The sequence below is a fragment of the Chlorocebus sabaeus genome, chromosome X (genome assembly GCF_047675955.1).
Source record: "Chlorocebus sabaeus isolate Y175 chromosome X, mChlSab1.0.hap1, whole genome shotgun sequence".
NCBI classification, from domain to species: Eukaryota; Metazoa; Chordata; class Mammalia; order Primates; family Cercopithecidae; genus Chlorocebus; species Chlorocebus sabaeus.
This window is the reverse complement of record NC_132933.1, coordinates 95,609,503-95,881,390: the sequence shown is the minus strand read 5'-3', so window position 1 is coordinate 95,881,390 and position 271,888 is coordinate 95,609,503. Positions and strand designations below refer to the sequence as shown.

Sequence of the window (271,888 nt, the reverse complement as noted above, 5' to 3'; positions counted from 1 at the left end):
TTGAGAGTTTTTTTCATGAAACGATGTTAAATTTCATTGAATTTTTTTGGCATCTATTGAAATGCCCTTATGGTTTTGGTACTTTATTCTATTTATGTGATATATCGCATTTATTAATTTGTGTATGTTGAGCCATCATTGCATCCCTAACATTAATCCTACTTGATCATACGAATGATCTTTTAAATTTGTTGTTGGAGTCAGTTTGCTAGCATTTTGTTGAGGATTTTGCATGTATGTTTATTGGTAATATTGGCCTACAATTTTCTCTTTTGGGTTATCTTTGGTTATGGCATCTGAATAAGGCTAGCCTTCCAGGATGAGTTTTGGAAGCATTCCCTCCTATTTGATATTTTGGAATGATTTGAGTAGGATTTGTATTAGTTCTTCCTTAAATTTTTGGTAGAGTTCAGCAGTGTAGCCACAAGATCCTGGGCTTTTCATTGATGGGAGACATTTTATTACCATTGTTATCTCATTACCTATTATTGGTCTGTTCAGGTTTTCTATTTCTTTATGGTTCAATCTTGGTAGATTGTATGTGTCTAGGAATTTACCGATTTCTTCTAGGTTTTAAAATTTATTGGCACTGCTCGTAATCGTCTGTAATAATCTTTTTATTTTCTGTGGTATTGTAATGTCTCATTTTTCTTCTTCTTCTTTTTTTTAATGTTACTTTAAGTTCCAGGATACAACTGCAGAATGTGTAGGTTTGTTACATAGTTATATGTGTGTCATGGTGGTTTGCTGCAACTGTCAACCTGTCATCTAGGTTTTAAGTTCCACATGCATTAGCTATTTGTCCTAATGCTCTCCCTCCACTTGCCCCCAATACCCCGGTCTAATTTTTCATCTGTCATTTTATTTGAGTCTTCGCTTAGTCTGGCTGAAGGTTTGTAGATTTTTGTCATGTTTTCAAAGAGCCAACTTTTTGTTTAATTGATCTTTTGTATTGTCTTTCAGTTTCAATTTTATTTCTGCTCCAATTTTTATTATTTATTCTACTAATTCAAGATTTGATTTGTTCTTGATTTTCTTCTTCTTCTTCTTCTTCTTCTTCTTCTTCTTCTTCTTCTTCTTCTTCTTCTTCTTCTTCTTCTTCTTCTTCTTCTTCTTCTTCTTCTTCTTCTTCTTCTCCTTCTTATACTTTAAGTTCTAGGTTGTTTATTTGAAGTTTTTATGCTTCTCTTGACTTAGGTATTTATTGCTACAATGTTTCTTCTTAGTATTGCTTTTGCTGTGTCCTCTAGGTTTTGGTATGTTGTGCTTTAATTTTCATTTGTTTCAGGAAACTTTAAAAATTTCCGTCTTAAGTTGTTCAATATTCATGTATTTGTATAGTTTTCAAATTCTAGTTATTTATTTCTATTGTTTTATTCCATTGTATTTAGAAAAGATACTTGATATAATTTTAATATTTTAAAAATTTGTTGAGATTTATTCTGTGGCCTAACATATGGTCTTTCTTAGATAATGTTCCATGTGCTGAGGAGAAGAATGTGTATTCTGCACCTTTTGGATGAAATGTTTCCTAAGTGTGTAATAGGTCCTCTGAGTTTATAGTGCAGATTAAGTCTGACATTTCTTTGTTAGTTTTTTTGTCTAGATGATCTTTACCATGTTGAAAGTGGGGTGTTATAGTACACACCTGTTATTGGTTTGGGATCTACCTCTCTCTTTAGTTGTACTAATATTTTTAAATATATCTCTGTGCACTGGTGCTGGGTTCATATATATTTACAATTATTATATCCTCTGCTGAATTGACCCTTTTATCATTGTATAATGACCTTCTTTGTTTCTTTTCACAGTTTTTGGCTTGACATCTACTTTATCTGATATAAGTATAGTTATTCCTGCTCTGTTTTGGTTTCCATTTGCATAGAATATCTTTTTTCCATTCCTTAAGTTTCAGTCTGTTGTATGTCTTTATCAGTAAAATTAGTTTCTTATACACAGAATCTACTTTGGGTCTTATTTTTTGATTCATTCAGCCACTCTAGGTCTTTTGATTAGATAATTTATTCCATTTACTGCCAATATTATTATGGATAGGTAAGGACTTACAATTTTCATTGTGTTATTTGCTTCCTGCTTGTTTTCTAAGTCCTTTTTTTCTTTATTTCTGTCCTTCCTTGTGTATAAGTGATTTTTTTCTGGTAGTATATCTTAATTTCTTGCTTTATATTTTTTGTATATTTGTTACAGACTTCTGCTTCATGGATACAAGGAGACTTGCAAGACTATTCTAAAGAATTGTTTTAAAATAAAGACAACTCTGACGATGATGGAGAAAAAAAGAGAAAATTGGAAAAGTGCTACACTTTAACTCCATCCCCCCTTATGACTTTTTGTTGTTTCTGTATATCTTTTTATATTGTCTGTCTCTTAAAATTGCTTGTATTATTATTATTATTGAGATAGGATCTCACTGTGTCACGCAAGTTGGAGTACAGTGACATAATCTTGGCTCACTGCAACCTCTGTCCCCAAGGCTCAAGTGATCCTTTTACCTCAGCCTCCTTAGTAGCTAGAACCACAGGAGTGCACGACCATGCTCAGCTAATTTTTTGTATTTTTGGTAGAGAGGGGTTCCGCCATATTGCCTGGGCTGGTCTTGAACTCCTGACTTCAGGTGATTGACCCATCTTGGTTTCCCAAAATGCTGGGATTATAGGCATGAGCTACCATGCCTAGCCTGTTATTATTTTTGATAGCTTTGTCTTTTAGTCTTCGCAGTAAAGATATAAGTGATTTATATACAGGTACAGTACTATAATATTCTAAATTTGTCTATGTATCTACATTTATCAGTGAGTTTTAGATCTCTAGATGATTTCTTGCCTTTTTGTGTCATTTCCTTTCATATTGAAGAACTCAGTATTACTTGAAAGACAGGTCTAGTAATGAATTTCATCAGCTTTCCTCTGTGAAAGTCTATCTGTCCTTCATGTTTTAAGGATAACTTTGTGGATATTCTCAAGTTAAAGATAACTTTGCTGGCAGTATTCTCAGCTTTCAGTTTTTTCCTTTTGCACTTTCAATATGTCATCCTATTCTTTACTGGCTTGTAAGATTTCTGCTAAGAAGTCTGCTGATAGACGTATCAGAGGTCCTTTACATGTTATTTGTTTTTTTCTCTTGCCGACTTTAGGATTCTTTATTTGTCCTTGACTTTTGTGAGCTCGATTATTATATGCCTTGCAGTCATCTTATTTAGATTGAGTCTTCTTGGTGTTCTTTAACATTCTTGTATTTGGATATTTATATTTTTCTCGAGGTTTGAAAAATGTTTTGTTATTATTTATTTGAATAAACATTCTACCCTGATCTCTCTACATCCTCTTTAAAGCAAGTAATTCTGTGTTTTTTTTTTCCCCACTTGAGACAATTTTCTGGATCTCATAAGCACACTTCATTCTTTCTTTTTTTATTAGATTTTAAAATTTCCATTGGTTTTTGGTGGAACAGGTGGTATTTGGTTACATGAGTAAGTTCTTTAGTGGTGATTTGTGAGATTTTGGTGCACCTATCACCCAAGCAGTATACACTGAACCCAATTTTCAGTCGTTTATCCCTCAGCCCTCCCTCCTATCCTTTCCAAGCATTCCCAGATTCCATTGTATCATTCTTGTGCCTTTGCATTCTCAGAGCTTAGCTCCCACTTATGAGTGAGAACATACAATGTTTGGTTTTTTATTCCCGAGTTACTTCACTTAGAATGATAGTCTCCAATTCCATCCAGGTTGCTGCAAATGCCGTTAATTCCTTCCTTTTTATGACTGAGTAGTGTATATATATACACACACACACATATATATGTATATATTCCACTATATATATCCCACTATATATATATATTCCACTATATATATATTCCACTATATATACATATTCCACTATATATATGTATGTATATGTATGTGTGTGTGTATACACACACACACATCCCACAGTTTCTTTATCCACTCATTGATGAACATTTGGGCTGGTTCCACATTTTTGCAATTGCGAATTGTGCTGCTATTAACATGCATGTGCAAATATCTTTTTTTGTATAATGACTTTTTCTCTGGGTTGGTACCCAGTAGTGGGATTGCTGGATCAAATGTTAGTTCTACTTTTAGTTCCCTAAGGAGTCTCCACACTGTTTTTTTCTAGTGGTTGTACTAGTTTACATTCCCACCAGCAGTGTAGAAGTGTTCCCTTTTCACCACATCCATGCCAACATCTATTAGTTTTTGATTTTTTTTATTATGACCATTCTTTGGGGGTAAGGTGGTATTGAATTGTGGTTTTGATTAGCATTTCTCTGATCATTGGTGACATTGATCATTTTTTATATGTTTGTTGGCCATTTGTATATCTTCTTTTGAGAATTGTGTATTTATGTCCTTACCCCACTTTTTGATGAGATTATTTGCTTTTTCTTGCTAATTTGTTTGAGTTCCCAGGAGATTCTGGATATTAGTCCTCCGTTGGATGGATAGATTGTGAAGATTTTCTCTCAATCTGTGCATTGTCTGTTTACTCTGATGACTGTTCCTTTTGCTGTGCAGAAGCATTTTAGTTTAATTAAGTCCCACTTATTTATCTTTGTTTTAGTTGCATTCGCTTTTGGGTTCTTGGTCATGAAGTCTTTGCCTAAGCCAATGTCTAGAAGGATTTCTCCAATGTTATCTTCTATAATTTTTACAGTTTCAGGTCTTGGATTTAAGTCCTCAATACACCTTGAGTTGATTTTTGTATAAGGTGAGAGATGAGGATCTAGTTTCATTCTCCTACATGTGGCTTGCCAATTATGCCAGCACCATTTGTCGAATAGGCTGTCCTTTCCCCACTTTATGTTTTTGTTTGCTTTGTTGAAGATCAGTTGGCTATAAGCATTTGGGTTTATTTCTGGGTTCTCTATTCTGTTCCATTGGTCTATGTGCCTGTTTTTATACCAGTATCATGCTGTTTTGGTGACTATGGCCTTATAGTGTAGTTTGAATTCGGGTAATGTGATGCCTCCAGATTTCTTTTTTCTTTCTTTTTTTTTTTTTGCTTAGTCTTCCTTTGGTTATGCAGGCTCCTTTTTTGGTTCTATATGAATTTTAGGATTGTTTTTTCTAGTTCTGTGAAGAATGATGGTATCATTTTGTTGAAAATTGCATTACATTTGTAGGTTGCTTTTGACAGTATGGTCTTTTTCACAATATTGATTTTACCCATCCATGAGGATGGGATGTTTTTCCATTTGTCTGTGTTGTCTGTGATTTCTTTCAGCAGTGTTTTGCAGTTTTCCTTGTAGAGGTCTTTCACCCCCTTGGTTATGTATATTTGTAAGTATTTTATTTACTTTGTGGCTATTGTGAAAGGCATTGAGTTTTGATTTGATTCTCAGCTTGGTCACTGTTGGTGTATAGCAGAGCTACTGATTTTTGTACATTAATTTTGTATCCTGAAACTTTGCAGAATTCATTTATCAGTTCTTGGAGCTTTTTGGAAGTCTTTAGGGTTTTCTAGGTATCCGATCATATCATCAGCAAATAGTGGCAGTTTGACTTCTTCTTTACCAATTTGGATGACATTTATTTCTTTGTCTTGTCTGATTGCTCTTGCTAGGACTTCCAGTACTATGTTGAACAGAAGTGGTGAGAGTGGGCATCCTTGTCTTGTTCCAGTTCTCAGAGGAAATGCTTTCAACTTTTCCCCATTCAGTATAATGTTGGCTGTGTGTTTGCCATAGATGGCTGTGATTACATTCAAGTACGTCAGGCTTTCATTACATTCAGGTATGCTGATTCTGCTGAGGATTTTAATCATAGAGCACTGCTGGCTTTTGTCAAATGCTTTTACTTCGTCTGTTGAGATAATCATGTGATTTTTGTTTTTAATTCTGTTTATGGGGTGTATCACATTTATTGACTTGCTTATATTAAACAATCTCTGCTTCCTTGGTATGAAGCCCACTTGATCATGGTGGATTATGTTTTTGATACGCTGTTGGACTTGTTTAGCTAGCATTTTGTTAATTATTTTTTGTATCTATATTAATCGGGGATATTGGTCTGTAGTTTCCTTTTTTGGTTATGTCTTTTCCTGGTTTTGGTGGTAGGGTGATACTCGCTTCACAGAATGATTTAGGAAGGATTCTCTCTTTATCTTGTGTAATAATGTCAATAGGATTGGTACCTATGTTCTTTCAATGTCTGATAGAATTCTGCTGTGAATTTGTCCCATCCTGAACTTTTCTTCTTGTTGGTAATTTTTAAATTGCCATTTCAGTCTTGCTGCTTGTTATTGGTCTGTTCAGGGTTTCTAAGTCTTCCTGATTTAAGCTATAAGGATTGTATATTTTCAGGCATTTATTCATCTCCTCTAGGTTTTCTAGTTTATGCGTGTGTTCACAGCAGCCTTGAATGATCTTTTGTATTTCTGTGGTGTCAGTTGTAATATCCCCCATATCATTTCTAATTGAGCTTATTTGGATATTCTCTCTTCTTTTCTGGGTTAATGTTGCCAATGGTTTATCAATTTTATTTATCTTTTAAAATAACCAGCTTTTTGTTTCATTTTTCTTTTGTAATGTTTTGTTTAATTCAATTACATTTTGTTCTGCTCTGATCTTGGTGGTTTCTTTTCTTCTGCTGTGTTTGGTTTTGGTTTGTTTTGGTTTCTCTAGTTCCTTGAGGTGTGACCTTACATTGTCTATTTGTGCTATTTCATACTTTTTGTTGTAGCTTAACACTATCAGCTTTCCTCTTTGCACCACTTTTGCTGTATACCAGAAATTTATAGGTTGTTTCACTATTATCATTCGGTTCACAGAATATTTTAATTTTCATCTTGATTTCATTGTTTACCCAATGATCATTCAGGAGCAGGTTATTTAATTTCCATGTATTTTCATGGTTTTGAAGGTTTCTTTTGGAGTTGATTTCTAGTTTTATTCCAGTGTGGTCTGAGAGAGTACTTGATGTAATTTCAATTTTTAAAAATTTATGGAGACTTCTTTTGTGGCCTATCATATAGCCTATTATGTAGAATTTTCCATGTGCTGATAAATAGAATGTATATTCTGCAGTTGTTGGGTAGAATATTTCATAAATATTTGTTAAGTCCATTTGTTCTAGGGTATAGTTTAAGTCCATTGTTTCTCTGTTGACCTCTGTCTTGATGACCTGTCTAGTGCTGTCTGTGAACTTTTGAAATCCCTCACTATTATCGTCTTGCTGTCTATCGCATTTTTAAGGTCTGGTAGTAATTGTTTTATAAATATGGAAGCTCCAGTGTTAGGTGCATATATATTTAGGATTGTGATATTTCCCTGTTGGTCAAGGCCTTTTATTATTATATAATGTCCTTCTTTGTCTTTTTAAACTGCTCTTGACTTAAAGTTTGTTTTGCCTGATATACGAATAGCTACACCTGCTTGCTTTTGGTGTCTATTTGCATAGAATATCTTTTTCCATGCCTTTACCTTAAGTTTATGTGAGTCCTTATATATTAGGCGAATCTCTTGAAGGCAGCAGATATTTGCTTGGTGAATTCTTATTCATTCTGCAATTCTGTATCTTTGAAGTGGAACATTTAGACCATTTATATTCAATGTTAGTATTGAGATGTGAGGTACTATTCCATTCATTGCATTATTTGTTGCCTGTATACCTTTTTAAAATTGTATTTTAATTTTATGGGTTCTGTGACATTTGTGCTTTAAAGTGGTTTTGTTTTGATGCATTTCCAGGATTGTTTCAAGATTTCAATCTCCCCTTAGTAGTTCTTGTAGTACTGTCTTGGTATTGGCAAATTCTCTCAGCATTTGTTTGTCTAAAAAACACTGTATCTTTTCTTCATTTATGAATCTTAGTTTTGCTGGATACAAAATTCTTGGCTTATAATTGTTTTGTTTAATGAGGCTGAAGATAGGGCCCCAATTACTTCTAGCTTGTAGGGTTTCTGCTGAGAAGTTTTCTGTTAATCTGTTTTCCTTTATAGGTTACCTTGTACTTTTGCCTTGCAACTCTTAAGATTCTTCCCTTTGTCTTGACCTCAGATAACCTGATGACAATGTGCCTAGGCAATGATATTTTGCAATGAATTTCCCAGGTGTTCTTTGAGCTTCTTGTATTTGAATGTCTAGGTCTCTAGCAATGCCAGGGATGTTTTACTCGAATATTCCCCCAAATATATTTTCCAAACTTTTAGATTTCTCTTCTTCCTGAGGAACTCCAATTATTCTTGGGTTGGGTTGTTTAAGATAATCCCAAACTTCTTGGAAGCTTTGTTCATTAAAAACATTTTTCTTCTTTGTCCTTGTTGGATTGATTAAAGCAAAATCTTGTCTTTGAGCTCTGAAGTTCCTCCTTCTGCTTGTTCTATTTTATTGCTGACACTTGCTAGTACATTTTGCATTTCCCTAAGTGTGCCCTTTATTTCCTGCATTTGTCATGATTTTTATTTATGCTATCTATTTCACTGAAGATTTCTCCCCTCATATGTTGTATCTTTTTTTTTTTTTGACACAGACTCGCTCTGTCACCCAGGCTAGTGTGCAGTGACATGATCTCGGCTCATTGCAATCTCTGCCCCCTGGTTCAAGCAATTCTCTTGCCTCAGCCTCCTGAGTAGCTGGGACTACATGTGCCCACGACCATGCCCGGGGAATTTTTTTTTTTTTTTTTTTTTTGTAGTTTTAGTAGAGACAGGGTCTCACCATGTTGGCCAGGCTGGTCTCGAACTCCTGACCTCAGGTGATCTGCTCACCTCGGCCTCCCAAAGTGTTGGGATTATAGTTATAAGCTACCATGCCTGGCCTTGTTGTATCTTTTTATTTTTATTTTTTTAAGTTGGACATCACCTTTCTCATTGATTAGCTTAATAATCAGCTGTCTTAAATTTTTTTCGGGCAATTCAGGGATTTCTTGGTTTGGATCCATTGCTGGTGAATTAGTGTGATGTTTTTGGGGGTGTTAAACAACGTTGTTTTGTTATATTTCTAGATTTTTAAAAAAATTTCTTCTAATTTGGTTAAGGCTATGTCTGAGGGAAGAACTGAGACTCAAGGTTGCTGTTCAGATTTTTTTTTGTCTCACGTGGTGTTCCTTTTATGTAGTACTCTCCTCTTTTTCCTAGGGATGTGGCTTCCCGAGAGCTGAACTGTAGTGATGGTTATTTCTCTTCTGGGTCTAGCCAGCCAGCAGAGCTACGAGGCTCCAGGCTGGTACTGGGGGTTGTCTGCCCAGAGTCCTGTGATGTATACTATCTTTACTATCTTCAGGTCTTTCATCCATGGATACCAGCACCTGCTCCTGTGGGGATGGCAGGAGAGTTAAATGGACTCTGTGAGGGTCTTTAGTTGTGGTTGTTTGATGCACTAGTTTTGTGCTGGTTGGCCTTCTGCCACGAGGTGACACTTTAAAGAGATATGGAGGATCAGGCGGTAGGTGGGGCCCTAGTACTCCCAAGATAATATGCCCTTTGTCTTTAGCTACCAAGGTGGGTAGGGAAGGACCATCTAGTGGGGCAGGGTTAGGTGTGTATGAGGTGAGACTCTCCTTGGGTGGAGCTTTCTGTGGCTGCTGTGGCAGATGGGAGTGTGATTCCCAGTCAATGGAGTTATTTTCCCAGGAGGATTATGGCTGCCTCTGCTGTGTCATGCAGGGTATCAAGGAAGTTGGGGAAGCTAGCAGTTAGAGGCCTCACCCAGCCCCCACACAACAAAAAATGCTAGTCTCACTCCCACCATGCCCCAACAGCACTGAGTTTGTTTCCAGGCAGTGGGGCCTGCTGGGCTAACTTGCTCCAGGCTACTACCAGCCTCCAGGCTGAGAATAAAGCAGGGCTCCCTGCCTGGGAGTCTGCGCACCAGATTCACATCATCCCCCGAGTTCTGGTCAGGAGACTTTGGGTTCGGTTGGAATTGTTACAAAGTTCAGCTGGAGGTTTCCTTCTACTGTGATCTTTTCCCAGTTCCTCTGGCAGCCCTCCCCAAGGAACCCTGTGAGACAAGTCAGACATAACTGCCCTGGGGACCCAGAGAGCCCACGGGGCTTTTCCTGCTTCTCCTCTACCCCTGTATTTCACTCAGCACTATAGATTTACTCAGCTCCAGGCAAGGTCAAATCCTTCTCCCGTGATCTACACCTTTAGGTTCCCCTGTAAGGGTGTGTGTTCAGGGGTGCATGATCCACCTTTCTCACTTTCGCAATTTGGGTACTCACAGTATTTGAGCTGTCTCTTGGGTCTTGCAGGAGCAATTCACTTCCTTCTCATATTTCATTCTTTTTCATCCTCTGATAGTGTGTTTTGACGTATCACATCTTTGAGCTTACTAATTCTTTCTTCTGTTTGATCAACTCCGTTGTTGACACACATGCATTTTTCATTCTGTCAATTTAATTTTTCAACTCTAAGATATCTGTTTGATGTTTTTAAATGATTTCAGCTTCTATGGTAAAATCTCTGATGGAATTCTGAATATCTTCTCTGTTTTGTCTTGCAGTTCATTGAGCTTCCACAAAATAGCTATTTTGAATTCTGCCTCTGAGAGGTTCTATATCTCTGCCACTTCAGGATTGGTTACTAGTGTCTTATTTAGTTCATTTAGTGATATCATGTCTCCTGGATATTCTTAATGCTTATGGATATTCTTCAATATCTGGACATTGAAGATTTATGTATTTATTTCAGTCTTTGCAGTCTGGCCTTGTTCATACTCAACCTTTTTGAAATGGTTTTCCAAGAATTCAGAGGATACAGTATTAAGTTACCTAAACCTGTGGTGACTGCAGCCATTTCAGCACTAGGTGGCACCCTGAGCCCTGGTATGCTACAACTCTTGCAGTCTAGATACACAGCCTTTGTGGACTTGGAAAAGATAAGAGAGAATTCCCTGACTTTCCAAGCAAAGTCTCTTGCTCTGTTACCTCTCTTTCTGCTAATCAGATGGAATCTCTCTGTGCTGGGCTGCCTGGAGTTGCGGGAGAGGTGACACAGGCACTCCCATAGCCACTGCGGCTGTCACTATGCTGGGTTGCACTTGAAGCCCAGGGCTTTCCAGACCAACATTAGTACTGGGCCTCACCAAAGGCCCACAGCTGCCCCTGTTTGGCTACTGCTGATGTTTATTCAGTGTCCAAATACGCTTTAGTCTGTAGATGGTGAATCCAGCCAGAACTTGGTCTACTCACCAGGGCAGCAGATTGCCTTCTTCCTCAGGGTGGGTCTAATAATGATGTACAGGAACAAAATCCTGGAATTGGAAGCTTCAGTATTTGACCTGGTGCTTTATTTAACTGTGGTTGAGCTTATATCCAGTTGCAAGACCAAGTCCCTTGTACTTTTATCTCTCCTTTGCGCAAGTGGAAAGAGTCTCTCTCTGAGCTGCACTACCTGGAATTGGGAGAGGGATCACACAGGTCCTCCACACCAACTGCAGCTGGTGTCCTACTGAATCTCACTTCCATTCCACGGCATCTGAGACCAGCAGGACTCACCCAATGACTGTAGTCACTATGGCCTGGTTACCACTCAAATTTTCGAGGCCCTGAGCTACTTTAGTCAGCCCATGGCAAAGTGGGCCAGGACGTGGTTTCTCCCACTGGAGTATCAGATTCCCTTCTGGTCCAGGGCTGGTCTAAATGCTCCCTCCATGGGTACCAGTAGAAGTCGACCTGGTGTTGTGTTCCACTGTGACAGGGTGGCACACAATGTCCTAATGAGTTCTAATGCAATGTCCACACTCATTTCACTTTTTCTCTCCCGACACATAGATTCTTCTAGCTGCCCTGTTTTGGATTGGGAGGGGGTCATGTAGACAATGTGAGACTCTCCTTTCTATCCTCTTGAATGCATTTTTTTTTCTTATATTTATGTTAAAACCAAGTACTGTGATCAATCACCTGATGTTTTGGTTTTCATAAAGGTACTTTTTTGCATGAATACTTGTTTATTTTGGTGTTCTGCAGAGGGTAGGAGGATAATTGTTGGAGGGTTCTATTAAGCCATCTTGCTCAGTTTTTTTTAAAGCAACTTTCAATCAAAATTATTTTGCTTTTTTTAAATTGGACCATCATAAGTTATTTGCCTGCCCTCATAATATGGCCAAAGAAAATGCTATGCCCAATTATTTTATTTCCATTTTATATACACATTTCAGAATCAATCACATAGACAGAGTAGAGCCATATGGCTATTATGCTTATGATAGCAAAGGCCCAACCTGAATTTGGGGATGGTGTTAATTCCACCAAAATGGTATGAGTACTATAAAATGAAAAAGGATTAAAATGGAAACTAGTGAGGTAATCTATAATGTCCACAACAATTTCAGCTTATTATTTTGAAAGACAATCTAAGAGTTGTTATTTTTACAACGTGTGTTTCTTTAATACATTCCCAGAAATGCCACTGCAAAATGCAGATTTGCTAAAATTTCTTTGACTAGGCTATAACAATGTACCTCTTTCAAACTTGTTTATTTCTAAATTATTTCAAATTGTTGGTGTATTTGCATCATTTCCTGTGGCATATTCTGTTTGGGGTCCATTTATGAAGACCTTTTCCAGGGAATTGGACTAGCCTCCTTTACAATTATCATTTCATATTCACAATTTTAAATGGTATCATCCCATAATGGTAACTACCAGGGCTATACTAACACATTGAGTGTCCAACACATCAAAGTTCATATTGTACTTACAAACCCACACAGATCTTCTCTACTAAAACAGCTTTCTGAATACATTTTGTTGAAGATCACTGTCTCCAACTGGAATCTGGAATGACTGGTGAGGCCTAATATATGCACCTTTTTTGGGAATTAAGGTGATGCAGAAATAATTTTATAATAGGCCCATTGGGCAACTACAGGAAGGACTTTAATGTGGTCTTACAAAGTTTATCTCCTAGTACCATGACATCTAGAAACTATGCAGTGTCCACAGAATGTCCCTTAAACACTGATCACTGAGGAACTATTTTTCCCAACTGTTTTTACTGATTCCACCTTGTGCCTTCTCCAAATCATAAATGTTTTAAGGTCAGGTATATTGTTCAGATTCTGTTTTCTTCTGGCCTTATTTAGCCTTAAATTGACAATCACATCTTGCCATTACTGTCCTTTGAGCCTCTATTGCCCACAAATTTCAGGCTAAAATAGTTATTGTATCTAATATTTACCAGGAAATCATCAGAATTCCACAACATTCATTTTCCATTTGTTAATTTGACCATACATCTGTTAAGAAATTAATATTAAGTTCTTCAAGCTGAGCATGTATGATGGTAATATGGGAGGGGGACAGGGAAGGGCTGGGTAGAAAAATGTGGGGTCCCTGTCAAGGGCTCCACCTTTGGGCCTGTGCCTGCAGACCTAGGTGAGGACAGGCACTTCTGTTCTGTTTTCACACCCAAATGTTGCATTTTCCAAGACCACCTTGGCCTGCCGTGCCCCCCATCCTGTGCCTATGAAAAACCCCAAGACTCTAGCATACACAAGTGGCTGGATGTTGAGAGGAACACACAAGTGGAAGAACACACAGGTGGCTGGATGTTGAGAGAAGCACAGTAATAGAAGAGCACACCAACAGGCACCAGCAACCACTGACAGGCCATCAACAGTGGGATGATGTGGAATTCAGCTGGGGGTGGTCAGAGAAGAGTACAGCCTCTGAGCGGCCTGACCCCAGAGAAACACCACCTTCCCACTCCATCTCACCTCTGGCTTTCCATCCTTCTGCTGAGAGCTACCTTCACTCAATAAAACCATGCACTCCTTCTCCAAGCCCATGTGGGATCCGATTTTCCTGGTACACTAAGACAAGAACCTGGGATACAGAAAGCCCTCTGTCCTTGTGATAAAGCAGACAGTCTAATTGAGCTGATGAACACAAGCACCTGCAGACAGAAAAACTGAAAGAGTGCACTGTAACACACACCCACCCTAGATGCTGCCATGGGATTGGCGATCCCCATGACCTGCCCATAGGCATGCTCCCCCTAAGTGTTTGAGCACTAGGGCACCAAAGAAGTGAGACACACCCCCATTACATGCCTTGAGATGGGGTTAAGGGAGCTTTTCCTGTTTCAATGGCATTATGTGAAGCTGTGGTACAAATTCAATCTGGAAGAAAGCACAGAATTATTCCACACCCATGGTTTTGGTCATTGGGCTAGCACTCCATTAATAAAGCACATATTACTATTAGGAGACACAGTTACAGTGATCTTTAAGAAAGGGGAGAGGTCGCCCCACCCATCCTTATCATCACCCTATCATATCGTATTGAGTTCCTCACTATCTTTGGTTTGTTGCACTGGGAAATAAGAGCAGGTCCTCACCATGCTTGATACTTGGTGGAATTGCCTAGATAAAAACTGACTTGATCTTGAATTACTGGGCTGTATGTGGTAATTGTGCAACCAGTTCAGAAGCCCTATTGGTGGAATGTGTAGACAGTTGTTACACTTTGGTGGAGCTTCATCACACGTTTATAGTTCCTTACAAGACTACTTCTCACCAAGAAGCTTTTATGACCGACTACCCAAGATAGTATCCAAGTACTTTTTATTTACAAATGGTATAGGAGCTATATAGATATCTGATGCCACAGCTTTATGTTGGGATGGGTGCCCTAATGTCTGGAAGTCACAGGGTCACAAAGATGGGAGCATTCTGGAGCTGTGCTTTGCAAATGTCTCTAGTTTTAACTATGAAGAGAAAGTTAGATTTCTCTGACCACACTTCTTTAACTGTAATACATAAACAAAACTGGTTGATTGGCCCCATTTTCCTAGCTGTATATATCACCTCTTCTCCCACACTAACTCACATGGGACCATCCCAGTGTGTCTTGAATCATTGATTATGACCTTATCAATGAACCTTTTTTTTTTTTTTCGTTTCTCTAGTTTTTCTTTTACTTACTTTTTTTTCTTTTTTCTTTCTTTCTTTCTTTTTTTTAATTATTATACTTTGAGTTCTAGGGTACATGTGCATAACGTGCAGGTTTGTTACATATGTATACTTGTGCCATGTTGGTGTGCTGCACCCATCAACTCGTCAGCACCCATCAACTCGTCATTTACATCAGGTATAACTCCCAATGCAATCCCTCCCCCCTCCCCCCTCCCCATGATAGGCCCTGGTGTGTGATGTTCCCCTTCCCGAGTCCAAGTGATCTCATTGTTCAGTTCCCACCTATGAGTGAGAACATGCGGTGTTTGGTTTTCTGTTCTTGCGATAGTTTGCTAAGAATGATGGTTTCCAGCTGCATCCATGTCCCTACAAAGGACACAAACTAAAAGCAATGAATCTTAAACAGTTGTCCCTCTAGGCCAGCACCTGTCCCTTTACCAGATCTTACTCCCTTCCAAACAGTAATTTTAATTTAATCTTGCACAATCTATTGTAATTATTTGCTAATCTCTAAGGATACTTGACATTCACAGTTGTAACTACTGAGGATGACAGTCTCAGTGTATTAAACCCTTTTTTCTCCTCAATTAACCGCTTCTTAACTTATATTGTGAGAATAATTACTTTTGATTTTTTTTTGTCTTTTCAGCAGAGAAAGGTGTTAGCCCAGTAAAAATCCAGGCATCATTCTTATGCATTTAAATGATTCCTTCTGCCAGTGTTAAGAATGTGAAGTGGTGAGCTTTGTACAAATGCATTTCAATTCTTCAGATACTTCAGAGATGGGCTCAGTAAGGGCTTTGAGATCCATTTATTCTCCAGCAGAAAAAAATATATATACTAGGTATTGTATAGTGGTAGGAGCGTCTACCTACTTGGGCAAGCTTTGGCCCAGTGACACCAACTTGTCAGAAAAACAAACTCAGAAGTATTTGCAACAGACCAGAGTGAGCCTCCTGTCTTTAGAGTCACAGACATCAAGGATGTTCCAGGAAGACCTTTTTAAGATCTTTATGTGATGTTTTAAAAGGTCATTTTATTTGGCCTGATAATTATAAAGCAAATTGTTCAAAATAAGTTAAACTACAAATTGACAGAAATATAATTATAATGAGTTTAAATGATTATTTTTAGTAATTTCTTTTTTTAATGTTTGCAAATGCTTAAAAACATAGACTAGATTTTGACATCTTATGATCAGATTTATTTACTTGCTTTTTAAATTTTTAGTAATTTCTTACTTTCTGACACTTACAAGATGCTCCAGTCTCATCTTGTATATTCTCTGCCCTAGTTCTGGAATCATCAGTTTTTCCAAAGATCCCTGGTTTCTTTTATTATATAATCATACTAGAAACAAAATTTGGCCACTAGTGTGCTCATCACTACTGGAGCATCATTTGTTCTAGGTCCTCTCTGCTAATAGAGCAAGGATATATATGTGTATTACACACACACACACACACACACACACACACACACACATACATTTCTTTATGCAACCATCTGTACTTAAGTAAAGCTAAATATGACTTTATATTGATATCTTCAAATCAAATAAATTACCACATGCATTATTCTAGCCTTCTCCTTTGGCTTAAAAGAGAAGGCTAGAATAATATAGCCTGTAACCTCCAACTCAAACAGTGAGAAACCTGGCTCCTAACACCTGCCCATCCATTTATTAATTGTTCAATTTCAATATACATGTATAGTGACTTTGCAAACCTGAAACTATGAGGAAACAACTTCATCAACTGCAGTACAGTGCTAGTACAGTGCTTATGTATATTTCTATTTGCCTTTAGTCTTGCAGGCTCCACTCATCTTCAAAGGTAATTAGGTCAGTAACTTATCCACCCCCTTATGTGTATTATTACATGCATTTATAATACATTTACATTATTTTGTTACAGCCTACATCATATTTTGGGATCCACTACCTCTTAAATTATTTTTTTAAAACTTGTAAATACTAAAGTTTAATCTTTCTAATTGATAAAACTCTGTGGATTTTGACAAATGCATAGTGTCATATATCCATCCATATTACTCTTCTTGATCTACCATAACAAAATACCATAGATTGAGTAGCTTAAATAACAGAAACTTATTTTCTCAGATCTCTGGCAGCTAGAAGTCCAAAATCAAGATGCCATCAGGGTTGGTTTCTGGTGGGGCTCCTTCCTGACCTGTAGACGGCCACCTTCTCACTGTGTTTTCACATGGCTTTGCTTCTGTGCATCTGTGGAGAAAGAGGGAGAAAAGGGGAGCTCTGTTGTCTCTTCCTCTTTTTATGATGACGTCAGTACTGTTGGACTAGGGACTTATCCTTACAACGTAATTTAAATTTAATTACATCCTTAAAGGCCCTATCTCCAAATGCAGTCATATCAGGAGACTTAACATACGATTTTTTATGGCCTTCAACATATGATTTTTTGTTGAAGGCTTCAACATATGATTTTTTAGGAGAAGCACAATTTAGTTCTTACCGCTGTCATCACATATGTGTGTGTGTGTGTATGTGATTTCATCACCCTAAAAATTGCCTTATGATTCACCTATATAACAATCCTTCCTCTCTTTTCAAACTTCCTTCCAAAACCACTGTTCCGTTTACTCACTATGGGAGTAAATTTTATGTGTCAACTTCTTAGGCTATAATTTCCAGTTATTTGGTCAAACACCAGTATGTGTATGTGTGTGCGCACGCGTGTGTATATATATATATATTTGTGAAGGTGTTTTTTAGATGTGACTAAAATATAAATCAGTAGACTTTGAGTAAAGCAGATTACTCTCAATAACGTGGGTTTGCCTAATCCAATCAAAAGTTGTAGGAGAAAAGATTGAGGTCCCCAGAAGAGGAAGGGATTTTACGTATTGACTGTTTTCAACACTTAAGACTGCAACATTGACTTCTATGGGAACTTTTATCCAACTGACCTGTCCAGCAAATTTCAGACTTACCAGTCCAACAATAGTGTGAGTTAATTCCTTCACATTAGCATCTGTCTCTGTCTTTCTAAACACACACACACACCCTTTTCCAGAATGTCATGTAAATAGATTCATGAGGGGGGCGGAGCAAGATGGCTGAATAGGAACACCTCCAGTCTCCAACTCCCAGCGCGAGCGACACAGAAGACCGGTGATTTCTGCATTTTCAACTGAGGTACTGGGTTCATCTCACTGGGGAGTGCCAGACGATCGGTGCTGGTCAGCTGCTGCAGCCCGACCAGCGAGAGCTGAAGCAGGGCGAGGCATTGCCTCACCTGGAAAGCGCAAGGGGGAAGGGAATCCCTTTTCCTAGCCAGGGGAACTGAGACACACAACACCTGGAAAATCGGGTAACTCCCACCCCAATACTGCGCTTTAAGCAAACAGGCACACCAGGAGATCATATCCCACACCTGGCCGGGAGTGTCCCACACCCACGGAGCCTACCTCATTGCTAGCACAGCAGTCTGTGATCTACCAGCAAGGCAGCAGCGAGGCTGGGGGAGGGGCGCCCGCCATTGCTGAGGCTTAAGTAGGTAAACAAAGCTGCTGGGAAGCTCGAACTGGGTGGAGCTCACAGCAGCTCAAGGAAACCTGCCTGTCTCTGTAGACTCCACCTCTGGGGACAGGGCACAGTAAACAATAACAAACGCAGCAGCTCTGCAGACGCAAATGACTCTGTCTGACAGCTTTGAAGAGAGCAGTGGATCTCCCAACACGGAGGTTGAGATCTGAGAAGGGACAGACTCCCTGCTCAAGTGGGTCCCTGACCCCTGAGTAGCCTAACTGGGAGACATCCCCCACTAGGGGCAGTCTGACACCCCACACCTCACAGGGTGGAGTACACCCCTGAGAGGAAGCTTCCAAGCAAGAATCAGACAGGTACACTCGCTGTTCAGAAATATTCTATCTTCTGCAGCCTCTGCTGCTGATACCCAGGCAAACAGGGTCTGGAGTGGACCTCAAGCAATCTCCTAGAGCTACAACCTACAGCTGAGGATCCTGACTGTTAGAAGGAAAGCTATCAAACAGGAAGGACACCTACACCAAAACCCCATCAGTACATCACCATCATCAAAGACCAGAGGCAGATAAAACCACAAAGATGGGGAAAAAGCAGGGCAGAAAAGCTGGAAATTCAAAAAATAAGAGCGCATCTCCCCCGGCAAAGGAGCGCAGCTCATCGCCAGCAACGGATCAAAGCTGGACGGAGAATGACTTCGACAAGATGAGAGAAGAAGGCTTCAGTCCATCAAATTTCTCAGAGCTAAAGGAGGAATTATGTACCCAGTGCAAAGAAACTAAAAATCTTGAAAAAAAGAAGGCTAGAGTAATTAATGCAGAGAAGCTCACAAACGAAATGAAAGAGACGAAAACCATGGCACGAGAAATACGTGACAAATGCACAAGCTTCAGTAACCGACTCGATCAACTGGAAGAAAGAATGTCAGCGATTGAGGATCAAATGAATGAAATGAAGCAAGAAGAGAAACCAAAAGAAAAAAGAAGAAAAAGAAATGAACAAAGCCTGCAAGAAGTATGGGATTATGTAAAAAGACCAAATCTACATCTGATTGGGGTGCCTGAAAGTGAGGGGGAAAATGGAACCAAGTTGGAAAACACTCTTCAGGATATCATCCAGGAGAACTTCCCCAACCTAGTAGGGCAGGCCAACATTCAAATCCAGGAAATACAGAGAATGCCACAAAGATACTCCTCGAGAAGAGCAACTCCAAGACACATAATTGCCAGATTCACCAAAGTTGAAATGAAGGAAAAAATCTTAAGGGCAGCCAGAGAGAAAGGTTGGGTTACCCACAAAGGGAAGCCCATCAGACTAACAGCAGATCTTTCGGCAGAAACTCTTCAAGCCAGAAGAGAGTGGGGGCCAATATTCAACATTCTTAAAGAAAAGAATTTTCAACCCAGAATTTCATATCCAGCCAAACTAAGTTTCATAAGTGAAGGAGAAATAAAATCCTTTAGAGATAAGCAAATGCTTAGAGATTTTGTCACCACTAGGCCTGCCTTACAAGAGACCCTGAAGGAAGCACTAAACATGGAAAGGAACAACCGGTACCAGCCATTACAAAAACATGCCAAAATGTAAAGACCATCAAGGCTAGGAAGAAACTGCATCAACTAATGAGCAAAATAACCAGTTAATATCATAATGGCAGGATCAAGTTCACACATAACAATCTTAACCTTAAATGTAAATGGATTAAATGCTCCAATTAAAAGACACAGACTGGCAAACTGGATAAAGAGTCAAGATCCATCAGTCTGCTGTACTCAGGAGACACATCTCACATGCAGAGACATACATAGGCTCAAAATAAAGGGATGGAGGAAGATTTACCAAGCAAATGGAGAACAAAAAAAAGCGGGGGTTGCAACACTAGTCTCTGATAAAACAGACTTTAAACCATCAAAGATCAAAAGAGACAAAGAAGGCCATTACATAATGGTAAAGGGATCAATTCAACAGGGAGAGCTAACTATCCTAAATATATATGCACCCAATACAGGAGCACCCAGATTCATAAAGCAAGTCCTTAGAGACTTACAAAGAGACTTAGACTCCCATAAAATAATAATGGGAGACTTCAACACTCCACTGTCAACATTAGACAGATCAACGAGACAGAAAGTTAACAAGGATATCCAGGAATTGAACTCATCTCTGCAGCAAGCAGACCTAATAGACATCTATAGAACTCTCCACCCCAAATCAACAGAATATACATTCTTCTCAGCACCACATCGTACTTACTCCAAAATTGACCACGTAATTGGAAGTAAAGCACTCCTCAGCAAATGTACAAGAACAGAAATTATAACAAACTGTCTCTCAGACCACAGTGCAATCAAATTAGAACTCAGGACTAAGAAACTCAATCAAAACCACTCAACTACATGGAAACTGAACAACCTGCTCCTGAATGACTACTGGGTACATAACGAAATGAAGGCAGAAATAAAGATGTTCTTTGAAACCAATGAGAACAAAGATACAACATACCAGAATCTCTGGGACACATTTAAAACAGTGTGTAGAGGGAAATTTATAACACTAAATGCCCACAAGAGAAAGCTGGAAAGATCTAAAATTGACACTCTAACATCACAATTAAAAGAACTACAGAAGCAAGAGCAAACACAGTCGAAAGCTAGCAGAAGGCAAGAAATAACTAAGATCAGAGCAGAACTGAAGGAGATAGAGACACAAAAAACCCTCCAAAAAATCAATGAATCCAGGAGTTGGTTTTTTGAAAAGATCAACAAAATTGACAGACCACTAGCAAGACTAATAAGGAAGAAAAGAGAGAAGAATCAAATCGACGCAATTAAAAATGATAAAGGGGATATCACCACCGACCCCACAGAAATACAAACTACCATCAGAGAATACTATAAACACCTCTACGCAAATAAACTGGAAAATCTAGAAGAAATGGATAATTTCCTGAACACTTACACTCTTCCAAGACTAAACCAGGAAGAAGTTGAATCCCTGAATAGACCAATAGTAGGCTCTGAAATTGAGGCAATAATTAATAGCCTACCAACCAAGAAAAGTCCAGGACCAGATGGATTCACAGCTGAATTCTACCAGAGGTACAAGGAGGAGCTGGTACCATTCCTTCTGAAACTATTCCAATCAATAGAAAAAGAGGGAATCCTCCCTAACTCATTTTATGAGGCCAACATCATCCTGATACCAAAGCCTGGCAGAGACACAACAAAAAAAGAGAATTTTAGACCAATATCCCTGATGAACATCGATGCAAAAATCCTCAATAAAATACTGGCAAACCGGATTCAGCAACACATCAAAAAGCTTATCCACCATGATCAAGTGGGCTTCATCCCTGGGATGCAAGGCTGGTTCAACATTCGCAAATCAATAAACATAATCCAGCATATAAACAGAACCAAAGACAAGAACCACATCATTATCTCAATAGATGCAGAAAAGGATTTTTGACAAAATTCAACAGCCCTTCATGCTAAAAACGCTCAATAAATTCGGTATTGATGGAACGTACCTCAAAATAATAAGAGCTATTTATGACAAACCCACAGCAAAATGGGCAAAATTTTGATTGGGCAAAAACTGGAAAAATTCCCTTTGAAAACTGGCACAAGACAGGGATGCCCTCTCTCACCACTCCTATTCAACATAGTGTTGGAAGTTCTGGCTAGGGCAATCAGGCAAGAGAAAGAAATCAAGGGGATTCAGTTAGGAAAAGAAGAAGTCAAATTGTCCCTGTTTGCAGACGACATGATTGTATATTTAGAAAACCCCATTGTCTCAGCCCAAAATCTCCTTAAGCTGATAAGCAACTTCAGCAAAGTCTCAGGATACAAAATTAATGTGCAAAAATCAAAAGCATTCTTATACACCAGTGACAGTCAAACAGAGAGCCAAATCAGGAATGAACTTCCATTCACAATTGCTTCAAAGAGAATAAAATACCTAGGAATCCAACTTACAAGGGATGTAAAGGACCTCTTCAAGGAGAACTACAAATCACTGCTCAGTGAAATAAAAGAGGACACAAACAAATGGAAGAACATACCATGCTCATGGATAGGAAGAATCAATATCGTGAAAATGGCCATACTGCCCAAGGTAATTTAGATTCAATGCCATCCCCATCAAGCTACCAATGAGTTTCTTCACAGAATTGGAAAAACTGCTTTAAAGTTCATATGGTACCAAAAAAGAGCCCGCATCTCCAAGACAATCCTAAGTCAAAAGAACAAAGCTGGAGGCATCACGCTACCTGACTTCAAACTATACTACAAGGCTACAGTAACCAAAACAGCATGGTACTGGTACCAAAACAGAGATATAGACCAATGGAACAGAACAGAGTCCTCAGAAATAATACCACACATCTACAGCCATCTGATCTTTGACAAACCTGAGAGAAACAAGAAATGGGGAAAGGATTCCCTATTTAATAAATGGTGCTGGGAAAATTGGCTGGCCATAAGTAGAAAGCTGAAACTGGATCCTTTCCTTACTCCTTATACGAAAATTAATTCAAGATGGATTAGAGACTTAAATGTTAGACCTAATACCATAAAAATCCTAGAGGAAAACCTAGGTAGTACCATTCAGGACATAGGCATGGGCAAAGACTTCATGTCTAAAACACCAAAAGCAACGGCAACGAAAGCCAAAATTGACAAATGGGATCTCATTAAATTAAAGAGCTTCTGCACAGCAAAAGAAACTACCATCAGAGTGAACAGGCAACCTACAGAATGGGAGAAAATTTTTGCAATCTACTCATCTGACAAAGGGCTAATATCCAGAACCTACAAAGAACTCAAACAAATTTACAAGAAAAAACCAAACAACCCCATCAAAAAGTGGGTAAAGGATATGAACAGACATTTCTCAAAAGAAGACATTCATACAGCCAACAGACACATGAAAAAATGCTCATCATCACTGGCCATCAGAGAAATGCAAATCAAAACCACAATGAGATACCATCTCACACCAGTTAGAATGGCGATCATTAAAAAGTCAGGAAACAACAGGTGCTGGAGAGGATGTGGAGAAATAAGAACACTTTTACACTGTTGGTGGGATTGTAAACTAGTTCAACCATTATGGAAAACAGTATGGTGATTCCTCAAGGATCTAGAACTAGATGTACCATATGACCCAGCCATCCCATTACTGGGTATATACCCAAAGGATTATAAATTATGCTGCTATAAAGACACATGCACACGTGTGTTTATTGCAGCACTATTCACAATAGCAAAGACTTGGAATCAACCCAAATGTCCATCAGTGACAGATTGGATTAAGAAAATGTGGCACATATACACCATGGAATACTATGCAGCCATAAAAAAGGATGAGTTTGTGTCCTTTGTAGGGACATGGATGCAGCTGGAAACCATCATTCTCAGCAAACTATCACAAGAACAGAAAACCAAACACCGCATGTTCTCACTCATAGGCGGGAAATGAACAATGACATCACTTGGACTCGGGAAGGGGAACATCACACACCAGGGCCTATCATGGGGAGGGGGGAGGGGGAAGGGAATGCATTGGGAGTTATACCTGATGTAAATGACGAGTTGATGGGTGCAGCACACCAACATGGCACAAGTATACATATGTAGCAAACCTGCACGTTGTGCACATGTACCCTACAACTTGAAGTTTAATAATAATAAATAAATTAAAAGAAAAAAAAAGATAGGAAGACACACACACACACACACAAAAATCCTAGAGGAAAACCTAGGTAATACCATCCAGGACATAGGCATGGGCAAAGACTTCATGTCTAAAACACCAAAAGCAACGGCAGCAAAAGCCAAAATTGACAAATGGGATCTCATTAAAGTAAAGAGCTTCTTCACAGCAAAAGAAACTACGATCAGAGTGAACAGGCAACCTACAGAATGGGAGAAAATTTTTGCAATCTACTCATCTGACAAAGGGCTAATATCCAGAACCTACAAAGAACTCAAACAAATTTACAAGAAAAAAAAAAACAACCCCATCAAAAAGTGGGCAAAGGATATGAACAGACATATCTCAAAAGAAGACATTCATACAGCCAACAGACACATGAAAAAATGCTCATCATCACTGGCCATCAGAGAAATGCAAATCAAAACCACAATGAGATACCGTCTCACACCAGTTAGAATGGCGATCATTAAAAAGTCAGGAAACAACAGGTGCTGGAGAGGATGTGGAGAAATAGGAACACTTTTACACTGTTGGTGGGATTGTAAACTAGTTCAACCATTATGGAAAACAGTATGGCGATTCCTCAAAGATCTAGAACTAGATGTACCACATGACCCAGCCATCCCATTACTGGGGATATACCCAAAGGAGTATAAATCATGCTGCTATAAAGACACATGCACACGTATGTTTATTGCAGCACTATTCACAATAGCAAAGACTTGGAATCAACCCAAATGTCCATCAGTGACAGACTGGATTAAGACAATGTGGCACATATACAACCATGGAATACTAAGCAGCCATAAAAAAGGATGAGTTTGTGTCCTTTGTAGGGACATGGATGCAGCTGGAAACCATCATTCTTAGCAAACTATTACAAGAACAGAAAACCAAACACCTCATGTTCTCACTCATAGGTGGGAACTGAACAATGAGATCACTTGGACTCGGGAAGGGGAACATCACACACCGGGGCCTATCATGGGGAGGTGGTAGGGGGGAAGGATTGCATTAGAAGTTATACCTGATATAAATGACGAGTTGATTGGTGCTGACGAGTTGATGGGTGCAGCACACCAACATGGCGCAAGTATACATATGTAACAAACCTGCATTTTATGCACATGTACCCTAGAACTTAAAGTATAATAATAATAATAAAAAAAAGATACGAAAAATAAAATAAAAATAAATATGGCTAAAAAAAAGTATGGTAGACATGAATAGGCAATATACAATAAAACAGATATAAATGTCCTATATGCATATGAAAAATGTTTTCATTATTACTCTAAATCAAATAAATATAAAAATAATGAAGATCACTTTTTTACCTATGAAATTGGTAAACAGGATAATACCTAGTTTCATGAGGGTATGAAAGAGAGGTCAAATACATACAATATGAGTGGGAGCATAAATTACTTTACCAGAAAAAGTAAAATTGAATTTTAGTGAGTGATTTTGAAAGAGGGTGGATTGAAGGCAGCATAGTACCAATTGGGCAAGTACTACATAATAATAGCAGTGATAATAATAATAGTGGTAATGATAATGGAGATTAGAGAACAGGTTTCAGACATAGTAAGGATGTAAGATCTATAGTGTTAACTGAGGTTTGGGAAGAAGTCAAGGATAACTCCTGAGAATCCACCTTTGATTTTTAAATAGATGGTGATTTACATAAATGCTCCCTGACTTTGTTAAAGAGATTGCGTGTACACACACACACATAGTTATTACATAGTATTTCACTTTTGTTTTTTCCCTTTTGGGATAAAAGGTGATTTCTCCTGTCTCTTTTATTTGTAGTCAGAAAAATGGACAGTGTCCCGTTTCTTTGCCCAGTGCAAATGAATATAAAACACTATGATGTACTAGAAAGGAACTGTCAAAAGTTTTACACACACACTTGGTACTGGCATAAAGCCAGACTATTACACCGATGAAACAGAATACAGCACAGGTAAAAACTCTTGCATGCACAGTCAAAGTTATTTTTACACCATTTATTGCAGCATTATTCACAAAAGCCAATAGGTGAAAGCAACCCAAACTTCCCTCACCAAACAAATGGATAAATATAAATTGGAATACAAAAATAACAGAATAAGCTTAGGCACGGTGACTCATGCCTGTAATCCCAGCACTTTGGGAGGCCAGGACAGGAGGATCACCTGAGGTCAGGAGCTCAAGACCAGCCTGGCCAACATGGCAAAACCTCTACTAAAAATACAAAAATTAGCGGCGTGTTGGTGGGTGCTTATAATCCCAGTTACTTGGAAGGCTGAGGCAGGAGAATCGCTGGAACCCAGGAGGCAAAAGTTGCAGTGAGCCAGGATGGTGCCACTGCACTCCAGTGGCACTCCTGCCTGGGTGACAGAATGAGACACCGTCTCAAACAAAACAAAACAAAACAAGACAAAAAAAAAAAAAAAAAAAAAAAAAAAAAAAACAACCAGAATATTACTCCGCTTTTTAAAAGCAGGAAATTTAACATCTATTTTAAAGATAAATCTTGATGGTCTTATAAGTGTAATTAAGTCCATCACAAAAAGTATGAATCCACTTATACGAGTTATCTAAAGTAGTTACACTTTTAAAAAGAGAATATAGAATGGCATTTGTAAAGGGCCTGTCGATGGGGAAAACAAGTAGTCGATTCATATATAGTATGTATTCATTTTGCAAGATAAAAATGTTCTGGTGATATGTTGCCAACAATGTCAGTATACTTAACATGATCTAACTATTAATATAAAATTAAAATATTTAAGATTGTAAGAAAACCCAGAAGCTTTACATCCACATGTGATTTAATCTTCATAACACCATATGACAGCTGTTATTCTACTTTACAGATGAGAAAACACACTCAGGGACATTAAGTGATTTGTACAAGGTCAAAAATATAATGAGTGCTGGATCTAGTATTTGGATTCAGGTCTGTCTGTTCAATGCCCAATCAGTGAGCATTCTTTGTACCTCAGGCTCACATATTGGTCATTTACAACTTAAATAAAGTAAGAAAACTTAGGCAAAGGAAATATTTTCATTTTGACAAAACCTTTCTCTGGTAAAGAAGCTTCACTCAACTACAGGTTTTGCTCAGAACTGTAATGGAGCCTAGATTATGACAACCTGCTTTATCAGCTTTGTTTACTGGATCTGCTAGATGTACCTGTCATGATTAACCTGCTTTCTACCAGGTGCTTGAATTAGGCTAGAAGTGTTGTGATGACACTGTCAGTATCAACGTAAGTTTTGAAGGTGAAAAGACAGTGACCTGGATGACTTCGTCATGTCACCTGCCCAAGACCTTAAATGCCAAGCTCGAATCTCTATCTTCAACACTCATTTCATAATCACATGCCTTCAACCAACAAACCTGTATCGATTTCACATCAAGCCCTATGTTATGCTCTGGCAATACAAAGAGGAATTAGAATGAACCTGTTCTTCAAGGAGTTTATATCTAGATGGGGCATAGACACAAAAACCTAACACATAACAAAGGGTTATAAGTGCTATGATTTTGTTAATCTATGGAGTGCAGAGTTACAAAAGAGTGGCATCACACTCAGTTGTAAGTTCAGGGAAGACTTCCTGGAGGAGGTGGTACTTGTCCTGAACTAGATGAAGAGCTTGGGAAAGCAGATGCAAAGATAAGGAGAGAGATATTTCAGATAGTTGTTTGTCAGGAGGGATGGAAGGGGTTAGGGATGAAGCATAGAGTTTTTCAGACACCAGTCATGAGACTCGAATGCCAGACAAAGTAGATGGGTCTTGAACCTGTGGAAAATGGATAATTATTGCGGAGTTATTGGCAGGGGAATAATATTGTCAGATTTACATATTAGAAAGAACACACTATAAATAAAGACAGGGTGATCAGCTAGATTATTTGTAGAAGTTCATGTAAATGTCAGTGAGATCTGAGCCAGACTGAGCTGAGAGGGAAGGGCTGGATTCTCTCATGAGAATGAGAGAAATGGAAGAATCTGAGGTGATTCTACATTTTTGGCATGGCTGACTGGGTGGATGAAAATTCCATTTGTAAACCTGTAGGGGCAGCAGTTTGGGGGAGAAAAGGATGAGTTTTGGATTTGTTGAATTTGAACGATCTGGAAGACGTTCCCATGGAGATGTCAAAAAGGCATTTCAAGTGTCCAGTTTAGGAGACAGATGGGCTGGAGATTTGATGTTCATCAGTACTACCTGTTAGTGATCTTATAAAGATTAAATAATATGCATATGGAAAATATGTATATGCTTGCCATTTAGTTGTTTGTTGAGCATACTGAATATTTGCATACAAAGGTATACTTACAACACTTTTTAAATAAGCACAACTGAAACAAACTATAACAACTACCACTTATACTATTTACCATACATTGTGCTAAATGTTTTATTTATTATCTAGTGTTTGTGGTAACCCTTTGATATAGAAGTAGTTATTCCCATTTTTTTCTTATGAGTAAACTGACTAGGAGATATAGTGTAAGTTGGCCAGGGCTACGCAGTAGCAGAACTGGGGAATTCCAAGGCCAGTGTTCTTTCTTATGATTCATTTTCTGTCTTGGGTTACAACAGCACTAACAACAGGTAGCATTGCACACAGGCAGTTGCTGGGAAGGCTCCGCCCCCATCTCTGGCTAGGAGCCCTGCAGGTGATGATAAACAAGCTCCTGTGGAATTGTGGGTAGACATTGGACTTGTAAACGAAAGGCTTCATAAGTACCTCTTTGCTTAGTATTTTGCTCGTCCTTTCCCTAGGGTGCACGTAACCCTCAAGCACTAGGACCGTGCGGAATCCAGGCTACGATGGCACCTTCATTTACCGCCCGCATTCAATTGTTCCTTTTGCGGGCGCTAGGCTTTCTCATAGGCTTAGTAGGTCGAGCAGCTTTAGTCTTAAGGGGCCCAAAGTTTGCCTCAAAGACCCCTCCGCCTGTGACTGAACCATTGCTTCTGCTTTCGGGGATGCAGCTGGCCAAGCTGATCCGACAGAGAAAGGTGAGAGTGCAATTCAGAAGAGGCTGGAGGGACAGGTATTTTAGCGGGATCCAGGAAGCTTAGTGGTGGCGGTGGTTGCGGTTTCCTTTCCATTCTCTACTAGGGCGACTTGACTTAGGAGAGGCATTTGTTGGGAATGAAGGGAGACTTCTGGGTGTTGTAGTACGTTTATTTTTACCAAGGACGTTTACTGTGGGCATAGGTTGGTACCCTCATAGTCCTTCCTATCCATTTGTCCTATTTGTGCATAATTACTGTGTGTGTGGGGTAAACCAGGTGTGAGTTCTCAGTCACGGAAAGTCAGTCTTTCTCTTTCTCTCTCCCTCCCCCTTTCTCTCTCTGTATTCCTCCCTCTCTCACAGGCCCCAGACCTACCTGCTGCTTACGATTCAACCAATTCTTTTTAAAATTGATTTAAAATGAAAGTAGTACTTGGTCTAGGATAGTAAAAGGTGTGTCTACCAAATATTTAGTGCATAGTATATGTGAAATACTCTGCCTGGGTACTTAAACATATTCTATTTCACGGATGCAGTTATATAGGTAATATTCATATTTTATGCATAAGAAAACTGAAGTAAAATGATTTGCACAAAAATTATTGAAAGTTCTAAATTAAAAAAATTTAAGCAGCTCATTCGTTTTCTCTAGAGTTGTGCGGGTAGGACTATTCATCTCTGTCGTATAAATGATTGCTTACCTAGAGATCTTGAGCTACAGTCTAGTATTGTTTATTTATACTCCGCTTGTTTTCATCTCTCTGCTGTTTCATTTGTTTTTCGTCATTGTTTTATTTCTGGAATCTACAATACTACTTAACAAAGAAGAGGCATGCAGCAAATACTTCCTGAGTATCTCAGTATGTGTTCCTGACTGTATGAATTAATAATGTTTGTATTACACTCCTGGTTACCTTTCAAAGACCTATCCTATCTTCTTGCCGTATCCCCTCCCCAGCCTCTACCCACCCATGCGTGCTTTTCTAACTTTCTAACAGTTAGGGAGGCAATGGGATGTATTAGGTTGGTGCAAAAGTAATTGCGATTTTTGTAATTGAGATTTTGACATTAATTTTAATGGCAAAAATCACGATTACTTTTGCACCAACCTAATAGAAGAAAGATGATCTATTTCAAATTTTGGACTGTCTGTCCATGGCTGTGTGACCTTGTGCCACAACAATTGCAGATAATACATATCAAGCACCTGGCACATAGGAGATTGTGTAACATAACGATTAGAAGGATGGACTCTAGAGTCAGACTGCCTGGGTTCAGAAATCCTAGCTTTTCTACAATCTAGCTCTGTGATCTTAAAAACTTTTTTTTTTTTTTTTTTTTTTCTGAGATGGAGTCTCGCTCTGTCGCCCAGGCTGGAGTGCAGTGGTGCGATCTCGGCTCACTGCAACCTCTGCCTCCTGGGTTCACACCATTCTCCTGCCTCAGCCTCCCAAGTAGCTGGGACTATAGGCACCCACCACCACGACCAGCTAATTTTTTGTATTTTTAATAGAGACAGGTTTTCACCGTGTTAGCCAGGATGGTATCAATCTCCTGACTTCATGATCCACCCGCCTCGACCTCCCAAAGTGTTGGGATGACAGGCGTGAGCCAACGCGCCCGGCCTTAAAAACATTTCTTAACTTTTTGTGTATCTGATATCCTTTAAGAAAAATGAATTTGATAATAGAATCTACCTTTTAGAGTTGTTGTGATGAATTAAATGAATTCATATATGTAAAACTTATAGAACATTGTCTGGCATACTAGTCCTATGTAAATATTAACTATTACTATTATTACTATCATCAGGTTTTTGGTAACTGGCCATTTTTTATTCATGATTGTCCATGAGAAGAGATAATCTAGATATAGTTTATCTACATTTATAAAAATGTTCTGAAGGGGAGAAGTGGAGTGGATACAAAGTTTTGTTTATCCGTTAGTTTCTGCCTTTTTTACACATGGAAATATTATTACTGCAAAACAACTAAATTTATTAAACACCTACCATGTGCCACTTGATAAGGCAAATATTTTACTTAGATTTTTGTAAATTGAATCTTCATAATGACATTTTGAGGTACATGTAATTATCATCATCTTACAGAAAAGGAAAATAAAGTTTAGAGCATTCTAATAGCTTGTTCGATGCCACACAGCTAGAAAGTGGTAGAGCCAGGTGAATCTTACTCAATTTTTGTTGACACTTTATGGAAGAGTATGCTTCCTGATAACGAACTCTGATTGAACAGTCAGTTTCCTGTGAGTCAGTGTCTACTGTCTTTATGCTTGCTTTTGTATCTCTATATGGTTACTCTTCTATTATTCAGAATTCAGGCTACCACTATGTCATCTGAACCTCCACAGCCTCAGTTGGTATCCAAGGTTGGGCCTTACCAAAAATATATCAACTTATGGCCACCACCATACATAGCCTGGTCATTGTTTTCGCACATTTGGATATTTGATTTTGTTGATGATCTGAAAGTCAATAAAGTTTTGAAACCATAAGTCCCACTCTTTATTCATCTCCTTTGTTAGGAGACAAGGGTGGAAAGAGGCTTCATTGCATGATCTTTTTTACTTTCAGATTTTTGAAACGTGTTCATGTTACCTATTTATAATAAATATAATCAATACTTTAGAAAATTAGAAAAAAAGTATTTTCAGTGTTTAGATAAGTAATAAAAAATATCACTAGTTCTTCCTTTAGTCTGTCCATACAGAGAAATATGGTACAGCCATTAATAAGCATGAAGTTGATCTAAAGGAACAGATATGTAAATAGTTCTGAATTATGTTAAGTGGTAAAAATATAAGGTACTGAACAATGAATATAATATGATTCCTTTTGTGTGAAGGAGGGAGACAGCTGAAGAGAGGGGAGAAGGGAATAAGAGAGTGAGGGAGGGAAAGAGAGAGAGAGTGAGAAGCTTTCACTTTTCATTTGTACTTTTCTGTAGTGAGTGAATTTTCTAACCATGTACCTAGTCTTCATTTCTCTTATGACAGCAAGGTTCATTTGGAAAAAGCAAACAAAAATACCCAGGCTCAGCTATGTGGCTTTGGTTAGGTCACTTAACCTCAGTGAGCCTCAATTGCTTCATCTGTAAAATGGGGATATTACATGTGTTGCTAGGAGGAGTTAATGACATAATGTACATAAAGTTCTTGGCATATAATAAGTATTCAGCAAATGGCAATTATGGTCATGTTAACTTCTACTTCTAATCCCTGCTTTTTTTAAAAAAAAATTTATTTTATTTTATTTTATTTTTTTTGTCACGTTCTGCATACTACAAACTCAATTAGGGTAGCAGTGGCAGTTGAAGATCTTTGGGGTTGTGTACGTTGATGGAGTGACCAGGTGCTAGACATCAGCTTGACAATCCAGGCTCTTAATGTATATAACCAGCTGTGTATACACTAGACTATTGAGTTATGGTGGTTGAAATCTCTGTCTGTAGATGCATTTAACAAACATTTACTGAAAGCCTACTAGATGCATAATTCTAAAGGACAAGTAGAGTTAACCCAAATGAAAAAATACATATAACTTTCTTTTATAATTTTGTAAATCTCCCCTGTATCTATGGTTGTATCTTTTTTTTTTCATTCTTAATATTAACCATTTTTCTGCACACACTCTTTCTCTATCATGCTTGTTGCAGTTTATCCGTTTGATAGGTATTTAAAAGGTAGTTCATCTTTTTATACTGGTTTTGTTGTTACTGTTCCTATTTTATTTGTTATTAAATTTTATCTTGATTTTGTTATTCTTTAAAAAATTGCTTTATTTTTCTGTTATTTTAAGTTGAATACCTTATATGTTGTCTTACTTTTCATTTTTATAAATAAAAATATATTAGGACAATTTTAGCCATATTCAATAGATTTGATAAAAAATGTTCTTCTTTTTGCGAATTTACTGATAATTTGCCATTTTAGTTTTGTTTACCTCTTAGATCCATTGATTATATGGAAAAATGTTTTTGAAATAGTTAAGCCTTCTAAATATCACCGTTTAATTTTGGGTTTCTAATATTCCTGGATAATTTGTCAAATTGACTAAGAAATTCTCTAAAACCTTTTGGGATTTAAGATCTGCTTTGTGTGACATGATTATTTTTTGTTAATGATTGATGAATAAAGAGCATATTCTTGATGGAGTAAAAATTCTCCCTCACTATGCATTTGAGCATGTTGGTTGTATTATTAAATTCTCAGATATATCCTCACTTTTTACTCCTTGGTCTGTCAGTCTCTGAGAGAGCTATATTGTTTGCTACTGTACTTATACATCTGGTCAACTTCTCTTTGTATTTGTAGTATATGCTTCACGTATTTGCCTGCTTTATTAATTCAGAAAAGTATACAACTGTTATAGCATCCTCATATATCATACCGTTTTAGGATTTAGTTTTAAAATTTGCTTTCTCTGATATTAATGATACCACCTCTGCTTTCTTGTTGTTTGTTTTCACCTAGTATATCTTTGCCTAACTCTTTGTTTTCAATCTTTCATTTTCTTTTTGTTCCAGATGAATTTCATATAAACATTGTATAGCTGAGCTTTTTTTTTAAAACCAAATTTAATGTTTTTGCCCTCTGGCAGGGGAATTCAGTCCTTCACACTTATTATGTAATTGGTTTAATCCTTTTCACTTGATATAATGTTTATAATTTATCAAACTTGCTTTTTTCTTTCCTTTCCTTCTTTTTTTCTGTCTTGATCTGATTTCTTTTTAATTATTTTTCTCTCCTCATTACTTGGGGGTTCTGTTTGGCTTTGCAGTTTTCTAATGTTTATTGTGTCATGTCTAAGAATTAACATTAAAACTACAATTGCATATAATAATTAAATAATAATCTTGTAGCACCCACCCAGGATGTTTTCCTTGTCTTATCCCTCCTCACATGCTTAACTTAAGACCTTTGGTTTAGGGTTGGTAAATTTAGCAAACAAAAGTACAGTATGCTTAGCTAAATTTAAATTTAAGATAAATAGCATATAGATTTCAGTATAATCATCCCCATGCAATAATTGGGACATACTTATACTAAAAATTACTCTCTATTCATTTGAAATTCAAATTTAACTTGATTTCCTGTGTTTTATCTCGAAACCCTACATTTACGTCCTTTTATGTCTCCACTCCCCAACTCTTGGTTTTGCAGTGATGATGTTAAACTGTTAAGTTTTAGGGTATTACTGAAACGATATCTATTTTTTCATTGATTATTTACTAGAACAAAATATTTGCTAGTTTAGTATATATACATAATATCTCAGAACTCCAATTTATATTTATTTCAGCAGAGTTTATTCCTTTTGTCCCTACTTATTGTTTGGAACTTTCTTATACTGGTATATTTCTGACTTCTTACCTCCAAAATAGACATCTTATACCTCCTCAGCCTCATATTTTGCCTCATGGGAGACTACACTGGATAATTCACTCAAAGTGTCTCAAAAAATGATTAATGTACGCAGGAATCTTTCAGGAAATACTTGTTGAATGAATTGTTTAGTGAATAAATGGCTGCTAACTAAAGTATTGTATTTTGCAGGTGAAATGTATAGATGTTGTTCAGGCTTATATCAACAGAATCAAGGACGTGAACCCAATGATCAATGGAATTGTCAAGTACAGGTGAGCATTTCCACTCTCTCAAGGAGTCATTTATGGTCGTTTTTGTTCTACTTCTGTGGTCATGCTACCTTAGCATATTTCCTAGATTCTTCTTTCTCTGTTTCCTTCCCTTGTTCTCACTGGGAACTTCTCTGACTTCTAATTTCAGTATTTTGTCCTTTGTTGAGAGTTTATGATTATTTGTCTGCATCCTCCTCCTATTAACTGTAAGATCCTTGACGGAAAGGACTAAAAGTTATTGATTTTGCATATCCAACATCCAGAACAAGGCCTAAAGTTTGGTAGACATCATTGAACGTTTACTGAATAGATTAATATTTGGTAGTGAGTCTCATAGGAGAACCCCCCCCCCCCACACACGCATACTTTTTCCAATGTGTATTTAGCATAGTAGATAGTATTTTATATAGTTATCATATATGTTACTTCTGTGTCTCTATTGCTAAGTAAACACTTCTCAGCAACTGTGAGGTATTAGAGGGCCTAAAACTTGGATTATTCTCTTTGTAATATTCTGTTTAACGGGTACCACAGTTCTTCTTAGCACACTGTGACATAGGGTGCCATTGTGTAGATCTCAGCCATTCATGTACCATCTTTAGGATTTTTGTCTTGTTTGCACATCAGCTCTGTTGTTGTTAATATACTTATTAAAATTGAGTCACTTATTCTAACTTAATCGTTTTAAAATGAAACTTTGTATCACTACGCATATTAAAAACCTATCATTTAACATGGATGGCTAATGTAAATAAAATGAAAACTAGCTAATATTATGAAATTATAGACCTTCAAAATATTTTAATGAAATATAATTTCATTAAAAACTGCATCAAATGAATTTGTATCATAAGAGATACTTTATACATGTTTTCTCATTTGATCATCTCAACAGCATTTCGAAAAAAGTATGTGACAGAGTCATGATTCAAGAATATAGATATGTGACTCCAAGCTTATATAACAGAACTACGGGGTGTTTCTATGTTTCAGGGGGTCCTGGTTTGTCTCTTCTATGAACCAACTTTTACCTGAAATGTAATTTGGGGGTACTTTTTGGGCAGAGTGTGTCTTTAAACATTTGAGAGATATTCGATTATTTAAATTTTCTGTTGCCTTTTAAAAAGGAGTTCCGAGGAAGGGGGTCAGTTGTTGCAGAGCTTGTTTTTGTGTATGAGGACATAGATAAAAATCTGAGAGAAAATCAGATTTGTGACCTTGTTGAAAATAATGAGTTTGGGCTACTACTAGGAGACTGGAGAGGGTGCTTGTGGTAAATGGGGGGAGCATGGCAGGACAGTGACTGTCAGGGGATTGGAGATTTGAAGAGAGAGAAAATGTGACTGCTTTGAAGAGAGAGACCTTAGGTAAAATAAAAAAATGTTCAGAAATAATTTTATGAAGTTCATGCATGCTCTGTGTGACATCTGTGCTTTTTTCCTCCCTCCTGTAAAGGGCCCCCAAATGGTCTTACTGTCCTGATAATAGTGTTTTTATTTTACTAGAAGTTTAAAACATTGGCATTAAGATGAAAAGTATGTGTACAGCACCTAGTATAGAACCTTACATCAATCCCTCAGTGTTAGCTCTTTTATTGTTATGGTTGTTATTACAACATGAGCTCAATAAATAGAGCTGTCCTTATGGTTATACACAGTTCTATTGCATTGTTATTCCTGTTTGCTTGGCACTAAAACTGACTGTCAAGGCAGTTCAATGATTAAAATCACACAGCTATGAAATAGTAGGAGGATATGTGAACTTTAATTATGCTGGCTTCTAGCTTTGTCTTTCTTTGGCTTCCAGCTTTGTGTCTGTGATAGACTGATGAGAAAATATTCACTGCTTTTTTATCTTATTCCCAAACCTGTTCTGCCATCCAGTCACACAAGCAAGATACCCCTAGACTCTACCTTCTTCCTTCCTTTCCCAAATCTATCTTCTAACTCTAATTAGTCAACAAATTTTACTGGCTCTTCTTTATTTATCATCATGTCAAACTTGTTTTGCTTCATATCCTATCCTAATCATACAGAACTACTCTATTTCTCCTGATCCATTTATGCTCTCTATCATCTGCATAACTTTGCACATGTTATTACTTTTGCCTGGAACATTTTCTCTTTCCCCACCTCTCCTTTATTTGGCTTAGTTAATTTTTTTAGGACTCAGTCCGGTTCTCAATTTTATATTATCTAATCAACTCAGTCTCTGTAAGACTTCTACTCTGATCTCCCAGAGCACATTGTGCTCATGTCACTTTTGTATCATGCAGGGCCCAGAAACCACACTATTTTAACAAAGAATTTAATATAGGGAACTGGTAGAATGTTTAAGGACTGAAAAAACAAACAAAAAAAGTAACACTGAAGTAACACCGAGATGATGACTGCAGGAAACAGTAAAGTGAGGAAACACCCTAGGTATGAGGGAACAAGGGGAAGAAATTGGGATTATCATAATCTAGGCTCTCAAAGGAAATGCCTGCAGAGCTGGGACCAAGACATCTGTGAAAAGGGTGTTACCTGGCTGCTGCTTCTACCTCAGAAACTTTGAAAAGGGGCCTCATATTCAGAGCTGTAGTTCAGAATTCTGAGAAGCAGCTGCCAGCTGACTGGCGCCAGTATTTCTGAGGGAGTGTGATGAGACTGATTCTAGAGTGTGGGAATAAATAGGAAACTGGAATCAACTACTGTGGCTTGGATGAAAAGCTATTGTTGAAACAATGGTGTCAGGAACAGCAAGCAAACTGGAAGAAACAAACCTCTTCACCTCTTTTCTTTCCTCCTAGTCTTTATCTAGCACCCATATTTGAAGGATCCAAGAGGGCACAAATTATCAAAGGAAAGTTTAGTTTTCTGAGTCCCATCATAAAGTGGCATATAGAATACTTGTTTGAGGGCTGAGAGATAATAGTATAAAAACTGGTTCAACATTGCATAGTCATTGTGGTCTTGATTGTCTCACCCACCAGATTGTGAGTTCCTCAGTGGCATGGACCGTGTCTTTTTCATCTTATTGTCTTCAGTGTCTAGAACATGAACTGATATTTAGCATTTCTTCAGTAAGTAATGACTTAATATACCTGTGTTTAGACAATGTTTGTTTTGGAGGTCCTGAATGCAGTTTCGTCTTATGCTCCGCAACCTGTTGGCTTCTTATATCTTCCTGGATTATGATTTATTGTTCACTGTTTTTCTTGCTTGCCTGGAAAAGTACAAATTTGTTACTACTTTTAGACTTTGCTCCCTGGAGCATCTATTGTCATGCATTTAATGCAATAGATATATTCTTCCCAATCTTTGAATGACATAGAAAATGGTCAAGGCAAACTTTCTGGGAGCCCTAGAGTCCATAGATGTCAAGACGCAAAATACACACTTACAGAGTCACATAGACCTGGGACACAATTCTTCCTCTGTTAGTTATTGTATGAACTTAGGCATGTTTTTGAATCTCTCTGAATCTTTGTTTTGTTCTTTCTAAAGGGGAAAATAATATGGACACTCAAAATTTATAGTTTTACTAATTTAAATGCTTGAAAACACTTTCATTCATTTATCCCACAAATGGTTATTGAATGTTTACTATATGCCTGGTAGTGTGCTAGGTGTTGAAGATATAAAGATAAACCCAACAGTCCCTGACTTCTTTCAGCTCCCAGTCTGGTGGTTGAAGCATGCGAATAACCATTATTTACTGCACAGTGGAATTAGTGCTCTGATAGGGGAAGAAAAGAGTACTGTGGGAGCATGGAGAAAGTTACTGATCCAAGACTGGAGAGGTGTCAGAAAAGGCTTTCTGGAGAAAGTGATATTATGTGTTGCTTTCCACTGAAAAGCTATCCAAGGGGTAGAATCCTCCTTGGATTTCACTCCCCTACCACTGGCTGTACTCGAATCACTGAGCAAGTGCAGAATTTCAAGATATATAGATTTTTTTTAAAACCCTCTCAGACCTCAATAAGTCTTTCACTCAACCCACATTGGCCAACCTATGTATCATCTGGTGTCACAGCCACCCTTAGGCCTCATCCTCTGTTTGTCTCCATAGAAGCAAGGGTAAGGATTTTTGGCTGAGGTGCCTTGTTTCAGCTTGGCTGAAACTATGGGGATTTCCTTGGTCTCAGGAGTCCAGTGCTGCCTTGTGGCACTGAGGCCACGTATAAGGATATCCAATTTCCTTTATGCCTTTATCAACCTTCCCTTGGAAGTTCTCTGCTTGTGCTGATTGTGTGTGGCTGAAGTTTGGGCAATGCTAACGAAGGGGATTTCAAGACCTTAGGAAAGTGTACATAGTTAAGGCACTACCTTTTCTCCATCCTTGGAAAGAACAGGACTGGGGAGCCTGACTGCCCTGCCCCACCTGGTTGGGAAACTCCTGTGAGGCAAGTGTTGCAGGACCCCTGTCTTACATCAACAAATATTGTGCCAGTAAGTGGTGCTGATAACATCAGTATTGGTAGGACTTGTTGAAGAAATAGCTGCTGCAGTTCTTCTCATTTTTTTTTCTGATATAGAGACTTGTAACCCATTTCCTAAATTTCATCTTGCCACTTCCCTAAGCTCTGTGGTTTGGGTGACATGGCTTTGGCTTAATCTTCTGTAATTCTAATGCTTTGATTTTCCTGACAGGAATTTTGTTGACTGTCAGGAGAACCGGATGATATTAGTAATGATGATAGTGATAGCGGCCATTTACTGAGTGGCTCTTCTGTGCTAGGTACTGTGTGTATGCATTGTCACATTTAAATAACAAAGCATGTAGATGCTATTGTTACCATCATTTTATAGCTGGAGAAACAGTTTAGTAAGTTGTCACTTGCAGGGTTATATAACCACCTCAGATCAGTCTTTCTCCAAAGCCTGGAATTTGACCATTCTGCTACACTGCTTTTTGGATAGCCAGGTTCTTTGCATTTGTAAGAGACCAGATTGCAACATTCTCAGATTAATACTTTGCTGTGCCTAATTCGCTACCAAAACTGTCTCATTTTTTTTTTTAACATAAGTAAGCTTCTAAAAAATGTAGTCAATACTTATTTTTCTGAATCCTTACCTCTTATTTACACCTACACTCACTGAAATCTAGCTTCTATTCCTACCACTCAGTTAAAAATAACCTGCTGGCTGGGTGCGGTGGCTCACACCTGTAATTCCGGCACTTTGGGAGGCTGAGGAGGGCAGATTACCTGAGGTCAGGAGTTCAAGACCAGCTTGGCCAACATGGTGAAACTCCATCTCTACTAAAAATACAAAAATTAGCCGGGTATGGTGGCACATGCCTGTAATCCCAGCTACTCAGGAGGCCAAGGAAGGAGAATTGCTTGAGCCCGGGAGGCGGAGGTTGCAGTGAGTCGAGATCGTGCCACTGCACTCCAGCCTGGCCGACAGAGAAAGACTCTGTCTGAAAAACAAAACAAAACAAAACAAAACAAAAAACAAAACAAAACAAACAATCAAACAAAATAGCCTGCTAACTCTATCAGTTTGGGTTGTTTTTACTGCAAATAACAGAAAACCCAATTCAAAATGACTGAAAGCAATAGGGAAAATATACTATCGCACAAACCAGTAAGTCTTTCGGTAGGTTAGCTCTAGAATTGATTGACTCAGCAGCTGAAAAATGTCATCATTAACCTGTTTTCAGTCTTTTGCCTTGGACTCCTAGTTTGTCAGCCTTATTAGACTAGGTCTTCTCATTGTCATAAGATGGATGTTATGTCTTATGTCTCAAGAGCCAAAATTGTGACCAGATACCACTGGCAAACCAATTTTTGGCAAGGTGAATAACATCACTGTGATAGCACTAAACAAATAAATCACACACTTAAGGTTGGGCCTATTTCCTGTGAGGCATATGGCAGTACAATAAAGAAAGTTGCCTGAAAAATTGAAGTTATGTTTATAAAGGGAAAAGGTTTTGTTTATAAAAGGAAAAAGTGAATTTTGGATAGGCAGCCAACAATGTCTGCAACTCTTGACAATATGACTTTGGGTGAGTCCTTAACCTCTCTTTATCTCAGTTTCCTCATAATCATAATGAAGCAATTGTTATGTACCTAATGTTATTATTGTGAGAATGGAGCAACTTAATAAATTTAAAACACAATGATTGGCACATAAAACGGACTCGGTATTGGTACATGTTGCTCTTATTATCAAAATGATAATTGCCCTGTTCTTGAAGTCATTGCTACCTTTTGCTTCTAGACAGTGCTCTTCTATTATTTTATTATTTAACTCTTACACATCTAAATACATTTTATTCTTCCTTAAGGTATGATTCTGTAATTTTTTTTGTGTGTGTGTATGTGTATAATAGTTCATGTATATAGTTATAAATATTTTTAGCCTTGGTCTTCTATGACTTCAAATATCATTTGAACACTGATAATTCCTGGAACTTTGTCTGCAGCCCAGACACTTCCTCTAAGCTCAATTCCTATATATGTGTATCTACCTACTTGACACCTCTACTAGGAAGTCCCATGGGCACCAAAAGTCAAAATAATTAAAATCAAACTCATGAAATGACATTACCATCTACCATAAGCCAGAAAAACTGGAAAAAAATTCCTTCATCCCCCCACATTGTAATCTTCTAATATTTTATATGAGTTCTATCTTCTAAATAGCTCTCTCAAGATCTCATCTCTAAATAACTCTACTATTCTCTATCTCAACAGATGTCTCTTTAGTCCCAATCACCATCATCTTTGCCTACTGCAGTAATCTTTATGTTTCTAGTTTTGCCCTCCCTTCCCCATACTTTTTATTTCGCAAAAGCCAAAGGATATCTGTAAATCACTAAAGAGATTATGCCCCTTTCCTGCTTTAAACATTTCAATATCCAGGCTCCTTAGAACGCCACGTAAGGGCCCTTTGTAATCTGGCACACTTTAGTTTTTCAGCTTTATCTTGTGCCATTCTCCCACATGTAACTTCCTTTTTACTCCACTTGGGTATTTTTGCTATTCATCTGAAGGGTCCCTTCTAGTTCAGTCCAACTTTTTGAGTTATTTTCACCTCCTAATCACAGACTTTCTCCTTCAGCTGCTACCCCATCTGATATCTATCTCTCTGAGTTCTCTTTTCCTCAGACGGGTTGCAGACAGGGACACTGTGTCTCAAGGTTTTCTTTCCTGATGTTTCCTAAACACAAGGCTACAGGCCCTTTTGCCTTGGATGAGGCTCACATCCAGAGAAGCTTTCAGTAACTAGCAGTCTTAGGCATGTGAGTGTTTTACTGAGGTTCCAAGTTTGTACCTATTGGAAATATTGGTCTTAGGTTCCCAATTCCTTCTGAATTGGCAACTGAAAGCTTTTTTATTTCCGGAAAGTGGGTAACCTCAACCTCACACCCTTCTGCTGTTTTTTGTGCAGCCAAGGTGTGAGGGATGGGATATAAGCAAAGCAAAAAGTGTCCTTTTCCCCAGGTAGACAGTATGTACCTGCAAGGCCCCCAGAATGTGTAACACATAGAGTGCTGGCCTTTGCTCTACAAATGGTAATGACACTACCTTGTAACTAGCTATAGACACACAGAAATGTTTATAGTTTCTAAATGGCTCTGCTTACAGTGATTCTTTTCATTGCTATAGAATTGTACTTTTACTGGCTTATGGGTGTAAAAAGGTAGTAGTGTGGCCAATAATCATAAAGATCCTCACAATTTTACAAATTATGAAACATTTGAACAGCTAGATCCTGGGAAGTTCAGGGACTGATGTAACTCTGGACTCTCAAAAGTGGGAGATTTGTGGGCCTTCATTTTAGAGCCCTGCCATTAATGTGTTCTAACCAACCCCAGTCCTCCTTTCTTTTGGTTGAACCTCTAGGGAAAGAGATAATTTTATTTGTTTCACTCGGCTCAGGTGTCCAATATACCGAGACTAGCAGCATCTTGTGTGTATATGCATATATATACACACACACATATTTTATATGTATATATACACACACACACAGTATATATATATACTACATATATATACTATATATATGTACTATATATGTGTGTGTGTGTATATATATATAGCCTTTGTTCTCTGAGTACCGCTGGCCCACCAATAGGGATATATGCATGACAGTTAAGTTTTTATGACAGCAGAGTTTTTACCCCTATCGGTGGGGCAGTAGTACTCAGACAACAAAGGCTATACAAATAGTAATATCAGTGATAGTTAGCACTTGCGTGCTTACAGTGTTCCAGGTACTGTTGTAGTGCTTTACAAATGCAGTAATTAATTGAATAATATCAGCAATTCTATGAGGTAATTATGTTTAGCTCCATTATACAGATGAGGAAACTGAAATACAGAAAGGTTAAGTAATTTTCCACAGAAGACACAGTAAATAGTGGAGCTGAGATACAAGACTATGCATTCTCTCTCTAGATTAATATTGTTCAATAGAAATAAATTATGAGGCAAATATGCAATTTTACATATTCTAGCAGCTGTATTTTAAAAAGGGAAAAGAAAAAGGTGGAATTCATTTTAATAGTACATATTATTTAACTAAATATGTCAAAATACTTTAAACATATTGCATTAGCCACATTTTAAAAATATAATTTCAACTTTTATTTTAAATTCAAGGGGCGCATGTGCAGGTTTGTTATATGAATCTATTGTGTGATACTGAGGTTTGGGATACAAATGATCCCATCACCCAGATAGTGAGCATAGTATCCAACAGTTTTTCAAAACTTTCCTTCGCTCACACCGTTCCCCATCTGTTAGTCCCCAGTGTCTATTGTTGCTATCTTTATGGTCATGAGTAGCCAGTATTTAGCTCCCACTGAGAAATGAGAACAATGTGATATTTGGTTTTTGTTCCTGTGTTAATTAGCTTAGCATAATGACTTCTGGGTGCATCCATGTTGCTGCAAAGGACATGATTTCATTCTTTCTATGGCTGTGTAGTATTCCGTGATGCATACACAACAAATTTTCTTTATCCAGTCCACCATTGATGGGCATCTAGATTTATTCCATGTCTTTGCTATGGTGATAGCATAGTGATGAACATACAAATGCATGTGTCTTTTTGGTAAAACTATTTATTTTCTTTTGGGTATATACCCAGTAATGGGATTGCTGGGTCAAATGGTAGTTCTGTTTTAAGTTATTTGAGAAATCTTCAAACTGTTTTCCACTATGGCTGAACTAATTTACATTCTCATCAGCATTCTCTTTTCTCTGCAGCTTCAGCACTATCTGTTGTTTCTTTACTTTTTAATCATAGCCATTCTGACTGGTGTGAGAGGATATCTAATTGTGGTTTTTATTTGTATTTCTCTGATGATTAGTGATGATGAGCATTTTTTCATATATTTCTTGGCTGCTTGTCTATCTTCTTTGGAGAAGTGTCTGTTCATGTCTTTTGCCCACTTTTAAATGGGGTTATTTGTTTTTTGCTTGTTTAATTGTTTAAGTTCCTTATAGATTCTGGATCTTAGATCTCTGTTGGATGCATAGTTTGTAAATACTTTCTCCCATTCTGTAGGTTGTTTATGACATCACATGAGTGTCAGGATTAACTGACTGTACAATATTTAAAGTACTGACCAATACCTGACATATATCATTAATTGTTAAATATCATTATCATCATTATGCTGGCATGCTCTCTAGCTCCTGTCTCCTCCATTTCTAGCATATTGTCATATACACATTACAGTAAAAAATCCTTCTTTTTAGGAACTTCCAACAGTTCTTTATATTCATTTTCCCAATGCATCCTCGCTACCGCCATGGTAGGTAGATATTATTGTCCCCAATTTACAATTGAAGCAACTAAAATGTAGTGAAATAAAAGAGCTTGCATAGTTCACAAAACTAGGAAATGAGAGTTCCTTAATTTTCATTCATCTTAAAAGCATAGACATTATCATATTCTTTTTTTATACTTTGTATATTTTTTGAAGTAATAAACATAATTACTATTACTATTGAGCCCAAATATATTTTATTAAAGTTATTTTAAGTCACATGAAAGGTTATGTAGAGGATTTTAAATTTCATTTTCAAGAATTAATATTTGAGATACTGAGAAATTACACTGGAATTGCATACTTTAGTGATTGTATTACCACATACATTAAAACTGTGTTCTTTTGGACATATTGACTTACTGTATTTCATTCTGGAAATTGCTGTAATTATGTCCGTTATAGAACATTTGCAAAAAACAACAAAAAATTACCTGTAATCATAGCACCAAAAGAGTAGTTATTCACTGTTAATGTTTTGCCTACGATTTTCACATGATTGAGGTTATACTAGGAATATACTGCTATAACCTTCTCTTTTCACTTACATTAAATGACATTACATTATAAGAATTTCCAAAGGGCAGTAAAACTTTTAGGAAACACCACTTTATTTTATTTTATTTTACTTTAAGTACTGGGGTACATGTGCAGGATGTGCAGGTTTGTTACAAAGGTAAACTTTTACCATAGTGGTTTTCTGCACCTATCAACCCATCACCTAAGTGTTAAGTCCAGCATGCATTAGCTATTTTTTCTGACGCTCTTTTCACCCCTGAGAGGCCCCAGTGTGAGTTGTTTCCCTCCCTGTGTCCATGTGTCCTCATTATTCAGCTCCCACTTATGAGTGAGAACATACAGTGTTTGGTTTTCTATTCCTGCATTAGTTTGCTGAGGATAATGGCTTCCAGCTCCATCCATGTCCCTGCAAAGAATATGATCTCATTTCTTTTTATGGCTGCATAGCATTCCATGGTGTAGATGTACCACATTTTCTTTATCCAGTCTATCATTTATGGGAATTTGGGTTGATTCCATATCTTTACTATCGTGAATAGTGGCGCAATGAACATATATGTGCACGTATCTTTATAATGGAATGATTTATATTCCTTTGGGTATATACCCAGTAATGGGATTGCTGGATCAAATGGAATTTCTGGTTCTAGGTCTTTGAAGAATTGTCACACTGTCTTTCACAATGGTTGAACTAATTTGCATTCTCAACAACAGTATAAAAGCATTCCTTTACCTCTGTAGCCTCGGCAGCATCTGTTGTTTCTTGATTTTTAATAATTGCCATTCTGACTGGTGAGAGATGGTATCTCATTTAGGTTTTTATTTGAATTTCTCTAATGATCAGTGATGTTGAGCTTTTTTTCATGATTGTTGGCTGCATAAATTACTTCTTTTGAGAAGTGTCTGTTTATGGCCTTTATGCAACACCACCTTTATTTGCCATACAGTTGTCTGTTGTAGATATCTATAATTATTTATTTGGAGACAGGGAGATTTTATGTGTTTTTCTAATATAAATAATGATGCAATGACCAGCTTTCTGTATGGATAATTCTTACTAGGTTGGATTACTGTTCTTATGATGGATTCTTAAAAGGAGAATCACTGGCTCAAATGGTCAACTTTATAAGGCTCTTGACAAGTACATTAACTTTAATATGTTGATTACATATTAACATGTTGATATGGGTATTCTTTTAATAAAGTTGGTCGGATGACTTGTTTATGTAGTTAAAGTTTGCATTGTTTTATTTCTTCTTAGGTTTGAGGAAGCAATGAAAGAGGCTCATGCTGTAGATCAAAAGCTTGCAGAGAAGCAGGAAGATGAAGCCACCCTGGAAAATAAATGGCCCTTCCTTGGGGTTCCTTTGACAGTCAAGGAAGCTTTCCAGCTACAAGGTACTATTCTTTTATTTTTGGCTACATGAGTTTAATTCACAAGTTGCTACATTTTCTAAACTTATAAACTAAAAAGGATGTTATAAAAGTGAAGGACTAATTTATGCTGTTTCCTCAGTTTTGAAATGAGAGGAAATATTCAGCAAGTTCCATTGGGAAAAATGATAATGGTCATCCTCTGTTAGCTCTGTATGGCATATGGGGGCACTATGCTCAGTATCCATTAATCCTCACAGCAAACTTATAAGAATAGTATTATTGATCTCATTTTTCAGATAAGAAAATTGAGGCTCATGACCCTAAAGTAGTTTGGCTAAAGCCAAACTTGGATTCTGATAAAGACCTGTGCTTTCTCTGTCATACAGTTCTTATTTTGTAACTTCCTGCTAGCCTCAAAAGTAAATGAAAATCCCAAATATTTGGAAAGTAAACGACATATTTTTAAATAACCCATAGGTCAAAGAAATGAATCACAAGGAAACATTTAAACTGAAAGAAAAAATATAATAATATAACAAAATTTATGGGATATAACTAAATTAATATTTAGAGGGAAATGTATGGCTTTCAGTGAATATATATTTAAAAAAAGATTTAAAATCAATAACTGAAACCTGGCCTTAAGTGGCTCCTGTGAAAGGGGTCAGTGAAGGAACTGAGGCCTCACCTTCACCGGAAATCTCTGGGATCCTAGCTATAGGGGACCCCTTGTCGCCCATGGGTATATGAGCTGGCAGGAAGATCTGACGGAGAGGAGGCGGAGACAGGCCTTCAGAGGGCTTGGAGCCTGGAAGCTTTTGGTACTCTGGGCAGCTCCAGCTGAGAGTAACCATAGGCACCAATACCCAGGGCTTCCCATTCCTCCGAGGAGGTGCAGGCCAGGTGACCTCTGACCCAGGAGAGAGCAGAGCCAGCTTCTTCACGGGACTGAGGTGCATCTGCTCTGCAAGCTTTACTGCCTGTCAGCCTCTCCCAGCATCCATGCCTAGCTGCTTTGCAGGAGCAGGTGCACATAACAGCCCTTGCAGCCCAGCCTCAGTGTATTGATGCACCTGAGTACTTTCCTAGCTAGCCTGGAGCATATTGGATTCCCTAGCACAGGCAGAACCGAACACCAGCTAAGGGACAGTCAGGTGCACCCAGAGCTATAGCGTGATACTTGAGAGTAAGGAGCAGAGATCTGTGGACAGTAATGAAGTTGGAGAGGAGTTCCCAACCCCAGAACACTGAGAGGTGAGAGATGAATGGGTTCCTGGGCCAGATGAGACTCCACAGGGTGGGTCCATAGAGTGTGGCATATCTCTCTGCTGCAACCCCTGCCCGAGAGGGCTGGTGGTACAGAATAGCTAACAAAAGAAATGCTAGTGCAGCACCACTGATAACAGGGGGCACTCCCAAATCCCAGGAGCAGATCTGGTGAGGGAGGTGCTATCTCTTTCTGCTCTCTCAACTCAATAGCATGCCCACATGCTAAAGGAAATACAAAAGAGCTGCACAGCTTGGTATTAACCTAGCTACCGGCCATTACTCTTAAACGCTTCATCTACTGGATTGCAGCCCAAACTACAACACCAGTCAGTCATCCGGCTAATATATACACCTGTGAAACCAAGTGCAAGAATTCAAACACACATAAAGATCCTACAGAGGCCAGGTGCGGTGTCTCATGCCTGTAATCCCAGCATTTTGGGGGGCTGAGGAGGGTGGATCACTTGAGGTCAGGAGTTTGAGACCAGCCTAGCCAACATGATGAAACCACGTCTCTACTAAAATTACCAAAAAAAAAAAAAAAAAAAAAAAAAAATTAGGTGGGCATGGTGGCGAGCGTCTGTAGTCCCAGCTACTTGGGAGGCTGAGGCAGGAGAAACACTTGAACCCAGGAGGTGGAAGTTGCAGTGATCTGTGCCATTGCACTCCAGCCTGGGTAAGAAGCGCAAAACTCCATACAAAAAAAAAAAAAAAAATCCTATACAGAACACTGGCCTTCTGAAAGGATCCACAAACATAGCCAACTAACTATACTGAACTTACACCACAGTTACAGAAATACCAATCCTCAAATATTAGAATAAATCAGTGCAAGAACTCTGGAAATCCAAAAAGCCAAGTGTCCCTGTTGACCTCAAAATAAGTCCAGTAGCTCCCCAGAAATGGTTTTTAACCAGTCTGAAATGACTCAGATGGCACAATCTTCAGGATGTGGGTGTCAATGAAACTTACTGAGATTCAGGAGAAAGTTGAAATCCAATTCAAGGAATCCAAAGAATCCAGTAAAATGACCCAAGAGATGGGAGACAAAATGGACATTTTAGAAAACAACAAAACAGAGCTTCTAGAACTTAAAGACTCACTACAAGAATTTCATAATACAATTGGAAGTATTAACAGCAGAATAGACCAAGCTGAGGAAAGAATCCCAGAGCTTGAATACTGTTTTCACAGATCTCACCTTAGTCAGACAAAAATAAAGAAAAAAGAAATTATAAAATTAAAGAAAACTCCAAGAAATATGGAATAATATAAGAAAACCAAGCCTATGACTCATCAGCATTCTCAAGAGAGAAGGAGCGAGAATAATCAACTTGGAAAATATATCGGAGGTGAAGAAGTTGACACCAGTCTTGGTGAAGAGGTTGACATGCAAATCAAAGTGGTACAGATAATGGTGGCCACATACTATGTAAGATGACCATTCCCAAGGAACATAGTAATCAGATTCATCAAGGTCAATGCAAAAATAAATAAATAAATAAATCTTAAAGGCAGCTAGAGAGAAGGGTTAAGTCACATGCAGAGAGAACTCCATCAGGCAAGCAGTAGATCTGTCAGCAGAAACCTTAACAATGAGAAGATATTAGGGGTCTATTTTAAGCATCACTAAAGACAAGAAATTCCAGCCAAAAATTTCATATCCTCGCAAATAAACTTCATAAATGAAGGATAAATAAAATTCTTCTCAGACACGAAAATGCTGAGAGAATATTTTTCAACTAGACCAACTTTACATGAGGCCCTTAAGGAAGTGCTAAACATGGATTCAAAAGAATGACACCGGCTGTCACAGAAACACTCAAGCTGATAGCTTGCATGCACTATAAAACAACTATGCAATCAAGTCTATATAACAAACAGCTAATAGCATGACTTGAATAAAATCACACGTATTTGAATGTAAATGAGCTACATGCCCCAGTTAAAATAGAGTGTCAGGCTGGATGAAAAAACAAGACCCAACCATCTGTTTTCTCTAAGAGGCCCATCTCACATGTAATGGTACCCACATGCTCAAAGTGAAAGGATGTAGGAAGATCTATCATGCAAACAGGAAACAAGAGCAGGAGTTGCTATTCTTTTTATCAGATAAAACAAATCTTAAAACAACAACAATCAGGAAATTCAAAGAAGGGCATTATATAATGATAAAGGTTTTAATTCAACGAGAAGACTGAACCATCTTAAATATGTATGCACCCAACATTGGAGTGCTCAGATTCACAGAAAAATCTTCATGATCTAAGAAAAATCTTAGATAGCTACACAATAATAGTAGGAGATTTCAAAACCCCACTGACAGTGTTAGACAGATCATCAAGGCAGAAAACTAACAAAAGAAACTCAGGACTTTACCTCAACACTTGACCAATTGTACTTAATAGACATCTACAAAATACTACACCCAAAAACCATGGAATATACATTCAACTCACCTGTACATGGAGCATACTCTACATGGTCAGTCATACTTCAAGTCTCAATAAATTAAAATATTAAATCTTACCATGCACACTCTTGGACCAAAGTGAAATAAAAATAGAAATTAATATCAAGATCTCCCAAAACTACACAAATACATGGATATTAAACAATTTTCTCATGAAAAACTCCTAGGTGGACTTTGAAATTAAGGCATAAATCAAAGACAGTGATTAATAACTCTTAGGTGAACATCAAAATTAAGGCAGAAATAAAAGAAAACAAAAAAACCCTCTAAAATTAATGAAAATAGTGACACATCTTACCAAAGTCATTAAGGTGCCACTCAAGCATTGTTACCAGGAAAGTTTATAGAACTAAATCCTTTTTCAAGAATTTGGAAAGATCTCAAATTAACAATATAACGTCACACCAAGGGGAACTATAATAATAAGAAAAAATCAATTCCAAAGCAAGCAGAAGAAAAGAAATAACTAAAATTAAAGAAGTTAGTAAAATATAGACGTAAAATTCTATACAAAAGATAAATGAAATTAAGAGTGTGTTTTTCAAAAATAAGTTAGACTGAGGGAGTGTGAGCAAGATGGCCGAATAGGAACAGCTCCAGCCTCCAGCTCCCAGCACAAGCGACACAGAAGACAGGTGATTTCTGCATTTTCAACTAGGGTACTGGGTTCATCTCACTGGGGAGTGCCGGACAATTGGTGCTGGTCAGCTAGTGCAGCCCAACCAGTGAGAGCTGAAGCAGGACGAGGTACTGCCTCACCTGGGAAGCGCAAGGGAGAAGGGAATCCCTTTAGAAACTGAGACATACAACACCTGGGAAATCAGGTAACTCCCACCCTAATACTGTGCTTTACCAAGGGTCTTAGCAAATGGCACACCAGGAGATTATATCCCACACCTGGCCAGGAGGGTCCCACGCACATGGAGCCTCCATCATTGCTAGCACAGCAGTCTGAGATCTAACCGCAAGTCAGCAGCGAGGCTGGGGGAGGGTTGCCTGCCATTGCTGATACTTAAGTAGGTAAACAAAGCCTCTGGGAAGCTCGAACTGAGTGGAGCCCACAGAAGCTCAAGGAGGCCTGCCTGTCTCTGTAGACTCCACCTCTGGGGGCAGTCTGCCTGCTCAAGTGGGTACCTGACCCTGAGTAGCCTAACTGGGGGGATCCCCCACTAGGTGCAGACTGACACCTCACACCTCAATGGCGGGGTACACCACTGAGATGAAGCTTCCAGAGCAAGAATCCGACAGCAGCACTCGCTGTTCAGCAATATTCTATCTTCTGCAGCCTCTGCTGCTGATACCCAGGCAATCAGGGTCTGGAGAGGACCTCAAGCAATCTCCAACAGACTTACAGCTAAGGGTCCTGACTGTTAGAAGGAAAACAGAAAGGACACCCACACCAAAACCCCATCAGTACGTCACCAGCATCAAAGACAAAAAGCAGATAAAACCACAAAGTGGGGAAAAAGCAGGGCAGAAAAGCTGGGAGTTCAAAAAATTCAAAAAATCAGAGCACATTTCCCCCTCCAAAGGAATGCAGCTCATCACCAGCAATGGATCAAAACTGGACGGAGAATGACGAGTTGAGAGAAGAAGGCTTCAGTTGATCAAACTTCTCAGAGCTAAAGGAGGAACTACGTACCCAATGCAAAGAAACCAAAAATCTTGAAAAAAGAACGGAAGAATGGATAAGTAGAATAATCAATGTAGAGAAGGCCACAAATGAACAGACAGAGATAAAAACCATGACACGAGAAATACATGACAAATGCACAAGCTTCAGTAATTGACTCGATCAACTGGAAGAAAGAGTATCAATGATTGCAGATCAAATGAATGAAATGAAGTGAGAAGTGAAGTCTAGAGGAAAAAAAGGAATAAGAAATGAACAAAGCCTCCAAGAAATATGGGATTATGTGAAAAGACCAAATCTACATCTGATTGGTGTGCCTGAAAGTGAGGGGGAAAATGGAACCAAGTTGGAAAACACTCTTCAGGATATCATCCAGGAGAACTTCCCTAACCTAGTAAGGCAGGCCAACATTCAAATTCAGGAAATACAAAGAACGGCACAAAGATACTCCTCGAGAAGAGCAACTCCAAGACACATAATTGTCAGATTCACCAACGTTGAAATGAAGGAAAAACTGTTAAGGGCAGCCAGAGAGAAAGGTCGGGTTACCCACAAAGGGAAGCCCATCAGACTGACAGCAGATCTCTCGGCAGAAACTCTACAAGCCAGAAGAGAGTGGGGGCCAATATTCAACATTCTTAAAGAAAAGAATTTTCAACCCAGAATTTCATATCCAGCCAAACTAATTTTCATAAGTGAAGGAGAAATAAAATCCTTTACAGACAAGCAAATGCTTCGAGATTTTGTCACCACCAGGCCTGCCCTACAAGAGACCCTGAAGGAAGCACTAAACATGGAAAGGAACAACCAGTACCAGCCATTGCAAAAACATGCCAAAATGCAAAGACCATCGATACTAGGAAGAAACTGCATCAACTAATGAGCAAAATAACCAGTTAATATCATAATGACAGGATCAATTTCACACATAACAATATTAACCTTAAATATAAATGGACTAAATGGTCCAATTAAAAGACACAGACTGGCAAATTGAATAAAGAGTCAAGACCCATCAGTTTGCTGTATTCAGGAGACCCATCTCACATGCAGAGACACACATAGGCTCAAAATAAAGGGATGGAGGAGAATGTACCAAGCAAATGGAGAACAAAAAAAGCAGGGGTTACAATACTAGTCTCTGATAAAACAGACTTTAAACCAACAAAGATCAAAAGAGACAAAGAAGGCCATTACATAATGGTAAAGGGATCAATTCAACAGGAAGAGCTAACTATCCTAAATATATATGCACCCAATACAGGAGCACCCAGATTCATAAAGCAAGTCCTTAGAGACTTACAAAGAGACTTAGACTCCCATACAATAATAATGGGAGACTTCAACACTCCACTGTCAACATTAGACAGGTCAACGAGACAGAAAGTTAACAAGAACTCAACTCTGCACCAAGTGGACCGAAGAGACATCTACAGAACTCTCCACCCCAAATCAACAGAATATACGTTCTTCTCAGCACCACATTGCACTTATTCGAAAATTGATCACATAGTTGGAAGTAAAGCACCCCTCAGCAAATGTGAAAGAACAGAAATTATAACAAACTGTCTCTCAGACCACAGTGCAATGAAACAGAACTCAGGACTAAGAAATTCACTCAAAACTGCTCAACTACATGGAAACTGAACAACCTGCTCCTGAATGACTACTGGGTACATAATAAAATGAAGGCAGAAATAAAGATGTTCTTTGAAATCAGTGAGAACAAAGATACAACATACCAGAATCTCTGGGACACATTTAAAGCAGTGTGTAGAGGGACATTTATAACACTAAATGCCCACAAGAGAAAGCTGGAAAGATCTAAAATGGACACTCTAACATCACAATTAAAAGAACTAGAGAAGCAAGAGCAAACACATTCAACAGCTAGCAGAAGGCAAGAAATAACTAAGATCAGAGCAGAACTGAAGGAGATAGAGACACAAAAAACCCTCCAAAAAAATCAATGAATCCAGGAACTGTTTTTTTGAAAAGATCAACAAAATTGATAGACTGCTAGCAAGACTAATAAAGAAGAAAAGAGAGAAGAATCAAATAGATGCAATAAAAAATGATAAAGGGGATATCACCACCGACCCCACAGAAATACAAACTACCATGAGAGAATACTATAAATACCTCTATGCAAATAAACTAGAAAACCTAAAAGAAATGGATAATTTCCTGGAGACTTACACTCTCCCAAGACTAAACTAGGAAGAAGTGGAATCCCTGAAGAGACCAATAGAAGGCTCTGAAATTGAGGCAATAATTAATAGCCTACCAACCAAAAAGAATCCAGGACCAGATGGATCCACAGCCGAATTCTAACAGAGGTACAAGGAGGAGCTGGTACCATTTCTTCTGAAACTATTCCAATGAAGAGAAAAAGAGGGAATCCTCCCTAACTCATTTTATGAGGTCAACATCATCCTGATACCAAAGCCTGGCAGAGACACAACAAAAAAAGAGAATTTTAGACCAATATCCCTGATGAACATCGATGCAAAAATCCTCAATAAAATGCTGACAAACCGGATCCAGCAGCACGTCAAAAAGTTTATCCACCATAATCAAGTGGGCTTCATCCCTGGGATGCAAGGTTGGTTCAACATACGCATGTCAATAAACGTAATCCAGCGTATAAACAGAACCAAAGACAAAAACCACATGATTATCTCAATAGATGCAGAAAAGGCCTTTGACAAAATTCAACAGCGCTTCATGCTAAAAACTCTCAATGAATTCGGTATTGATGGAACATATCTCAAAATAATAAGAGCTATTTATGACAAACCCACAGCCAATATCGTACTGACTGGGCAAAAACTAGAAGCATTCCTTTGAAAACTGGCACAAGACAGGGATGCCCTCTCTCACCACTCCTATTCAGCACTCTTTTGGAAGTTCTAGCTAGGGTAATCAGGCAAGAGAAAAAATTAAAGATTAGTCATTTAGGAAAAGAAGAAGTCAAGTTGTCCCTGTTTGCAGATGACATCATTGTATATTTAGAAAACCCCATCATCTCAGCCCAAAATCTCCTTAAGCTGATAAGCAACTTCAGCAAAGTCTCAGGATACAAAATCAATGTGCAAAAATCACAAGCATTTTTATACACCAGTAACAAACAGAGAGACAAATCATGAATAAACTTCCATTCACAGTTGCTCCAAAGAGAATAAAATACCTAGGAATCCAACTTACAAGGGATGTAAAGGACCTCTTCTAGGAGAATGACAAACCACTGCTCAGTGAAATAAAAGAGGACACAAACAAATGGAAGAACATACCATGCTCATGGATAGGAAGAATCAATATCGTGAAAATGGCCATTCTGCCCAAGGTAATCTATAGATTCAATGCCATCCCCATTAAGCTACCAATGACTTTCTTCACAGAATTGGAAAAAACTGCTTTAAAGTTCATATGGAACCAAAAAAGAGCCCGCATCTCCAAGACAATCCTAAGCCAAAAGAACAAAGCTGGAGGCATCACGCTACCTAACTTCAAACTGTACTACAAGGCTATAGTAACCAACACAGCGTGGTACTGGTACCGAAACAGAGATATAGACCAATGGAACAGAACAGAGCCCTCGGAAATAATACCACACATCTACAGCCATCTGAGCTTTGGTAAACCTTACAAAAAAAGAATTGGGGAAAGGATTCCCTATTTAATAAATGGTGCTGGGAAAATTTTCTTGCCATAAGTGGAAAGCTGAAACTGGATCCATTCCTTACTCCTTATACGTAAATTAATTCAAGGTGGATTGGAGACTTAAATGTTAGACCTAATACCATAAAAACCCTAGAAGAAAACCTAGGTAATACCATTCAGGACATAGGCATGGGCAAGGACTTCATGTCTAAAACACCAAAAGCAGCGGCAACAAAAGCCATTATTGATAACTGGGATCTAATGAAACTAAAGAGCTTCTGCACAGCAAAAGAAACTACCATCAGAGTGAACAGGCAACCTACAGAATGGGAGAAAATTTTTGCAATGTACTCATCTGACAAAGGACTAATATCAAGAACCTACAATGAACTGAAACAAATTTATGAGAAAAAAACAAACAACCCCATCAAAAAGTGGGCAATGGATATGAATAGACATTTCTCAAAAGAAGACATGCATACAGCCAACAGGCACATGAAAAAATGCTTGTCATCACTGGTCATCAGAGAAATGCAAATCAAAACCACAATGAGATACCATCTCACACCAGTTAGAATGGCAATCATTAAAAAGTCAGGAAACAACAGGTGCTGGAGAGTGTGTGGAGAAACAGGAATACTTTTACACTGTTGGTGAGATTGTAAACTGGTTCAACCATTGTGGAAAACAGTATGGTGATTCCTCAAGGATCTAGAACTAGAAATACCATGTGACCCAGCCATCTCATTACTGGGTATATACCCAAAGGATTATCAATCATGCTGCTGTAAAACACATGCACACGTATGTTTATTGTGGCACTATTCACAATAGCAAAGACTTGGAATCAACCCAAATGTCCATCAGTGACAGACTGGATTAAGAAAATGTGGCACATATACACCATGGAATACCATGCAGCCATAAAAAAAAGGATGAGTTCGTGTCCTTTGTGGGGACATGGATGAAGCTGGAAACCATCATTCTAGCAAACTATCGCAAGAACAGAAAATCAAACACCGCATGTTCTCACTCATAGGTGGGAATTGAACAATGAGATCACTTGGACTCTGGAAGGGGAACATCACACACTGGGGCCTCTTATGGGGAAGGGGGAGAGGGGAGGGATTGCATTGGGAGTTATACCTGATGTAAGTGACGAGTTGATTGGTTCTGACGAGTTGATGGGTGCAGCACACCAACATGGCACAATTATACATATGTAACAAACCTGCACGTTGTGCACATGTACTGTAGAACTTAAAGTATAATAATAACAATAAAAAAAGTTAGAGTGCTACCTAGGTTAAAAAAGAAAGAGAAGATTCAAATAAGTACAATCAGAAAAGACAAACATAACATTACAACTTATTTAATGGATATATGAAAGATTTTCGGATACTATGAAGAATTCTATGCACACAAATTAAAAAAAATATAGAAAATGGAAGTATTCCTGGAAACACACCATCTCCCAAGATTGAATCAGGAAGAGAGTGAAACCTCAAACAGCCCAATATTGAGCTCTGAGATGGAATTGGTAATAAGAAACCTACCAATCAAAAAATGTCCTGGAGTAGATGGATTCACAGCCAAATTCTACCAGATATACAAAAAAGAGATGGTACCAATACTACTGAAACTATTTTAAAAAATGGAGGAGGAAGGACTCCTCTCTAACTCATTCTATGAAGGTTTCATCACTGTAATACAAAAATCTGGCAGAGACACGACAGAAAATAAAAACTTCAGACCAATATCCCTGATTAACATAAACTCAAAAATCCTCAATAAAATTCTAGCAAACCAAATTCAGCAGCACAATAAAAAGTTAACTCATTGTGATCAAGTAGGGTTTATTCCTGGGATGCAAGATTAGATCAACATATGCAATTCATTTAATGTGATTCACCACATAAACAATTAAAAGTAAAAACCATGTGATCATCTCAATAGATGCAGAAAAATAACTTTTGGTATAATTCAACACCCTTTCGTTATACTAACTCCCAACAGACTAGGCATCAAAGGAACATACGTCAAAATAATAAGAGCCATCTATACCGAACACACAGGCAATGTCACACTAAATGGGCAAAAGCTGGAAGCATTCTTCCTGAGATCTGAAACAAGGAAAGGGTGCCCAGTCCTGTTTGACATAGTACTGGAAGTCCTAGCCAGAGCAATCAGACAAGAGAAAGAAAAGGCTTCTAAATAGGAAAAGAAGTCAAGCTGTCTCTCTGTTGATGATATGATCTTATGCTTAGAAAACACTAAAGACTTCACCAAAATCCTACTAAAACTGATAAACGATTTTAGCAAGGTTTCAGAATACAAAATCAATGTAGTAAATCGGTAGCATAATAATGTCCTGGTTGAGATTCACACAATCCCATTTACAATAGTCACAAATAAAATGGACTACTTAGGAATACAGATAAACAAGGAGGTGAAAGATCTCTACGAGAACTGCAAAACACTGCTGAAAGAAACCAGAAATCATACAAATAGATGAAAAAAATTCTGTGTTCGTGGATTGGAAAAATCAGTATTGATAAAATTGCCATGCATCCAAAAGCAGTTTACAGATTTAACACTATTCCTACCAAACTACCAAAGACATTTTTCAAAGAATTGGAAAAAAAAAAACTATTTTAAAATTCATATGTAACCTAAAAAGAACCTGAATAGCCAAAGCAATGCTAAGCAAATAGCATCCAGAGATATCACAGTATCCCACTTAAAACTATATTAAAAAGCTACAGTCTTTGCCCATGCCTATGTCCTGAATGGTACTACCTAGGTTTTCTTCTAGGATTTTTATGGTATTAGGTCTAACATTTAAGTCCCTAATCCATCTTGAATTAATTTTCGTATAAGGAGTAAGGAAAGGATCCAGTTTCAGCTTTCGACTTATGGCTAGCCAATTTTCCCAGCACCATTTATTAAATAGGTAATCCTTTCCCCATTTCTTGTTTCTCTCAGGTTTGTCAAAGATCAGATGGCTGTAGATGTGTGGTATTATTTCTGAGGACTCTGTTCTGTTCCATTGGTCTATATCTCTGTTTTGGTACCAGTACCATGCTGTTTTGGTTACTGTAGCCTTGTAGTATAGTTTGAAGTCAGGTAGCGTGATGCCTCCAGCTTTGTTCTTTTGACTTAGGATTGTCTTGGAGATGCGGGCTCTTTTTTGGTTCCATATGAACTTTAAAGCAGTTTTTTCCAATTCTGTGAAGAAGCTCATTGGTAGCTTGATGGGGATGGCATTGAATCTCGAAATTACCTTGGGCAGTATGGCCATTTTCACGATATTGATTCTTCCTATCCATGAGCATGGTATGTTCTTCCATTTGTTTGTGTCCTCTTTTATTTCACTGAGCAGTGGTTTGTAGTTCTCCTTGAAGAGGTCCTTTACATCCCAGACTTCATGTCTAAAACACCAAAAGCAACGGCAGCAAAAGCCAAAATTGACAAATGGGATCTCATTAAACTAAAGAGCTTCTGCACAGCAAAAGAAACTACCATCAGAATGAACAGGCAACCTACAGAATGGGAGAAAATTTTTGCAATCTACTCATCTGACAAAGGGCTAATATCCAGAACCTACAAAGAACTCAAACAAATTTACAAGAAAAAAACAAACAACCCCATCAAAAAGTGGGCAAAGGATATGAACAGACATTTCTCAAAAGAAGACATTCATACAGCCAACAGACACATGAAAAAATGCTCATCATCACTGGCCATCAGAGAAATGCAAATCAAAACCACAATGAGATACCATCTCACACCAGTTAGAATGGCGATCATTAAAAAGTCAGGAAACAACAGGTGCTGGAGAGGATGTGGAGAAATAGGAACACTTTTACACTGTTGGTGGGATTGTAAACTAGTTCAACCATTATGGAAAACAGTATGGCGATTCCTCAAGGATCTAGAACTAGATGTACCATATGACCCAGCCATCCCATTACTGGGTATATACCCAAAGGATTATAAATTATGCTGCTATAAAGACACATGCACACGTATGTTTATTGCAGCACCATTCACAATAGCAAAGACTTGGAATCAACCCAAATGTCCATCAGTGACAGATTGGATTAAGAAAATGTGGCACATATACACCATGGAATACTATGCAGCCATAAAAAAGGATGAGTTTGTGTCCTTTGTAGGGACATGGATGCAGCTGGAAACCATCATTCTTAGCAAACTATCACAAGAACAGAAAACCAAACACCGCATGTTCTCACTCATAGGTGGGAACTGAACAATGAGATCACTTGGACTCGGGAAGGGGAACATCACACACCGGGGCCTATCATGGGGAGGGGGGAGGGGGGAGGGATTGCATTGGGAGTTATACCTGATGTAAATGACGAGTTGATGGGTGCAGCACACCAACATGGCACAAGTATACATATGTAGCAAACCTGCACGTTGTGCACATGTACCCTACAACTTAAAGTTTAATAATAATAAATAAATAAATAAATAAATAAAAAAAAAATAAAAAGCTACAGTCACCAAAACAGCATGGTACTGGTACAAAAACAGACACATAGACCAATGGAACAGATCAGAAAACTCAGAAATAAAGCCACACACATATAGCCATCTAATCTTTTTCAAGACCAACAAAAATATGCAATGGGGGAAGGACTCCCTATTTAATACATGGTGCTGGGATAACTCACTAGCCATGTTTGTAAGACAGAATCTATACACTTATATTTCACCATAGGCAAAACCTAACTCAAAATAGATAAATATTTAAAATGTAAGACCTCAAACTATAAAACATTCGAGATGAAAACCTAAGAAATACCCTTCTCTATATTGACCTTGTCCCCCCACCCAAAAAAAAAAAAAAAAAAAAAAACATGGTCAACACCCTAAAGCTATTGCAACTAAATGAAAAATTGACAAGTGGGACTTAATTAAACTAAAGACCTTTTGCAAAGCAAAATAAACCATCAATAGAATAAACAAGCAACCTACAGATTGGGAGGAAATATTCATAAACCATGCATGCAATAAAGGTATAATATCCAGAATCTATAAGGAACTTAAGCAAATCAACAACTAATAAACAAATAACCCATTTAGAAGTGACCAAGAGACATGATCAGACATTACTCAAAAGAAGATAGAGAAGTGGCCAACAAATATTTGAAAAAATGCTCATCAGGATCAAGTTCACAAATAGCAATATTAGCCGTAAATGTAAACGGGCTAAATGCCCCAATTAAAAGACACAGACTGGCAAATTAAATAAAGAGCCAAGACCCATTGGTGTGCTGTATTCAGGAGACTCATCGTACATGCAGAGACACACATAGGCTCAAAATAAAGGGATGGAAGAATATTTATCAAGCTCATGTAGAGCAAAAAAGAGCAGGAGTTGCAATTCTAGTCACTGATAAGACAGACTTTAAGCCAACAAAGATGAAAAAAGACAAAGAAGGGCATTACATAATTATAAAGGGACCTTTGTACCAAGAAGAGCTAACTATCCTAAATATATATGTACCCAATACGGGAGCACCCAGATTAATAAAGCAAGTTCTTAGAGACATACAAAGAGACTTAGAGTCCTATACCATAATAGTGGGAGACTTTAACACCCCACTGTCAATATTTGACAGATCAACAAGACAGAAAATTAACAAGAATATTTAGGACTTGAACTCAGCTCTGGACCAAGTAGACCTAATAGATAGCTACAGAATTCCCCACCCCAAATCAACAGAATATACATTCTTCTCAGCATCACAAAATTGACCAAATAATATGAAGTAAAACACTCCTCAGAAAATGCGAAAGAATGGAAATTATAACCAACAGTCTCTTAGACCACAGTGCAATCAAATTACAACTCAGGATTAAGAAACTCACTCAAAACTGCACAACTACATGGAAAGTGAACAACCTGCTCCTGAATGAGTACTGGGCAAAGAAATTAAGGCAGAAATAAATATAATATTTGAAACCAGTGAGAAAAAAGACACAATGTACCAGGATCTCTGGGACACAGCTAAAGCAGTGTTTAGAGGGAAATTTATAGCACTAAATGCCCAAAGGAGAAAGTAGGAAAGATCTAAAATTGACACCCTAACATCACAATTAAAAGAACTAGAGAAGCAAGAGCAAAGTAATTCTAAAGCTAGCAGAAGACATGAAATAACTAAGATCAGAGCAGAACTAAATGGAATAGAGACACACAAAAAGCCCTTCAAAAAAATAAATGAATCCAGGAGCTGTTTTTTTGAAAAGAGTAACAAAATAGGTAGACTGCTAGCCAGACTAATAAAGAAGAAAAGAGAAGAATTGAATAGACACAATAAGAAATGATAAAGGGGATATCACTACTGATCCCACAGAAATACAAACTACCATCAGAGAATACTTATAAACACCTTTACGTAAATAAACTAGGAAGTGTAGAAAAAATGGAAAAATTCCTGGACACATAAACCCACCCAAGTCTAAACCAAACCTGGAAGAAGTTGAATCCCTGAATAGGCCAAGAAGAAGTTCTGAAATTGAGGCAGTAAATAATAGCCTACCAACAAAAGAAAAGCCCAGAACTAGATGGATTCACAGCCAAATTCTACCAGAGGTACAAAGAGGAGCTGGTACCATTCCTTCTGAAACTATTCCAAACAATAGAGAAAGAGGAACTCCTCTCTAATCCATTTTATGAGGCCAGCATCATCCTGATACCACACCCTGGCACAGACACAACAAAAAAAGAAAATTTCAAGTCAATATCCTTGATGAACATTGTTGTGAAAATCCTCAATAAAATACTGGCAAACTGAATCCAGCAGTACATCAAAAAGCTCATCTACCACAATAAAGTCGGCTTCATCCCTGGGATGCAAGGCTGATTCATCATACACAATTCAATAAATGTAATCCATCACTTAAACAGAACCAATGACAAAAACCACATGATTATCTCAATAGATGCAGAAAAGGCCTTCAATAAAATTCAACACCCTTTCATGCTAAAAACTCTGAATAAAGTAGGTGTTAATGGAACATATCTCAAAATAATAAGAGCTATTTATGACAAACCCACAGCCAATATCATACTGAATGGGCAAAAGCTGAAAGCATTCCCTTGGAAAACTGGCACAAAGATAAGGATGCCCTCTCTCACCACTCCTATTCAACATGGTGTTGGAAGTTCTGACCAGGGCGATCAGGCAAGAGAAAGAAATAAAGGGTATTCAATTAGGAAAAGAGGATGTCAAATTGTCTATGTTTGTAGATGACATGACTGTATACTTAGAAAACCCCATTGTCTTAGCCCAAAATCTCCTTAAGCTGATAAGCAACTTCAGCAAAGTCTCAGGATACAAAATCAATGTGCAAAAATCACAAGCATTCTTATACACCAATAATAGACAAAAAGAGAGCCAAATCATGAGTGAACTCCCGTTCACAATTGCTACAAAGAGAATAAAATACGTAGGAATACAGCTTACAAGGGATGTAAAGGACCTCTTCAAGGAGAGGTACAAACCACTGCTCCAGGAAATAAGAGAGGACACAAACAAATGGAAAAACATTTCATGCTCATGGATAGAAAGAATCAATATTGTGAAAATGGCCATAATGCCCAAGTAATTTATAGATTCAATGCTATCCCCATCGAGCTACCATTGACTTTCTTCACAGAATTGGGAAAAAACTACTTTAAATTCCATATGGAACCAAAAAAGACCTCCGATAGCCAAGACAATCCTAAGCAAAATGACCAAAGCTGGAGGCATCACGTTACCTGACTGCAAAGTATACTACAAGCCTACGGTAACCAAAACAGCATGGTACTGGAACCAAAATAGATATATAGACCAATGGAACAGAACAGAGGCCTCAGAAATAATGCCCCACGTCTACAGCAATCTGATCTTTGACAAACCTGGCAAAAACAAGCAATGGGGAAAGGATTCCCTATTTAATAAATGGTGCTGGGAGAAATGGTTAGCCATATGCAGAAAACTGAAACCGGACCCCTTTCTTACACCTTATACAAAAATTAACTCAAGATGCATTAAAGACTTAAACATATGACTTAAAACCATAAAAACCCTAGAAGGAAACCTAGGCAATACCATTCAGGACATAGGCATGGGCAAAGACTTCATGACTAAAACATAAAAAAAAAAAATGGCAACAAAAGCCAACATTGACAAATGGGATCTAATTAAACTAAAGAGCTTCTGAACAGCAAAAGAAACTATCATCAGAATGAACGGGCAATCTATAGAATGGGAGAACATTTTTGCAATCTATCCATCTGACAAAGGGCTAATATACAGAATCTACAAGAAACTTAAACAAATTTACAAGAAAAAAACAAACATCCACATCAAAAAGTGGGTGAGGGATATGAATAGACATTTCTCAAAAGAAGACATTTATGCGGCCAACAAACATATGAAAAAAAGCTCATCATCCCTGGTCTTCAGAGAAATACAAATCAAAACCACAAAGAGATACCATCACATGCTAGTTAGGATGGTGATCATTAAAAAGTCAGGAAACAACAGATGCTGGAGAGGATGTAGAGAAATAAAGATGGTTTTACACTGTTGGTGTGAGTATAAATTAGTTCAACCATTGTTGAAGACAATGTGGCGATTCCTCAAGGATCTAGAACTAGAAATACCATTTGATCCAGCAATCCCACTACTAGGTATATACCCAAAAGATTATATATCATTCTACTATAAAGCCACATGCACATATATGTTTCTTGTGGCACTGTTCATAAAAGCAGACTTGGAACCAACCCAAATGCCAATCAGTGATGAACTGGATAAAGAAAATGCGGCATATATACACTGTGCAATACTATATAGCTATAAAAAAGGATGAGTTCATGTCCTTTGCAGGGACATGGATGAAGCTGGAAACCATCATTCTTAGTAAACTAACACAAATCAGAAAACACTGCATGTTGTCACTCACAAGTGGAAGTTGAGTAATGAGAACACATGGACACAGGGAGGGGACCATCACACACTAGGGCCTGTTGGGGGTTCGGGACCTAGGGGAAGGATAGCATTAGGAGAAATACCTAATGTAGATGACGTATTGATGGGTGCAGCAAACCACCATTGCACATTTATACCTATGTAACAAACCTGCACGTTCTGCATATGTATCCCAGAACTTATAGTATAATAATAATAATAAATTCCAATTGAAACCTCTCCTTTTTTTCTGGTTTCCATTTACTCGGTAGATTTTTCTCAATTTTTAAAATTTTGAGCGTATGGATGTCATTGCATGTAACATGGGTGTGTTGAAGACAGCATACCAATGAGTCTCACTTCTTTATCTGGCTTGCCACTCTGTGCCTTTTAATTGGGGCATTTAACCTGTTTACATTCAAGGTTAGTATTGATATGTTGGATTTGTTGCTGTCATCATGTTGTTACTTGGTTATTATGCATATCTGTTTGTGTTATTGCTTGTTAGTATCAACAGTCTGTGTACTTGTGTGTTTTTGTAGTGGTTTGTAATTACCTATTATTTCCACATTTAGTGCTTCTTCCAGAGGCTCTTATAAGGCACATCTGGTGGCAACAAATTTTCTTAGCATTTGCTTGCCTGAAAAGGATCTTATTTCTCTTTTGTTTATGAAGCTTAGTTTGGCTGGATATGAAATTCCAGGTTGCATTTTTTGTCTTTAAAGAATATTCGATATAGGTCCCCAATCTCTTCTTCCATGTAGGATTTGTGCTGAGAGGTCTGTTGTTAGTTTGCTGGGCTTCCTTTTATAAGTGACCTACCGTTTCTCTCTAGCCTTTAACATTTTTTTCTTTCATTTCGGCTGCGGAGAATCTGATGATTATGTGTCTTGGGGATAACCTTCTCATGAAGCATTTTGTGTGGGTTCTCAGTATTTTCTGAATTTAAATGTTGAACTCTCTATCTAGGTTGGAGAACTTTCTCCTTGGTGGTATCCTGAAATATATTTTCTAATGTGCCTTTTTTCTCTTTTTCTTTTTCTGGAATGTCAATGAGTTCTAGATTTGGCCTCTTTATGTTATTCCATAATTCATGGAGGTTTTGTTCATTAAAAAATTCTTTTTTCTATTTAATTGTTTCACTATTTTATTTTTAAAAGCCAATCTTCAAGCTTCAATATTCTTTTCTGAGCTTGGGTATTCTGCTGCTAATGCTTGTGATTTCATTATGAAATTTTTGTAGTGTGTTTTTCTGCTCTATCAGGTTCACTGTTTTTTTTTTTTTTTTTTTTTTTTCTATATTGACTATTTTGTCTTTCAGCTCCCGTATGTTTTTATTGTAAATTCTACCTTCCTTAGATTGGGTTTTAATATTTTCTGGGATCTCAGTGATCTTTCTTTCTATCTATGTTCTGAATTTTATTTATCTCATTTCAGATATCTCAGCCTGGTTAAGAATGCTTGCTTGAGAATTAGTGTGGTTGTTTGGAGGAAAGAAAACACTGGTTTTTTGAATTGTCAGAGTTGTTGCTATTTTTGTTGGTCTGTTGTTTCTTCAATATTTAAAGTTGTTTTCTGGATGAGTTTTTTTTTTCTTTTATTCTACTTGATGTCCTTGGGTGATTTGATTGTGGTATAAGGTGGGTTCAGTTGACTGGCTTCATTTCTGGAATATTTAAGGTGACCAAGACTCAGCTCAGTACTCCTGGATTGCATGCTCTGACTCTGGGGGACTGGTATCAGGTCCCCACTTTCTTCTCTGACTTTTCAAGGTTAGGAACTTTCTGGGAGGGCTGAGGTGCTCCTGGACCACTATAAGGGGCAAGGTGCTGCCAGATCACTGGTCACAATACTTCAATGGATAGTACCAACCAAAGCACTTCATAGGGCTGTGGCAGCAGTATCTGCCCTTATTCTTTTTTTTTTTTTTTTTTTTTTTTTTTGAGACGGAGTCTCGCTCAGTCGCCCAGGCTGGAGTGCAGTGGTACGATCTCGGCTCACTGCAAGCTCCACCTCCCAGGTTCACGCCATTCTCCTGCCTCAGCCTCCTGAGTAGCTGGGACTACAGGCGCCTGCCACCACGCCCGGCTAATTTTTTTTTTTTTTTTTTTTTTTTTGCGTTTTTAATAGAGACAGGGTTTCACCGTGTTAGCCAGGATGGTCTTGATCTCCTGACCTCGTGATCCGCCCACTTCGGCCTCCTAAAGTGCTGGGATTACAGGCGTGAGCCACCGCGCCCAGCCTTATCTGCCCTTATTCTTATGTGCCAGTTGCAACTCCCACTGCAGTATGTATGGGTTTATGCTCGTCAGCTGCAGCACAGTGCTAGCAGGTGCCAGGGTGCTGACCTTTGTGAGAGCATTCGCAGCAATTGCCAGTATTGACAGCATTGCCTTTTGTGGGCCAGTGGCTGGCCGTCATGCAGGTATTTGCAGTAGTTGGTTGCATTGACAGCACGACTAGGGGGCATAGGGCTTCCCAGCAGCAACTGTGGGTACATTCACACTGGTGGCAGTGTTATCATGGGGTTAGGGTGCTCTGGTTGGCACAGGTCTGTGTGGGCCCTTTATGCATGTTCCTGCAGGTAGCGGTCGCTACTCAGGGTGCGGGTGGGTCCATTTTTTCTATGCCTAGTTTCTGCCGGCAGCTGTTTCAGCACAGAAAGGGGGGTACTGGTGGGGGCAGTGCTGGCATGCCTTCTGCTTGCCAATGATCTGATAACAATGGTGGTGCAGTGGGGGGAAGAGGTGCTGTGCACTCATGCCAGGAGTAGTGGCATGGCAGGGTGCACACAATTATGTGTCCTGGTAGAGAAGGGAAGACAAGATTCCCCCCCCTCCCCACACACATGAGTACCAGTAAAGCAATGTTGGAGGTCGTCATGGGTGAGTGCATGTAGGCAAAGTGGCACAGGGGAGGCTGCCGTAGTGGGAGGATATGGGCTAGTTGGGCTTGTCTTCTCGGGCAGCTCTGTTCTAGGACTTTGCAGGTCAGATGCTGTCCACCAGCACAGGAACTGTGATGCAGGACCCCAGGAGGTACTTAGGGGCTGCACTGCAAGCAGGCATGGCCAGACTGGGGCCCTGGGAGAAGCCAGCAGAATGAGGGGTGCTCAGATTGGACTGGCCCTGTCTCATGGGCAAAATCACCCTGCAGAGTTCAGGTCTGACAGTTCCCCTAGGGCTTAAGTCTCCTGTGGGAGGCAGTCGAGCCTAGGGGCATGGGAAACCTTTGTTGTGCGCCTCCAGATGTTCTGGCATCAAGTCTTCCAGCTCTGCTCCAGCTTGAATTCTGCCCCTACCACTTCTCTGAGCACCTCTCCCTGCTAATCCAAGTGTCCGTGGTGGTCAAGGGTATTTTTCTTGCTATGATTCTAGAGGCCCATGTTGAAAGTTGGTTGCTCCTTGACTGTTCAACTCACCTTTTCCCCCAGGTGTTTCTGGGAGCCAGGAGCAAGTCCCAGTGAACAGTAGCCCTGTGCAGGGTTCCCAACTTCCTCCCCATTCAGCCCAGCATCTGTGTCTTCCCTCCATCCACCCTCAATGCCTTCTCTCTGAAGATCTGCTAGGATTGTGTCCTACCAATGCCCCAACCAGTCTTCCCAATGCCCCAACCCTTTGTGGGAGATGTTCCTTCTGGCTACATCTAGTTGGCCATCTTGCCCCTCAGGAGAAAACAATTATTTTTATTTAATAACTTTTAAACATTTTCTGTGGCTCTTTTAGGAATGCCCAATTCTTCTGGACTCATGAACCGCCGTGATGCCATTTCCAAAACAGATGCCACTGTGGTGGCATTACTGAAGGAAGCTGGTGCCATTCCCCTTGGCATAACCAACTGTAGTGAGTTGTGTATGTGGTATGAATCCAGTAACAAGATCTATGGCCGATCAAACAACCCATATGATTTACAGCATATTGTAGGTGGAAGTTCTGGTGAGTTGGACATTTTAGTAGGGCATCAAGAGCTGTGTTAACAATAATAATTATGAATTGTATTAATAAACCTGATACAGTATAGCATCTCTAACCTATAAGAATGGATGCAAAAACCCAGGATATGTTTGTGTTGATGGAGAAGAAATGGGAGTCATGTGAGAGCCTTGGTTAACTCTGATATTTTGAAGATAGATAGAGGAGAAGTAGCCAGCAAAGGGAATTGAGAACGAACTACAAGTGATGTAGATAGGAAACATCATAAAGTGTATAGAGACTAGAAAAAAAAGTGTATGGAGACTAGAATTGACAAGACTTTTATTAAGCCTGAATGGATGCATACGTGGGTTAGCAAAATATGATGTTTAAACTTGTGGGTGCTAAAGCTACATAGACATTTGAGACTTCTTTTACTATATGACCTTAGTCACATGAAGTAGGTGCTTATTAAGTCAGTTTCCTTTGCTTGTAAGATGGCCATATTAAAGAAATCAGACTTGTAAGGTTACTGTGATGATTAAAACTTTAAGTGTGACTTCAGGTTTCCGGTCTAGCATATATGGGGTTTAGAAGTTTTTACTCCAATTCACACAATAAGAACAAAAGCTGAACAAACTAAAAATTAACAACCATTATTAGATTTATCAATATGCCGAGGTAATGGGAAAACCACTCTTCCCAAAACTGAATGAAAGACAGGCAGATACAAAGAATCGGAACTTGCCTAGGAGCAAAAATTTCAGGGGAACCAGCACAGCAGTAGAAAAACCTAAACTATAATTGATCACTTGCTGGAGGTTCATTTTGAAAAAGTTTAAGAGTCAAAATGTATGTGGTAGTTGGGTGGGGGGATCTTGGGGGCCTCACAGAATTTCAAAAGTTTTACCTTCAGGAGCCCTACTGTGTTCCCAGGTGAAGATCGGAGAGAAATCTTCTCTTGCTTCTTGCACAGGGAGGGAAAAAGTAGCCATTTTGAAATACTACTTCCAAAGCCTACTGTTCTGCTAACAAGGAATTTCCTCAGAGAAACTATTTTTATCAGAACCTAACTTAGTAACGTTTTACAAGAAACTAATGGACTTGACCTAGGGGAAAGAAAATATCCAACTCCAGTCCTGTCTAGGTTTCCTGTCCTACTGAAGGGGTCAAAGCAGAATAAAATTGAGAAGCACATGTTAGGGTCACAGAACAGGGGCATATGCTAACTAAATGACTGAGACCTAATCATATGAGTATAAAATACTTCCTCTCCTTGCCTCCACACACCTTATCACTACACCAATAGGGATTTTCTATAATGGGGGTTCTATATAAACCAGAAGAACTGTACATCATAGGTGTTATTTAAGAAGTCTCTAGGGAAACTCAAAGACAACAGAGGAGGTGGAAACAATGAAACCAGTTGAAAATTTTACACCTGATACCTATGGCTACAGCAGACAGTAAACACAGACTAACCCCTAGTCAGGGAAACATAAAACCTCACATTAAAGGCCAAATACCCCCAGTTCTTTTATCTCAGTACATCATGTTTGGCTTTCAACAAAACAATTATAAGGCATACTAAAAGACAAAATCACAGTTTGAAAAGACAAAGCAAGCATCAAGATTAGCAATATGGCAGAGATATTGAGATTATCAGACTGAAAATTGAAACCATTTGTGATTAATATGTTAAGGGCCATAATGGAAAAAAATGGTCAACATGCAAGCACAGATCTGTAATGTAAGAAGACAGATGGGAACTTCAAGAATCAAAAGCAAACGCTAGAAATAAAAAAGTTATAACAGAAATGAAGAACATCTTTGATGGGCTCATCAATATGTTGTATACAAAATAGGAAACCTTCAGTGATATGGAAGATCTGTCAACAAGAACTTCCAAAACTGAAAGTAAAGAGGAAGAAAAAGAATGAAAAAGACAGAACAGACTATCTAATAACTGTGTGATTACAAATGCATATAATACACATATATAATTGGAACACTAGGAAGAGAAGAAAGAGATTTTAAGAAACAACAATAAATGTTTGAGAAAAACTACACCTAGCATACTGTTTCATCCTTAGAAGATTAAAGACAAAGAAAAAAAAATATTTAAAGAAGAAGGAAAAACATACCTTATCTATACAGGAGCAAAGATAGAATTATATTGGTATTTTCTTCAGAAACCATGCAAACAATAAGAGATGGGCATCCACTTTGGGAGGCCAAGGCAGGTGGATCACTTGAGGTTAGAAGCTCGATACCAGCTTGGCCAACATGTTGAATCCCCATCTCTACTAAAAATACAAAAATTAGCCAGGCCTGGCAGCAGGCGCCTGTAATACCAGCTACTTGGGAGGCTGGGGCAGGAGAATTGCTTGAACTCGAGAGGTGGAGGTTGCAGTGAGCTGAGATCATGCCACTGCACTCCAGCCTGGGTGACAGAAGGAGATTCCATCTCACACACACACACACACACACACAGGAGTCAAATATTTAAACCATTGAAAGAACCATCAACTTAAAATTCTGTCTAGCAGATCTATTCTTCAGAAATGAAAAAGAAATAACGATGCTCTGAGACAAAGGAATATTGACAGAGCAATAGAGCAAGAATGTTAAAAGATGTTCTTCAGAGAGAGAGAAAAAAAAGAATACAGGCCAAAAACCTGAATTCTTGTAAAAAAAAAAAAAAAAAAAAAAAGAAAGAAAAGAAAATTATTAGAGAAAGATTGAACAAAAGTAAAATAAAGTATTTTTAAATTATTGATTGATCTAACATGTAATTGTTCAAAATAATAATGCCAAAAATGTATTGGGTGATTATAGCTTGTGTATGAGTGAAATGAATGACAACAATGTTATATGGGATGGGATAAAGGAATTGGGAATGTTCCTTTATAAGATAACTACACTACTTGGGAGGTGGCAGAGTATCATTTGAAGGAGACTTGAGTTAGTTCTAAATGTATATTGCAAACTCAAGGGCAAATATTAAAGAAAAAAAAAGTATACTTTAAGTGGCAAGAGAGAAGAATAAATGGAAACATACAATATAGTCAGTTAAAATCAGAGACTTAGCCTCCCACAGAGTAATAGTGGGAGAACTTAACACCCCACTGAAAATATTAGATAGACATTGAGACAGAAAATTAACAAAGATAATCAACACCTGAACTTAGCTCTGGATCAAGTGGACCTGATAGATATCTACAGAACTCTCCACCCCCAAACAATGGAAAACAGATTTTTTTCATCATCACATAGCACTTACTCTAAAATTTATCACATAATTTGAAGTAAAACATTCCTCATTAAATGCAAAAGAACTTAAATCGTAACAATTTCTCAGATTACAGCACAATCAAATTAGAACTCGAGATTAAGAAAGTCACCCCAAACAAAACCACACAACTACGTGGAAATCGAGCAACCTGCTCCAGAGTGACTTCTGGGTAAATAATGAAATTAACAAAGAAATCAAGAAGTTTTTTGAAACTAATGAGAACAAAGACACAATATATCCGAATCTGGGCCACAGCTAAAGCACTGTTGAGAGAGAAATTTATAGCACTAAATCCCCACATCAAAAAGCTAGAAAGGTGTAAAACTGACAACCTAACATCACAACTAAAAGAAGTAGAGAAACAAGAGCAAACAAATCCCAAAGCTAGGAGAAGACAAGAAATAACCAAGATTAGCGCAGAACTGAAGGAGATAGAGACACAAAAAATCCTTCAAAAATCCATGAATTCAGGAGCTCTTCTTTTGAAAAAAAAAATAAATAAATAAAATAGACCACTACCTAGACTAATAAAGAAGAAAAGAGAGAAGAATTAAATAGACAAAATCAGAATGATATTACCACTGACCCCACAGAAATAAAAACAACCATCAGAGATTACTATATACACCTGTATGGACAAAACTAGAAAATTTAGAAGAAATGGAAAAAAATTTCTGGATGCATACTCCTTCCCAAGACTGAACCAAGAAAAAGTTGAATCTCTAAATAGAACGACAATGAGTTCTAAAATTGAAGCAGTAATAAATAGCCTACCAACTGAAGAAAAAAAAAAAAAAAAGGCCCAGGACTAGATGGATTTACAGCTGAATTCTACCAAAGGTACAAAGAGGAGCTGGTACCATTTCTACTGAAATTATTCCAAAAAATTGAAAAGGAGGGATTTTTTTTTTGTAACTAATTCTATGAGGCCAGCATCATCCTAATAAGAAAACCTAGAGACATACATAGGCTCAAAACAAAGGGATGGAGGAAGATCTACCAAGCAAATGGAGAACAAAAAAAAGCAGGGGTTGCAATACTAGTCTCTGTTAAAACAGACTTTAAACTATCAAAGATCAAAAGAGACAAGGCCATTACATAATGGTAAAGGGATCAATTCAACAGGAAGAGCTAACTATCCTAAATATATATGCACCCAATACAGGAGCACCCACATTCATAAAGCAAGTCCTTAGAGACTTACAAAGAGACTTAGACTCCCATACAATAATAATGGGAGACTTCAACAACCCACTGTCAACATTAGACAGATCAACGAGACAGAAAGTTAACAAGGATATCCAGGAATTGAACTCATCTCTGCAGCAAGCAGACCTAATAGACATCTACAGAACTTTCCACCCCAAATCAACAGAATATACATTCTTCTCAGCAGCACATCACACTTATTCCAAAATTGATCACATAATTGGAAGTAAAGCACTCCTCAGAAAATGTACAAGAACAGAAATTATAACAAACTCTCAGACCACAGTGCAATCAAACTAGAACTCAGGACTAAGAAACTCAATCAAAACCGCTCAACTACATGGAAACTGAATAACCTGCTTCTGAATGACTACTGGGTACGTAATAAAATGAAGGCAGAAATAAAGACGTTCTTTGAAACCAATGAGAACAAAGATACAACATACCAGAATCTCTGGGACGCATTTAAAGCAGTGTGTAGAGGGAAATTTATAACACTAAATGCCCACAAGAGAAAGCTGGAAAGATCTAAAATTGACACTCTAAAATCACAATTAGAAGAACTAGAGAAGCAAGAGCAAACACATTCAGAAGCTAGCAGAAGGCAAGAAATAACTAAGATCAGAGCAGAACTGAAGGAGATAGAGAAACAAAAAACCCTCCAAAAAATCAATGAATCCAGGAGTTGGTTTTTTGAAAAGATCAACAAAATTGATAGATTGCTAGCAAGACTAATAAAGAAGAAAGAGAGAAGAATCAAATAGACGCAATAAAAAATGATAAAGGGGATATCACCACCGACCACACAGAAATACAAACTGCCATCACAGAATACTATAAACACCTCTGTGCAAATAAACTAGAAAATCTAGAAGAAATGGATAATTTCCTGGACACTTACACTCTCCCAAGACTAAACTAGGAAGAAGTTGAATCCCTGAATAGACCAATAGCAGGCTCTGAAATTGAGGCAATAATTAATAGCCTACCAACGAAAAAAAGTCCAGGACCAGATGGATTCACAGCTGAATTCTACCAGAGGTACAAGGAGGAGATGGTACCATTCCTTCTGAAACTATTCCAAACAATAGAAAAAGAGGGAATCCTCCCTAACTCATTTTATGAGGCCAATATCATCCTGATACCAAAGGCTGGCAGAGAAACAACAAAAAAAGAGAATTTTAGACCAATATCCCTGATGAACATCGATGCAAAAATCCTCAATAAAATACTGGCAAATCATATCCAGCAGTACATCAAAAAGCTTATCCACCATGATCAAATGGGCTTCATCCCTGGGATGCAAGGCTGGTTCAACATTCGCAAATCAATAAACATAATCCAGCATATAAACAGAACCAAACACAAAAACCACATGATTATCTCAATAGATGCAGAAAAGGCCTTTGACAAAATTCAACAGCCCTTCATGGTAAAAGCACTCAATAAATTCGGTATTGATGGAACGTATCTCAAAATCATAAGAGCTATTTATGACAAACCCACAGCCAATATCATATGGAATGGGCAAAAACTGGAAAAATTCCCTTTGAAAACTGGCACAAGACAGGGATGCCCTCTCTCACCACTCCTGATCAACATAGTGTTGGAAGTTCTGGCTAGGGCAATCAGGCAAGAGAAAGAAATCAAGGGTATTCAGTTAGGAAAAGAAGAAGTCAAATTGTCCCTGTTTGCAGATGACATGATTGTATATTTAGAAAACCCCATTGTCTCAGCCCAAAATCTCCTTAAGCTGATAAGAAACTTCAGCAAAGTCTCAGGATACAAAATTAATGTGCAAAAATCACAAGCATTCTTATACACCAGTAACAGACAAACAGAGAGCCAAATCATGAATGAACTTCCATTCACAATTGCTTCAAAGAGAATAAAATACCTAGAAATCCAACTTACAAGGGATGTAAAGGACCTCTTCAAGGAGAACTACAAACCACTCCTCAGTGAAATAAAAGAGGACAGAAACAAATGGAAGAACATACCTCATGGATAGGAAGAATCAATATCGTGAAAATGGCCATATTGCCCAAGGTAATTTATAGATTCAATGCCATCCCCATTAAGCTACCAATGAGTTTCTTCGCAAAATTGGAAAAAACTGCTTTAAAGTTCATAGGGAACCAAAAAAGAGCCCGTATCTCCAAGACAATCCTAAGTCAAAAGAACAAAGCTGGAGGCATCATGCTACCTGACTTCAAACTATACTACAAGGCTACAGTAACCAAAACAGCATGGTACTGGTACCAAAACAGAGATATAGACCAATGGAACAGAACAGAGTCCTCAGAAATAATATCACACATCTATAGCCATCTGATCTTTGACAAACCTGAGAGAAACAAGAAATGGGAAAGGATTCCCTATTTAATAAATGGTGCTGGGAAAATTGGCTAGCCATAAGTAGAAAGCTGAAACTGGATCCTTTCCTTACTCCTTATATGAAAATTAATTCAAGATGGATTAGAAACTTAAATGTTAGACCTAATACCATAAAAACCGTAGAGGAAAACCTAGGTAGTACCATTCAGGACATAGGCATGGGCAAAGACTTCATGTCTAAAACACCAAAAGCAACGGTTGTGAAAGCCAAAATTGACTAATGGGATCTCATTAAACGAAGAAGCTTCTGCACAGCAAAAGAAACTACCATCAGAGTGAACAGGCAACCTATAGAATGGGAGAAAATTTTTGCAATCTACTCATCTGACAAAGGGCTAATATCCAGAACCTACAAAGAGCTCAAACAAATTTACAAGAAAAAAACAAACAATGCCATCAAAAAGTGGGCAAAGTATATGAACAGACATTTCTCAAAAGAAGACATTCATACAGCCAACAGACATATGAAAAAATGCTCATCATCACTGGCCATCAGAGAAATGTAAATCAAAACCACAATGAGATACCATCTCACACCAGTTAGAATGGCGATCATTAAAAAGTCAGGAAACAACAGGCACTGGAGAGGATGTGGAGAAATAGGAACACTTTTACACTGTTGGTGGGATTGTAAACTAGTTCAACCATTATGGAAAACAGTATGGCGATTCCTCAAGGATCTAGAACTAGAAGTACCATATGACCCAGCCATCCCATTACTGGGTATATACCCAAAGGGTTATAAATCATGCTGCTATAAAGTCACATGCACACGGATGTTTATTGCGGCACCATTCACAATAGCAAAGACTTGGAATCAACCCAAATGTCCATCAGTGACAGACTGGATTAAGAAAATGTGGCACATATCCACCATGGAATACTATGCAGCCATAAAAAAGGATGAGTTTGTGTCCTTTGTAGGGACATGGATGCAGCTGGAAACCATCATTCTTAGCAAACTATCACAAGAACAGAAAACGAAACACCGCATGTTCTCACTCATAGGTGGGAACTGAACAATGAGATCACTTGGACTCGGGAAGTGGGACATCACACACCGGGTCCTATGATGGGGAGGGGGGAGGGGGGAAGGATTGCATTGGGAGTTATACCTGATGTAAATGACGAGTTGATAGGTGCTGATGAGTTGATGGGTGCAGTACACCAACATGGCACAAGTATACATATGTAACATACCTGCACGTTATGCACATGTACCGTAGAACTTAAAGTATTAAAAAAAAAAAAAAAAGGCTGGAAACAACAGGTGCTGGAGAGGATGTGGAGAAATTGGAACACTTTTACACTGTTAGTGGGATTGTAAACTAGTTCAGCCATTATGGAAAACAGTATGGCGATTCCTCAAGGATCTAGAACTGGAAGTACCATACGACCCAGCCATCCCATTACTGGGTATATACCCAAAGGATTATAAATCATGCTGCTATAAAGACACATGCACACGTATGTTTATTGTGGCACTATTCACAATAGCAAAGACTTGGAATCAACCCAAATGTCCATCAGTGACAGACTGGATTAAGAAAATGTGGCACATATACACCATGGAATACTATGCAGCCATAAAAAAGGATGAGTTTGTGTCCTTTGTAGGGACATGGATCCAGCTGGAGACCATCATTCTCAGCAAACTATTGCAAGAACAGAAAACTAAACACCGCATGTTCTTACTCATAGGTCGGAACTGAACAATGAGATCACTTGGACTCGGGAAGGGGAACATGACACACTGGGGCCTATCATGCGGAGAGGGAAGGGGGGGAGGGATTGTATTAGGAGTTATACCTGATGTAAATGACGAGTTGATGGGTGCTGACAAGTTGATGGGTGCAGCACAGCAACATGGCACAAGTATACATATGTAACAAACCTACATGTTCTACACATGTACCCTAGAACTTAAAGTATAATTATAATAATTTAAAAAAGTTTTTTTTAAAAAAGACAACCTCTCAGAGTAACAATAAAAATAGAAAACTTTAGGCCAACATTCTTGATGAACATCAATGCGAAAACCCTCAATAAAATACTGGCAAACAGAATTTAGCAGCACATCAAATAGCTTATACACCATGAACAAGTTGGTTTCATCCCTGCAATGCAAGTTTGGCTCAACATATGCAAATCGATAAATGTAATTTTTTGCACAAACAGAACTAAAGATAAAAAAACATGATTATTTCAATAGATGCAGAAAAGGCCTTCACTAAAATTCGGCATCCCTTTATGTTAAAAGCTTTTAATAAACTAATTATTGAAGGAACATACTTCAAAATAATAAGATCTATATACGACAAACTCACAGCCAATATCACACCAAATGGGCAAATGCTGGAAGCATTCTCCTTGAAAACAGGCACAAGACAAGGATGCCCTCTCTCATCACTCCTATACAACATAGTATTGGTTGTTCTGGCTGGGCAATTAGGCAAGAAAAAGAAATATAGCATATTCAAATAGGAAGAGAGGAAGTCAAACTACCTTTGCTTGCCGATTATATGATCATATATCTAGAAAACCCCATCATCTCAGCCCAAAAGCTTCTTAAACTGATAAGCAACTTCAACCAAGTCTCAGGATACAAAATCAATGTGCAAAAATTGCTAGCATTTCTATTCACCAATAACAGGCAAGTAGAGACAAATCATGAATGAACTCCAAATCACAATTGCTGCAAAAGAATATGATACCTAAGAATACAGCTAACAAGGAAAGTGAAGGACTTCTTCAAGGAAAGCTACAAACTACTCAAAGAAATGAAACAGGACACAAACAAATGGAAAAAAAATCCATGCGCATGGATAGGAAGAAACTTTATCGTGAAAATGACCATACTGCCTGAAGTAATTTATAGAAATTAGAAGGGTTTTGAAGGTTTTGAACACTTCAGATGAAAACACTAAAAGCAACTGCAATAAAAGCAAGAATTGACCAGTGGAATATAGTTAACTAACAAGCCTCTGCACAGCAAAAGAAACTATCATCAGAGTGAACAGACAACGTACACAATGGGAGATAATTTTTGCAATCTATCCATCTGACAAAGGTCTAATATCCAGTGTACAAGGAACTTAAACAAATTTACAAGAAAAAAAAATTAAAAAGTGGGCAAAGGACATGACCAGAGACGTCTCAAAAGAAAAACATTCATACAGTCAACAAACATATTAAAAATAGCTCAACATCACTGATCAATAGAGAAATACACATCAAAACCACCATGAGATACCATCTCACGCCAGTCAGAATGGCAATTATTAAAAAGTCAAGGAACAACAGATGCTAGCTAGCTTGCAGAGAAAAAGGAATGCTTTCACACAGTTGGTAGGAATGTAAATTAGTTCAACCTTTGTGGAAGACAGTGTAGCAACTCCTCAAAAACCTAGCGGAAATACCATTTGACACAGCAATCCCATTACTGGGTGTGTTAGTCAGGGTTCTCTAGAGGGACAGAATAGGATAGATTTATACATGAAGGGGAGTTTATTAAAGAGTATTGGCTCGCAGGATCACAAGGTGAAGTCCCACAATAGGCCATCTGTAAGCTGAGGAGCAAGGAAGCCAATCTCAGTCCCAAAACCTCAAAAGTAGGAAAGCTGACAATGCAGCCTTCAATCCGTGGCCAAAGGCCTGAGAGTCCCTGGCAAACCATTTGTGTGAGTCTAAGCATCCAAAAGCTGAAGAACTTGGAGTCTGATGTTTGAGGACAGGAAGCATGCAGCATGGAAGAAAGATGAATGTTGGAAGACACAGCAACTCTGCTCTTTCCAATTTCTACCTGCTTTATTCTAGTCACACTGACTAGATGGTGCCTGTTATGATTGGGGTGGGCCTGCCTCTCCCAGTCCACTGACTCAAATGCTAATCTCCTTTGCAATACTCTCACAGACACACCCAGGAATAATACTTTGCATTTTTCGATTCAATCAAGTTGCCACTCAGTATTAACCATCAAACTGGGTATATACCCAAAGGAATATAAAGCATTTTATTATAAAGATACATGCACGCATATGTTCATTGCAGCACTATTCACAATAGCAAAGACATGGAATCCACCCAAATGCCCATCAATGATAGATTGAATAAATAAAATGTGGTATATATACACCATAGAATGCTATTCGGCCACGAAAAGAACAATATCATGTCCTTTGCAGGGACATGCATGGAGCTGGAAACCATTATTCTCAGTAAACGAATGCAGGGATAGAAAACCAAACACAGCATGTTCTCACTTAAAAGTGGGAGCTGAATGATTAGAACACATAGACACGTGGTAGGGAACAACACACACTTGGGCCTATTGGGGGATGTTGGGGGAAAGGAAAGCATCAAGAAAAATAATTAATGGGTGCTGGGCTTAATACCTAGGTGATGTGTTGATCTGTGGTGCCAACCACCATGGCACACATATACCTATGTAGCAAACCTGTACATCCTGCACATGAACCCCAGGACTTAAAAGTTGATGGGAAAAAAAATAAGAGCTCTTTTCTATATGAGAGAATTAAGAAAAAACAGAAACACAAACACAGACCCAGAGGAGAAATATCCTCAGGGAAGACCTTATCAGTAATTACTTTGAAATGTAAACGGTTTAATATACTCAAATAACATAGATGAGAAGAATAGATTAAAATTATGATCTAAATATATGCTGTGAGCAAAAGACTCACTTTGGATCTAAAGACACAAAAAGGTTGAAAGTGAAAAGATGGAAAAAGATATTCTATGCAAATAGTATGTTAGATGATTTATTTGCAAGTATTTTGTGTTTCCTTTAGGTGGTGAGGGCTGCACACTGGCAGCTGCCTGCTCAGTGATTGGTGTGGGCTCTGATATTGGTGGTAGCATTCGAATGCCTGCTTTCTTCAATGGTATATTTGGACACAAGCCTTCTCCAGGTAATGTTAATATGATTGGAAGGGGGGTTCTACTTTTATAATTCAGAACAATTCAGAAATTTTGTTCCTAGCAGGATTATCTTACTTATCAGGGTGATTATTATATATTTCTCAATGTTCTTAAATAAAACTAGGTACTGCTTATTGAGCACCAACTCTGGGATTGGTGCACAAAATTGTGCAAGAGTCTCCTATAACTAATTTCATTTAATACTTATAGTAGTTTTTTTTTTTCAGAAAGATATCCCCAGTTTACAAATGACAAATTCAAAGCTCAGAAAGATTAAATAAACCTGCCCCAAATTAAATAGTTAAACAAGTAAATCATAGTGCTAGGATTCAAACCTACTTGGATTACAGGAGACTGTTTTCTATCCACTGTACTAAAATGACTTATCAGGTAAATTTGATTTTCTCTCAGTTAAAGGGTAAAACAACACAATTTCAGAAACAGTGGAAAGAAAAAGTAAAATTCTGTCACCTAGAAACTCCAGTTATTGGCATTTACTGTTTTTTCAATGAATTCAAGGAGTATTTATTTTGTATTATTTATGATGGTAAGAATGTTAAAGCAGAGTCCCTTCATTCAAGGAACTTAAAATCTTCTAGACTTACAAAAAGTGATTTAAAGGTAGTATAAGGTAGTCTAATAAATAGAATTGTGGTATAGTAAAGCAGAATATTTTGAAATTTAGATTAATCATAAAAATATGCTAAGAATAAATCCTCATTTGGTCATGGTTTTTAGGAATCAGCATTATAATAATGGTCCATATACACCATGGAATACTATGTAGCCATGGAAAAGAACAAGATAATTTCCATTGCAGGAACATAGATGGAGCTGGAGGCCATTATCCTTAGCAAACTAACACAGGAACAGAAAACCAAATGTGATGTATTTTCACTCATAAGTGGGAGCTAAATGGTGAGAACATGGGAATACATAGAGGAGAACAACAAGCACTGGGGACCTTTCAGAGGACAGAGGGTGGGAGGATGGATAGGATAAGGAAAAATAACTAATGGGTACTAGGCTTAATACCTGGGTGATGAAATAATCTGTAGAACAAACCCCCATGACACAAGTTTACCTATGTAACAAACCTGCACATCCTGCACATGTACCCCTAAACTTAAAAGTTAAAAAGAAAGATAAATCCTGGCTCTTCATGACTTTAAAGAATTATGCACAAAAAGAGTACTGAAAATTGGCCTGCTAGGAGTTGACCTATTTTTTATCCCTTCCATATTTTATTCTAGGTTCAGGAGGTACATATGCAGGCTTATTACATGGGTAAATTGTGTGTCCATGTGGTTTGGTGTACAAATGATTTCATCATTCAGGTAGTGAGCACAGTCCCTGATAGGTAGTTTTTTGATCCTTGCCCTCCTCCCATCCTCCACCTTTAAGTAGGCTCTGGTTTCTATTGTTTTCTTCTTTCTGTCCATGTGTACTCAAGGTTTAGTTCCACTTACGAGTGAGAAGATGCGGTAGTTTGTTTTCTGTTCCTGTGTTAATTAGCTTAGGATAATGGCCTCCAACTGTATTCATATGGTTGCAAAGGAATATTTTATTCCATTTTATGGCTGCATAGTATTTCATGGTGTAAATGTACTTCATAATCTTTATTCAATCCACTGTTGATGGGAAGCTGGATTGATTCCATATCTCTGCTATTGTGAATACTGCTGTGATAAACATATGAGTTCATGTGTCTTTTTGGTAGAACAATTAATTTTCCTTGGAGTATATATCTGGTTATGGGATTACTGGTTTAAATGGCAGTTCTAAGTTATTTGAGATATCTCCAAACTCCTTTCCAAAGGGCTGAACTAATTTACATTCTTACCAACAGTATATAAGCATTCTCTTTTCTCTGCAGTCTCATCAGCATCACTTATTTTTCGATTTTTTCAATGATTGCCATTCTGACTTGTGTGAGACAGTATCTTATTGTGGTCTTTATATGCATTTCTCTGATGATTAGTAATATTGAGCATTTTTATAGGTTTGTTAGCTGCTTGTACATCTTCTTTTGAGAAGTGCCTGTTCATGTCATTTGCTCACTCTTTAATTGATTATTTACTTTTTGCTGGTTGATTAAGTGTCTTATAGATTCTGGATATTAGACTTATGTTGGATGCATGGTTTCCAAATATTTTCTCCCATTCTGTAGATTGTATGTTTACTCTTTTGATAATTTCTTTTGCTATGCTGTAGCTCTTTAGCTTAATTAGGTGCCACTTGTCAAATTTTCTTTGAAATTGCTTTTGGAGACTTAGCCATAAATTCTTTGCTAATCCAGTGACGAGAAGGGTATCTCCCAGGCTTTCCTCTAGTGTTTTCATAGGTTGGGATCTTATGTTTAAATCTTTAATTTATATTTGGTTAATTTTTGCATATGGTGAAATGTAGGGATCCAGTCATATTTTTCTGCATATGGCTGGCCAGATATCCCAGCACTATTTATTGCATAGGAAGTTCTGTTCCCCTTGCTTTTGTAAATTTTGTCTAAGATCAGATCGTTGTAGGTTTGTAGCTTTATTTCTGGGATCTCTATTCTGTTTCATCGGCCTATGTATCTGTTTTTATACCAGTTTCATGCTGTTTTGGTTATGTTAGTCGTATAATACAGTTTTAAGTTGGGTAAAGTGATTTATTTGCCTTTGTTTTTCCTTAGGATTCCATTGGCTATTCAGATGTTTTATTGGTTCCATATGAGTTTTAGAATAGCTTTTTAAAAAAAAATTCCATGAAAAATAACAGTATTTTGATAGGGATAACATTGAATATGTAAATTACTTTGGAAAGTATGGCAATTTTAATGATATTTATTCTTCTAATCCATGATAATGGAATATTTTTCTGTTTGTTTCATCTCTAATAATTTTTCAGCAGTATTTTGTTGTTCTTTTTGTAAAGATGTTTCACCTCTTTGGTTAGTGGTATTTCTAGATATTGTAGTTTTGGTGTGGCTATTGCAAATAGGATTACATTTTTTTATTTGGCTCACCAAGAATATTACTGTAGTGTAGAAATGCTACCGATTTCTGTACATGAATTTTGTATTCTGAAACTTTACTAAAGTCATTTATCAATTCCGGGAGCCTTTTGGGAGAGTCTTTTTGAATCATATTGTCAGCAGAGAGAGATTGACTTTGTCTTTTTCCTATTTGAATGTCCTTTATTTCTTTCTCATGCCTAAATGCTCTGGCTGGGACTTCCAGTATTATGTTGAATAGGAGTGATGAGACTGGACACCTTTGTCTTATTGCAGATCTCAAGGGGAATTATTCTGTCTTTTGCCCATTCAATATGATGTTGGCTGTGGGTTTGTCATAATTAGCTCTTATTATTTTGATGTATGCTCTTTTGATGACTAGCCTTATAGGGTTTTTATCATGAAGGAATGTTGGATTTTATTGAAGTCTCTTTCTGAATCTATTGAGATGATTATATCTTTTTTGTTTTAAATTCTGTGTATGTGGTAAATCACTTTTTTTTTAATTTGCTTATGTTGAATTAACATTGCATTCCAGGAGTAAAGCTTACTCAACTGTTGTGAATTAACATTTTGATGTGCTGCTGAAATAAGTTTGCTAGTATTTTGTTGAATTTTTTTCTGTCTGTATTTGTCAGTCCTGACTTTTGTTGTTGTTGTTGTGTCTTTGCCAGATTTTGGCATCAGGATGATGCTTGATTTCTAGAATGAGTTAAGGAGCATCCTTTCCTCAATATTTTTTTTTTTTTTTTTTTGAGAGAGAGAGTCTCGCTCTGTTGCCCAGGTTGGAGTGCAGTGGCACGATCTCGGCTCACGGCAACCTCCACCTCTCGGGTTCACGCCATTCTCCTGCCTCAGCCTCGTGAGTAGCTGGGACTACAGGCGCCGACCACCATGCCCAGCTAATTTTTTTGTATTTTTAGTAGAGACGGGGTTTCACCATGTTAGCTAGGATGGTCTCAATCTCCCGAACTCGTGATCCGCCAACCTCGGCCTCCCAAAGTGCTGGGATTACAGGCGTGAGCCACCGTGCCCGGCTTCAATTTTTCTTTTTTTTCGGGGCGTGGGGGGATAGTTTCAGTAGTATTGGTACCAGGTTTTCCTTTCTTTCTCTTTCTTTCTTTCCTTTCTTCCTTTCTTTCTCTCTCTCTTTCTCTCTCTCTCTCTCTTCTTTTCTTTTCTTTTCTCTCTTTCTTTCTTTCTTTCTTTCTTTCTTTCTTTCTTTCTTTCTTTCTTTCTTTCTTTCTTGTCTCTCTTTCTTTCTTTCTTTCTCTCTCTCTCTCTCTCTCTCTCTTTCCTTCCTTCCTTCCTTCCTTCCTTCCTTCCTTCCTTCCTTCCTTCCTTCCTTCCTTCCTTCCTTCCTTCCTTCCTTCCTTCTTTCTTTCTTTCTTTCTTTCTTTCTTTCTTTCTTTCTTTCTTTCTTTCTTTCTTTCTTTCTTTCTTTCTTTCTTTCTTGCACTTCTGGTAAACTTCAGCTGCGAATCCATCTGGTCGATGGCTTTTTTGCATTGGTAGGTTTTTTTTAAATTATTGAATTAATTTCAAAGCTTTTTTGTCTTTTCGAGGTTTCTCTTTTTTCCTGGTTCAATCTTCAGAGGTTGTGTGTTTTCAGAAATGTATCTATTTTATCTAGATTTTCTAATTTTGTGTCCATACAGGTGTTCATAATAACCACTGAGGATCTTTTGTATTTCTGTAGGATCAGTTGTAATTTCACCTTTGTCATTTCTGATTGCATTTATTTGGACTTATTTTTTTTTCTTTGTGAATCTAGCCAGCAGTCTATCTTATTTATTCTTTCAAAAAAGAAACTCTTGGTTAAATTGATATTTTGTACGAACTTTTGCATGTCAATTTCATTTGTTCTACCCAATTATAGTTATATATTTTCTACTGCAAGCTTTGAGTTTGGATTGTAATTTACTTTCTAGTTCCTTTGGGTGTGATCAGATCATTAATTTTAGATCTTTCTAACTTTCTGATTCAGGCTTTTAACATTTTAAACTTTACTCTTAACAGTGCATTACCTGAATCACAAAGATTTTGCTAAGTTATTTTTTATTTTCATTAACTTATAATAATATTTTGATATATGCCTTAATTTCATCGTTAACCCAAAAGTTATTCAGGAAGACATTATTTAATTTCCACATATTTGTGAATTTTTGAAATATTTTATTTATATTGGTTTCTATATTTTTTGTACTCTGATCCAAGAGTGTGTTTGGTATGATTTAAATTTTTTTAAATTTATTGAGACTTGCTGTAATACCAAACTTGTGGTCAATCTTAGAATACGTTCCATGTGTGGATGAGAGAAATGTATATTCCATGATTGTTGGGTGGACTATTTTGCAGATGTCTATTAGGTACAATTGTTCAAATGTTAACGTTATATCCTTCATTTCTTTGTTAGTTTTCTGCCTCAAAGATCTGTCTAAGGCTGTCAGTGGGGTTTTGAAATCTCCAACTATTATTGTGTGGCTAAGTTTTTTTCTTAGGTCAAAAAGAACTTGTTTTGTGAATTTGAGTGCTACAAATTGGGTACATGTATATATAAGATAATTCAGTCTACTTGGTAAATTAAATCCTCTGTCATTATATAATGCCCTTCTTTATCTTTCCTGATTGTTGTTGGTTTAAAATCTGTTTTATCTTATAAAAAGATAGCAACTCCTGCTTTTCTTGTTTGCTATTTGCATGGTAAGTTTTTCTCCATCTCTTTACTTTGAGCCGAAAGTGTTGTTACATGTGAGAGAAATTCCTTGAAGACAGCAGATGGTTGCCTTTTTAGTTTGGCATTTAGACCATTTACATTTAGGGTTAGTATTGATGGATGAGATTTTGATTCTGTACTCATGTTGTTAGCTAGTTGTTTTGTAGTATTCATTGTGTAATTGCTTTATATCATCTGTGGGCTGTTTGCTTGAATTGTTTGTGGTAGCAGGTATCATTCTTTTGTTTGTATGTTTGGCACTCCTTTAAGGACCCCTTTTAAGGTTGGTCTGGTGGTAACACATTTCATCTGGGAAGGACTTTATTTTTTGTTTATGAAGCTTAGTTTGCCAGGACATGAAATTCTTAGTTGGAATTTCTTTTCTTTGAGGATGCTGAAAATATACCCCTGTGTCTTCTGCCTTTAAAGGTTTCTGCTGAGAGGTGTGCTGCTATCCTGATGGAGTTCTCTTTCAAAGTGACATGACCTTTTTCCTTAGCTGCCTTTAAGGGTTTTACTTTTGCCATTGACCTTGGTGAATCTGATGGCTCCATTCCTTGTGGATAGTCATCTTGTATAGTACCCAGCCGGAGATCTGCGTATTTCTTTGATTTGCCTGTCAAACTCTCCAACAAGATTAGGAAAATTTTTATGGACTATGTTTTCAAATATATTTTCCAAGTTAATTATTCTCTTTCCTCTCTCAGGCATGCCACTGATGCATAGATTTTGTTGCTTTACATAATCTCATATTTCTTGGAGGTTTTGTATATTGTTCTTATTTGTTTTTCTTTATTTTTGCCTGACTGAGTTGATTTGAAAAACTAGTCTTTGAGCTCTAAGAATCTTTCCTCAGCTTGGTCTATTCTGCTCTCAATACTTCCTACTGTATTATGAACTTTTTGTAGTGAAATGTTTAATTCCAGGAGCTCTGTTTGGTTCTTTCTTTAAATGGCTATTTCATCTCTCAGCTCTTAGATCATTTTAATGAGTTCCCTGGATTCCTGGGATTGGGTTTCAACTTTCTCCTGACTCTCGATGAGTTTTCTTTCCATTCAGATAATGAGTTCTGTATCTGTCAAAAAGGCTAGTTTGTTCATTTGGAGATAAGGGGATGTTCTGTGGGTTTTTTTTTTTCATTTTCATAATTCTTGCACTTATTCGTTCTCCTCTGAGGGGGCTGGTGTTCCTTTAACTGTGTTGAAACCTGATTATAGTCAGTTGGCTTTAATTCTGTGTGCTTTCAGAAGACCAGGGCTCTTTTCAGGATCTTTATTAGTGATTGGATTTTTGCCTTGGATTTCTCAGGCACTGTATACTGGCAAAAAAAATTTTTTTTTTTGATGTTGTAATTTAGGCTGTAATCTAGCAAATGGCGTATAAGGTTAATGACTGGTAGAGAGGCCGTTACTCAACAACTTGACTCTTTTGCATTTCTGAATGTTCATAGTTGTTATCTGTGGTTGGTTGGAGAGAAATGACCTCATTGGGTCTGATTCTAGGCCTTGGTGGAACATCCTCTGATAACTAGTGTAGTACCTACATTTCCTATTTTAGGTGCTCCAGGCTGCAGAGGTCACAGCTGGCAGGCAGGCCATACCCTTCCCAGATTGGACCTGCAGAGGGAAGCATGCCCCACTGCCTCATTCACTCACAAACCCAGATGTTTTACTCTTTTCAGTGTTCTGAAAGTAAAGGCTCTTCCCCTGTTTAGTCACTACCAAAGGTGGAATTTCTTGTCTGGCTTAGAGCACCATGTGGGGGCGGTCATATGACCTGCTGTCTGGTTGTTTTCTGAGAGAAAGAGAGCTGTGTTCATCCACAGCGTTCAATCAGTGGTAGGACTGCTGGAAGTCCAGACGGTGCTATGCTGGAAGCCCAAGCCAGTGAGTCTTGCCTGGGTAGGAGCATCAGGGGTGGGGAGAGTCACAATGAGTACTATCCAGGTATTTCCCAAGGGAACACAGATCTGTGTTCACTGGCAGATTTCAGGCAGTGGCGAGGCTGCTGTGTTTGACGTGCAAGGTAGCAAGTCCTGCCTGGCTAGGAACAGCAGGGGTGGGTATAGTTACCTGGTTCACCATCTTGATGTTTCCTGAAGGAGTACAGAGCTGTGTCCACCCACAGAGTTCAGGCTGGGGTGGGGCTATTGTGCTGGAAGCCCAAGACAACAAGTTCCATCTTGCCAGGAGCAGTGGGAGTGGGAGCATTCACCCAGTTTACTGTCTAGGTATTTTCTGAGGGAACACAGTGATGTGCCTTCCCACAGATTTAAGCCAGGGTCAAGGATACTATGCTAGAAGCAGGAGCTGAACCTTGTCTGGCAAGGAGGAGTGGAGCAGTCTTACTGCTTTCTGGCACTTTGATGGAAGCTTCTGCCTCTCTTATGGCAGCTGGTGCTGGGCTGCTTAGGGATTCAAGGCATGTGGGGCTCCACATGGTCTTGAGTAGTGCTTCTGAAAAAACTCCCCTTGGCTCTCTGTATCAGTTTAGATGTCAAGGGGACGGGGTCAGGAACGTTCTCTTACTCCCAGGATAGTGCAAGTCTCTGTGGGAAGTATAGATCCCTCAAAGGCTCTTACTCTCTCACCCTTTCACAGTGTAAGGGAGCTCCTTCTGGCTGTGAGTCAAACCCAGGTATGTGCAGTGCCCCAGGTTTACTCTTCTCTGTCCTCTTTGTGTCCCCTTGATCCTTTGATGGTTCTTGAAATGGTTTCTTATAAGATTTACTTGAAGAGTCAATTTTTACTCACCATTTGTTTTCTCTTCAAGAGAGCAGCACACTCTTACTGCTTATTGTCAGCCACCCTGAACCTATACATTTGCATGTAGTCTTTCTGAAGTATAATAAGGTTTTTTGACTTTATTGTAGCTACTTCATGAAATTCCTGCAACTTGAGTCACATAGAGTCCTCTGAGTACTAGCAGGCTTCCATGTGCCTCTTTGCTCATTTGCAACAGTCGTGCTCTTAAGTTTTTTTTTTTTTTCAAGATGGCTGACTAGAAACATTTTTATGTATGTGAAATCCATTTTGAAGAACAAAAATAGTATGTAGACAATCACACTTTGAATACACTGTCCAAGAGAGAACACGGGGGTTGAGTAAAAAAGTAAAAGGAAACACCATAAACTAGAAAGGAGTTGGAAAAGAGACAGTTTTCTTAAGCAGGACTGGCCAGGAGCTGGGTGTGACTTCCCCATGCAAGGAGAGGGTGAGTGAGAGCCTTTCTGTGGCCCACTTTCTCCCTGGAGAATCATACAGTCCAGACCATGACAATGCACTTTTACTTTAACAAATCCTGAATCTAACTTGAGGAACTCCTCTAGAGAAAGAGCTCATCTAGGGCCCCTTACCTTTTCTGAAACATAAGTGGCAATAGCAAGATATCGTTTTTGATCTTAGGTTTTAATGGACTAAAAATTGTCCTGGTACACAGCAGCATCACCCCTAGGCATTAAGAAAACTCAGGCTGTTGCTTGGGGAACTGGCATGCAAGCATGCAGTGGGCTCCCATACCCAGGACTGAGAAGATGCTGTGTTCACTGGTGTTGGGAAGAGAGAACTACTCTTGGGACTTGAGCAGCTTGCAATTTGCCATGAAGCCTTGATCTCAAGTTTGGCAGGAGTTCCTATGGTCCAGGGCTGAGTTGCAGGCTAGTTATGGACTTCCAGGTCTGATGGGTCAGTTGAATCTTCTGCCACAGCCAGAAATGGGGAGCAAGCCTGGGTGGGACTGAGGCATGATAGGGATGCACATCCTTCTTCCACTGATCAGGGCTGCAGCTTCTGGAACGAGACCCACTCTCTCTGTTGCAGGACATCGATGTGACAGGTGCTGTCTCTCACCTGAGCACTCTTCCAGGGACCTGAGCATCTCCCCACCCTAGCTGGTCAAAGTTGGTACCTACACTCACCATTGACAGACATAAGTGCAAGCCCACAGGTCCAGCTTTGCCTTTGCCTCAGAGAATGCATGGTTTGGGATCCTGCAGATTGCACCACCCCATCTACCACTTGAGGCACCTGAGCACTCTTCCTAGGGAGCTGAGATTTGGCCTAAAATCCCTGAAACTACCACTTCGACTGGTTTCTACTTGCAAGCATTGGTTGCTGGCCCAAAAAGCCCATCACGACCGCTGCCAACATGAACACATAGTGCTTGGGGACCAGAAGGACATCTCACACTGCTATTGCTATTGCCTATACTATGTTGACTGCACGGGGCTTAAGAGCCCACTTTCCTACTTAGTTCACTGATAACACAATTGCCATTCAAGAAAGACACCCAGAGGCCCAAGAATTGGCCCACCTGGAACCACCAATGTGGGTACCAGTGTACACCACTCCTTGGCACGAGGATGGATACTCTTAGCTACCACTGCTACCACTGGAGCCTGAAGACAGGCCCATCTGGTGTCAGTCCCTAGCACAACTTTACTAAAGCCTTCACTAACAAGCATACCCTAACACACAGAGGGAATCCACAGATACCACAAATGCTCTTTACAACCAAAAATACTATACAGAGATTTAACTGCTGCATGCATCTTGAGGCAAAGCCAAAGGGCTCAACACAACCAACATTATAGAAACATCTTCAGGAAAAAGTCTCCCCTAAGGAAAGTAAATTTAAAAATAGAAAGAAGTGATTGTTATACCAGATGCACAGATGTCAACATAAAGACACAGAAACATGAAAAAGCATGGAAATATGACACCCCTAAAGGAACACAATACTTCACCAGCAAGAGCTTCAAACAACAGAAAAAAAAATCTCAAAATTCCATGTAAAGAATCCAAAATAAAGAAGCTCAGTGTGATGCAAAAGAAGTCTGAATACCAATACGAAGGACTCAGAAAAACAAATCAGGATATAACTGAGAAATTTACCAAAATGTTGTGTATATATATATAAGATATGTATTTTTTAAATGTTTTATATATATATAATATATCTATTTTAAATGTTGTTATATATATATTTTAAATGTTTTGTATATATATATTTTAAAACAGGAATTCTAGAACTGAAGAATTAATTTAAGGAAATACAAAATACATTCAAAAGCTTCAAGAATAAGACTATACAAAATAAAAGAAAACAATTTTACAACTTAAAGAAAGGTCTTTTGAAATAATTCTGTCAGACAGAAATAAGAGAACAAAGAATTAAAAAAAAAAAAAAAAAAAAAAACAAGGCCTTCAGGATCTTTGGGACAACAGAAAACAACCGAATGTAAATGTTATTAATATTCCTAAGTGTGAAGATAGATCAAAGTTTAGAAAACATATTTAATGAAATAATAGATGAAAACTTCCCAAGTCTACCAAGAAGTTTAGACATCCAAACACAAGAGGCTCAGTGATCCAAAGAAACAGATTACAAAAAATCTTCATCACAGCACATTAATATAACTGTCCAAAGTCAATGTGAACAATTATTTTTAAAAACAGCAAGAGAAAGTCATCTAGTTACCTATTAAAAAAAAAACCCATTAGACTAACAATGACCCTCTCAGCAGAAACTTCAAAGGCCCCAAAATAAATGGATGATATATTCAAAGTATAAAGAGAAAAACAACCCTGCTGACTGTGAATACTATATTCAGCAATACTTGCCTTCATAAATGAAGGAGAAATAAAATCTTTCCCGTACAAATGCTGAGGGAATTTGTCACGATTAGATTGGCCCTACAAGAAATGCTCAAGAAGTCCTAAACATGAAAGCAAAAGGACATTAACCATTATGAAAACACGTGAAGGCAAAAGGACATTTACCATTATGAAAACACACAAAAACGAACTCACTAGAAAAGCAATCACACAAAAATGGAAGAGAAAGGAATCGAATGGCACTACTACAGAATTCCATCAAACCACAATGACAAACAATGTGAGAAAAAAATAACTTATGAAACAAACAGGAAACAATTGACAATATGGCAGGAAGAAAACCTCAATTGTCAATAATAATTATGAACATAAACATACTAAAATCTCAACTTAAATGACACAGATTGATGAAATGGTAAAAAATGATCTAACCAAATTCTTCTTACAAGAAAGGTACTTTATTTTAAAAGAGCTATTAACTGAAAGAAAAAGGGTAGAAAAAAATGGTCCTTCCAAATGAACATCAAAATTGGGTAGGAGTAGCTACATTTTTATAAAATCAAACAGACATTAGGTCAAAAACAATTAAAAAGGTAATAATATAATGATAAAGAAATCAATTCAGCAAGATAATATAACAATTCTAATTATATATTTACCCAACATTGGAGCATCCAGATTGATAAATATCACTAGATATCTAAAGAGGAGATAGATTGCAATACAATAATAATTAGGGATTTAATTCCCCACTCACATTAGGCAGATCGTGAAGACAGAAATTCAATAAAGAATGTTTGACTGTAACTGGGTTATAAATCTAAATGGATGTAATAGACATTTACAGAACATCCTTCCTGACAACTGAAGAATACACATTCATCTTATCAACACATCGAATATTCTCCAGTATAAACCACAGGATAGGCCACAAGAAAAAGCTTCAACACAATTTTAAAAAATTGAAATTATATCAAGTATCTTCTCGGACCACAGTGAACACTACTAGAAATTAATACCAACAGGAACTTTAGAAAGTATGCAATTATTTGGAAAGAAAACAACATGTTTGTGAATGACCATTGGGTCAATAAAGAATTTAAGATGGAAAGCAAAATATATTTGAAACAGAAATTGAAATGCAACATAGCAAAACTTTTTGGTTACAGCAAAAGGAGTGTTAAGAGAGAAGTATATGGCAATAAAGGCCTACATCCAAAAAAGGTACAAAGATTACAAAGTAACAATTTAATGATGCATATTAATCAACTAGAAAAGCCTGAACAAATCAAGATTACATTTAGCAGAAGAAAAGAAATAGCAAAGATTAAAACAGCTAAATGAAGTTGAAGCTAAAAACATAATACAAAGAATCAATGAAATTAGAAGTTGGGCAGATAAACAAAATTGATCAACTGTGAACTAGGCTAACAAAAAAGGAGGAAGACCCAAATAAACACTGAAATGACAAAGGAAACATTAAAATTTATACCATAGATATTAAAAAAAATTGTCAGAGACTATTATGAAAACTGTATGCTTAGAATCTAGAAAACCTATAGGAAACAGATACATTCCTGGAAACATAAAATCTACTGAAATTGAATCAGGAAGAAATAGAAAATCTGAGAAGACAACTAATGAGTGATGAGCCTGAAGCTGCTATAGAGTCTCAAAACAAAAACAAGCTAAGAATGGATGTATTCACAGCTGAATTCTACCAAATAAATAAAGAACTATACCAATCATACTGAAATTATTACAAAAACTTGAGAAGGAGTGAATTAATGCCAGCGTCACCAAAGTCAGGATCACCCTGATACCAAAACAAAATAAGGAAATATATATATATATATATATATATATAAATTTATAATGCCAATATTTTTTAATATACCTAGACACAAATATCTTCAACAAAATACTAGCAAAGTTGAATCTAACAGCATGTCAAATAGACCACATACTATGATTAAGTGGGTGCTATACCAGGGATGTAAAGATGGTTCAACATAGGCAAATAAGTAAATGTGATATATCACATCAACAGATTCGAGAGCAAAAACCTTGTTATCATTTCAATTGTCAAAGAACAAATGTTTATCATTTCAATTGATAAAATTTATCATGCCTTCATGGTAAAAAATTCAAAAAACTAGCCACAGAAGCAACATACCTAAAAATAGTAAAGGCCACATATGACAAACCTCCAGGTAACATCGTACTAACTGGGGAAATGCTGAAAGCACTTCCTCTAACAATGGGAACAAAACGAGAATACCCATGTTTGCTACTTTTCAATGTAGTACTGGAAGTGATAACTAGAACAACCAGGCAACAGCAATAAATAAAAAGCATCCAATTAGAAAAAGAGGACGTTAAATAATCTCTGTTTGCCAAAGATATAATCTTACATGTAGAAAAACCAAAGAACTTCACCAAAAATATTTAAATTTGATAAATGAATTCAGTAAAATTTCAAGATACAAGAATCAACTTACAAAATCAGTATAATTTCTATATACTAATTATGATCTGAGAAAGCATAAAGGCAATCTCATTTATAATAGTTACAGAAACAAACAAAATACCTGTTTATAAATTTAGCCAAGGAGGAGAAAGATTACTACAAAGAAAACTACAAAACACAGATAAAAGAAATTGAAGATTTCAAAAATAAATGGAAGAACATTCTATGCTCATACATCAGAAGAATTAATATCATTAAAATGACCATATCACACAAAGAAATCTACAGATTCAGTGCAATTACTATCAAAATACCAACATCATTTTCACAGTATTATAAAAAATTAAAATTTATAAGGAACCAAAAAAGAGCCCTAATAACTAAAGTGTTCCTAAGCAAAAATAAAAAAGCTAGAATAGTTTCATTACTTCACTTCAATAATATTATGAGGTGATAGTAATCAAAACAGCATGGTGCTGGTAAAAAAAAAAAAAAAAAAAAAAAAAAAAAAAAAAAAAAAAAAAAGACGTGTAGGTCAATGGTACAGAATAGAGAACCCAGAAATAAAGCCACATAAATACAGCCAAGTGATCTTTGACAAAGGCAGCAATAATATACATTGTGGAAGTGAATCACTTTTCAATAAATGGTGCTGGGAAAATTGGATAGTCATATACAAAAAAATGAAACTGGACTACCTTATTTTACCATATACAAAAATCAACTCAAGATTAATTAAAAACCTAGACAGAAGACCTCAAATTATAAAAAACAAAACAAAACAAAACAAAAAACTAAAAGAAAACCAAGGGGAAATTATTTTGGACATCTATCTATGCAAATAATTTATGACTAAGACCACAAAAGCACAGTCAATAGAAACAAAAATGGACAAATGTGACTTAATTAAATTTAAAACCTTTGCACAGCAAAGATGTAATCAACAGAGTGATGAAACAACCTATTGAATGGAAGAAAGTATTTGCAAATTATTCATTAAACTGAAGACTTACATTCAGAATATATAACAAGCTCAAACAACTCAACAATGATAAAACATTTCATTTACAACTGGGCAGAGGACATAAACAGACATTTTTCAAATAAAAGACATACAAATGGCCAATATGTATATGAAAACTAGCTCAACATCACTAGCTATCAGAGAAATGCAAGTCAAAACCAATGTGAGATTTTTATACTACTCCAGTCAGAATGGGCATTATTACAAATACAAAAAGTAACATATGTTCACGAGGATTTGGAGAAAAGGAAATCTTACACATTGTGCCAATATAAACTAGTGTAGTCTGTGTGAAAAACAGTATGGAGGTTTATCAGAGGGGTAATAATAGAATTACTGTTTCATCTGGCAGTCTCTCTACTGGATATCTACCCAAAGGGAAAGCAATTATATAAAAGATACCTGCACTTGTATGTTTATACAGAATTATTCACAATAGCAGAGATATGGAATCAACCTAAGTGTTCATCAACATATGATTGGATAAATAATGTTAACAGTGGGGTGTTAAAGTCTCCCATTATTGTTGTATGGGAGTCTAAGTCTCTTTGTAAGTCTCTAAGGACCTGCTTTATGAATCTGGGTGCTCCTGTATTGGGTATATATTTAGGATAGTTAGCTCTTCTTGTTGAATTGATCCCTTCAGCATTATGTAATGGCCTTCTTTGTCTCTTTTGATCTTTGTTGGTTTAAAGTCTGTTTTATCAGAGACTAGGATTGCAACCCCTGACTTTTTTTTGTTTTCCATTTGCTTGGCAGATCTTCCTCCATCCCTTTATTTTGAGCCTATGTGTGTCTCGGCATGTGAGATGGGTCTCCTGAATACAGCAAAGTGATGGGTCTTGACTCTTTGTCCGATTTGCCAGTCTGTGTCTTTTAATTGGACCTTTTCATACATTTACATTTAAGGTTAATATTGTTATGTGTGAACTTGATCCTGTCATTGTGATATTAGCTGGTTATTTTGCTCATTAGTTGATGCAGTTTCTTCCTAGCATCGATGGTCTTTACATTTTTGCATGTTTTTGCAATGGCTAGTAATGGTTGTTCCTTTCCATGTTTAGTGCTTCCTTCAGGGTATCTTGTAGGGGAGGCCTGGTAGTGACAAAATCTCTAAGCATTTGCTTGTCTGTAAAGGATTTTATTTCTTCTTCACTTATGAAACTTAGTTTGGCTGGATATGAAATTCTGGGTTTAAAATTCTTTTCTTTAAGAATGTTGAATATTGGCCTCCACTCTCTTCTGGCTTGTAGAGTTTCTGCCGAGAGATCTACTATTAGTCTGATGGCTTCCCTTTGTGGGTAACCCGACCTTTCCCTCTGGCTGCCCTTGTCTTTTCTCCTTCATTTCAACTTTGGTGAATCTGACAATTATGTGTCTTGGAGTTGCTCTTCTGGAGGAATATCTTTGTGGCGTTCTCTGCATTTCCTGAATTTTAATGTTGGCCTGCCTTGCTAGGTTGGGGAAGTTCTCCTGGATAATATCCTGCAGAGTGTTTTCCAACTGGGTTCCATTCTCCCCATCACTTTCAGGCACACCAATCAGACGTAGATTTGATCTTTTCACATAATCCCATATTTCTTGGAGGCTTTGTTCATTTCTTTTTACTCTTTTTTCTCTAAACTTCTCTTGGCACCTCATTTTATTCATTTGATCTTCAATCACTGATACTCTTTATTCCAGTTGATCGAGATGGTTACTGAAGCTTGTGCATTTGTCATGTAGTTCTCATGTCATGGTTTTCATCTCTATCCGTTCATTTATGGACTTCTCTGCATTGGTTATTCTAGTTATCCATTCTTCCTTCAAGGTTTTTAGTTTCTTTGCCCTGGGTATGTAGTTCCTCCTTTAGCTCTGAGAAGTTTGATCCACTAAAGCCTTCTTCTCACATCTCATCAAAGTCATTCTCTGTCCAGCTTTGTTCCATTGCCTGCAATGAGCTGAATTCCTTTGCAGGGGGAGATGTGCTCTGATTTTTTGAATTTCCAGCTTTTCTGCCCTGCTTTTTCCCCATCTTTGTGGTTTTATCTGTCTTTGGTCTTTGCTGATGGTGATATACTGATGGGGTTTTGGAGTGGGTGTCCTTTCTGTTAGTTTTCCTTCTAACCACCAGGACCCTCAACTGCAGGTCTGTTGGAGTTTTTTTGAGGTCTACTTCAGACCCTGTTTGCCTGGGTATCAGCAGTGGAGGCTGCTGAAGATAGAATATTGCTGAACAGCTAGTGTTGTTGTCTGATTCTTGCTCTGGAAGCTTCATCTCAGAGGTGTACCCAGCCATGTGAGGTGTGAGGTGTCGGTCTGCACCTAGTGGGGTATGTCTCCCAGTTAGGCTACCCGGGGGTCAGGGACCCACTTGAGCAGGCAGTCTGTCTGTTCTCAGATCTCATCCTCCATGCTGGGAGAACCACTGCTCTCTTCAAAGCTGTCAGGCAGGGATATTTACATCTGCAGAGGTTTCTGCTGCTTTTTGGTTAGCTATGCCCTGTCCTCAGAGGTGGAGTCTACAGAGGCAGGCAGATCTCCTTGAGCTGTGGTGGGCACCACACAGTTTGAGCTTCCAGGTGACTTTGTTTACCTACTTAAGCCTCAGGGATGGTGGGAGCCCCTCCCCCAGCCTCACTGCCACCTTGCACTTAGATCTCAGACTCCTGTGCTAGCAATAATGGAGGCTCCGTGGGCCTGGGACCCTCTGGGCCAGGCGTGGGATTTAATCTCCTGGTGTGCCGTTTGCTAAGACCCTTGGTAAAGTGCAGTATTGGGTTGTGGGTTACCCAATTTTTCAGGTGTTGTGTGTCTTAGTTTCCCTTGGCTAGGAAGAGGAATTCCCTTCCCCCTTGTGCTTCCCAGGTGAGGTGATGCTTCGCAGTGTTTCAGCTCTCACTGGTTGGGTTGCACCCACTGAGCAGCACAGACTGTCCTACATGCCCCGGTGAGATGAACCTGGTATGTCAGTTGAAAATGCAGAAATCACCCATCTTCTATGTTGCTCACGCTGGGAGCTGGAGGCTGGAGCTATTCCTATTCTTCCATCTGGGGTGCCCCCCTCCCCTGAGATATTTTGATACAGGTATAAAATGCACAGTAATCATATCAGGGTAAATGGGATTTTCATTACCTGAAGGATTTATCCCCCTCTTGTATTACAAACAACCCAATTATACTCTTTCAGTTATGTTTAAAAGTTCAACAAATTATTGTTGACTGACTGTAGTCACACTGTTGTGCTATCATACACTAGATCTTATTTATTCTATCTAACTATGTATTTGTACCCACTAACAATCCTCCCTCCCATCATCATTCACTACCCTTACTAGCCTCTGGTAACCACGATTTTACTCCCAAGGAATCCTACTTCTTCTTTAATGTAAATGCTTACTGCTACATACCAACCTGTTTATATAGCTTTTGCTGCATCCCATATGTTTAGGTATGTTGTAATTTAATTCGTCTTAAGGTATTTTCTAATTTTCATTCTGATTTCTTCTTTCACCTGTTGGCTGTTTTGAGAATATTGTTAAATTTCCAGTCTTCATGGATTTTCCAGTTTCCCTTCTGCTGTTGATTTCTAATTTTATTGGAAAACATGTTTTATACATTATTTGGGCCTGACAACCATACCTGACCCAAATAATATATATTTTAGCTGGCAACAAATTAACTTCAACCACATATGAAAACGTTATTCTTGTACATATATGCCCCTCTTTATGTTATTGATGTCAAAATTATATTGTGTATCTAGTATCATAGATTCATAGTTATTTTCATGTTTTTGTCCTTTCATTTCATGCCAGAATTAGAAGTGATTTATACACCAATATTATAGTATCACAGGAGTTAATATCTGTCTGCATATTTACGTCTGCCTGAGATCTTTGTTGGTTATTTATGGTTTTATGTTGCTAACAAGTGTCTTTTGATTTCAACTTGAAGGACTCCCTTTGGCAATTCTTGATGACAAGTGTAAAGGGAATGAAAAACCTCAGTTTATGTTTATCTTGGAAAATCTTAATTTTTTCTTCAGTTTTGAAGAACTGTTTCGCTGAACCTAGTGTTGTTATTTCTCAGGGTTTTTTTTTCCTCTGCCCTTTGAATATATCATTCCAGTCCCTTCTGTACTGTAAGTTTTCTGCTGGGAAATATGGTTATAGTCTTATGGAAACTTCTTTCTGCACAGTGAGTAGCTTTTCTCCTGCTACCTATAAGATTCTCTCTTTATCTGTGATCTTTGACTATTTGATTATAATTTGTCTTGGTATGAGTCTGCTTGGGTTTATCTTAGTTGGAGTTTTATTTTTTAGCTTTTCCCATTTTTATGTAACTTTCCTCAAAATTGAGAAGTTTTTGGCCTTCTTTCTTCAAATAATTCCTCTTCCCTTTCACTCTTTTATGGGTGCTTCATATGCATACATTTGTCCAGTTGATGGTGTCACATGAGTCTCTTAGACTCTCTTCACTTTCTTTCATTTGTTTCTTTTTTGCCACTCTGAGATGAAAATTTTAAATGACCTATTTTCAGGTTTGCTAATTATTTGTTCTGCTTGATCTAGTCTGCTTTTGTACCCCTCTACCAAATTTTGTAATTCCGTTATTCTATTCTTCAGCCTCAGAACTTAGTTTTTTAAAATAGGTTTTTTTTTTCTGTTTGTTTGTTTTTTACTTTGAGTTCTAGGGTACATGTGCATAACATGCAGGTTTGTTACATATATATACTTGTGCCATGTTGGTGTGCTGCAGCCATCAACTCGTCAGCACCCATCAACTCGTCATTTACATCAGGTATAACTCCTGGTGCAATCCCTCCCCCCTCCCCCCTCCCCATGATAGGCCCCGGTGTGTGATGTTCCCCTTCCCAAGTCCAAGTGATCTCATCTTTGTTGATATTCTCATTTTGTCTGTTTTCTCTTTTAGTTACTGAGCATTTTTAAGATGGCTATTTTGAATTCTTTATCAGATAATTTATAAACTATTTCTAAAAATTGTTTTCTTGTTTTTAAATTTTCTTAATTTTATTTTAAGTTCCAGGATACAAGTGCAGAATTTATAGGTTTATTACATAGGTATAGGTGTGCCATGGTGGTTTGCTGCACCTATCAACCTGTCTTCTAGGTTTTGAGACCCACTTGCATTAGCTATTTTTCCTAATGCTCTTCCTCTCCTCACCCCCACCCACCGAGTAGCCCCAGTGTGTGTTGTTCCCCTCCCTGTGTCCATGTGTTCTCATTGTTCAACTCCCACTTATGAGTAAGAACATGCAGTGCTTGGTTTTCTGTCCCTGTGTAAGTTTGCTGAGGATGATGGCTTCCAGCTTCATCCATGTTCCTGCAACGGACATGATCTTGTTCCTTTTTATGGGTGCATAGTATTCCATGGTGTATATGTACCACATTTTCTTTATCCAGTCTCTCCCTCCCTTCTGCATAATTTTTTGGATAATTTGAGTAGTATTATAATTAGTTCTTTCTTAAATATTTGATAGAATTCAGCAGTGAAATCATCAGGTTACTGCTTCTGTCTCATTACTCATAATTAGTTTGCTAAGATTTTTTATTTTTCCATGGCTCACTCATGTTAGGTTATATATGTAAATAATTTTTTTTTTTAGTTTTTCAAAATTACTGGCATATAGTTGTTCATAATAACTTCTTTCTTTCTTTCTATTAATTTAAGGTTTGGCATGTTGTTGCTTTTCTAGTTCTCAAAGGTGCAGAATGTGTTTATAAAGTCTTTCTACTTTTTTGATGTATACATTTATTGCTATAAACTTTCCTCTTAGTACAACTACTAATGTATCCCATAGGTTTTGATATGTTTCCATTTTATTTTTGTCAAGAAATTAAGATTTTTTCCTTAACTTCTTTATTTACTTATTGTTTGCTCCACATTGTTTGCTCCACAGCATGCTATTTAATTTTCATGTATTTGCTTAGTCTCCAAAATTCTGCTTGTTATCAATTGCCAGTATTATTTAATTGAGGTAGAAGAAGACACTTGTTATTATATTTATTTTTTTAAAAAAATTGTAAGACTTGCTTTGTAGCCCAATATGTGTTCTCTCTTGGAGAATGTTCCATGAAACGATGAGAAGGTTGTGTATTTTGCAGCCATTGGATAAAATGCATCCTTTTCTCTCAGATTGCACAATTCCCTTTAGTGTTTCTTATACGACAGTTCTAGTGGTTATGAAATCCCTCATCTTTTGTTTGTCTGGAAAACTCATTTTTTTTTTTTTTTCATGTTTGAAGGAATCTCTGGTAGGCACAATATTCTAAGTTCAAAGCTTTTTTTCCCTTCATTATTTTGAAGATAGAATCCCACTCTCCCCTTGTCTGTAAGGTTTCCTTTGAGAAGTTTGCTTCCAGACTATCAGAGCTCTTCATAAGTTATTTGCTTCATCTTACTGATTTTATGGTCCTTTCTTTGTTCTTGACCCTAGAGTTTGATATTTTTTTTCAAATTTTATTTTAAGAACAGGGGATAAAGAAAATGTGGCACATATACACCATGGAATACTATGCAGCCACAAAAAAGATGAGTTCTTGTCTTTTGCAGGGACATGGATGAAGCTGGAAACCATCATTCTCAGCAAAATAACACAAAAACAGAAAACTAAACACTGCATGTTCTCACTCATAAGTGGGAATTGAACAATGAGAACACATGGACACAGGGAGAGGAACATCACACACCGGGGCCTGTTGGTGGGTGGGAGGCTAGGGGAGGGATAGGATTAGGAGAAATACCTAATGTAGATGATGGGTTGATGGGTGCAGCAAACCACCAGGGCACGTGTATACCTATGTAACAAACCTGCATGTTCTGCATATGTATCCCAGAACTGTATATTAGGCCTTTGTCAGATACAGAGTTTGCAAATATTTTCTCTCATTCTAGAAGTTTTCTATTTACACTGTTGATGGTTTCTTTTTCTGTGCAAAAGCTCTTTCACTTAAATATATCTTACTTGTCAAATTTTGTTTTTGTTGCAATTGCTTTTGGGTACTTAGTTATAAATTCCTTCCAAAGGATGATGTCCAGATGTTGTTTTCTAGATTTTCTTCTAGGATGTTTATAAGTTTAATCTTACATATGTCTTTAATCAATCTTGAGTTAAGTTTTGAATATGGTGAAATGTATTTTGCACATGACTAGCCAGTTATCTAAACGCCATTTATTGATAGGCACCTCATTCCCCATTACTTGTTATTGTCAATTTTGTGGAAGAACAGGTTATTTGTAGATTTGAAGCTTTATTTCTGGGTTCTCTATCCAGTTCCATTGGTCTAGGTGTCTGGTTTTGTAACAATATGATAGTGCTTGGTTACTGCAGCCTTATAGTGTAATTTGAAGTTGAATAATGTGATGCCTCCAGCTTTGTTGTCTTTGCTTAAAATTGCTTTGGCTATTTGGACTTTTCTTGGTTCCATATGAATTTTAGAATAGATTCTTCTAATTCTGCAATAAATCACGTTGATAGTTTGATGGGGATAGCAAGGAATCTGTAAATGGCTTTGGGAAGTATGGCCATTTTAACAATATTAATTCTTCAAATTCATGGGCATAGAATGTTTTACTTTGTTGTCATCTCTGATTTATTTTAGCAAAGTTTTATAATTCTCAAACTCAAAAACTTTCAACTCCCTGGTTAGCTATATTCCTAGGTATTTTATTCTCTTTGTGGCTATCATAAATATATTACTCTTCATTTGACTGTCAGCATGAATGTTATTGGCGTCTAAAAGTGCTACTGATTTTTGTGCATTGATTTTGTATCCTGAAACTCTAATGAAGGAGTTTATCAATTCTAGGAGTCTTTTGGCACAGTGTTTAGGACTTTCTATATATAAGACTATATAATCTGTAAAGATAAATATAATGACTTCCTTTCTTTTATTGGGGTTCCTTTTTTTCTTATTCTTGCCTAATTGCTCTGGCTAGGACTTCCTAGCACTATGTTGAATAGGAGTGATGAGGGTGGGCACCCTTGTCTTTTTCCAGTTCTCTAGGGGAACACTTCAAGGTTTAGTCAATTTAGGATAATGTTGGCTGTTACTTTTTCAATGATGGTTCTTATTATTTTGAGGTATGTTCCATGGTGCCTAGTTTTTAGAGGATTTTTAACATTGGAGGTATGATGAATTTTATGAAAAGTCTTTTCTGCATTCATTGAGATAGCATTATATATATATATATATATATATATATATATATATATATAGATAGATAGATAGATGATAGATAGATAGATAGGAGGTATGATGAATTTTATGAAAAGTCTTTTCTGCATTCATTGAGATAGCATTATAGATAGATAGATAGATAGATAGATAGATAGATAGATAGATAGATGTATGTACGTATGTTTTTTATCTAACATGGAATTTTATGTCACTACTGCTAAGGCAAAATATCCTGTTCACTGGGTAAAAGACCTGCTTTATGTGTATACGCTTCAGTGCAATTTTAAAAAACACTGTAATTTCAGAACTTCCAAATTTCAACAGATGCCAGCGTTCTCTCCTTTTTCATATGGTAAAAATCCATTTGAAGCTTGGACAAGAATTCCACAGCTGTATTCCTCAGGATCACTTTGCAGAGTCTTCAAGACTCAGATACAGAGGAAGCTTCAATTCAACCTTTCAGAGAAGACATTCCAGCTCTCATGATCTCATCAACCAAGAGAATGTTGGTGGCGATCACAGTGCAGGAGTGAAGAAGCTGCTTCTTTACAAAATAGTTATCCCATACGCATACTTCTGCTGCTACTATTGGCTCACCTGTGTTCAGGTCCACACCCACAAGCTGACCTGATTCTGAATGTTCTGCTTGAATTTTAGCTAATGTTTCCTGAAGGTCAAAACGAGAGTTCTGAGCAAGAAACTTGGGAATAATGAGCAACGCATCAGCAAATGCTTGGACTCCAAGCTGTGCCCTGCCATTTACACTGGGCTTATATTTAATCAGGGCTTCTGCCATAGCCACTTCCACAGCACCAGCAACTGCAACCACACAGCCATCATCAATAGCATTTTTGACAGCCCTCAAGCCATCCCTCACTGCGTCTTTGATCTGAGTGAGTGTGTGCTTATTTGGTCCTTTGATCAATAAAGTGACAGAACGAGGGTTGTTACATTTCTCAATAAAGGCGAACTTCTCTTCTTCCAATGTATACTTATATACAAGTCCTGCATGTCCCAAGCAGCCAGGACTTAGGTTGTCAAAATAATTCAGGGCTACCCCACCACAAGCAAGAGTCAGCCTCTCCATATTTCTCCTTTTAGCTCTACACAGAGCAAGTATGCCATCTTTATTTTATTTTATTTTTTTATTATACTTTAAGATCTAGGGTACATGTGGATAATGTGCAGATTTGTTACATATGTATACCTGTGCCATGTTGGCGTGCCGCACCTATCAACTCGTCAGCACCCATCAACTCGTCATTTACATCAGGTATAACTCCCAATGCAATCCCTCCCCCCTCTCCCCTCCCCGTGATAGGCCCCGGTGTGTGATGTTCCCCTTCCCAAGTCCAAGTGATCTCATTGTTTAGTTCCCACCTATGAGTGAGAACATGCGGTGTTTGGTTTTCTGTTCTTGTGATAGTTTGTTAAGAATGATGGTTTCCAGCTGCATCCATGTCCCTACAAAGGACACAAACTCATCCTTTTTTTTATGGCTGCATGGTATTCCATGGTGTATATGTGCCACATTTTCTTAATCCAATCTGTCACTGATGGACATTTGGGTTGATTCCAAGTCTTTGCTATTGTGAATAGTGCCACAATAAACATCCGTGTGCATGTGACTTTATAGCAGCATAATTTATAATCCTTTGGGTATATACCCAGTAATGGGATGGCTGGGTCATATGGTACTTCTGGTTCTAGACCCTTGAGGAATCCCCATACTGTTTTCCATAATGGTTGAACTAGTTTACAATCCCACCAACAGTGTAAAAGTGTTCCTATTTCTCCACATCCTCTCCAGCACCTGTTGTTTCCTGACTTTTTCATGATCACCATTCTAACTGGTGTGAGATGGTATCTCATTGTGGTTTTGATTTGCATTTCTCTGATGGCCAGTGATGATGAGGATTTTTTCATGTGTCTGTTGGCTGTATGAATGTCTTCTTTTGAGAACTGTCTGTTCATATCCTTTGCCCACTTTTTGATGGGGTTGTTTGTTTTTTTCTTGTAAATTTGTTTGAGTTCTTTGTAGGTTGTGGATATTAGCCCTTTGTCTGATGAGTAGATTGCAAAAATTTTCTCCCATTCTGTAGGTTGCCTCTTCACTCTAATGGTAGTTTCTTTTGCTGTGCAGAAGCTCTTTAGTTTAATGAGATCCCATTTGTCAATTTTGGCTTTTGTTGCCGTTGCTTTTGGTGTTTTAGACTTGAAGTCCTTGCACATGCCTATGTCCTGAATGGTATTACCTAGGTTTTCTTCTAGAGTTTTTATGGTATTAGGTCTAACATTTAAGTCTCTAATCCATCTTGAATTAATTTTCATATAAGGAGTAAGGAAAGGATCCAGTTTCAGCTTTCTACTTATGGCTAGCCAATTTTCCCAGCACCATTTATTAAATAGGAAATCCTTTCCCCATTTCTTGTTTTTCTCAGGTTTGTCAAAGATCAGATGGCTGTAGATGTGTGGTATTATTTCTGAGGACTCTGTTCTGTTCCATTGGTCTATATCTCTGTTTTGGTACCAGTACCATGCTGTTTTGGTTACTGTAGCCTTGTAGTATAGTTTGAAGTCAGGTAGCGTGATGCCTCCAGCTTTGTTCTTTTGACTTAGGATTGTCTTGGCAATACGGGCTCTTTTTTGGTTCCATATGAACTTTAAAGCAGTTTTTTCCAATTCTGTGAAGAAACTCATTGGTAGCTTGATGGGGATGGCATTGAATCTATAAATTACCTTGGGCAGTATGGCCACTTTCATGATATTGATGCTTCCTATCCATGAGCATGGTATGTTCTTCCATTTGTTTGTGTCCTCTTTTATTTCACTGAGCAGTGGTTTGTAGTTCTCCTTGAAGAGGTCCTTTACATCCATTGTAAGTTGGATTCCTAGGTATTTCATTCTCTTTGAAGCAATTGTGAATGGAAGTTCATTCATGATTTGGCTCTCTGTTTGTCTGTTACTGATGTATAAGAATGCTTGTGATTTTTACACATTAATTTTGTATCCTGAGACTTTGCTGAAGTTGCTTATCAGCTTAAGGAGATTTTGGGCTGAGACAATGGGGTTTTCTAAATATACAATCATGTCATCTGCAAACAGGGACAATTTGACTTCTTCTTTTTCTAACTGAATACCCATGATTTCTTTCTCTTGCCTGATTGCCCTAGCCAGAACTTCCAACACTATGTTGAACAGGATTGGTGAGAGAGGGCATCCCTGTCTTGTGCCAGTTTTCAAAGGGAATTTTTCCAGTTTTTGCCCATTCAGTATGATATTGGCTGTGGGTTTGTCATAAATAGCTCTTATTATTTTGAGGTACGTTCCATCAATACCGAATTTATTGAGAGTTTTTAGCATGAAGGGCTGTTGAATTTTGTCAAAAGCCTTTTCTGCCTCTATTGAGATAATGATGTGGTTCTTGTCTTTGGTTCTGTTTATATGCTGGATTATGTTTATTGATTTGCGAATGTTGAACCAGCCTTGCATCCCAGGGATGAAGCCCACTTGATCATGGTGGATAAGCTTTTTGATGTGCTGCTGGATCCGATTTGCCAGTATTTTATTGAGGATTTTTGCATTGATGTTCATCAGGGATATTGGTCTAAAATTCTCTTTTTTTGTTGTGTCTCTGCCAGGCTTTGGTATCAGGATGATGTTGGCCTCATAAAATGAGTTAGGGAGGATTCCCTCTTTTTCTATTGACTGCAATAGTTTCAGAAGGAATGGTACTAGCTACTCCTTGTACCTCTGGTAGAATTCAGCTGTGAATCCATCTGGTCCTGGACTTTTTTTGGTTGGTAGGCTATTAATTATTGCCTCAATTTCAGAGCTTGCTATTGGTCTCTTCAGGAATTCAGGTTCTTCCTGGTTTAGTCTTGGGAGAGTGTAAGTGTTCAGGAAATTATCCATTTCTTCTAGATTTTCCAGTTTATTTGCGTAGAGGTGTTTATAGTATTCTCTGATGGTAGTTTGTTTTTCTGTGGGGTTGGTGGTGATATCCCCTTTATCATTTTTTATTGCATCTATTTCATTCTTCTCTCTTTTCTTTTTTATTAGTCTTGCTAGCAGTCTATCAATTTTGTTGATGTTTTCAAAAAACCAACTCCTGGATTCATTGATATTTTGGAGAGTGTTTTGTGTCTCTGTCTCCTTCAGTTCTGCTCTGATCTTAGTTATTTCTTGCCTCCTGCTAGCTTTTTAATGTGTTGTTCTTGCTTCTCTAGTTCTTTTAATTGCGATGTTAGAGTGTCAATTTTAGATCTTTCCAGCTTTCTCTTGTGGGCATTTGGTGCTCTAAATGTCTCTCTACACACTGCTTTAAATGTGTCCCAGAAATTCTCGTATGTTGTATCTTTGTTCTCATTGGTTTCAAAGAACATCTTTATTTCTGCCTTCATTTCGTTATGTACCCAGTAGTCACTCAGGAGCAGGTTGTTCAGTTTCCATGTAGTTAAGCGGTTTTGCTTGAGTTTCTTAGTCCTGAGTTCTAGTTTGATTGCACTGTTTTCTGAGAGACAGTTTGTTATAATTTCTGTTCTTGTACATTTGCTGAGGAGTGCTTTACTTCCAATTATGTGGTCAATTTTGGAATAAGTGTGATGTGGTGCTGAGTAGAATGTATATTCTATTGATTTGGGGTGGAGAATTCTGTAGATGTCTATTAGATCTGCTTGCTGCAGAGTTGAGTTCAATTCCTGGATATCCTTGTTAACTTTCTGTCTCGTTGATCTGTCTAATGTTGACAGTGGAGTGTTGAAGTCTCCCATTATTGTTGTATGGGAGTCTAAGTCTCTTTGTAAGTCTCTAAGGACTTGCTTTATGAATCTGTGTGCTCCTGTATTGGGTGCATATATATTTAGGATAGTTAGCTCTTCCTGTTGAATTGATCCCTTTACCATTATGTAATGGCCTTCTTTGTCTCTTTTGATCTTTGATGGTTTAAAGTCTGTTTTATCAGAGACTAGTATTGCAACCCCTGCTTTTTTTTGTTCTCCATTTGCTTGGCAGACCTTCCTCCATCCCTTTATTTTGAGCCTATGTATGTCTCTGCATGTGAGATGGGTCTCCTGAATACAGCAAACTGATGGGTCTTGACTCTTTATCCAGTTTGCCAGTCAGTGTCTTTTAATTGGAGCATTTAGTCCATTTACATTTAAGGTTAATATTGTTATGTGTGAACTTGATCCTGTCATTATGATATTAACTGGTTATTTTGCTCATTAGTTTATGCAGTTTCTTCCTAGCCTCGATGGTCTTTACATTTTGGCATGTTTTTGCAATGGCTGGTACCGTTTGTTCCTTTCCATGTTTAGTGCTTCCTTCAGGGTCTCTTGTAAGGCAGGCCTAGTGGTGACAAAATCTCTAAGCATTTGCTTATCTGTAAAGGATTTTATTTCTCCTTCACTTACAAAACTTAGTTTGGCTGGATATGAAATTCTGGGTTTAAAATTCTTTTCTTTAAGAATGTTGAATATTGGCCCCCACTCTCTTCTGGCTTGTAGAGTTTCTGCCGAGAGATCTGCTGTTAGTCTGATGGGCTTCCCTTTGTGGGTAACCTGACCTTTTTCTCTGGCTGCCCTTAAGATTTTTTCCTTCATTTCAACTTTGGTGTATCTGGCATTTATGTGTCTTGGAGTTGCTCTTCTTCAGGAGTATCTTTGTGGCATTCTCTGTATTTCCTGAATTTGAATGTTTGCCTTCCCTACTAGGTTGGGGAAGTTCTCCTGGATGATATCCTGCAGAGTGTTTTCCAACTTGGTTCCAATTTCCCCCTCACTTTCAGGCACCCCAATCAGACGTAGATTTGGTCTTTTTACATAATCCCATACTTCTTGCAGTCTTTGTTCATTTCTTTTTCTTCTTTTTTCTTTAGGTTTCTCTTCTCGCTTCATTTCTTTCATTTGATCCTCTATCGCTGATACTCTTTCTTCCAGTTGATCGAGTCAGTTACTGAAGCTTGTGCATTTGTCACTTATTTCTTGTGTCATGGTTTTCATCTCTGTCCATTCGTTTATGGCCTTCTCTGCATTAATTATTCTAGTTATCAATTCTTCCACTTTTTTTTTTCAAGATTTTTAGTTTCTTTGTGGTGGGTATGTAATTCCTCCTTTAGCTCTGAGAATTTTGATGGACTGAAGCCTTCTTCTCTCATCTCGTCAAAGTCATTCTCCGTCTAGCTTTGATCTGTTGCTGGCGATGAGCTGCATTTCTTTGCAGGGGGCGATGCACTCTTAGTTTTTGAGTTTCCAGCTTTTCTGCCCTGCTTTTTCCCCATATTTGTGGTTTTATCTGCCTCTGGTCTTTGATGATGGTGATGTACTGATGGGGTTTTGGTGTGGGTGTCCTTCTTGTTTGATAGTTTTCCTTCTAACAGGACCCTCAGCTGTAGGTCTGTTGGAGATTGCTTTAGGTCCACTCCAGACCCTGTTTGCCTGGGTGTCAGTAGCAGAGGCTGCAGAAGATAGAATATTGCTGAACAGCGAGTGTACCTGTCTGGTTCTTGCTATGGAAACTTCCTCTCAGGGGTGTACTGCACAGTGTGAGGTATAGGGTGTTGGTCTGCCCCTAGTGGGGGATGTCTCCCAGTTAGGCTACTCAGGGGTCAGGGACCCACTTGAGCAGGTAGTCTGTCCGTTCTCAGATCTCAGCCTCTGTGTTGGGAGATCCACTGCTCTCTTCAAAGCTGTCAGACAGAATCGTTTATGTCTGCAGAGGTTTCAGCTGCTTTTTGTTTTTATTGTTGTTGTTTAGCTGTGCCCTGTCCCCAGAGGTGGAGTCTACAGAGAGAGGTAGGACTCCTTGAGCTGCTGTGAGCTCCACCCAGTTCGAGCTTCCTAGCAGCTTTGTTTATCTACTTAAGCCTCAGCAATGGCGGGCGCGCCTCCCCCAGCCTTGCTGCTGCCTTGTGGTTAGATGGCAGACTGCTGTGCTAGCAATGAGGGAGGCTCCGTGGGCGTGGGACCCTCCTGGCCAGGTGTGGGATATAGTCTCCTGGTGTGCCCGTTTGCTAAGATCCTTGGTAGAGCGCAGTATTGGGGTGGGAGTTACCCGATTTTCCAGGTGTTGTGTGTCTCAGTTCCCCTGGCTAGGAAAAGGGATTCCCTTCCCCCTTGCGCTTCCTAGGTGAGGCGATGCCTCCCCCTGCTTCAGCGTTCGCTGGTCCAGCTGCAGCAGCTTACCAGCTTGATTGTCAGGCACTCCCTAGTGAGATAAACCCAGTACCTCAGTTGAAAATGCAGAAATCACCTCTCTTCTGTGTCACTCACGCTGGGAGTTGGAGACTGGAGCTGTTCCTATTCAGCCATCTTGCTCCGCCCCCCTATGCCTTCTTTTGAAAGAGCATCTAAAGAAAAGAGGTCAATCTCCTTTTGATTAATAACAACAAATCCTTTATCTGAATCACCACAGACTTTCCTTTTCAGTTCTTTTTTTTTTTTTAACTCTATCTTCAATGAATTTTCTTTAAGCTTTCTTGAGTTTTTCTCTCTCTTCTGCACTTTTGTAAAAAAAAGAGCCATAATTCACTTCTGTTTTTTCATACTCTAATGATACGTTACAGGTGAGGACGTATTCATCTTCCACCCTTTTCTTCATATGAGGATGCCGTGCTCCGTGGTCCAAAACAAGCCCTCTGATTAAGCTTGTATCAGTTTCAGATTTATGTTTCATCTCCATGATCTCAATCATGAAGAGATCAATAGGTTCATCTTATTTTTTAATGGGCAAAATGGAGTCCACTACAGCCTCTGTTAAGACATCTACAAGTTCAGCATGAACTTTAGTAGGAAGAGATGTTCTGGCCATATCTGTAAGTGCTTCCCTGTCCATCTCTCTGCTTACTTGACTTCTTCCAAAAACTGAAGGGCCTTTTCCTTTGCAGCTTCAAATTCTTCAGCGATTATTCAGGCATGAAGGCCTTCAGAAATGTAGAGATCCGCCTGTTTCAGTAGCTCTCCAATGATTAGCACATTGGAAGTCGTAGCATCACCAGTTATATCATCCTGGCCTGTTGCTACCTTTGCTATTAAGGAAGCTGTTGGATGTTGAACTTGCATTTCGTGAAGCAGCACATTGCCATCTTTAGTAAGTTCGATGTCTCCAGCGCCAGAAACGAGCATCTTCACGGTGCCCTTGGGTCCTAGGTTGGTCCTTAGCACGTCCTGCAGACCCCGCGCAGCACTGATGTTGACCGCCAACGCCGCCTGCGCTCGGGCCACCTTGGTCTTGGCGTTCAGGGTTTTCACCGCCACCATAGCTGCTCCAGCGGAGGAAAAGGAAACGATGCTGAGAGCCCATCGCTGGTGCGCAGATAGTCATATATTTTTTAAAGGAAAACTGTTTATGTGATTAATCACATTCATTGATTTGCATATGTTGAGCAATTTCTGCACCACAGAAATAAAACATTAATTTTTTTATATGCTTCAGAATTTCATTTGCTAGTATGTTGTTGAGGATTTTTGCATTTATGTTCATCATAGATGTCGGCCTGTAGGTTTTTTTTGTTTTGTTTTGTTTTGTTTTGTTTGTATTGGTGGGCTTCGGTGTCAGAATGATTCATGCTTCACAGAATGAGTTAACGAAGAGTCCCTCCTTCTTGACTTTTTGGAATAATTTAAGTAGTATGGGTATCAGATTTTCTTTGTACATCTGGCAGAATTTGGCTATGAATCCGTTTGGTGCAGGGCTTTTTTCTTGGTAGTTTTTAAATTACTGATTTAATTTTGGAATGCATTATTTGTCTTTTCAGGGTTTTGGTTTCTTTCTGGTTCAATCTTGGGAGATTGTGAGTTTCCAGGAATGTATTCATTTCTTCTAGGTTTTCTAGGTTGTGTGCAGAGAGGTGTTTGTAATAGTCTCTGCGGATTTTTTGTGTTTCTGTGTGGTCACATGCAACATAATCTTCATCACTTCTACTTGTGCTTATTTGGATCCTCTCTCTCTCTTTTTTTTTTTTTTTTTTGCTAATATATCCCCTAGTATTTTAGCCTTGTTGATTCTTCCAATGATTCACCTTTTGTGTGTTTTTTTTTTTTTTTTTTGGTTTTTGTATGGATTTTGCAATCTAGATTTTGTTCAGCTCTTCTTTAATTTTAGTTATTTCTTTTTAAATAGTAACTTTAGAGTCTCTCTTGCTTCTCTGTTCCACCAGGTGTAATGTTAGGGTATTAATTTGAGATTTTTCTAATTTCTTGATGTAGGTGTTCATCACTCCCCACTTTCCTCTTAACAGGTTTTCCCTGTGTCCCAAGATTCTGGTATGTATTGACTCTGATTTCACTAATTTCAAAAAGTTTTTTTGATTACTGCTTTACTTTCCATCTTAACCAAAAAGTCATTCAGGAGCATGTTGTTTAATTTCCATGTAATTATGTGGTTTTGAGAGATTGTCTTGGTATTGATTTTTATTTTTATTGCACTGTGGTCTATGAGTATAGTTGTTATTATACATTTTTAAAAATTAGTTTAGATGTGTTTTATGGTGGAGCATGTGATTGAGCTTAGAATATATGCTATATACAGATGAGAAAAATGTATATTTGACTGTTGGTTGGAGTATTCTGTAGATATCTATTAGGTCCAATTGATCAAGTATCAAGATTTAGTCCAGAATACCTTGGTTAGTTTTTTGCTTTGATTATCTGTTTAACTTGTCAATGGAATGTTGAAGTCTCTCACTTTTACTGTGTGGTTGTTTCTGTATGTTTTTGCGGCTGTAGGTACTCGTCTTTCATTTCCATATTTAGCACTCACTTAAGGACCCCTTGCAAGGCAGGTCTGATATTAACAAATTTTGTTAGCATTTGCTTGTCTGAAAAAGATTTTATTTCTCTTTCATTTATGAAGTTAGTTTGGCAGAATATGACATGCATGGTTGGAATTTCTTTTGTATAGGGATGCTGATTATAGGTCTCCACTCTCTTCTGGCTTATAAGGCTTCTGCTGAAAGTTCTGCTGTTAGCCTTAATGAGTTCCCTTTGTAGGTGACATGCTCCCTCTCTCTAGCTGCCGTTAAAATTTTTTCTTTCACATTGACTTTGAAGAATCTGATGACTCTGTGCTTTTGGCATGGTTGTCTCATGTAGTGTCTTGCAGGAGTTCTCCACATTTCCTATATTTGCATGCTGATCTCTCTAGCAACACTGGGGATATTTTTATGCACAGTATACTCCAATATTTCTTCCACATTGCTTGCTCTCTCTATCTCTTTCAGGAATGCCATTGAGTCTGAGGTTCTGTCTTTTTACAGAATCCTGCATTTTTTGGAGCTTTTGTTCATTTTTTTCTCTATTATTTACCATTGTTCTCCTATGTTGAATCAAAGGAGAAGTTTCTGAGTGCCGATATTTTTTCCTCAGGTTGGTCTGTTCTGTTATTTTATTATTTTATTTTATTATTTTATTTTTTTTTATTATTATACTTTGAGTTCTAGGGTACATGTGCATAACGTGCAGGTTTGTTACATATGTATACTTGTGCCATGTTGGTGTTTTGTTATTAATGCTTCCAATTGCACTTTGAATTTCCTGTAGTGAATTTTTGATTTTCAGATCAGTTTGTATTTTTCTTAAAATGGCAGCTATCTATCAACTCTTGAACTATTTTACTGTGTCCCTTTTATGTTTTTCAACCTTCTCTTGTATGTTGATGAACTTCCTTGCCATCCGGATTCTAATTTCTACGTGTGTAATTTCAGCCATTACAGTTTGATTAAGAACCATTGGTGCCGTTGTTTGGAGGTAAGAAGACACTGTAACTTCTAATGTTGCCAGAGTTCTTGCACTATTTCTTTCTTTCTTTTTTTTCTTCATCTGTGTGGACTAATGTTCCTTTAGTCTTTGAAGTTGCTCCCTTTTGGATGAGGCTTTTGCTTTTCTTTTTCTTTGATATTCTTGAAGGTTTGACTGGTATAAGTTAGGTTTAGTTGACTGGCATCATTTTCAGATGCTTTCAGGGGCTAAGGCTCAGCTCAGCACTCCTGGGCTACATGCTCTAGCCCTAGTGAACTGGGACCTAGTCCATAGCTTTATTCTCTTGCCCCTTGGGGGTTAAATATCTGTTGCCCTGGAGGGGCCAATGTGTTCCCAGCCCATTGGCAACAACACTGACAGACACTGCTAGCAAAGGTACTCCAGTGGGCTGACGGTCATCCCCCACATGGGTGCACATCAGTGGAGCAGCAGGGGTCCCAAAGCTTGCTCATGCCAGCAGGGTGGTGTTTTTTCCATACGCATGTGCATGCTGGCAGGGTGATGAGGGGAGGCTGTGGGCAAGCATACACCCACAAGGGAAAGCTGTGGGTGGTCATGTGCTGCTGGAAGTCTGTCTGCAAAAGCACTCCAACAGTTAAGCAGGGCTTGCCACTGAGGGATCGATGGCAGTGGATGCTGGTAAACAGTGGAGGCTGCACTGCAAGTGGGTGTAGCTAGGCAGGACCCTGGCAGAGGCTGGCAGATAAGGGGGAGCTCAGATCAGACTGGCCCTGTCCCACAGGCAACACAGCCATGTTCTTTTCAGTTCCAACAAAGGCTAGAGCAGCCTGGAGGAATATGGCAATCTTTGGGGAGTTGGCAGCCATGACTGTGCTCCATTGCAGTCATTTCTACACAAAACCCCTGGACTCCATACAGGCTGGAGTTCTGTGTCTGCTAACTCTCCAGGCAGTTCTCTTTGCTAGTTCAGATGTTCATGGGGTTGTGTGTTAAATGACTTTTTCCTATATTTATCTGTGTGTTGTATAAACTCATACACAGTGACCTTGCATTACATTTTAAATGTTGAAATATATCATACACAGCATATATAAGTAATAATATATTCAGTTAAGATGTTGATTATTATAAAGGAAAGTGAAAATATCAACATCTAAGGTTAACTTAGAATCTGTCCAAGGGTCCATGAAGTCAAAATTATTTTACAATAATGCTAAGATATAATTGACACTTTTCATTATGTTGACATTTGTAGTCATGTTTCAAAAGCAATGTTATCCAAAGTGGCTGCACATTAGCATGAACAAGACAGTAACACTAAATTGCACTGCTAGTCATTGTATTCTTTACTGCTACACACACTTAGTAAAGAATAAATAAAAAGTTAAATTTTTAAAAAAATTTATTTATTATTATTATACTTTAAGTTGTAGGGTACATGTGCATAACGTGCAGGTTTGTTACATATGTATACTTGTGCCATGTTGGTGTGCTGCACCCATCAACTCGTCATTTACATCAGGTATAACTCCCAGTGCAATCCCTCCCCCCTCCCCCCTCCCCATGATAGGCCCCGGTGTGTGATGTTCCCCTTCCCGAGTCCAAGTGATCTCATTGTTCAGTTCCCACCTATGAGTGAGAACATGCGGTGTTTGGTTTTCTGTTCTTGTGATAGTTTGTTAAGAATGATGGTTTCCGGCTGCATCCATGTCCCTACAAAGGACACAAACTCATCCTTTTTTATGGCTGCATAGTATTCCATGGTGTATATGTGCCACATTTTCTTAATCCAATCTGTCACTGATGGACATTTGGGTTGATTCCAAGTCTTTGCTATTGTGAATAGTGCTGCAATAAACATACGTGTGCATGTGTCTTTATAGCAGCATAATTTATAATCCTTTGGGTATATACCCAGTAATGGGATGGCTGGGTCATATGGTACATCTAGTTCTAGATCCTTGAGGAATCGCCATACTGTTTTCCATAATGGTTGAACTAGTTTACAATCCCACCAACAGTGTAAAAGTGTTCCTATTTCTCCACATCCTCTCCAGCACCTGTTGTTTCCTGACATTTTCATGATCGCCATTCTACCTGGTGTGAGATGGTATCTCATTGTGGTTTTGATTTGCATTTCTCTGATGGCCAGTGATGATGAGCATTTTTTCATATGTCTGTTGGCTGTATGAATGTCTTCTTCTGAGAAATGTCTGTTCATATCCTTTGCCCAATTTTTGATGGGGTTGTTTGTTTTTTTCTCATAAATTTGTTTGAGTTCTTTGTAGGTTCTGGATATTAGCCTTTTGTCAGATGAGTAGATTGCAAAAATTTTCTCCCATTCTGTAGGTTGCCTGTTCACTCTGATAGTAGTTTCTTTTGCTGTGCAGAAGCTCTTTAGTTTCATTAGATCTCATTTGTCAATTTTGGCTTTTGCTGCTGTTGCTTTTGGTGTTTTAGACATGAAGTCTTTGCCCATGCCTATGTCCTGAATGGTACTACCTGGGTTTTCCTCTAGAATTTTTATGGTATTAAGTCTAACATTTAAGTCTCTAATCCATCTTGAATTAATTTTCGTATAAGGAGTAAGGAAAGGATCCAGTTTCAGCTTTCTACTTATGGCTAGCCAATTTTCCCAGCACCATTTATTAAATAGGGAATCCTTTCCCCATTTCTTGTTTCTCTCAGGTTTGTCAAAGATCAGATGGCTGTAGATGTGTGGTATTATTTCTGAGGACTCTGTTCTGTTCCATTGGTCTATATCTCTGTTTTGGTACCAGTACCATGCTGTTTTGGTTACTGTAGCCTTGTAGTATAGTTTGAAGTCAGGTAGCGTGATGCCTCCAGCTTTGTTCTTTTGACTTAGGATTGTCTTGGAGATGCGGGCTCTTTTTTGGTTCCATATGAACTTTAAAGCAGTTTTTTCCAATTCTGTGAAGAAGCTCATTGGTAGCTTGATGGGGATGGCATTGAATCTATAAATTACCTTGGGCAGTATGGCCATTTTCACGATACTGATTCTTCCTATCCATGAGCATGGTATGTTCTTTCATTTGTTTGTGTCCTCTTTTATTTCACTGAGCAGTGGTTTGTAGTTCTCCTTGAAGATGTCCTTTACATCCCTTGTAAGTTGGATTCCTAGGTATTTTATTCTCTTTGAAGCAATTGTGAATGGAAGTTCATTCCTGATTTGGCTCTCTGTTTGTCTGTTACTGGTGTATAAGAATGCTTGTGATTTTTGCACATTAATTTTGTATCCTGAGACTTTGCTGAAGTTGCTTATCAGCTTAAGGAGATTTTGGGCTGAGACAATGGGGTTTTCTAAATATACAATCATGTCATCTGCAAACAGGGACAATTTAACTTCTTCTTTTCCTAACTGAATCCCCTTGATTTCTTTCTCTTGCCTGATTGCCTAGCCAGAAATTCCAACACTATGTTGAACAGGAGTGGTGAGAGAGGGCATCCCTGTCTTGTGCCAGTTTTTAAAGGGAATTTTTCCAGTTTTTGCCCATTCAGTATGATATTGGCTGTGGGTTTGTCATAAATAGCTCTTATTATTTTGAGGTACGTTCCATCAATACCAAATTTATTGAGCGTTTTTAGCATGAAAGGCTGTTGAATTTTGTCAAAAGCCTTTTCTGCCTCTATTGAGATAATGATGTGGTTCTTGTCTTTGGTTCTGTTTATATGCTGGATTATGTTTATTGATTTGCGAATGTTGAACCAGCCTTGCATCCCAGGGATGAAGCCCACTTGATCATGGTGGATAAGCTTTTTGATGTGCTGCTGGATCCGATTTGCCAGTATTTTATTGAGGATTTTTGCATCGATGTTCATCAGGGATATTGGTCTAAAATTCTCTTTTTTTGTTGTGTCTCTGCCAGGCTTTGGTATCAGGATGATGTTGGCCTCATAAAGTGAGTTAGGGAGGATTCCCTCTTTTTCTATTGATTGGAATAGTTTCAGAAGGAATGATACCAACTCCTCCTTGTACCTCTGGTAGAATTCAGCTGTGAATCCATCTGGTCCTGGACTTTTTTTGGTTAGTAGGCTATTAATTATTGCCTCAATTTCAGAGCCTGCTATTGGTCTATTCAGGGATTCAACTTCTTCCTGGTTTAGTCTTGGAAGAGTGTAAGTGTCCAGGAAATTATCCATTTCTTCTAGATTTTCCAGTTTATTCGCGTAGAGGTGTTTATAGTATTCTCTGATGGTAGTTTGTATTTCTGTGGGGTTGGTGGTGATATCCCATTTATCATTTTTAATTGCGTCGATTTGATTCTTCTCTCTTTTCTTCTTTATTAGTCTTGCTAGTGGTCTGTCAATTTTGTTGATCTTTTCAAAAAACCAACTCCTGGATTCATTGATTTTTTGGAGGGTTTTTTGTGTCTCTATCTCCTTCAGTTCTGCTCTGATCTTAGTTATTTCTTGCCTTCTGCTAGCTTTTGAATGTCTTTGCTCTTGCTTCTCTAGTTCTTTTAATTGCGATGTTAGAGTGTCAATTTTAGATCTTTCCTGCTTTCTCTTGTGGGCATTTAGTGCTCTAAATTTCCCTCTACACACTGCTTTAAATGTGTCCTAGAGATTCTGGTATGTTGTATCTTTGTTCTCATTGGTTTCAAAGAACATCTTTATTTCTGCCTTCATTTTGTTATGTACCCAGTAGTCATTCAGGAGCAGGTTGTTCAGTTTCCATGTAGTTGAGCGGTTTTGATTGAGTTTCTTAGTCTTGTGTTCTAGTTTGATTGCACTGTGGTCTGAGAGACAGTTTGTTATAATTTCTGTTCTTGTATATTTGCTGAGGAGTGCTTTACTTTCGATTACGTTGTCAATTTTGGAGTAAGTACGATGTGGTGCTGAGAAGAATGTATATTCTGTTGATTTGGGGTGGAGAGTTCTATAGATGTCTATTAGGTCTGCTTGCTGCAGAGATGAGTTCAATTCCTGGATATCCTTGTTAACTTTCTGTCTCGTTGATCTGTCTAATGTTGACAGTGGAGTGTTGAAGTCTCCCATTATTATTGTATGGGAGTCTAAGTCTCTTTGTAAGTCTCTAACGACTTGCTTTATGAATCTGGGTGCTCCTGTATTGGGTGCATATATATTTAGGATAGTTAGCTCTCCCTGTTGAATTGATCCCTTTACCATTATGTAATGGCCTTCTTTGTCTCTTTTGATCTTTGATGGTTTAAAGTCTGTTTTATCAGAGACTAGTATTGCAACCCCCGCTTTTTTTTGTTCTCCATTTGCTTGGTAAATCTTCCTCCATCCCTTTATTTTGAGCCTATGTATGTCTCTGCGTGTGAGATGGGTCTCCTGAATACAGCAGACTGATGGGTCTTTATTCTTTATCCAGTTTACCAGTCTGTGTCTTTTAATTGGAGCATTTAGTCGATTTACATTTAAGGTTAAGATTGTTATGTGTGAACTTGATCCTGCCATTATGATATTAACTGGTTATTTTGCTCATTAGTTGATGCAGTTTCTTCCTAGCCTTGATGGTCTTTACATTTTGGCATGTTTTTGCAATGGCTGGTACCGGTTGTTCCTTTCCATGTTTAGTGCTTCCTTCAGGGTCTCTTGTAAGGCAGGCCTAGTGGTGACAAAATCTCTAAGCATTTGCTTATCTGTAAAGGATTTTATTTCTCCTTCACTTATGAAACTTAGTTTGGCTGGATATAAAATTCTGGGTTTAAAATTCTTTTCTTTAAGAATGTTGAATATTGGCCGCCACTCTCTTCTGGCTTGAAGAGTTTCTGCCGAGAGATCTGCTGTTAGTCTGATGGGCTTCCCTTTGTGGGTAACCTGACCTTTCTCTCTGGCTGCCCTTAATATTTTTTCCTTCATTTCAACTTTGGTGAATCTGGCAATTATGTGTCTTGGCGTTGCTCTTCTCGAGGAGTATCTTTGTGGCGTTCTCTGTATTTCCTGGATTTGAATGTTGGCCTGCCCTACTAGGTTGGGGAAGTTCTCCTGGATGATATCCTGAAGAGTGTTTCCCAACTTGGTTCCATTTTCCCCCTCACTTTCAGGCACCCCAATCAGACGTAGATTTGGTCTTTTTACATAATCCCGTACTTCTTGCAGGCTTTGTTCATTTCTTTTTCTTCTTTTTTCTTTTGGTTTCTCTTCTCGCTTCATTTCATTCGTTTGATCCTCAATCGCTGACATTCTTTCTTCCAGTTGATCGAGTCGGTTACTGAAGCTTGTGCATTTGTCACGTATTTCTCGTGTCATGGTTTTCGTCTCTTTCATTTCGTTTATGACCTTCTCTGCATTAATTACTCTAGCCATCAATTCTTCCACTTTTTTTTCAAGATTTTTAGTTTCTTTGCCCTGGGTACGTAATTCCTCCTTTAGCTCTGAGAAATTTGATGGACTGAAGCCTTCTTCTCTCATGTCGTCGAAGTCATTCTCCGTCCAGCTTTGATCCGTTGCTGGCGATGAGCTGCGCTCCTTTGCCAGGGGAGATGCGCTCTTATTTTTTGAATTTCCAGCTTTTCTACCCTGCTTTTTCCCCATCTTTGTGGTTTTATCTGCCTCTGGTCTTTGATTATGGTGATGTACTGATGGGGTTTTGGTGTAGGTGTCCTTCCTGTTTGATAGCTTTCCTTCTAACAGTCAGGACCCTCAGCTGTAGGTCTGTTGGAGATTGCTTGAGGTCCACTCCAGACCCTGTTTGCCTGGGTATCAGCAGCAGAGGCTGCAAAAGATAGAATATTTCTGAACAGCGAGTGTACCTGTCTGATTCTTGCTTTGGAAACTTCCTCTCAGGGGTGTACTCTACCCTGTGAGGTGTGGGGTGTCAGACTGCCCCTAGTGGGGGATGTCTCCCAGTTAGGCTACTCCGGGGTCAGGGACCCACTTGAGCAGGGAGTCTGTCCCTTCTCAGATCTCAACCTCCATGTTGGGAGATCCACTGCTCTCTTCAAAGCTGTCAGACAGAGTCGTTTGCGTCTGCAGAGCTTTCTGCTGTGTTTGTTATTGTTTACTGTGCCCTGTCCCCAGAGGTGGAGTCTACAGAGACAGGCAGGTTTCCTTGAGCTGCTGTGAGCTCCACCCAGTTCGAGCTTCCCAGCAGCTTTGTTTACCTACTTAAGCCTCAGCAATGGCGGGCGCCCCTCCCCCAGCCTCGCTGCTGCCTTGCCGGTAGATCACAGACTGCTGTGCTAGCAATGAGGGAGGCTCCGTGGGTGTGGGACCCTCCCGGCCAGGTGTGGGATATGATCTCCTGGTGTGCCTGTTTGCTTAAAGCCAGTATTGGGGTGGGAGTTACCCGATTTTCCAGGTGTTGTGTGTCTCAGTTCCCCTGGCTAGGAAAAGGGATTCCCTTCCCCCTTGCGCTTCCCAGGTGAGGCAATGCCTCGCCCTGCTTCAGCTCTTGCTGGTCGGGCTGCAGCAGCTGACCAGCACCGATCATCTGGCACTCCCCAGTGAGATGAACCCAGTACCTCAGTTGAAAATGCAGAAATCTCCGGTCTTCTGTGTGGCTCGCGCTGGGAGTTGGAGACTGGAGCTGTTCCTATTCGGCTGTCTTGCTCCGCCCCCCTAAAATTTTTTAGAAAAGGATTGATGTCAGCAAGACTGTTTAGAAGCTCTTTATACTTGTCCCTTTCATAAAATAAGGACAAAAACAATGAATAAACAGCTACATTTTAACTCTATTACTTTAAAATGAATGCTAGAGCACAGCAAAGGAGTAGCAGAGACTCTGTGGAACATGTAGGCTTAGGATGGCTTCATCGACAAGGAAGCAAAGCACTCTGCTGCTGCTACCTTATCTCCTCAAATGGGATTCACTCAGAACTAAGGGGGACTTCCCTCTGCATCATAAAGGGAGAAGGAGGTTTCTAATAGCCCCTATGAAGATCATGGGCATCTGCAGTTCTTCCTGCTGAGGAATCCTGCAGTCCTCACAGATGCTGAGCCAAGTTTGGGAATATGCCAGGATTTTACACAACTGCTTTGTTAAAGGAAGAGCTGACATTTGCCCCCTTTCTTATTTGACCTAAGCTGCTGCTGCACAGTGCCGTCTTATAACTGGAGTCACTGCTATATTGTGTCTTGCTCATGAGGGCAGTAGCCACTGCATCCCTCCATCCCTGAGGTTTTGCATCATTACAGCATGCTCATGCCTGGTAGTGCACCATTACTCAGCCAAACTGTTATGGCTCATTCCCCTTGGGAACAAGCTGCCTAGGAGGTCTTCCTTCTACCCCATTCCAGTGTCTACCATACCCCAACCCTGGCTACTCAAAGCCTGGTTCCAGCAAAACAGCTGCAAATCTAGCAGCCAAATACACAATTGAACCCACTCCTTCCCCCAAATCCAGAGAATAGTTAGTGTTGTGCACGGTACAGAAGCTGAGTACAAAGAGCTAGGCCAGCTCCATGCACCCTCATGCTTTGCCTATGTGGGAGCAGTACACAAGCTGGTGGGCCAGCTCAGCACTCTCTTGATGTGAGAACCAGCCTGGTGTCCTGCCCTAAGGGGAACAGCAGACAAGCAGAAGACCAGCTGTATGCTCTCTTGGCACACAAAAGAGCTTGGTGGCATGCCCCATGGAACAACACACAGATGAATGCACATGCCGTGATCGCCCTCTGTATGTGGAACAGCTTATGTCCCACCCACAGTGGAGCAGCACCAGAGACATTGATGCTCACAAAGACATTGCTGGTGTTGACTACAGCTGAAGGAACTGCATAGAGACTATGCCATTCCACTCACTGGAATCAAAGCCAGCACACCCTACCCAACCAAGCCCTAGGAAACATCAGCAGGCACAAGTATCTCCACATGAAAGACACTTGATAATAGTGGAAATGGTAACCATTCCACCTTATGCATGGGTATTAATATAGGGACACAAGACACTTGAAAAGTCAAGGAAATATGACATTACCAATGAAACACAATAATTTTGTGGTAACTGATGCCCCCCAAAATGGAAATTTCTCACTTTTTTAAAAAAGTAATTCAAAATAATGACTCAAGAAAACTCAGAAATATGCAAGAGTACAGAGACACACAATGCAACAAAATCAGAAAAACAAGTCTTAGTATGAATGAGAAATTGATAAAAGAGATAGATACAATGGAAAAGAAACAAACGTAAATCGTGGAGCTGAAGAATTCAGCCAACGAAATAAATAAGACTGAGAGCTTCAACAGTATACTAGATCCAGCAGAAGAAAGAAGTTTTAAACTTGAGGAATGTGTTTTGAAATAGCCCAGTCAAAAGGAATAAAAATAAAATAATGTAAAAGAGCAAAGAAAACCTACGAAATAGGTGGTACATTATTAATCAAACTTCTGCATTCTAGAGATTTCAGTAGAAGAGATGGAGAAAAGCACAGAAAGTTTATTTAACAAAATAATAGCTGAAATTTTCCCAAATTTTGGAAGAGATATGGATATCCAGATCCATGAAGCTCAAAGGACTCCAAATAGATTCAACCCAAAGAGGTCATCTCTGAGGCCTGTTATGATCAAACTGTTAAGACAAAAAGAATTACAAAAGAAACATCAGAAAATTGTCAAGTCACATATAAAAGAATCTCCATCTGACTAACAGCAGACTTGTCAGCAGAACGCTTGCAGGGCTAAGGAGAATGGGATGGTATATTCCAAGTGCTGGGGAATAAATTGAGATAAAAATGCCATACCCAACAAAACTATTCTTCCAAAATGAAGGAGAAATAAAGTCTTTACCAGACAAACAAAAGTTGAGGAAACTCACCATCAATTATATTTACATTAAATGCTTAAGGGGGTGATTCAGCTGGAAGTAAAAATATAATTACTAACATGAAACCATAAGAAACTATAATAAAGGTAAATTTATTATTAAATTCAGAACACTCCATTATCATAATGTAATATAATTTTTCAAAATCTCTATGAAGGTTAACATCACGAGGTTAAATAGTACCTATAGCTACAATAAGTTGTAAGTAGACACAAAATATTAAAACATGCAAATGGAGATACAAAGTTATGAATTTTAAGAAATCTAGAATGTTTGTATGTGACCAAACTTATTATCAACTTAAAATAATTTATTATAACCATAGGCTTTTCATGTAAGTCTCATAGTAGCCACTAAAAGCAAATTACAGCACATAAACATATAAGAAAGGGGAAGGAATACAAAGTTTATTACTATGGAAAATCCCCAAATGATAAATGTAAAAAAAAAATGAGAAGTGAAGAAAGGAACAAAGGATACAAATAATTTAACAAAATTGCCAAAGCTAGTCCTTAGCAACCAATAATAACCTTAAATGTGAATGAATCAAATTCTACAATTGAAAAATATAAAGTGGATGAATAGATTAAAAAAAAAACATAACCCACCTGTATGCTGCCCACGAGAGACTCATATTACCTGTAAGAGTTCATATAGACTGAAAATGAAGGGATCAAAAATGATATTGTATGCAAATGGAACCAAAAGTGAGAAGTATTTATACTCAGGTAAAATGCACTTTAGATCAACAACTGGGAAAAGAGGTTAAGAAGATCATTATATAATGAAAAGAAGTTGATTCAACAAAAGGATATAACAATTGCTAATATATATGTACGCAACACTGGAGCACACAAATATGTAAAGCAAATATTAGATATAAATGGAGAGGTAGCCTGCAATATAATAATAGTTGGGGACTTCATTCACTTTCAGCAATGGAGTGATTATCTAGGCACAAAATTAATGAAAAATCAGATATAAACTATACTCTAGACCAGGGATCCCCAACCCCCAGGCCATGGACCGATACCAGTCCATGGCCTGTTAGAAATTGGCTGCACAGCAGAAGGTGAGTAGTAGGTGAGTAAGCATTACCACATAAGTTTTGCCTCCTGTCAGATCAGCAGCAGCATTAGATTGTCATAGGAGTGTGAACCCTTTTGTGAACTGAATATGCAAGGGATCTAGGTTGTGTGCTTCTTATGAGACTCTAACTAATGCCTGATGGTGTAAGGTGGAACAGCTTCATCTCAAAACCATCTTACCACACACTGCATGTAAAAATTGTCTCACATGAAACCACTCCCTGGTGCCAAAATGTTTGGGGATCACTGCTCTAGACCAAATGGAACTAATAGACATTTACAGAACATTCCACTCAACAGCTGCACAATACACATTCTTGTCAACAGCACTTGGAAGTTACTCCAGGATACATCATATGTTTGGCCACAAATAAGTATCAAAATTTGTTGGTTTTTAATTTTATTTTATTTTCAACTTTTATTTTAGATTGAGGGAGTACATTTGCAGGTATGCTACAAAGGTCTACTGCATGATGCTAAGATTTGGCATATAATTGAACCTGTCACCCAGTTAAGTGAGCATAGCTCCCAATAGGTACGTTTTTGAACATTGCCCACTTCAAACTCTCCCCAAGCTTATAGTCTCCTGTGTCTATTTTTCTAAACTCTATGTCCATGTGTACACAATGTTTAGCTCCCACTTATAAGTGAGAACATGCAGTATTTGGTTTTCTGTTTCTGTGTTAGTTTGCTTAGGATATTGGCCTCCAGCTCCATCCATGTTGCTGCAAATGAATTCATTCTTTTTTATGGCTGCATAGTACTCTGTGATGTATAAATACCACATTTTCTTTATCCAATCCACCATTGATGGGCACCTAGTTTGATTCCATGTCTTTCCTATTATGAATAGTGCTGCTGTGGACATGCAGGTGCTTGTGTCTTTTAGGTAGAACAATATTTTGCTTTCAATATATACCCACTAATGGGATAATTGGGTTAGATCACAGTTCTAATTTTATTTTTTTTTAGGTTACTTTCAACTTTTACTTTAGAATCAGGGGATACATGTGCAGGGTTTTTAAAAAGGTATATTACATGATGCTGAAGTTTGGGGTATGATTGAATCTGTTACCCAAGTAGTGAGCATAGTATCTGATAGGTTTTCTACCATTAACACTTTCCCTTTTATCCTCACCTTGTAGCCCCCAGTGTCTACTGTTCCTATCATTATGTCAGTGTTTACCCAATGTTTAATTTACACTTATAAGTAAGAAGATGTGGTCTTTGGTTTTTTTAATTTCTGCATTAATCCACTTACAATAATTGCCTCAGGCTGCATTAATGTTGCTGCAAAGATCATAATTTTCTTCTTTTTTGGCTGCATAATATTCCATTGTGTATATGTACCACATTTTTTATACAGTCCACAGGTGATGGATACCTAGCTTGAATCTATGTCTTTCTTATTGTGAATAGTGCTGTGATGAACATATGGATCCATGTATCTTCTTGGTAGAATGATTTATATTGCATTGTGTATATATACCCAGTAATAGGATTGATAGGTGGAATAGTAGTTCATTTTTTAGTTCTTTTGAGAAATCACCAAACTGCCTTCCAAAGAACTGAACCAACTGATATTCCCACCAAATATGTATAAGCATTCCCTTTCCTCTGCAGTCCTGCCAGCATCTGTAATTTTTTAACTTTTTAGTAATAGTCATTCTGACTGGTGTGAGATGGTATCTCTTGGTGGTTTTAATTTTTGTTTCTCCAATAATTACAGTGACGATGAGCATTGTTTTTGTATGTTAGTTGGATACTTCTATGTCTTCTTCTGAGAAGCATCTGTTCATGTGTCTTGCTCACTTTTTGATGGGGTTATTTGTTTATTGATTGTTTTTTTCCAAGTTCCCAAATTGAATATTTTTATTTTTATATTCCAGATCATTTGAAAAATTCTTTTATTAATGGTGACATTTCTTGTTTAATGATTACTTCTCTTCCTAAAGAAAAGTAGTGATAGAATTTTTAACTAATTAATTAATTAGTCTTATTGTGGTAAAATATACTCACCATAAAACTTACTATATTAACCACTTTTAATTTTTTAAACTATTTTTATTACAATAGGTTTTTGGGTAACAAATGGTGTTTGGTTGCATAAATAAGTTTTTTAGTGGTGATTTCTGAGATATTGGTGCAACCATCACCCGAGCAGTATACACTGTACCCAATATATAGACTTTTATCCCTCACCCTCCTTTCACCCTTTCCCTCGAGTCCCAAGAGTCCATTATATCATTCTTATGCATTTTCATCCTCATAGCTTAGCTTCTACGTATGAGTGTAAACTTACGATGTTTGGTTTTTCATTCCTGAGTTACTTCACTTAGAATAATGGTCTCCAATTCCATCCAGGTAGCTGCAAATGCCAATATTTCAATCTTCTTTGTGGCTGAGTAGTAGTATTCCATGGTATATCATGGTATATCATATTTTCTTTACCCACTCATTGACTGATGGGCATTTGGGCTGGTTCCATATTTTTGCAATTGTAAACCATGCTGCTATAAACGTGTGTGCAAGTATCTGTTTCTTATAATGACTTCTTTTCATCTGGGTAGATACGAAGGGGTGGGATTGCTGGATCAAATGGTAAATCTACTTTTAGATCTTTAAGGAATCTCCACACTGTTTTCCATAGTGGTTGTACTAGTTTATATTCCCACCAGCAGCGTAGAAGTGTTTCTTTTCCAATGCATCCATGCCAACATCTATTTTTTTTTTTTAATTTTTTGATTATGGCCATTCTTGCAGGAGTAAGGTGGTATCACATTGTGGCTTTGATTTGCATTTCCCTGCTTATTAGTGATATTGAGCATTTTTTCATGTATTTGTTGGCCATTTGTATATCTGCTTTTGACAATTGTCTATTCATGTCCTTACCCCATTTGTTGATGGCATTATTTTCTTCTTGCTAATTTGTTTGAGTCCTTTCTAGATTTGGGGTATTAGTCCTTTGGCAGATGTATAGATTGTGGAGCTTTTCTCCTGCCCTGTGGGTTGTCTGTTTACTCTGCTGACTGTTTCTTTTGCCATGCAAAAGCTCTTTAGTTTAATTAAGTCTCACCTCTTTATCTTTGTTTTTATTGTATTTGCTTTTGGGTTATTGGTTATGAAATCATTGCCTCAGCCAATGTCTAAAAGAGTCTTTCCGATATTATTTTCTAGAATTTTCATAGTATCAAGTCTTAGATTTAAGTAGGTGATCCATCTTGAGTTGATATTTGTGTAAAATGAGAGATGATGATCCAGTTTCATTATCCTAGATGTGGCTAGCCAATTATTCTAGCACTATTTGTTGAATAGGGTGTCCTTTTCCCACTTTAGGTTTTTGTTTGCTTTGTTGAAGATCAGTTAGCTGTAAATATTTGGGTTTATTTGTGGGTTCTCTATTCTGTTCCATTGGTATATGTGCCCATTTTTAAAGCAGTATCATGTTGTTTTGGTGACTATGGCCTTTTAGTATAGTTTGAAATTAAGTGATGTGTTGTCTCCAGGTTTATTATTTTTTGCTTAGCTTTGCTTTGGCTATGCAGACAGTTTTTTGGTTCCACATAAATTTTACCATTTTTTTTTTTTCTAGTTCTGTGAAGAATGATTGTGGTATTTTGATGGGGATTGCATTGTATTTGTAGATTGCTTTTGGCAGTATGGCCATTTTCACAATATTGATTCTATCCATCCATCAGAATGGGATGTGTTTCCATTTGTTTGTTTCATCTATGATTTCTTTCAGCAGTATTTTGTAGTTTTCCTTGTAGAAATCTTTCACTTCCCTGGTTGAGTACATTCCTAAGTATTTTATTTATTTTGCAGCTATTTTAAAAGGGGTTGAGTTCTTGATTTGATTCTCAGCTTGGTAGCTATTGGTGTATAGCAGAGCTACTGATTTGTGTACATTAATTTTGTATCCTGAAACTTTTCTGAACTCATTTGTCAGTTCTAGGAGCTTTTTGCAGGAGTTTTTAGGGTTTTCCAGGTATACAATCATATCTTCAGCAAACAGTGACAATTTGACTTCCTCTTTACCAATTTGGATGCCTTTTATTTCCTCCTTTTTATCTTAAGCAAACAGTGACAATTTGATTTCCTCTTTACCGATTTGGATGCCCTTTATTTCCTCCTTTTGTCTGATTGCTGTGGCTAGGACTTCCAGTACTATGTTGAATAGAGCGGGTGAGAGTGGGCATCCTTGTCTTTTTCCAGTTTTCAGAGGTAATGCTTTCTATTTTTCCCCATTCAGTATTATGTTGGCTGTGGGTTTCCCATAGATGATGTTTATTACACTGAGGTATGTCTCTTGTATGCCGATTTTGCTGAGGGTTTTAATCATGAAAGGAGGCTGAATTTTGTTAAATGTTTTTCTGCGTCTATTGAGAAGATCATGTGATTTTTATTTTTAATTCTGTTTTTGTGGTGTATTACATTAATGACGCAAGTCATTAACCTGTTTCTATTAAATGATCCTTGCATCCCTGGTATGAAACCCACTTGTTTATGGTAGATTATGTTTTTGATATGCTGTTGGATTCAGTTATCTAGTATTTAGTTGTGGATTTTTGCATCCATGTTCATCAAGGATATTGGTCTGTAGTTGTTTTTCTGTTGTTGTTATGTCCTTTCTGGTTTTGGTATTAGGTGACACTGGCTTCCTAAAATGATTTAGAGAGGATTCCTTCTTTCACTATTTTGTGGAATAGCATCAATAGGATTGGTATCAATTCTTTGAATTTCTGGTATAATTCAGCTGTGAATCCATCTGGTATTGCACTTTTTTTTGGTAATTTTTTTTTTTTATTACCATTTCAATCTCTTTCCTTGTTATTAGTCTGTTTAGGGTTTCTAATTCTTCCTCATTTAAGCTGGGGGAGTTGTATCTTTTCAGGAACTTTTCCATCTCCTCTATGTTTTCCAGTTTATGCTAATAAAGGTGTTCATACTAGCCTTGTGTGATCTTTTGTCTTTCTCTGGTGTTGGTTGTAATGTCTCTTGTTTCATTTCTAATTGAGCTTCTTTGGATCTTCTCTCTTCTTTTCTTGGGTAATCTTGCAACTTGTTGTAATATCATAGAAAATGGTTTGGAAGAATTACTATCTTTTTATATATCTCTTGGCCATTTGGATTTCTGTTTGCAGAAAGCCTTGATAAAATATTTGGCCCTTTTTTATTGGGTAGTTTGTTTTATCATTGGTTAATGCTTTGTTTGTCCTATTTAAGAAACATTTGCCCATCCAAAGCCATAAAGATATTCTCTTATTTTTTTAAAGATGCTTTATTCATTTTCCTTTGGAACTTAGGTTTTCAATCTATTAGATACATGTTTTTGTGTATTGTATGAGTTAAGATTGACAGTTACTATTTTTCTATGTGTACATTGAGTTGTGTCAAAAGTTTATGTGGTAAAGGTTATACTTTCCCAACTGCATTGCAGTGTCATCTTTATTTTAATTCAGGTAACAGCAACAAGAGCAAGTGGGCTGGATATTATTCTGTTTCATTATGTTAATCCTTGTGTCTATATCTACTATAACTATAGTATAACTACAGGCTGTACTATATCTGTACAATCTGTAATAGTATCCCTTTTTCATTCCTGATACTGATCATTTTTGTATTTTTCTCTTTTTGTCTTGATAAGTGTTGTTACGCGTTCATCGATATTATTAATCTTCTCCACAAATAATCATTTAAATATGTGCAGAACATGCAGGTTTGTTACATAGGTATATACGTGCCATGGTGGTTTGCTGCACCCATCAACCAGTAACCTACATTAGGTATTTCTCCTAATGCTATCCCTCCACTAGCCCTTCACCCCCTGACAGGCCCCGGAGTGTGATGTTCCACTCTCTGTGCCAATATGTTCTCATTGTTCAACTCCCACTTATGAGTGAGAACATGTGGTGTTTGGTTTTCTGTTCTTGTGATAGCTCACTGAGAATGATGGTTTCCAGCTTCATCCATGTCCCTACAAAGGACATGGATGTCACATTTTCTTCATCATTGATAGAGAAAATCATCACATCTTTCTATATATCATTGATGGGCATTTGGGTTGGTTCCAAGTCTTTGCTATTGTGAATAGTGCTGCAATTAACATATGTGTGCATGTGTCTTTATAGTAGAATGATTTATAATCCTTTGGGTATATACCCAGTAATGGGATTGCTTTAAATGGTATTTCTGGTTCTAGATCCTTGAGGAATCACCACACTGTCTTCTGCAATGCTTGAACTAATTTACACTCCAACCAACAATGTAAAAGCGTTTTTATTTCTGCACATCCTCTCCAGCATCTGTTGTTTCCTGACTTTTTAATGATTGCCATTCTAACTGGCGTGAGATGGTATCTCATTGTGGATTTGATTTGCATTTCTCTAATGACCAGTGATGATGAGCTTTTTTTTTTTTTCATATGTTTGTTGGCTACATAAATGTCTTCTTGTAAGAAGTGTCTGTTCATATCCTTCGCCCACTTTTTGATGTTTTTGTTTTTTTGTAACTTTGTTTAAGTTTCTTGTGGATTCTGGATACCAGATCTTTGTCAGATGAATAGATTGCAAAAATGTCCTCCTATTCTGTAGGTTGCCTGTTCAATATGATGATAGTTTCTTTTGCTGTGCAGACACTCTTTAATTAGATCCCATTTGTCAATTTTGGCTTTTGTTGCCATTGCTTTTGGTGTTTTAGTCATGAAGTCTTTGCACATGCCTATGTCCTGAATGGTATTGCCCAGGTTTTTTTCTAGGATTTTTATTGTTTTAGGTCTTACATTTAAGTCCTTAATCCATATTGATTTAATTTTTGTATAAAGTGTAGGAGGTGATCCACTTTCAGTTTTCCACATATGGCTAGCCAGTTTTCCCAGCACCATTTATTAAATAGGGAATCCTTTTTCTATTGCCTGTTTTTGTCGGGTTTGTCAAAGACTAGATTGTAGTAGATGTGTGGCATTATATCTGAGGCCTCTGTTCTGCTCCATTGGTCTATATATCTTTTTTGGTACCAGTACCATGCTGTTTTGGTTACTGTAGCCTTGTAATATTGTTTGAAGTCAGGTAGCATGATGCCTCCAGCTTGTTCTTTTTGCTTAGGATTGTCTTGGCTAAATGGGCTCTTTTTGTTCCATATGAAATTTAAAGTAGTTTTTTCTAATTCTGTGAAGAAAGTCAATGGTACCTTGATAGGGATAGCATTGAATCTATAAATTACTTTGGGTAGTATGGCCATTTTTACAATTTGATTCTTGTTATCCATGAGCATGAAATGTTCTTCCATTTGTTTGTGTTCTCTCTTGTATCCTTGAGTAGTGGTTTGTACGTCAAGAGGTCCTTCACATCCCATGTAAGTTCTATTCCTGATATTTTATTTTCATTTTAGCAATTGTGAATGAGAGCTCATTCATGATTTGGATCTCTATTATTGGTATATAGGAATGCTTGTGATTTTTGCACAGTAGTTTTGTATCCTGAGACTTTGCTAAAGTTGCTTATCAGCTTAAGAAGATTTTGGGCTGAGAGATTGTAGGTGATCAAGAAAGGCCTTATAGTTTCACTTAAGTCTTGAAATCTGGTTATCCATCTAGCATATTAAATTGTGAAATATATTATAGGCAGCGGAAATGGCATAAACAAAGTTATAAATGAGCATTAAAATAGCCTGTTCTTTGTGGAAAATTGCAAACAATTTGTTATGGCTTCTGTTTAGGTATCAGGTTGCAGAGAGCTTTGTATACAAGTTAAAGGAATGCTGACTTTATCCTCTAGACCAGTAGATTTGTTAATCTGTATTCTAACTCATCCTCATCCATATAGGCTCTGCAGGCTGTTAGAACCATCGCAGAAAGAGAGAATAGTCTAATAAGTAGGGACCATTTCTCCATCAGAGTAGCTCTGGTTTGGCTGTTTTATATTGAAGTTCTTCGTTGTACTCTATTAGGAAAAAAAATTCACTGCTTTTAAGAAAGCTAATAAAATTGTAAAACTACCACAATGAGATATAAGAAGACCTGAAAAGTTTTAACCAGGAGAAAAAATATTTAAGATAGATTAAACACCATAATGAAATACAACATGCAGATATCATGTCTTATTTTGGGCAGCTAACCTGAGTGTCTAACTTTTCAGGTGTGGTTCCCAACAAAGGTCAGTTTCCCATGGCTGTGGGAGGCCAGGAGTTGTTTCAGTGCACTGGTCCGATGTGCCGCTATGCTGAAGACCTGGCCCCCATGTTGAAGGTCATGGCAGGACCTGGGATCAAAAGGTATGTTCATTTATTTTTATTTCCTCAGACTCTTATCCTGACATTCATTCTCTCTTTGTTTATTAATGTCATAGAGGTAGACTTTCAGTCCTCAAGCAAAGAATTATTGCGGATATTTATGAGAGAGCCTTTATATACTTATATAAGTGGATACCATGATTCACAAGTTGGGAAGATGCCATGTAAAAGTATTTTACTGAGAAAATACAAAGAGAGGCCTTATTTTGGGATGGAAACAGTGAATCTTTTTGTTGTTTATTTGTGAATTTGAGTATAAGGACTATGTGCACTTCAAGTTCAGCCTTTCTGATTCTTCTGCCATCTGTCACCATATACATACTTTCCAATCTCACCTAGGCATCAATGCTGCTTGGAAATCGGTTTCCATAGACAGCATTTTTTTTTTTTTTTTACGTTTTCTATAGCAGTGATTTCAAATTATTTCCATTTCCAGCAAACCTGTGATCTTCTCCTTTCCTTTACCCTCAAGTAAATACTCCCACATTTTATCTCATAAAAAAAAAAAAATGCAATCTATATGTAACTTACTTCAGTTTCTTACCATCACATTTTTCTAGGTCTCCAGCATTCATTCTTTTCTCCTTTTAGAGTGGAGAAAATATCTTTCCATTTTGCTTTAGCATACAAGTAGTTTCAGTTATGCTCTTGATCTTATGTTCTCTTATTCTCTCAGGTCTTTGTTCCACTACTTATCTCACCTTAGTATAACTTTAACCTCTCTCTGTCTCTCTCTGTCTCTCTCTGTCTCTCTCTCTCTCTCTCTCTCTCTCACACACACACACACACACACACTTATGCACCCTTGTCATTATAATTAAACATCCTAAGTGTCTCTCATCTTAAAATGAGACAAAATTTTTTTAGCCGCTTATTCCCCTTAAGCCACTACTCTATGCCGCTTTTTGCCCCATTGCCAGACCCTTTGTGTGAATTATTTATACTCATTGACTCTAAATTCTCACATTGCCATCTCATAAATGAATTCACTACAAACTGGTTTTTACCACCAAAATTATTCTTGCCAAGGTCCCTGAATTTTTTTTTTTTTTTTTTGCATTTTTGCTAAGAATAATGACTGCTTCTCAATACTTACCATTCATTACCTCATTATAACTGGTGGCAGTATTGATTTTACTCCATCATTATTGAAACAAACTCTGCCCTTGGCTCTTGTGATACAATCCTTTTTAAAATTATTGCTAATTTTTGTGGGTACATAGCAGGTATATATATTTATGGGCTACATGAGATATTTTGAAGCAGTCATGTAATGCATAATAGTTGCTTCATGGAAAATGGGGTAGGTATTCATCCCCTTAAGCATTTATGCTTTGTGTTATGGACAGTCCACCCTTTTGATATTGCTCCTTTTCCTTTCATCTGCCTTACTGGCTCTTCCTTCCTTTGTTCATCCCTTATATATTGGTATTCTAGAAGGACCTGGTTTACTTCTCTGTCTTCTTTCTACTTACCCTTTCAGAATGACTCCATCTACCCTTGCCGCTTCAACCATTTTCCATACACAGATGATGCTGAAATCTACCTCTTCAGCTCACTCTTTTCACTTAAGCTAGAGGACTGTCTATTTACTACTACAGGAAGACTGGCCATTTCAGATAACTGAAACTCAATATATCTGAAACTGATATTATTTTTCTTCCAAGCTCCAGAAACCTGATCCACTACTTCAATTCTTGCCCAATCCCAGTGATTGGATGACCAAAATCAACCCAGTTGCTAAAGCCTCATATCCAATTTTTCTCAGTCATTACATCTAAGCAATGCTGAGTCATATTGAAACTACTTACTAATGATTTCTTACATCTTTATATATCTCTCCATCACCATGGTTACAGTTCTAGTTCAGTTTACAATCATTTCTACCATTAACTGCTACCAAAGCATTTTGATTTGTCACGATGTCTACAATTTTGATGCATTTCAAACCATTCTCTCCCCTGAAGCTCAAGTACATTTCTTAAATGCAAATCTAAATTCTAAAGGTATAACACTGTTTCTGGCACACAGTGCTCAGGAAAAAATACTACATTAGAGCTGAAGCTCAGATGTCAGGATTGAACTAGTAAGGATATCTAAATAATTTGTTGACGTCAGTTTCCTTTTAATGCTCCACAGGTTAAAACTAGACACAAAGGTACATTTAAAAGACTTAAAATTTTACTGGATGGAACATGATGGAGGCTCATTTTTAATGTCCAAAGTGGACCAAGATCTCATTTTGGCTCAGAAAAAGGTAATTTTAAATAAAATTTGTTTAAGAATTATTTTTAGTCAAGGAGATGCCATTCTGAACCCTTTGCTTCACTTTCTGCCAAATATTTCTGTGTCAGCATACGGAATTAAGGTTTTCAGAACAGTTGTACTAAGCAATTTTGTGTGTAATTTTTCATGGTTATTTTAGATATTTTATTTTTTAGTAATGAAACGAGTACTTTGAAAATAAAGTATGATAAATCAAATAAATAAATTGCTCAGAGGTAACTGTTATTAATAATTTGGTATGTATCTATCCAGAGATTCTTCTATGCTCATGTGTAGATGTACATTTTAGGTAATTGAGACAACATTATATATGCAATCATTTTAGCCTGAGCTTTATTTTAAAATGATTTTATAATCAGATGAAATAATAAAACAAATTTGTCTTTTTAAAAGCAAAGGTTCATTTGGGAAAGAAGAATAATAAGGGGAACAGCTCTATCAAATTTTAAAAGTAATTTTTAAACTACTACTTAATAATAATACAGATTATTACTTGGAAGCAATGGAATTGTATATCTCAATCCTCAAGGGAATCAGTATAACAACTCACAGTAAGAATCAGGAAAGTGTCTTAGTGAAAGTCGAATAATCTCTAAATTAGAATCATCTAAATAGACCAAAAACCACTAATCAAAATTGTTTTGCAATACTTACGAATTATGAAACATATGTGTAAAAACTAGAAGAAACTTAAGTGTGGTGGAAGATGGCTTTTATATTCTGTCTTTGTTTTGTGCCACCATGAAAAAAATGCCTGTGACTCGATAACTTACAAAGAACGAAAATTTATTTCTCACACATCTGAAGACAGGAAAGTCTAAGATCAAGGTGCTGGCAGGTTCAGTGTCTGGTGAGGGCCATCTTGCTGCATTCTCCAGAAGGGAGAAACATGGCAGAAGGGTGGAAGAGACAGCTGCTAAGGCTGCATGAAGCCTTTTAAGAAATGGCTGTAATTGCATTAACTAGGGGCAGCCCTCATGGCCTAATCACCTCTTAAGGGCCCTACCTCTTAATACTAACGCATTGGCAACACCTGAATTTTGGAGGCGATGCATTCAAACCATAGGTCAGGAGATCGAAGCCATCCTGACTAACACGGTGAAACCCCGTCTCTACTAAACAAAATACAAAAAATTAGCCGGGCCTGGTGGCGGGAGCCTGTAGTCCCAGCTACTCGGGAGGCTGAGGCAGGAGAATGGCGTGAACCCAGGAGGCGGAGGTTGCAATGAGCTGAGATCGCGCCACTGTACTCCAGCCTGAGAGACAGAGCGAGACTCTGCCGAAAAAAAACAAACAAACAAACAAACAAAAACAACAGCAACAAAAACCAAAACGTAAACACAGCATATGTGAATACATTACTGTGTTACTAGATTTGAAAATCATGTTATAAAATTATGCATTTTTTAAAATCTATAGGTACAATGTAATTCATATAAAAACTCAGTGGATTTTTAAATTTCTTTTTGTAATGCTATGGTTTTTGATATTTTCATCATATATCCTATTTTAGGTTGAACTCATTTATTCTGTGAGTTTTTAAATAGCACTCTTTGCATTAGTATTAAAAGAGGAAAAGAGAAAAGTGAGATCTTCATAAGTTATAAACCCAGAAACAGAATTTCTTCCTATATTAACTTTTTACATGTATTAAGATAGCTTCACATATATGAAATAATAATATCTAAAAGAGAGAAATCATAGAAAATACTGTCAATAAAAATGATAGAGGATTATTAACCTTATACAGGCTATAACCCATTATAAGAGAAATGCCACCAGGGACACAGGAAAAGGAGAAAGGTAAATTATAAAAGAAGATATGTAAGTGAATAGTAAAAACACAAGAAATGTTAAGACTTACAAGTAATTAAAGGACGAACTATAGAAAAATTAAGATACTATTCCTCGGTTGCTTGGGTTGATAAACCATAGAATGCTAGTGGCAAAGCAAATTGGTACCTTTCTGGGGAGCTGGAGGATAAATGCAAAATTATGAAGCCAGGTTCAGGAAGACAAAAGTAAGTGAATGGAAGTAAATTACTCACATTGAACTTTTAGTCCATATGAGTTGCTCTCACAGTAGAATTACCTCACTTCCTGTTCTGTAACTTAAGCAAAAATGTTAATAACTTAATGTACAGACTCTTCATTACCAAATTCTCCAGCCAATTTAATATTCTGACCCCAAACCCTTCCCTTTACAATATTAAAATGATATTTTTGCTGGCCTGAAATTCATGCGTATGAAAAGCCAATTTTCCTAAATGGGGTTTTCACTTGTGATACTAACCAAGAGTGTCACTGTTACTGAAACTTTCTCTGCAGTCTCAAAAGTGACAATGTTGCAGACCTCATCACCTGTTGGCATCAAGTAGCAGGGAGAGCTATCATAGAATAGTTTAGCTTGAAATAATACTTTAAAATAGTCACCTGCTAAAAAAAGAGACAGATTGAAATACATGTGAATTCATTTAGGAGTTTCATTTCATATTGGATAATTTTAGAACAGGCTCTAGTGAAGGTTGGTGTATGGAATACAGGGATCTATAATACTGTTGTATGCTTTACCAGTTGATTCAATAAGATAAATTTTATAACCTCAATATTTTTCCAGAAACCATTTTATAAAATTCAGATGTCTATTTCTGATTAAAAATTAATTTTTGCCATACTATGTTCTTTTTTTATATTATCTATATGAAATCCAGGGCAATCTCTTTAAAATATAAAATAAGGTAAGCATGCTAACCATCACCATTATTATTTATAGAAAGTATGCCAAAGAGAAATTAGAAATAAGAGGTGTGACTATGAAAAAAAGACAAATCAATAATTATTTATAGAATAAGATGTGAGTATATTCTTGTAAAATGCAAAGAGTGCTATTTAAAAACTCATAGAATAAATGAGTTCAACCTAAATTAGGATGTACAATGAAAATATCAAAAACCATAGCTAACATATCTATCAGCAATAACCAGATAAAAAGTAGAATGAGGAAAACAGAGAAGGCAAACAGAAAATCCTACAAAATGCCTACAGACTCTAAAAATAAGGATGTAGAACCTACCAGAGAAAAATTACAGAACTTTACTAGGAGTCCTTAAATGAGTTTTGAATAAAAAGAGAAACTTAGTTTTATAGCTTGAGTTGTTGGTGGATAGATCCCATAGCCTATATAATCCATGTCACTGGGATTACAATTATCATTCCTTTTTATAATGTTCCTAGTCACACTACAAAATTCCATCACAGCGATAAAGGCATTTCTGAAACATCAACAGGCCTGCTGTTCTGTAATCTGTCATTGAATAAATTAGTTTATGTCTCTTTGTTTCTGTATATTTTCTGAAAAGGAGGAAGTGAAGGAACATGAGAATGAGTGATGTGTGTATCTGAGGAGGGAGGAGATAAATAGAGAAAGACATTGTTACATCATTGGAGGTGGGGTAAGTATGTGTGCCACCTCCACCGTTCCCAAGCTATTGTCAGAAAAACACCATGTTTTAGGACAGGATGGCTATATTTTATAGCAACTAAAATCAAATTAGCAATTTTTATTATGGAAGTTGAGAAAATGATGTTAAGCTTCTCCCATCAGAATAAATAGCCAAGAAGAAACGAAAATTTTGATTCAGGAGAATAAAAATATTAAGGATTTAATATTCCAGAATTTTAATATGGCATAATATATTTAAATATTTCTCTAAAGTTAGTAACTTTATATAGCAATTTGAACTTTATCCAGTTTCAGGTTCAATATAAAGAGAGAACTTTTTTGATTTTGTAGCAGAAACTCAATAGTTGTTAACTGATGTTGGTCTGTAATTGTTTCTAAATCAGAATAAAAGGAAAGGAGTTACGGCATCACACTTTGTTGAGGATATTTTATAATCCAGGGCCTTTTATCATTTCTATATTTCCTAGCAACACCTTACTTTTACCTATTTTGTAGAAAAAGATACCAAGGCCTTGTGTGCTGTTGAATTTTTTTATTAGCAGATTTTATTTTTAGAACAGTTATATATTTACCAAAAGATTGAGCAGATAGTACAGAGAGTCCATGGGTAGCCCCTCTTTCTTTCACTAGTAGTGTACATATTTCATGACTGATGAAACAATATTGATATATTTTTGGCTAAAGTCCACAGTTTACATTAGTGTTTATATAGTACAGTTTTACAGCATTTGACAAATGCATAATGGCATGTAACTATCATTACAATATCATATAGATTTTTTTTTTACCACTCAAAAAACTTCTGTGCATCACTTATTTATTCATACATTCTCCCCACTCCTACTGGAAACCACAGATTTTTTACTATCTTTATGCTTTTGCCTTTCACCTAATATCATATATTTAGAATCTAAATTATGTAACCTTTTTATACTTGCTTCTTTCACATTGAAATATGCATTTAAGTTTCCTCTATGTCTTTTTGTGGCTTGGTAACTAATTTCTTTTTATCTCTGAATAATATTTCATTGTAAGGATGTACCACCATTTTTTACGCACTTACCTACTAAAGGACATCTTAGTTGTTTCAAAATATTGTAATCTTTGAACAAAAACTGTTATAATCATTTATGTGCACCTTTTCCATAGACATAAGTTTTCTATTCAATTAGGTAGTACCAAGGAACACAATATACTTTGCTTTGTTAGAAACCTTGAGATTGTCTTCCAAAGTGGCTTTATTCTGGTACTTCAGAAAAGGAGAAGGAATTTCTTCTGCTTCTCTGGAGTACTCTAATATTAGTACCCTTACACACACACACACACACACACACACACATATAATATATAATGATTAATATAAATGAAAGTTTGTACCCTCTGACCAACATAGCTTTATTTCATCCCCTCACACCACCCCAATTCCTGGCAACTACCGTCCTACTCTCTACTTCTAAGAATTTGACTTTTTTAGATTACATAAATAAATGATATTATAAAACTTTTTTTTTTTCTGTATCTGGTTTATTTCGCTTAACATAATGCCCTTCAGTTCCATCTATATTGTTGAAAATTGCAAAATTTTCTACATTTTTAAGGCTGAATAATATTTCTTTCTTTTTTAATATTTTATGTATTATTATTATTATTATTATTATTATACTTTAAGTTCTAGGGTACATGTGCATAACGTGCAGGTTCGTTACATATGTATACTTGTGCCATGTTGGTGTGCTGCACCCAACAACTCGTCAGCACCCATCAACTCGTCATTTACATCAGGTATAACTCCCAATGCAACCTCCCCCCTCCCCATGATAGGCCCCGGTGTATGATGTTCCCCTTCCTGAGTCCAAGTGATCTTATTGTTCAGTTCCCACCTATGAGTGAGAACATGCGGTGTTTAGTTTTCTGTTCTTGTGATAGTTTGCTGAGAATAATGGTTTTCAGCTGCATCCATGTCCCTACAAAGGACACAAACTCATCCATTTTTATGGCTGCATAGTATTCCATGGTGTATATGTGCCACATTTTCTTAATCCAGTCTGTCACTGATGGACATTTGGGTTGATTCCAAGTCTTTGCTATTGTGAATAGTGCTGCAATAAACATACGTGTGCATGTGTCTTTATAGCAGCATGATTTATAATGCTTTGGGTATATACCCAGAAATGGGATGGCTGGGTCATATGGTACTTCTAGTTCTAGATCCTTGAGGAATCGCCATACTGTTTTCCATAATGGTTGAACTAGTTTACAATCCCACCAACAGTGTAAAAGTGTTCCTATTTCTCCACATCCTCTCCAGCACCTGTTGTTTCCTGACTTTTTAATGATTGCCATTCTAACTGGTGTGAGATGGTATCTCATTGTGGTTTTGATTTGCATTTCTCTGATGGCCAGTGATGATGAGCATTTTTTCATGTGTCTGTTGGCTGTATGAATGTCTTCTTTTGAGAAATGTCTGTTCATATCCTTTACCCACTTTTTGATGGGGTTGTTTGTTTTTTTCTTGTAAATTTGTTTGAGTTCTTTGTAGGTTCTGGATATTAGCCCTTTGTCAGATGAGTAGATTGCAAAAATTTTCTCCCATTCTGTAGGTTGCCTGTTCACTCTGATGGTAGTTTCTTTTGCTGTTCAGAAGTTCTTTAGTTTAATTAGATCTCATTTGTCAATTTTGGCTTTTGTTGCCATTGCTTTTGGTGTTTTAGACATGAAGTCCTTGCACATGCCTATGTCCTGAATGGTATTACCTAGGTTTTCTTCTAGGGTTTTTATGGTATTAGGTCTAACATTTAAGTCTCCAATCCATCTTGAATTAATTTTCGTACAAGGAGTAAGGAAAGGATCCAGTTTCAGCTTTCTACTTATGGCTAGCCAATTTTCCCAGCACCATTTATTAAATAGGGAATCCTTTCCCCATTTCTTGTTTTTTTCTGAGGTTTGTCAAAGATCAGATGGCTGTAGATGTGTGGTATAATTTCTGAGGACTCTGTTCTGTTCCATTGGTCTATATCTCTGTTTTGGTACCAGTACCATGCTGTTTTGGTTACTGTAGCCTTGTAGTATAGTTTGAAGTCAGGTAGCGTGATGCCTCCAGCTTTGTTCTTTTGACTTTGGATTGTCTTAGCAATGCGGGGTCTTTTTTGGTTCCATATGAACTTTAAAGCAGTTTTTTGCAATTCTGTGAAGAAAGTCATTGGTAGCTTGATGGGGATGGCATTGAATCTCGAAATTACCTTGGGCAGTATGGCCATTTTCACGATATTGATTCTTCCTATCCATGAGCATGGTATTTTCTTCCATTTGTTTGTGTCCTCTTTTATTTCACTGAGCAGTGGTTTGTAGTTCTCCTTGAAGAGGTCCTTTACATCCCTTGTAAGTTGGATTCCTAGGTATTTTATTCTCTTTGAAGCAATTGTGAATGGAAGTTCATTCATGATTTGGTTCTCTGTTTGTCTGTTACTGGTGTATAAGAATGCTTGTGATTTTTGCACATTAATTTTGTATCCTGAGACTTTGCTGAAGTTTCTTATCAGCTTAAGGAGATTTTGGGCTGAGATAATGCGGTTTTCTAAATATACAATCATGTCATCTGCAAACAGGGACAATTTGACTTCTTCTTTTCCTAACTGAATCCCCTTGATTTCTTTCTCTTGCCTGATTGCCCTAGCCAGAACTTCCAACACTATGTTGAAAAGGAGTGGTGAGAGAGGGCATCCCTGTCTTGTGCCAGTTGTCAAAGGGAGCTATTCTTATAGGAGTATTACTCTTTTAAAATTTTCTTTATTTTAACAGGTACATACTAGTTGTACCTATTTATGGGGTACATGTAATATTTTGATACAAGAATACAGTGTGTAATAATCAAATCTAGTAATTGGGATATCCATTACCTAAAATATTTATCATTACTTTGTGTTAGTAATATTCCCAGTCGACTCTTCTAGTTATTTTGAAATATAGAATACATCGTTGATAACTATAGTCACCCTATTGTTATACCAAACACTAGATTTTATTCTTTCTTTTTTAAAAAGTGTATTTTAAGTTCTGAGATACATGTGCAGAACATGTAGGTTTGTTACATTGGTATACACGTACCATGGGGGTTTGCTGCACTCATCAACCCGTCATCTAAATTAGGTGTTTCTTCTAATGCTATCCCTCCCCTAGCACCCCATGCCGTGACAGGCCCCAGCATGTGATGTTCCCCTCCCTGTGTTCATGTGTTCTCGTTGTTCAACTCCCAGTTATGAGTGAGAACATGCGGTGTTTGGTTCTCTGTTCTTGTGTTAGTTTTCTGAGGATGATGGTTTCCAGCTACATCCATCTCCCAGCAAAGGACGTGAACTCATCCTTCTGTTCTGGCTGCATAGTATTCCATGGTGTATATGTGCCACATTTTCTTTATCCAGTCTATTATTGATGGGTATTTGCCTTGGATCCAAGTCTTTGCTATTGTGAACAGTGCTGCAATAAACATATGTGTGCATGTGTCTTTATAGTATAATAATTTATAATCCTTTGGTTATGTACCTAGTAATGAGATTGCTGGGTCAAATGGTATTTCTGGTTCTAGATCCTCGAGGAATCACCACACTGTCTTCCACAATGGTTGAACTAATTGACACTCCAATCAACAGTGTAGAAGCATTCCTATTTCTCTACATCCTTTCCAGCATCTTTTGTTTCCTGACTTGTTAATGATCACCATTCTAACTAACGTGAGATGGTATCTCATTGTGGTTTTGATTTGCATTTCTGTAATGACCAGTAATGATGATCTTTTTATTTCATATGTTTGTTGGCTGCATATATGTCTTCTTTTGAGAAGTGTCTGTTTATATCCTTTGCCCACTTTTTGATTTTTTTTTTTTTTCTTGTAAAGCTTTTTAGGTTCCCTGTAGATTCTGGACATTAGCCCTTTGTCAGATGGATAGATTGAAAAAATTTTATCCTATTCTATAGGTTGCCTGTTCACTCTGATGATAGTTTCTTTTGCTGTGCTGAAGCTTTTTAGTTTAATTAGATTCCATTTGTCAATTTTGGCTTTTGTTGCCATTGCTTTTGTTGTTTTAGTCATAAAGTCTTTGCCCATGCCTATGTCCTGATTGGTATTGCCTAGCTTTTCTTCCAGAATTTTTATAGTTTTAGGTCTTACATTTAAGTCTTTAATCCATCGTGAGGTAATTTTTGTATAAGGTGTAAGTATGGGGTCCAGTTTTAGTTTTCTACATATGGCTAGCCAGTTTTCCCAACACCATTTATTAAATAAAGCATCCTTTCCCCGTTGCTTGTGTCAGGTTTGTCAAAGATCAGATGGTTGTAGATGTGTGCTGTTATTTCTGAGACCTGTGTTCTGTTCCATTGGTCTATATATCTGTTTTGGTACCATGCTCTTTTGGTTACTGTAGCCTTGTAGTATAGTTTCAAGTCAGGTAGTGTGATGCCTCCAGCTATGCTCATTTTACTTAGTATTGTCTTGGCTCTACAGGCTCTTTTTTGTTTCCATATAAAATGTAAAATATTTTCCAACTCTGTGAATAAAGTCAATGGTAGCTTGATGGGGATAGAATTGAATTTATAAGTTACTTTGGGCAGTATGACCATTTTCGTGATATTGATTCTTTCTATCCATGAGCATGGGATGTTTTTCGATTTGTTTCTGTCCTCTCTTACTTCCTTGAGCAGTGATTTGTAGTTCTCCTTGAAGAGATCTTTCACATCCCTTGTAAGTTGTATTTCTAGGTATTTTATTCTCTTTGTACAAATTGTGAATGGGAGTTCACTCCTGACTTGGCTCTCTGTTTGTCTATTATTGGTGTATAGGAATGTTTGTAATTTTTGCACACTGATTTTGTATCCTGAGACTTTGCTGAAGCTGCTTATAAGCTTAAGGAGATTTTGGGCTGAGATGATGGGTTTTTCTAAATATACAATCCTGTCATCCACAAACCTAGACAATTTGACTTCCTCTCTTCCTATTTGAATACCCTGCATTTCTTTCTCTTGCCCGATTGCCCTGTCCAGAAGTTTTGATACTATTTTACATAAGAGTGGTGAGGGAGGGCCTCTTTGTCTTGTGCCCATTCAAAAGAAATGCTTCCAGCTTTTGCCCCTTCAGTATGATATTGGCTGTGGCTTTGTCATAAATAGCTCTTATTATTTTGAGATGTGTTCAATCAATACGTAGTTTATTGAGAGCTTTCTGCATGAAACAGTGTTGAATTTTATCGAAGGCTTTTTCTGCATTGATTCAGGTAATCATGTGGTTTTTGTCATTGGTTCTGTTTATGTGATGGATTACATGTATAGATTTGTGTATGTTGGACAAGCCTTGCATCCCAGGTATGAAGCTGACTTGATTGTGGTGGATAAGCTTTTTGATTTGCTACTAGATTCAGTTTGCCAGTATTTTATTGAGGATTTTTGCATTGATATTCATCAGGGATTTTTGCCTGAAATATTCTTCTTTTGTTGTCCCTCCGCCAGGTTTGGTATCAGGATGATGCTGGCCTCATAAAATCAGTTAGGGAGGATTCCCTCTGTTTCTATTGTTTGGAATAGTTACAGAAGAAATGGTACCAACTCTTTTTTGTACCTTTGGTAGAATTTGACTGTAAATTCAACTTGTCCTGGGCTTTTTTTTTTTTTTTGGTTGGTAGGCTATTAATTACTGCCTCAATTTCAGAACTTGTTATTGGTCTATTCAGGGATGTGACTTCTTTTTGGTTTATTCTTGGGAGGATGTATGTGTCCAGGAATTTATCCATTTCTTCTAGATTTTCTAGTTTATTTGCATAGAGGTGTTTATAGTATTCTCTGATGGTAGCTTGTATTTTTATGGGATCAGTGGTGATATTCCCTTCATCATTTTTTATTGCATCTACTTGATTCTTCTCTCTTTTCTTCTCTATTACTAGTCTGGCTAGCAGTCTATGTATTTTGTAGATCTTTACAAAAAAAAAAAAAAAAAAACAGCTCCTGGATTCGTTGATTTTTTGAAGAGTTTTTCATGTCTCTCTCTCCTTCAGTTCTGCTTTGATCTTAGTTATTTCTTGTCTTCTGCTAGCTTTTGAATTTGTTTGCTCTTGCTTTTCTCGTTCTTTTAATTGTGATGTTAGGGTGTCAATTTTAGATCTTTCCTGCTTTCTCCTTTGAGCATTTAGTGCTATAAATTTTCCTCTAAACACTGCTTTAGCTGTGTCCCAGAGATTCTGGTACATTGTGTCTTTGTTCTCATTGCTTTCAAATAACTTATTTATTTCTGCCTTAATTTTGTTATGTATCCATAGTCATTCAGGGGTAGGTTGTTCAGTTTCCATGTACTTTTGCGGTTTTGAGTGAGCTTCTTAATCCTGACTTCTAATTTGATTGCACTGTGGTCTGAGAGATTGTTATGATTTTCATTCTTTTTCATTTGCTGAGGAGTGTTTTACTTTCAATTATGTGGTCATTTTTAGAATAAGTGTGATGTAGTGTTGAGAAGAATGTATATTCTGTTTATCTGGGGTGGAGAGTTCTGTAGATGTCTGTTAGGTTCGCTTGGTCTAGAGCTGAGTTCAAGTCTTGAATATCCTTGTTAATTTTCTGTCTTGTTGATCTGTCTAATATTGAGAGTGGGGTGTTATAGTCTCCCACTATTATTTTGTGGGAGTCTAAGTCTCTTTGTAGGTCTCTGTGAACTTGCTTTATGAATCTGGATGCTCCTGTATTGGGTGCATGTATATTTAGGATAGTTAGCTTTTCTTGTTGCATTTATCACTTTACCATTATGTAATGCCCTTCTTTGTCTTTTTTTAATCATTGTTGGTTTAAAGTCTGTTTTATTAGAGACTAGGATTGCAATCCCTGCTTGTTTTTGCTTTCCATTTGCTAGGTAAATATTTCTTCATCCCTTTATTTTGAGCCTATGTGTGTCTTTGCAAGTGAGGTGGGTCTCCTGAATACAGCACACTGATGGGTCTTGACTCTTTATCCAATTTGCCAGTCTGTGTCTTTTAATTGGGACATTTAGCCCATTTACATTTAAGGTTAATGTTATTATGTGTGAATTTGATGTTGTCATTATGGTGCTAGCTGGTTATTTTGCTCCTTAGTTGATGCAGTTTCTTCATAGTGTTGATGGTCTTTACAATTTTGCATTTTTTTTGCATTGGCTGGTCTAGTTTTTTCCTTTCCATGTTTAGTGCTTTCTTCAGGAGCTTTTGTAAGGCAAGCCTGGTGGTGCCAAAATCTCTCAGTATTTGCTTCTCTATAAAGAATTTTATTTCTCCTTTGCTCACAAAGCTTTGTTTAGCTGGATGTGAAATTCTGGGTTAAAAATTCTTTTCTTTAAGAATGTTGAATATTGGCCACCACTCTCTTCTGGCTTGCTGGGTTTCTGTGGAGTTCTGCAGTTTGTGTGATTGGCTTCTTTTTGTGGATAACCCAACCTTTCTCTCTGGCTGCTCTTAACATTTTTTTCCTTCATTTCAACCTTGGTGAATTTGAAGATTTTGTGTCTTGTGGTTGCTCTTTTTGAGGAGTATCTTTGTGTGTTCTCTGTATTTCCTGAATTTAAATGTTGGCCTGGCTTGCTACATTGGGGAAGTCCTTCTTGTAATATTCTGAAGAGTGTTTTTCAACTTGGTTCCATTCTCTCTGTCACTTTCTGGTACACCAATCAAACGTAGATTTGATCTTTTCACATAGTTTCACATATTTCTTGGAGACTTTGTTCACTTTTTTTCATTTTTTTCTAATATTGTCTTCACACTTTATTTTATTAAGTTGATCTTCAATCTCTGATATCCTTTTTCTGCTTAATTGATTTGGTTATTGATACTTGTGTATGCTTCACATAGTTCTCATGCTGTGTTTTTCAGCTCCATCAGGTCATTTAAGTTATTCTCTAACCTGGTTTTTCTAGTTAGCAATTCCTCTTACTTAACATGCTCCTTTAGCTTGGAGGAGTTTGTTATTACCCACCTTCTGAAGCCTTCTTCCATCAATTCATCAAAATCTTTCTCTGTCCAGTTTTGTTCCCCTGCTGGCAAGGAGTTGTAACCTTTTGGAGAAGAGGTGTTCTGGTTTTTGGAATTTTCAGCCTTTTTGTGCTGTTTTTTCCTCATTGTCGTGCATTTATCTACCTTTGGTCTTTGATGCTGGTGATCTTTGGATGGGATTTCTGTGTGGATGTTCTTTTTGTTGATGTTGATGCTATCCCTTTCGGTTTGTTAGTGTTTTTTCTAACAGGCTGCTCTGCTGTAGGTCTGCTGGCATTTGCTGGAAATTCACTCCAGACCGTTTGCCTGGTTATCATCAGTGGAGGCTGCACAACAGCAAAAATTGCTGCCTGTTTCTTTCTCTGGAAGCTTTTTCCCAGAGAGGCAACCTCCAGCTGCCAGCCAGAGGTGTCCTGTGTGAGATGTCTGTCCACCCCTGCTGGGAGCTGTCTCCCAGTCAGTCACAGCAGTCAGGGATCCACTTGAGAAGGCAGTCTGTCTCTTAGCAGAGCTCTAGCACTGTGCTGGGAGTTCTGCTGCTCTCTTCAGAGTCAGCAGGCAGCAACTTTTAAGTCTACTGAAACTGGGCCCACAGCCACCCCTTCCCCTAGGTTCTCTGTCTCAGGGAGATGGGAATTTTATCTGTAAGCCCCTGACTGGGGCTGCTGTCTTTCTTTAAGAGATGCCCTTCTAAGAGAGGAGGAATCTAAAGAGGCAGTCTGGCTACAGTGGTTTTGCTGAGCTGCGGTGGGCTCCACCCAGTTGAACTTCCTGAGGGCTTTGTTTACACTGTGAGGGGAAAACTGCACAGTAATGGTGGACTCCCCTTCCCCGACCATGCCAGAGCATCCCTGGTTGACTTCAGACTGCTGTACTCACAGGGAGAATTTCAAGCCAGTGGATCTTCACTTGCTGGGTTCCAAAGGGGTGGAATCTGGTGAGCTAGACCAGTTGTCTCCCTGGCTTCAGCCCTTTTTCCAGGGGAGTGAGCAGTTCTATTTTGCCGGTGTTCCAGGTGCCACTGGGCTTTGAGAAAAAACTTCTGCTGCTAGCTCAGTGTCTGCCCAAGCTGCCGCCCAGATTTTTTGCTTGAACCCCAGGACCCTGGTGGTGTAGGCACCTGAGGGAATCTCCTGGTCTGTGGGTTTTGAAGACCATGGGAAAAGCATGTTATCTGGGGCCGTATTGCACCATCCCTCATGGCACAGTCCCTTGTTTCCTCCCTTGGCTAAGTGAGGGAGTTCCCTGACCCCTTGTGCTTCCCAGGTGAGGCGATACTCCACCCTTCTTTGGCTCATCCTCCATGGACTTCACCCACTGTCTAACCAGTCCCAATGAGATGAGCCAGGTACCTCAGTTGGAAATGCAGAAATCACCCACCTTCTGCACTGATCTCGCTGGAAGCTGCAGACCGGAGATGTTCCTATTCGGCCATCTTGCCTGCCACCCTTTATTCTTTCAAACTGTATTTTTGTATACCGTAATCAACCTGCCTTATTTCCCCTTCCCAGTACTCTTCCCAGCCTCTGGTAATAACCATTCTATTAATAACCTTCATAAGATTAACATTTTAGCTCCAACACATGAGTGAGAACTATTAACAAGAAGCCACAAAGGTGTTTTTGGCCAGGCGCAGTGGCTCACGCCTTTAATCCCAGCACTTTGGGAGGCTGAGGCAGGTGGGTCACAAGGTCAGGAGTGTGAGACCAGCCTAACCAACATGGTGATACCCCGTCTCTACTAAAAATACAAAAATTAGCCAGATGTGGTGGTGCATGCCTGTAATCCCAGTTACTCAGGTGGGTGAGACGGGAGAATTGCTTGAACCCAGGAGATGCAGGTTGCAGTGACCCATAACTTAATACCATAGACTGGGTTATGTAAACAACAGAAATTTATTTTTTCACAGTTCTAGAGGCTAGGAATCTGATATCATGGTGCCAGTATGGTCAGGTTTTGGTGAAGGCTCTCTTCCTGGCTTACATATGGCCACCTTCTTACAAGGCTCAGGGAGACAGAATATAAGGCCACAGTCCTATCATATTAAAGCCTCAATCTTATGATCTCATTAAATCTTAAAGTCTATCTCTAGATAGAGTCACCTTAGGGGTTAGGGCTTCAACATATAAATTTGTTGAAAGAAGGGACACAATTCAGTCCATAGGAGTGAAAATATGGTAATAGTGAATTTGTTGAGCATGGGTCCATTTACGCACTTCATTTGCTGTGAAATGAGTTCCTTGATTAGAAGAGACATTATGATGGGGAAATAAAGCAATGTTTTCCCAATAAGTCTAGAGTAGTTACTACTTCTGGCCTACTAAATTTAATGAGAATTATGTTGCTGATTTAATGGACCAGTGCAATGCCTTGTGTAAAGAGAAGGCAACGTCCTACAAACTAAATTACTGCAAGGAGCTGAAGAATCCTGCTCCTGAGGTACAATATTGTATTACTTGCTTTGTTGGCTGAAACAAACTGCTTCTGGCTGTCTTTACTAACAGACATAGAGAAGAAACATTCTTTTAGTCAATAGCTCTATACCAGATACCAGGGGATGTGTTAATTTGCTCAAGCAGTGAACTCACATCTGGCATAACAGCTGTGTGGAGTTATCATCTGGTCAAGCTCACAATAATCCATTGTCATTCTCCAGGATCTATCTGTTTTCTGCACAGGTCAAATAGGAGATAGGTGAGTTAGATGGGGATGATGGGAATTACCACCCCTGCATCTTTTAAGTTATTGATGGAACTAGTCTTTGCAATCCCTCCAGGAATGCAGTACTGATTTTGGTTTACTATTTTCCTAGATAGGAGCAGTTTTAGTTCCTTCTATTTATCCTCTACCATGACAACAGCACTCACTCCATAGGTCAGGGAAGTGATGTGGGAATTCTGACAGTTACCAAGTATATCTATTCAAATTATGCATTGCAGAGCTGAGGAAATAATCGCAAGATGGTTTCGTGGACTCACTGTACATACTGTGAAATAAATGTCAGCTAAACCTATGATCTGATTATCTGACAGAGATTTTGTCTCTTCTGCCTGTCCACTGAGCTCAGGTTCGCTCCAATGTTCCTTCTATTCTGTTCGAGGAGGCCCAGGTGTCTGTGCCATGGCCTCTGTCCCTCTGTGGCCTATAGGTGATAAAAGATTTGTAGGGAGGACACAAGGACACTCTGGAAGCCTGGAAATGATTATGGATTAGAGGCTTTGTTATCACACCACACCCATCTGAAAATAGCAAAATAGCACTCAGAGAGTCACACTGTAAAATTTTATCCAAGAAGGAACATGGACATAAAAGTGAAATAAACTTCAGAAACTTTAAAAATTTTAGCCAGCAGCAGCCCATGCTGTGAGTCCATGGAAATTTGTGAGTGAGTCACTAGTGTGTAAGAGGGGAAGAGAGTTTCTCTCCAACACATATTTTCATTGGGAAATCTAGGCCACAAGGGAGCTCCTTGATCCTATCAAGCACAGGATCTGACTTGGTGAGCAGTGGGGAGACTATGAGAAGGAGTGGCATTGGGAAGTGCTTTGTGTGCACTTCTATACGCTACCACCAATAGAAGGAGGACATTTCTAATCCTAACTCATAGAGAACTGCACGGAAATCTACTATCCAGAATGGGTGAAAGTCTCTGGTTTGGCAAGTCTCTGGACTGAGATTTTCAATCTAGTCTCATGTAGGGAAGGAGATTTCATGGCCAGAACTGAGAGGTGAGTGTGGAATTGGCATGAGCTGCAGGTGCAGAAATTGGGAGCTCTCCCCTTGGCAGGACTGGGCCAGCAAGGATGTGACCTAGGAGACTCAATTTTCTTTCAACTAGGGAGTTTGGCAGCCTGGGACAGTTTAATGATCTAAAGGCAAACTGCTTGTGTCTTGTCTGGCTGTTTTAGCTTGCTGCCAATGGTAGGTTGCAGGAGAGAGCTCCATCAGGTTGAGAGTGTGGAAGCAAAGTGGATCCCACTGCCACATGCTAGGTTTTGAATTCAAAGCTACCCCTTTCTTCATGCATGCTCTTTGGCACAGCAGAGGTTCCTTTGCTCCTTCCTGGAGTATTGCCCCAATGATGTTAGAATTGCTATCTGTCTCCTGTCCAGGCTGGTGCTTGTGCCTTCCACTGGGGAGCCTAAACATGGACTTGCCTAGCCCAGTCCAACTCAGCTTTGCCCCTTTCATCTGCCTTGGATATAGACAACAGGATCAGGTACCCAGGAAACTCTATAGCCTAGCCCATTTTCTAAGATATCTGAGTATTTATCCTGGTAAACAAAGCTCAAGCTTGAACCCCACAGCCATGACCACAGCTGACTCTCACCTGAAAGTACCATCTAATGAACAGGAGGTCAAACTGGATAGTCCATTACAACATCTGCCGACACAATAGCATAGCACTCAGAAAGGAGATACGATTTGTGTGACATCTGCTGCCTTCATTACCCACACAACCCCAGCTACTCATTAGGTCTTGAACCCACTTACGCACCGGGTACATTATGACTACAACTGGCATTTGAGAAAGCCACCACACTGAGGCTATTTATAGCTAAGGAAATTATACAAATTCTACACTACTCCCCTGCTACTCCAGTCAGTCCTTTTTATGGTGTCCACCATTGGGGGACCTGAGGACAGGCTTGCCTCTTCAAATTCTGTATAGCATTACCCCATTGCTGGGGCTGAGCATAGAACCTAGGCCACTGGGCATTTCACAGACTAGTCCATTGCTTGAGGCACAGGAGATCTTCTCCATGTAAACAAAGACCCCTACTACTACTGCCACACCTCGCTGGCTCTTACCTGTAAGCAACACGTACAGCCCTGAAGTTTGAACTAAGCAATCCAATATAAAATCCGCTGACACAAGCTTGAGGTATACAGAAAAATATCTGGGAACCAGTCCCAGATAAGCTTCCCAAGACTTCTGTCACCCCAGAGACACAGGAGAACATAAGCCTATTCACATTTTCAGTATACTGCTACTATAACCAGCATTTGAGAAACACATATTAAAGCTGTCTATAACCAAGGAATTATTATAGAGTGCTTGCCACTAAAAACACTTAGAAGCAAAGCCAAACAACCTTACTCAACAAACATTATAGTCATATCTCCAAAGGGAAAAAAATGGACTCTATAAGCAAAAGTAAATTTAAAAATAACAAGTGAAAATATTATTTCACTCCTCCTCTCCAGATGAGGAGAAGACAGTGTAACAATTCTGGAAATATGAAAACATGTGGGTGTTATGACATTCCCAAACAATCATACTAACTTGGTAGCAATGGATCCTAATCGAAATGAAATTTTTGAAATACCACATAAAGAATTCAAAACATTAATTTTAAAGACATTCAATGAAATCAAAGAGAAAGCTGAAAAGCAATAAGAAGAAATAAAAAAAATCAATTCAGGATATGAGTGAGAAATTTACCAAAGAGATAGATATTAAAAAACAAAAAAATCTGAAAATAAAAAATTATGAAAGGAATTACAACATATAATTAAAAGCTTCAACAGTAGACTAGGCCAAGTAGAATACAGAATCTCAGAACTTGAAGGTAGGTCTTTCAAATTAATCCGATCTGACAAAAAATTAAATAATTAAAAAAACCCAAAACCTTCAAAACGTTTGGAACTATGTAAAATGTCCAAACCTATGAATCATAGGTATTCTCAAGAGAGAATAACAAAAAAAACAAGATTGAAAAATCTATTGAGAAAATAGTTGAGAAAATCTTCCCTAGTCTAGTAAAAGATCTAGATATCCAGATACAAGAGACTCAAATAATTATGGAAAAATTATTGCAAGAAAGTACTCACCATAACATATAATAACAAGACTACAATCGAAGTGAAGGACAAAATCCTAAAATTAGCAAGAGAAACGCTTTGAGTCACTTATGAAGGAAAGCCCATCACATAAACAGCAGACTTCTCAGCAGAAACCTTACAAGCCTGAAGAGAATGAGGTTCTGTTTCTAGAGTTATTCATGAAACAAAAAAGAACACTTTCAACTCTGAATTTTGAATCCTGCTATAATGTTTATCAATGAAGAAATAAAGTGTTTTCTAGATGAACAAATCCTGAGCGAATTTATCATGACTATACTCGTTCTACAAGAAAGGCTAACAGAAGTTCTAAATATGGATAAAAAGGTCAATACTCTCCATCATAAGCACACACAATAGTATAAAACTCACAGGCCAAAGAATTTACAAAAAAACTAGATAACAATTAAAATTATGACAGGAACAAAACATTACACATCAGTATTAGCCTCGAATATAAATGAATTAAATACTGCACTTAAAGATACAATTGGCAGAATAGATGTTAAAGATATGATCTATTATTTTATTCTTGAAAAAGACTCACCTTACTCATAAATACAATTATAGACTGAAGGTAAAGGGGTGAAGACAGATGTTCTGTGCAAACAGAAACCAAAAGTAAGCAAGAGTAGTTATACCTATGACAGTTAAAACTGACTTTAAATAAAGAACAGTAAAAAAAGGTCAGTATATAATGATAAATGGCTTAATTCAACAAGAAGATATAATAATCCTAAATATCTATGCACCCAGAATCACAAAACAAATATTACTAGAACTAAGGGAAGATATAGCGATACAATAATAGCTGGAGACTTCAACATTCCAATGACAGCACTACACAGATTATCAAGCCAGAAAAAGGAAAAACAAATGCAAGACTTTAAACGGGACTTTAGACCAAGTAGACCTAATAGACATTTAAAGAGCATTCTCAACAAATTCAGAATTCTTCCAATTGGCCCATGGAAAATTCTCCAGGATAGACCATATTTTAGGCCGCCAAGCAAGCCTCAGTAAGTTTTAAGAAATTAAACTTATATCAAATATCTTCTCAGTCCACAGTGGAATAAAACTAGAAATCAATTCCAAAAGGAGCTCTTCAACTGTAAAAATACATAGAAACTAAACAATATGTTCCGGGGGGGCACCCAAGATGGCCAAATAGGAACAGCTCCAGCCTCCAGCTCCCAGCGTGAATGACACAGAAGATGGGTGATTTCTGCATTTTCAACAGAGGTATCAGCATCATCTCACTGGGGCATGTCGGACAGTCAGTGCTGGTCAGTGGGTGCAGCCCAACCAGCTAGAGCTGAAGCAGGGTGAGGCATGGCCACACCTGGGAAGTGCAAGGGGGAAGGGAATTCCTTTTCCTAGCCAAGGGAAACTGAGACACACAACACCTGGAAAATCAGGTAACTCCCACCCTAATACTATGCTTTACCAAGTGTCTTAGCAAACAGCACACCAGGAGATGATATCCCACACCTGGCCCACAGGGTCCCACGCCCACAGAGCCTACCTCATTGCTAGCACAGCAGTCTGAGATCTAAATGCAAGGCAGCAGTGAGGCTTGGGGAGGGGTGCCCACCATTCCTGAGGCTTAAGTACGTAAACAAAGTCACTGGGAAGCTTGAACTGGGTGGAGCCCACAGCAGCTCAAGGAGGACTGCCTGCCTCTGTAGACTCCACCTCTGGGGACAGGGCATAGCTAAACAAAAAGCAACAGAAACCTCTGCAGGTGTAATTGTCCCTGTCTGACAGCTTTGAAGAGAGCAGTGGTTCTCCCAGAATGAAGGTTGAGATCTGAGAACAGACAGACTGCCTGCTCAAGTGGGTCCCTGACCCTGAGTAGCCTAACTGGGAAACATCTCCCACTAGGTGCAGACTGACACCTCACACCTCACACAGGTGAGTACACCCCTGAGACGAAGTTTCCAGAGCAAGACTCACATAGCAACACTTGCTGTTCAGCAATATTCTATCTTCTGCAGCCTCTGCTGCTAATACCCAGGCAAACAGGATCTGGAGTGGATCTCAAGAAAACACCAACAGACCCGCAACTGAGGGTCCTGACTGTTAGAAGGAAAACTAAAAAACAGAAAGGACACCCACAGCAAAACCACATGAGTTCATCACCATCATCAAAGACCAAAGGCAGTTAAAACCACAAAGATGGGGAAAAAGCAGGGCAGAACAGCTGGAAATTCAAAAAATCAGAGTGCATCTCCCCCTCCAAAGGAACGTAGCACATCACCAGCAAAGGAACAAAGCTGGACAGAGAATGACTTTGACGAGTTGAGAGAAGAAGGCTTCAGTCAATCAAACTTCTCAGAGCTAAAGGAGGAACCACGTGACCAGCGTGAAGAAACTAAAAACCTTGAAAAAAGAATGGAAGAATGGATAACTAGACTAACCAATGCAGAAAAGTTCATAAACGAACTGAATAGAGATGAAAACCATCACATGAGAGCTACGTGACAAATGCACAACTTCAGTAACTGACTCGATCAACTGGAAGAAATAGTATCAGTGATTGAAGAACAAATGAATGAAATGAAGTGAGAAGACAAGTTTAGAGAAAAAAGAGTAAAAAGAAATGAACAAAGCCTCCAAGAAATATGGGATTACATGAAAACACCAAATCTACGTCTGATTGGTGTGCCTGAAAGTGACGGGGAGAATGGACCCCAATTGGAACACACTCTGCAGGGTATCATCCAGGAGAAATTCCCCAACCTAGTAAGGCAGACCAACATTCAAATTCAGGAAATACAGAGAATGCCACAAAGATACTCTTCGAGAAGAGCAACTCCACCACACAATTGTCAGATTCACCAAAGTCAAAATGAAAGAAAAAATTTTAAGGGCAGCCAGAGAGAAAGGTCGGGTTACCCACAAAGGGAAGCCCATCAGTCTAACAGCAGATCTCTCAGCAGAAACTCTGCAAGACAGAAGAGTTGGGGTCAATATTCAACATTATTAAACAAAAGAATTTTCAACCCAGAATTTCATATCCAGCCAAACTAAGTTTCATAAGTGAAGGAGAAATAAAATCCTTTACAGACAAACAAATGCTTAGAGATTTTGTCACCACCAGGCCTGCCCTACAAGAGATCCTGAAGGAAGCACTAAACATGGAAAGGATCAACCAGTACCGGCCATTGCAAAAACATGCAAAAATGTAAAGTCCATCGATGCTAGGAAGAAACTGCATCCACTAACGAGCAAAATAACCAGTTAATATCATAATGACAGGATCAAGTTCACAAGTTCACACATAACAATATTAACCTTAAATGTAAATGGACTAAATGGTCCAATTTAAAGACAGAGACTGGCAAACTGGATAAAGAGTCAACACTCATCAGTTTGCTGTATTCTGGAGAACCATCTAACATGCAGAGGCACACATTGGCTCAAAATAAAGGAATGGAGGAAAATCTACATAGCAAATGGAAAACAAAAAAAGGCAGGGGTTGCAATCCTAGTCTCTGATAATACAGACTTTAAACCATCAAAGATCAAAAGAGACAAAGAAGGCCATTACATAATGGTGATGGGATCAATTCAACAAGAAGAGCTAACTATCCTTAAGAGCAAACACATTCGAAAGCTAACAGAAGGCAAGAAATAACTAAGATCAGAGCAGAACTGAAGGAGATAAAGACACAAAACACCCTCCAAAAAATCAATGAATCCAGGAGCTGGTTTTTGGAAAAGATAAACAAAATAGATAGACTGCTAGCAAGACTAATAAAGAAGAAAAGAGAGAAGAATCAAATAGACGCAATAAAAAAATGATAAAGGGGATATCACCACCGACCCCACAGAAATACAAGCTACCATCAGAGAATACTATAAATACTATAAATACCTCTCTGCAAATAAACTAGAAAGCCTAGAAGAAATGGATAATTTCCTGGACACATACACTCTCCCAAAACTAAACCAGTAAGAAGTTGAATCCCTGAAGAGTCCAGTAGAAGGCTCTGAAATTGAGGCAATAATTACTAGCCTACCAACCAAAAAAGTACAGGACCAGACAGATGAAAAAAAGTCCAGGACCAGAAGGATTCACAGCTGAATTCTAGCAGAGGTAAAAGGAGGAGCTGGTACCATTCCTTCTGAAACTATTCTAATCAATAGAAAAAGAGGGAATCCTCCCTAACTCATTTTATGAGGCCAACATCATCCTGATACCAAAGTCTGGCAGAGACACACCAAAAATGAGAATTTTAAACCAATATCCCTGATGATCATCAGTGCACATATCCTCAATAAAATACTGGCAAACCGAATCCAGTAGCACATGAAAAAGTTTATCCACCATGATCAAGTGGGCTTCATCCCTCGGAGGCAAGACTGGTTCAACATACGCAAATCGATAAATGTAATCCAGCATATAAACAGAAACAAAGACAAAAACCACATGATTATCTCAATAGATGCAGAAAAGGCCTTTGACAAAATTCAACAGCCCTTCATGCTAAAAACTCTAAATAAATTCGGTATTGATGGAACATATCTGAAAATAATAAGAGTTATTTATGAAAAACTCACAGCCAATATCATACTGAATGGGCAAAAGCTGGAAGCATTCCCTTTGAAAACGGGCACAAGACAGAGATGCCCTCTCTCACCACTCCTATTCAACATAGTGTTGGAAGTTCTGGCTAGGGCAATCAGGCAAGAGAAAGAAATCAAGGGTATTCAGTTAGGAAAAGAAGAAGTCATATTGTCCCTGTTTGCAGATGACATGATTGTATATTTAGAAAACCGCATTGTCTCAGCCCAAAATCTCCTTAAGATGATAAGCAACTTCAGCAAAGTCTCAGGATACAAAATTAATGTACAAAAATCACAAGCATTCTTATACACCAGTAACAGACAAACAGAGAGCCAAATCATGAATGAACTTCCATTTACAATTGCTTCAAAGAGAATAAAATACCTAGGAATCCAACTTACTAGGGATGTAAAGGACCTCTTCAAGGAGAACTACAAAGCACTGCTCAGTGAAATAAAAGAGGACACAAACAAATGGAAGAAGATACCTTGCTCATGGATAAGAAGAATCAATATTGTGAAAATGGCCATACTGCCCAAGGTAATTTATAGATTCAATGTCATCCCCATCAAGCTACCTATGACTTTCTTCACAGAATTGGAAAAAACTGCTTTAAAGTTCATGTGGAATCAAAAAACACCGCACATTGCCAAGACATTCCTAAGCCAAAAGAACAAAGCTGGAGGCATCTTGCTACCTGACTTCAAACTATACTACAAGGCTACAGTAACCAAAACAGCATGGTACTGGTACCAAAACAGAGATATAGACCAATGGAACAGAACAGAGTCCTCAGAAATAATACCACACATCTACAGCCATCTGATATTTGACAAACCTGACAAAAACAAGAAATGGGGAAAGGATTCCCTATTTAATAAATGGTGCTGGGAATGTTGACTAGCCATAAGTAGAAAGTTGAAACTGGATCCTTTCCTTACTCCTTATAAGGAAATTAATTCAAGATGGATTAGAGACTTAAATATTAGAGCTAATGCCATAAAAACCCTAGAAGAAAACGTAGGTAGTACCATTCAGGACATAGGCATGGGCAAGGACTTCATGTCTAAAACACCAAAAACAACGGCAACAAAAGCCAAAATTGACAAATGGGATCTCATTAAACTAAAGAGCTTCTGCACAGCAGAAGAAGCTACCATCAGAGTGAACAGGCAACCTACAGAATGGGAGAAAATTTTTACAATCTACTAATCTGACAAAGGGCTAATATCCAGAACCTATAAAGAACTCAAACAAATTTACAAGAAAAAAACAACCCCATCAAAAAGTGGGCAAAGGATATGAACAGACACTTCTCAAAAGAAGACATTTATGCAGCCGACAGACACATGAAAACATGCTCATCGTCACTCGCCATCACAGAAATGCAAATCCAAACCACAATGAGATACCATCTTACACCAGTTAGAATGGCAATCATTAAAAAGTCAGGAAACAACAGATGCTGGAGATGATGTGGAGAAATAATAACACTTTTACACTGTTGGTGGGACTGTAAACTAGTTCAACCATTGTGGAAAACAGTGTGGCAATTCCTCAAGGATCTAGAACTAGAAATACCATTTGACCCAGCCATCCTATTTCTGGGTATATATCCAAAGCATTATAAATCATGCTGCTAAAATGACACATGCACACATACGTTTATTATGGCACTATTCACAATAGCAAAGACTTGGAATCAACCCAAATGTCCATCAATGACAGACTGGTTGAAGAAAACGTGGTACATACACACCATGTAATACTGTGCAGCCATAAAAAAGGATGAGTTTGTGTCCTTTGCAGGGACATAGATGCAGCTGGAAACCATCATTCTCAGCAAACTATTGCAAGAACAGAAAACCAAACACCGCATGTTCTCACTCATAGGTGGGAATTGAACAATGAGATCACTTGGACTTGGGAAGGGGAACATCACACACTGGGGCCTATTGTGGGATGCAGGGGGGCGAAGGGATACACCTAATGTAAATGATGGACATAATGTAGGACATACATCTAATGTAAATGATGAGTTTATGTGTGCAGCACACCAACATGGCACATATATACGTATGTGGCAAACCTGCACGTTTTGCGCATGTACCCTAGAAGTTAAATATAATAAAAATATTAATAAAAACATTTCCTGTATTATCTTTGAGTCAATGATAAAATGTAGACATAAATTAAATAATATTTGAAACAAATCAAAATGGAAATAAAACATACCTAAACCTTTGTAATACAGCAGAAGTGGTATTAACATGGAAGTTTATAATGTTAAATGCCTACATCAAAGTAATAAAAAGTCTACAAATTAACAACCTACCATCACTACTCAATGAACTAGAAAATGTGAACAAACCAAACCCAAATCTAGTAGAAGGAAATTAACAAACATGAGAGCAAAAGCACATGAAATTTAGAGCAAATAAACAATATTAAAAAGCAATGAAATAAAGTTTGTTATTTAAAAAAAAATGAAGATTGACAGAACTCTCTAGAATAACCATGAGAAGAAGAGAGTTGATTCAGATAAACACACTGGAAATGAAAAATGAGTCATTATAACTGATATCACAGAAATAAGATAACTGGAGAGTACCATGAACAACTCTATGCTAATAAACTAGAAAAAGTAGAGGAAATGGATAAATTTCTGGAAACATACAACCTCCTAAGATTGAAACAGAAAAAAATAGAAATCATGAACAGATCAAATATGACTAGTGAGAATGAGTAATAATAATACTTTAAAAATCCCAACAAAGAAAGGCCCAGAACCAGATGGATTTATAGCTCAGTTCTAACCGACGTACAAAGCAGAACTTATTCCAGGCCTACTGAAACAATTTTTTTTAAAAAAAAATCAATATGGAAAGGATTATTTCTATCTCAGTCTATGATGCCAATATCAACTAATTACCAATGCCAGTTATAAACATATGAAAATAAAAGAGAAAAAAATCTACAAACCAATATCCCAGATAAACATAGATGTGAAAATACTCAACAAAATTTTAACTAACTGAATCCAACACCACATCAGAAAGATTATATATCATGATCAAGTTAGTTTTATCCTGGAGATGAAAGGATGGTTCAACATACACAAATCAATAAAAGTAATTCACCACGTAAACAGAATTAAAAGCAAAAGCCATACGAGCATCTCTGTAGAAGCAGAAAAAATTAATAAAATTCAGCATAACTTTATTATAAAAAGTCTTTTAAAATTAGGCATAGAAGAAACATACCTCAAAGTGATAAAAAACATATATAACAAGCCCATAGTCAACCTTATACTGAATGGGGAAAAGTTGAAAGCATTCTTTCTAAGAACTGAAACAAGACAAAAATGCCCATTTTCAATACTCCTTTTCAATGTAATACTGGCAGTTGTAGCCAGGGACGTCAGGCAAGAGAAAGAAATAAAATGCATCTAAATTGAAAAAGAAGTCAAATTATTTCTGTTTGCTGATGATATGAGCTTATACACAGAAAATTTTAAAGATTCTACCCAAAAGACTCCTAGATTTGATAAGTGAATTCAGTAAAGTTTCAGGATACAAAATCAATGTACAAAAATTAGTAGCATTTCTATTTACCAGTAATAATCAAGCTTAGAGTCAAATCAAGTAGTCAGTTTGTTAGCATTTACAGTAGCTATAAAAATGAAATACCTGGAATGCATTTAACCAAGGAAGTGAAAAATACCTACAAGGAAAACTATCAAACATTGATTAAAGGAATTTGAGATGACACAAATAAATTGAAAATCATGTTATGCTCTTGAGACAGAGGAATGAACATCATTAAAATGGCTATATTATCTAAAGCAATCTACAGATTCATTTCAATTCTCATCAAAATACCAATGTAATTTTTCACAGAATTAGAAAAAAATCATAAAATTCATATGGAACCACCAAAGAGCTTGCATAGCCAAAGCAATCCTGTGCAAAAGGAACTAAGTTGGGTGCATCACATTATCTAATTTCAAATTATACTACAAAGCTATAGAAACTACAACAGCGTGGTATTAGCATAAAAATAGACACATAGATCAAAAGAACAGAAGAGAGAACACAGAAATTAAGCCACATACCTGCAGCGAACTGGTCTTTGATAAAGTCAACAAAAGATAGACTCTGAAAAGGACATCGTAATCAAAAAGGGTTCTTGGAAAATTGGGAGGCCATACACAGAAGAATAAATCTGGACCTGTATCTCTCACCATAAACAGAAATTTTCATAAATGTATTAAAGGCTTAAATGTAAGACCAAAACTACAAAAATACAGGAAGAAAACAAGAAACAGTATTCTGAACATCAGTTTTGGCTAAGATATCATGATAAAGACCTTAAAAACAAATGCACAATACCAAAAATAGACAAATGGGACTTAATTAAAGTGCTTCTTTACAACAAGAGAAATAATCAACAAAATAAACAGACAACGTACAGAATGGGATAAAATATTTACAAACAATACATCCAATAAAATATTAATAACTAGATTCCACAAAGAACTTAGACATCTCAACAACAAAAAATAATTCTGCTAAAATGTAGGCAAATGGCATAAACAGGCTTTTTCAAAAGAAGACATACAAATGGCCAACAAACGTATAAAAAACTGCTTAACATTGCTAATCAATGAAATGCAAATTAAAATTTTGATTAGCTATTATATTACACCACAGCAGCTATTATTCAAAAGTCAAAAAATAACAGATATGGGAGAGTGTTGAGAAAAAAGGAAGCACTCACAAGCTTTAGTAGGAATATTAACGAGTATAACTTGTAATGAATACAGTAGGTAGAATTCTCAAAGAATTAAAAATAGAATTACCATTCTATGCAACAATTCCACTACTGGTTATCTACCCAAAAGGAAATAAATTTTATACAAAAGGGTACCTACACTCATGTGTTTATAGCAGCATTGTTCACAACAGAAAATATATAGAATCAACTAAAGTGTCAATCAATGGATTATTGGATAAAGAAAATGTGGTGTATATATACAATGGATTGCACTCAGCCGTTAAAAAAGAGAATAAAGTCATTTTTCTTTTCCAGTAACATCGATGAAACTAGAGGCCATTGTCTTGAGTGAATGGTTCGGAAACAGAAATGCAAATACCACATGTTTTCACTTATAAGTGAAAGCTAAATAATGTATAGAACTGGACATAAGGAGTAAAATAATGGACATTGGAGACTCAAAAGGATGCGAGGGATCAGAGGGGATGAAGGATGAACAATTACTTAGTGGATACAACATACATTATTAGGCTGATGGCTACACTGAAACCCTAGACTTCACCATTATGCAATATATCCATGTAACAAAACTACTTCCTCCTAAATTATAAATATTAAAACAAAAACACAAACACCTCTTTTGTTCACCTGACCTCCATAAGCCACTATTCTAACTGTAGACTATAGTGTCACTTTAGGTCTCCTGGCATTAGTATCAGTTCAGAACCTATATACAATATTCTCCAAAACTTCTGATTATTTTTTCCCTAATTCTTCCATGCCAAAGATTGACATTATAGGTTGTTGGGCATGTGGTGAGACCCATTCTTCCCTTCATTCAAGGGGTGTGAGTCTGTAAACTGGCTCAAGCCTGGGAATTGATTGAAGGGCCATGACTCTGTTTTATGTTACAAGCTAGAATTTTGATCAATTGACCTAGGACTCCTCTGCTTATACAGATTTAGTAAGAATATAATGGACTTATTGTCTGTCTCACTACTAGAAACGTGCTTAACTAACCAATGTCATAGGTCTGTATCAGTCAGATTATTCTGATTGCTGCTTTGACTCTTCTGCTTACCTAGTTTTTGTCAGTTAAGTGCTGTCACTTGGCCCCTGCCACTTGGGAATCCAATTATTTCTATTAAATTTATTTTATTACTTCAATGGTATCAATCCTTCTTGTAATTTCTGACCTACAGAGAAAAGTGATCTTCAAAGATGATAGGGTTCCCACAAAAATTTATTTCTCATAATTGTGGCTAAGAATTGTTCCTAGTACCCTCCCAAGGTGGGGGAGAAGGTCTTAAATGATAAATATCCCTAAGAATTTGGATTCTTTCCTCTACAGTAGGTCAAGGCAAGACTGGAATTTCAACTTCATTTAGTGTAGGACACCTTTTCATCTATGTTTTTCTAAACTTTTTTAGAGTTTTTCTGACACGCTGAGCTACAACACTAAATCCAGACTCTCTCCTTTGTGGGCCTATATCAATACATTTGGCCTGTTTCAGGTTTGTGTTTCTTCCACGATTATCCATACTTTTAATATCCATTGTCATGCATATTCCCTGGATTTATGTCTATATAAATTAGAAAAAAAAAACATGACCTGATGAGACTTGAGTCTAGTTATAGGTCTAGAAGCAAAGAAGGGTGGTCTGGTGGGTCCTAACAATGATCAGCAGTGTCTTACTTCTGCTTCTTCTCAGAGCTTAAGTTGTATTTTATTTCCATGCATATAATCTCTTGCTCACAGGTACCCAGATATCTGCAGTAACCCAGCAATTCATTTGTGCAATAGCTTTCACCATTGCTTTAAGCATTTTCCAACCTACAGTTTACACTATACTGGATTCTAGTCAGTATTCCAAGTCAGAAAAGACAAACCAGTTCCTCAGACTGTCCCCAGAGAGGCTAGAACTTTACAAGCAAGTTCCATTCATATTCTTTCATTCCAATGGAGGAACAAATAATATGATGGATTCTTTCAGACACTCAGTGCTGTGTCAGAGAGGCAGTGGGACAAGGACAAGCAGAAATGACATGAAATTTTCTAGCATTTTGAGTGTAGTTTTTTGTGTTTTTTTTTTTGTTTTGTTTTGTTTGTTTGTTTTTGGCATTTCCGTGGTTGCTTCTTAGCTTGTTTCTAGAGTTCTCACAAAACTACTTTGCTCTTTATATTGTGGGGTATTTTTGTTTGTTTGTTTTTGTTTTGTTTTGTTTTGTTTTGTTTTTGGTGTTTCCATGGGGCAATGAGGGCCTGGAGCTTTCTGGTCTGCTATCTTGCTGATGTCACTCTTCAGTAGTATCTCCTCTTCTCATCATGCTTGTCTATTTTTATATCTTTCTTTTATAAGGTTGTGGTTCACCTTGAAACTATTCTAGGAGCCTCAGTTCAACATGTTAAACTGAAGAAAATGAAGTACTCTTTTCAGTTGTGGATCACAATGATGTCAGCAAAGGGACATGATGGGAAGGTATGTTTGCCTCTTCCTTTCCTTACTTTATTCTTTGTGTAAACATTTATTGAGCTTCTATTGTGGGCCATATGTTAGAGGTGTAGGGAAAAGAAACTCCTGAAAAAATAAGTAAAATAGTAAAATATTTAAAGAAAGCACAGTTTGGTGAATGCTTTGCTAGCATAAGCATATATGGTTGTGTGATCACAGAGTGTGTGCCAATTCCTATATGGAAGTCAATGAAGGCTTCTTGATGGAGGAGTTGCAGTCTCCCAAATCTTGAATGATTTGGAAACCTTAGCCAGGTAGAGAAGAGATAAAGATTATGCCAGGCAGAGAGGAAACCACAGCATGAACAAGGATATAGGGGAATGAGGTATGTTGTGTTCTGGGTACTGAGAACATGTAAGTTTCAATAAAGCATAAAGTGATTAGGTAACTTCAGTTGTCAAGTTCCAGACTGATACAGGTACTTGTGAAAGTAGCTTTCCTTATGCCAGGTTTTTTTCAGGCTTGCTGAAGCCTTTAAATATGAACACTTTGAGAAATATAAGATAAATTCAACATTCTGGAGAATTTAACTTTTGTGAATATAGGAATGTTTTCTGCCAATGGGAATATTTGTGTTAGAGCATGACACATCCAAATTTGAAGTGTAGGCTACCTCCTAGTTTTGTTATCTTGGGCAAGTTACTTAACTATTCTGCAGTTTACTCATACATAAAGTTAAGCTATTGATACCTATGTTACAGATTTATTTTGTGGATTAACAATATTTTTTATAAGGTATCTCACATAGAGTAGCCCTTCCATAAGGCAGAACTCACACGAGCCCCTCTACCTTAAAAAAATAGTTACTTTTTAAATTTTTTAAAATAGCCAGTTTTCTTTGTAGAAACACTTTGGAAATCTCTCAGAACAAAACGTTTATAAAAATTCACAAGGTGAGGATGTTTGGCTCTGAGATGAAAGTTTATAATCAGAACTTTAGATCAAAACTAAAGCTGAAATCAAAAGCAAAAAGTTTATTTTGAGTTCACTTCCAGAAGACACTGTCTTATAATTTGGATAAACTGTTAACATACATGCTGACTGTCAAAACTGGTCCTGTAATTACAAATCTGGAAAAAAAAGAGAAGGGAAAAATCTGTTCTCCTCTTACTTTGAATCATGATGCCAGATTTGGAGCTGGTGGTCATAACCACTTTACCACGTTGCTCATTAATAATCACTTAAAATAGGTAGAAAAGAGATGTGGCCATTTTCTAAACCATACTTTTTAATGTTAATGTAGCTCTTTTTTATTACAGACCTAATTTAAAATTTTTAAGTTGTATGTATTTATGGGGTATAGATGTTTTGACACATACATACAATGTGTGGTTATGAAATCAGTGTAACTGGAGTATCTGTCAGTTTAAACATTTATTATTTCTTTGTGTTGTAACATTCCAATTCCACTCTCTTAGTTGTTTTATAATATACAACAAAGTACTTTAAACTGTAGTCACCCAATTGTACTATCAAATACTAGACTTTATTCCTTCTCTTTTTATACTCAATAATCATCCCAACTTCTCTTGCAGTTTCTTTTGCATTTGCACTATAACATTTATTTCTTTCTATACTATTTCTTAAAAATGATTGTAGTTATTATCATAGTCATATCTTCAAAAACAAAATTCAACACTCAACAAAAGTAAATTCAAAAATAAGAAGAATCCCCTATTCCCATGGTTGCTCAGAAATCAGTGTATAGATGCAGAAAGCCTGAAAAAGAAATGTACTATAACACCCTCATATTAACACAAAAATTCTTCAGCAATAGACTCTGAGCAAAAGAAATCTTCACAATGCCAGATAAGGAAATCAAAATATTGACTTTAAAGAGGCTTAAAGAAATTAAATTGATTGTTCTTTTTTTTTTTTTTTTTTTTTTTTTTTTGGTGACAGAGTCTTACTCTGTTGCCTAGGCTAGACTGCAGTGGTGCAATCTTGGCTAACTGCAACCTCTGCTTCCCTTGTTTAAATGATTCTCTTGCCTCAAACTCCTGAGTAGCTGGGGCTACAAGCACACACCACTACGCTTGACTAATTTTTGTATTTTTAGTGGAGATAGGGTTTCACCATTTTGTCCAGGCTAATCTCAAACTCCTGACCTCAGGTGATCCAATCACGCTGGCCCCCTAAAGTGCTGGGATTACAGGCATGAGCCACCACACCTGGCCCTTAAATGGAAATTTGTAAAGCAATACAAAGAAATTAGAATATCAATTTAGGCTGTTAATATGAAATTACTAAGAGGATAGATTTTCTTAAAAAAAAAAAAAGTAATAATAACAGACATTTTGGAACTTATAAACTCATTGAAGGGGTTACAGAAACATTCCAAAGACCAAGCAGAAGGAAGACTCTCAAAATGTGAAGACACATCTTTTGAAGTAATCTAGTCAAACAAAAATAAAGACAAATGAACAAAGCCCTTAAGATGAGTGTGCAAAAATAACAATACTTACAATTTGTTGGTATTACTGGCGTAGAAAGATTTTTAAAAAAGTTTAGAAATCCTATTTAAGAAAATTATTTATAGAAGCATCTCAAGTGCAGCAAGAGATTTAGACATCCAGATATAGTAATCCCAACAATCCCAAGGCAAATACATTGCAAAAAGGCATATTAAATCAGAATACCTAAAGTCATTATAAAAGAAATACTTTTATGATCAGCAAGAAAAATGGATCTAGTCACCTATGAAAGAAACCCATCAGACTAAGAATGAACTTCTTAGCAGAAACTTCACAGGTCAGAAGAAAATGGAATGGGATTTATAAATTGCTGAAAGAAAAAATATAATTAAAAATTTTATATCCAGCATGATTAACCTTCATAAATGAAGGAGAAATAAAGTCTTTTCCAGACAAGCAATTGTTGAAGGAATTTATCACCACTAGACCAGACCTAAAACAAATGCTCAAAAATGTCCTTGACATGGAAATAAAAGGTATATGTTAATGATTATGATAACTCATTAACATATAAAACTCATTGGTCTTATAAAACAATCACACAAAGGAGGAAGAAAAGTCAAATTGTGAATACAACAAAATTTCACCAAACCATAAAGACAAACAGAGAAAAAGAAACAAACAATGTATAAAACAACTAGAAAATATTTAATGACCTTACAGAAAATAAACCTCATATATAAATATTAACCTTGACCTCAAATGGATTAAATATTCTACTAAAGAGAGATAGATTGGCAGAAAATATAAGAAACATGATCCATCTAAACGCTGCTTCCAAGAAACTCACCTTCTCTGTAAATACATACATAGACTGAGAGGAAAGGATTGAAAAAAGATATTTTATGGAAGTAGAAACCAAAAGGGAGTAGGAGTAGCTAAATCTATACTAGATATAACAGATATTAAATTAAAACGTTAAAAAAAATTAGGTCAATGCATAATGATAAAAGGATTAATTCAACAGGAGGATATAACATTACTCAGTGTATATGCACTCAATACTGGAGCACCCAGATTCATAAAACAAATATTACTATATCTAATAAGAGAGGTGGAAAATAATATGATAATAGTGTGGGGCTTCAACAGCCCACTCACAGCATTAGACATCATTTAGATGGGAAATCAACAAAGAAATATTGAACTTATTTGGACTTTAGGTGCAATAGACCTAACACACCTTGACAGAAAAATCTACTCAACAACTGTGAAATGTACATTTTTTTTCACATAAGCACATGGAACATTCTCCAACATAGACCATGTATGACCTTGTATAGACCTTGTATTTTAGGCCACAAAACGAGTCTAAGTGAATTTTTTAACATTAAAAACATATCAAGAATCTTCTCAGGTCACGCTTGAATAAAACTGAATATCACTACCTTTAGAAACTTTGGAAACTATACAAATACGTGGAAATCAAACATGTTTCTTAATGATTATTGTGTCAATGAATAAATTAAGGTGGACATTATAACAATTTTTGAAACAAATGAAAAGGAAAACACAACCCATCAAATTCTGTGGGATACAGAAAAAGGAGTTCCAAGAGTCCAAGAGGGATGTTCATAGCATTAAATGCCTATACTAAAAAAGTAGGAACATTACAAATTAACAACCTAACGATGGACTGCCAAGAACTAGAAACACAGAACAAACTAAACCAAAAAACCAAAAATTGACAGAAGAAAATGAGTAAAAAAAAAAAAAAAAAAAAAAAAAAAATCCTAGTAGAACTAAATAAAATAGAGACCAAAAAGGAAAGGTAAAAATACAAAAGGTCACTGAAACAAGAAGTCTTGGTTCTTAAGAAAGATAAACAAAATAATCCACTCTCCAGATTAATCATGAAAAAAAAAAAAGAGAGAGATTACAACAAAATCAGAAATGAAAAAAGAGAGATTACAACAAAACCAGAAATGCAAAAGAAGACATTATAAATGACATCACAAAAATACAAAGATTCTTTTTTTTCATATTTTTCTTTTCCATTTACCTTTTTAACTTGAAGTGTATGCTTTTTTTTTATCTGTAGGATCCATTTATTAGGAAATTTAATCATAATTGAATCTTTTAATTTAATTAAAATGTTTTTTTCTTTTTCTTTTTTTTACTTTTTTATTTTTCTTTTTTATTTTTTAAATTATTATTATATTTTAAGTTCTAGGGTACATGTGCATAACGTGCAGGTTTGTTACATATGTATACTTGTGCCATGTTGCTGTGCTGCACCCATCAACTCGTCAGCACCCATCAACTCGTCATTTACATCAGGTATAACTCCCAATGCAATCCCTCCCCCCTGCCCCCTCCCCGCGATAGGCCCCGGTGTGTGATGTTCCTTAAAAATTATTATTAGAAGCTCTATTTCCACAAACAAGAAAACCTAGAGGAAATAAATAAATTAATTTCTGGAAACATGCAACCTCCCAAGTTTGAATCAGGAAGGAATAGAAAACCTGTGCAGACCTACAATGAATAGCAACATTGAATCAGTAATAAATAATTTTTAACAAAGTAATCTCAGAACTAAATGGACTTGCAGATGAATTATTCCATACACACAAAGAAGAATAAACAATTCTTTTGAAATTGTTCCAGAAGTTAAAAGAGCAGAGAATTCTTCATAACTCATTCCATGACACCACTATCACCCTGATACCAAAACCAGACAAAAACACAACCACCACAGAAAATCTATAGATCAGTATTCCTGAAGGGCATAGATGCAAAAATCCTCAGCAAAATACTAGAAAGCCAAATTCAACAGCATATCAAAAAGATAATATGCCATAAACAAGTGGGTTTTATATTAGGAATATAAGGATGGTTTAACATACAAATCAATAAAGATGATATATTACATAAACAAAAATAAAAAAACACATAATTATCTCAATAGATGCAGGAAAAGCATTTAATAAAATTTAGAAACTTTTTATTATAAACAGTCTCAACAATCTAGGCATAAAATGAACATATCTCAATGTAATAAAGGCCACATACAACAAACCCAAATCTAATATCACACTGAATGGAGAAAAGTTGAAGGCATTTCCTCTAAGAACTAGAACAAGACAAGGATGCCCACTTTCACCACTCCTATTCAACATAGTACTGAAAGTCCCAGCCAGAGCAATCTGGCAAAAGAAAGAAATAAAAGATATCCAAATTGGAAAACAGGAAGTCAAAATTTTTCCTGTTATCTGATTATATAATCTTATATCTAGAAAAACCTAAAGACTCCAAAAAAAAAAAAATTCAGTAAAGTTTCAGGATACAAAATCCATGTATAAAAATAAGTAGCATTTTTATATGTGAAAATGTGATTGTTGTATATAGAACAATGAAAGTGGACGCCTGTCTTTCACCATATACAAAAATTGACTCAAGATGTATTAAAATCTTTCATCATATACAAAAATCAACTCAAGATCTCAGCTACCAATAACAATGTAGCTGAGAATAAAATCAAGAATGCAATTCCATTTGCAATAGCTATGAAAAGTAAATTAAGTAGAACTCCTTATTAATTAACAAGAAGATGAAATATATATAATTTATGTATAGTATTTATTTATTTATGTACATTATTTATGTTTATATTTATATTATAATTAAATATAGTATATTACACTATATTAATATAATATAATTATATTTATATTATTTATATTATATGATATATACATATAATATATTATGTGATATATAAATGTAATGTATATTATATATTATGTATAATAATAAATATATATTATATATAATAAATATATAATATATGTTATATATTATAAATATATAAATATACATAATTTTTAGTTTTACCGATGTATATATCAGTAAATACATTAACTCTGTAATTGCTGTAATACTGTAATATATATATGAGTAAAACTAGACAATACTGATGAAAGAAAAAATAGATGACACAAATAAATGGAGAAACATCCCATGCTGGTGGATTGGAAGAATTACTGTAAAGAAAATTACCATATGGATCTAAGCAATCTACAGATTCAATACTATTCCTAACATCAGTGTCATTTTTTCAAAGAATTAGAAAACACTCATAATTTATGTGGAACCAAAATAGACCCTGAATCGCCAGAGCCCCAATAGTTTTAAGCAAAAAGAAAAAAGCTGGATGCATCACATTACCTGCCTTCAAACTACACTACAAGGTATAGTAACTAAGATATCATGGTGCCGCTATTAAAAAATAGGCCGGGCGCAGTGACTCACACCTGTAATCCCAGAACTTTGGGAGTCCGAGGTGGGTGGATCATCTGAGGTCAGGAGTTCGAGACCACCCTGGGAAACATGGTGAAACCCATTTCCACTAAAATACAAAAAATTAGCCAGGCGCTACTACAGGTGTGGTGGTGCACACCTGTAGTACCAGCTACTCAAGAGGCTGAGGCAGGAGAATCGCTTGAACCCGGGAGGTGGGTTGCAATGGGCTGAGATCGTTCCATTGCACATAGGCACATAAACCAAAGGAATAGAATAGAGAACCCAGAAACAGAGCCACATATTGACAACCAATATGACATTGACAAAGTCGAGAATACACAGTGGGGAGAGGATACACCGTTCAATAATTGGTGCTGTGAAAATTCGATTGTTGTATATAGAACAATGAAAATGGACCCCTGTCTTTCACCATATACAAAAATCAACTCAAGATGTATTAAATTCTTAAATATATGACCTGACAATATAAAAATAGTAGAATAAAATCTAGGGGAAGCTCCTGTGAACATTGGTCTAGCAAAGAATTTAGAACTGAAACCTCAAAAACACAGGTAACAGAAACAAAAATGGACAAATAGGGCTTAAACTAAAAATCTCCTGTATAGTGAAATAAATAATCCACAGAGTGAACAGACAACCTGTAGAATGGGAGAAAATATTTGCAAGCTATGAATTTGACAGTGAATAATATCCAAAATTTACAAGGAGCTCAGAAAAACTCAGTAACAACAGAAACCCCAAATAATCCCATTGAAAAGTGGGTGAAGAACATGAATAGACATTTTTCAAAAGAAGGCATACAAATGGCTAACAAGCAACTGAAAAACTGCTCAACAATCACTAATCATCAGAGAAATGCAAAATTAAAACCACAATGAGATTGTCTTCTTACACCAGTCAGAGTGGCTACTATTAAAGTGACAATGTCAGTTGTTGGCAGTGATGTGGAGAAAATGAAATTCTTACACACTTTTGGCAAAAATGTAAATTAGACCAACCCTTGCTGAAAACGGTATAGAGATTTCTCAAAGAACTAAAATAGAACTACTGTTCAATCCAGCAGTTTCACTACTGGGTATCTTTTCGAAGGAAAGTAAATCATTATGTCAAAAAGGCACTGAACTTTATGTTTACTAGAGGACTACTCACAATAGCAAAATTATAAAATCCACTGAAGTGTTAATCAACAGATGATTGCATAAAGAAAATGTGGTAGTTATGCAAAAGAATACACATTCAGTCATAAAAAAATAATAAAATCTTGTCATTTGCAACAACCTGGATGGAACTGGAGGCCGTTATCTTACATTAAATAAGCCAGACACAGAAAGACAAGAACAACATGTTCTAAATAATTGTGTACATATGGATGTAGCATGCACAGTAATAATCATTGCAGACTCAGAAGGGTGAGGTGTTTGGGAGGAGACTGGATTATGAGAAATTATTTAATGGATATGATATACTTCATTCAGGTAATAGATACCCTGAAAGCTCTGACTACACCATTATGCAATTTATACATGTAACAAAATTACTCGTGTACCCCATAAGTTTATGCAAACAAAATATGTTGTTGTAGTTATTAATTTTGATAGATTTGTCTTTTAGTCTTCCTATTAAACACATGTGTGATTTACACATTGCAATTACAGTGTTAATGCATTTTGTGTTGGTCAGAGTATCAAATATTACCAGTGAGTTTTATACTTTCACATGATTTCCTGTTGTTTATTAATTTCCTTTTCTCAAGATTGAGGAACTTTCTTTAGCATTTTTTTGTAAGACATGTCTGGTGGTTATGAAATGCCACAGATTTTCTCTATCTGAGAGCATCTTTACTTCTCCTTCATGGTTGATGGATAATTTTGTTTGATATAATAATCTAGGTTGGAAGGTTTTGTTTCTTCAGCACGTTGTCTTCTCACTTTCTCCTGACCTCTGAGGTTTCCACTGAGAAGCCTGCTGCCATATGTCTTACAGCATCTTTATTTGTTACTTGCTACATTTTTTGCTGCTTTTAGCATCCTTTCTTTATCCTTGATCTTTGAGAGTTTGATTAATACATTCCTTGAGGTAGTCTTATTTGGGATGAACCTTCTTGGTGTTTTGTGACCTTCTTTTACATGGGTAGTCTTGTTTTTCTCTAGGTTTGAAAGTTTATGGTTATTATTTTCTTGAATAAAATTTTTACCCTCATCTCTTTCTCTACATCATCTTTAAGACCAATAACGCTTAGATTTGCCTTTTTGAGACTATTTTCTAGATACTGTAGGCGTGTTACATTCTCCTTTCTTCTTTTTACTCTTCTGATGGTGTAATTTCTTTTGTTATTTGTGTAAATATAAGGAGTACAGTTTTGTTACATGAATATATTGCTTCGTGGTGAAGTCTGGACTTTCAGTGTAACCATCACCCGGATAATGTACATCATATCCATTAAGTAATTTCTCATTTCTCACCCCTCTTTAACCCTCCAACTCTTCCAATCAGATGTCTATTATTTCACTATGTGTGCACATTATTTAGTTCCCACTCATAACTGAGGACATGCAGTAATCGAGTTCCTGTTTTTCAGTTATTTCCCTCAAGATACTGGCCTGCAGGCCATACACGTTGCTGAAAATACATGATTTCTTTCTTTTTTGACTAAATATTATTCGATTGAATAATTTTTAATGCCACCCATCTTGTTTTTATACTTTAAGTTTAGGGTACCTGTGCACAGCATGCAGGTTTGTTACATATGTATACATGTGCCATGTTGGTGTGCTGCATCAGTTAACTCGTCATTTATATTAGGTATATATCCTAATGCTATCCCTCCCCCATTCCCCCACCCCATGACAGTCACTGGTGTGTGATGTTCCCCACTCTGTGTCCAAGTGCTCTCATTGTTTAATTCTCACCTATGAGTGAGAACGTGTGGTGTTTGGTTTTCTGTCCCTGGGATAATTTGCTCAGAATAATGGTTTCTAGCTTCAGCCATGTCCCTACAAAGGACATTAACTCATCCTTTTTTATGGCTGCATAGTATTCCATTCTGTGTATGTGCCAAATTTTCTTAATCCAGTCTATCATTAATGGACATTTGGGTTGGTTCCAAGTCTTTGCTATTGTGAATGGTGCAGCAATAAACGTAAGTGTGCATGTGTCTTTACAGTAGCATGATTTATAATATTTTGGGTATATGCCCAGAAATGGGATGGCTGAGTCAAACGGTATTTCTGGTTCTAGATCCTTGAGGAATCCCCACACTGTCTTCCACAATGGTTGAACTAGTTTTAAAGTCCCACCAACAGTGTAAAAGCATTCCTATTTCTCCACATCCTCTACAGCACCTGTTTCCTGACTTTGTAATCATTGCCATTCTAACTGGCATGAGATGGTATCTCATTTTGGTTTTGATTTGCATTTCTCTGATGGTCAGTGATGATGAGCATTTTTTCATGTGTCTGTTGGCTGCATAAATGTTTTATTTTGGAAAGTGCCTATTTATATCCTTTGCCCACTTTTAGATGGGGTTGTTTGATTTTTTCTTGTAAATTTGTTCTTTGTGGATTCTGAATATTAGCCCTTTGTCAGATGGGTAGATTGTAAAAATTTTCTCCCATTCTGTAGGTGGCCTGTTCACTCTGATGGTAGTTTCTCTGTGCAGAAACTCTTTAGTTTGATTGGATCTCCTTTGTCAATTTTGGCTTTTGTTGCCATTGTTTTTGGTGTTTTAGTCATAAAGTCCTTGCTTATGCCTATGTCTTGAATGGTATTGCCTAGGTTTTCTTCTAGGGTTTTTATGGTTTAAGGTCGAACATTTAAGTCTTTAATTCATCTTGAATTGATTTTTGTATAAGGTGTAAGGAAGGGATTCAATTTCAGCTTTCTATATATGACTAGGCAATTTTCCCAGCACCATTTATTAAATAGGGAATCCTTTTCCCATTTTTTGTTTCTGTCAGGTTTGTCAAAGATCACATGGTTGTAGATGTGTGGTATTATTTCCAAGGGCTCTATTCTGTTGCATTGGTCTATATCTCTGTTTTTGTAACAGTACCATGCTGTTTTGGTTACTGTTGCCTTGTAATATAGTTTGAAGTCAGGTAGCAAGATGCCTCCAGCTTTGTTCTTTTGGCTTAACATAGTCTTGTCAATGCGGGCTCTTTTTTGGTTTCATATGAACTTTAAAGTAGTTGTTTTTTTGTTTTGTTTTTTTCCAATTCTGTGAAGAAATTCATTGGTAACTTGATGGAGATGTCATTGAATCTATAAATTACCTTGGGTAGTATGGCCATTTTCACAATATTGATTCTTCCTGTCCATGAGCATGGAATGTTCTTACATTTGTTTGTGTCCTCTTTTATTTCATTGAGAGGTGGTTTGTAGTTCTCCTTGAAGAGGTCCTTCAAATCCCCTGTAAGCTGGATTCCTAGGTATTTTATTCTCTTTGAAACAATTGTGAATGGGTGTTCACACATGATTTGGCTTTAGTCTGTTATTGTTGTATAGGAATGCTTGTGATTTTTGCACATTGATTTTGTATCCTGAGACTTTGCTGAAGTTGCTTATCAGCTTAAGGAGATTTTGGGTGGAGATGATGGGGTTTTCTAAATATACAATCATGTCATCTGCAAACAGGGACAATTTGACTGCCTCTTTTCCTAACTGAATACCATTTATTACTTTCTCCCGCCTGATTGCCCTGGCCAGAACTTCCAACACTATGGTGAATAGGAGTAGTGAGAGAGGGCATCCCTGTCTTTTGCCAGTTTTCATAGGGAATGCATCCAGTTTTTGCCCATTCAGTATGATATTGACTGTGGGTTTGTCATAAATAGCTCTTATGATTTTGAGATACGTCCCATCAATACCTAGTTTACTGAGAGTTTTTAGCATGAAGGGCTGTGGAATTTTTTCAAAGGGCTTTTCTACATCTATTGAGATAATCATGTGTTTTTGTCTTTGGTTCTGTTTATATGCTGGATTACGTTTTTTGATTTGCATATGTTGAACCAGCCTTGCATTCCAGGGATGAAGCCAACTTCGTCATGGTAGATAAGCTTTTTGTTGTGCTCCTGGATTCAGTTTACCAGTATTTTATTGAGGATTTTGACATTGATGTTCATCAGGGATGTTGATCTAAAATTCTCTTTTATTGTTGTGTCTCTGCCAGGCTTTGGTATCAGGATGATGTTGGCCTCATAAAATGAGTTCGGGAGGATTCCCTCTTTTTCTATTGATTGGAATAGTTTCAGAAGGAATGGTACCAGTTCCTCCTTGTACCTCTGGTAGAATTCGGCTGTGAATCCATCTGGCCCTGGAGTTTTTTTGGTTAATAGGCTGTTAATTATTACCTCATTTTCAGAACCTGTTATTGGTCTCTTCAGGGATTCAACTTCTTACTGCTTTAGTCTTGGGAGAGTGTATGTGTCCAGGAATTTATCCATTTCTTCTAGATTTTCTAGTTTATTTGTGTAGAGGAGTTTATAGTATTCTCTGATGGTAGTTTGTATTTCTGTGAGATTGGTGGTGATATCTCCTTTATCATTTTTCATTGTGTCTATTTGATTCTTGTCTCTTTTCTTCTTTATTAGTCTTGCTAGCAGCATATAGATTTTGTTGATCTTTTCCAAAAACCAACTCCTGGATTCATTGATTTTTTGAAGGGTTTTTTTATGTCTCTATTTCCTACAGTTCTGCTCTGATCTTAGTTATTTCTTGCCTTCTGCTAGCTTTTGAATGTGTTTGCTCTCCCTTCTCTAGTTCTTTTAATTGTGATGTTAGATTTTCAATTTTAGATCTTTCCTGCTTTCTCTTATCGGCATTTAGTGCTATAAATGTGCCTCTACACATTGCTTTAAATGTGTCCCAGAGATTCTGGTATATTGTGTCTTTGTTCCCGTTGGTTTCAAAGAACATCTTTATTTCTGTCTTCATTTCCTTATGTACTTTTAATCATTCTGGATGAGATTGTTCAGTTTCCATGTAGTTGAGCTCTTTTGAGTGAGTTTCTTAATCCTGAGTTCTAGTTTGATTGCACTGTGGTTGGAGAGACAGTTCATTAAAATTTCTGTTCTTTACATTTCCTGAGGAGTGCTTAACTTCCCACTATGTTGTCAATTTTGGAATAAATATGATGTGGTGCTGAGAAGTATGTAAATTCTGTTGATTTTAGGTGGAGAGTTCTGTAGATGTCTATTAGGTCCACTTGGTGCAGAGCTGAGTTCAATTCCTGGATATCCTTCTTAACTTTTTGTCTTGTTGATCTGTCTTATATTGACAGTTGGATGTTAAAGTCTCCCATTATTATTGTTTGGGAGTCTAAGTCTCTTTGTAGGTCTCTCAGGACTTGCTTTATGAATCTGGGTGCTTTTGTATTGGGTGCATATATATTTAGGATACTTACCTCTCTTTGTTGAATTGATCCCTTTAGCTTTATGTAATGTCCTTCTTTGTCTCTTTTGATCTTTGTTGGTTTAAAGTCTGTTTTATCAGAGACTAGGATTGCAACCCCTGCTTTTTTTTTTCCATTTGCTTGGTAGATCTTCCTTCATGCCTTTATTTTGAGCCTATGTATGTCTCTGCATGTGAGATGGGTCTCCTGAATACAGCACAGTGATGGGTCTTAAGTCTTTATCCAAATTTCCAGTCTGGGTCTTCTAATTGAAGCATTTAGCCCATTTACATTTAAGGTTAATGTTGTTATGTGTGAATTTGATCCTGTCATTATGATGTTAGCTGGTTATTTTGCTCTTTAGTTGATGCAGTTTCCTGCTAGAATCGATGGTCTTTACAATTTGGCATGCTTTTGCTGTGGCTGGTACCAGTTGTTCCTTTCCACGTTTAGTGCTTCCTTCAGGGTCTCTTGTAAGGCAGGCCTGGTGGTGACAAAATCTCTCAGCATTTGTTTGTCTGTAAAGGATTTTATTTCTCCTTCACTTATGAAACATAGTTTGGCTGGATATGAAACTCTGGGTTGAAAATTCTTTTCTTTAAGAATGTTGAATATTGGTCCCCATTCTCTTCTGACTTGTAGAGTTTCTGCTGAGAGATCTGCTCTTAGTCTGATGGGCTTCCCTTTGTGGGTAACCCAAACTTTCTCTCTGGCTGCCCTTAACATATTTTCCTTCATTTCAACTTTGTTGAATCTGACAATTATGTGTCTTGGAGTTGCTCTTCTCAAGGAGTATCTTTGTGGCGTTCTCTGTATTTCTTTAATTTGAATGTTGACCTGCTTCGCTAGGTTTGGGAAGTTCTCCTGGATAATATCCTGAGGAGTGTTTTCCAACTTGGTTCCATTCTCCCATCACTTTCAGGTACATCAGTCAGATGTAGATTTGGTTTTTTCACATAATCCCATATTTCTTGGAGGCTTTGTTTGTTTCTTTTTATTCTTTTTCACTAAACTTCTCTTCTCACTTCATTTCATTCATTTGATCTTCAATCACTGATACCCTTTCTTCCACTTGATCAAATCAGCTACTGAAGCTTGTGCATGCATCATATAGTTCTTGTGCCATGGTTCTCAGCTCCATCAGGTCATTTAAGGACCTCTCTACACTGTTTATTCTAGTTATCCATTCATCTAATCTTTTTTCAAGGTTTTTGTCTTATTTGCAAAGGGTTCGAACATCCATCTTTAGCTTGGAGAAGTTTGTTATTACCAATGATCTGAAACCTTCTTCTCTCAAATAGTCAAAATCATTCTCCATCCAGCTTTGTTCTGTTGCTGACAAGGAGCTGTGTTCTTTTGGAGGAGAAAGGTGCTCTGATTTTTAGAATTTTCAGCTTTTCTGCTCTGGTTTCTCCCCATCTGTGCTTTTATCTACCTTTGGTCTTTGATGATTGTGACATACAGATGTGGTTTTGGTGTGGATGTCCTTTCTGTTTGTTAGTTTTCCTTCTAACAGTCAGGACCCTCAGTTGCAGGTCTGTTGGAGTTTGTTGGAGGTCCACTCCAGACCCTGTTTGCATGGGTATCAGCAGCAGAGGCTGCATAACAGGAAATATTGCAGAATGGCAGATGTTGCTGCCTGATCCTTCCTTTGGAAGCTTTGTCTCAGAGGGGCACCTGGCTGCATGAGGTGTCAGTCAGCCCCTACTGGGAGGTGTCTCCCACTTAGGCTACTCAGGGTTCTGGGACCCACTTGAGGAGGCAGTCTGTCCATTCCCAGATCTCAAACTCCATGCTTGGAGAACCACTGCTCTCTTCAAAGCTGTCAGACAGGACGTTTATGTTTGCAGAAGTTCCTACTGCCCTTTGTTCAGCTATGCCCTGCCTCAGAGGTCAAGTCTACAGAGGCAGGCAGGCCTCTTTGAGCTGTGGTTGGCTCTACCCAGTTTGAGCTTACAGGCTGCTTTGTTTAGCTACTCAAGCCTCAGTAATGGTGGGCGCCCCTCCCCCAGTCTCACTGCCACTTTGCAGTTTGATCTCAGACTGCTGTGCTAGCAGTGAGTGAGGTTCTGTGGGTGTGGGACCCTCCAAGAGAGGTGCAGGATGAAATCTCCTGGTGTGCCATTTGCTAAGGCTGTGGATAAGCACAGTATTGGGGGGAGTGTCCTGAAGTTCCAGGTACCATCTGTCATGGCTTCCTTTGGCTAGGAAAGGGAATTCTCTGACCCCTTGTGCTTCCTGGGTGAGGTGATGCCCCCCTCCCCCACTCCATGGACTGCACCCACTGTCTGACAAGCCACAGTGAGATGAACCTGGTACCTCAGTTGGAAATGCAGAAATAACCTGTCTTCTGTGTCGTTCATCCTGGGAGCTGCAGACTAGAGCTGTTCCCATTCGGCCATATTGGAACCTCGAGCCTACAACCTGTCTTCCAGCTTACTAATTACTTTTTCTATTTGATTAATAATGCATTTGAGAGATCCTCATTCATTTTCAGTTTGTCAACTGAATTTTTCTTCTTTTTAAATTTGAATCTTTAAAAAATGTATCTGACAGAATTTGGAATTCTTTCTCTGCATTGTCTTTAAGTTCATTAAGCTTCCTCAAGACACCTATTTTCAATTCTCTGCCTGAAAATTCACATATCTCTGTCACTCCTACATTGGTCACTGGTGCCTTATTTAGTTCATTTGGTTAGGTTATGTTTTCCTGGATGTTTTTGATGCTTATGAACATTTATTAATATCTTAACATTGAAGAGTTAGGTGTTTTTTCCTATATTCACAGCTTGTGCTTGGTTTGGCCCATCCTTATTGAAAAGACTTTCCATGTATTCAAAGAGGATTGAGTGTTGTCCTGTAAGTGTGTTTTCACTGAATCCATAACAGCACTAGGTGGTGTCTTAAGCTCAGGAATGCTGTGACTCTTGCCAACTCCTAGAGGCACTGCTTTGGTGGTGTTGAGTAACATAAGGGAAAGTTTCCTGGGTCACAAGGTAAAGTATGTCACTCTCTTCTCTCTCTTTCCCCCAATATGAAGGAGTCTGTTTTTATGCTGAATTGTCTAGAATTGGGAAAGGGGTGACATGTGTACTCCTATGGCCACTACAGCTGGGAAAGTGCGAGATTAAACGTTAAGCTAGCACAGTACTGGGTCTCATCCAAGGCTCATGGCAACTACTGCCTGACTTATGTTTATAGGAGACTCAAGTGCTCTTCAGTCTGAAGGTGGGGAATCCTCCTGGTACTGGGTTCTTCCCTTCAGTACAGTCAATTCCCTTCTGACTAGAGTGGGTCTAGAAAGACCATACAGGAGTTAAGGCCTGTTATTGGGGGCTTCAGGGATCTCCTTGTTGCTTCATTTTACTATAGCTAAGCTGGTACCCAAGTTGCAAGACAAAATCCTCTGTACTCTTCCCACTCCTTTCCCAAAGCCACAGAAGTCTCTTCACCAGCTACATTGCCTGGAGTTAAAGGAAGTGTGATGTATGCACTCTTTTGGCCACCACAGCTGGTGTTGCACTAGGTTGGGTGCATCCAAAATCAATTGCCTCTGAGAGAACAGTGTAGCTCCAGGGTTTTTCCAAGGACTATTAGTCCTTGTGGCCTGATGGTCACTCAAATTTGCTTCAGGCCTAGGGCCATGTTAGTCAGCTAGTGGTAGAGCCAGCCAGGACTCCTTCCACTGGAGCTTAGAATTTTCCTTATTCAGAACCACTATAAATGTTCCCTGCTTTGGTGCTAGCATAATTTTTCACTATGTTGCATACCAGTGGGACAGGGCAAAACTGGGTTCCAATGCAAAGTAGCCCATTCACTTAACTCACAGTCCTGTAAGCAAACAAATTGTCTTACAATGAGGTGCTGATGGACAATGGGGGAGGGTTGATGTAGGCAATACAAGACCATCTTTCCTACAGTCTTCAATGACCCTTTTATTGATATTTTGTTAAAACCAGTGATTGTGATTGCTGACTTTATTGGTTATTATGAATGTGCTTTATTGCATGAATAGTTGTTTAATTTGGTGTTCTTTCAAGGAGACTGATTGCTGAAGCATTCTATTAGGCCATCCTGCTCTGCCTCCACTTCCCTATAACAGGTTTATTGAGTTATAATTCATTTTTATTTTATTTTATTTTATTTATTTATTATTTATTTATTTATTATTATTATTATACTTTAAGTTCTAGGGTACATGTGCATAACGTGCAGGTTTGTTACATATGTATACTTGTGCCAAGTTGCTGTGCTACACCCATCAACTCGTCATTTACATCAGGTATAACTCCCAATGCAATCCCTACCCCCTACCCCCTCCCCATGATAGGCCCCGGTGTGTGATTTTCCCCTTCCTGAGTCCAAGTGATCTCATTGTTCAGTTCCCACCTATGAGTGAGAACATGCGGTGTTTGGTTTTCTGTTCTTGTGATAGTTTGCTAAGAATGATGGATTCCAGCTGCATCCATGTCCCTACAAAGGACACAAACTCATCCTTTTTTATGGCTGCATAGTATTCCATGGTGTATATGTGCCACATTTTCTTAATCCAGTCTGTCACTGATGGACATTTGGGTTGATTCCAAGTCTTTGCTATTGTGAATAGTGCTGCAATAAACATACGTGTGCATGTGTCCTTATAGCAGCATAATTTATAATCCTTTGGGTATATACCCAGTAATGGGATGGCTGGGTCATATGGTACATCTAGTTCTAGATCCTTGAGGAATCGCCATACTGTTTTCCATAATGGTTGAACTAGTTTACACTCCCACCAACAGTGTAAAAGTGTACCTATTTCTCCACATCCTCTCCAGCACCTGTTGTTTCCTGACTTTTGAATGATCGCCATTCTAACTGGTGTGAGATGGTATCTCATTGTGGTTTTGATTTGCATTTCTCTGATGGCCAGTGATGATGAGCATTTTTTCATGTGTCTGTTGGCTGTATGAATGTCTTCTTTTGAGAAATGTCTGTTCATATCCTTTGCCCACTTTTGGATGGGGTTGTTTGTTTTTTTCTTGTAAATTTGTTTGAGTTCTTTGTAGGTTCTGGATATTAGCCCTTTGTCAGATGAGTAGATTGCAAAAATTTTCTCCCATTCTGTAGGTTGCCTGCTCACTCTGATGGTAGTTTCTTTTGCTGTGCAGAAGCTCTTTAGTTTGATGAGATCCCATTTGTCAATTTTGGCTTTTGCTGCCATTGCTTTTGGTGTTTTAGACATGAAGTCTTCGCCCATGCCTATGTCTTGAATGGTACTACCTAGGTTTTCCTCTAGGATTTTTATGGTATTAGGTCTAACATTTAAGTCTCTAATCCATCTTGAATTAATTTTCGTATAAGGAGTAAGGAAAGGATCCAGTTTCAGCTTTCTACTTATGGCTAGCCAGTTTTCCCAGCACCATTTATTAAATAGGGAATCCTTTCCCCATTTCTTGTTTCTCTCAGGTTTGTCAAAGATCAGATGGCTGTAGATGTGTGGTATTATTTCTGAGGACTCTGTTCTGTTCCATTGGTCTATATCTCTGTTTTGGTACCAGTACCATGCTGTTTTGGTTACTGTAGCCTTGTAGTATAGTTTGAAGTCAGGTAGCGTGATGCCTCCAGCTTTGTTCTTTTTACTTAGGATTGTCTTGGAGATGCGGGCTCTTTTTTGGTTCCATATGAACTTTAAAGCAGTTTTTTCCAATTCTGTGAAGAAGCTCATTGGTAGCTTGATGGGGATGGCATTGAATCTATAAATTACCTTGGGCAGTATGGCCATTTTCACGATATTGATTCTTCCTATCCATGAGCATGGTATGTTCTTTCATTTGTTTGTGTCCTCTTTGATTTCACTGAGCAGTGGTTTTTAGTTCTCCTTGAAGAGGTCCTTTACATCCCTTGTAAGTTGGATTCCTAGGTATTTTATTCTCTTTGAAGCAATTGTGAATGGAAGTTCATTCCTGATTTGGCTCTCTGTTTGACTGTCACTGGTGTATAAGAATGCTTGTGATTTTTGCACATTAATTTTGTATCCTGAGACTTTGCTGAAGTTGCTTATCAGCTTAAGGAGATTTTGGGCTGAGACAATGGGGTTTTCTAAATATACAATCATGTCGTCTGCAAACAGGGACAATTTGACTTCTTCTTTTCCTAACTGAATCCCCTTGATTTCTTTCTCTTGCCTGATTGCCCTAGCCAGAACTTCCAACACTATGTTGAATAGGAGTGGTGAGAGAGGGCATCCCTGTCTTGTGCCAGTTTTCAAAGGGAATTTTTCCAGTTTTTGCCCATTCAGTATGATATTGGTTGTGGGTTTGTCATAAATAGCTCTTATGATTTTGAGGTACGTTCCATCAATACCGAAATTGTTGAGCATTTTTAGCATGAAGGCCTGTTGAATTTTGTCAAAAGCCTTTTCTGCCTCTATTGAGATAATGATGTGGTTCTTGTCTTTGGTTCTGTTTATATGCTGGATTATGTTTATTGATTTGCGAATGTTGAACCAGCCTTGCATCCCAGGGATGAAGCCCACTTGATCATGGTGGATAAGCTTTTTGATGTGTTGCTGAATCCGGTTTGCCAGTATTTTATTGAGGATTTTTGCATCGATGTTCATCAGGGATATTGGTCTAAAATTCTCTTTTTTTGTTGTATCTCTCTCAGGCTTCGGTATCAGGAGGATGTTGGCCTCATAAAATGAGTTAGGGAGGATTCCCTCTTTTTCAATTTATTGGAATAGTTTCAGAAGGAATGGTACCAGCTCCTCCTTGTACCTCTGGTAGAATTCAGCTGTGAATCCATCTGGTCCTGGACTTTTCTTGGTTGGTAGTCTATTAATTATTGCCTCAATTTCAGAGCCTGCTATTGGTCTATTCAGGGATTCAACTTCTTCCTGGTTTAGTCTTGGAAGAGCATAAGTGTCCAGGAAATTATCCATTTCTTCTAGATTTTCTAGTTTATTTGCATGGAAGTGTTTATATTATTCTCTCATGGTAGTTTGTATTTCTGTGGGGTTGGTGGTGATATCCCCTTTAACCTTTTTTTATTGTGTCTATTTGATTCCTCTCTCTTTTCTTCTTTATTAGTCTTGCTAGTGGTCTGTCAATTTTGTTGATCTTTTCAAAAAACCAACTCCTGGATTTATTGATTTTTTGGAGGTTTTTTTGTGTCTCTATCTCCTTCAGTTCTTCTCTGATCTTAGTTATTTCTTGCCTTCTGGTAGCTTTCGAATGTGTTTGCTCTTGCTTCTCTAGTTCTTTTAATTGCGATGTTAGAGTGTCAATTTTAGATCTTTCCTGCTTTCTCTTGTGGGCATTTAGTGCTATAAATTTCACTCTACACACTTCTTTAAATGTGTCCCAAAGATTCTGGTATGTTGTATCTTTGTTCTCATTGGTTTCAAAGAACATCTTTATTTCTGCCTTCATTTCGTTATGTACCCAGTAGTCATTCAGGAGCAGATTGTTCAGTTTCCATGTAGTTGAGCGGTTTTGATGGAGTTTCTTAATCCTGAGTTCCAGTTTGATTGCACTGTGGTCTGAGAGACAGTTTCTTATAATTTCTGTTCTTGTACATTTGCTGAGGAGTGCTTTACTTCCAATTATGTGGTCAATTTTGGAATAAGTGCGATGTGGTGCTGAGAAGAATGTATATTCTGTTGATTTGGGGTGGAGAGTTCTATAGATGTCTATTAGGTCTGCTTGCTGCAGAGATGAGTTCAATTCCTGGATATCCTTGTTAACTTTCTGTCTCGTTGATCTGTCTAATGTTGACAGTGTGGTGTTTATGTCTCCCATTATTATTGTATGGGAGTCTAAGTCTGTTTTTAAGTCTCTAAGGACTTGCTTTATGAATGTGGGCGCTCCTGTATTGGGTGCATATATATTTAGGATAGTTAGCTCTTCCTGTTGAATTGATCCCTTTACCATTATGTAATGGCCTTCTTTGTCTCTTTTGATCTTTGATGGTTTAAAATCTGTTTTATCAGAGACTAGTATTGCAACCCCTGCTTTTTTTTGTTCTCCATTTGCTTGGTAGATCTTCCTCCATCCCTTTATTTTGAGCCTATGTGTGTCTTTGCGTGTGAGATGGGTCTCCTGAATACAGCAGACTGATGCGTCTTGACTCTTTATCCAGTTTGCCAGTCTGTGTCTTTTAATTGGAGCATTTAGTCCATTTAGATTTAAGGTTAATATTGTTATGTGTGAACTTGATCTTGCCATTATGATATTAACTGGTTATTTTGCTCATTAATTGATGCAGTTTTTTCCTAGCCTTGATGGTCTTTACATTTTGGCATGTTTTTGCAACGGCTGGTACCGGTTGTTCCTTTCCATGTTTAGTGCTTCCTTCAGGGTCTCTTGTAAGGCAGGCCTAGTGGTGACAAAATCTCTAAGCATTTGCTTATCTGTAAAGGATTTTATTTCTTCTTCATTTATGAAACTTAGTTTGGCTGTATATGAAATTCTGGGTTTAAAATTCTTTTCTTTAAGAATGTTGAATATTGGCCCCCACTCTCTTCTGGCTTGAAGAGTTTCTGCCGAGAGATCTGCTGTTAGTCTGATGGGCTTCCCTTTGTGGGTAACCTGACCTTTCTCTCTGGCTGCCCTTAAGATTTTTTCCTTCATTTCAACTTTGGTGAATCTGGCAATTATGTGTCTTGGAGTTGCTCTTCTCGAGGAGTATCTTTGTGGCGTTCCCTGTATTTCCTGGATTTGAATGTTGGCCTGCCCTACTAGGTTGGTGAAGTTCTCCTGGATGATATCCTGAAGAGTGTTTTCCAACTTGATTCCATTTTCCTCCTCACTTTCAGGCACCCCAATCAGACGTAGATTTGGTCTTTTTACATAATCCCATACTTCTTGCAAGCTTTGTTCTTTTCTTTTTCTTCTTTTTTCTTTAGGTTTCTCTTCTCGCTTCACTTCACTCATTTGATCCTCAGTCGCTGATATTCTTTCTTCCAGTTGATCGAGTCGGTTACTGAAGCTTGTGCATTTGTCACGTATTTCTCGTGTCATGGTTTTCATCTCTTTCATTTCGTTTATGACCTACTCTGCATTAATTACTCTAGCCATCAATTCTTCCACTTTTTTTCAAGATTTTTAATTTCTTTGCGCTGGGTACATAATTCCTCCTTTAGCTCTGAGAAGTTTGATGGACTGAAGCCTTCTTCTCTCATCTCGTCAAAGTCATTCTCTGTCAAGCTTTGATCCGTTGCTGGCGATGAGCTGCGCTCCTTTGCCGGGGGAGATGCGCTCTTATTTTTTGAATTTCCAGCTTTTCTGCCCTGCTTTTTCCCCATATTTGTGGTTTTATCTGCCTCTGGTCTTTGATGATGATGGTGACGTACTGATGGGGTTTTGGTGTAGGTGTCCTTCCTGTTTGATAGTTTTCCTTCTAGCAATCAGGACCCTCAGCTGTACGTCTGTTGGAGATTGCTTGAGGTCCACTCCAGACTCTGTTTGCCTGGGTGTCAGCAGCAGAGGCTGCAGAGGATAGAATATTGCTGAGCAGCGAGTGTATCTGTCTGATTCTTGCTTTGGAGGCTTCCTCTCAGGGGTGTACTCCACCCTGTGAGGTGTGGGGTGTCAGACTGCCCCTAATGGGGGATGTCTCCCAGTTAGGCTACTCAGGGGTCAGGGACCCACTTGAGCAGGCAGTCTGTCCCTTCTCAGATCTCAACCTCCGTGTTGGGAGATCCACTGCTCTGTTCAAAGCTGTCAGACAGAGTCGTTTGCGTCTGCAGAGGTTTCTGCTGCTTTTGTTGTTGTTTATCTGTGCCCTGTCCCCAGAGGTGGAGTCTACAGAGACAGGCAGGTTTCCTTGAGCTGCTGTGGGCTCCACCCAGTTCGAGCTTCCCAGAGGCTTTGTTTACCTACTTAAGCCTCAGCAATGGCAGGCGCCCGTCCCCCAGCCTCGCTGCTGCCCTGCGGTTAGATCGCAGACTGCTGTGCTAGCAATGAGGGCAGCTCCGTTGGCGTGGTACCCTCCCGGCCAGGTGTGGGATATAATCTCCTGGTGTGCCTGTTTGCTTAAAGCACAGTATTGGGGTGTGAGTTACCCGATTTTCCAGGTGTTGTGTGTCTCAGTTCCCCTCGGTAGGAAAAGGGATTCCCTTTCCCCTTGCACTTCCCAGGTGAAGTGATGCCTCACCCTGCTTCAGCTCTCGCTTGTCGGGCTGCAGCAGCTGACCAGCACTGATTGTCTGGCACTCCCTAGTGAGATTAACCCAGTACCTCAGTTGAAAATGCAGAAATCACCTGTCTTCTGTGTCGCTCGTGCTGGGAGTTGGAGACTGGAGCTGTTCCTATTTGGCCATCTTGCTCCGCCCACCCGAATTATAATTCATATACCATGCAATGTGCCTATTTAATGCATACAATGTAATGGATTTTAGTGCATTAAGAATTGTACAACAATCATCACAATTTTAGAATATATTCATCATTCCTAAAAGAGACTTCATACTCATTATCAGTCACTCTACAGTCCACTTGCCCCTCCATAGCCTTAAGTAACCAGTAATCTACTTTCTGTCTCTATAGATTTGATTATTCTGGATATTTCATGCGAATAGTCTCATAAGTGTGTGGTGTCTTGTTACTGACTTCTTTCACTGGGCACAATGTTTCAAGTTTTATCTATATTTTATCATATATCAGCACTTACATTGTGTGACTAATATTTTATTAATAAATTTTATTTATGTATTCATCAATTGACTGGTATTTGGCTGTTATGCATAATCCTACTATAAAACTTTTATAGATATTTTTGTCTTTACTATTTTGAGAAAATATTTTTGTATTTTATTTCTCATTTTCAATCTCAGGAACCTGTGAAATTTGTGGATTTGCTTGGTGACCATGGGAAACATGTCAATCCTCTGTGGGAGTTGATCAAATGGTGCCTGGGTCTGTCAGTGTATACCATCCCTTCCATTGGTATGTAAATCATCTTCTACATAGACCAGTTTGATGTCCTGTAATATTTCTTAATATCTAAATATAAATTTTGGACTAAAAGCCCCATGCAAGTACAAAATCCAGGGAGGCAGTGAAATCTTAAAGCTCCAAAATGATCTCCTTTGACTCCATGTCTCTAATCCAGGTCATGCTGATGCAAGAGGTGGGTTCCCATGGTCATGGGCAGCTCCACTCCTATGGCTTTCCTGGGTATAGCCTCCCTCCAAGTTGCTTTCATGTGTTGGCATTGAGTGTCTGTGGCTTTTCTGGGTGTACTGTGTAAGCTATCAGTGGATCTACCATTCTGAGGTCTGGAGGACAGTGGCCCTCTTCTCACAGCTCCACTAGGCAGTGCTCCAGTGGGAACTCTGTGTGGGTGCTACAACCCCACATTTCCCTTCCACACTGCCCTAGCAGAGGTTCTCTATGAGGGCCTTGTCCCTGCATCACACCTCTGTCTAGGCAGTCAGGCATTTCCATACAAACTGTAAAATCTGGGCAGAGGTTGTCAAACATCAATTCTTGATTTTTGTTCACCCACAGGCCCAACACCACATGGAAGCCACCAAAGCTTGGGGCTTCCATCCTTTGAAGCAATTACCTGAGCTCAACCTTACCCCTTTTAGCCATGATTCCAGCCGTAGCTGGAGGGGCTGGAATGCTGGACACCAAGTCCCTGGGCTGCACACAGCAAGAGGGCCCTGGGCCTGGTCCACGGAACCATTTTTCCTCTTAGGTCTCTGAACCTGTGATGGAAGGGGCTGCCACAAAGGACTCTGAAATGCCCTGGAGACATTTTCTCCATTGTTTTGGAGATTAACATTTGGATCCTCCTTACTTATGTAAATTTCTGCAGCCAGCTTGAATTTCTCCTTAGAAAATGGGTTTTTTCTTTTCTATCCATCGTAAGGCTGCAAATTTTCCAAACTTTTATTCTGTTTCCCTTTTCTGAGGGACTTGCTCTCATGTCCAGGCTGGAGTGCAGTGGTGCAATTATGACTCACTACAGCGTTGACCTCCTGGGCTTAAGCAATCCTCCTGCCTCAACTCCTAAGTAGCTGGGACTACAGGGGCTCACCACCACACCTGGCTAATTTTTATATTTTTAATAGATATGGGGTTTCATCATATTGCCCAAGCTGGTCTTGAACCCCTGGGCTCAACTGATCTGCCAGCCTTGGCCTTGAGAAGTGCTGGGATTACAGGCATGAGCCACCGTGCTCAGCTATAATGGGTTTTCAATTATGTGAACAATCCTTATGATGTACTATGCAGTAGCAGAGGCTAGAAATGTTATATGTAGCATTACTAAAACAAACTAGAAGGAGTTAAAGGTAAATGATTGACAATGGATGGTAAGATTATAAAGTTTTCTTTTTCATCACTTTCTCAGTGTTCTATAATGAACATGTATTACTTGAATAAGGAAAGATAAAAAACACTATGAATTAAAATGAAGTTTATTACCTTAATTTGATATATGTTATCATTCTGTAGGGCTGGCTTTGTTGGAAGAAAAGCTCAAATATAACAATGAGAAATACCAAAAGTTTAAGGCCGTGGAAGAAAGCCTGCATAAAGAGCTGGTGGAGATGTTAGGTGATGATGGTGTATTCTTATATCCCTCACATCCCACAGTGGCACCTAAGCATCATGTCCCTCTAACACGGCCTTTCAACTTTGCTTACACAGGTACCTAATTGTATTCCTTGCATTCTGTAATCTTAAAGAAATAGAGATGTATGTTTCCAAGGAAAACATAATTTTCTTTTGCAGTTGGACAAGTTTTAAACATGCAGGTATAAAAATGTTGTGTGATTGAAAACTCCAGAAAACAGTTGCTAATGTCATATGTGGAATATACTTTGCCAATATCTGGTTTCTCCCCAAAACCCTACAAGTGCATATGAGTATCCACATTTTACAGAACTGTGCCTCAGGGAGGTTCAGCCACTTGTCTTCTATCACACAGTGTGATCACACTAGATGCAAAGTCTCCCCTGGCTGCTCTGAATTAAACCAAGTTAAGCTTTTCTCAGGATCTCTGGCTTCCCAGAAGATTCTAGTACAAAAGACAATTCTCCAAGGGATCGTTTACTTGCCTTAGCTATCATCCCCTTTGAATTCAATTCATTCTACTGTTCACCAAACTAGTTTTCTTTACCTAGTTTTTAAGCTATGGATGGATCATGATTATGTGAGGTGTAAAGGCCCATGGATCCATACTAGGTCAGTTTCTATGGTTTCTCCAGGGTCTTGTCCCAGGGAACCACACTATTCTTTGAGATGAAGATAGAAAAGTCTTCATCAAATACGCATTCTCACCCAAAAAACCTGTGGTCCACTTAAAGTTGGAATTTGGAATCCTTTGCTCTGCAATTTTCTACTTGTGCATCTTAGAGGAAAACATTGAATCTTTCTCAACTTATTTCCTATCTAGGAAGTCAGGGTAATCTATGCCTTGCAGTGTTGCTGTTAAGATTAAAAAAAAAAATACATGTAAATTAATTAACATAAGGGTTGTGGAGGATGAGAGAGAGGATATTAAATAGTCTCTATCCTTAATTTCCTCACCCTTACTCTCTCCCTGGCTTTGGTCACTCACTCTTAATTTCTTCCTTCCTGTCTTCCTGTCTGTCTCTTTCTTTCTTTCTTTCTTTCTTTCTTTCTTTCTTTCTTTCTTTCTTTCTTTCTTTCTTTCTTTCTTTCTTTCTTTCTTTCTTTCTTTCTTTTTCTTTCTTCCCTCCCTCCCTCCCTTCCTGTCTCCCTCCCTCCCTCCCTCTCTCCCTCCCTTCCTTCCTTCTTTCATGGAGTTTCGCTTCTGTTGCCCAGGCTGGAGTGCAATGGCACAAGCTCGGCTCACTGCAACCTCTACCTTCCAGGCTCAAGCGATTCTCCTGCCTTAGCCTCCCAAGTAGCTGGGATTACAGGAGTCTGCCACCACACCAGGCTAATTTTTGTATTTTTAGTTGAGACACGGTTTTGCCATGTTGGCCAGGCTGGTCTCGAACTCCTGACCTCAGATGATCTGCCTGCCTTGGCCTCCCAGAGTGCTGGGATTACACACATGAGCCACCATGCCCGGCCTTAATTTCTTAATTCTTTGAAAAAAGTTGCTGCCTAAATTGCTCTGTTTAAGTTTCTAGCACCTAGCTCCTCGGTTTCTGAAGACAGGTAAAATACTTTAGTCAGTAGGCTAGAATCCAAGGAGAAATATACTGTTTATACCTTTTGGGGAGGACTTTCCTCAGCTTGAGGCTTCCTATGGTTTGCAACTTTTCCCTCTAGTTTAGTCTTGAACACATTTAAAGAGTGTCCCTTGTAAGCCAGATGATATTCTAGGTAATATGGATACAAGACTCATGATAGATGATAACTGCAATTTAGCAAGTTTCTAATATATATGAGGTACTAGGAGCCAGAAATTCTATACATTATCTCATTTATGTTTCCCCCAAATCCCTCACAGCATCTGAAGTTATCTTTGTGTAAAACCTGAGAAGGGAAACTGAATGACTTATAAAGTGATTTAAGGGTCAGGGTCAGGACTGAAATTCAGTTGTATTCTATCTGACTTTAAATGCAATGTCATTTTCACTACATGTATGGGTTGATAATACTCAGTTATGATTTGTTTTTATTGTCTTTACTAAAGCTGAAAATATATGAGGTTTGGGAGATCTTTTGTCAAAGATGTAGAATTGTTGGATGCCAAATAGGTTAATGTTTTATTGCTGGTTCTTTTTTTTTTTTTTTTTCCTACTGAGACATTCTCCTCTGTTTCTCAAGCTTGTATAAGCTTCTTATGTTTGTCTCCTACTTACAAGAGGGGTAAATTAAATCAGATATTTAATTTTTGGGCCTTGGCTTTCTTACAGCTAAGGTGAGGGTGCTACGTTGACTTTGAAGGATGGTTGGAAGGATTTAATGTAATAATGTGTAGAGTACTTTAAAATTATTGATAATAGTGATGATAATACCATTTATTGAAGACATGTATATGTTTATATTGATATTAATGTAGGTAATATCAATATCCCTGCTTTACTTCATAGTATTAGTTATATGTGTTTTCCTTGTTTTATCTATTCCTAGAATTGTTCTGAGTTTTACATGTCTCATCTCATTTTATCTTACAGCAGCCCTATAAAAAGGAGAAACTATTAGTGTCCTCATTTTACAGATGAAAGAATTTAGACACAAAATTCCTTAGGAGACATTTGCAAAGTCACATAGCTAAGATAGTATTGGAACTGGGACTTTATCCCAGGCCCTATGATTTCAGAGGAAGTGACCTTATTTATTACACAGAAGAGGAAACGGGAGGCTGAATAGGATCTCTCAGCTATGAAGTGAAGTGATAAGGATTCAAACCCAGGTCTGTCTGATTCTAAAGCCTACTGCTCTTAATTAACTCTCTTCCCTTGTTCTTCTGCCTCACTTGGTGCTCAGTGAACCAAAGTACCTTCTCTTACTTTGCTTCATTGACACTCTACAACGAGAATAAATTTATTAAGCGTGTATTGTGAACTATACTGTATGCACTGGTGTTAGATGAATCAGATACATTCCATGCCCTCAGGGAGCTCCTAGCTTAGTACAAGAGAGAAGAAAAATGTTAACAGAGAATTTCAATAGAAGAAAACAAAGGAAGGCTTTCTGGAATAGGTGACCCCTGACCTGGGTCCTGAAGGAGAACTAGAAATTAGTCAGAGGAAGGATGTTGGGTAAGTATTACAGTGGTCCAGGCAGTAGGAACCCCATGAGGAATGGAATAGAAAAACACATCAGGAACACTGTGGACAGAGGGTATAAACACTACACTAACTGGAGAGATTAAATTTTTAATAGAGGAGTGAGAGGAGGAGCATGAGTTTGAAAAGGTAAGCGTGTCATGGAGAACATTCACAGCCATGCTAAAAATCGCAAAAAAAAACACCTTATGTTATTTGTCTTGGCAACCTGCCCCATCCTCCTTTCTTTGCATAATGTCACTGGAATAACACAGTAATGAAAGAGAATAATCTAGCCTACAGATTCTTTGAACATTTGATTAGCCTATGCTATTTCCTGGTAACATGCAATCAACAATGTTTCATACCATTGTATCTCAAATAAGTTATTTACAGCTTTCTTCCACTTTAGTCATACAATGATTATCAACATAACACCTATATGTCATAATAATTGGGAGAGGTGATTACCAGGACAGATGGAAGGAAACAGCTTACAAAAGTGGCCTTCCACTGGCTTTCTTCCCTCTCCCCACTTCAGTTTAGATGTCTGTACTCAAAGATCTCTTGGACTATTTATATCCTGAGATGAACAACATTGGCCATACAGCATTTTAAAGATCTCATCTGAGAAACCCACTGATATTGGTTCCAGGAATGTTAAGCAGATCTTTTGTGACCTCTTCAGCATCCAACATTAGCATGAAACTCAAGATTTGTATGTTAGGTTTGGCAAAATCATAACATGCCACCCTCAAGAGTCCCTCTTGTACCCATGCCAATCATTAACAATTGATCACAGCATTCTTTTTCTTTGAGAACAAATTTGGCTTTGTGATGTTTCAACAGAGTGGGCTTGGTCACCTCCCCAATTGATAAACTAGACACAAAAAATAAAATGTTCATGTAGTCTAAGCAAAGATTCTCCATAACAAAATAGTCTGCAATATTGTTAGCTCCTCAAAGGCTGTGGTCTGTATCTATCTTGTTCACCTATGTAATCCCCGTTGACTAGGACATTGCATTGTTGCACAAAATGCATAATTCTTTTTGTTAAACTAACAAATGTATAATTAAAAATATGAATAAGAATGAGCATCCCAGAATAGCAGTAATAAGCTCAGCAAATTCTGTCTCAAACAAACCAACAATAAAAGTAGAAAAATTACTGGAAACAACCATTTCAGGTGTGAAAATGATCAAATGGCATAAAGCAAATTCAGGAGCATTTATTCAAGAAAAATTAGTGATTCCTAACAGGAAAAGTTGTAGTCTATGATATTTAAGCTGGGATCTGTTTTCCCCCTGCACTTCTCAGATACAACTTTGAGGTACAAAAGTTTCACACTGAGTAGAGTAAGGCAGACCTTAAAGACTGACAACTCCCATTCTTTCCAGACCCATGTTACACAGCATCTGTTGTGGGCAAGTAGAGAATACTGCTACATCCAACAGCTCCCATTACCTGTGGCACCTTATTGTAGAAGTTCCAAACAAGGTCATGACTGGTCATAAGTACTTGCAGCTCTTCAACTCTGCCCAAGAGAGGCTGATTTTACATGGAGCAGAATATGGAAGATCTTAGATGCAAAAAATTCCATGAAAGCTAAAATTTCAGTGATACTAACAAAATTCTTAGCAACATACTCCAGAGGTAGAGAAAAATCAGAATCAAGAGTTGATAAGACATATTACACACCCAATATAGAAGTATCTGGATTCATAAAGTAAGTTCTTCCTAACCAATGAAAAGATTTAGACAGCCACAAATAATGATGGGGGATTTTAACACCCCACTCACAGAGTTAGACAGATCACTGAGGCAGAAAGCTAACAGAGAAATTCTGGACTTAAACATGACACTTGACCAATTGGACCCAATCGACCTCTACAGAGTACTCCACACAACAACCACAGAATATATATTTTTCTCATCCATACACAGAATATATTCTAAGGTCCACCACATCCTTGAACATAAACCAAATCACAATAAATTCAAAGAAATCAAAACCATACCAACCAGATTCTCAGACCATAGTGTAATAAAAGCAGAAATCAATACCAAGATCTCTCAAAACTACCAAAAAAGTGGAAATTAAACAACTTTCTACTGAATAACTCTTAGGCAAAAAGCAAAATTAAGACAGTAATTAAAAATTACTTTGAAATTAATGAAATAGTAGACACAGCTTACTCTCTCTGATGCAGTTAAGATGCAATTTGAGATGCAGTTAAAGCCGTGATAAGAGACAAATTTATAGTGTTAAACACCTTCATCAAGAGGTTAGAAATATTTCATATTAACAACCTAAAGACACAGTCAAAAAAACAAGAAAAAAAAAAGAACATCCAACTCCAAATATAGTAGAAGAAAGTAAACAACTAAATCAGAGAACTGAGCTAAATTGAGACCCAAAAGTCCATACAAAAGGTCAATGAAAACAAGTGTTGATCCTTCAAAAGAATAAACAAGATTGATATACCATTAGATAAACTAACAAGGAATAATAATAAAAAAAAAGATCCAAACGAGCACAATAAGAAACAACAAAGATGACATTACAATTGATTCCACAGAAATAGAAAAGTTCCTTAGAGACTATACAGAACACCTTTGTGCACACAAGTTAGAAAATATAGATACAATGGATAAACTCCTAGAAACACACAACCTCCCAAGATATAATTAGGGATAAAAGTGAAGACATGAACATATAAATAACAAGTTCATAAATTGAATCACTAATAAAAAAAACTTACCAACGAAAAAGAGCCCAGGACCATGGATTCATGGCCAAATTCTACCAGACATATAAGGAAAAACTGATACCAATCGTACTCACACTTTTCCAATAAAATCAAAGAGGAGTCTTCTCCCTAATGCATTCTGTGAATCGAGCACCATTCTGGTACCAAAATCTGGCAGAGACAAAATGTATAGTAAATTAAAAAAAAAAAATTCAAGTCAATGTCCCCAATAAACATGGATGCAAATCTTCTCAACAAAATAATAGCAAACTAAATCCAGCAGCACATCAAAAAGTTAATCCACTACAGTCATGTAAGTTTTATTTCTGGTATGCAAGGTTGATTCAATGTACACAAATCAATAAATGTGATTCATCAAATAAACGGAATCAAAAGCAAAAGCTATGTGATCATCTCAATAGATACACAAAAAGCCTATAATATAATCCAACATCCCTTAATGACAAAAGCCCTCAACAGATTAAACATTAAAGTAACATACTTAAAAATAGTAAAAACCATCTATGATAAACCCACAGCCGACATAATACTGAATGAGCAAAAACTGGAAGAGTTCCCCTTGGGAACTGGAACAAGACAAGTATGCCCACTTTCACCACTCCTATTCAATATAGTACTGGAAGTACTAGCCAGGGCAATGAAGAAAGGGAATAAATAAAAGGCACCCAAATAAAAAGAGAGAAAATCACATTCTCTCTCTTTACTGATATGATTCAATACCTAGAAAACCCTAAAGACTTTGCTAAGTCTCCCGGAACTGATAAATGAATTCAGTAAAATTTTAATATACTAAACCAATGTACAAAAATTATTAACATTATTATACACCAATATTGTTCTAGGTGAGACTCAAATGAAGAACAGAATTCCATTTACAATAGTCACAAAAAACGGAATACCTAGGAACCCATCTAACCAATGAGGTAAAGATTTTTACAAGCAGAACTGCAAAACACAGCTAAAAGACATCAGAGAGAACACAAATAAATGGAAAAATATTTCTTGCTCATATATTGGAAGAATCCACATAGTTAAAATGGCCATACTGCCCAAAGCAATTTACAGATTCAACAATATTCCTATCAAAATATCAATGCCATTTTTGACAAAATTTGACAAAATTATTCTTAAATTCATTTGGAACAGAAAAGAGCCTCAATAGCTAAAGCAATATTAATCAAAAAGAACAAATACAGAAGCATCACATTGCCCAACTTCCAAATGTTCTATAAGGCTACAATAATCAAAACAGCATGGTACTGCTACAAAAAAAAAAAAAAAGATGCACAGATCAAGGAAACAAAATTGAAAACCCAGAAATAAACCTGCCACCTACAACCATCTGATCTTCAACAAAATGAGCAAAAGTAAGCAATGGAGGAAGGACTCTCTATCCAATAAATGATACTATAATAGTTTGCCTGCCATATGCAGAGGAATGAAACTGGATCTCTACCTGTCACCATATATGAAAATTAACTTCAGGTAGATTAAATATTTAAATGTAAGACCTCAAACTATAAAAATATTGACAGATAGCTGGGCAGGTGTCATGTAATCCCAGCTACTCAGGAGGCTGAGGCAGTAGAATTGCTTGAACTCAGGAGGCAGACGTTGCAGTGAATCAGGATGGCACGACTGCACTCCAACCTGGGTGACAGAGCAAGACTCCATAAAAAGAAAAAAAGGAGAAGAAGAAAAAAGAAAAAAAAATCCTAGAAGAAAACCTAGGAAGATGGATGTCAAGATGGCTGAATAGGAACAGCAGCTTCAGTCTGCAAGTCCCAGTGAGACCAACGCAGAACGGGGGTGATTTCTGCATTTGCAATTGAGGTAACCTAATCATCTCACTGGGACTGGTTAGGCAGTGGGTGCAGACCATGGAGGGCAAGCAGCAGCAGTTTTGGGCATTGCCTCACCCAGGAAGTACAAGGAGCAGGGGGCCTCCCTTCCTCAGCCAAGGGAAGCCATGAGGAACTGGGCTATCCAGCCCAGATATTACCCTTTTCCCACAGGTTTGCAATCCACAGAACAAGAGATTCCCTCTTGTGCCTACACCACCAGGGACCTGGGTTTGAAACACAAAACTGGGAGGCTGTTTGGGCAGTCACTGAGCTAGCCCCAAGAGTTATTTTCTTGTTGTTCCCAAGTGGCACATGGAACTTCACTGAGACAGAACTGTTCACTCCGCTGGAAAGAGGGAAAGGGGGCTGAAGCCAGGGAGCCAAATGGTCTTGCTCAGTGGTTCCCACTCCCATGGAGACAAGCAAGCTACAAACCACTAGCTTGAAATTCTCACTGCCAGCACAGGAGTCTGAAGTCAACCTGGGATGATCTAGCTTGGTGGGGGGAGGGACATTCACCATTACTGAGGCTTGACTAGGCCGTTTTCCCTTGAGAGTGCTAAAGAGGTCTGGAAGTACAGACTGAAGAGAATTCAACACCGCATGGCAAAAGCAGCTGTGGCCGGACTGCCTCTCTAGATTCCTCCTCACTAGGCAGGTTATCTCTGAAAGAAAGGCAGCAGCCCCAGGCAGGGGCTTATAGATAAGTCTATCATCTCCCTGGGGCAGAGCACATGGGGGTGACTGTGGGCACAGCTTCAGTGAACTTAAATATTTCTGCCTGTTGGCTCTGAGGAGAACAGCAGATCTTGACAAGGGAGTTTATCCCAGAACAGTGCTCCAGCTCTGCTAAGGGAGAGACTGCCTCTTCAAGTGGGTCCCTAAACCTTGTGCCTCGTGACTGGGAGAGACCTCCCAACAGGATTTGACAGACACCTCATACAGAAGAGCTCTGGCTGGCATCAAGCCAGTGCCGCTCTGGGATTGAGCTTCCAGAGGAAGAAGCAGGCAGCAATATTTGCTGTTCTGCAGCCTCCGCTGGTGATACCCAGACAAATAGGTTCTGGAGTGGACCTCCAAGAAACTTCAGCAGATATGCAGAAGAGGGGCCTGGCTGCTACAAAAAAACTAACAAGGGCGGAGCAAGATGGCCAAATAGGAACAGCTCCAGTCTCCAACTCCCAGCGCAAGCAACACAGAAGACAGGTGATTTCTGCATTTTCAACTGAGGTACTGGGTTCATCTCACTAGGGAGTGTGGGACAGTCGGTGCTGGTCAGCTGCTGCAGCCCAACCAGCGAGAGCTGAAGCAGGGCGAGGCATCACCTCACCTGGGAAGTGCAAGGGGAAAGAGAATCCCTTTTCCTAGCCAGGGGAACTGAGACACACAACACCTGGAAAATCAGATAACTCCCAACCCAATACTGCGCTCTACCAAGGATCTTAGCAAACGGGCACATCAGGAGATTATATCCCACACCTGGCCAGGAGGGTCCCACGCCCACGGAGCCTCCCTCATTGCTAGCACAGCAGTCTGCGATCTCGTGGCAAGGTAGCAGCGAGGCTGGGGGAGGGGCGCTCGCCATTGCTGAGGCTTAAGTAGATAAACAAAGCTGCTGGGAAGCTCGAACTGGGTGGAGCTCACAGCAGCTCAAGGAGTCCTGCCTGTCTCTGTAGATTCCACCTCTGGGGAGAGGGCACAGCTAAACAACAATAAAAAGCAGCTGAAACCTCTGCAGACGCAAATGACTCTGTCTGACAGCTTTGAAGAGACCAGTGGATCTCCCAACACGGAGGCTGAGATCTGAGAACGGACAGACTGTCTGCTCAAGTGAGTCCCTGACCCCTGAGTAGCCTAACTGGGAGACATCCCCAACTAGGGGCAGACCGACACCCCACACCTCACACGGTGGAGTACACCCCTGAGAGGAAGTTTCCAAAGCAAGAATCAGACAGATACACTCGCTGTTCAGCAATATTCTATCTTCTGCAGCCTCTGCTGCTGATACCCAGGCAAACAGAGTCTGGAGTGGACCTCAAGCAATTTCCAACAGACCTACAGCTGAGGGTCCTGACTGTTAGAAGGAAAACAAACAGGAAGGACACCCACACCAAAACCCCATCAGTACATCACCATCATCAAAGACCAGAGGCAGATAAAAAAAACTAACAAAAAGAAAGCAACAACATCAACATCAGCATAAAGAAACCCATACAAAACCCCATCCAAAGGTCATCAACCTCAAAGATCAAAGGTAGATAAATCCATTAAAATGAAGAAAAAACAGCACAAAAATGCTGAAAATTCTAAAAACGACAATGCCTCTTCTCCTCCAAGTGATCACAAATCCTCTCCATCACGGGCACAAAAATGCATGGAGAATGAGTTTGATGAATTGACAGAAGTAGGCTTCAGAAAGTGGGTAATAAAAACTCATCTGAGCTAAAGAAGCACTTTCTAAACCAATGCAAGGAAGGCATGAAGACAAGATTGGAGAAAAAAGAATGAAAAGGAATGGAAAAAAGCCTTCAAGAAATATGGAACTATGGGAAAAGAATGAACCTATGATTGATTGGGGTCCCTGAAAGTGTTGGGGAGAATGGAACCAAGTTGGACAACACACTTCAGGATATTATGCAGGAAAACTTCCACAACCTAGCAAGACAGACCAACATTCAAATTCAGGAAATACTGAGAATACCATTAAGATACTCCTCAAGAAGAGCAACCCCAAGACACGTAATCATCGGATTCTCCAAGGTTGAAAGGCTGGAATAAATGTTAAGGGCAGCCAGAGAGAAGGATCAGGTTACCTACAAAGGGAAACCCACCAGACTAACAGCAGATGTCTCCACAGAAACCCTACAAGCCAGAAGAGAGTGGGAGCCAATATTCTCCAAGAAAAGAATTTTTAACTCAGAATTTCACTAAATATGGAAAGGAAAATCTGATACTAGCCACTGCAAAAAGACACTAAAATATAAAGACCAATGACACTATGAAGAAACAGCATCAACTAACATGCAAAATAAGTAGCTAGCATCATGATGACAGAATCAGTTTCACACACAACAATATTAACCTTAAATGTAAATGAGCTAAATGCCCCAATTAAAAGATACAGACTGGTAAATTAGATAAAGAGTCAAGACCCATCAATGTGCTGTATTCAGGGGACCCATCTCATGTGCAAAGACACACATAGGCTCAAAATAAAGGGATGGAGGAATATTCACCAAATAAATGGAAAACAAAGGAAAGCAGGGGTTGCAATCCTAGTCTCTGATAAAACAGACTGCAAACCAAAAATGACCAAAAAAGACAAAGAAGGGCATTACGCAATGGTAAAATGATCAATGTATAAAGAAGAGCTAACTATCCTAAACATATATGCACCCAATACAGGAGCACCAGAATAATAAAAAAAAGTTCTCAGACATCTACAAAAAGACTTAGACTCCCACACAATAATAATTGGAGACTTTAACACTCAGCTGTCAATATTAGATGGATCAATGAGGCAAAAATGTAACAAGGATATTCAGGACTTGAACTCAGCTCTGGACCAAGAGAACCTAATAGACATCTACAGAGCTCTACCCCAAATCAACAGAATATACATTCTTCCTAGCACCATATAGCACTTATTCTAAAATTGACCACATAATTTAAGTAAAACATTCCTCAGCAAATGCAAAAGAATGGAAATCATAAAAAAGTCTCACAGAACACCGTGCAATCAAATTAGAACTCAGGATTAAGAAACTCACTCAAAACCACACAACTACATGGAAACTCAACAAACTGCTCCTGAATGACTACTAGGTAAATAACAAAATTAAGGCAAAAATAAATAAGTTCTTTGAAACCAGTGAGAACCAAGACAGAACATACCAGAATCTCTGGGACACAGCTAAAGCACTGTTAAGAGGGACATTTATAGCACAAAATGCCAAATTCGGAAAATGATAAAGATCTAAAATCAACACCCTACCGTCACAATAATAAGAACTAGAGAAGCAGGAGCAAACAAATTCAAAGGCAATCATAAGACACAAAATAAAATGAGAGCAGAATTGAAGGAGAAAAAGACACAAAAATCTCTTCAAAAAAAATCAACAAATACAATGGAGCTGGTTTTTCGAAAAGATTAACAAAATAGATAGACCACTTGCCAGATTATTAAAGAAGAAAAGAGAGAAGAATCAACCAAACACAATAAAAAATGATAAAGGGAATATCACCACTGATCCCATAGAAATACAAACGACCATCAGAGAATACTATAAACACTTCCATGCCAATAAACTAGAAAATCTAGAAGAAATGGACAAATTCCTGTACACATAAACCCTCCCAAGACTAAACCAGGAAGAAGCCACATTCCTGAATAGACTAATCACAAGTTCTCAAATTGAGGCAGTAGTTAGTAGCCGAAAAAAAAAGCCTAGGACCAGACACATTCACATCCGATTTCTACCAGAGGTACAAAGAGGAGTTGGTACTATTCCTTCTGAAACAATTCCAAAGAATAGAAAAAGAGGGATTCCTCCCTAACTCATTTTATGAGGCCAGCATTGACCTGATTCCAAAACCGGGCAGAGACACAACAAAAACAGAACATTTCAGGCCAGTATTCCTGATGAACATCGATGCAAAATTTCTAAATAAAATACTGGCAAACCAAATCCACCTGCACATCAAAAAGCTTATCCACCACGATGAAGTCGGCTTCGTACCTGTGATGCAAGGCTTGTTCAACATACACAAATCAATAAATGCAATCTATCACATAAAGACAACCGATGATAGAAAACACATGATTGTCTCAATAGATGCAGAAAAAGCCTTCAATAAAATTCAACACCGCTTCATTCTGAAAACTCTAAATAAACTGGGTATTGATGGATCATATCTCAAAATAATAAGAGCTATTTATGATAAACCCATAGCCAATATCTTACCACATAGATGAAAGCTGGAAGCATTCCCTTTAACAACCAGCAAAGACAAGGATGCCATCTCTCACCTTTCCTATTCAACATAGTATTGGAACTTCTGGCCAGGCCAAACAGGCAAGAGAAAGAAATAAAGCCTATTCAAATTGGAAGTGAGGAAGTCAAATTGTCTCTGTATGCAGATGACATGATTGTATATTTAGAAAACGCCATCATCTCAGCCCCCAAACTCCTTAAGCTGATAAGCAACTTCAGCAAGTTCACGATACAAAATCAGTGTCCAAAAATCACAAGCATTCCTATACACCAATAATAGACAAGAAAGGAGCCAAATCATGATTGAACTCTTATTCACAATTGCTACAAAGAAAATTTAAAAACCTAGGAATACAACTTACAATTGACCTGAGGGACCTCTTCAAGAGGAACTACAAACCACTGCTCAAGGAAATAAGAGAGGACACAAACAAATGAAAAAACATTCCATACTGATGGATAGGAAGAGTCAATATTGTGAAAATGGCCATACCACCCAAAGTAATTTATAGATTCATTTCTATTCCCATCAAGGTATTAGAGACTTTCTTCACAGAACTAGAAAAAGCTAATTTAAATTTCATATGAAACCAAAAAAGAGCCCATATAGGCAAGAAAACCATAAGAAAAAAGACCAAAGCTGGAGGCATCATGTTACCTGACTTTAAACTATATTACAAGGCTACAGTAACCAAAAAAGCATTTGTTACTGGCACCAAAACAGATATGTAGACCAATAGAGCAGAACAGAGGTCTTAGAAATAACACCACACTTGTATAACCATCTGATCATCGACAAACCTGACAAAAACAAGCAATGAGGAAATAATTACCTGTTTAATAAGTGGTGCTGGGAAAACTGGTTGAACAGACACTTCTCAAAAAAAAGACATTTATCTGGCCAACAAACATGAAAAAAAAGCTCATCATCCCTGGTCATTAGAGAAATGCAAATCAAAACCACAATGAGTTACCATCTTACCCCAGTTAGAATGGCGATCATTAAAAAGTCCAGAAACAACAGCTGCTGGTGAGGATGTGGAGAAATAGGAATGCTTTTACACTGATGATGGGAGTGTAAATTATTTCAACCATTGTGGAAGGCAGTATGGCAATCCCTCAAGGATCTAGAACCAGAAATGCCATTTGACCTAGCAATCCCAGTACAGGAATATACCCAAAGGATTATAAATCATTCTACTATACAGACACATCCATACATATGTTTATTGCAGCACTATTTATAATAGCAAAAACTTGTAACCACCCCAAATGCCCATCAATGATAGATTGAATAAAGAAAATGTTGCACATATACACCATAAAATACTATGCAGCCATAAAAATGAATTAGTTCATGTCCTTTGCAGGGACATGGATGAAGCTGGAAACCGTCATCCTCAGCCAACTAACACAGGAACAGAAAACCAAACAGTGAATGTTTTTACTCAAAAGTGAGAGTTGAACAATAAGAAGACATGGACACAGGGACGGGAACATCACATACCATGGCCTATTATGGCATTGGGGGAAAGGGGAGCAAGAGCATTAGGACAAATACCTAAAGTATGCGGGGCTTAAACCCCAGATGGTGGGTTGATAGGTGCAGCAAACCAACATAGCAAATGTATACCTATGTAACAAACCTGCACATTCATCACATGCATCCAAGAACTTAAAGAAAAATAAAAATAATTTTTAAAAAGAAAGAAAACCTAGTAAATACTTTTCTTGACATGGGCTTTGACAAATAATTTATGGCCAAGTTCCTAAGAGCAATTGCAACAAAAACAAAAATTGACAAATGAAACCTAATTAAAGTAAAGGGCTTCTGTGCAACAAAATAAATTACTAACAGAATCAACAAACAGGTAACAGAATGGGAGAAAACATTTGCAAACTATGCATCCAACAAAGGCCTAGTATCCAGAATCTACAAAAAACTTAAACAAATCAACACACAAAAAAGAAACCACCTGAACATGTTGGGTACTATGTTTATGGCCTGCAAAATAGAATCACTAGAACCTCAAGCCCCAGCATCATGCAATTTACGTGTGTAACAAACCTGCATGATGTGTACCATTTATTATATAATAAAAGTTGAAATTAACCAAAAAAATGACAACAAAAACAAAATCAGGCAATATAATCATTCTTTTATCCTGGACTTAGAAGACAAATAATACAATGAGGATATTTAGGGATATTCAAACAACTAAAGAAAACTATGGATCACTTTTACGGAGGGTGGAGCAAGATGGCCGAATAGGAACAGCTCCAGTCTCCAACTCCCAGCGCGAGCGACACAGAAGACCGGTGATTTCTGCATTTTCAACTGAGGTACTGGGTTCATCTCACTGGGGACTGCCAGATGATCGGTGCTGGTCAGCTGCTGCAGCCCGACCAGCGAGAGCTGAAGCAGGGCGAGGCATTGCCTCACCTGGAAAGCGCAAGGGGGAAGGGAATCCCTTTTCCTAGCCAGCGGAACTGAGACACACAACACCTGGAAAATCGGGTAACTCCCACCCCAATACTGCGCTTTAAGCAAACAGGCACACCAGGAGATCATATCCCACACCTGGCCGGGAGGGTCCCACACCCACGGAGCCTCCCTCATTGCTAGCACAGCAGTCTGTGATCTACCGGCAAGGCAGCAGCGAGGCTGGGGGAGGGGCGCCCGCCATTGCTGAGGCTTAAGTAGGTAAACAAAGCTGCTGGGAAGCTCGAACTGGGTGGAGCTCACAGCAGCTCAAGGAAACCTGCCTGTCTCTGTAGACTCCACCTCTGGGGACAGGGCACAGTAAACAATAACAAACGCAGCAGCTCTGCAGACGCAAACGACTCTGTCTGACAGCTTTGAAGAGAGCAGTGGATCTCCCAACATGGAGGTTGAGATCTGAGAAGGGACAGACTCCCTGCTCAAGTGGGTCCCTGACCCCTGAGTAGCCTAACTGGGAGACATCCCCCATTAGGGGCAGTCTGACACCCCACACCTCACAGGGTGGAGTACACCCCTGAGAGGAAGCTTCCAAAGCAAGAATCAGACAGGTACACTCGCTGTTCAGAAATATTCTATCTTCTGCAGCCCCTGCTGCTGATACCAGGGCAAACAGGGTCTGGAGTGGACCTCAAGCAATCTCCAACAGACCTACAGCTGAGGGTCTTGACTGTTAGAAGGAAAACTATCAAACAGGAAGGACACCTACACCAAAACCCCATCAGTACATCACCATCATCAAAGACCAGAGGCAGATAAAACCACAAATATGGGGGAAAAGCAGGGCAGAAAAGCTGGAAATTCAAAAAATAAGAGCGCATCTCCCCCGGCAAAGGAGCGCAGCTCATCGCTAGCAACGGATGAAAGCTGGACGGAGAATGACTTCGACGAGATGAGAGAAGAAGGCTTCAGTCCATCAAATTTCTCAGAGCTAAAGGAGGAATTACGTACCCAGCGCAAAGAAACTAAAAATCTTGAAAAAAAAAGTGGAAGAATTGATGGCTAGAGTAATTAATGCAGAGAAGCTCATAAACGAAATGAAAGAGATGAAAACCATGACACGAGAAATACGTGACAAATGCACAAGCCTCAGTAACCGACTCGATCAACTGGAAGAAAGAGTATCAGCAATGGAGGATCAAATGAATGAAATGAAGCGAGAAGAGAAACCAAAAGAAAAAAGAAGAAAAAGAAATGAACAAAGCCTGCAAGAAGTATGGGATTATGTAAAAAGACCAAATCTACGTCTGATTGGGGTGCCTGAAAGTGACGGGGAAAATGGAACCAAGTTGGAAAACACTCTTCAGGATATCATCCAGGAGAACTTCCCCAACCTAGTAGGGCGGGCCAACATTCAAATCCAGGAAATACAGAGAACGCCACAAAGATACTCCTTGAGAAGAGCAACGCCAAGACACATAATTGCCAGATTCACCAAAGTTGAAATGAAGGAAAAAATCTTAAGGGCAGCCAGAGAGAAAGGTCGGGTTACCCACAAAGGGAATCCCATCAGACTAACAGCAGATCTCTCGGCAGAAACTCTTCAAGCCAGAAGAGAGTGGGGGCCAATATTCAACATTCTTAAAGAAAAGAATTTTCAACCCAGAATTTTATATCCAGCCAAACTAAGTTTCATAAGTGAAGGAGAAATAAAATCCTTTACAGATAAGCAAATGCTTAGAGATTTTGTCACCACTAGGCCTGCCTTACAAGAGACCCTGAAGGAAGCACTAAACATGGAAAGGAACAACAGGTACCAGCCATTGCAAAAACATGCCAAATTGTAAAGACCATCAAGGCTAGGAAGAAACTGCATCAACTAACGAGCAAAATAACCAGTTAATATCATAATGGCAGGATCAAGTTCACACATAACAATCTTAACCTTAAATGTAAATGGACTAAATGCTCCAATTAAAAGACACAGACTGGCAAACTGGATAAAGAGTCAAGACCTATCAGTCTGCTGTATTCAGGAGACCCATCTCACATGCAGAGACATACATAGGCTCAAAATAAAGGGATGCAGGAAGATTTACCAAGCAAATGGAGAACAAAAAAAAAGCGGGGGTTGCAATACTAGTCTCTGATAAAACAGACTTTAAACCATCAAAGATCAAAAGAGACAAAGAAGGCCATTACATAATGGTAAAGGGATCAATGCAACAGGAAGAGCTAACTATCCTAAATATATATGCACCCAATACAGGAGCACTCAGATTCATAAAGCAAGTCCTTAGAGACTTACAAAGAGACTTAGACTCCCATACAATAATAATGGGAGACTTCAACACTCCACTGTCAACATTAGACAGATCAACGAGACAGAAAGTTAACAAGGATATCCAGGAATTGAACTCATCTCTGCAGCAAGCAGACCTAATAGACATCTATAGAACTCTCCACCCCAAATCAACAGAATATACATTCTTCTCAGCACCACATCGTACTTACTCCAAAATTGACCACGTAATTGGAAGTAAAGCACTCCTCAGCAAATGTACAAGAACAGAAATTATAACAAACTGTCTCTCAGACCACAGTGCAATCAAACTAGAACTCAAGACTAAGAAACTCAATCAAAACCGCTCAACTACATGGAAACTGAACAACCTGCTCCTGAATGACTACTGGGTACACAACGAAATGAAGGGAGAAATAAAGATGTTCTTTGAAACCAATGAGAACAAAGATACAACATACCAGAATCTCTGGGACACATTTAAAGCAGTGTGTAGAGGGAAATTTATAGCACTAAATGCCCACAAGAGAAAGCAGGAAAGATCTAAAATTGACACTCTAACATCACAATTAAAAGAACTAGAGAAGCAAGAGCAAACACATTCGAAAGCTAGCAGAAGGCAAGAAATAACTAAGATCAGAGCAGAACTGAAGGAGATAGAGACACAAAAAACCCTCCAAAAAATCAATGAATCCAGGAGTCGGTTTTTGGAAAAGATCAACAAAATTGACAGACCGCTAGCAAGACTAATAAAGAAGAAAAGAGAGAAGAATCAAATAGACGCAATAAAAAATGATAAAGGGGATATCACCACCGACCCTACAGAAATAAAAACTACCATCAGAGAATACTATAAACACCTCTACGCAAATAAACTAGAAAATCTAGAAGAAATGGATAATTTCCTGGAAACTTACACTCTTCCAAGACTAAACCAGGAAGAAGCTGAATCCCTGAATAGACCAATAGCAGGCTCTGAAATTGAGGCAATAATTAATAGCCTACCAATCAAATAAAGTCCGGGACGAGATGGATTCACAGCTGAATTCTACCCGAGGTACAAGGATGAGCTGGTACCATTCCTTCTGAAACAATTCCAATCAATAGAAAAAGAGGGAATCCTCCCTAACTCATTTTACAAAGCCAACATCATCCTGATACCAAAGCCTGGCAGAGACACAACAAAAAAAGAGAATTTTAGACCAATATTCCTGATGAACATCGATGCAGAAATCCTCAATAAAATACTGACAAACCGGATTCAGCAGCACATCAAAAAGCTTATCCACCATGATCAAGTGGGCTTCATCCCTGGGATGCAAGGCTGGTTCAACATTCGCAAATCAATAAACATAATCCAGCATATAAACAGAACCAAAGACAAGAACCACATCATTATCTCAATAGATGCAGAAAAGGCTTTTGACAAAATTCAACAGGCCTTCATGCTAAAAACGCTCAATAAATTCGGTATTGATGGAACGTACCTCAAAATAATAAGAGCTATTTATGACAAACCCACAGCCAATATCATACTGAATGGGCAAACACTGGAAAAATTCCCTTTGAAAACTGGCACAAGACAGGGATGCCCTCTCTCACCACTCCTTTTCAACATAGAGTTGGAAGTTCTGGCTAGGGCAATCAGGCAAGAGAAAGAAATCAAGGGGATTCAGTTAGGAAAAGAAGAAGTCAAATTGTCCCCGTTTGCAGATGACATCATTGTATATTTAGAAAATCCCATTGTCTCAGCCCAAAATCTCCTTAAGCTGATAAGCAACTTCAGCAAAGTCTCAGGATACAAAATTAATGTGCAAAAATCACAAGCATTCTTATACACCAGTAACAGTCAAACAGAGAGCCAAATCAGGAATGAACTTCCATTCACAATTGCTTCAAAGACAATAAAATATCTAGGAATCCAACTTACAAGGGATGTAAAGGACCTCTTCAAGGAGAACTACAAACCACTGCTCAGTGAAATCAAAGAGGACACAAACAAATGGAAGAACATACCATGCTGATGGATAGGAAGAATCAATATCGTGAAAATGGCCATACTGCCCAAGGTAATTTATAGATTCAATGCCATCCCCATCAAGCTACCAATGAGCTTCTTCACAGAATTGGAAAAAACTGCTTTAAAGTTCATATGGAATCAAAAAAGAGCCCGCATCTCCAAGACAATCCTAAGTCAAAAGAACAAAGCTGGAGGCATCACGCTACCTGACTTCAAACTATACTACAAGGCTACAGTAACCAAAACAGCATGGTACTGGTACCAAAACAGAGATATAGACCAATGGAACAGAACAGAGTCCTCAGAAATAATACCACACATCTACAGCCATCTGATCTTTGACAAACCTGAGAGAAACAAGAAATGGGGAAAGGATTCCCTATTTAATAAATGGTGCTGGGAAAATTGGCTAGTCATAAGTAGAAAGCTGAAACTGGATCCTTTCCTTACTCCTTATACGAAAATTAATTCAAGATGGATTAGAGACTTAAATGTTAGACCTAATACCATAAAAATCCTAGAGGAAAACCTAGGTAGTACCATTCAGGACATAGGCATGGGCAAAGACTTCATGTCTAAAACACCAAAAGCAACGGCAGCAAAAGCCAAAATTGACAAATGGGATCTCATTAAACTAAAGAGCTTCTGTATAGCAAAAGAAACTACCATCAGAGTGAACAGGCAACCTACAGAATGGGAGGAAATTTTTGCAATCTACTCATCTGACAAAGGGCTAATATCCAGAACCTACAAAGAACTCAAACAAATTTACAAGAAAAAAACAAACAACCCCATCCAAAAGTGGGCAAAGGATATGAACAGACAGTTCTCAAAAGAAGACATTCATACAGCCAACAGACACATGAAAAAATGCTCATCATCACTGGCCATCAGAGAAATGCAAATCAAAACCACAATGAGATACCATCTCACACCAGTTAGAATGGCGATCATTCAAAAGTCAGGAAACAACAGGTGCTGGAGAGGATGTGGAGAAATAGGAACACTTTTACACTGTTGGTGGGACTGTAAACTAGTTCAACCATTATGGAAAACAGTATGGCGATTCCTCAAGGATCTAGAACTAGATGTACCATATGACCCAGCCATCCCATTACTGGGTATATACCCAAAGGATTATAAATTATGCTGCTATAAAGACACATGCACACGTATGTTTATTGCAGCACTATTCACAATAGCAAAGACTTGGAATCAACCCAAATGTCCATCAGTGACAGATTGGATTAAGAAAATGTGGCACATATACACCATGGAATACTATGCAGCCATAAAAAAGGATGCGTTTGTGTCCTTTTTAGGGACATGGATGCAGCTGGAAACCATCATTCTTAGCAAACTATCACAAGAACAGAAAACCAAACACCGCATGTTCTCACTCATAGGCGGGAACTGAACAATGAGATCACTTGGACTCGGGAAGGGGAACATCACACACCGGGGCCTATCATGGGGAGGGGGGAGGGGGAGGGATTGCATTGGGAGTTATACTAGATGTAAATGACGAGTTGATGTGTGCAGCACACCAACATGGCACAAGTATACATATGTAGCAAACCTGCACGTTGTGCACATGTACCCTACAACTTAAAGTTTAATAATAATAAATTAATTTAAAAAAAAAAGAAAACTATGTTCAAAGAATCAAAAGATGGAATGATGACAGTGTTTTATTAAATAAAGACTATCATTAAAGAGATGAAAGTTATTTGAAAGAAAATCAAATAGAAATTTTGGAGTTGAAAATTAATTAAAATTAAAACTCACTAGAGGAGCTCAACATTATGTTTTAAATTGAAGAAGGATGAGGAAAGAATCAGCAGGCTTAATGATAAATCATTTGGCATAATTTAATTTAATGAAGGGAGAGAAAAGTAAAAGAATAAAAATAAACAGAGTCTCAGGGACATTTGTGACACCCATCAAGCGAACTAACATGTGCATATTGAGAGTTCCAGAGTGGGAGATGAGTAAGAAAACATGAATTAAAAAAAAGTTTGAGGACACCATATCTAAAAACGTGACGAAGTTAGCAAACTCTAAGTAGGATAAATGCAAAGATATCTACCCTAAATAAATTAAAAATTCAAAAGTAGCAAAAACAAAATCTATCCATCAACTAGAAGGAAACCACAATAACAGTGATGGATGACTTATCAGAATCAAGCCAGAAGATAGTGAGATTACATCTTTAAAATAATAAAAAACAGTCAACCAAGACTCTTATATTTCACAGAAGAATCCTTCAGATGCTAAGACAAAATAAAAACCTTTGCAGATAAACTAAAACTGAGGGAGAATTTTGTTGCTAGGAGACCATCTTTACAAGAAATACTACAGGAAGTTTGTCTTGGTGAAAGCAAGTGACACCAGACAATAATTCAAAGTCATATGAAAAATCAAGGAGCTCTGGTAAAGGTAATTACAAAAGACATTATAATTGCAAATTTACTATTATTTCTTGGTTTTAAAAATGTTACACAAACAATTATAAAATGGTATGTTTTGAATTATATATAAATGCAATATATATGACAGAAATAGCACAAAGGAATGGAGAAGGAATAAAGCTATACTGTAGCAAGAAAATGACACACAACTGTAACTGAAATCCAAAAATGGAATGAAGACTATTGGAAATGGTAAGCAGGTTAATGCAAAAGACTCTACAAGTGTATTTGCCTCTTTTTTCTTAGCTTCTTTCGTACACACGCACACATAAACACACGTACATGCATTATATAAAGCAAAAGCTATAGCACTGTATTGTTGGATCATCTCTCTCTCTCTCTTTATATATATATATATATATATATACCCATACACACATAGTATATATAACTATAATAACACAGAAAAGGAATAGAGAATGCAGCTATATTGGAGCAAACTTTTTGTATTTTACTGTAAATTAGTTAATAGATTTTGAAGAGTTAAGATGGCTGTTTTAATCCATAAATTAGTCACTAAAAATACCTCAAAATATAGCCTAACAACTCAAAACTAATTAAAATAATATACTGGAAAAAGTATATATATGTATATATATTAATTAAAATGATATACTGGAAAATTATATAGATAACAAAAATTTGTAAAAGAGGAACAGATAAAAAAACATGAGGCATGTAGAAAACATGTAGCAAATCAGGTATATAAATATAACAATTTCAGTAATAACATTAAATTTGAATGAAATAAACACTCCAATCAAAAGACAAACATGCCAGGCTGGATGCAAAAAATCAAGGATCAAGAGTATGCTATATACAAGGGACACAATTAAGATTCAAATAGGTTGAAACTAAAAGGATGGGAAAAGATATTTCATATCTATTATTTTCCCCACTTGAGATATTGGAAATCACTCAGTAGTCTCCACGGAGTGTATATACACAAGGCTTCTATTGAAAGGCAAAAGATATAATGCAGTGAAAGTATAAGAATGCAGACAAGCATTAAAGGTGTGAAATAAATAGATTGTAGGCAACCACTGTGGATGTAGGATTGATTCCATAATGCAAGCTCCCCATGAGCCCTAATCACATACACAGACCTTGCTGAATCTTGAGCTTTAATAATCAAGGTTTATACAAGGAATCTTGGCTTATAGAGATCTCAAAGACAAGCTCTTAAGAGGTGGTTTTGCTGCTGTTGTTTTTGTTGTTGTTGATGATGATTTTTGTTACCTTTGCCACATAATTAAGATAGACTTGCCAAACAAGTTTCAAACTATTATTAAATAAGTTGAATCTGGGGCCAGATGTGGTGGTTAACATCTGCATTCCCAGCATTTTGAGAGGCGTAAGCAGAAGGTCTCCTGTGCCCAGGAGTTTGACACCACCCTGGGCAACACAGTGAGATCCCATTTCTGCAAATACATTGTTTTTTAAATTAGCCAAGGGTTGTGGTATGTCCCTGTAGTTCCAGCTACTCAGGAGTCTGAGGTAGGAGGATTGCTTGAGCCTGGGAGGTCAAGGCTACAGCGAGCCATAATCACATAACTGCACTACAGCCTGGGCAACAGAGTAAGACTCTGTCTCAAAAATAAATAAATACATAAATACATAAATACATAAATGACTCAGGTTTCCAGGGACATCATAAATGTGCATGATAAATTATATTGTCCTTTTCTTGGCCAATAATTAAAAAAGCAAGACATTCTAGGTGAACCCAGATATAATGATAGAGTATTTTCAGGTCAGGTGTAAATCAATGCTATCTTCATACCTTTCAAACAGCAATGATAAGAGAGTTGCAGTGAGTATACTAACAACAACAAAAGAAGACCAGAAAAATTACTGTATCTCTAGTAAAGAGGAATAATAAAAGGGTGAATATATATAGGACCATATATAATAAAACAATGAAAAGGCCAATACAAAGAAAATAAAACAATTATAAATAAATATAGGAATGTTATGTCAGCAAGATGGTAGAATAGAAGGTCCTAGTTCTCATCCCCTCACCAAAACACTGATTTAACAATCATCCATGGATAAAAACACTTTATTAAATCTCTAGAATTTAAGTCAAAGGTTACTGCAGAGCAGTGGAACACAATGAGAAAAGTTACATCGAGCAGGGTAACAACAACTTCACTTTACCTGTGTCACCTTTTTCCCAAGCCAATGCACCTCAACGCCAAGAGATAGCCTCTTGGCCTGTGAATTCTCCTATGAGGGAAAGAAACAGTAGAGTGAGTATCCAAGTGTCCCAGCATTCCCACAAACTACCTAAAAGGCCTTCTTGTGTTGAACCTTACCAGGAACGCTGAGGAGATCACCAGGCTAGATTGACTGACAGTATCTGAGAACACAGAAAAGAGCTGGGGACTGTCAATAATCAATACAAGTATTTTAACAGCATGCCCACCTGCATGAAGACCCCAGCACCAAGTCTGTCCACTAATGGTTCTCAGGCCCAGGTCTGACTGGCCATGGTCACTGATAACAGGCCTGCCTGCTCACAGAACCCAGCATCAGGTCTGCCCACCAACAGATGCAGACTATGGGTTTAACCATGGACCCAGGAAGCAGACCCACCTGTAGACCTTACCAGCCTGCCCATCTAGAATCTCTGTCTGGACTGACAGGTGAACCGCTTTTTTCCCCAAAGATAGTATATAAAGATTAGAAGAGGATGGTGCTTATTTAAGTATTCAGACACAAATACAGGCTACAAGATTCACAATCAGGAAAAATGACATCACCAAAGGAACAAAACATGACACCACCAAAGGATCAAAATATTACTCAGTAATGAGCTCAAAAGAATAGATCTTTAAAATATTATTCAGTAATAAACCCAAAAGAAAAGGAGGTTATTAAAATTAGTCATCTTATAGAAGTTAACTACAAGAGAACACACATACATTAACTTTGTCAGTAAACTACATTATAACAAAATAATAACATTAACAATGACACAGAAACCATAAAAACAAGCCAAGCAGAAATTCTGGAATTGAAGAATACAATGAATAAATTGAAAATTTTAATTAGAGTCTTCAACAGCAGACTATATCAACCAGAGTAAATAATCAGGGAACTAAGAGAAATGTCAATTAAAATTATCCAGTTAGAGGAAAAAAAGAATGAAGAAGAAAAAAGAAATTTTATGGAACTCATGGAACATCATGAAACAAGCAAATATATGCACTGCATAAGTCCAAGAAAAAGAGAAAAAAAAAAGGCAAAAAGCTACCTCATACTTGAGGAGGTCTGTTGTTTATTTCCCTGTCAGCTTCCAGTTGCAGTATAGTGAGAAGCCTGACTCACAGGAAGCAGCTGAAAAAGTGTGCAAGATAACTGCTTGCAGGGAGGATCTGGATGCTGGACTGATTGCAGGAGCTATAGCCACTGGATATGCTCATGACCCAGTTCAAAACCGTATCTTTTTTCTTTGCACATTAGGGAAACTTGCAAATGGTGAGTCCCTACTGGTCTTTGAGCTTGGTGATTTAACATGCAAACCGTCTGTTAGGAACCATAAACGTTTAGGCATTCTTTGTATTCCAAACCCTTCACTCCTCATGAAAAAGCTGGAAGTTGGTGATTTTTTTTCTGATTCAGGGTGATATGCTTATGGTGGTGTTTGTGAGAAAAGGTAACTCTACTTTTCCTACCTGTTTAAATGTGAATATTTTCTCAGTTGCCCAGTATGCAGGAGTTTCTCAATTTGTTCCTGGCTTTCTAGGAAAGGAAATTGATTTGTGTGTTTATTTGGTGCACACATGGGAGGAGGGAAGTCAGTTGCTTCCTATTCTGCTATGTGGCTGATGTCCAAAAGTTGGTTCTTTAGAAATCTAAAAAAATAAAAAATAAAAAAACCTGACAAAACTTTAGCTGATCAAGAGAAAAAAGACTGACCAAGGGGAAAAGACTAAACTTAGTAAAATCAAATGAAAATGAGGACATCATTACAACCATAATTCAGAAAATAATTGTAAGGAAATAACATATACAAAGATATCCCAAGATGTTAGACAACTAAGATAAAATGAAAAAAAATTCAAATATCACAAACTGCCAAACTGACATAAGAAATAACATAAAACACATAAAAATAGATTTGATTAGTAATTTTAGTACTTCCCACAAACAAAAACACAGATCCAGATAGCTTCATCGGTAAATTTTACTAAACATTTAAATAATTAATGCTGGAAGTCCTTGCCGGAGCAATCAGGCAAGAGAAAGAAAGAAAAGGCATTCAAACAGAAAAAGAAGAAATAAAACTAATATTTTTGCTCAGTATATGATTCTATACATAGAAAAACTGAAAGACTCCACCAAAAGACTTTTAGAACTGATAAACAACTTTGGTACACTTTCAAGGTACAAAATCAAAGTACAAAAATCTGTAGCATTTCTATAAATCAAGAATGTTCAACCAGAGAATCAAATCAAGAATGTAACGCCATTTATAATAGCCACAAAAGTGTAAAATACCTAGGAATACATTTAACCAAGGAGATAAAAGATGTCTACAAGGATAACTACAAAACACTGATGAAAGAAATCAGAGACGATACAAACAAATGGAAAATCATTCAATGCTTAAGGATCACAAGAATCAATATTGTTAAAATGGCCATAATGCTCAAAGCAATCTATAGATATAATACTATTGCTATCCAACTATTGATGTCATTTTTTAACAGAATTTTTATTTTAAAAAACTATTCTAAAATTCTTATGGAACCAAAAGAGAGCCCTGCTTTCTCTGGGTCCAGGAGTTAGCTGGACTAGTCTCTCCGAGGGAGATGGGAAGCCCTGGGGAATGGAAACTTCTGGTCAGGTACTGCTGTACCTGTCCCGCCCAAAATGTTCCTCAGCTCTGTGCCCGCTGTAGCACCTTCTCTATCTAATCTCTGGAGACATTTGTTTTCATGAAGGGTGTGAGATCCCCGACACCTAGGATCCCAGATGTCCATGGCTGGAGTGGGCAATCCCACTGTTCCTTCACTCACCCCTTTCCCATGAGCTGTTCAGGGCTGGGAAGAGTCCTAGCATTCATGCACCCCACACGGAGTTCCCAGCTTCCTCTCTGTTCACCCTCAGTGTCTATATCTTTTCTCAATCCACATTTGGCATTTTCTCTCTGAAGATCTGATCAAATTATGTTGGTTTCCTCGAAATTCCAGTCTCTCTCCATGGGAGTGGCACTTCCTGGCTACATCTAGTCAGGCATCTTTCATAATTCCCTTCCATATGAATTTTAGAATATATTTTTTAATTTTCTGAAAAATGGCATCGGTAGTTTGATAGAAATAGCGTTTAATCTGTAAATTGTGTTGGGTAGTATGGCCAGTTTAACTATATTGACTCTTCTTATCCATGAACATGAAATGTTTTTTTCACTCATTTGTGTCATTTCTGATTTCTTTCAACACTGTTTTATACGTCTCCTTGTAGATATTTTTACCGCCTTGATTAGCGGTTTTTAAGTGTTTAATGTTTTGTGGATATTTTTGTTTTTGATTTGACTCTCAGCTTGATGATTATTGGCATAGAGTAATGCTACTGATTTTTGTGCATAGATTTTGTATCCTGAAACATTACTGAAGTCATTTATCAGTTCTAGTAGCCTTTCAGTGGAGAGTTTAGGATTTTCTGTATATAAATTCCTATCATCCATGAAGATAATTTGACTTCCTCTCTTCATGTTTGGATGCCTTGTATTTTCTTGCCTCATGGGTCTGGTTAGGACTTTCAGTACTATGTTGAATAGAAGTGGTAAAGATAGGAATCCTTGTCTTGTTCCAGTTCTCAAAGGGAATGCTTCCAGCTTTTGCCCATTCAGTATGATGTTTGCTCTAGTGTATCATAGATGGCTATTATTTTTTGTTATGTTGCTTTGATACCTAATTCGTTGATAGTTTTTAACTTGAAGGAATGTTGGATTTTATCGAAAGCTTTTCTATGTGTATTGAGATGATCCTGTGATTTTTGCTTTTAGTTCTGTTTATGTGGTGAATCACATTTATTGATTTGCATATGTTGTACAAGCCTTGCATCTCAGGACTATAGCCTATTGGATTATGCTGTATTAACTTTTGGATGTGCTGCTTAATTTGGTTTGCTACCATTTTTTTGAGAATTTTTGTATCTATGATAGGGATATTGGCCTGAAGTTTTCTTTTTTTGTTGTTGTATCTCTGCTAGATTTTCGTATCAAGCTGATGCTAGCTTTCTACAATGAGTTAAAGAGGATCCCCTCCTCTTCAATTTTTTTTTTGGAATAGTTTTAGTAGAATTAGTGCCAGTTCTATTTTATACATCTGGTAGAATTTGGCTGTGAATCCATCTGGTCCAGTGCTTTCTTTAGTTGGTTGCTTTTTTATTCCTGATTCTATTTCAAAATTTGTTATTGTTTTGTTTAGGTTATTACTTTCCTCCTGGTTCAACTTTTGGAGGCTGTGTATTTCCCTGAATTTATCAATTTTCTCTAGATTTTCTAATTTGTGTGCAAAGAGAAGTTTATAATTGTCCCTCATTAACCTTTGTATTTCTGTGGAATCAGTTATAATGTCATCCTTGTCATTTCTGATTGAACTTATTTGGATCTGCTCCTTTTTATTCTTTGTCAGTCTAGCTAGTGGTTTACCAATCTTATTTATTTTTTTGAAAGACAAACTGCTAATTTCATTGATCTTTCCTATACAATTTTGTGTCTTAATTTCATTCAGCTCTTCTCCAATTTTTTATTTCTTTACTTCTACTAGCTTTGGAGTTGGTTTGTTTCTGTTTCTCTGGCTCCTTTAGGTGCAATGTTAGATTGGGAATTTCACATCTTTCTAACTTCTTGATGAAGGCGTTTAGTGCTTTCATAAATTTTCCTCTTAACATTGATTTATATGTATGCTAAAAGTTTTGGTAAGTTATATCTCTGTTTCTGGTTTGTGTCTTAATTTTGTTGTTTACCAAGGAGTTATTCAGGAGCAAAAAGTTTAATTTTTTTACATTTTTGTAGTTTTAAATGATCTTCTTGATATTAATTTCTATTTTATTGTACTGGGGTCCAAGAATGTGCTTGATATAATTTTGAGTTCCTAAAATTTACTGAGACTTGGTTTTTGACTGAATATGTGTTCAATCTTAGAATATGTTCCATGTGCAGACAAGAATTATGTATATTTTGTGGTTGTTGGGTGGAGTTTTTTTATAAAAATTTTTTAAATGTGTTTTTTCATGACTTTAAAACTTTTTTATAAAAAAAGTCTTCTCATAAAAATCTAATAGATTTTTATTAGATCCATTAGGTTGAGTGCCAAGTTTAAGTCCAGAATGTATTTCTTAGTTTTCTGCCTTGATGATCTGTCTAACACTGCCAGTGGGATATTGATGTCTCCCACTGTTATTGTATGGCAGTCTCTGTCATTTCCTAGGTCAAAGAGAATTTTTTCTATAAATCTGGGTCCTCCAGGGTTGGGTGCATATATATGTAAAATAGCTTTCTTCTTGTTGAATTGAACCCTTTATGATTATAATGCTCTTCTTTGTTCTTATTAGTTGTTGGTTTAATGATGAGATCAAGTAGAAAGAGGAAACTCAATCCAAGGAAGTCAAGCAATCCAGTAAAAATAATTCAAGAGCTGAAAGATAAAAAGGCCATTTTAAGAAAGACCCAAACTGAACTTGTTGAACTGAAAAAAATTGACCACAAAAATTTAATAATGCAATCAGAATTATTAGCAGTGGAATAGATAAAACTGAGGAAAGAACCTCAGAATCAAAGACTAGCTCTTTCAATTAATTCAGTTAGACAAAAACAAAGAAAATATAATTGAGAAAACTAAACAAAATCTCTGAGAGATTAGGAGTTATGTAGAGATCAAATCTATGATTCATTGACATTCCTGAGAGAGAAGGAGAGGAAATAAGCAACTTGGAAATTGTATTTAAAGATACAGTGACAAAAATTTTCCTAATGTCGCTGGAGAGGTTGACATACAATTACAAGAAATACAGAGAATCCCTGCCAGATACTGTAAAAGATGATGCCGTCCCAGGCATATAGTCATCAGATTCACCAAGGTCAATGCAAAAGAAAATATCTTAAAGGCAGCTACAGAGAAGGGGCAGGTCACATACAGAGGGCAACCCATCAGGCTAGCAGCAATTATCTCAGCAGAAATCTGACAAGCCACAAGAGATTAGGGACCTATTTTCAAGGTCCTTAAAGAAAACAAATTCCAACCAAAAATTTCATATTCTGCAAAACTAAGCTTTATATGTGATGGAGAAATAAAATCCTTATCTGACAAGCAAATGCCAAGGAAATGTTTTAACTAGAGGTCCTTAAGGGAGTGTTAAACACAGGTTCAAAGGAATGACACCTGCTAACAGAAACACACATAAGCCCATAGCCCACAGGCACTATAAAGCAACTATGCAATTAAGTTAATGTAACAACCAGCTAACAGAAGGATGATAGGATAGAAATCACACATAGCAACACTAACATTGAATGTAAATGCACTAAATATTCCACTTAAAGGACAGAGTAGCAGTCTGAATAAAAATGAGCCAACCATCTGCTGTCTTCAATAGACCCAACTCACATGTAATGACACCCACATGCTCAAAGTAAAAGAATGGAGTAAGATCTATCATGCAAACAGAAAACAAAGTAGAGTAGGAGTTGCTATTCTCATATCAGATAAAACAGACTTTCAACTAATAAAATTATGAAGCAAACTGAAAGACATTATGTAATGACAAAGGGTACAACCCAACAAGAACCCTTCACTATTTTAGGTATAAATACACTCAATATTGGAGCCCCCAGGTTTATAAACCCACTTCTTCATGACCTATGAAAAAGACTTAGACAACTACATAATAATAGTGGGTGGCTTAAACACCCCACTAACAGCACTGAACAGATCACTGGAGCAAAAAATTAAGAAAGTAACTCTGGACTTAAAATCAACAACTGACCAATGGAACCAAATAAACATCTAGAGAACGCTTTACCCAGCAACCAGAGAATATACATTCCTCTGTTGACATATTTTAAGATCGACTACATGCTCATTCATAAAGCAAGCAGCAATACATTAAAAAATATATATACCAAGCACACCCTTGAACCACAGTGCAATGCAAATTAAAATTAATACCAAGAAGGTCTTTCAAAACTACACAAATACATAGAAAATTAACCAATTTGCTCTTTAATAACTCCTGAGTGAACACCAAAATTAAGGAAGAAATAAAAAAATTCTTTGAAATAAACAAAATTAGGGATACATCTTATCAGAAATCTCTGGGATCCTGGTAAGGCAGTGTTAAGAGGAAAGTTTATATCCCTATATGCCTTCAATAAGAAGTTAGGAGGATTTCAAGTTAACAATCTTTGCTCTCCAAGGAACAAAAAGAACACATAAATTGCAAAGCTAGCAGAACAAACAACAAAAAAAACCCCTAAAATTAGAACAAAATTTAGTAAAATTAAGATGCAGAATGCCATACAAAAGATCAATGAAACCGAGTTGGTTCTTAAAATAATAATAATAATAATAATAATAATAATAATAATAATAAGATTGCTAGCCCTAGATAGCTAGAGTAACAGAAAAAGAAAGAGAAGATTTAAATAAGAGCAATTAGAATCTAAAAAGGTGATATTACACCTGATTCCAGTGAAATACAAAAGATCTTCAGAGATTACTATGAACAAATCTAAGTACACAAATTAGAAAATCTAGAGGAAATGAATACATTTTAGGAAGCACATAGTCTCCCAAGATTGAATCAGGAAAAGTTTGAAACCCTGAATAAACCAATATCGACTTCTGAAATTGAATTACCAATGAAGAAACTACCAACGAAAAAAGCCCTGGACAGCCAAAGATACAAAGATGAACTGATACGAGTATACTCAAAGTATTTTAAAAACTGAGGAGGAAAACCTTCTTCTTAACTCACTCTAGCAGGCCAGCATCAGCCTGATAGCAATTATGGTGGACAGACAACAGAAAAGGAAAGCTTCAGAGCATTACCCCTGTGAATACAGATGCAAAAATTTTCAACAAAGTAGTAGCAAATCAAATCTAGCAGCACATCAACAAGGTAATACTACATGATCAAGTAGGCTTTATTCCTGGGTTGCAAGGCTCATTCAAGATATACAAATCAATAAACGTGATTCACCACATAAACAGAATCAAAAGTGAAAGTCATATGATCATCTAAATAGATGCAGAAAAAGCTTTTGATAAAATTCCATATGCCTTCATGATAAAAACCTTCAACAGTCTAGTCATTGAGGGAACATACTTCAAAATAATAAGAACCATCTATGAAAAACTCACAGCCAACATCATATTAAATGGGCAACAGCTCAAACCATTTTCCTCGAGAACTAAAACAAAACAAGGATGGCAACTGTCGCCACTTCTAATTCAACATTGTATTGAAAGTTCTAGTCTGAGCAATTAGGGAAGAGAAAGAAATAAAAAGCATCAAAATAGAAAAGATATTAAATTATCTCTGTACACTGATGACATTATTCTCTATCTAGAAAAGGACTTCCTATGCAATAAGCAATGTTGAGATAACTGGCTAGCCATATGCAGAAGATTGAAGGTAGACCCCTACCTTTCACCATATACAGAAATTAACTCAGAATGGATTAAAGTTTTAAATGTAACACCTTAAACTTTAAAAATCCTGGAGGAAAACTTACGAAATACTCTTTTTGACATAGGCCTTGGCAAATAATTTTTGCCTATGTACACAAAAGTAGCTGCAACAAAAACAAAGATAGACAAGTGTTGCCTAATTAAACTAAAGTGCTTATACACAGCAAAATAAACTGTCAAAATAGCAACCAGTCACCCTACATAACCCTACATAATGGGAGAAGATATTCACAAACTACGCATCCAACAAAAGCCTAGTATCCAGAATCTATAGGAAACTTAAACCAAACAACAGAAATAAATAAATAACCTCATTAAAAAATGGGCAAAGAACACGAACAGACACTTCTCCAAAGAAGACATACTAGTGGCCAAGAAGCATATGAAAAAATCCTCAACATCACTAATCATCAGAGAATTGCAAATTAAAACCACAATGACATACCACCTCCTACCAGTAAGAATGATAATTTCTTAAAAAGTAAAAAAATAACAAATGTTGGTGGGGCCATAGTGAAAAGAGAATGCTAATACAGTTTTGTTGGAATGTAAATCAGTCCAACTACTTTGGAGAGCAGTTTGCAGATCTCCCAAAGAACTGAGTTGAACTACCATTCAACCCAGCGATCCCACTACTGTTACACACACAAAGGAAAATAAATTGTTGTACCAAAAAAACACATTCATCTCTCCATATGTTCATCACAGCACTATTCACAGTAGCAAAGATGTAGAATCAACCCAGATGCCCATAAACCATGGATTGGACAAAGAAAATATGGACCATATACACCATGGAACACCAGGCAGCCATAAAATAAGAATGAAAACATGTCCCTTGCAACAACATAGATGCATCTGGAGGCCATTATCACAAGCGAACAAATGCAGAAACCGAAAATCAAATAATACATGCTTTCACCTATAAGTGGGAGCCAAACATTAGCTACCCATATGGACATAACAATGAAAATGGTGGTGGGGGGGGGGGGGACGGAGCATGATGGCCGAATAGGAACAACTCCAGTCTCTAGCTCCCAGCACCAGCGACACAGAAGATGGGTGATTTCTGCATTTTCAACTGAGGTACCAGGTTCATCTCATTAGGGAGTGCTGGACAATTGGTGCTGGTCAGCTGCTGCAGCCCGAGCAGCGAGAGCTGAAGCAGGGCGAGGCATCACCTCACCTGGCAAGTGCAAGGGGGAAGGGAATCCCTTTTCCTAGCCAGGGGAAATGTGACACACAACACCTGGAAAATTGGGTGACTCCCACCCCAATACTGCGCTTTACCCAGGGTCTTAGCAAATCGCACACCAGCAGATTATATCCCACACCTGGCCGGGAGGGTCCCACACCCACAGAGCCTCCCTCATTGCTAGCACAGCAGTCTGTGATCCAACTGCAAGGCAGCAGTGAGGCTGGGGGAGGGGCGCCCGCCATTGCTGAGGCTTAAGTAGGTAAAGCCACTGGGAAGCTCGAACTGGGTGGAGCCCACAGCAGCTCGAGGAGGACTGCTGTCTCTGTAGACTCCACCTCTGGGGACAGGGCACAGCTAAACAACAAAAAAAGCAGCAGAAACGTCTGCAGATGCAAACGACCCTGTCTGACAGCTTTGAAGAGAGCAGTGGATCTCCCAACACGGAGGTTAAGACCTGAGAATGGACAAACTGCCTGCTCAAGTGGGTCCCTGAACCCTGAGTAACCTAACTGGAAGACATCCCCCACTAGGGGCAGACTGACACCCCACACCTCACACAGCGGGGTACACCCCTGAGACAAAGCTTCCAGAGCAAGAATCAGACAGGTACATTCGCTCTTCAGCAATATTCAATCTTCTGCAGCCTCTGCTACTGATACCCAGGCAACCAGGGTCTCGAGTGGACCTCAAGCAATCTCCAACAGACTTACACCTGAGAGTCCTGATTGTTAGAAGAAAAACTAACAAACAGGAAAGACACCCACACCAAAACCCCATCAGCACATCACCATCGTCAAAGACCAAAGGCAGATAAAACCAAAAAGATGGGGAGAAAACAGGGCAGAAAAGCTGGAAATTCAAAAAATCAGAGCAAATCCCCCCCCCCAAAAAAAACGCAGCTGATCGCCAGTAACGGATCAAAGCTAGACGGAGAATGACTTTGATGTTTCACGAGTTGAGAGAAGAAGGCTTCAGTCCATCAAACTTCTCAGAGCTAAAGGAGGCATTATGTACCCAGCGCAAAGAAACTAAAACTCTTGAAAAAAGAATGGAAGAATGCATAACAAGAATAATCAATGCAGAGAAGGCCATAAATGAACTGACAGAGATAAAAACCATGACACGAGAAATATGTGACAAATGCACAAGCTTCAGTAACTGACTCGATCAACTGGAAGAAAGAATATCAGTGATTGAGGATCAAATGATTGAAATGAAGCAAGAAGAGAAGTCTAAAGAAAAAAGAGGAAAAAGAAATGAACAAAGTCTTCAAGAAGTATGGGATTATGTGAAAAGACCAAATCTGCGTCTGATTGGGGTGCCTGAAAGTGAGGGGGAAAATGGAACCAAGTTGGAAAGCACTCTTCCGGATATCATCCAGGAGAACTTCCCCAACCTAGTAAGGCAGGCCAACATTCAAATTCAGGAAATACAGAGAATGCCACAAAGATAATCCTTGAGAAGAGCAACTCCAAGACACATAATTGTAAGATTCACCAAAGTTGAAATGAAGGAAAAACTGTTAAGGGTAGCCAGAGAGAAAGACCAGGTTACACACAAAAGGAAGCCCATCAGACTAACAGCAGATCTCTCAGCAGAAACTCTACAAGATAGAAGAGAGTGGGGGCCAATATTCAACATTCTTAAAGAAAAGAATTTTAAACCCAGAATTTCATATCCAGCCAAACTAAGTTTCATAAGTGAAGGAGAAATAAAATTCTTTACAGACAAGCAAATGCTTAGAGATTTTGTCACCACCAGGCCTGCCTTTCAAGAGACCCTGAAGGAAGAACTAAACATGGAAAGGAACAACTGGTACGAGCCATTGAAAAAACATGCCAAAATGTAAAGACCATCGATACTAGGAAGAAACTGCATCAACTAACAAGAAAAATAACCAGTTAATATCATAATGACAGGATCAAGTTCACATATAACAATATTAACCTTAAATGTAAATGGACTAAATGGTCCAATTAAAAGACACAGACTGGCAAATTGGATAAAGAGTCAAGACCCATCAGTCTGCTGTATTCAGGAGACCCATCTCACATGCAGAGACACACATAGGCTCAAAATAAAGGGATGGAGGAAGATCTACCAAGCAAATGGAAAACAAAAAAAAGCAGGGGTTGCAATCCTAGTCTCTGATAAAACAGACTTTAAACCATCAAAGACCAAAAGAGACAAAGAAGGCCATTACATAATGGTAAAGGGATCAGTTCAACAGGAAGAGCTAACTATCCTAAATACATATTCGCCCAATACAGGAGCACCCAGATTTATAAAGAAAGTCCTTAGAGACTTACAAAGAGACATGCACTCCCATACAATAATAATTGGAGACTTCAACACCCCATTGTCAACATTAGACAGATCAACGAGACAGAAAGTTAACAAGGATATCCAGGAATTGAACTCAACTCTGCACCAAGCGGACCTAATAGACATCTACAGAACTCTCCACCCCAAATCAACAGAATATACCTTCTTCTCAGCACCTCATTGCACTTATTCGAAAATTGACCACACAGTAGGAAATAAAGCACTCGTCAGCAAATGTACAAGAACAGAAATTATAACAAACTGTCTCTCAGACCACAGTGCAATCAAACTAGAACTCAGGACTAAGAAACTCAATCAAAACCACGCAACTACACGGAAACTGAATAACCTGCTCCTGAGTGACTACTGGGTACATAACGATATGAAGGCAGAAACAAAGATGTTCTTTGAAACCAATGAGAACAAAGATACAACATACCAGAATCTCTGGGACACATTTAAAGCAGTGTGTAGAGGGAAATTTATAGCACTAAATGCCCACAAGAGAAAGCAGGAGAGAACTAAAATTGACACTCTAACATCACAATTAAAAGAACTAGAGAATCAAGAGCAAACACATTCAAAAGCTAGAAGAAGGCAAGATATAACTAAGATTAGAGCAGAGCTGAAGGAGATAGAGACGCAAAAAATCCTCCAAAAAATCAATGAATCCAGGAGTTGGTTTTTTGAAAAGATCAACAAAATTGATAGACCGCTAGCAAGACTAATAAAAAAGAAAAGAGAGAAGAATCAAATTGATGCAATAAAAAATGATAAAGGGGATATCACCACTGACCCCACAGAAATACAAACTACCATCAGAGAATACTATAAACACCTCTATGCAAATAAACTAGAAAATCTAGAAGAAATAGATAATTTCCTGGACACTTACACTCTCCCAAGCCTAAACCAGGAAGAAGTTGAATCCCTGAATAGACCAATAGCAGGCTCTGAAATTGAGGCAATAATTAATAGCCTACCAACCAAAAAAAGTCCAGGACCAGATGGATTCACGGCTGAGTTCTACCAGAGTTACAAGGAGGAGCTGGTAGCATTCCTTCTGAAATTATTCCAATCAATAGAAAAAGAGGGAATCCTCCCTAACTCATTTTATGAAGCCAACATCATCCTTATACCAAAGCCTGGCAGAGACATAACAAAAAAAAGAGAATTTTAGACCAATATCCCTGATGAGCATCGATACAAAAATCCTCAATAAAATACTGGCAAACCGAACCCAGCAGCACATCAAAAACCTTATCCACTGTGATCAAGTGGGCTTCATTCCTGGGATGCAAGGCTCGTTCAACATATGCAAACCAATAAACGTAATCCAGCATATAAACAGAACCAAAGGCAAAAACCACATGATTATCTCAATAGATGCAGAAAAGACCTTTGACAAAATTCAACAGTCTTTCATGCTAAAAACTCTCAATAAATTTGGTATTGATGGAACATATCTCAAAATCATAAGAGCTATTTATGACAAACCCACAGCTAGTATCATACTGAATGAGCAAAAATTGGAAGTATTCCCTTTGAAAACTGGCACAAGACAGGGATGCCCTCTCTCACCACTCCTATTCAACATAGTGTTGGAAGTTCTGGCCAGGGCAATCAGGCAAAAGAAAGAAATCAAGGGTATTCAGTTAGGAAAAGAAGAAGTCAAATTGTCCCTGTTTGCAGATGACATGATTGTATATTTCGAAAACCCCATCTTCTCAGCCCCAAATCTCCTTAAGCTGATAAGCACCTTCAGCAAAGTCTCAGGATACAAAATCAATGTGCAAAAATCACAAGCATTCTTATACACCAGTAACAGACAAACAGAGAGCCAAATCATGAATGAACTTCCATTCACAATTGCTTCAAAGAGAATAAAATACCTAGGAATCCAACTTACAAGGGATGTAAAGGAGAACTGCATCTTCAAGGAGAACTACAAACCACTGCTCAGTGAAATAAAAGGGGACACAAACAAATGGAAGAACATACCATGCTCATGGATAGGAAGAATGAATATCGTGAAAATGGCCATACTGCCCAAGGTAATTTAGAGATTCAATGCCATCCCCATCAAGCTACCAATGAGTTTCTTCACAGAATTGAAAAAACTGCTTTAAAGTTCATATGGAATCAAAAAAGAGCCCGCATTGCCAAGAGACTCCTAAGTCAAAAGAACAAAGCTGGAGGCATCACGCTACCTGACTTCAAACTATACTACAAGGCTACAGTAACCAAAATAGCATGGTACTGGTACCAAAACAGAGATATAGACCAATGGAACAGAACAGAGTCCTCAGAAATAATACCACACATCTACAGCCATCTGATCTTTTACGAACCTGGGAAAAACAAGAAATGGGGAAAGGATTCCCTATTTAGTAAATGGTGCTGGGAAAATTGGCTAACCATAAGTAGAAAACTGAAACTGGATCCTTTCCTTACTCCTTATACGAAAATTAATTCAAGATGGATTAGAGACTTAAATGTTAGACTAATACTGTAAAAACCCTAGAAGAAAACCTAGGTAATACCATTCAGGACATAGGCATGGGCAAAAACTTCAAGTCTAAAACACCAAAAGCAATGGCAACAAAAGCCAAAATTGACAAGTGAGATCTAGTTAAACTAAATAACTTCTGCACAGCAAAAGAAACTACCATCAGAGTGAACAGGCAACCTACAAAATGGGAGAAAATTTTTGCAATCCACTCATCTGACAAAGGGGTAATATACAGAACCTACAAAGAACTCAAACAAATTTACAATTAAAAAACAAATAACCCCATCAAAAATTGGGCAAGGGATATGAACAGACATTTCTCAAAAGAAGACATGCATACAGCCAACAGACACATGAAAAAATACTCGTCATCACTGGCCATCAGAGAAATGCAAATCAAAACCACAATGAGATACCATCTCATACCAGTTAGAGTGGCAATCATTAAAAAGTCAGGTGGTGGAGAGGATGTGGAGAAATAGGAACACTTTTACACTGTTGGTGGGATTGTAAACTAGTTCAACCATTGTGGAAAACTGTATGGCGATACCTCAAGGATCTAGAACTAGAAATACCATATGACCCAGCCATCCCATTTCTGGGTATATACCCAAAGGATTTAAATCATGGTGCTATAAAAACACATGCACATGTTTGTTCATTGCGGCACTATTCACAATGGAAAGACTTGGAATCAACCAAAATGTCCATCAGTGACAGACTGGATTAAGAAAATGTGTCACATATACACCATGGAATACTATGCAGCCACAAAAAAGGATGAGTTTGTGTCCTTTGTAGGCACATGGATGCAGCTGGAAACCATCATTCTCAGCAAACTATCGCAAGAACAGAAAATCAAACACTGCATGTTCTCACTCATAAGTGGGAATTGAACAATGAGATCACTTGGACTCGGGAAGGGGAACATCACACACCGGGGCCTATTATGGGGAGGGAGTAGTGGGGAGGGATTGCATTGGGAGTTATACCTGACGTAAAGGACGAGTTGATGGGTTCTGATGCGTTGATGGGTGCAGCACACCAACATGGCACAAGTATACATATGTAACAAGCCTGCACGTTTTGCACATGTATAATAATAATATAAAAAAGTATAGAACTTAAAATATAATAATAATAAGAAATTTAAAAAACAATTAAAACAGTAGGGGGGAAGGGAGAGTATGGGGCAAAGATTGAAAAGCTACATATTGGGTACTACTATGATCATTTACTGGGTGATAAGTCCAATCATATTACAAACCTCTGGGTGACAAGTCCAATCATACTACAAACCTCAGCATCATACAATATACCTTCGTAAAAAACCTGCACATGTATCTTTGGAATCTAAAATAAAAGTTTTAAAACTGAAGATGCAATTTTGAAAAATAATTAGGTAATTTTCATTCCCTTTGTTAAATTTACTTTTAAATAATTATAAAATAATATTTCCAAATGATTCGAAAGTGTTGAGTTAGTAAAATTAGTGGCAGTAACTCTTATTATGATTATTATACTTTAAGTTCTAGGGTACATGTGCATAACGTGCAGGTTTGTTACACATGTATACTTGTGCCATGTTGGTGTGCTGCACCCATCAACTCGTCAGCACCCATCAACTCGTCATTTACATCAGGTATAACTCCCAATGCAATCCCTTCCCCCTCCCCCTTCCCAATGATAGGCCCCGGTGTGTGATGATCCCCTTCCCGAGTCCAAGTGATCTCATTGTTCAGTTCCCACCTATGAGTGACAACATGTGGTGTTTGGTTTTCTGTTCTTGTGATAGTTTGCTAAGAATGATGGTTTCCAGCTGCGTCCATGTCCCTACAAAGGACACAAACTCATCCTTTTTTATGGCTGCATAGTATTCCATGGTGTATATGTGAGTGGTGGTAACTCTTAAAATTGTCAGCATTTTGGATTAGAAGACATAAAAAATGTGCATCAGGTACAATGCAAACACATCTCTTAGGAATACAGTAGTATTGTCCTATTATAGTGGTATCTTGTTGACATCTTGAAAATCTTTCTTCAATTCTCATTCACATCGTATTGCTAAACAGGATTTTACATTTCTGTCTTCTTGAATGCTGGACTGTGGACTGATTTGCTTCACATTCTGTCTTTTCATTGTAGCTTTCTCTCTGTCTTTTCATGGCAAAAGCTCTCACTATAAATGTGAGGGTGGGTTCTGGAGATCAGAAGTCTAAGATCAAGGTGTTCTCTGAGAATTCTCTCCTTGACTTGCAGATAGCTGCATTCTTGCTATTTGAAGTTTTTTCATCAGTGTTTTAAACATTTTAGTATACTAGTCTCTCATTCCCTTTGTTAAATTTACTTGTAAGTATATTGTTTGTAGCTATTGTAAGTGGATTTGATTTCTTAATTTCTCTTTTTGATAGTTTGTTATTAGTGTATGGAAATGCTACTGATTTTTATATGCTTATTTTTGTATCTCACAACTGTCCTAATTGTATTTATCAGTTCTAACAGTTTTTTGGTGAAGTCTTCCAGGTTTTCTATATATAAGATCGTTTTGTCAGCCAACAGAGAAAATTTTAGTTCTTCCTTTTCTGTTAGAGTGCCTTTTATTTCTTTTTCTTCTAATTGCTTTGTTGAAAACAATTGATGAAATTGGGCATCCTTGTCATATTATATTATTAAATATTATCTTTGGGACTCTTCCTCTCTCTTACTCTGTAACTCCTATTATATTTTTTAATTCTTGAATTTTCGATTCAGTGTATGCATGTGTTTGTTTCTTACATACGCATTACAAGCATAATGATGCGGACTGTGTTTCTAGTGTACCCACATCAAATTATTGAACTTTGTACTCAATAGGTAATTTTCAGTTCTCACTCCACTCCTACCCAGTCCCATTTTGGAGTTCCCAGTGTCTATTATCTTTATCTTTATGTCCAAGTTTACCCATTTCTTAGCTCCCAAATATAAATGAGAACACGCAATATTTGATTTTCTGCTTTTAAGTTAGTTCACTTAGAATAATGGCCTCCATCTCCATCAATGGCACTGCAAAAGACATGATTTCATAATTTTTTAAATGGCTGCATAGTATTCCATGGTATATATAACACATCTTCTTTATCCATTCAACCACTGGTGGACACTTGGATTGGTTCCATGACTTTGCTATTGTGAATAGTGCTGCAATGAACATACAAGTGCAGGTGTCTTTTTTATATAAAGATTTATTTTCCTTTGGGTAGATACTCAGTAGTGGGGTTGCTATGTAGAATAGTAGTTCTATTTTTATTTCTTTCCAATATCGCCATACTATCTTCCATAGAAGTTGAACAAATTTACATTTCCACCAACAGGGTACATGCATTCCATTTTCTCTGTATCCATGCCAACATGTGATGTTTTTTGACTTTTTATTAATATCCATTCTGACTGGTGTAAGGTGATATCTCAATGTAGTTTTCATTTGCGTTTCTCTGATGATTAGTGATGCTGAGAATTTTTTTATGTGTTTATTGGCTGATGGTATTTCTTCTTTTGAGAAGTGTCTGTTTATGTCATTTACCCAGTTTTTAATGAAGTTGGATGTTTTACTCTTGTTAAGCTGTTTGAGTGCTACGTAGCTTCTGGATATTCGTTTTTTGTTGGAAACATAATTTGCAAATAGTATGACCCATTCTGTAGGGGATCTGCCTACTCTGTTGATTATTTATTTTGCTATGCAGAAGCTTTATACTTTAAGTCTCATTTGTCTATTTTCGTTTTTGTTGCTGTTGCTTTTGGAATCTTCATCATAAATTACTTGCCTAGGCCAATGTCCAAAAGAATTTTTCCTAGGTTTTATTCAAGGATTTGAATAGTTTTGGGCCTGACATTTTTGTCTTTAATCCATCTTGAGTTAATTTTTCTATATGGTGAGAGATAGGGATCAAGTTTCTTTCTTTGGCATATGGCTAGCCACTGTTCCAGGTACTGTTTATTGAACAGGGCATTCTTTCTCCATTGTTTGTTTTAGTCAACTTTATCAAAGATAAGTTGGTTTTAGGTGGTATGTGGCTTTATTTCTGGGTTCTCTATTCTGTTACATTCACCTTTGTGTCAATTTTTCTTTTTATTATAGTTTAAGTTCTAGGGTACATGTGCACAACATGCAGGTTTGTTACATATGTATACATGTTCCATGTTGGTGTGCTGCACCCATCAACTCATCAGCACCCATCAACTCGTCATTTACATCAGGTGTCCATTTTTTTTAAACAGTACCATGCTGCTTTAATTACTATAACTTATAGTGTAATTGAAGTCAGACAACGTGATGCCTCCAGATTTGTTCTTTTACTTACGAGTGCTTTGGTTAATCAGTCTTTCTTTTTCATTCTATGTAAACTTCAGAATAGCTTTTTTCTAACTCTTTGAAAAATGATACTGGTAATTTCATACACATTACATTGGTTCTTTGGATTGCTTTGGTTTATATAGTCATTTAAACAATATCGATTCTTCCAATTCATGAGAATCGGCGTTTTTTGTTTTTGTTTTTGTTTTTTTTCATTTTTTTGTGGTATACATTTTTTTTCATCAATGTTTTATAGTTCTCTTTGCAGAGATCTTTCACCTCTTTGGTTAAATGTATTTCTAAGTATTTTGTTTTGTGTGTATGGCAGTTGTAAATTTGATTCAGGTCTTAATTTCATTCTCAGCTTTGTGTATAGAAGTTCTACTGATTTTTGCATATTGATTTTGTATTCTGAGACTATACGCAAGTTGTGTATTGACTCTAGGAGTCTATTGGAGGAGTCTGTGAGATTTTCTAGGTATATGATCACATCATTAGCTTTAGCTTTCTATTTTCCAATTTGGATGCCTTTTATTTCTTTCTTTTGCTGGATTGCTCTGGCTAAGACTTCCAGTAACATGTTGAATAGAAATCAAGAGTAGACATTTTTGTCTCATTCTCTCTCTTAGGGGAAATGCTTTAACCTTTTGCCCAATCAATAAGATGTTGGTTGTGCATTTCTTATAAATGACTCATTATTTTGGCGTCTGTTTCTTCGATGCCTAATTTGTTGAGGGTTTTTATCGTAAATGGGTATTGGGTTTTTTTGAATGCTTTTTACACATCTATTGAGATAATTATATCCTTGCTACCCTTACATAAATCCCAGTTGATTGTGATGAATTATCGTTTGATGTGCTGTTGAATTTTGTTTACTAGTATTTTGTTGAGGATTTTTGCATCTGTGTTCAGCAGCAATATTGGCCTGTAGTTTTTTTGTTGTTCTGGTGTTTTTGCATGGTTTTAATATCATGGAGATACTGGATTTGTACAATGATTTAGAGAGGTATTCCTCCACTTTGATTTTTTGGAATAGCCTCAGTAGGATGACACCAGATCTTTTTTGTACATCTGGCAGAACCTGACTGAATCTGCCTGTTCCTCGGCTTTTGTTTTTTGCATGATTTGTATTACTGGTTAGATTACTGATTAGATTTCTTTGTTGGAAGATTTATATTACTGATTAGACTTTTTTTTTTTTAACTTATTTGTGGTGTTCAGGTTTTCTATTTCTCTCTAGTTCAATCTTGAGAAGTTGTATGTTTCCAGGAAACGATCCATTTTCTCTAGATGTTCTAGTTTGTGTTTATAGAATTGTCCATATTAGTCCCTGATTGTCTTTTGTGTTTCTATGGCATAAGTTGTAATATCACCTTTATCATTTCCGACTGTGCTTATTTGAATCTTCTCTGTTTCTTGCTTATTTTTTGATTAGTCCAGCTAGGGGTCTGTTAGTTTTTTTTCTAATGCTTTCAAAGAACTAAATTTTCTTTCATTAATACTTTTTAGCTTTTTTTGGTCTCAATCTTATTTAGTTAACCCTGGCTTTGTTATTTCTTTTCTTCTGCTAGCTTAGGGTTTGGTTTGTTCATATTTTTATATTTCCTTAAGGTGTGACATTAGGTTGTTAATTTTAGAGCTCTCTCTCCTTTTTATATAGGAATTTAATGCTATAAACTTTCATTTTAGCACTTTTTTGCTGTGTTGTAGATGTTTTGTTATATTGTGTCTGTTTTTATACACTTCAATGGTTTTATTTCTGCCTTAATTTCATTGTTCACAAAAAAAAAATTTAAGAATAAGTTGTTTAGTTTCCATGTATTAGTGTAGTTTTGAGAGTTCTTGTTATTGCTTTCTAAATTTATTCCACTGTGGTCTGAGAAGAGACTTGATATTATTTTACCTTTTTGAATGCATTGAGACTTGCTTTCTGGCCAAGCATATGGTCAATTTTGGAGAATGTTCCATGCACAAGTGAGAAGAATGTATATTCTGGGGTTATTGGGTAAGCTATAGTGTAAATGTCTACTAGGACCATTTGATCTATAATCTAGTTAGATCTTTGTTGATTTTCTGCCTTGATTATCTGTCTAGTGATATCAGTGGGGTGTTAAAGTTCCACTATTGATGTATGACTATCAATCTATTTTCTTAGGTCTAGAAGTATATTTTTTATAAATCTGGATGCTCCAGTGTCTGTTGCACATCTATTTAAAATAATTCAATCTTCTTCTTTTATTGGAGCTGTTCTTAAATATAATTTCCTTATTTATATTTTAGTACCGTTGTTGAGCTAAAGTCTGTTTTATCTGATATTAAAGTGGTTATTCCTGCTTGCTTTTATTTTTCATTTGCATGGTGTATCTTTTTCCACCATTTTACTTTGAGTCGGATGGTGTCTTTAGCCAGTAGATGGGTCTTTTATAGACTGCAGATGGTTGGGTCTTATTTTGTGACTCTGTATCCTTTAAGTGGAGTATTTAGGTCATTTACATGCAAGATTAATATTGATATGTGAAGTTTTCTTCCTATCACAGTAGTATTAGTTATTTTGGAGTTTCCATTTTGTTATTGCTTTGTAGAATCTGTGAATTTTGTACTTACGTGTCTTTGTCTGACGGCAAGTATCTTTCATGTGTTTTCATGTTTAGAATTCATTTAAGCATTTTTTTGTATGTCCAATCTAGTGGTGATTTTTTTTTTTTTTTAATTTTACATTAACTTCTGGGATACAGGTACAGAACGTGCAGGTTTGTTACATAGGTATACATGTGCCATGGTGATTTCCTGCACCTATCAGCCCATCATTTAGGCTTTAAGCCCTGCATGCATTAGGTATTTATCCAAATGCTCTCCCTCCCCTTACCCCCTGCCCCCGACACACCTCAGTGTGTGATGTTCCCCTCCCTGTGTCCATGTGTTCTCATTGTTCAACTCCCACTTATGAGTGAGATCATGTGGTATTTGGTTTTATGTTCCTGTGTTAGTTTGCTGAGAATTATGGCTTCCAGCTTCATCCACGTTCCTGAAAAAGACAATAACTTATTCTTTTTTATGGCTGCATAGTATTCCATGGTATATATGTGCCATATTTTCTTTACCTAGTCTATTACTGATTGACATTTTGGTTAGTTCCAAGTCTTTGCTATTGTAAATAGTGCTGCAATAAACATATGAGTGCATGTGTCTTTATAGTAGAATGATTTATACTCCTTTGGGTATATATGCAGTAATGGGATTTCTGGATCAAATGGTATTTCTGGTTCTAGATCCTTGAGGAATTGCCACATTGTCTTCCACAATCATTGAACTAATTTACACTCCCACCAACAGTGTAAAAACATTTCTATTTCTCCACAGCCTCACCAGCATCTGTTGTTTCCTGGTTTGTTAATTATCACCGTTCTAACTGGCATGAGATGGTATCTCATTGTGGTTTTGATTTGCATTTCTCTAATGACCAGTGATGAGGAGCATTTTTTCATATATTTGTTGGCTGAATAAATGTCTTCTTTTGAGAAGTGTCTGTTCATATCCTTCACCCAATTTTTGATAGGATTGTTTGTTTCTTTCTTGAAAATTTGTTTAAGTTCCTTGTAGATCGTGGATACTAGACCTTTGTCAGATCGGTAGTGTGCAAAAATTTTTGCCATTTTGTAGGTTACCTGTTCACTCTGATGCTAATTTCTTTTGCTGAGAAGAAGCTCTTTAATTTGATTAGATTGCATTTGTCAACTTGGGCTTTTGTTGCAACTGCTTTTGGTGTTTTATTCATGAAGTATTTGCCTATGCCTATGTCCAGAATGGTATTGCCTAGGTTTTCTTCTGGGTTTGTATGATTTTGGTTTTACATTTAAGTCTTTAATCCATGCTGAGTTAATTTTTGTATAAAATGTAAGGTAGGGATTCAGTTTCCGTTTTCTGCATATGGCTAGCCAGTTTTTTCAGCATCATTTATTAAATAGGACATCCTTTCCCCATTGCTTGTTTTTGTCAGGTTTATCGAAGATCAGATGGTTGTAGCTGTGTGGTGTTATTTCTGAGGTCTCTGTTCTGTTCCATTGATCTATATATCTGTTTTGGTACCAGTACCATGCTCTTTTGGTTACTGTACCCTTGTAGTATAGTTTGAAGTCAGGTAGTATGATTCCTCCAGCTTTGTTCTTTTTGCTTAGGATTGCCTTGGCTGTATGGGCTCTTTTCTGGTTCCATATTAAATTTAAAGTAGTTATTTATAATTCTGTGAAGAAAATCAATGATAGCTTGATGGGAATAGCATTGAATTTATAAATTACTTCGGGCAATATGGACATTTTCACGATATTGTTCCTATCCATGAGCTTGAATTAGTTTTCCGTTTGTTTATGTCCTTTCTTATTTCCTTGAGCAGTGGTTTGTAGTTCTCCTTGAAGAGGTCTTTCATGTCTAGTGTAAGTTGTATTCTTAGGTATTTTATTCTCTTTGCAGCAATTGTGAATGGGAGCTTAATCATGATTTGGCTCTCTGCTCATCTATTGTTTGTGTATAGGAATATTTGTGATTTTTGTACATTGATTTTGTATCCTGAGACTTTGCTGAAGTTGCTTATCAGCAACTTATGGAGTTTTTGAGCTGAGACAATTGGTTTTCTAAATATACAATAACATCATCTGCAAATAGAGACAATTTGACTTCCTCTCTTTCTGTTTGAATACCCTTCATTTATTTTTCTTGCCTGATTTCCCTGGCCAGAACTTCCAATACTGTGTTGAATAGGAGTGGTGAGAGAGGGCATCCTTATCTTCTTCTGGGTTTCAAAGGGAATGCTTCCAGCTTTTACCCATTCAGTATGATATTGGCTATAAGTTTGTCATAAATAGCTCTTACTATTTTGAGATGTGTTCCATCAATACCTAGCTTATTGAGAGCTTTTAGCATGAAGGGTGTTGAATTTTATCAAAGGCCCTTTCTGCACCTTTTGAGATAATCATGTGGTTTGGGTCACTGGTTCTGTTTATCTGATGGATTATGTTTATTGATTTTCGTATGTTGAACCAGCCTTGCATCCCAGGGATTAAGAAGACCTGATCATGGTTGACAAGCTTTTTGATGTGCTTTGCCAGTATTTTATTGAGGATTTTCACATTGATGTTCATCAGAGATGTTAGCCTGAAATTTTCCTTTTTTGTTGTATCTCTGCCAGGTTTTGGTATCAGGAAGATGCTGGCCTCGTAAGATGTGTTAAGGAGGAGTCCCTCTTATTCTATTTTTTGGAATAGTTTCAGAAGGAATGGTACCAGCTCCTCTTTGTACATCTGGTAGAATTTGACTGTGAATCTGTCTGGTCCTGGGCTTTTGTTGTTGTTTGGCTTTTTTTAAATTACTGCCTCAATTTCAGAATTTGTTACTGGTCTATTCAGGGATTTGAGTTCTTCCTTGTTCAGTCTTGAGAAGGTGTAAGTGTCCAGGAATTTAATCCATTTCTTCTATGTTTTCTAGTTTATTTGTGTAGTGGTGTTTATAGTATTCTCTGATGGTAATTTGTTTTTCTGTGGAATCAGTGGTGATGAACCCTTTATCATTTTTTATTGTGTCTATTTGTTTCTTCTCCTTTTTTCTTTATTAGTCTGTATAGTGATCTATTTATTTTGTTAATCTTTTAAAAAAATCCAGCTCCTGGAGTCATTGATTTTTTTGAAGGGTTTTTCTTGTCTCGATCTCTTTCAGTTCTGCTCTGATCTTAGTTATTTCTTATCTTATCTTCTGTTAGCTTCTGAATTTGTTTGCTCCTGCTTCTCTAGTTCTTTTAATTGTGATGGTAGGGTGTCAATTTTAGATCTTTCATGCTTTCACATGTGGGCATTTAGTGCTATTAATTTTCCTCAAACACTGGTTTAACTGTGTCTTGGAGATTTCGGTAGGTTGTGTCTTTGTTCTCATTGGTTTCAATAAACTTACTTATTTCTTTAATTTCGTTATTTACCCAGTAGTCATTCAGGAGCAGATTGTGCAGTTTTCATGTAGTTGTGTGGTTTTTAGTGAGTTTCTTAATCCTGAGTTCTAATTTGATTTCACTGTGGTCTCAGAGACTAATTGTTTTCTAACTTTTGCATTTGCTGAGGAGTGTTTAACTTTCAATTATGTGGTCGATTTTAGAATAAGTACTATGTGGTGCTGAGAAGAATGTATATTCTGTTGATTTGTGGTGGAGAGATCTTCAGATGTCTATTAGGTCTGCTTGGTCCAGAACTGAGTTCAAATCCTGAAAATCCTTGTTAATTTTCTGTCTCATTGATCTGTCTAATATAGAGAGTGGGGTGTTAAAATCTCCCACTATTATTGTGTGGGAGTGTACATCTCTTGTAGGCTTCTAAGATCTTGTTTTATGAATCTGGGTGCTCCTGTTTTGGGTGCATATATATTTAGGATAGTTAGCTCTTCTTGTTGCATTGATCCCTTTACCATTATGTAATGCCCTTTGCCTTTTTTGATCATTGTTGGTTTAATGTCTGTTTTATCAAAGAATAGGATTGCAACCTCTGCTTTCTTTTGCTTTACATTTGCTTGGTAAATCTTTCTCCATCCCTTTATTTTGAGCCTATGTGTGTCTTTGCATATGAGATGGATCTCCTGAATACAGCACACTGATGGGTCTTGACTCTTTATCCAATTTGCCAGTCTGTGTCTTTTAATTGGGGCATTTAGCCCATTTACATTTAAGGTTAATATTGTTATGTGTGAAATTGATCCTGTCATTATGATGCTAGCTGGTTATTTTTCCCATTAGTTGATGCAGTTTCTTCATAGTTTTGATGGTCTTTACAATTTGGTATGTTTTTGCAGTGGCTGATACCGGTTTATCCTTTCCATATTTAGTGCCTCCTTCAGGAGCTCTTTTAAGGCAGCTTTAGTGGTAACAAAATTCTTCAGTATCTGTTTGTCTTTGAAGGATTTTATTTCTCCTTCTCTTATGAAGCTTAGTTTGTTTGGATGTGAAATTCTGGTTTGAAAACCATTTTCTTTAAGAAAGTTGAATGTTTGTCTCCACTCTCTTCAGGCTTATAGGGTTTCTGCAGATTAATCCATTGCTGGTCTGTTGGGCTTCCCTTTGTAGGTAACTTGACCTTTCTCTTTGGCTGCTCTTAACATTTTTGCCTTCATTTCAACCTTGGAGAATCTGATGATTAGGTGTCTTGGGATTGCTCTTCTTGAGGAGTATCTTAATGGTGTTTTCTGTATTTCCTGAATTTGAATGTTGGCCTGTTTTGCTAGGTTCGGGAAGTTTTCCTTGATTATATCCTGAAGTGTGTTGTCTAACTTGGTTCCATTCTCCCCATCACCTTCAGGGACCCCAGTCAGTCATGGGTTTGTTCTTTTCACTTTGTCCCATATTTCTTGGAGGCTTTGTTTTTTCCTTTTCACTTATTTTTTTCTAGTCTTGTAATCTTGCCTTATTTCAGTAAGGTGATTTTAAATCTGATATCCTTTCTTCCACTTGATCTATTCAACTGTTGATACTTGTGTATGCTTCACAAAGTTCTCATGCTGTGTTTTTCAGCTCCATCATGTCATTTATATTCCTCTCTAAACTGGATATTTTAGTGAGCATTTACTGTAACCTTTTATCAAGGTTTTTAGCTTCCTTGCCTTGGGTTAGAACATGCTCATTTAGGTCAGAGGAGTTTGTTATTACCCACATTCTGAAGTCCATTTCTGTCAATTTGTCAATCTCATTCTCTATACAGTTTTGTGCCCTTGCTGGAGAGGAGTTGCAATCATTTGGAGGAGAAGAGACATTCTGGTTTTTGGAATTTTCAGCACTTTTGTGCTGTTTTTTCCCTCATCTTTATGTATTTATCTACCTTTGATTTTTGAGGCTGATAACCTTGGATATGGTTTTTGTGTGGAGTTCCTTTATGTTGATGTTGTTGGTTTCTGTTTATTAGTTTTTCTTCTAACAGTCAGGCATCTCTTCTGCAGGTTTCCTGCAGTTGCCAGAGGTCCAATCCAGACCCGGTTCTCCTGGGTATCACCAGTGGAGGCTGTAGAACAGCAAAGTTTGCTGCCTGCTCCTGGAAGCTTTGTCCCAGAGGGCCACCAGCTTGATGCCAGCTAGAGCTCTCTCATATGAAGTGTCATTCGACCCCTGTTGGGAGGGCTCTCCCAGTAGGACGTACAAGGTCAGGGACCTAGTTGAGGTGGCATTTGGTCCCTTGGCAGAGTTGGTGCACTGTACTGGGAGAATCCCTCTTGTCAGGATTAGTTGTTCTCTTGACAGCCAGCAGGCAGGAATGATGAAATCCGCTGAAGCTGCTCCCACAGCTACCCCTTCCCCTAGATGCTCTGTCCCAGGAAGATGGTGGTTTTGTCTGTAAGCACCCAACTGGGGCTTTTACCTGTCCTTCAGGGATGCCCTACCCAGTGAGGAGGAATCTAGGGATGCAGTCTGGCCACAGCCACTTTGCTGTGCCCAGCCCAGACCTCCCAGCCTCCTCAATGCTTTCAGGGGAAAACTGCCTACCAAATCCTCAGTAATGGTAAACGCCCCTCCCCCCACCAAGCTCAATTGTCCCAGGTCAACTTCAGACTGTTGTGCTGGCTGCATGAGTTTCAAGCCAGTGGTTCTTAGCTTGCTGGGCTCCCTGGCAGTGTGACCTGCTGAGCAATACCACTTGGCTCCCTGACTTCAGCCCCTTTTCCAGGAGAGTGAACAGTTGTGTCTCACTGGGGTTCCAGGTGCCACTGGGGTTCCAGGCACCACTGGGGTATGGAAAAAATACTCCTGCAGCTATCTCAGCGCCCAAACAGTTACCCAGTTTTGTGTTGAAACTCAGGGCCCTGGTGGTGTAGGCACGCAACGGAATCTTCTGATCTGCAGATTGTGAAAACCATGGTAAAAGCATAGTAACCCAGCTGGGTAGCACAGTCCCTCACAGCTTCCCTTTGCTGGGAGAGGGTGGTCCCCCAAATTCTTGTACGTCCTGGGTGAGGCAATGCCCCACCCTGCTTCTGCTCACCCTCCTGTGGTTTTGACCCACTGCCTAACCAGTCCCAGTGAGATGAACTGGGTATCTCACTTGAAAATTCAGAAATCATCCGCCTTCTGCATTGGTGTCACTGGGAGCTGCAGACCAGCTTTGCTTATATTCAGCCATCTTGGCTTCATTTCCTTGATTGTTGTTGTTGTTGTTGTTTGTTTGTTTTTTGCTTCTCTGGGAAATATTTTATTTCTCCTTCATTTATGAAGCTTAGTTTGGCAGGATATAAACTTTTTGGTTGGCAGGTTTTTACTATTTAAAGGAGTTAAAATAGCCCCCAGTCTATTCTGAGTTTTGGGAGTTTTGCAGAGAAGTCCACTGTTAGTCTGATTGGTTTTCTTTTATAGGTGCTTTGATCCTTTTCTCTACCTATCTTTAATGCTTTCTTCTTAATTATTGACTTTAGATAGTGTGATCACTATATACCTTCATAATGTTTATTTTAAATAATATCTCACAGGTGTTCTCTGAGTTTCTTCTATATGGATATCTTTCTAGCAAGATTAGCAAAATGTTCCTGAATTATTTCCTCACATATGTTTTCAAGGTTATGTTTTCTTCCTCTCTCTTAGAAATGCCAATATGTTATAGATTTTTTTTGCTTTACATAATCCCATATTTCACAAAGGCTTTGTTCCATTTTTAAAATTGTTTTTTCTTTATTTTTGTGTGACCAGTTTAGTTTGAGAGACTGATCTTCAGTCTCTGAAATTCTTTCTTCTACTTGGTCTAGTCTATTATTAAAGTGTTCAACTGTATTTTGAAATTCTTTAAGTGAATTTTTTCATTTCCAGAAGTCCTGTTTGATTTTTTAAAAATATATTTATCTCTTCCTTCATATTCTGAATTGCCCTCATAGTTTCTTTTTGGTTGGTTTTCAATCTTGTCTTGGATCTTGTGGAGCATCTTGACAATCCACAGTTTGAATTCTTTATCTGTCATTTCTGAGTTTCCATTTTGGTTAGGGTCCATTGCTAGAAAGCTAGTTTGACTCTTGTTGGTATCACAACATTCAGCTTTTTCATGGTGCCAGATTTCTTATGCTGAGTTCTTCTCATCTTGAGGTATTGTCACTTACTTTTGAAATTTATTTTTGTTCAGATGGTATTTGTTTTTGTGACAGAATTTTGCTCTTGTTGCCCAAGCCAAAGTGCAATGGCATGCAATCAATCTCAGCTCACCGCAAACTCCACCTCCCCAGTTCAAGCGATTCTCCTGCCTCAGCCTCCCAAGTAGCTGGGATTACAGACATGGGCATGTGCCACCACACCCATCAAATTTTGTATTTTTAGTAGAGATGGGGTTTCTCCATGTTGGTCAGGCTGGTCTTGAACTCCTGACTTCAGGTGATCCACCCGACTCGGCCTCCCAAAGTGCTGGGATTACAGGCTTGAGCCACTGTGCCTGGCCACTGGCAACTTTTTTATTGGGCTATGCAGTTTGACCTGCTGGCCAGGGGATAGCACTTAAGGGTAAGATGCAGATGTGGCACAAGCAGATGGGTATTTGATCTTTATTTACTGTGAGGGGATCTCTGTTGTTTCAGGTAATGAGCTAGATAGTGGGGTTCCCAATGCCCTGAGCTTCCTTCTTGACTGTGGCTTGTGGTGACACACCTGATCTGATTTGGACCCTTTGGCTTGCCCACAAATACTCTAATGATGAGCACAGGCACCAGTCTTGATAAGGGTGACTGGGGGAACTCCTGGTACATACACTTAGGCCTCTGCTGGAAGTGAGGGGGTTGCACTGCCTCCATGTCCTAAATAGGCAGGAATACAATCTGTTCCCTTTTCACACCCTTGTCATAGGGCTCATCATGTACACTTCAGACACACGTTGTTATCTGTCCAGGCCACAGTGTGTCTGAGAGCCAAGGGAGATGCCTCTCTTGCAACTTTCCATGGGGGTGTTTTTGAGGCAGAATATCTTTACTCACTCAACCCAAATACAGACAGCTTTATGGCTCACCTGTTCTTTGACATATTAATGTTGCTGCTTCATGTAAGGGAGAGGTCTGCTTTTCAGCCCATGTAGTGGGTGTCATTTGTGGTGGTGTGAGCTGGTTAGGTTAGTCTGACCTCAGGTGCCAGGAGGACTGGGTAAGTACTAGCTGTGTTAGACTGGGGTAGGTAGCTCCCCAGTCCCCAGGCCCTTAGATGGTCCATTGGATGACATTTACGAGTCCTGAAGGAGCTGGACCTGGGTTGAGCCAGCCCAGAGTTCAGTGCTGTCTGTGTAATGGGGAGAGTTGGGTTGGTCCCTGGGTCACTGGCTGAACTCTCAGGCAGGTCAGGCAGACCAGTCAAGTGGTGGGAACCTGAGGGTGGAAACTGGCCTGTGGTTATTGGGCTCTCCAAGGGGCTCTGGGCTGCAGCTGAAATATTCAGTTGGGGGCAGGCCAGCCACGCTGTGGACCTTTCACTGCGTAGGGCAGGTCCCCGAAGTTGGAAAAATGGAAACTGGAAACTGTGAGGCACGTGGTACAGTCACACTTTCCTTCTACAGATGTAGTGTTGGATTTTGTTGTGGGAGGCAAGCACAGGTAGGTGCCAGGCCTCCCTACTCTCTCCCTGGCCCAGAGGTGGCAGGGGCAAAGTTAGTGGCAGTTGTGGCTGCAAAATGGTTGGTTGCAACCTCTAGGATTTGGGCTGTCAAAGAAATGCCAAGCCATGGCCACAGTGTTCAAGCAGGGGCAGGGAAAGGTGCACTGGTGACCTGGAGCCTACAAGCCCCATTTGGTGGGAAGCAGTAAAAGTAGGGAGTTGTGTGGCATGCAGTATACCTGTTGCTCCTTTGTACTTCAGCTGTGGTATCTGTGCTAAAGGCTGCAGAAGTGCCTAGCTTTCCCATTTCCTCCCTAGCCCAGGGGAAGGAGGGATGGCATAACTTCTGTTACTTAAACATTGGTTATTTTGATAGTGTCCCATAATTCTCAGACCTTCTTCATTATTTTTTCTTATACTTTCTTTAACTACCTTACCTTTCCTTATATACTTTTACTTATAACGTTCCTTAACTACTTCTGAATTCATTCTCAGTCATTTCATAGATCTCTGTTCATTCAGGGTCCATAGAGGTTTATTAGTTTATTTTTGTGATTTTTAGAAATTATTTGTAATTTTTGTGTCCTTGTTTTGGTGCCTATGCATTTGGGTACCTGGCCACCTCTTTCAGCCTTTGTAGGTGTTCTTTGGCAATGATAATCTTTCAGTATTTATTCTAACCTGGGATTTTAGGTGGACCAACTGATAGCAACCCTGGACAGCTGACCTTGCTCTTGGGTTCTCTAGTTGGGGTGAGCTGCTGCCTGTAGTTTGAGGTTGAGTGGAATGGTGAGCTGTGCTTTGTAGTCTGATGAGACAAGTAGCTGGGTTTTAATTTGGCAGTGCTGATGGCTGTCCTTTGCAATCACCTCTGATCAGATTGCATTGCATGCTGCGTTCCCCAGCAAAACAGTACTGCTGTTTGGAATCTGTAGTCAGTCAGGGCCATGTGCTCATGCTCTTAGACTCGAGGAGGTCTCTAGGGTTACTGTTCAGCCACCTGGGACAAGCCAGGTTAGGTACTTCCTTTACAGGTATTCATGGATCAGCACTTGCCTTCTGGCCTGAGGAAGCCTTAAAGAGAACATTAAGCGTTAGTGGGATTGTCATACAGACAGTGGGGTTGGGTGGGGCCAGATGCTCTATTCCATGGATAATTACTGACCTACAGTTGCCTCCAAGCCTGGAAAAGGCTCAAGAAGAGAAGTGACATTACATAAGGAAGCTGGCTAGGGACTTCAGCTATGCAAACCCATGGACTATGGTTCCTGCAGAGCCATAGTTGGCTGCTTTCTATCATTTAGCACCTTCATTGACAAAAGTGAAGAGCTACTGCCAAAATCCATGTGCTCATCATTGTGAGCCCCACCCCTTTTCTTCATTTCTAACTAACCTCAGGTGCCCTAGCCCTGCTGGTATTCCCAATGTTTGTCATGGAGAGACAGGAGTGAGCTTCCTGTAAAGCACCTCACAACAATTAGGAAGCTGGATATATGTTTACAACTCTCTTTTCCCCTGCAGAAACATGAGCCCAGGGGAATCTTCTGTGGCACCCTTACAGTTTGAGAGAGGGTGATGATATGAAGTGAAACCATTCCTCTTACCCTTTGAATGCAGCCGTTATCTGTTCTGTGGCTGGAGGGGCTATCTCCCAAATTCAGGGATATTCATGAAAGTATTCTTATCTGCGAATAGTTGGTAGTTGGATTTCTGTGAGGGGGACTGGAACTGGAGAACTCCTAGTTTGTTATCTTGCTGACATCACTCTTTTTACTTTCCTCTCAATTTACTTTTAATAAAGTAAAAAGTATTGAAACTTTTATTAAAAGGTTTCAGTACAGTTCAGTGAAAAATTAATAGTCTTTTCATCAAATGGTTCTAGGACAACTGGGTATCTACATGCAAAAGAATAAAGTTGGAGCCTTGCCGCACACACAACGTATACAAAAACTAATGTAAAATAAATAAGAGACCTAAATGTAAAAGCTAAAACTCTAATATTGTTATAAGAAAACATGAGTACATCTTCATGACCTTGAGATAAAAGGCTTCCTAGAAACAGCTTCAAAAGCACAGGCAACAAAAGAAAACACGATAAATTAGAATTTGCCAAAATTTTTTTTTAAAAAAAGCTATTTCAATAGCTTCAATAATAAAATAAAAGACACTGACCAGGGGGAAATATTTGCAAATTATATAACGACTGGGGATTTATATTCTAAACATAGGAAAAACTCTTACAACTCAATAATAAGACAATAACCCAACTTAAAATGCACAATGGATTTCAATAGACATTTTCCTAAAGAAAACATACTAATTGCCCATAAATGCATGAGAGAATGTTCAATGTAATTGCTCATTAGGGAAATGCATATTAAAACCACAAGGAGTTATCAATGCACATTCACTAAAATAGTCATAAACAAAAAGGATAAGGGTTAATGAGCATGTGGAGTAACTGGAACCCTCATACATTTCTGGTAAGGCTATTGTTAAATTTGTGCAGACTCTTTGGAAAACAGTTTGGCGTTTTCTTAAAATGTTAAATGTAAATTTGTCATAAGACTCCACTATTTCATTCACCTATATATGTATATATATGCTCAAGAAATGACAACAAATATTCATACAAAGACTTGTAAACAAATGTGTAATTATATTGCTGATTTTTGCAGCATAATTAGTAATAGCCAAAAGTGTTAGTCCAACTGTCCAGTAACTGGTGAATAGATAATCAAAATTTGGTATATTTATTCAATGGAATAGTCTTTGTCCATAAAAGAATCATTTATATAAGCCTTGAAAACATTGTGCAGAATGGAAGAGATCAGACACAAAATGTTACATATTATATAATGCAATTTCTAGAAAGTGTTCAGAATAGGAAATCTATATAGATAAAAGTTAAATTACTGGATACTAGGGATTGGGGGAATAGAGAAATGGAGAGTAATTGCTGATTGGTATGGAGTTTTTGGAGTGAATGATAAAAATGTCCTCTAACTAGATTGTGGTGATGCTTGCACAATTCTGTAAATTTATTAGCAATCATTAAACTGTACATTTGAAATGCGGAATCTTATTTTATATAAATTATGCCACAATAAAGTTTTATAACAGCATGAATGAGTTAATAATGACAAATCACAACTCTAGATTAGTGTGAAATGATATTACAAAATGTTTATAACTTAAAAGGAAATCCATATATTTAAGAATATATTATTCTACTTTATAATTTACTCTGACTTTTCTGAAAGTGCTATGGAAAACAAGTTAGAATAACATCATGGGAAATAACTTTAGGCTATTATTGACACTTTCTGCGTTCAGATCTCAATTACAGCTTTTGCTAGCCAAGTGATCATGGATGTGTTATCTAACTTCTCTATTCTTCAGTTATTTCATCAGAAAAATAGTGATAATTAATAGCTTCTATATCATTAGCTTGTTGTGATGTCAAATATTTAACACAGGTAAAGTTCCTAAATATTATTAAGTCCTAAGTAGATAGTAAATTGTAATTATATGTTTTCACCTATTGTCTTCATTATTGACAAAATAAATGAAGAAATATGTTTTCAGGAACAGGTCTTGATTTCTCACTTCTTTTGTTTGTTTTCTTTAGGTGTCTTCAATGCCCTGGGTTTACCTGTGACCCAATGCCCACTGGGGCTGAATGTCAAAGGACTTCCTCTAGGCATCCAGGTGGTGGCTGGACCCTTTAATGATCATCTGACCCTGGCTGTGGCCCAGTACTTGGAGAAAACTTTTGGGGGCTGGGTCTGTCCAGGAAACTTTTAGGAGGACCTTCTGCAAGGTTAATGTGTGTGTGTGTGTGTGTGTGTGTGTGTGTGTGTGTGGTGGTGGTGGTGTTTCTGTTAATTGGGTGAAATCAAGCACCAGCAGGCAAGCAGAAAAACAACTGGGGAATTTATTGACTCATTTACTTATTCTTTCTACTTTTATTTCCTTCTCTAACTTTTGATCTTACTAAAATGGTAATATTTGCTTCTTGCCTTTATGTTACTGGAAAATTAGGACATGTAAATGGACAAGTGCAATAAAGTTTCCTAAATGCTGGAATCATGTCTGCTTTGGGTACAGCAGGGAAATTAAAGAAGGGAATGTCCAGTGCTAAGGAGGGGATCTTAAGAAACTTTAGAGAAGAGATGATGCTGAAACCGACAAATGGAGAGTTACGTGTTATCCAGGCAAGCCATCAAGTAAGGGAATTCCAGTTAGAAGAAGCTACAGTGAAGAAGGCAAGGACATGCTGCTGTGAGTTAGTATGGCTGGCAGGGAACTGGAGGGAGGTATATAAGTAATGAGACTATGGTAAGGAAAGCTCTTCCAATATCCCCCAAAAAAGTTTTATAATTTTGTTCGCTAAGCAATCCTAGAAGCAACAGGTCCTTGAACAACATTATACACACACACACACACACACACACACACACACACATATAAAATGTCATTATATCTAAAGTCATATATATAATGGATTTAGAAAGTCATTGTTTTGCAACCATTAAAATAATAATTCATACATAACTCATCAATGGATCCTAAAACCACTGGACAAAAGTTTGACAGAAAGAATATTTGTAGTCTCAAAATATCTTTTCACCTACCACTTATTAATTTCAAGAGTGGGGAATATTACCTGTAGAGTGCAGATATATGGTAGACACCATCATAATCAAATAGCCAACATTAATCTGAACAACAAATCTGTGATGTCCCTGACAAAAATGAATCACCTGAATCTAATTATAAGAAATTATCAGACAAAACCAAATTTATAAACATCTTACACAATTAAGGGCCTGTATTATTAAAAAATGTCAAAGAATTAATGCCAGTGACAGGCTAAGGAACTGCTCCAGATTAAAGGTGAATAAAGACCCATGATAACTAAATTCAATGTGTGATCTCAAATTGGAAAGGTACTGGTACCAAAACAGAGATATAGACCAATGGAACAGAACAGAGTCCTCAGAAATAATACCACACATCTACAGCCATCTGATCTTTGACAAACCTGAGAGAAACAAGAAATGGGGAAAGGATTCCCTATTTAATAAATGGTGCTGGGAAAATTGGCTAACCATAAGTAGAAAGCTGAAACTGGATCCTTTCCTTACTCCTTATACGAAAATTAATTCAAGATGGATTAGAGACTTAAATGTTAGACCTAATACCATAAAAACCCTAGAGGAAAACCTAGGTAGTACCATTCAGGACATAGGCATGGGCAAAGACTTCATGTCTAAAACACCAAAAGAAACGGCAGCAAAAGCCAAAATTGACAAATGGGATCTCATTAAACTAAAGAGCTTCTGCACAGCAAAAGAAACTACCATCAGAGTGAACAGGCAACCTACAGAATGGGGGAAAATTTTTGCAATCTACTCATCTGATAAAGGGCTAATATCCAGAACCTACAAAGAACTCAAACAAATTTACAAGAAAAAAACAAACAACCCCATCAAAAAGTGGGCAAAGGATATGAACAGACAGTTCTCAAAAGAAGACATTCATACAGCCAACAGACACATGAAAAAATGCTCATCATCACTGGCCATCAGAGAAATGCAAATCAAAACCACAATGAGATACCATCTCACACCAGTTAGAATGGCAATCATTAAAAAGTCAGGAAACAACAGGTGCTGGAGAGGATGTGGAGAACTAGGAACACTTTTCACTGTTGGTGGGATTGTAAACTAGTTCAACCATTATGGAAAACAGTATGGCGATTCCTCAAGGATCTAGAACTAGATGTACCATATGACCCAGCCATCCAAAGGATTCTAAATCATGCTGCTATAAAGACACATGCACACGTATGTTTATTGCGGTACTGTTCACAATAGCAAAGACTTGGAATCAACCCAAATGTCCATCAGTGACAGACTGGATTAACAAAATGTGGCACATATCCACCATGGAATACTATGCAGCCATAAAAAAGGATGAGTTTGTGTCCTTTGTAGGGACATGGATGCAGCTGGAAACCATCATTCTTAGCAAACTATCACAAGAACAGAAAACCAAACACCGCATGTTCTCACTCATAGGTGGGAACTGAACAATGAGATCACTTGGACTCGGGAAGGGGAACATCACACACTGGGGCCTATCATGGGGAGGAGGGAGGGGGGAAGGATTGCATTGGGAGTTATACCTGATGTAAATGACGAGTTGATGGGTGCTGATGAGTTGATGGGTGCAGCACAGCAACATGGCACAAGTATACATATGTAACAAACCTGCACGTTATGCACATGTACCCTAGAACTTAAAGTATAATAATAATAATAATAATAATAAGATAATGTTAAGACAATTGGACAAATATAAATGTAAGATATTTTGTAGATAATGTACTGTGGCAATTTCAAATTTCATTTTCTATTTATTTATTTTTATACTTTTCATGTGCAGAACGTACAGGTTTGTCACATAGGTATACATGTGCCATGGTGGTTTGCTGAACCTATCAACCCATCATCTACATTAGGTATTTCTCTAAAGCTATCCCTCCCTCCACTCCCTGACAGGTCCCAGTGTGTGACGTTCCTCTCCCTGTGTCCATGTGTTCTCATTGTTCAACTCCGACTTGTGAGTGAGAACATGCAGTATTGGGTTTTCTGTTCTTGTGTTAATTTGCTGAGAATGATGGTTTCCAGCTTCATCTATGTCCCTGCAAAGGGCATGAACTCATCCTTTTTTATGGCTGCATAGTATTCCATAGTGTATATGTGCCACATTTTCTTTATCCAGTCTATCACTGATGGGCATTTGGGTTGGTTCCAGGTCTTTGCTATTGTGAACAGTGCTACAATAAACATACATGTGCATGTGTCTTTATAGTAGAATGATTTATAATCCTTTGGGTATATACCCAGTAGTGGGATTGCTGGGTCAATTGGTATTTCTGGTTCTAGATCCTTGAGGAATCACCACACTGTCTTCCACAATGGTTCAACTAATTTCCACTCCCACCAACAGTATAAAGACATTCCTAGTTCTCCACATCTTCTCCAGCATCTGTTGTTTCCTGACTTTTTAATGATCACCATTCTAACTGGCATGAGATGGTATCTCATTGTGGTTTTGATTTGCATTTCTCTAATGACCAGTGGTGATGAGATTTTTTTCATGTTTGTTGGTTGCATAAATGTCTTCTTTTGAGAAGTGTCTGTTCATAGCCTTAGCCCACTTTTTGATGGGAATTTTTTTTCTTGTAAATTTGTTTAAGTTTTTTGTAAATTCAGCTATTAGCCCTTTATCATATGGATAGATCGCAAAAATTTTCTCCCATTCTGTAGGTTGCTGGTTCACTCTGATGATAGTTTCTTTTGCTTTGCAGAAACAGAGCACCTGGGGGAAGGGGCGACTGTGGGTGCAGCTTCAGCAGACTTAAACATTCCTGCCTGCTGGCTCTGAAGAAAGCTGCAGATCTCCCAGCACAGCACTTGAGCTCCGCTAAGGGGCAGACTGCCTGCTCAAGTGGGTTTCTGAACCCCATGCCTCCTGACTGGGAGACACCTCCCAGCAGGGGTCAACAGATACCTCATACAGGAGAGCTTTGGCTGGCATCTGGCAGGTGCCCCTTGGGGATGAACCTTGCAGAGGAAGGAACAGGCAGCAATCTTTGCTGTTCTGCAGCCTCCGCTGGTGATACAAAGGCAAACAGGGTCTGGAGTGGACCTCCAGCAAACCCCAGCATACCTGCAGTAGAGGAGCCTGACTGTTTTTGCATCTTTGTTTGTTAGAAAGGTGACCTGTAGTTTCCTTTTTTTTGCTTCTTTGTCTGGTTTTGATATTGTAGTAACCTCAGCATCATAGAATGAGTTAGGAAGAATCCATCCTCCTCAATTTTTTGGAAAAGTGTGGTGTTAGTTCTTTAAAAGTTTGGAAGAACTTGGCAGTGAAGCTGACTATTCCTAGAGTTTTCTATGTGGGGAGGCATCTTATTACTGATGTAATCTCATTACTCATTATTAGTCTATTCAGAATTTATAAACATATATAAACCAAACACTGGAACACCCAGATGTATAAAGCACATATTATATGTAAGTCAAGGAAAAGATTTCAATACTCTACTAGTTGAAGACTTTAACATACTCCTCTAAGAATTAAACACATAATCTAGGCAGAAAATTAAAAAAAGAATAATTGGATTTAAACTTCTCTTTCACCCAAATGAACCTCATAGACATTTATGGAACATTATATCTAAGAACTACTGAGTATACATTTTTTATCAGCACGTGGAACATTCTCCAGAATTTTACACTGTAGGTTAAGCCACGAAAAGGTCTCAACATATTAAAAAAATTAAAATCACATAAAGTATATTCTAAGACCACATGGAATAAAACTAGAAATAAATAGCATGAGAAACTTTGGAAGCTATATAAATATACATAAATTAAACAACAGAGTTCTGAATAACCATGGGATCAACAGAGTAATTAAGATAGAAATCAAAAAATGTGTTGAAACAAATCAAAATGGAAACACAACATACCAAAACGTGAGATACAGCAAAAGCAGTGCTCAGACTAAAATTTATAGCAATAAATAAATGCCTACATTTGAAAAAGTATAAAAGATTACGAATTAGCAATCTAACAATGCACTGCAATGAACTAGAAAAACAAGAACACACCAAGCCCAACATTATGAGAAGAAAATAAATAACATAGATCAAAGCAGGACTAAATTAAGCAGACAATAAAAAAGAAAAAACAGAAGATTCATAAAACAGAAAAGATGGTTGTTCTAAAAGATAAACAAGATGGATAAGGTGCTAACTAGAATAACCAAGCAAAGAAAAAGAGAAGGTCCAAATAAAGAAAATGATAAATAAGTGGGTGTGCTACGCAATTCTTGCACTTCTAAAAAGAAATACATGAGATGGTAATTTTTAAAGAAAAGAGATTTAATTGCCTCATTATTCTGTAGGATTTACATGAAGCATGGTGCCAGCCTCTGCCCAGGTTCCAACAATTCTACTATTGGGTATCTACCCAAAGGAAAAAAATATATACCAATGGGATACCTGCATTCTCATGTTTATTGCAGCAGTACTAAAAAAAAAAAAAAAAAAAAAAAAAAGGAATCAACCTAAGTGTGCATCAACAGGTGAATGAATAAAAAAGTGTACAATATATACACAATGAAATACTTTTTGGCCATTAAAAACAAACAACGAGATCATGTTATTTTCAGCAACAAGGTTGGGACTTAAGAACATATGAAATATGCCAGACATAAAAACATAAATACTGCATGTTCTCACTTATATATGGGAGCTGGCAAATTTGATCACATGGAGGTATAGAGTGGAAAGATAGATAACAGAGACTGGGAAGGGTGATTGGGGCTGAGAGTGGAGGATAAAAAATAGTGGATTAAGGTGTACAAATCATAGAGTTAGAAGGAATAAATTTAATGTTTCATAGCAGAGAAGTGTAACTGTAGTTTTAAAAAAACCGTACTTGAGTTACACCCTAAATATCCTGACTCAATCACTACACATTATATACATGTAACAAAATTTCACATGTAATTTATAAATTTGTACAAATAAAATAATTTTAAAAGGAAATTTTATCAAGTATATCCTCAGCCCACAATTGAATACAACTAGGAATCAATAACAGGAAATTTAGAAACTGTACAGAAATATGGAAATTAAATAAAATGCTCACTGGGCACAGTGGTCTGTAATCCCAGCATTTTGGGAGGCCAAGGTGGGTGGATCCTTTGAGGCCAGGAGTTCAAGACCAGCCTGGTCAACATGGTGAAACCTTGTCTCTACTAAAAACACAAAAAATGTTAGCCCGGCATGGTGGTGGCACCTGTAAAAAAAGTTGGTGGGCACCTGTAATCCCAGCTACTTGGGAGGCTGAAGCAGGAGACTCATTTGAACTCGGGAGGCAGAAGTTGCAGTGAGCCGACAGCATGGCCGCTGCACTCCAGCCTGGGTGAAAGCAAGACACTGTCTCAAAATAAATAAGTAAATAAATAAACAAACAAAATGTTCATGAATGACCATTGGATCAAGGAAGAAATAAAGGAGAAAATGCATTTCTGGAAACAAATGAAAATCAAAATACAATCTACCAAAACTTATGGAATACAGCAAAAGCAGTGCTAAGAAGGAATTTTGTAGCAATAAACACCTACATCAAAAAAGTAGAAAAAGGCTGGGCACAGTGGCTCATGCTGGTAATTTCAGCACTTTGGAAAGCTGAAGTGGGAGGATTTCTTTCTCTCTTTTTGTTAACTATCTTTATTTATTTATTTATTTATTTATTTTTATTATTATACTTTAAGTTCTAGGGTACATGTTCACAACGTGCAGGTTTGTTACATATGTATACTTGTGACATGTTGGTGTGCTGCACCCCTCAACTCGTCAGCACCGATCAACTCATCATTTACATCAGGCATAACTCCCAATGCAATCCCTCCCCCCTCACCTCTCCCCATAATAGGCCCCGGTGTGTGATGTTCCCCTTCCCAAGTCCAAGTGATCTCATTGTTCAATTCCCACCTATGAGTGAGAAAATGCAGTGTTTGGTTTTCTGTTCTTGTGATAGTTTGCTGAGAATGATGGTTTCCAGCTGCATCCATGTCCCTACAAAGGACACAAACTCATCCATTTTTATGGCTGCAAAGTATTCCATTGTGTATATGTGCCACATTTTCTTAATCCAGTCTGCCACTGATGGATATTTGGGTTGATTCCAAGTCTTTGCTATTGTGAATAGTACCGCAATAAACATACATGTGCATCTGTCTTTATAGCAGCATGATTTAGAATCCTTTGGGTATATACCCAGTAATGGGATGGCTGGGTCATATGTATTTCTAGTTCTAGATCCTTGAGGCATCGCCATACTGTTTTCCATAATGGTTGAACTAGTTTACAATCCCACCAACAGTGTAAAAGTATTCCTACTTCTCCACATCCTCTCCAGCACCTGACTTTTTAATGATCGCCATTCTAACTGGTGTGAGATGGTATCTCATTGTGGTTTTGATTTGCATTTCTCTGATGGCCAGTGATGATGAGCATTTTTTCATGTGTCTGTTGGCTGTATGAATCTCTTCTTTTGAGAACTGTCTGTTCATATCCTTTGCCCATTTTTTGATGGTGTTGTTTGTTTTTTTCTTGTAAATTTGTTTGAGTTCTTTGTAGGTCCTGGATATTAGCCCTTTGTCTGATGAGTAGATTGCAAAAATTTTCTCCCATTCTGTAGGTTGCCTGTTCACTCTGATGGTAGTTTCTTTTGCTGTGCAGAAGCTCTTTAGTTTAATGAGATCCCATTTGTCAATTTTGGCTTTTGTTGCCGTTGCTTTTGGTGTTTTAGACATGAAGTCCTTGCCCATGCCTATGTCCTGAATGGTACTACCTAGGTTTTCTTCTAGGGTTTTTATGGTTTTAGGTCTAACATTTAAGTCTCTAATCCATCTTGAATTAATTTTCGTATAAGGAGTAAGGAAAGGATCCAGTTTCAGCTTTCTACTTATGGCTAGCCAATTTTCCCAGCACCATTTATTAAATTGGGAATCCTTTCCCCATTTCTTGTTTCTCTCAGGTTTGTCAAAGATCAGATGGCTGTAGATGTGTGGTATTATTTCTGAGGACTCTGTTCTGTTCCATTGGTCTATATCTCTGTTTTGGTACCAGTACCATGCTGTTTTGGTTACTGTAGCCTTGTAGTATAGTTTGAAGTCAGGTAGCGTGATGCCTCCAGCTTTGTTCTTTTGACTTAGGATTGTCTTGGAGATGTGGGCTCTTTTTTGGTTCCATATGAACTTTAAAGCAGTTTTTTGCAATTCTGTGAAGAAACTCATTGGTAGCTTGATGGGGATGGCATTGAATCACGAAATTACCTTGGGCAGTATGGCCATTTTCACGATATTGATTCTTCCTATCCATGAGCATGGTATGTTCTTCCATTTGTTTGTGTCCTCTTTTATTTCACTGAGCAGTGGTTTGTAGTTCTCATTGAAGAGGTCCTTTACATCCTTTGTAAGTTGCATTCCTAGGTATTTTATCAGAGTGAACAGGCAACCTACAGAATGGGAGAAAATTTTTGCAATCTACTCATCTGACAAAGGGCTAATATCCAGAACCTACAAAGAACTCAAACAAATTTACAAGAAAAAAACAAACAACCCCATCAAAAAATGGGCAAAGGATATGAACAGACAGTTCTCAAAAGAAGACATTCATACAGCCAACAGACACATGAAAAAATGCTCATCATCACTGGCCATCAGAGAAATGCAAATCAAAACCACAATGAGATACCATCTCACACCAGTTAGAATGGCAATCATTAAAAAGTCAAGAAACAACAGGTGCTGGAGAGGATGTTGGGAAATAGGAACACTTTTACACTGTTGGTGGGATTGTAAACTAGTTCAACCATTATGGAAAACAGTATGGTGATTCCTCAAGGATCTAGAACTAGAAGTACCATATGGCCCAGCCATCCCTTTACTGGGTATATACCCAAAGGATTATAAATCATGCTGCTATAAAGACACATGCACATGTATGTTTATTGCGGCACTATTCACAATAGCAAAGACTTGGAATCAACCCAAATGTCCATCAGTGACAGACTGGATTAAGAAAATGTGGCACATATACACCATGGAATACTATGCAGCCATCAAAAAGGATGAGTTTGTGTCCTTTGTAGGGACATGGATGCAGCTGGAAACCATCATTCTCAGCAAAGTATCACAAGAACAGAAAACCAAACACCGCATGTTCTCACTCATAGGTGGGAACTGAACAATGAGATCACTTGGACTTGGGAAGGGGAACATCACACACCGGGCCCTATCATGGGGAGGGGGGAGGGGGGAGGGATTGCATTGGGAGTTATACCTGATGTAAATGACGAGTTGATGGGTGCTGACGAGTTGAGGTGTGCAGCACACCAACATGTCACAAGTATACATATGTAACAAACCTGCACGTTATGCACATGTACCCTGGAACTTAAAGTATAAAAAAAAAAAAAAAAGGAATAAGTTTCAATTAGACCAGTCTTATAAGAGGTCCTTAAGGAAGTGCTAAATATGGAATCAAAATATTGACATGTGCTACCTCAACAACACAATTAAGTGCATAGCCCACAGGCACTGTAAAGCAACTATGCACTCAAGTCTACGTCGCAACTAGTTAACAGCAGGATGACAGGATCAAGATCACACATATTAATACTAACCTTGAATGTAAATGGGCTAAACAACCCACTTGAAAGACACAGCATGGCAGCCTGGACAAAAAGATAAGACCCAACCACATGTTGTCATGTTGTCTTCAAGAAATTCATCTAACATGTAATGACATACAAAGTAAAATGATGGATAAATGTCTAACATGCAACAGTAAAGCACAGGAGTAGCTAGTCTTATATCAGATAAAACAGACTTTAAATCAGTAAAAAATAAGAAGAATAATGAAGAATATTACATAATAAAGGTACAACCTAACCAGAAGAATTAAGTATCCTAAATATATATGCACCCAACATTGGCGCTCCCAGATACATAAAAGCAGTTCTTGGCCTATCAAAAGATTTAGACAACCACATGATAATAGTGGGATATTTCAACTCCCCATTGACAATGTTAGACAGATGATCAAGGCAGAAAACTAACAATGAAACGGTGGACTTCAACTCAACACTTGAACCCTTGGACAAAATAGGCATCTACAGAACACGCTATCCAACAACCACAGAATATACATTCCTCTCATGTGCACACAGAATATATTCTAAGATAGATCACATGCTCAATCATAAAGCAAGTCTCACTAATTTAAATTTTATTTTATTTATTTATTTTTAACTTTTGGAGCACCCATCTCTTGAGCAGCATACACTGAAGCCAATTTGTGGTCCTTTATCCCTCACCCCCTTTTCTTCCTTTCCTCCCGAGCTCCCAGTCCATTTTATCATTGTTATGCCTTTGCATCCTCACAGCTTAGCTCCCTTAGTTCTACTTGTAGTTTTTTAAAGGATCACTGCATTTTTTCCATTGTGGTTGTACTAGTTTACATTCCCTCCAGCAGTGTAGAAGTGTTTCCTTTTCACTGCATTTTTAAAAATAATATATCTAGCACAATCTCAAACCACAGTGAAATAAAAATAGAAGCCAATATTAAGATGTTTTCTCACCAACAGTGTAAAAGTGTTCCTATTTCTCCACATCCTCTCCAGCACCTGTTGTTTCCTGACTTTTGAATGATCGCCATTCTAACTGGTGTGAGATGGTATCTCATTGTGGTTTTGATTTGCATTTCTCTGATGGCCAGTGATGATGAGCATTTTTTCATGTGTCTGTTGGCTGTATGAATGTCTTCTTTTGAGAAATGTCTGTTCATATCCTTTGCCCACTTTTGGATGGGGTTGTTTGTTTTTTTCTTGTAAATTTGTTTGAGTTCTTTGTAGGTTCTGGATATTAGCCCTTTGTCAGATGAGTAGATTGCAAAAATTTTCTCCCATTCTGTAGGTTGCCTGCTCACTCTGATGGTAGTTTCTTTTGCTGTGCAGAAGCTCTTTAGTTTGATGAGATCCCATTTGTCAATTTTGGCTTTTGCTGCCGTTGCTTTTGGTGTTTTAGACATGAAGTCTTTGCCCATGCCTATGTCCTGAATGGTACTACCTAGGTTTTCCTCTAGGATTTTTATGGTATTAGGTCTAACATTTAAGTCTCTAATCCATCTTGAATTAATTTTCGTATAAGGAGTAAGGAAAGGATCCAGTTTCAGCTTTCTACTTATGGCTAGCCAGTTTTCCCAGCACCATTTATTAAATAGGGAATCCTTTCCCCATTTCTTGTTTCTCTCAGGTTTGTCAAAGATCAGATGGCTGTAGATGTGTGGTATTATTTCTGAGGATTCTGTTCTGTTCCATTGGTCTATATCTCTGTTTTGGTACCAGTACCATGCTGTTTTGGTTACTGTAGCCTTGTAGTATAGTTTGAAGTCAGGTAGCGTGATGCCTCCAGCTTTGTTCTTTTGACTTAGGATTGTCTTGGAGATGCGGGCTCTTTTTTGGTTCCATATGAACTTTAAAGCAGGGATTGTAAACTAGTTCAACCATTATGGAAAACAGTATGGCGATTCCTCAAGGATCTAGAACTAGATGTACCATATGACCCAGCCATCCCATTACTGGGTATATACCCAAAGGATTATAAATTATGCTGCTATAAGGACACATGCACACGTATGTTTATTGCAGCACTATTCACAATAGCAAAGACTTGGAATCAACCCAAATGTCCATCAGTGACAGATTGGATTAAGAAAATGTGGCACATATACACCATGGAATACTATGCAGCCATAAAAAAGGATGAGTTTGTGTCCTTTGTAGGGACATGGATGCAGCTGGAAACCATCATTCTTAGCAAACTGTCACAAGAACAGAAAACCAAACACCACATGTTCTCACTCGTAGGTGGGAACTGAACAATGAGATCACTTGGACTCGGGAAGGGGAACATCACACACCGGGGCCTATCATGGGGAGGGGGGAGGGGGGAGGGATTGCATTGGGAGTTATACCTGATGTAAATGACGAGTTGATGGGTGCAGCACACCAACATGGCACAAGTATACATATGTAGCAAACCTGCACGTTGTGCACATGTACCCTACAACTTGAAGTTTAATAATAATAAATAAATTAAAAAAAAATAAAAAAATAAATGGAATCACAAACAAGTACAAAAAAAATATATATATATTTTAAATTAATGAAAAGATGGGCACAACTTACCAAAATGTCTGGGATACAGCCAAAGCTGTGTTAAGAGGAAGGTTTCTAGCCCTAAGATTCCTCCATCAAGAAGATAGAAAAATGTCAGATTAGCAATCTAACTTTTCACCTAAAGAAACTAGAAAAAAGAGAACAAACCAACCACAAAGCTAGCAGAAGAAAAGAAATAAATTAGAGAAGAGCTTAATGAATTTCAGATGCAAACATTCATTCAATAGGTCAATGAAACCCAGATTTAGTTATTCAAAAAATATTTAAGATTGATAGATTCCCAGCTAGGTTAACAAAGAAAAAGAGGGGATCCAAATAACCACAATAAAAATTAACAAATACTATATTACAACTGATCTCACAGAAATACAAAAGATCCTTAGAGACTACTATGAACAACTCCATACACACCAATTAGAAAATTTAGGAGAAATGGATAAATTTCTGAAAGCACACAATCTCCACGGTTAAAGCAGGAGGACATTAAAACCCTGAATGGACCAATATCAACTTCTCTAAGTGAATTAGTAAAAAAAAAAAAAAAAAAAAAAAAAAAAAAAAAAAACTACCAACAACAAAAAACGCCCTGCACCAGATGGATTCACAGTCAAATTCTATCAGACGTATAAAAAACTGATACCAGTTTTTTTCTGAAACTATTCCAAAAAATTAAGGAGAGACTCCTCTCTAATTCTAGGAAACTTCTTTTCATTCCTTCCAATGTCAACTAATTTTCCTCTGTTCATTCCAGGAGTCTGATTTATCTTGTTTTAAAAGTACGTATAAAAGTTGAGGTTGTAGGAAGAATTTTTGAATCCAGTATCTTTGGTATCCTTCCAATCTTCCAAATCCTCTCAGTTGTTTGTTAGTTTTTGGCGTAGAGAAGTCCAATGTTCCCTTTAGTCTATCCAGATTGATGAAGAGGCCTTCCTCTGATATTAGGTTAACTAAATATCTTGTTTTTGACAGAACTTACGGTTTTCGTTTGAGACTTTGCATCCCTTTGAAGCTAATTGTTGTAATATGTAAATTCCATTATCTACGGAGGCTTGCTTATCCACTGAACTGAGAAGTAAGTAATGTATGTACTTTATATCATGTTGAATTTTCTAGGAAATTCTACATCTGAAATGTCTTCCTTTAATATTCGTGAAAAATAATTTTGGCTCTCAGTATATGACTGTCCGTGTGTACTGTCTGTCTTTCAAAGTAGAGGAAAGGAGACATCGCTGTCTTTATCTACAGGAATGCTAAAGAATATACTACATAGATTTCTTACAGTAAAGAACTAACTTTCATTTGGGATTGCAGTCGACAACATATGAGGGTTTGATAGTACTGTGTATCAAGGGATGACTATGTTATTAATTCCTCTCGAATCCTGTATAAATCTCTATCTTCCACTGTTTTGTTTTCTTACAGGGAGAAGTGGAATGTTATGTACGCTTGTATAAGGAATAATCAAGCTTCTTTTTATATAATCTAAAATTGTATGTCTTATCCAAAGCTTCTCATATTTGAAGGTTTTTTTTTTTATGGTTTAGAAGAGATTTTGATGCATCTATCTGAATTTTAACTTTGGCAGCCAAGAAAAATTTCCCAATATCAGTAAAGGGTTTTGTCCACAATTTTTCAGGTACCATTTTTAACAGCCCTTGTTTATTAAACAATTTTGTTTTATCCTTGAAAATACAAATTGCAATTTTTGAATTAAAAGGATGAGACTTTTATTTTCCTTTAGTTTTGATTGTTGTGGGTACCTAGTGGGTGCATATACTTATGGGGTACCTGAGATGCTTTGATACAAGCATGCAATGTGTAATAATCACATCATGCAGAATGAGGTGTCCATCTCCTCAAGCATTTATCCCTTATATTACAAACAATCCAATTAAATTATTTTAGTTATTTTAAATGTACAATTAAATTATTATTGACTGTGGTCACCCTGTTGTACTATCACCTGTTGGGTCTTATTCGTTCTTTCTAAGTGTTTTTTTGTACCCATTAACCATACCCACTCCCCCTTTACCCAAATACCATTCCCAGCTTCTGGTAACCATTGTTATACTCTCTATCTTAATGTCTTTTCATTGATTTACTAAAGTGTCTCCCTCATTTCAGCATACCTCTGACTTTGGAGACACAGGGCTTCTTACTTACACTTTTTCTCTTTCTTAAAAAGAATATTGCTTTTCTAGATCAATATTAAGAAATAGCAAACAAAAAATCAACATGCATAAAAACTACAAGGTATCCTAGAGTTTTAGTTATCTTTGTCATGGTTGCCAGCACCTTATTTTTTTTTTTTTTTCAGGAAAGCAGAGATTTGCCAATGGTCACCTAAGTGATGCCTTTGGGGGTGAAATTAAATTGGAGGCTATCCTTTTCCTGATTTGTGGAGACTCTAGTGCAGAGTGAGAACTCCTGTCTCTGGGAATACAGTTTTTGGGGCACCCCTACATTCATTCCCCATCATTCAATTCTATTTTATCTTCTAATTCTAAATGCGTTTCCCAATTTTCATAAAAAGAGATGTGGGTATGGTGCAATTCTAAAAAGTCTCTTGTTTTCAGATGGATGGGAGCTGGAAAAAAAAAAAAAAAAAACAAGAAAATCGTGTGCTTCCTATAAAGGACCTAGCTAAAAGACTATGGAATGAAATTTATATACTGATATCAGAGTATTTTCTACACCCATCATTAGTGTTTGTCTCCTCTGCAAGATTTTACAAGCTCACAACTGCCTGCTGTAGATCTCCCTTGGACAGAATGGTAGAGACTGCCCCACACTCTGGTCTAGTAGTCAGGATTTGGTACCCTTATTTGGCAGTGTGGGTGCAATTCCCATTGGAGAAAATTAATTCTTTCAGGTTTATGATTTCTGTGACTTGAAATAGCTGTTTTTCCCAGCTAAAATCTGATAAGAGATTTGACAGAATTTCTTTTTAAGACCTGTAGAGTTAAAAATAGACTTAATTGAAATTGTGTGTGTGTGTGTGTGTGTGTGTGTGTGTGTGTGTGTGTGTAGTTTTAAAACCTCTGTCCTTGCTCAGGAACAACAAAAACTTCTTAGTCAACAAAATTCTGTCTGTTTCTCCATTTGATTCTGTCTGTCCCTCCTTCTCAATGTGAAGATGAGAGAACCTAAAATAATTTCTGACAGACTGGGATCTATTGGGAAAAACAGAAAAGGCTCCATCCTGAAGTCAGTAATTTAAGAAACAAATTAAGTTAAAAAGCCACAGTACAACTTTCTGGAAGTTAGCTGGCAAATGAAAAATCTTGTAACTCCATAAGATCTGCTTTAGTCTGTGTACTTGTATGTGTCATTGTGTGTGATATTTCATTACCAAAATATATGGAAGCACTCTAATTAATTGGTTGTATAGAATAATTAATTGGCTTAATAGAAAGAAGCACTTAAATATTTTATCAGGAAAATATAAACTTTATCTTTCAATTTACATGACTTTAGTAATCTTTGGTAAATACAGTTTTGAAATCATTGGCAAAATAAAACATAAACATCTTCAGAATATAGACATTTAGTCTGACTTAGGCAGGTTGGATAATGTTTTTGCTAGACATTTTAAGGTTATAAACTACTTCTATAATATTTTTGATCATTGTTTTACAGCCATTATATTCTAGGTAAGACCTGGGGATGTGTGGAATTAGCTGTGTTCCCTGGCTATGCTGGGAAGAGTCAGACATTGTTTGCAGCTCTGTCCTTGTCCTGAGCAATGCAATCTAATATATGGCTAAAAATGCTTACTTACCAGATTTTTCACTAAAAATAAAAGTTGCTAAGAGCTAACATTGTAACTAACGTAATTGAGACGGTTGGGAAGCAGGAACCCAATAGAGCCAGAGTAATGTCATTTTAAGTTCAGCTTCATCTTGAGACTAACAAGGCACATTCCTTACCAGTCACGACCCATTGTTATAAGATATTCACAGGTAAGGAAATAACTTAGTAATGCTTACAAAAATAAGCCCCTATAACAACAAAATGTCCGGATGCTGCAATATTTGAAACAATATATGCTTTCAAAACAATTATAAGTATGTTTTGATGTGCTTACACACTAGAATGTCAAGGAGAGTTTTCTTGAAATCAACAGAATAATAAATTTTGGCATGCTATCAGTCTACCCCCATATAGTCACACTTAACACAGTCTTCACATAGGCAACACCCCTATATAAGAAAAACTTAAAACGAAGATGGTGGATTCCTCTACTTGTTTTCTGAGGGCACCCTACTCTGTAATAGACTAGCTTTCAATGAACTGTCTCTGCTCACTGAACTTGTGATTCACCTTAAATTTCTTCCTGTACAAGATACAAGAGGCCTCTCTTGCAGTCTGGATCAGGACCTCTTCTTCTGGAAAAAGACTACTAAAGAGACAGTTGTAAGTGCAAAGTGTATAAGAAGAGTTGAAGGTGGTTTTGGTAAACGGTTATAAGAAGGCATGAAAATATGTATTTTTGTTAAAGGGAAAGAAATGACTAATTTAGAGGTTTTAAAGAATGTTTTAAGTTTTTAAAGTGATAGGATTAAATTGAAGGATTAAGCAAGTCGTGAAAAGGACTTGTAGAGGATTGATCTTGTATAGAAACTTCTGTATGTGAGCAAGTTGGCTAAAATTAGAAGATTACTTAGTTTTTCCATAAATAGAACATTAATATAAAAAGCACACTGATACAGACTCAGAATTTGAGCTACTGTGTTTGCAGAACAGTTTTCTTGGAGCATTGATGTGCTTTTTAAATATATAGATATGATTAGGCAAAGTGTATGGAAACCTTACCTTATGTTCAAACTTGTTTAATGGATTGGATTGGCTTTAACAAGTCTTTATTAAAATTGCCTTTGGCATTAATAATGCACTAATGCAAAAGTAAAATTGGTTGAATAAGATCTTCATGTAATATTAAGAGAAAATGATTATTATTTGCCTTTTGAGTAAACAGCAGGAAAAAAAATAAAAGAAAAGAGGGAAGACAGATGAAATAGATTCAAATGGCCTCATGCTGTCTTATTGGGACTTGCTGTTTGAAAAGCTGAGTTTTCTCTCTGTCAAAGATTTTACCTTTTTGAAATTTTTGATATATTACTTCAGGTAAAAAAATGATCTGTGAACCTATTTTGTGGTATCAAGTGTTTTAAACTTTTGATATTTGGCAAAATTTCCAAAACCCAGTTCTTAATTTAGTCCTTTTGACCTCATTAACGTTTTAGGTACTAGGCCCCATGAAGTCCAAAAGAGACATATTTGCTTATTTAGTATGATAAAATCATACAGGAAGCACAATCAAACATGAAATGGTGTTTGACTTTCTTTGGGTTTTATTTGTATGAATGTGCTATTGACGAGCATTTCAGAATTGTACTAGACTCCTATAACTGTTATCAAATTCAATATATGTTATCAGTAATAATTATGATTGTTATCTTACATTTTATAACACAAAAATACCAAATTTCTTTGTCAACTGTGTCTTTAACCATGTCTGTTTTAAGACTTTAGTCATCCACAATTGTTTTACTTTACTCCTTTTCAAAATGACATTTTATAATCAGCTAAAGAATTTTGACAGGTGCTCTTAAATACATGTTTCTATTATTTTATTAACCTTTGTTTTAGATTCGGGGTACCTGTGCAGGTTTGTTATATAGGTAAATTTAATGTCATGGAGATTTGGTGTACAAATTATTTCATCACAGAGGTGATAAGCATAATACCCAATACGTAGTTTTTTATACTCTCCCTCTTCCCATCCTCCCCCCTCAAGTAGACCCTAGTGTTTTTGTTCCCTTCTTTCTTTCCATGTGTGCTCAATATTTAGCTCCTAATTATAAGTGAGAACATGCAGTATTTGGTTTTCTGTTCCTGTGATAGTTTACTTAGGAAAATGGCCTCCAGCTCCATCCATATTCCTGCAAAGAACATTCTCTGATTATTTTTTAGGGCTGTATAGTATTACATTGTATATAAGCATCACATTTTCTTTATCCATTCTACCATTGACAGGTGTGTATTTTGATTCCATGTCTTTACTACTCTAAATATGGCTTCAGTTAACATACATGTCCATGTGTCTTTACTATAGAATGATTTATATTCCTTTGAGTATATACCCAACCACTGAATTAATGTGTCAAATTATAATTCTGTATTAAATTATTTAAGAAATTACCACATGCCTTTCGACAATGGCTGAACTAATTTACATTCCCAAAAGTAGTGTATAAGCATTACCTGTTTTCTGCAACCTCACTAGCATTGGTTATTATTTTAACTTTTTAAAATAACCATTCTAACAGATGTAAGATGGTATTGCATTGTGATTTTTATTTGCATTTCTCTAATGATTAGTGATATTCAGCATATTTTTCAAATACTTCTTGATCACATGGATGCCTTCTTTTGAAAAGTGTCTGTTTGTGTCCTTTGCCCACTTTTTAATGGGGTTGTTTGCTTGTTGCTTGTTAATTTAAGTCCCTTATACATTCTGAGTATAAGAACTTTGTTGGATTTATATTTTGCAAATACTTCTATTCTTTAGGTTGTCTGTTGATTCTTTGATAGTTTCTTTTGCTTTGCAGAAGCTCTTTAGTTTAATTAGATCTCATTTGTCAATTTTTGCTTTTGTTGCAATAGTTTTTGGCATTCCCCTTCATGAAATCCTTGCCAGAACCTATGTGCAGAATGATATTTCTTAGGTTATCTTCCAGGGAGTTTATATCCATTTTACATTTAAGTCTTTAATTTATTTTGAGTTAATTTTTGTATATAGTATAAGCAATAGATCCAGTTTCAATATTCTGAATAGGGCTGGCCAGTTATCTAAGCATCATTTAGTGAACTGGAGTTTCTTTTCCCATTGCTTCTTTCATTGACTTTGATGAAGGTCAGATGGTTGTAGATGGGAGGTATTATTTCTGGGTTCTATATTCTGTTCCATTGATCTGTGTGTCTGTTTTTGTTCTGGAACCATGCTGTTTTGGTTACTATAGTCTTGTAGTATAGGTTAGTTGGGTAGCATAATGTCTCAAGCTTTTTTGTTTGTTTGTTTAGAACTGCTTTGGATATTCAGGCTTTTATGGCTCCATATGAATTTTAGATCTTTTTTCTTAATTTGCGAATAGTATTAGTAACTTTGTAGAAGTAACCTTGAATCTGTAAATCACATTGGGCAGTATGACCATGTTAACAATATTGATTCTTACTATCCATGAACATAGATTGCATAATTTAATTGCAGTGAACATGAGCATAATTTTGTTGTTTGTGTCATCTCTGATATCTTTCAATAGTGTTCTGTATTTCTCATTGTAGAGACATTTCACCACCCCGGTTAGCTGTATTTCTAGGTATTTATTCTTTTTGTGGAAATCATGAATAGTATTGGGTTTTTTATTTGGCTCTGAGCTTGGATGTTTTTTGGTGTACAAAAAATGCTACTGATTCTTCTGCATTGATTCTGTATGCTGAAATTTGTTGACATTTTAATCAAATCTGGGAGCTTTTGGGCAGAGACTATGGGAATCTTTAGGGACAGAATCATATCTTCAACAGAGATAATTTTACTTTCTCTCTTCCTCTTTGTATGACTTTTATTTTGTTGTTGTTGTTTCCTCATTGCTCTGGCTGAGATTTTTAGTTTTATGTTTAATAAGAGTGGTGAGAGTAGGCATCCTTGTCTTGTTCCAATTCTCAAAGGAAATTCTTCCACCTTTTACCCATTCAGTATGTTGACTGTGGGTTTGTAATAAATGTGTGTTGATGGTATGTTTTATTTTGTGGTATGTTTAATCAATGATCAGTTTGTTGATAGTTCTTAGCATGTAGGGATGGTGCATTTTGTCAAAACCCTATTTTGCATGTATTGAAATGATCATGTGGTTGTTATTATTTCTGTCTATGTGAGGAATCACATGTATTGATTTGTGTATGTTGAACCACCCTTGCATCCCAACAATAAAGCCTATTTTATTATGGTGGATTAGGTATTTGATGTGCTGCTGTATTTGTTTGACTAGTGTTTTGTTGAAGATTTTTGCATTTTTGTTCATTAAAGATATTGGCCTGAAGTTTTCCATGTTGTTGTTGTTGTTGTTGTTGTTGTGTCTCTTCCAGGTTTTGATATCACAATATTAGTTGTCTCATATAATGAGTTAAGGAAGAGTCTGTCCTTAATATTTTGGAATAGTTTCAGTAGGAATAGTACCAGTTCTTCTTTATAAATCTGGTAGAATGCTGCATTGTATTCATCTGATCCAGGGATTTTTCTGGTTGGTAGGCTTTTTATTTCTAATTCAGTTTCTAATCTCATTATTATTCTGTTTAGGAATTCTCTGTGTTCTTGGTTCAGTCTTGGGAGGGTGTATGTTTCCAACAATTTATCCTCTGTATAGAGGTGGTCTGAAGGTTTTATTTTATTATTTCCGTAGGGCCTCTTTTAACATTTTTTATTAAATTTATTTGAGTATTCTCTCATTTTATCTTTATTGATATACTTAGTAGGCTGTCAATGTTATTTATTCTTTCAAACAAAAAAAAAACTCCTGGATCCACTGATTTTTTGTATGAATTTTCACATCTTAATTTTCTTCAGTTCAGCTGTGATTTTGGTTACTTCTTGTCTTCCACTAACTTTGGGATTGTTTTTTCCTTGTTCATCTGGTTTCTCCAGGTGCAATGTTAGGTTGTAAATTTGAGATATTCCTAACATTTTAATGTGGGCTGTCAGTGCTATAAATTTCCCTTTTGACACTGCATTAGTTGTGTCCCAGAGATTCTTATATGTCGTAATTTTGTTTGCATTAGTTTCAAAGAATTTATTGAGTTCTGCCTTTATTTCTTTGTTTATCTACAAGTCATTCAGAAGAAGGTTGTTTAATGTCCATGTAATTTTCTATTTTTGTTGTGCTGTGGTCTGGGAATGTGTTTGCTATGACTTATTTTTTTGTATTTACTGAGGATTTTTTAATGTCCAATTGTGTGCTTGATTTTAGAGTATGTGCATTTGCAGATGAGAATGATATATATTCTGATATGCCTGGTTATAGGGTTCTGTAGATGACTTTTAGGCTCATTTGTCAAGTGTTGAGGTCAGGTCTAAATATACTTGTCAGTTTTCTGCCTTAATGATGTACCTAATATTGTTTCTAGGGTGTTGAAGTCTCCAACTATTATTGTGTGGTTATCTAAGTCTCTTAAAAGGTCTCTAAAAACTTGCTTTATAAATCTGGGTGCTCCCATGTTAGCTGTATAATTTACATTTAGGATACTTAGATTTCCTTATTGTAATGAACCTTTTACCATTACTTAATGTCCTTCTTTGTGTTTTTGATCATTGTCGTGTTAAAGTCTGTTTTCTCTGAAATTAGAATGGAAACTCCTGCTTTTTTCTGTTGTGAGTTTGGTAGATTTTTCTCTATCACTTTACACTTAGCCTATTGGTGTCATTGCACTGACATAGGTCTCTTGTAGACAGCATACAGGTGAATCATGTTTCTTTATCCAAATTGCCACTCTGTGCCTTTGAATTGGGGCATTTAGCCCAGTTATAGTTGAGGATAATATTGATATGTGCAGATTTGATCTTGTCAACGTGTCATTAGTTGGTTATTATGAAGATTTGTTTGTGTGATTACTTCATACTGTCAATCGTCTATGTACTTAAGCATGCTTTTGTGGTGGCTGATAACAGTCTTTTTTATATTTAGCATGCCCTTCAGAATCTCTTGTAACACAGGTCTGGTGGTACCAATGAGCATTTGCTTGTCTGAGCTGGATCTTATTTCCTTTTGGTTTATAAAGCTTAGTTTGGCTGGACACAAAATTCTTGGTTGGAATTTATTTTCTTTAAGATGTTTAATATGGGCCCCCTATCTCTTCTGCTTTGTGGGATTTCCACTTTAAGTTCCACTGTTATCCTGACAGAGTTCCCTTTGTAGGTAACTTGCCTTATTCTACATGTCTTTAATTTTTTTTTCACTTTTGCCCTGGAGAATCTGATGACTATGTGTCTTGGGGATGCTCATTTTGTATAGTATCTCACAGGGATTCTCTGCATTTTCTGAATTTGAATGTAATCCTCTCTAATGAAGTTGAGAAAATTTGGGAGATGATATATTTTCCACACTGCCAGCTTTCTCTCTCTCTTTAAGGGA

The 271,888-nt window shown here is 37.7% G+C and overlaps 1 protein-coding gene and 1 pseudogene across 2 annotated transcripts; one reads left to right on the top strand and one right to left on the bottom strand.

The window, feature by feature from the left end:
• The first annotated feature begins 28,830 nt into the window (after window positions 1-28,830).
• Window positions 28,831-249,954, top strand: FAAH2 (fatty acid amide hydrolase 2). 2 transcript variants are annotated; one of them, XM_007991885.3, is made up of 11 exons: window positions 28,851-29,171; window positions 34,745-34,827; window positions 46,385-46,521; window positions 68,257-68,466; window positions 80,155-80,274; window positions 132,984-133,119; window positions 135,277-135,394; window positions 165,430-165,549; window positions 189,523-189,634; window positions 191,153-191,347; window positions 249,497-249,954. In XM_007991885.3, the coding sequence occupies exons 1-11, from the start codon at window positions 28,980-28,982 to the stop codon at window positions 249,670-249,672; spliced, it is 1,599 nt and encodes a 532-aa protein (XP_007990076.1). In that variant the 5' UTR covers window positions 28,851-28,979; the 3' UTR covers window positions 249,673-249,954. The 2 variants fall into 2 exon arrangements, with proteins under 2 accessions (XP_007990077.1, XP_007990076.1); XM_007991886.3 differs by lacking the exon at window positions 68,257-68,466 and having other exon boundaries at window positions 28,831-29,171.
• Window positions 103,692-111,545, bottom strand: LOC119623249 (T-complex protein 1 subunit zeta-like; annotated as a pseudogene).
• Window positions 249,955-271,888: the final 21,934 nt, after the last annotated feature.

What these genes read in the sequence shown, in the direction of transcription:
- FAAH2 (XM_007991885.3), top strand. Translation starts at nt 28,980, where the DNA reads ATGGCACCTTCATTTACCGCCCGCATTCAATTGTTCCTTTTGCGGGCG. An exon ending in AGCTGATCCGACAGAGAAAG is followed by an intron (nt 29,172 to 34,744) that starts GTGAGAGTGCAA and finishes TGTATTTTGCAG; the next exon opens with GTGAAATGTATAGATGTTGT. An exon ending in TATTGTAGGTGGAAGTTCTG is followed by an intron (nt 68,467 to 80,154) that starts GTGAGTTGGACA and finishes TGTTTCCTTTAG; the next exon opens with GTGGTGAGGGCTGCACACTG.